Source organism: Neopelma chrysocephalum, unplaced genomic scaffold (assembly GCF_003984885.1).
Source record: "Neopelma chrysocephalum unplaced genomic scaffold, ASM398488v2 Primary Assembly neopelma1_67, whole genome shotgun sequence".
Classification (NCBI taxonomy): Eukaryota; Metazoa; Chordata; class Aves; order Passeriformes; family Pipridae; genus Neopelma; species Neopelma chrysocephalum.
Window position 1 is genome coordinate 10,904,669 of NW_020897726.1, and position 241,268 is coordinate 11,145,936.

Consider the following 241,268-nt stretch of genomic DNA (forward strand, 5'->3'; position numbering starts at 1 on the left):
GAAACTGGATGTGTCAAGGAGAGAGAAGAGAGTGAGTCAAAGCAGTGCCCTAGATAGAGTCACAAAGCACAAGATGAAACAATAAGAGATGAGAACGAGAGCAGCAAGAGGTGATCAAGTCATTGACTGACAGGAAAAAATCTATAGATTTTAACAGATTTGCATTTCTGGAGTGCTTTTCCAGAAAAGAGTGTGTAGAGACTGAAAGCATTTTGTTCATAACTGCAAGAGCATGTGATCGTGATGAAGTGATCCATGTCAGACTGGGCAGCTCTATTTTTGCTTCAAGTATTTACGGAAAGACAGTTCCCTGTTTTGGAATCTAGTGTTCACTTACATCTTTGGAATTTTTTCAGCTTTCTGCTTTCAAGAACACAGGCACCCAACCATCGCCTGCCTTTGGACTGGGAGGACAGCAAACATCAAGCTTTGGGCTCTCAAGTAAGTTCCTGCCCTAAGAACCAGCAGATACCAACATTTTCTGGAGTTTCTCTGCTGCTGCATTTTTTGAAATACAGCAGTGGTTTAATATGACTGGGGTACCCATTGTAATATTTGTTATCAATTCTGTACTTGCAGGCTTTCCTGTGAGCAGCAGCAGTACCGGTGCCAGCAGTTTCTCCTTTAAAGCCAGTTCCAGCCTCATCAGTTCCTCATCATCTGGAACCAGCCCTGCTGCTGGGGTCTCTTCTGCTGCTGGTAGTGCTCCTGCGTTTGGGGTGACGTCCTCTCCCAGCACACCCCAACCTGCTGGGTTTGGCAGCCCAGCAGCTCCATCTGCAGCCTCCTTCTCCTTTAAAACAGCTGCAACAGCTGGTGGCTTTGGGACTTCTGGGTTTTCGGGCTTTGGCAATGCTGCTGCTGTGAACTCTTCCAGCACCACCACTGCACTCCCAGCCTTTGGAGCCTTTAATGCAGCCACAACCACTTCTGCCTCACCTTCAAGTGGTGCTTTGTTTGGACAGACTGCCAGTGCCTCTGGACATCACGTCACCTCAGCGTCTGCTGCAGTCACCAACACCACCACCTCAGAGAAGTTATTTACACCCAAGAGCGAATTATCAGCTGAAGAGTGGCAACAGTTTGAAGCAAAGGAGTTCACCATTGGAAAGATTCCTCTTAAGCCACCCCCATTAGAACTTTTAAATGCTTATGACCTTTTAAGTTTATTCAGAAGTAACATGTTTTGAAATCAAATCAAAGGCTTCCATTTTGTCACTTTTTGTTTCCTCTCTCAAGTCTCTTCTGCAGGAATAAACCCACAGTTATAAACATTGGAACACTGTATTTTTGTCATTTCTTGGTTATTTTGGATAGATGTTTTACATCTAAGAAATTAACTGTTGAAACTAAAATGAAATGTTCCCTTCTATATGCTGTCCTGTGAAATTCTGGTGAAACACTATATAAAAGGGCTGTGTCAAAAGAAAGAATGTTTCAGTCGTGTATTCACAGCCTACTGCTAGAAGGAAACAGATGCAGTGCAAGATTGGTTGTTGTTGGACAGCCTTGTCTTTTGCCTCTTCAAAGGGTCCGTGCAGCCTTGGACAGTTGTGTTTGGAGATAGATGGAGGGCTCCTGTGTGGTCTGTACCATGCCAGATGCTTCTGTCCCCCAGGAGTCATTTCCCTGTGCCAGTTGATGCAATTCAGCTGTTGTGAGTAGTTGTGCCTGAGGTCACCATGCCTGTATGATTGTCACACAGCTGGGGGAGGACAGGCCTGAAAGCATTCATCCTGAAGAAGGAGCTCGTGGGTTGCTATTTTGACACCTCTGAGATGAAACTTTGCAAGCAGTTGCAAAACTGCCTTTCTGTGAACCTACGGAATTTTGTTGTCAGGTTCTCAAAACTTGATGGGTGCGCATATTAGCAGTACCTTTTCTGAAGTCATGATATTAAGGTATCCGTTTTGTTACTAAGATACTCTAAAAGCAGGAGTCAGGAATCTTCCAGAGGATGTCCTAGACTCAGGGATAGTAAGATCTGGTGTTTTCACAAGTGGGCTTCTGAGCATCTGTAAAGATGGCAGAGAGCAGTGTGATATGACCTACCTGGCAAGAGACAAGCTATATATTTGGCTGCAGAAGTAGAGATAAGGATAGGATAGAAAAGAAGGTAATAGTATTGCTCTAGGGGGCTCACCAAACTGCAGAAAATAGGCAACAATTTGTTAGACCGAAGAAATCTGCCCCAATATTTGCACTGTGGGTTTTTTTCCTGTTCATCCTGTTCTGCTTTTGGTATACTTGATTTCAAAGTAGGTTGCAAGTACAAAGGAGGCTAAATAATATCTTCCTTTTAGCTACAATCCTTTCATTTTTCTTAACTTCTCCTTTTTGCAACTGTTTTGTTGTTTGGTATATAGCTGCTCTCCAGAAAGTCATAATATTGTGGTCTGGCATATAAAAACACATATAGGGTGGCAGCAAACTCACAGATGTCACTCACTGCACCTTGATTTAGAACAGGAAACATGAGGTGACTATCCAAGCAAAGATATGTAACATGTCCTGATTAGCAGAAAATCTTGGTCCGTGAAATAGGCTAGAACATTTAAGCTCCACGTGATATTTTCAAGTACTTCCCTTGCTTTGAAATAACAGGATTTATGAGTCACTGAAATTCCTGGAGTGTGGTACAAACAACTAATTTGAAGAATGATTTGAAGTTTTTGTTTTCAAGAGATCATGGATTAATCCCCAGACAGTAGCACTTGAGACTACCTGTATACAGGAGAAAAACCCTCCACTGCCCCAGCTGAGGAAGCAACCCAGTATCTAACACATGCTCTGCCCCTTTTCCTCCCAGTGATACTAGCAGCACTATCATCTCAAAATGTGATTTAGCAGCTGAGAAGGAAAAAAAAAAGTGAACCTCAGAGAGCATTAGAATTATATCTTAAGAGTTAAGCATCACTGTAGCCATGTGCTCTGTAGTTTCACAATGTGCAGTGGCAAGTGGCGTGGTAGCTTTACACTGAATGAAGGAAGATGGACTGCAAATAACCAACTGACTAGATTTAAGCCTCAGAGGATAAGCTAAGGGGATCAGCAACAATAAATTAACCAGAAGGCTGAGGAAAGAAGAGCTTTCACAAATGTGCCTGGGAGGGAAAGGAATATGAAAACCCTATTAATACAGGAGCACTGAAGGGAGATTGATAACTCTGAAATGGTGGAAATCTGTTTAAAACATATTTGAAATGAGGGACAGTTGAAAATCAATGAGGATGTAATGCGGTAACTGATAAAAGCAAGTAAGAAAATATTTGTGAAATGTGAGCTTACTGCAGCACAGAGGAAGTCCAGGCAATTTGCTGTACTGGTCAGTAAGGGAATCAGCTAATGGACTTGCTACAGTTCTGGTAAGTGATATCACTTACTCAGGTAAGTGACAGAACACGAGGGATGTGATAGTAGACTGAGGAAATAACATATATTAGTGAGCAGAAGTACTTTGTTGACAGTTACAAATAATTTGAGGAGATTATAAAGACAGATCATCTGGCTTTTAGTAAGGCATTTGATACTGGCATTTAGGAGGTGTCAGATGTTTATGTGACAGTGATTAGGGTTAGCAATTAATCAGAAACATCTACAAGTGAGTGAACACTTTTTGTTTCTAGTCCACCTCCCGTGTCCTAATGTAGAGAATAGAGAGAAACTGGGCAATAGTGGAGGAAGAAAGCCACAGGTTGTACTTGGACAATTTAAGTAGATATCTAATTATATTTGACCTAATAGAAGCCAGCAACTGAAGGAAAAATCTGGACTACAAGTATTTAGAGAGACAGAGCAAACTGTAGAGTTGAAAGGTGCTGAGAGTAAGTGATATATGAAGCCCTGGTGGTTCAGATCAGTGAAATGTATTTTGAGCTGTAGGAATATCCAACAGCTGCAGTAATGCGCTTAGTTCTGAGCACGCAATTGCCAGAGACTTGCAAGATGACTAGAAGGAGATTCAGAAAGCAAGCAAAGCCATTGCAAATGAGAATTTAGGAGAGAATTTAAGAGCTGAATAAGCTCTGCTTGGTGAAAGCAGAGACTGTGATATGGAACGACTGTCTTATTGAAAGGGTACCCTCTCAGGAAGGAGGAAAAAGGACTTTTTAAGGCATTCTAGTAACCAGGATATTGCGCTACTTCACAGAAATCTTAGACAGGAAGTTTTCCACCTGGGAAAGTCCTTTTCTACCTCTGTTAAGAACTAGCCAAGCCAAAACCAAAACACTAGAATCAAATCCCTACCTGTCCGGTTTAACAGTTCATGTTCTCAGAGATGCAGCAGTCAGAAGAAGTAGATCTGATCCCTTCCCTTTGAACCAAAATACACCAACACTTTTGCAGAGAGTGATGGAGTGCAACACTGAGCATTTGGGGCAGAGAGCTGTATGTGCCTGCTACCTCTCCTGGGAATGATTTAGGGGGCTGACCATAAAGCAGGACCCTCTCTCCATTGAGTTTAAAGAGGCAGATTAGCTCCCTAATACTGGGAGTGAATATGCCTCCTGGTCTTGAAACTCACACTTGCCTTGAAACTCTCACTTGCAATTGCCTGGTTTTCCTGTTAAGAATAGCTAAGTAAAAAATAAAAACAACCAGAGAGTTGTTCATAGCAGCTCTGCCTTAGGCAATATGCTTGTTTAATCTGCAATGCTGTTGCAAATTTTCGATTTTGTCTGCAGAATAAAGCTAGGCACCTTCTTACAGCATAGTATCACGCAACAGGCTCCTTGGTGGGACTTACCCTCCTGCAAAAGAACAAAAACAGGTCTTAAAATGGAGGGAAGAAGAGCAAGAACAACAACAAGACTTAATGTCAGCAGGCTGATCAGCATTTTTGTTCGGGTACACGGATTGCTTTGTCTTTCCTTCACAGCCAGTAGGGTTTGTTCTTACCATGTCACATGAGAGACATAAGAAACAAGTTTTATGCCTTTCCTTTTCTAGTAAGATCTGTTATATTGCTAATTGCATATTAGTCATCAGAGAAGTGATCTGATATTTCAAAATACCTGCTGTACCTGAATTTCTGTTTTGTTATGGCAGTGGGTTCTTAGCAATCTAAATGCTGTTTAGTCAACATCAAGTAAGGCTTCTGCAAGCCTTCCACAGAGCCTTATCTTTGCAAATCACATGAAATATGCCCATTGCATATGCCCTACAAGTAATTAGATTAGTTCTAATTATACAAAATAAATCCACCCTTCTGTGTGAATGAAACAAGGAACATTTGCAGGTGTGCATGTAAAACCACGTCACGTCACTTTTAAACGGAGACTAATGAGGTACAGTTTTGATCTCTAAAAGCTTTGCTTTTCTGTCTACCCAGTTCTGTTGTTGTTTTTCCCAGTCTTACAAGCATCTGTGCAGCACTGGCTTGTAATGCACTCTGGTTTTAAAGCACTCTTTATAGGCACATGAGATTTTGTTGTAGTTTACCTCTGCAAGTATGGACTTCTCTTGAAGTATCTGTTGAAGTAATGTTGAAATAGAACTAAAATAAGATAAAACTGAAATAGCAGTTTGTAACCATGGGTTGCATTACAAAAAATAAAAAATAAATAAAAAAAAAGAAAAGCCTGGTATCACTTACTGTTTCTGTATGATAAATGGACAATAGATGAGGTGAAAAAGAACCCTCTGTATTCACTATACATAAACTCTTTGGGCGGAAGAGAGCCTTCAGCATTCTTCCATAGCCTGTGTGTTTGCTCAGAAGCTCCCACAGGGCTGGGGACCAACAGGTCTTTGCAAAGTGAAGCACTAACTCGAACTTCACCCTAGGAGCTTGGCCGAGCATAAAAGAGGGACCCAGCCTGCAGGCAGATCTGCCTGCCTTGAGATAAGGCTGCCTTAAATTTTACTGCAGATCCTCCTGCCTGGAGTCTGCTTCAGACATCTCTGTCTCTATCTAACCTACCTTTCTGGAGACTGATATCTTTACTCCCTGCCCTGTGTGCCTACCACTCCCCTCTTTTGCATACAGGGAGTCATGACTCCCTTGGCCTCCCCATGCAGGTTTTGCAGATGAAAATGGCCACCAGAAACCCCTCCTCTCCAGAATTCTGAGCCTCTACCTGAAGCCTACATGAGAATTCACATGATGCCACAATATTCATGATTTGACACCTCCAAGCAAGCCCACAAGCAGAGCTGTACATCAGAGGTGCTGATGGAGCTCCAGCATGACCTGTCTTTCCAGCTGATGCTGTTTCAAGGTTCTGTCTCATCAGTGCCCTTTACTCACATGTTCAAACTCCATATCACATGATATTTCTAGCAAAATGAATCCCACTTAACCTTTAATCATCCTCTATAACCACTGGTCAATTCCACCTGCCTGTTCTTCCCAGAAGCTGCCTCTGCCTGTGCTTCTGAGGACGACACCTAGAAACTCAGAGGTACTAAAGCTCCCCTTGCCCTCAACAAGGAACTGCTTCTGGTTTTCTAGACACTTGTCTGAAACATGTCAGAAGGTTTCTTTTCTCCTAAAGAACAGTGATACAGTGATGCACCTTCCTATTTGGCATGTCCTCTAGTCGCCTACCCCTTCAGTAAGGAGCTACAGGGATGGTCTCTGTCCTGACCTGTGCATTGGGGGCAGAGGTGGCACTACCATTTTGTCATTCATCAGGTGTACAACCCTGAAGGAGGTTGTACACCTGAGAAAACGCCTCTGGGCCTCCACACAGTAGTGACTGTAGTTCATCTGCTAACAGGTGCTTAGTTGTCTGTGTCTGCTAACAACTGGATTAACTTTCTCCTATTTTTCCCTTCTGAGCATTGCTGTACAGAGGATGAGGAAAAGAGGAGAAAAAAAAGGCACAAAATACTCACAAGTTTGCTGAAATACATGACACTGCCAGAGGAAAAAACCTGGACACCCTAACTTTTGCTTATATGCTTGAATCACAAGTCCATCCTTCTTTTCATAGCAAAACTACAGAGCAGTGACTATCAAAGAGCACAAGCAATGTAAGTCAGTTCTTGCAGAAAGAAACACATCTGGGTGCCAGTAATAAGTCCGTACTGAGGTAACCAAGGTATGTTGGACACCTGATGACATATAAGGCTGTCCTATCTGTGCTGAAAAAAAACAGGGATGTCTCTCTCTGACCTTTTCTTATGTCTTTATCTACTTCCATTTGGAAAAATACTGGAAAATATTAAAGAAATTAGTAGAGTGTCTCAATATTAAAGATACTACTGGAGAACAAACAAATAAATGCACGTAAGACTCTTCATGATCACAGCTGAAATAAACTTGTTCTGGCAGCAAACTTCTACTTAAGTGGTCACTGGACAGATTCCATCCTTACGATGATCTACTTTGAGAAGATTTATTCTTCCAACAACAACAGAAACAGTCACGAACAGAGGGAGTCCTATAAAGCAACTAAAGAGTACATGAGAACAATATGTGGTGTTTTTTTGTTGTTTTAAAACTGTTGGATTGTGTGTGGCTGTAATTTATAGCTATGTATCCAAAATAATTTACGTAGGAGTCTGTATATATTGCAGTACTTGGCGTAGAGGAAGAGGAAATAAATTGCATTTTACAGCATTCCCACCTCTGACACTGAGCCAGATGATTCACGCATCCCTGGAGGTCAGCCAGGGGACTCAAAAACCATGAAGCCCCAGTGCACGCTGTGCATCTTACGTGCCCTGCTCAGCTCTTACAGACCCTCAGTGTGGACACATCTCCAGAAAAGATGCCCCAGGGCTGTGATGCTGGCTGTTAGCCATCTAAAAATTTCCCTATGTAAGCAGGACTCCCAAATACCAATTTGAGTTTCCGATGTAGTGCATAGCAGTTAGAAAACTGCTGAGGTCCAATGCATGATGTTTCTGGTTTATGTTCAAACAACTAAATTTTAACAGGTTTCCTAAAAAAAACCCATGGTTTTGATTATTCTGCCTGATCATCTGTCTGTGATTCCTTCTGCACCAGTCACCCCATGGCCAATTTTCAAGTGCTTAAATCTCAAAGATTATAATCTCATAGCTGTAGTAAGAATTGGCAGGTGGATGAGGAATTAGACTAAAATTAGTGTTTCAACTGATAGAAAAGCAGGCAAAACTCAGATACTATGAATACTGCTAGCAGCTGGCTGGCTGATCAGCACATATGCAAATCTGGTATCCAGAGCAGTTTACCAGACATTTGCCTCTTTGGGGTATTAAAGAGGACAAAGGGCACCAAACTACAGGAAACTGTTTCATATGCACATTCTGTGGGTCAAAACCAACTTGTTTCAAATAGTAAAAGCAAGATTCTTCCATATTCAGACATGAAGTTAACCCAGGAACAAGGAACAATACTATGTGAGTTCAAATATAAGAAAGAATCGAGGCTCATAACTCCACCCTGGATTGCCAACTTGCTGCCAGTTTCATACTTAATAGAAATCAATGAAATTATCCATGATCCAGGAGCTTTGCTGATGTCTCCTCTCTCAGGATTCCTAGGATCCTGCCATTGTAGGACCTTCCAGCCTTCCATTTCTTGTGAGGAAAACAGAATCACTGCAGAAGAGCTTCTACAATGAAACAGAAACCATGGATGATCTTTCACTGAAACAAAACTGGAAATAACAATCTGACTAAAATAAAACAATTGTTATTACACTTTTTGCCTTCTGACCAATTTCTAGCCATAATTGTTCCCTAACCCATTACTGTGTCACTAGCCCTTCATCCTATCATACAACACACTATATTAATTTTCTTGCTCTTTTATTTGGCAGAGAATGCCATTTCTGCCAAAATACGTGAAATTTTTCAAGGCATTTTACATATCCTGATTATTGTGAAGAAACTGCTTCAATACCAATTGAGAAAATTTGGATATTTGTTCATGTTCTAATCTTAAATCTAACAAAATTTACTCCATAAGGCTTAAGATACAGGAGAGTCTGAATGTGACTGAATGAATTCAGACAATTTGAGATGTTTTTCCATCACACAGCAGACTAAAGAAGCCCAAACAGCCACTGGCTCCCTCTGTTCAAACTGGAAAGAGTTGTCTGTGCATCAGTATATGCAGCCTCCTTTATTTTGCAGGGCAACCACATCCTCCCCAAAAGGATACAAAACATTCAAGGCAACCCAGGTCCAAGTAAGCATATTCAGACTCACCAGCAAACTGAAGCTCAGGCAGACTCCAGAGCATGGCTCTGACGGGCTTTCCACAGGAAACACCACTGAACCAGTAACCATTTGTTCTCTAACTTGACATAACTTCTGCCTGTTCATGTTACATCATGTCCAGATGGGGACTTATTAGTTATCATCCAAGGCTTGATAAGATTTTGAAACAGTTAGACAAGACTCCTCCCATGCAAATGTAAAACAAGTGAAAGCAAAAAGCAGAAAAATGTCAGATCAAGCCTTTGGCCCTGTTGCATTGCTCCTGGAATACCTGCACTCCAGGGGACAGAGCCTACTTCTTTCTTGCTTCAGCTGTGGCCCATTACAGCCTGAGAGGGTGAAAGAAAGGAAGCAGCATTCAGAAGTCCCTTACAATGATAACGAGAAAAGGATGACACTAAAAGTTTCCTTAGGTCCCCAGCAGAGAGAGGATTGCATCTCTAAGCGCCTTCTCCTCTCTGTGGGCACGTAGGTTTCTCTGAGATTTGCGTCCCGGATCACCGAAGTGTTACTCCAATCACACAAAAAAAAGGTGTAACTATGCTACTTATTCTCTGCTGCCACATTCTTCCTGCCCCCTAACTGTTGTTATCTGTATTGGCCAAACTGGAAGCCACCAGAGATTACCTGCTGGCCCTATGGCTACCACAAGAGCCTGAGTTAATACAAGAGCAATCTTTGCTTACAATTAATGAATTACATAGATAATAGGCAAGTACTAAGTAGGATTGTGTTTCCCAGGGCACCAAAGCTGGCCTGGTAGAAGACTGGCTGAGCCAAGGCCATACTGTAGAATCACAAGAGCACATGAAAACACTCCAGCAATGCTTGGCTGCCTGGCTGATCATTATATGGTCATGAAATGCTTAGCACAAAGCAGTGATAGTTGATTATGCCTGCTAAATACTGCTGTGGTACTAACACTAAGTGGTTCTATTAGCAAGTCCGTTTTGCCAGTTCTTAATTGCAGTGAAACTTGGGAAGATATAAACATCAAAGGAGCCCTTTTAGCTAACCAGATAAGTCTTGTCTTTATTCTTATGACCTTTTAAAATTTCTCACCCTATTCAATTTGAAAACCTGCTGTAGGCTATTAGAATTTAAATTAATACATGCTTATTTGGAGACTGTAAAGGTAAATGAAAGGTTACATATACTGGTACAAAATTGCTTCCTTTCAATGGTTTGCAGGTACATAAGAAATAGCATTAAATACCCTTCTGGTCTCCCAGATTGTTCTTTATAATCGCCCAGGCTAGTAATTTTTTAACTGAATTTAAAATCGCTGCTTAAAGATTGTGATGTATCTTGAAGATGTATCTGCCTGCTCTCAGTACTATCTCTGTAAATTATTACTAGCAAAAAAACGTGTCCATCACTTTCTCCACAAAACCTTCTGCAAAAGCATTAGAGGACTGACTTCTAAAACAACAACAGAGTTGGGATTAGGAAAGGAACTTAACCAAAGGTTACTAGTGGGAAACAGACCCTTACAGACGTTACTATGGCCCTTACAGCCGTTTAAATGGCCCTAAAGTGAGGCGTAGCAAAAGAACCCGTCCAACAAGAATGCAATGAGTAGGGATAGAGTCTCTTTTAAATTGCCTGCTTTGTCTTAGTCTATATTTGTTCTTATTTAAATAGTAAATAGTTCCCATTTATGTTCTAACCAGAAATAGCTCTTAAGAACCAAAGTCTTTCTTGTGTATCACAGATGCTTGTTTTAAGGAGAAGCCACCTCAAAGCTTGGATGACTTGGTTGGTCCCCACCCAACAGGAAATCTTCTTTCTTCTGTTGTAAATAACTGGAAACTTCTTTTTTTCAATTTAAAAATAGTATCTATTACAAATATATTCTGTGAGAGAGTTCTGTGTAATCCAAAAACACATGAAAAGCATTCAAATACTATAGGAATGAAAACTATAAAATGCATTGTAGATCAATAAAAGACAGATTTTGCAAGTCCCTCTGCTTTCAGTACACAGTTGTGATAAGAGTCTGGTTCTGTAACGTGAGTGAAGATTTCCATGAGATTGTATTTTCTGGAGCTTTTAATTTCCATCTGCATGAACACACCATGCTGAAGTTTGCTAACAAATGTCACCTGAAGTCCAAAGCTTGTCACTATAGAGCAGTGTAAATATCCTCCCTGGGCTTTTCAGGAGACTCAAGTGATGTCCTTAAGCCTTGCTACATTTGACTTCAAAAATTTCATTATGCAGTTTGTTCCTTACTTTTTTATTTAAAGTTGCTGTGGTTCTAAGAGCCTCAGAGACCTGGCAGACGATTCTTAATTAAACACTTTGTGATTTTCATACAATGTTCTGTTTCCACTGAATTTAGACAGCTAGAAACATTTTAGCTACTTAAACAAAGGAGCAGTCGTCAGTGCCATATCTATCCCAGGGAGACTGTATTAGCTCCTGGGAAGACCATGCTGGGTTATCCAGAGGAAGGGGAGCTGCTTTATGATGTTTCGGTGGGCTGCTCCACTGAAACAAAATGGTACCTTCAGTCACTTTCTTTCAGAATCTTCCCATTTCGTATGAATTAAAGAAATAAATCAAAGTTGCCTTCAAATGTTTTCAGTCACTGCAAGTACATGTCTTTAACAGGGTATTGGAGGTGCTGGGGGGATACACGGGGTCAGAAATATGCTGCCATTCCTCAGCGCAGTGGGCAGAGTGCTAATGGTGGTTATTGATATCTGCATATACAGCTGCACAATATTTTACATATTGTTATACTTGCAGTGCTCATTTTGCTTAAAGTATTACTAACTCTCCCTTCTCTTGATTTTTCTACCTTACTAGTAGAAAGCAAAGTAAATTATTTACCCAAGGAGTAGAGTGGCAAAGAAGTTGCCTTCTTTGTATTCATGTATCTTTTTTGCAGCTGCAGAAGATATTTGGAACACCCCACCTCATTGTGCTCTCTGTTTGCACAGCTGAGATGGAGAGGATGATGTCTTGCAGACTCTCTGCAAAGCAGCCCAAGACAGTAGTTATGTTTTTAACATTTTTTTTCTGAAAATTCTCTCTCCCTTCTCTCCTCAGTCACCTGGCCCTGAGCACTTACTATGAAGCTTTCTATCATGCTTCAGTTAGACGAGGAGATAGGCATCGTAACTCCCTTTTGTGCTGTTAAGACACAAGCAAAAAATTGAAGCAAATAAACTGATCTCACTATTCTGATAGTTCATCTGTGGTTCTATGAGAAAATTTTGAGATGTCTTATCAGGTAAAGACATCTACCAGAACCCAGAGCTGAATTTCTTCTGAGGAATTGGTGGAAACCATATCCATGCAAAATATTGATCTGAAAAGTGGCTGCTGCTGACAGTGTTCCAGCCCCGTGTCATTACGCCTCAGCAATGCTCTCTACTTGTAGAACCATGGAACCTATTGGCTTGGAAAACACCTTCGAGATCATCAAGACCAGTGTTTAACCCAGCACTGCCAAGGCCACTTCTCACTCAGCTGCCAAGCAGCAACACCATCGCAGCAAAGGGCATCAATTGGCATTTTCACTGAGAGGTTCATTTTCGCTGATCAGTGACCTCCTCCAGCTGAGTTTTTGCTACTCAGAAGATTACTTCTGCCCAAAAATGTAAACATCTTTATGTTCAAAGTAAAAGTATTGGGACACAGAAGGGCAAGAGAACATTAAGTGTGTATCTGGGTGAAATCCAGTAATTAAGCTGTCAAAATAGGTAAACAGTTTCATCGTTTGCTCCCAGTTTTAGACTTTTGAATTTCATCCTAGACAAAAAACAGCATGGCAAAGTAAAGAAGATCTGACTTCCCATTATATTCTAAATAAAACAAATATAGCTGTTTGGGCTATATACTACATTTCCTTACTTTCATCAATGTCTTGATTAAAATTCTTGATTTGAATAAAGTTCAAGTACATGGACATTTATTAGTAATTAATCTGCCCTCAGCACCCATATTGTAGTTTTTATTTGTTATCAGAATATCCATGGAAATTCTACTGTTAAGAAAATTGCTCACTGAAGAATTATTTACAGCTTGGGTTTCTTTGGCCTCTATGTCTTAGCAAATACTGAGTTTTCTTATCTTTTTATTTTTCATTCTACAACACACCATTCAATAACCCGTTTTGTATTCAAAAGTTATTTTGTATTTTGTAAGAACAGAAGAACTAGATTTTCTGAAATGTAGCAAACAATTGGGAACTAAAAGATCAAATTATATCTATTTTCATTTCATCATTTTGTTCTTATTATATAAAAACATATTATTTTGCCTTAATTCAAACACCACTCACCACAACTGCAGGATGAAAAATCAATGTAAATTTATAGAGGTTTAAATGTAAAATCTGTTTTTCTCCTCTTCACTTATGCTTCTCATTTATTTACTTTTTCTGCAGGACTATTCCATTTTTTATACTTTGATGTCAGATACTTACAGTACAGGATTAAATTCAGACTGTTCAGATTAGATATAATATTCCTTACTAAGAAGAATGTCAACTACCACACATTGGATCTAAATTTTTTTTAATAACTGTTCGACTTCTTTCCATGTACAGCAGAACTGAACCTTTTGCAGTCTGAATCATTTGCAGTGAAACCTCTTAGGCACGAAAGAGTTTTCTCTTCCTCCCAGGCCACTGGGTACAGTAGTGCTCTGAGAAACCAGCTGCAATTAAGCAGTATGGCTGAGGGAAGATTTGTTAAGTATTTTGCTCTTTTAGGGGAGACAGTTTAAATTATAGATCTAAGAAGCAAATATATCTATTACATGATGCACACACATTTTCTGTAATGATTCTTGTCATCTTATACAGTATTTCTCGTGCAGAGCTCATAGATCTGGTGATCAGTGCTAGACACATGCTAGACAGACTTTACCCTCAGTATTTCACTTAAGCCCGGGATTGCAAGTAGGCTGCTGTATTAAATCAATTTTTTGGTTCTCACACAGTAAAGCTGTGTTAAATTTCCCAGTATTGGCAAAGAAAGCTGAAATAAAATAACCATATTCCCATGTAGATTTAGAACAGAATCAGTGCAAATTTACTGCTCCTATCATATAAATAGAGGATATTGGTATTTAAGATGAATTCAGAAGACTAACTCTTATATATTTAATGTATTTCCTTGCCCACATGTGATCAGAACTGTTAAAGATTATTATGTAATGCCTTTGGGATAAGGACATTAAAAATATACTTTTGTCCCAGTGAAACGGCAGTTCCTGTTGAAGTTTCCACAAGCAGGAGCCCCTGCAGCCATGGGCCAGGGAAATAACCCTGCCAAAATACTGATTTGGGGGCTGCACAGCTGCATTGCCAGCTTCAGTGTCCTCCTCTGCCCTGTCAGTGCTGTACTGTGACATTAGGGCCTGATCCTGCCACCTGTTACTCTGCAGCAGCCAAAGACGAGTCGATGTGGTGATGGATGTGTGGGAATGGGCAAGTTACAGCACAGTCAGACTGTTCCTCCAGTGCCTCACTTGTTAACCCACAGCCCCAGAAAGCCATGACTAGTCTGTGCAAGTGGCAGCAGGCAAACTTGGAAAAACCCAAACCAAACCAAACCCCATATGACCTTCTTCCTTCTATTTCCCTTCAGGCCTTCAAATGAGTCTTCCTCAACACTGTCAGCCACAGAAGGTGGATCCAGGTGGATTTAAATCCTAGGGTGACACCAACATACCACTAGGAGCACAATAGCTCCACTAGCCCAGATTTTGCCTTCCTTTTATGCCATAAATGTTACTATCTAAATTGGGCTTCTAGATAGAAAGCTGGTTGCTATGTAATATAATAATATTTTTTCTCCTGTTTCTATTGCCTGTATATTCACTGCTGGGCCCAGCCTCTATGGAAGAGACTACTCTCTGAATTACTGCCATGAGTCAGTGGGAATACAGTGCAAAAGCAGCATTTTGCCCACTTTTTTGATGTTAACACATTAAAGAGTATGTTATGTTAAAGTTCAGCTGCCTGCTTTTTCATTAATTCTGAGTCCTATTTCAGGGAAATGTGGAGGCTATTTCTTAAGCAGTCAAGGAAATTTCACCGGACCATAAAACAACTGAGCTTGTGTGGTGAACTCTTATGCCTAGCCCATAATAAGTGAAACATAGCATATACAGGGTAATAAGGTACAATTGAGTACATTCAGTTTACCTTGTTTCTTAGAAAAGTTTTAAAGGAGCTTTACCTGTGAGACTACTTCTCCTTCGGTGTCCTCTCACCAAAGTAACTACATAGCAGATGTTCAGATGTTCTTCTTAACTATATTCACTTTGATAGGTCACCTTTTTGTTTGGGGTTTACTGGTTTTATTGTTTCTGCAACATTTTTTTGGAAGAATTTTTTCTTCTTTTCCTAGCCAAAATATCAATGAATATCTTTAGAGAAAAAAGAACTTTTCAGCAAAAATTTGATTGCTCTCTTGAGCTGAATGATACCAAAATCTGTCTTTAATACTTCTGGGCAACAGGGAGGTCTAAATTGATTTCATTATAATATGATGTAAAATATGAGTCTCCTGCTGCAATAATCATGCACCTTCACAGCATTATCTGCTCTCCTGATTGGAAGAGGTCTGTGTCTTGATGAATCATGGTGACTCTAAACCACATCATTAACAATTCATTAAATCAATATGAGAAAAGTAGTAGAGTAAAACCAATGTTCAGATTGTAATTTAACTGTGGCAGCTGCAACACTGAAAGTGGGTCGGCTGAGTTGCACACGGAGCAAGCCAGAAGCTTACAGAGGCTTTGGAAGACTGCAGGCTAGCACCACAGAGCACTGGGATTATCAGGATAGCTACATCTCCTCCTTCACTGTCATCATAGTTAGAAAAACCCCAACCAGCCTGCCTAGACATACTGAATAAACTTGCTTTTTTACACACCTTTAAAAAAAAAAGTGTGTGGTACAGTCTGAGGGTCAGTATCTGTTCTCGTGCTTTGTCTTCAGCTGCTGGTCATCTGCACGAATTAACACTGCCATGAGCAAGGAAGCCAAGTCCACCTGTGCGGGATGAGTGGACTGGGGCACTCTGTGGGTTTGAATCTCAAGGCTGAGCTATTGTGGGAATTTGCTGATGTCGAATTCTGCAGATGATTTCTTGGATTCCCCTATCTTCCCCACAAGGTACTTTCATGAAGCATTTTGGGGCACTGTCACACACATGGCTATGACTAAACAGGGAGTTTAGCATTTGTAGGGAGAGACCAGTGAGAGACTCCCCTAAAAAAGCAGAGAGCTGGCATGCTCATCCAAGCCTTCCCTTAAGAGGAAGTCAGGCCAAAAATTACTTGTATCACAAAAAAATCTAAACCTCCCCTGGTGCAACTTCAGCCCATTTCTTCTTATCCAGTTGGTTGTTACCTGGAAGAAGAGACTGATCTCCACCTCGCTACAACCTCCTTTCAAGTAGTTATAGAGAGCGACAAGGTTACCCCTGGGCCTCCTTTTCTCCAGGCTAAACAACCCCAGCTTCCTCAGACATGCTGTGGTCATTCTGTGTTCCTGTACTGTCATCAAAAGCCAAGTTTGGAAAAGATCTTTAGATTGCAAACAATTTTAGATTAGATATTAGGAAAAATTTCTACACAGAAAGGATTGTCAAGCATTGGAACAGGCTGCCCAGGGAAGTGATCAAGTCACCATCCCTGGAGAAATTTAAAAGACATGTAGATGTGGCACTTGGGGACGTGGTGGACTTGGTAGTGCTGAGTTAATGGTTGGACTCAATGATTTTACAGGTCTATTCCAACCTAAAAATTCTATGATTCTATGATTCTATGACCAATTCCAACACAGGAATTTGGAGAAATATATGACTGCAAGGAAATACCTTCCCATAAAAAATGGTAAAATACACAGCTTTAGCTACTACAAAAGCAAAAAATAAAGGTGCTAGAATTACTAAAAGCCTCTTTGATCAGTAGCAAGGGTTAATGCATTTTTTAGTGATAAACTGAGACTGATGATACAAGAAACTGGTCAGGAGGTTTTTTTCCCAGTACAACAAGAACTGCAGACTGCTGAGGCAGCTTTGTTTACATGTTCAGTTCAGCCAGCTGATGGCCATTGTCCCATGTGAAGTGAGACACAGATGATTTCTTCCCAGAAAGGGAATTTGTCCAGCCTTAAGCAGAGTTCCCTTGAGAGAACACTGGTAATGGCAGACAGCATTTACCTAAACATACCTGGTTGCCAAAACAAGATTGTCTCGTTTTCCTTTGCTGTCTTGGCTAAAAGACAAGTTCATTCTTCAAATCCCTTCTTTTTTTTTCTCTTCTTCTTTTTTTCCTTTCCATTTTTTTCTTTTTTTTTTAAGTTCTAGTAAGCAGTGATTAACAATTCCTGTATTCATGTTGCATTGATGGCAGTGTGATAGCAGTGTGAGCATGCCAGCTCTGTCAGTCTGGACATGCAGGTACATAAGCTGTGTTCACACCCTGTCATCTGACAGGCCTTCAGGTAGCAGAGATGTGTATCTCCTCAATGAGATTTAATAACTGAGGCACTAAAGCTGTGAGGTACCAAGCACTTCCTGCCCACGCACTTCTTTGTCAGATGAAGCCCTAAATCTCCCTGAATGTGTGTTTCTTTGCTAGGAGAATGTTTAGGGTATATTTTAAACCTTTTCTCCTTTACAGTTGCACAATTCAATTCAGTTGTTTAAATTGCAAAGCTTTTTGCAATTCAGAGACCAAGAATAATAGTGTAAAAACTATAAGGTTAATTTAAGATCTGGTGATGTTCCACCAGTTTCAAACAACTTTTCAGTGTTTCAGATAGGCTCATTTTCAGACACAGTCAGCTATGGCTGGGACATTTGGAGAAGTCAGTTCAGCTTGCAAGAGGTCTCTTCAGCATTCACTTATCATACTTTTCCTTGGCTTTTTATTCTTATTTTCACTTCTTTTACACCTCTGTTCCTCCTAGCTCTTTCTTCCCTTCTTACATGGTTTTCTCCTCTCCTCTTTTCTTATGAATGTTGTTGGCTGCAGCCACAGCACAAGCAGACCCAAACGTTTTCTACCTCAGCCCTGCAGGAATGTGTAGTCTAAGGCCCAAGAGGTGAGGAGGGAGAACGTGAAGGACCGTAGCATCACAGTAAAGCCACCTTTTAGTTATTATCCCAGCCCTGGTGGTTTTGGATTCCTCTAACCACAGGCCTGATCTTCAGTGCCTTTGAAGTCTATTTACAACATGTTTAATAATTTCCACCAGCTGGTCCTAATTGAGACTGTCACTCAAAATTTATGTAACAATTTCATGTATCAAATAACATGGCAAAAAACTCCATCCTAACCAACTTTATTGTTTTTAGGCTGATAAATTTTTGTTTTTAATTAACAGACATTTGTTGTCAGCAGCTTTCCTCTGGAGGTTCTCAAAACCCTCCTGGGAATGAGTGTTCAAACCTCCTTTCTCCCCAGCAGACTTGTGCTGAACCACAGTGTTTGAAGGTCACTTTTCACTTCTAGGATTAACAACCTGGAAACAAAGGAGTGCAATTGATGTCCCACATGGTTTAAAAAATAATTGTGAATGGCTTCGAAACCTGACATTTCAACCGGGATGTAGTTGATTGAATAACAACAAAAATGCAACAATCACATGAGGATGTTGCAGTCATATGACTTTTTTGCATAGTCAGTCACAGCTTTGACTTTGATTTATGCTCTCTTCCCTTTCTGTTAGATAATGGTGGCTTAGTTTAAACAAGCCTGGTATCCCTAAGGCTATTGCCTTCACCCTTCTCCTTGGTTTGCAGTAAGAAGGAGGGTTGGCTCCAGCCAGGAGGGTGCTGAAGCATGGAGTCTATATATGCAAGATGCACAAGACTGGACATCAGAGCCTGTGTTACTGAGAGAAATGCTGGCTGTGGTGCTCAGATTAGTGACAGTAACTTACACAGCTAATAGAAAACACTAGAAAAATGGAAGAAACTAAGAACAAATCAAAAATAAAAAATAATAAGTAGTCAGAATTCTAAAACTTCCTTCCATTGGGCAATCTTTTAATTCTGTTGACAGTGCCTTGGACTTATGGATTTCCACCTTCCCTGCCCAAAATAAAAACGGTTTAGTGTTGCTCAGCTTGGTGGTTTCTGGCTAGCCAGTCTCTCACTTATGAGTGCTATACTTTGGGATCACTGAAACTACTACTGAATTCTCTCCTGAGGACTGTATTTGCTTCTATGCCATGTCGTTTCAGCAAAGCTTGTTCTTTGCTGCAAATAGCAGCAAGAAACTTCGCAAGGGTGCCAGGGCTGCAACAAAATTCAGCTGCTGCACTGTCTGCAGAAGAACACCTGAACTGGTGAAGCCTGTTGAACCTGAACTTGAACTATTTGGTGCAGAGTTTGCTAATCTGCATGTATTATGCTGCTCCTCTTGAGCCATTGGTTATACCTCATTACTAGGTTGGGCAGCAAAATTTATTTTTTCTTTATCTCTAAACTCCACAAAGTTTATACAATCATGTACTTGCCTGTGTGGGGCCATGGTAACTTGCAAGCCAGATATTGACTGGCCATCACCACACCAGGGTGGTGTGATTGCACCTCTAACCCTGGTTGCATGGGACATGCATGTACCCACTAAATGTTTAAATAATGTTTTCCTTAACAATCAAGTCTGATCAGGAGCCAAGTCAAGGCATGTGTTTGAATTGGCTGTTCTCCGCTTAGTTTACAGTTGTTGCCCAGCATATGGGGAGAGCCATGTGGTTAAGAAGCGATGGGTTCATCAAATGCAGTGAGCTGTTGCAGTAACACTTGCAAATCAGGCTGGGGCAAGAATTAATTTGGATTTCTGGAAATAAATGTTCTTAATTTAAAAACAAATTAAGTACAAAAATTGATCATAGTGCAAAACTAGTATAAAAATGCCTGTGAGGTAAATGGTGTGGCTCTAAACAGGTCTCTCAGAATTCCCAGGGAATGCTGAAAGCAAAGGGAGTGAGTCATAAGCACATGAGCTGAAAGAAGCTGAAGACAAAATCATGCATCTCTGCTTAATTCCATCACATGATGAGTCCTGGGGCCCTTCATTTAATCGGAGAGCAGAGCAGTGGAGTAACTTCATTCTCACTTTGCAGTGGGGACCAGAGGAGTTACCGTACGCAGGCATTGGCCACACTGCTCCTCTGCGTGTGCTGAGCTGAACCAGGGTCTCCTCTACCATGAGCGGTGTTCGCCACCACCTCGGATTCCTGCTCCTGGCTGAAGCGGTGCTGTGTGCTGCTGCCACACGTGAGTACTTCCTTCACCCCATCATCTTTCCCTCCCTGCCTCTGTGGGCTCGACCACTGAAGCCAGTGCAGTAACAACAGCTGCTCCTTGCACATGTGGTGGCTGCTGGAGCTGTGCCTGGGCACCAGTAGGTGAGAGCTAGCCCCACCTCAGTGTTGCTTGGCTCTGGGTAGAAATGGTGCCTGAGCTGGAGAAATATGCTGAGAACTGTTCAGTTATCTATTCCCTGTGCTCTACAGGTACACAGAGCTGACTGGAGCTAAGCCTCGGCTTTTGTCAACAAATTTCTAACAATATTTCCCATGCTCAAGCACAGATAAAAAGGCAGATGCAGGGCGGATTTCTCAGTTTGCTCAGCTCAGCTGTAGCTGGAAGAGGCCAGGACAGAGACAGTGCTCCCCACTGGGACACCCAGACCTGTGGATCCCAACCCCAACCTCAGGTAGTCCAGTCAAGAAATTAGATTTGCAAGCCATCATAAGCAGGGACTGGGCTGATCTGCTTCTTTCCGGGCTCTCAATTTGACTCCAGTATTAGGATGACTCCCTGAGCTCAGGGCGGGAATGTAGAAATGGGATTTTCAGCTCAAATTCCAGAATCTACAGTATGGAAATTGAAGACCTTAAAAGCTGAGCATCCATCTAGCCTTGTACCTGCCTCCAATGGGAAATAGCAGTGGATGTAGAACTGGGCAAGTCAGGACACTTTGACAGCTACTGATGATTTACAGGAGCAGAACTGCCTCAGTCAGATGCAGAATCATTGTATTTAACAGTTTTTACTAGACTTTCTTCCATTCGTTCATGCACTTTCATTTTGATTGCAACTCGTGTAAATTTTTGGGACACACTACATCCTGCCTGCAAGAAATTTCACACTTTAACTGTGTCTTACCTGAAGAAGTATCTTTCATGCGCATAGAACCTGCTGGTTTCATTTGATTCTCCTTAACTTTTTACTCTTAGCTTCTTCCTCTGTGCTGTTCATGATTCTGTTTTTATATTCTCCTCTGTCACCTCTTCTCCAGGCTTCAAGACATAGTCTATTTAGCTGTTCCTCAGTTGGAAAAAATTCTATCCCTTTGTAGCATCCTCACCACCTTTCTCTGTATTTTTTTCAGTTCTCTTATACTCTGCTTGAGCCACAGAGAACAGAGCAGCCTGCAGTACTCAAGACATGGAAGTATACAATGCTGTAATGCTCATACTTGTTCTCTATCTAGCCTTTTCCTAGTTTTTCAACTACCAATGAGCACTGCATTCAAAACTGTAAAGCTACAAGATCTCATCCCTGAGTTTAGATCTGGTTTGGAGCCCCTCATTCTCAAAGTAACTATGCTGACTTTCATACAGTTTGATTCTTGAGTCATTGAGTCTCACACACTCCTCCCCTCTATTACTTTAATGCACTGTCTTCAAGATTAAAGAACTTTACTGTTTACCTGTTTTCCAGATTATGAATATCTTAAATTATTTTAACAACTTAGAAAACTGGGCACTTATTCATAACTTTTGTTTCATATATCCTAACCCATCATTTATCCATCTGAAATCCTTTATTCTTATCCCACAGTAACTTAATTGCTTTATGTGCCTTCAGCAAGGGACTTCATCAAATGCTCTCTGGAACTCAAGCAGACTGTAGCAGGCAGGTCAGCCTTGTTCCCATGCTCTCTGTTTCTCTCAGCAAAACTCAGAATATGTTTGTGAGAAATGCACTCCTTTTATGGCATATCATATTAATGCACTGTCTGCTAATTCTGTTTTTCACTGCTGTTTCTACCAGCCTCTCCAATTTGAGCCTCAAACATTTTGTACTCCTCTAAATCTTCCCTGGAAGTGTTTTTAAAAACTGTCATCACATTTGCCAATTTTTTTTTCTCAGTCACTGAAGCACTGTTAAGCAAGATGTTACATGCTACGGTTAATAGCTCATTTATTTCACTCTTGAATAACTTCCATACTTGGGCCACCCTATCTAGACAAATTTGTAATTTTGTTGATTTTTTTCTGTAATTGGGTTTTTTGTGCCACACTTCGTTTTGAGGGAGGTTCTCTATCATTGTAAAGAAAAATTCCAGCACAGAAACCTCCTTTGTTCTTCCTTTGTGAAAATGTAAACCAATGTGTTTGACCATCCTTTTATCTTCCCTGAATGCTTCTTTTGTATCTGCATCATCTTTTGGCCCTAGATTTCCCAGCAAGCTTTCCAACTTCTCTTACATTTGAAAAAAAAAAGAGAAAATTCCTAGTTTTTATGTTTTTGCAAGTTGTTCCTAGAATTCTTTTTGGTCTTGCTTTATTATGTTTCTATACATAACTTTAGAAAGTTTACATTACTGTCTGATGCCAAGCATCAGCCTTTATACTTCTAATACACTTTTATCCTCTATATCTGAGTCATCTTTTTACTGCTGCTGTCCTAACACTGGCTTTTGTTCTCTCTTTCATGGCTAATACACTATCACAGGAAATACTGAACTTCTCATCTTTGCTACATTTTTCACCAAAATGAAAACCAGAATAAGAAATAAGAAAGTCAACTGGAGTATAAGATCTTTTCTCCTATGATCACCTCACCAAAATTATTACAGTAATCAGCTCCTTGGAGTGTAACATTATTCTGTCTATTTCAAACTGAATTGCTCTAATTTTGGTTATGACCAACATCTGTTCTTGAGTGGTTTTCATTGTTAAAGAAGAAATACATTGAAGTTTTTTTTGCCTTTAAATTCAGCAACTGAAAATCTTCAGTTCCATGTGTTAGAGAAACCAGTGCAGAAGACTTTCCTCTTTGTCTTGTCCTGAACTTGTAAAATGTTTTATATTCGTTTGAACTAAACAAAGCACATCAGGGAGGCAAAGAAATGCCTAAGGAGCTCATGATTTAGAAGCAATGACCACAGTTATTACCAAAGCTGGCCCAGAAAATGAATTCTGAATTCAAGGATTGTTACTGAAAATTCAAAATTAAAAGCATTTATAAAATTAAAAGTGATCCAGATCTTCTTGATGAATTGAGCATTTGGGAAAAAAACAATGATTGAAAAGTTTTGATCTGAGAAAATCAAAACATTTTTACTCATTAAATAATTTTTAGATAAATTCAAAGAGACTGGGAAAAAGAAACTACGAAAAATGTGTAGCCATTTAATTCAAATAAGATGACACATTAATTTAATTACCTAAAATGCAATTGAACTCGACAAGCCTTTCTGAAGTGCTTTTATAGTTGCTAATCTGTTTTTTTCCTGAGCAAAGTTTCTGAAGGACAACATTACCAAACTCTTCTTCTGACCAAGACTGAAAAAAATACATCATGTGATACAGGTCATTAAGTAAATACCAGTCATGATGTTATGCTTTGCTCACATCAAAATATATTAAATCTGCAGGAAAGATTTTATTCAAGTGATTTAAGTGAGACTGTAGGGAGTTCCTGTAGGGCAAAAGACTGTGGGAGGTTATGTTTCTAAGTGCAAAATCAGTTCTTTTCCTCAAACCTTTCAGTCCTCAAAACTTGGGAGTCCTCATCAGCTCAGAGTTGAGATGGCACCGGCCGAGGGATGTCCTTCCCGCCCAGCAGAAATCTCACTGGGTAATAAAACATCATGAGAAAGCAGCTCCTGCCTCTTCTTCAGCACTGTTTTTTTGGTTCTCCCTTGCAGCAAAATTAGGAGTCACACACCTCTGAAGACTGTGCTTAAACTGGCTACACCTGCTCTGGGCCTTTTCCAAAGCTTGGAGAAATTCCAACACAGTCAGTTAGGCTACAGCACGCAGGGCCATTCTTGCCCTTCTTACAGGTCTCTGCATTTCCCTTGAAGTCATTGAGAACTTTGTTGCACTGGATCTAAATCTCAGAAGCATTCTGCATCAGCTAGCTTTACAAGAAAGCCATGGAAAGCAGAAATCCTAACTTCCTTGATGTTGTGATAGAATGGCACGCCCAGCAGTCACCTTACCTGGTTAACATGACAGAGTTCTTTAAAGCCTCCAGGCTTTAATGGAACTCTGCCCATGAACCTACATACAAACATATTTTTATGGCATCCTGCAGTGGCTGACATGTTCCTAGAGGTTACTTGGATATTTACTTTGCTTTTCACTATGTGTTCTTTTCAACAGAAAGAGGGATCCCAGAAGCATGGGAAAAGTTTGAGCCCATCATTTGTAGTAATATGAGAAGAAAGAGGTTATTGATGTTATTTAATATCTGAGCCATTTTTAAGTAATAGGCATGAAGCTAATATGTTATTGCTGTTATATTACAAACACATTGAATTTACTATTCAGCTCTAAATTTCCTTTTCTGGAAATACCAGCTTCTGTTATAATTGGTTCCACCCCTCCCACCCAAACCACTAGCCAACTCACCAGAGGAGCTTCACTGAGCCAAAATTAATTCCTGGCATAACTTACACTAGAGCACAACCCAGACACAGAGTGAATTTATCCCGTTAGCCTTTTACTTATACATTTATTACCAAGCAAGTTGTCAGAAATCAAGCAATCTCTATATAGCCAGCCTGATTGTTGCAGGGTTGTGTCAATTCATATAAACAATTGCTCTGATATGGTCAAAATCTTGCAAACCTTTTTATTCTTTCTCTGGAAAGTTTGTAATACTGCAAGTAGGAAAAAATGTCAGTCTGACAGTGGTGGAATTGTCTTTATGTTGATTATAGTTGATGTGTTTATAGCTGAGATGATAAAATTCCCTAACTTTCTACTGGTGAAAAGTTTTCTATCAGTACAAGAATATAATTGTAATCAGAAGGCCGTTCAGCACAAAAGCAATATCTTTATAGAGTGTTAGGGAAAATGGCATTACATTACATGTTTGGTTTTCTCTCTAGGGTTTCAAGATGTTCTGAGCTACGGAAGTATTTCTGCCACATCCTACAAGAAGCTCCAAGGCTGGTCTAGCGATCAAAATATATGGAACGAAAAGCTTTATCCTTTCTGGGAACAAGGAGATCCCAGATGGAAGGACTGCTGGAAAGGTGATGGCACATATGCATTTCAAAGATACTTAAAAAATTGGCCAGGAAATCCACCTCATTGCAGGGTGCAGGTGCTTTAGTACATTTTCATAGGGGCAGTATCCACTGCTGCAGAGAACAGCAAATTAGAGACAATTGGCTTTGATACCATTCCCAGTAGGTTGTCTGAGGAAGCAGAACAGTGAGCTATTACATAAAATGCTTTCCTGTGACTACTAGTCTCAGACATTAATACTTATTAAGAAGGGCTCTAGGACAGTCCATTATTTGAAACATGCCCTAGAGGACAACTAGCTTCAACTGCTACCTCAGTAGGGCACATGGGCTTCAGTTTGACAGCTTTGGCAAAGATCCTGTTTATTATCACCTGGCCTGAGCTGCATCCCTGGGGAGAAACAAAAATTTTCTCCTTTGGAATATATTGACCCCCACGTGCAGAAAACTATTCTTAGCTCTATGAAGGAAATTTATGGCAGATCAATAAGTGATGTAGGGGGATATGATGAGTCCCTCTGATTGTTTTAATTGGGATTTTCATAAAAGTGCAAGTGACTCAGAAGCATGAAACCCCTTAGAAGCAGAGTAATCAATAAAGTATTTCTCATGTAAATAGTGCACAGTAGATGGTAGCTTCTGCTCTGATGCATCCTTTACTGCAGTGAAGACCCATTTTCTTTTCTACAGGTGGAAGGGTGACAGCCAAATTGGATACTGATAGCCCAGCACTGGTAGGATCCAATGTGACCTTTGTTGTCACTCTCCAGTTTCCTAAGTGCCAGAAGGAAGATATTGATGGCAACATAGTATACAAGAGAAACTGTACCCAGGGTAGGTAATGGCAATTTCCCTGCACTATACATGTATTTGCCTGGTGCCGGTGTGAACATATCATGAAGCTTTGAAAGCATCACAGGTGCACCCCATGAACAACAGCCAAGTTGCTTTTAACTCATAACAATACTTGTGCCTACCTAGCCTGTGCCACACATTTCTTTCCTAAGAAGATCACTGTGGTATTTTTCATGTTCTGCCCCACTATATATAATGACCAGGTAATTTAAGATTGACCATCACTATAAAATTACCTTCCCAAAACACATTAATTTGGCTTCCTAACAGAACTATTACTGCTTTTCAGCTCAGGCACAACATTGCACAGTCACAATGTTCTCTTCCAAACTTACAAAGCTGTAAATTTATAAAACTGGGATTTTTTTTCAGTTAGGAATTGTAGAATTCAATAACCATATCTGCATCCTGAAAAACCCTCAAGAAAGAGTAAATCTCATACTCCCACATTTTAAGAATTAAAAAACAAACAAAAAAATTCAAAAGTCAAGCAATATTTTCCTCAAAGAACGACCTTCTTTCATCTTATTTACTGTTACATGGAGCAAAAAAAACTATCATAATTTCAGTGTTTGAAGCTGCTGGATTCAGAATTAAACACACTGTTGTACCTTTCATGCTCTGAATCCATAAAAGTTCAACAAATTTTTAATGATCAAAGTAATTTTCATTTCAAGGAATATCAGCAATTTTTTTATCAGCCTAAGTTCTAGTTCTTAACTGTCTATTGTTTTGTTAACAGTTGATATCCATTCTCTACTTGATATCTACTTTGCTGTTTGGGGGAGGAAACTCTCTGTCTATTATTCAGAAAAGAACTGAAATTCATGTTTAAGTTATTAAATGATGTCATAGAAAACTTTTCTGACAAAACAGTCATTTCCTCACAGTGCTTCCATGGCCAATATTTCTACTTAAAATTTTAGATTCTGCTTGCCAAATATTCAGGTAGCCCCATTAACTTCAGTGAAACAGTAGCCCCCTGCGTACTTGACAGCAAGATTTTGAGCAAGCAATTTAAATTGTGTCTGGTCCATGAGGCAATCAAATTTTTTTAAACTTCTAGATAAAACAACACCAAGATGAAACAATTCAGTGTTTATATTAAAACCAAAACAAAGCATAGTCTCAGAAAAAAAATGTCAGTCTAAAAATACTCTACCTTGTTGTTTAGGTGCAATAACTCCTACAACCGGGGGTGCCTGCCTCCTGTCACCTGACTTTCTGCACATTTCTCAGTTGACCAGAACTCATCTTATTCCTACCCTTAGATCCTCCAGCTTCTGAGGATCAGCAAGTCTATGTCTACAACTGGACTGAATGGATCGACAACTGTGTCTGGGAAAACTGCACAAGCAATTACAGTCATAATGTATTCCCAGATGGGAGACCTTTCCCTCATCACCCTGGCTGGAGGAGAAGGAACTTTGTCTACGTGTTTCACACATTTGGTTAGTACCACAACATGTGCCTTGGTTTGAGTGATGCTGCAAAGCTTATATTCAGTTTGTATACTAACTCGTTCATCAAGTATGTTTCAATAAAAGTCCTTTAAAAAGGATTCCACCCTCTTGAGTGGAGATACTGAATTCATTTGCCACTTTCCAGAGAGGCCATCAGATCTTTGGTCTGAAAAGTATGGATTACCAGAAGATTCTCTTTAAATCTACATTCACAGTACTACCACTGAAGAATATTAATTTCCTTTCAGTAGTACTCAAAATACTTTTCTAGGAAAATGGAGGGTCTGAGCAATTCAGTCAGATGATTTTTTGACTGTTCACTGACACTTCAGACTCTTAAATTTAAGAGAACATAGTGCTGTATATCATCAGTTTAACGGTGCAGCACTTCTTGCCTCTGGGGAGGTGAGAACTGTCACTGACTGTGTGATACTGGTCTGGTCACAGATGCTGATTTTCAGTGTTTCCTGCTCCTGAGTATGTAATGGTTGGGCTATTCCTGCCATTGGCTATGTACTAAATCTTAGTATCCTAAGTTTGCTTGGGTAAATCAATATCATTGTCAGTATTGTCAGAGCATGAGTAATAATAATGTTCCAAATTTTATGTAGAGGTGATAGTATTTATCTTCTTGAATCAGGTCTGTTAAAAAGACAAATAAACAAATAAACAAATATACACAAATGGTTCTAGGGTGTGAAAAAATGGTATTATATCTTCTGGCTACACTGAAAGCAAACAAAAGATCTCTTAAAATGCCTGACACCATCCACCACATAATCTGAATGACTTACTGTAACAATTGCTTTGGAAAGATGTAGATGCTTTGCCAAATTTTTCTTGGATTAGTGAATTTGGGACCTCCTTCTGACAACTTTGAAAAAACACAGATATAATGGGAGTAAACACATTGTAAAAGTATTCAGTCCTCCAAAAACACCTCTCAGATTACTGGAAGAGAGTGCTAAACTATTTGTTTTGATTTAGACAATCCAAGATTCTCAGAGATATTGCCTCTCATAAAACAACTTGTGTCTAGGCTGAAGGGGAAAACATAAGGTTCATATTCTCTTTCAGGTCAGTATTACCAAACAACAGGACGATCTTCAGCAAAGTTTTCGGTCAACACAGCAAATATCACTCTTGGCAAACATGCGATGGCAGTGTCCATTTACAGGAGAGGGCACTCAGGATACGTTCCAATTGCGAGAGCAAAAGCCATTTACTCTGTAACAGGTGAGTGTGCTGGAATAAACTGTAATAAAATACTGGGGGTATTTGTTGTTTAGATGCTAAAAGAATTCAGCACAAGCATCATCTGACGTGAAAAGAGGACATTGGCCCAAAAAAGATTTTTAATATGAAAATGGAGTCTCTGGTAAATTGCCTTGAATAGAGCAAGTTACTTTTATGTCTAGCTCAGTAGTGACACCTCTACTTTGTAATGAAAAATTATTTATTAGAGGAAATGCAATTTTCCACAGATGTCTCTAATTCCTCATTTGTTTCCATATTTTTCTGGGTAACTGTTTCCTACTGACATTCAGTCATCAGATTATAAATCGAATTAAAGTAGAAGCCCGTGTTAAAGATACTAATGTCTCATATTCTGATTGTTGTTGTTGAGGGACTTTGGAGCGTTTGTTGTTTGCAGCCAAGCATCTATGTTTTATTTATTTACTCCCTTTTTTTTCCCCTCCAGACAAAATTCCAATATTTGTGAGTATGTTCCAAAAACATGATCGCAACATCTCAGACTCCATTTTTATCAAAGACTCACCAATTACATTTGATGTGAATATCCATGATCCCAGCTACTATCTTAACAACTCTGCCATCTCCTACAAGTGGAACTTCGGAGATGGAAGTGGCTTATTTGTAGCCAGCAGTTCTACTACATCTCACACTTACACTCTGCAAGGAAACTTCACTCTGAATTTAACTGTCCAAGCCATTATTCCTGTGCCCTGCAGGCCAGTAACACCCACAGCACCACCACCCACCCCAGCAGGTAAGAATTTATCAAACAACAGTGGCATTTGGAGCTATGCTAAAACTCTAACTTCTGATATTTTAAGTTCATATCTTTCGAAGGTTTACTGTCATCATGAAAGAGCTGCAAGGCTCTGCAAACCATCCATAACTTGGTTTAGAGACAGAATCAATAGCATAAACTCTTCTATGACTCTATGGTAGGGATTAGTTACACATTTAACACATTACGCATCCAGTTCTACCACCACAGTGACAGCATACAGGTGTCTCCAGGTGGACATACAGTACATATAAATTTGATTGTATAACCCCTACCACACCAGGTCAGGAGATTTTAGCCTTGCATACTCAGAGTCATCTTCTGAAGGAAGATGTAAATTTTAAGTGAGAAAGAGGTATTTCAGAACACCCTTGCAAGTTCCTTTCTGCATTAAATTCTACCCAAAATTAAATGAGATTGGATTGAACTAGAACAACTTAGTCATATTCAAAAATACGGGATTTCCACATGGCTTTAACCCAAAAGAGCTTTTCCACTTTAAATTTATTGACTATCATATTTCAGAACAACTTTCATCATGTTCAGCATTGGTTTATGATCTCGGAGGGTTTTAAGGTTTGCAGAAGGCCTGCAGTTTCAGCTATAATACTACTACTATGAGATTGTAAATGTGGCTATATTTTTCAAATTTCATATTTTTAATATGTTTTTACCAAAATGTTGAGTGAGAATCAAAAATGAAAGATGTAATTTTCACCACTTCCCCTCTTCATTTTTCCACTAGCTGTAATGTAGAGCAGTTGGAAAATACCAGCTTTTAAAGGAAGCATTTTAAACCTTTTATTGGCCTTTGGATTTCTTATATAGTTGATTTGGGGATTTTAAATAAGTGTTTAATTATATTACACCTTGTAGTCTCCCTTTTATTTCACAGAGATGGGTGACTAGCAAGGTGGCTTTTAGAGTGAGGCTACCCAGGCCACTCCAGGGTTCGACAGCTGGGCACATGTGTTTTCTTTAGGGATTATTGCCATGATCCCATACAGATACAAACATGACTGCTCAGCTGCAAGCCAAAGTCACTAATGACCTATGGAATGAAGGCAGTTGGATCATATGGCCATGTTCAGAATACCCCTAAGTAGAGCTTGTTCTGAAGTTGTCTATCTAATCCTTTTTCCTCAAACAGTAACGACCGGAGCATCTTCTAATTTAGACTCTTCTGCCATTGTTGAGTCAATGGAGGATAATCCTGATGGAGGTTGCCATATTTACAGAAATGGATACTATAGAAGTGGTATCTCTGTCGTAGGTAAGGACATGGTCAACACCTGAACAAAGGAATGGCGCTAACAATGTACAAAAAAGTATGGTAGCAATAGTATTTATTTAGACGATATTTTGTCAAATACATGAGACCCACAATAAGATCCTTCTTACAGACATAGTTGAGAGTTTTAAAGATTAATGTAGAGAAATCTAACTGACTGACTTTGGTTTCTTCATGCACTCTGCCAGGACCTAGTGGCAGAGGTTATGGTCCCTTGGTTTCAGACACAGGAGGCTGGGCTTTGTTCTGGAGCCCAGCCATTCTGCTGATGGCTGACCCCATGCTACATGTGGTATTTCCAGGCACTTGGGATGGAAAATGGCTGGTAGGGATGTGCACAGTATCACTTCTCTTTATATCATCAGCTTCTGAACCTGCCACATAAGGAGCATATGGGCTGGGGAGGGGGTTTAAATAAGGTTGAACTGACCTTTGAATGCAGAGAAGTCACATGTAGTGGAAAGTGATTTAGTAAAGTAAGTAAATAATAAAAATGGGGAAAAGAAGCAGAGCAGAAAGGAGCAGCCTCACAGGGAAAGCACTGGAAAAATTTCTCAACTTTCAAACCACTCAAGAGGAGTGCTAAGAGGGAGGGGAGGTTATGGAAAACAAGATCTGAACTGAGCGTCAGCCAAACACTTGAGGTTCAGTACACACAGACTTCAGAGCTTGTCATGTGTCCTACCATTGACATGTGTTTCCTCTTCCAGAGGGAATCCTTGAGGTAAATATTATTCAGATGACGAGCATCCAGATGACAGAAAGTCAAGCTGAAAACTCACTGGTTGACTTTGTTGTTACCTGCCAAGGGAGGTAAGTGTGTGAATGAAGTGGTCAATGTTCTCTCTTTAAAAATAACTAGGTGCTGGAATACTGTCTGCACTTAGATGCAGCTGTATGAACAAAATTTGGGAACTGCAGTGTTTCTATTTCTTGACCGGAACTAAAGATAATGCAAGTCTCATTTGTAAACTATAGCAACAGAGGTTACTGCCAGGCACTTAGGATTCAGAGCAAATGTCAAGTCTTAGATATGTCAAAAATAACAGAACTGGAATTGTGGGAAGAAACAATTCTGTATTTTCCTGGCAAGAAAAGATTTCAGCACCTATGTAAAATGGGAATCAGTTTACTGAAATTGTAAAGAAATCTTTCCTTTTTGGACATGATTTTTTGACACTTAGAGTAAATGGGCATGTCCAAGCAATTTCTTGGATAGGAAAACATTGCACTAATAGTCCTAGCTCCTATTACATTAGAGTTGAGAGGACTAAGTACAAGAATCACCTTGGTAATACAACTGGAAAACAATTATACTCTCTTAAGCTAGTGTTTTCTTTTTTGACACATGATACTACTTACAAGAATTTGCATTCCTTTCTTAATTATGTGTATTGAAGGTAATGGACTTTATAAGTTGATTTGATACAGGTAATTTTGTGATCACCATAAAATGTTAAATGATAAGCAGAACAAGCAGACAACTATATAGATTGTATATATGCATTCTATATAAAATCCACATGTACATATATAAATGTATAGGTATGTAAAAGGTATATATAGTATTAATAAAACACTCTTAAATCACAATACTGCCACTTATGTCAACAGGCACCAGCATAAAACTGGTGTACCAGTGCAATGTGTCTGTGAACTGGGCTAACGCGACTCCACAGATGCAATGTGTTCTCTCTTCCCATCCCAGTCTGCCCACAGATGTCTGCACAGTAGTTTCTGACCCCACTTGCCAGGTGTCCAAGAGTGTGGTATGTGACCCCGTCACCATCAGCGATGAATGTTTACTCACCATCAGGAGATCTTTTGAGGAACCTGGAACATACTGTATAAACATCACCTTGGGTGATGACTCAAGTCAAGCCCTTGCCAGCGCACTGATTTCTGTAAATGGAGGTGAGTCCACACAAAGCAGATGTGGGTTGTCTCTGAATAGCTTCTCCCTGTGGTCCTTTCACTGCAGGGGAAAGAGCACAGGAATATATATGGGGGTTTTTTTATGCCTGGCAGTCTCAGCTGAGACTGCGCCTGCTTGTGTGAGAGTTGATGCAAAGATAAAGAGACAATTCTTTCCCTATGGGAATTTTAGGTGTTAGACCTCGGTTGATTTACATTTACGATCCAATGAGTAAGGTAATTATGCACACTTTTCAGTACTACAGAGTATGAACAGTTCTTAAGCCATAATGTATTTTTCTGCAGAAAACTCTGTTGGGTAGAAAAGCAGGTGGGGGACATACCCACATATGGAGAAATAGCAGAAACAGAGAGGAATTCAGCTCACTTGATACAGAATCAAAGTCTGCAGGAGAGTTGGCTGCCCTAGGCCCTCTTTGTATCCCATTAACCTTGACCAGGTTTCTATTTCTACATGAGGATAAGACGAAGCAGGTTCTGGAATGATCTGTGTGACATCCATTGACTACAGAGTCTGCCCAGGGTAACTACTTCAGAACAGGAGGTTTACCTTTGTCTGAAGGAGTATCACTGTACCTTGCTCACAGCTATCCAAACAGTCTTTGACAGAACCAGGTACTAAACTCAGCCTCAGTCAGAAGTCTAAATGATCATGCCGTCTCTCTGCTTCTACTCCACTGCCCTCCTGACTTCCCATTACAATGTCCTAGTGACTCTTCTGAACTCTTTAATTACTATCAGCCAAGAAACTGACCTTTTGTGGTATTTTTTCACAGTATTTTTGGTCGATTTTACTGAATCTAGGTATAAATTTATCTGTACTCCAATCAGTTCATTATGACTAAGGCCCAATGCCACACTGTAAGTGCATTCTGGCTCCTAAAGATGAAAATAAGCATGCAGAAGGATTTTCCAAAACTGTATTCACAGAGGCCTTCAGCCCGACAAGGCTGGTCTGCCTAGGTCTCCTCCAGAGGGCAAAGCTGAGTTGTACTTTAGGGCTTCCGCTATAATCAAAGCAGATTAGCTTCATCTCCTGGGGTGAAAAAGCACCACCTCCTGCCAGTCACTGATCTCCAATGCTTAATGTATTAGAGCTACTTCAGTCCATACAGCAATGAAGTAAAAATGGGATTTTCTTTAGAAAGTCTATCCCACTGTAAAACAGGCTAACTTTTCATCATTCTGTTTTCTGAACTCTAGGATCATCATACAGAACAACAGAAGGCGTCTTTATCTTCCTTGGCTTGCTGGCAGTTTTTGCCACCATTGGGGCATTTGTCCTTTACAAGTAAGTTGCTAATTTCTGTGATTAAAAACAGTTCAAGGAACTGTCAAAATATTAAGTTTAAATCAACAAACCAAGCAACTTAAATTAGTTGTAGCTACATTTTTGTTTCTTTATTGCAATTCACAAACATTTTGGCAAATATTCAAGAAAATGAGATTATTGGCTTAGACTACAAAACCATTGGAAAATATGCAGATGTTAAGGGTTTTCATAGAAAATTATGTTCTGTGCCCATAAGCTACTAATACTAGCAGGCCTGGGAACCGCATGTAAGCAGAAAGCAAACTCAAACTGCATGATGTGATTTATATATGCAGAGAAACTGAACAAATAGAAATTTAATTTAGCTCTAAAACTCTTACAAGAAGTGTTTGCAAGTGACTGACAGATTGAGAATTAATCACCAAAATTCTTCATTAAATAATTGACAAATAAACTCTTTGGGAAAAAGGTGCTGGGGATGCAAGACAGTAGTTCACAGAAGCACATGTTACTACAATATTATCTTAGTTGTTTCTCATGAGACTTTAAGACTGCACTAAGACTCCTGAGCCAGGTGTGTGCTCACCCTTCACAGTCAGTGGTGAGAAACACACACCTCCACAGAGCAACAGCTCTCCACCAAGCAAGGGAACCTTCTCTTTAACCAGGCCCTAGTCACCACTACTGACCAGCCATTAGATGGGATTGGACAGGGAAGGAGGAGAGAGAATGTATGATGAATAAACGATTAATGCTCTTATGCACTGGTCACATGCTAAATGTGGACTTTCATTTAAATGTCTTTTAGGATCTAACTGTGTATATTCCTTGCAGGAGATACAAGCAATACAAGCCTATTGAGAGAAGCGCAGGACAAACAGAGAAGCAGGAGGGACTCACTGCTTACTTCAGCAGTTTCAAAGCCATTTTCTTCCCTAATAGCACTGAGAGAAATCCTCTGCTGAAGAGTAAACCAGGCATTGTTTAAACCTTTAGTCTAACACCGACTATTAGATTAAGAACAGAACTCATATTAACCATACTTTAATGGGGCTTTCTTGCTATTAAAAAAAAAAACAAAACAGGGAGTAAGGTGAAAGCACATATAGAGGGGATGATAACTTTTGGGGCTTGGTGCAATTAGAAACATTAAAATAGTCCTTTGTAGAAAACAAGGAAGTAGTTTTAAGCACTTGCTGTTCTTGCTTGTGATCTAGGATAAACTCTTCTGAATAACTAATTGCCTCCCACTCCCAAACACTTATCTGGGTTTTCTTACTTCTAGGTTAACAACCTGCAAAATTAATCATATCTATAATTTGGAAAGGGGAAAAAAAAAGGTAAATTTAAAAAAGACAAAAAAACCCCAACAACCAAGCAACTTGTAAACAGTTTTTATTGCTGCTTACTGCCTTAGCAGGATTCATGTCTTTGCTCGAAAGAGAGACATGGGGGGCAGGCACGAGTTATGCCTGTGGAATGAAACGTGCCATGGCCTATTCCCAGGCATTGACACTGAACTGCTGCTGCTGTTACGCTGTTCGGGAGGTCCTAGCACAGGCTTGCCCCGGGCAGTCTAGCTCCCCACCAAGCAAACCCTAGATTCTGGGAACCACCAGAAGGGACAGTTCCCCACTGGGAGTTTGGCAGCTGCCACCCTGTTTTGCAGGGTTCAATATCATGGGCGCAGCTCATTAAATTCCAGTTGGCCTCAGGGCCAGAAAACAGGGTTGGACACATTTAGTTTCCCACTGGACATGGCTACCAGTGCATAAGTCTCACTATAAACTAAACCACAGACACCCAAGCAACAAGATGAGGCCTATTGGCTTGGCTCTCCCTGTCCAAACTTTTACTCTGAGTCCCATGTAAAATCCTGAGATGCAATTGCTGATGCTGTCTTTGTCTCCTTTGTTTCCATTGGTCTTGAGAGGCTGGATTGGCACCACCACTCCCCAGAGGGCAGATGTGTGGATATATGCTCTACATACAAGGGTCAGCAGAAGGAGGGGTCAAGCAGGAAGGGATAACATTCAACTCCCTTCTCCCCTTCTCTTTTCATTTCTCTCTCTCCTGCTGTAAAGATACAGCAATTTCTGCTTGCTCCTACATCCCTCTTTGACCACTTAATCAAATAAATGAAAACCCCAATATAAATAAAGCGCTATGTTCCAGTTTCTGCTTTTGCATGATGCAGCTTAGAAAATATAAACTTGAGCAAAACCAATGTGTCTTGTTCACTCTAGCTGCAATTCTGTGTTAAAAAAACTAACTCTGAGGCTTTTCCCAAGCGATCTGGCTTTGTAGCCACACACGCTCACCATTCGGCATTGTGGCATTTCACAGTGTGAGATCAGTAGCAAACTGCTGAAGGCTTGGTCACTGGATGATGACAAAAGGACAGTATCTTATCTGTAGCAGGGAAAAGGTTGCTAAAGAGCTTTACTGAGATGAGCAAGCAGATCAAAAATGCTTTATAGTTCATGTTCCATGAAAGCCCTGCTGTTAATAGTAAAGGTTATACCCAAAATAGAGGCTGGCAATGACCTTACACAATCCATTTCTAAACACTGAATTCTTTGAGGATCTGTATTTCAGGATAGTTACCTTGTTTACTGTGTCTTGAAACATCCCTGATATATGCTGTTTTCAGGCAATATATAAGCATAAACACACTTTCCTACTGTTTTAGCAGATCCAGCAAATGCTCATCAGCCTATTTTCTTCTTTTTTTTCCAGGTTTTCCCATTATTTTAATTCTTTTGTGGCCATTTCAGTTATATTATTAAAAGCAGTGTATTTGCTATTGTTCCATCTTCCTTATAGTTAACATCCTATTGTCTAACCAGAACTGGGCATCTAAGAATATTTTCTGACTTAAACAGAAAACACATTTTCTGCAAAAATTACTGTCTGAATGTTGTGTCCTCTGTTATCAGTCAGGCAGGACTGTAATTTGTATTTGTTGCTCTAGCTTGAGGCAGGACAGGGGTTTAGTGGAAAGCTTGAGATGACCTGAAATGAAGCATGAAAACATTAAATCTGTCACGTCTTAGGATCAGTGAAGATGCAGGCTACCACTGACCTAGGCTATATGAAGAAAGCATCTTGTTTCTGCAAAACACTGCATGTTAGGAGCTCAGAGACATCTTAAGCTTTTGCATAGAAAACAGCTTTTGGGCATACTTTAAGAACTTTTTTATTCTTTAACCTAAGTATACAGAATATATTGCATTATCTCCCTTTAAGTATCATGTCAGACTATTACATTTTTATAGTATGATTTTGCATTTTCAGCTGTAACTTCTATTTCATACATCTTTACTTTTATACAATGGAATTTAACTGCTGCACTGACAAATAAACCATCCAATGATTTTAATGAGTAGATTTTCTTTGTCTCAGAAAGAAATACTCTGAGATAAGCAACTTGATGAGTTGCCCAATTATTGATCAAAACAGTATCTACCTCCAGAAAACACAACTGGATTTGCTTTACCTTTAGTTCACACCTGGTACTACCATTGGTTATCTAGCTGATTTTGCAGTCTCCCTTCAAGTGTAGTCAGAGCAATGGCACCACGAATCTGAGAAGCAAGACTTTCCCAACAACCAGATGACAGCTAAGGAACCTAATTTCAGAACAGATCAGGATACAAATGAACTTCATGTCCTTCAAAAGGCAAGAACAGCTGACAAACAACATATTTGTGAATGTCAGCAAATGTTACAAGACAGCTTTCAGGCATCCCCTTTAGAGAAATAACATCAAGAATGACATCAAACATAAATGTACATAATTTTTATAGAAAGAACATCTTTTCAAACATGTCATCAAGAGAAACTGAAATATCAGTTGGGTAACAAGTTTGTTAAAAATTACTTTAAAAAATGAACTATTATTTCAAACCATTTGTTTTGTTTCTCCCCCCTTTTTTTCTGGAACATTTTTATAGCACAAAGACACTCATCAGATGTGGCATTTTTTTCTTACCAAAAGTATTTTGAAACTGAAACCAAGGCTAAGAACCACCAGTCCCTGAAGGAATTGTAGAAGAATCAAACAAAAGTTTGCAAGAGACATCTAGCCACTGTGGCTCATTAGTACAACTGATCACCTCCAGCCTCATACAGCATAGTCAAATTTTCTTTAAAGATAAAGTTTTTATCACTACAAGTCTGTATAATTCTCACAGAATCACAGACTTGTTAGGGTTGGAAGGAACCTCTGGAGATTATCTAGTCCAATCCCACTGCCAAGGCAGGGTCACCTACAGCAAGTTGCACAGGAATGTGTCCAAGCGGGTTTTGAATGTCTCCAGAGAGGGAGACTCCACAACCTCCCTGGGCAGCTGTTCCAGTGCTCTGCCATGCTCAACATAAAGACATTCTTCCTAATGTTGAGGTGAAATTTTATGTGTTGTAGTTTATGGCTACAGCTCCTCATCCTGTCGCTGGGCACCACTGAAAAGAGTCTGGCACCAACCATGATTATGTCCTTTAAACCATGATACCATTGTTTTACCGTTACACTCAGTGAGAGAGGGAAAAACATTCTGAATGGCAATTCTTTCATTTTACCATACCTGTAAATGCCAGCATCTCCACGGGAAGGAGGTGCACGGAAACAAGTTTCACCCACATTAAATATAAATGCTCAGACATGCCTACCTAGGTCATAGTTTTTTAGTCCTTGACAACATTCTCCATAGCAAACCAAACACAGTGAGACTACTACCCTGTGCCCATTAACACTGTGTGGGAATTACACAAATGTAAAACACACTTTCCCAAGAAAAATCAAGTTTCAAACCTGCTGCAGCTTTTTAGCCAAAGCAACTGACTTTAAAAGGGGGCACAAGGCCTGAGCTGGGATATGTGATTTCAGTTTATATGGCAGTGCCCAAATTTTGTACCTGTCCTTTTACAGATGCCCAACAACCTAGCACAGCGTAGAGCTGGTTAAAGTGCAGGAATGACTTTCCCTCTCAAATCTAGATACATCAAATCATCCTTGAGTTGATTGGTCACTTGGTTTGTTCAGCCTGGAGGAGGCTGAAGGGAGACCTCATTGCAGTCTTCAACATCATCATGAGGGGAAGCAGCAGGACATGTACCAATCTCTTCATTCTCATGACCAGTGACAGGACTTGAGGAAATGGCATGAAGCTGAGTTGGAGGAGGTTTAGGTTGGATATCAGGAGAAAGTTTTTCACTCAGAGGGTGGTTGAGCACTGAAACAGTCTCCCCAGGGAAGTGGTCACAGCACCAAGCCTGTCTGAGTTCAAGAAGTGCCTGGACTCTCAGGCACATGGTGTGATTCTTGGGGTGTCCCACACAGGGCCACGAGTTGGACTTAATGATCCTGATGGGTTCCTTCCAACTCAGCATACTGTATGATCCTTTAAAATTTATGCTTGTTCAACCATCCCCCGGCCCATATTCCCAAGCCATGGTACCAAACAAACAGCTACCTTCAGGATGTATCCCTAAGGGAACCTGGATCTATTTTCTGGCTCCAGAATCCCGTAGGCCAGGTGCAGCTGAAAACCCAACTGATCAGCTGCACGTGGCAGAGAGGACAATGGAGACCAAAAGGTTGAAGAGCAACCAGCAGTGTGTGCTGTAAAACAGATATCCAGCCACAGTTTCTTGTTGCATGATCCAGGGCTTCAAGGAGGCAGTGAGCCACAGGAACCTTGTCACATGTCCAAATTCAGGGAGAAAAAAAAATGAGTGACGAAGATGTTGAGAGGTCTGAAAATTTCAAAATCCAAATATGGGTTTCATGCAGTGCAGGAAAACATAACGCGCACACACACACACACACGGAAATCTGAAAAAGAAAGGTCCCTTCCCCTTTTACCACCTTGAAGGTCAGACACTCCTCACAGAACATAGACGAGGAGCACAAGGCGGGGACAGGGAAGGTGAGGATGAGCCACTGTCAGCCCCGATGTTCCTTGTCTGCACACCCGCACTCCCATCCTGGGACTCTGGCAGGGGGCCAGGGGAGCCCCGGGGCTGGGTCCAGCAGGCACCAAACATGACTGGGCTGCATCACAAGCAGTATGACCAACAGGTTGAGGGAGGGGATTCTGCCCCTCTGCTCTGCTCTGGTGAGACCCCACCTGGAGTGCTGCACCCAGCCCTGGGGTCCTCAGCACAGGAAGGGCATCAACCTGTTGGATTGAGTCCAGAGGACGGCCAGTAAGTTTATCAGAGAGATGGAGCACCTCTCCAATGAGGAAACACTGAGAGAATTGGGATTGTTCAGCCAGGAAAAGAGAAGGCTTCAAGGTGACCTAATTGTGGCCTTCCAGTATCTGAAGGAAGCCTACAGGAAAAATGGGGCAAGACTATTTACAAGAGCATGTAGTGACAGGACAAGGGGGAATGGGTTCAAATTGAAAAAGAGTAGGTTTAGAAGAGATATCAAGAAAAAATTCTTTACTGTGAGGGTGGTGAGGCACTGGAACGGGTTGCCCAGGAAGTTGTGGGTGCCCCACCCCGGAGGTGGGGCCAGGTTGGATGGGGCTCTGAGCAACCTGGTCTAGTTGTCCCTGCCCATGGCAGGGGGGTTGGAAGTAGATGATCTTCAAGGTCCCCTTCCAACCCAAACCATTCCATGATTCCATGACGGGCCGAGCGCCCGCTCCTCGGAGAGGTGCCGCTCCGACGAGCGGAGCCGCAAGGCCCCAGGGCCACCGCCCCGTTGGCGCCGGAGGACACCCGGGCGGCGGTTCGGGGACACCCCGGTTCGGGGACACCCCGGGGGCGGTTCGGGGACATCCCGGTTCGGGGACACCCCGGGGGCGGTTCGGGGACACTCCGGTTCGGGGACACGGTCGGCAGCGCCGCCACCTCCAGGCAGGCGCTGCGCGCGCGCCCGCCGCCACTGCCCGAGCGACGGCCGGCTGCGCCAATGAGGCGAGAGGGCGGCCTCGCCGCTGACCAATCGCTGTGCGCTACGGCGAGAGGGGGCGGGGCGCAAGGCCGGCATGTGGCGGGCGGTGTCGGGGGCGCGGCGGCTGCTGCGGCCGCTCGGGGCCGCGGCCGGGGGCACCCCGCGGGCGGTGCCACCGCCACCCCGGGCCCCGCCGGGTCCCCGCGGGGGCTGCGCGGCGGCGGGAGCCGGAGCCGGGGCGCTGGAGGCGACAGCGGAGCGGCGCCAGGCGGCAGGTAGGGCCCAGCCGCGGGAGCCGCGCTGCGGGGCTGACCCTGAGCGAAATGTGACGCCTCGGGAAGAAGGGGCTGCTCGGAGCGCGTGGAATCGCTTCTGCAGCTGCGGGAGGACCCTTGCGGTGCCCAGTGCGGTGGGATCGGCCTCACCTCGGCTGCGACCGCGGGCCTCGGAGTCACGGCATCGGCGCTGGGCCAGCATCGACTCCCTTGTCCTGCGGGAAAATGAGGATTCGGGACTAGTGCGGAAGGAGCCTGTGTTCCTGCATACAGGAACTTCTGAGGGGGCGGTGGTGCCGATCTGGAGGTGTTTTTGGGATGTGCCCTGGCAGTCTCCCTGTTACGCAACAGATTGGGAAGCAGTTAGGGGTGGCTGGTTACGGGTACGAGCCTCGTGTGCACAGAGCTGGTGTGTCCCTGCAGCTGTTCTGCAAACCTTCTCCAGCCTGGATCTGGCCATGCCGATCAGCGTGGCAGACCGTGCCCGGGGTTGTTTGGGCCATTCGCTCTCTAAGGAGGCACTGGAAACTTCACATGTGGCTACCAGGCAAATATTTAACTTTTGTAACCACTGCGTCTGGAGGGGCTGTGGCCATCGCTAATTTTCTGCATGTGTGACCACAGCAAAAAGTTGAAAGAGTGCATGAGTCTCTGAGCTCAAAGGCTTCCATTTACAGAAATCTGATCCAATTTCAAATCCCCGTTCATGCATATAATTGTAGCTGTTGTTCTTGTGTTTGGTTTTTTCTTTATATTGGAAAATATGAAGTTTGGCTCTGTGCTGATGCTCTGTCTGCACTAACGTTCACTTTATAGTGGTAGACTTGCATTGCTTACAGACTCAAATTATGTCTTAAGTATGCACACAAATTGCATCTCCCTAATTAGGACAAATTATAAATAAACTGATGTCTTGGTGTGAACACAAGGTAGTTGCACAGATTTGATGGTTTCTAAGCTGGCTTGCTTAAACTGTTGAAGGACTAAAGCATTGTCCTATTATATTATAATCCTCTGCAGCAGAGCAGGCTAGGGAAAAAGAGAAAAAGTGGTTTTACTCCATGTGCAGATAAAAAATATCTTCACACTACATCATGTCAGTTCCATTTTCAGTATATTGATTTCACCTGCTTAAGGCTCTAGAATAATTTCATCGCCATGTATTATCACAGGTCTGTTGAAAAGCTTTGTTTTGAAATATTTTCAGTTTTGTCTGTTGTTTTAATAATGTCTGTTGAAGTACTTAGGTTTCATTCATCTTAATTGACAAGTGTCTGATGATATCATTGACTTATAGATGCTAACAACAAGAAATAAGTAAGCAAACATCAAAGTTTCATTTAGGTAACTTATATGTAGTGGTAAAGTGTTGTTTACCAGAACACTGCTTAGTTCTCAGCTTTGATGATTTTAAAGATGTTTTTGAAAAATCTGCAGATCATGTTGCATTGTCAGTATCAAACCAAACTTCATAATGAGTGACTAGCTTAGGCTGTAATTCAGTTAATTGCTATTTTATGGCTTCTTAAATGGTTAATTTTTGCAATTAAAAAGATAAATCGCCACTGTGTTATTTTTTCCGTTTCCTCTAGATACTGTTCTTCAAAAGTTCAACATTGACTTTGTTGTAGCACTGCTGAGGCAAGAAAATGCTAAAGACATCTGTGTCATCCAGCCACCTCCAGAAATAAAATACTGTGATTATTTTATAATTGTGAGTGGATCTTCAACACGGCATCTCCATGCAATGGCACATTACATGCTGAAAATGGTAAGACAGTTCTTGCTGCTCTCTCTGAGTTTTGGGGAATGGTTTTAAATGTCGTGAAAGGAATTTCCTCAGGTTTGCATGTATAAGGTTGTACCAGGTAAGATGAACCTGATTACATTATATCATTTAGTCCTGAATACATCTAGCAACTAACTGTGCTTTTTCGCTTTAGCAGCACTACACAAAATGTAGGTAATATGTTTTAAAAACAGACCTCACTGGATGTAGAACAGTGATGACATCAGCAGAGTTTGGTGGCTAGGACAGGAGTGGTGTGAAATGGTGATGATGACCTGTGTCCACTTTTATCTTTGTCCAGCAAGCGTCATAGCTGTTCCCAGTCATTCATAATACTTACTCTGACTGTTCTCAAACCCTAATCCCTAAAATTTCCAGATTCTCAGGTATATTGTAAGGCTGGGGGGAAGGTGGCATCCTGAGAGGCACAGGATCCCCTCCTGGGCTTAGTAAAGCAAACTGCTATTTAATATTCACCCTGCTGTGCATGAAGAGGAGGAAAGGAAGCGCAGTTGTAGCCATCCTTGCATAGAAATCCTGTGCTGTTTGGCTTTGGTGGAATGTGAGCTTTTCAGTATAGAAATAGAAGTCAATAAAAATACAAGTAGAGCTTAGGGATGAGGACCAGACTCAGGGACGGGGAAACTTCATGGCCAGAAAAGAACCATCTGACTTTAAAAAGCACAGTGTGAGGAGTATAACCAGTCCCTATCTCAGTCAGCTGTCTGGACTCAGCCTTCTCTTCACCCACTTTCTTTCCCTTCCTGACCCCATTTTTCCTTTGGCTCTTGGTTTTACATTCTTCCTTCCAGTCCCATTGGTTTCAGCTGTGAGACTTGAGGTGGGGAGGAAAGAGGGAGAAACGGTTTTGCTTTTCAGTGTATTTCTGAACAGGTTAGGGGAGTTTCTTTTGTTCTTTGCAGGAATTGATGCATCTTTACAAACCAAATTTTTGCCTTAAGCTGGAAGTTGCATTAATGTGATTTGAATGTACTAAATCTAAGTGCTTAATATATATTCTGTTGTTTGCATAACTTGCAGCAACTTAAATCAACAGCTTTCCATCTCCTCCAGACCAGGCAATATCAGTGAGTACTGCCCACCCTGCAAAAACATGGCTGTGCTTCATAGCTGCACCCTCTGGTGGCTGTAAAAGCAGCGATTTTGTAAAGGCAGAGCCTCTGGGGAGAGAAGGTGTCCCTCCTGGGCCTCCTGAAAAACCAGGAAGCCTGACCAAGTACGTGGGAGTGGCTGAGCTTGTCTCACATTGAAAGTTTTCTAGGCAAAAATAAGCTGAAGCTTAAGATGTAAAGGAGAGTAGGTGCTCAGGAGTACTGCCAGGCAGCTGGCGAGCTTTATCATTACCATACCTAAAAGCTTATGTCAGTGCATGATTTAGTCACAATAAAACACAGAAGTGCTCAGGTGTAGCATGAGATCTTCCTGCTTTGCTTCCAGTAGCTTGTAAATGGTGAAGTCCCAACTATTGCTTACCCATTCCCATCTTGTTTCATGTTAGAGGAAGAAGCTAACACTTGGCTTTATTATAATCTGGTCATCTTACACAGCCTCTAAAGACGGGGCTTGGAAACTTGTAGCAGAGATCAGCCTTTGCAGGCTGATGATAGCTGATGGCAGTGCACACAGGGTTTTTAGCATTTTAAGCCTACTTTCAGAGAGTCTTTGACAATTACCTGCTTTTGAAGATATCTCACAAGCCATCTTAAAGATAGGAAGGTAGTAGTTGTTCTGAGTTACATTTTGAAAGTAACTCAGAACTAGTAGATTTTAAAAGTTTTCCTGCTGATTTTCAAAAGGGTCATTATCTGGCAGCCAGCATTGTGTGGAACAACCAGGAACAGTTGCATCTGGTGATAATTGCATTCCCAGTGAAGTGGGACTCATTTCTTAGCCAGCTATGCTAGTATATGTTATTTTGTGTTTTGCCTCCATGGCAGAAAGGACTGTTAGAGCCCTTTCTATTGATGCTTCTTGTAGAGAAACAAGTAGGTTATGGGCAGATCCAAAAGTGACCATGCTTAAGCTTCTAGTTGTCAAATTTCCTCATCTCTGGTGGGTGCTTGGGTTCTTCATGTACTGGGTGGGGAGAACTAAGCCTCTCAAGCTGGCATTTACAAAAGCCACCCTGTGTTGCAAAGGGAACTACCCACTTTCCCTAGCTGAGTGTGTGTTTTGAGCTTCCCCCTCGCCTCTCCCACAGCAGTTCATAGCTTGGAAACGTGTGTGCCTGTCATGTTTTTCCCTAGCTTGCAGTGAGTGGTGAGTGTCTGCACTCCAGAGACAGGAGGCTTGCTTGAATGCCTTCCTCATGGCAGGAGGTGAAACTTTTTCACCTCACTCCCCTCTGAGAAGAGGATAAGCTTCCATTTCTGCATCCTTAACTAGCGAGTGTAAAACACCAATGAAAGATATTGGAAAGGAAATAAAACTTGGTGGTAGTGGCAGTTCTAGGGACCCAGTAAGTGAAAGACTACTGTAACACTGAGCAGTTATATTCAATATTCATCTCAATAAATATGGATAAACTACAAAATTCATAGATAACTGTATGGGAATTCAGAGCATTAGGTTCCAGGTTTGATACTAAATCCCATTGAGATATCTCTACTTATTTTCCAGTACTGCAAGTGTATATTCTTTTTGTTTGTGCAGACCCCAGAACCAACATGAAGTAATCTAACCCATTTAAGCTTTAAAGCAACTCAGCAAAATCTAGCTTCTCTGTTAAGTTTGAGTGCTTTTAAATAAATGCAAAGTACTTAATTTCCTGCCATTACTTTTTTTTTTAGTACAAGCATCTCAAAGAAGAAAGTGATCCTCATACTCAGATTGAAGGAAAAGAGACAGATGACTGGCTGTGCATTGATTTTGGTAAATATTTGTGAATCTGACAAGTACAAAGTTCTGCATGAGCTCTTTGTTGACAGAAGCATCTCACCGTGACCGCCGGTTGCTATGGAGAAGTCACAATACTTTCCTGTTTTGGAATTCCAGTTGTTGCTTGAACTCATTGAGATATTAAATGATTGTTCATTAAAGATCTTTGGCACTGAGAAAGAAAGCAGTAACTACTCTTTAGTGGCTCAAACACATTTTAATAAATTAAAGATAACAGTAGTGGGGAATAAAAAAGCTACTTTTGTCAATTTTCTCAGGTTTCTATAACTGCTCTTTGGTTAAGTGGGTGCCTTAGTAGTGAACTATTAAATGGACTTTTTCACTGTCTAGATCATACCATGACATGGGGTAAAACATCAGTCCTAAGAAATTGAGTGTAATTCTTTATTCTTTAAGTGTGAAACTCTACACAAATATAAAAGACTGCATTCAAAAAGCATTTCTCCTTCACTGCTAATTCTAGAATATCACCCTCTAACTTGGTGTTTTGGCCTAAAAGAGAGGATAGATGAGTGAGGAACACTGCAGCCTTGGTTACTTAACTATCATAATACTTGACTGTAATAACTGAAAACCAATTGAAATTTAAGGACATAGATATTTCCATTCTGTGCAAACAACAGTAGAGAATGTTTATTCCAGTGTTCGTCTAATGCACTTTTTTCTAAGAAAAACTTATCCAAGTTTGGACCTATTTCGTTATAAAAACCACCTGAGAAGTGTGAACAACACAACTAAGAAAAATTACTTGGCTATAGCTGGATGTTGTTGGTAATAAAAGAAAGCTGAAAATCCATCTGTCACCTTGCGGGACTCTTTTAAGTAAAATTCCTTTTGACTTATTTTGTTCTGTCCCACAGAAGTCGTAACTTCTGTGGTCTGGAGTCTTGTGATAGTGTCTTATTGTGAAGTATTGTGCCTCATTTTTGTGACTGTAGTCTCGGAGTCTTTGAAGGACTGACCAATTCCTAATACTGTTTGAAAACTGGACGCAGCAATTTAAGAAGATACCTCTATCAGCTGACCTGTTATATTGAGCCAGAATGGGGGTGGAAGACTTGAACTCTTTATACAGCTGAAGGTGTAGTAGTGCTTTACAGTTCACATTAATTTATTGCGAATTTCTGTTCTGCACAGGTAACATTGTGGTGCATTTCATGCTGCCAGAGGCACGAGAGGTTTATGAATTGGAGAAGCTGTGGACTCTCGGTTCCTACGATGACCAGTTAACACAGATGACTCCGCAGTCCCTGCCAGAAGACTTTATATTTGGACTGACTGCTAACAGCAGTGATCATCTTGAGACAAGAACTTAAGCAGCTACTTAAGTGTGGAAAGAGAATGAGTGTGCCTTCACAGATCAGAGAGAGGCTTGGGAACTGACTGAGCAGTCAGTACAGTTATCAGTACAAAACAGTGTGTTTATTGGATGTGCCTAAGCAAAGTTCTAAACAAACTAAAAAAGTGATCAGAATCATAGAATCATCGAGGTTGGAAAAGACCTTTAAGATGAAGTCCAACCATAAAATATCAAAGAGGCAATCCTATCAGAGCTTCCTGGGGGAGCTACTGTCGCAGTGGAATATGCAATGAGAAGAGTGGGCCAAAGACAGCTGCTCAAGCTACTTACCCTGAAACTCATGGTCATCCTCTGAAGTAATTGTTTTTTTAGTATCATTGAAAGACTTGCTTGTAGTGGCAGTGCAAAACAGATTTGAGTGCTGCAAGGAAAAACTGAAATAGAACAGTTGAGATGACGCTTCTTGTGTTAAGCTGTTTGCTTCTGGTCACAATAAAGCAAGTCATGGTCTGAGTTGAAGGGGGACAGAAAACAGACTGGTGTTACTGAGAACATAAAAGCCAAGAGCAGCAGTGACAAATAAATGTGCTTTGAGTTAACAGAACAGTAAGTCAGTTTTTCAGCCAAGGCCAATCTGTTTTTAATAATAAAAAACCCAAACTGAAGTGCTTCAATTAGTTGTCTTCAGTTAAAACATTCAGCTCAGTCTGCATGTGCAGTTGGCTCCTCCTCTAGCTTTTCTCTCACCTACTTTCTGAAAAGGGTCACTGAGACACACTCTGGCAGTATAAACCTTCAGCTCTTCGAAGTGGGCAAAAGTAGTTCCATAGGAAGCCCTTGGTCACTGAGCATTACATACTGCAGATGTTGGGCACTCTCAAAAGTTATCACACAGGTTGTTAATCTGACTGCTGCATGCTTTTCTAACCAGTTAAGAAGAGCTTCAAGGTGGTAAACTTCTCTATGTAATACACTCCACTACAGGACAGAGTTTTCATCACTGGATTGGGATCTCTTCCTTCTGGAGAAATTTGCATTGCTATGCATCTGGAAGCAGAAACAGGAGGTTCTGAGGGTAATCACCTTTTTCACTCCATAGCACCACAAATTACGTCAAGCACTGCACTGCACAGCAGCTGCTCTTTATAATGCTCAAAGTGAGCCTGGTCATTGTGCTTATAGCTGTGTTGTTTAGGAGGATGTGTGTGTGTATTTAATTTAAAAAAACAAACAAACAAAAAACTTCTCTGTCTATTTCACATCATTTTCTTGCTCCCCCTAGCCTCTTTCAGGAATGACTGCCCCCAAGTTCACCTGCTCTTTGATACAAGGCAGCAGATAGTTCTGCAGTTAAGCAAAGAGCATTTATAAAATATAGTTAAACTATACAGATAAAACATCTTTGCCCACAAAACAAACATATTAGTGTTAAGTCTGAGTGCAGAGAAGGACTTCCAAAATGCTTCATGATAACTTTTCAAAAGTAATCACATGGGGGAAAGATAACCTTGGCTGTCTTACAGCCTGATGGGTTCTAAATCAGGCATTTCCTCCTAGGAGAGATGTGTAGGAGTAAGTGACTCATTCCTTGAAACAATTTGCCTTTTACTGCTGCTGAGGATCAGTAATACTAGATGGATAGAGGCAGGTTTAGCAAACATTAAACCATTATATGAACCCACATTTAGTAACCAGAACCACACAGAGTATCCTGTCTCCAAGAGCACAGTAGCAAAAGGAGCACCCAGAAAAGAACATTAAGAGATAGGGAACAGCTTCCATGGGAACAGGTTAGGACTCTTAGAGGTGAAAAGGGGTAATAGTCTGTAAGACAAGACAAAAAAAAATTAATGAAGGAGACAAAAAACCCAGTAAAATAAAAAAGTGTAACTGACTTTACTGCTAAAGCATAATGTAAAAAGGAGTTCTATGGAACATCCACTGGTTGCTATTAAACAATCAGAACTACCAGCCCAGGAAAAGAACTTTGTCCTTACCCATTTAACAGATGCATTGACAATATTTGCTGAGCTACTGCAATGCCTCAGACAGGTTACTTGCTTGCCTTGGTGAGACTCTGGCCTGATACTGTTAAAAGCTGGGGACTTACAAATTAACCAAGACAGTCTGGATGATCAGTAGTGTGCAACATTAAACCGCTTTTGGAAAGAAAACTTTTGGAGAATTAGTTCAATGGGTCGGGTGATTTCTGTGTAAAATAAAAATAATTGAGCAGCTTGTGCAATGAGCCTACAGATTCATCTTCAGTCCTCCTCTACAGAGGTACATGCAGGTTTGGCTCTGTGCAGGATCCCTTGATGATGAATGAACAGGAGAAACCATTGAAGTGGAACTTTTGTCGTCATTTCACTGATTTCCTGCACTGCATTTGAGTAACTTCATTTTCAAGCACTGTTTGTGTCCGTCAGTTGAGCTAACATCTGTTACAGCCCAGCTTGAGTGCTATCTCCACAATTTTTCATGTTTGTTTAAAAATCCTACACCCTAATGCCATATCAAGCCCAGGCTGTCTTGCACAGCACACATGCTTCATTTAATGGAAAGTATTACAAAGAGCGCATGCCTTGGAAATTGCAGCTTAGGAATAAAAGCTCTGGGAGGTTAGAAGCAAATAAAAATGTCATGATTAAGCAAATGCTTAAAAAAGTCAGGAGTTGAGCTGTCACAATTGCACCCACGGTACAGAGCAAGGCCTAACTTTATATGTTGCTCAAATGGCAGGATGCTGGTTCTGAGAAGATAGCTTGATATCAGCATGGGAAAATGAGCTTAGGGTGCGCCCTGTGAAATACAATACACAGCGTCTTCTTCAGACATAATTTCTTCAATTCCCTCTTTCTGCTGGTTGGACCCAGGAAATGAGCTGTGAAGACAAGTAAGAGGCTGCAAGAGTTTGGAAAACAAGTTGAGTTTTCCACTTCTCTTCAGAAAGATACAGAATTGTGTAATTCATGATGTTCCTTCATTCCCCAACCCCTCCATCTCACTCTGAAACGTTCAGTTAAACATCTAGTCTCATTTCTATTCCAAATAATGTTAACAAGGATCTAAATGTATTGCCGTACCACCTCACAGGCAAGTGGTGTGTGTTTGGGGTGTCATGGCTGGAGTGAGATACAGGTTGCCAGCACATTGGCTTGCTAGTGTGACTGGTTCTGCCTATCCAACCTTCTAGGGCCATGTTCATTACACAGCTTCATCACACCAAAACCACCACAGTAAAGACTGGGTAAAAAACTGCCAAAACAAACAAACAAAAAAATTAATGCATTTCAGATCTCACTTCAAACCTGGTAAAGATTCCTTCACATTTGCCCTGGGGCAGGACTGTTGAGTTCACATCTGTTCCGCAGCAGATCAGCCTAAGAGAGCTGTGCAAGACAAACCCTGAACTATAGGTTCTACTACAGACTGTATGGCATTGTTAGATGGGAGGGAGAAGAAGAATTATAAGCCACAGAAGTCACTGCTTGTGTTGGGAAGTGCAAACATTGTAACGTGGCTGTCCTAGCAGCTATGGAATACCTGTAGGTGACAATTCATCCTTATCCAGTTGTTATTGTGGACAGAAAACAACTTGATCAAAGCACCGTAAATATTTAGAACAGTCTGTCCATATGCCTCATTAATTTAAAAAAACACCACACAACTTTATCTGATGATAGGAGTTAAACTCTTTATTCCATTCAGAGGCATCTGGCAAGTAGAGCTGCATTGGGGGGCACATTACAGATGAAAAATGATCCATACTTTGTGGATATTGAAATCATTTACAGCATTTACTTTCTAGCTATTCCCAAATACTCCAAATTACCAAGTCTCAATTGAAAAGAAAAACATGAATTACCATATTAAGTCTAGAAATTTAAGAGAGATGACAGTATTTAAATCAGCAGATGTAAATGCAGCGCCTATCTGTAAAGTAATTTTTTATGGAAAATAATGAAGTCAAATCCTTCTCAAATGTTAAGAAAGGAACGTCAGACTGACTTAAGCCTCAACAAAATTTAAAATGCTATGTACTTTTCATACTTCAGTAATTTTAAATTCATTGTAAGAAAAAAAATTATCCTAAAGGCTAGATGAAGGTCACTGTCAAAAAAGGAAAAGAAACTCATTTTTCTTTGCTAAAACTACAACATAAGTTTGTGGTTTTTAAACCAATTAGTAAAGAAGAGATGCAGGAAAAACACTTCAGACCATTTTCAAAATTATCTAATCTGTACAACAATGATCTTTGGGAAAATTATCTAGTCTATGTAGTAATGCCTCTATCTCAACATGAACCTAAGAGGTAGATAACAAAATGATGAAACAAATGTTTTTTGCTCGCTGTGCCCCTCAAATCAGTGCAGCATGGTGATTCTGATCATCTCATGCACAAAAAAACATCACAAAAAAGGTTCAGAGGTAATAGCATGGCTCTGTCGACCACACACACACAGGCGCGCACGCGCACACACACACACACAGCAGTCTTTATGCACCATGTGTTGCCACATTTTTTTTTTCTTAAACTGAGGTAGACTGAAGTTTATTGTAGAAACTTGAATGTGTCAATATTACCACAATCATCATTCAAATTACATTTGGAAATTAAAAAATTTGGTAACTTTCCTGTTATCCCTGCCTTTTGACATTTTTTGTTCTTCTCTAATGGTTGGTTGCAGAACGTGCATAAATCCTGCTGCATCTATTATAAGCCAGGCTAGAGAGGTTGTTGTTTTGTTTTCTTGTAATCATTTTTAAAACCTTCAAAGTGGCTTAGTGTGGCCCATAACAGCGGCTGGATATGTAAACTTAGCCTTTCATTATCTTTCAATGTGATCAAACACTGTTTGACCTTCCCCCATCGTGGTAACTGAAAGCAGTATGATGTGATCTGCAGACAGCAGAGACCATCCTGGCCTCAAATATGCTCTAGCAGATCAAGTGTTCTATCAAACTGAAGATGAAGCTTGCTCTTTGAACAAAATGGCAAAGTCCAAATGGGCTGCAAATGGTTAAATGTAGCATTATTAGGTAGTGATGGTCAAAGGCACAAAGGGTTCATGCATTCAATCAAGTAGCACAAAAAAAAAAATTCAGCCTCTTGCAGCCTTCTAAATTTTTCCCCCAACCCCAGCCTCTTGCCATCACTTCCTTGTCCTGTTCCCAAAAAAGTACCGTCACAAACTTTTTCATCCCATCTTAAAAGAAAACTAAACGGCATTGCTGCTATCAGAATGTTGGCATCATTCACTATCTTTTGAACATTCACTGAATTTTTTTTTTAAACAAATGATGGTGTTGAAGCCCTCAGGAAATCTGAGGCTGTGTTTTTTTTACCCACCTTACTCCCATCAGCCAGCAGCTAGAAGTGCTCTACTATATTTTTCCCCGATAAGTCTGTAGTACTCCTGGCTGGTGGCTGATCAAATTTTAATTTTTTTTAAAAAAATAAAATGCTCAAGAACTATTAGCTTTATAAAGTATACAAAATACCAAAAAAAAAAAAGCAAAAAAGGAACAATTTCTCATTGAGGTACTAAATGCCTGAGGTAGTTTAGTAAAATGCATATTTATCTTTTTATGCCCTGGCCAACACCATTCAACACTTCCCTTAGGTTATTCATGGCAGTGTTATGTAAAAATGCAACCAAATTATTTTTAAAAAATGCCACTTGTTTCAACATTGGGACTAACACTTAAACTCTTGTCAATACCCTTGCTCTAACCCAAGCCCACCCACAATCCCACCCTCCAAATGTGTTTCTTCTTTTACAACTGGACCTATAAGAGCAATGCCTTTTCTTTTTTTTTGTTGTTTTTTTCTTTTCTTTTTTTTTTTAACCAGTGAACTCAGAAGAGAAAGCTTCATTAAACCAAGTTCTAAAATTGTTGGGGAATAATAAGAACAATAAAAAAGACTAACGAGTTTATGTTAAATTGTGAGAATAGAACAAAAGGGAAGTGAAGGGGTCCTTATTTTAAAGCTGGGTTTCAAAAGTTTGAGAGAGCCTAAAGAATACATTCTCAGAGACAGTGTTCAACGGTTGCCTGGTCCTCGAACAGGTGATTGGCTTGGTGGATCTTCTGCATAACTTCAACAGGTGCTCACCACCCGTCTCTCTGTCGCACAGTCTGTCTTTGGTCTGGCATCTGTCTCTGATGGGCCATTTCCTAAACCTTTATTTTCGTCTTGGCTGAGGCTGTCCGCTTTGCAATGTTTTTTGCTGTTGCTGCTGCCTTCTTACCTGAGCCAGTATTTCCTGAATTTTTCTCTGAGCAAGCTGAAGGACACAAAGAAGAAAAAACAGCCCATCATGATGCCATGCTGCAGTGACTGCTGTTTACAACCAACAATAGATGCTACTGGGATTAAGAAAATATGGAATGACCAATGATTACTTGTTAGTTAAAATACACGTGGGTTAGTCCTGATGTACAACTTAAAATTTAATTTTTCTTCTTTTTCCACCTACCACAACTACCTGCCATGGTCAATTTTCACATCTGTAACATAGAAAGCATGAGCATAGGAAGATGACTACCCATGTTAAGACTGAATCTACAGGCTACCTTCATTTTACTCCTCTGGAGATACTAATGCTTTATAAGAACCACTGTTTTAATAGTGTACAATTTTTTTATACACCAGGGAATCCAGAAGGTCAGACTTACATGATTTCCCAGCCCCCTCCCATCCCATCTCCTTTCTGAGCTACAAGTCACCTGTAGCAAAATATCAAAAGGAATTATTCTGAGTTAAGACTTAAGTGAGGGAAGGAATCTTGTGATCCTTTTCTTTATGATATTAAATCAACAGATTGGGCAACGTAGACAAATTGCATATCTGGGGGTAGTTCTTGCCAAATACCATGATATCGCCTGTGTCTTAATTCCTTCTGAATTTCAGTCCAATCACAACTTGGGTTTTCTTTTGCTTTGAAAGTTTTAGCAGTGCCAGAGCCAACATATATTGACAGAAGAATTTAAAGAGATTGTTTTACATATGTAACCATGCAGTATTATAAATCTCTCACAGGCACGAGTAAAGTTTATTGCAGCAAGACAAGCAGAGGAGCCTGGCAAGCAGTGCTTTCTGTATCCCAAGTAAAAATCTTCCACCCCTTGGTTCCTGCACATGGTAATAAAAGAAAGAACATGGAAACATCAAGCTAATAGAGAAGATCATTTCAGTCCTCCTACCTGGCATGCATAGAAGTGACCAGTTATTTTCACAACCACCTGATCATTTTCATCAGGTGTCTGGTCACGAGGGACTACAACTTCTGCACTTGTCAAGTTTTGAAGCTCATTTACCTATAAATAGAGACTAGAAGTCAGAAAGTCTTAAACTAACAAATATTTCACAACAATCAAGCCTCAAAGATATTGCCCACAGAAACATCTTCCTCTTAAGTTACACTTAAAAAACACCCCTCACTAACACAAAGCATCTTTATGCAGCAGTGCGCATTCTGCAAGATGAGCCTCTTGTGTCTCTTAACATAAATTAGCACCAAGTTCTCTGGATTTGTAGAAGTGTTTCAAAGACTAAATACAACACACAGAAGGTGTTAAATACATGACTTAAAAAAAGCAAATAGATGCCACAGTGTTTACAGTTGAGTTTAAAAATGTAAGGTCAGAAAACTCATATAATGTAGGGAAGAAGAAAAATGCCTAAGTATTTATATGCTTTGCCTCGGAAAACCTCCACAAGATGGAGAACTTCAGACAGAACAATGAGAAGTTCTATTTGTTCAAATTATTTTCAGTAGCTTATTGGCTTCTATAGTGTTCAGTACAGGTAAGGTTAAAGCCTTTGTCCCATTTACACTCATTTTATTTTAAAAATGCACAGCCTTATTTTATTAAAAATGTTTTAGATGAACAGCTTCTCAGATGTGTTTGTCCTTAAACCTCTTACCACTGCAAGTAATGGCAGAGGCCACATTGCCTTCTGACACTGAACCTAAAGACCTCATTGTACTCAAGGATGGACACACAAGACTGAACCATTTCTTTGCAAATATTATCTAGCTCCTGACTAATAACCATATGAAAATACCAGAGCACCAGCACCTTTTCAGGATTGAAAAATCTCCGTGACATTATTTTATACAATAAACCGAGCCTAAGAAACACCATCAATTAAACTGAAACAAAAGTAGACACAGGGGTTTTTGTACTACTGAGGTCTGAACATGTCTTAATTTCCTACCACTTCTTTAGAAATTATGTTTTCACTCAGTTTTGGACAGCAAAATCTGGCACATAAGCCAAGGATCACAAAAGCAGGTCTTGAGTGGGAACATGTTCATTCTAAATGGAAGAACTACATTTCTACTAATAAAAGCCCTGCAGATCTGACTGGGGCTATCAATTTTCGTTAAACTATTTATTTCTTTTTTTCCTCGTCTTTTTTTAGATAAAAGAAATCATTCTGAGATTGGCTTCTTTTGAATCCACACTAGAAGAAAGGAAAGCCTAACAAGTACAGCAAAGGAAATAGCTCCTGCTTTAATGTAACGTCAAAAGATTAGCTACTAGTTAGCCAAAAGTTTAAGCCTTATGTATATCTATATGTGTATGTGTACACTGAAGTAAGAAACGTAACTGAGCAACATTAAAAGTTTTATTTCAGCTACTTACTGTTTTGCCTCCTTTACCAATAACTCTACCAGCAGCATAGGATGGCACTTTTATATGAGCCTCAAGTTTCACTTCTTCTTTAGGTCCAAAGAAATTTTCTTCTTTAAGTTTTCCATAGATTCTCCCTTGAGCCTGCAAAAATGCTTTCAGTTAGAGAATGTGCTTATTGGGATCTAGTTAACTTCAAGAAATTCCACAGAAAGAAAAATTCTCAGTATGCAATCCTGACACAGTGTTTTCCCTAATAAATACATTATTTTTCTAAAATAAGTTATTGTACCAAACTAGGAAGCACCACTGTCCAGCTTTAAAGATTGCATGACAAACCAGGGAATCAAACAACATTTTAAAAGGAATCATTATTCTGCTATTCAGTAGAAATATTGCTTTTAAAAGAAACTATTGCATTTCTGTAGAGGTAAAGAATGGTAGAGAGAGCAACTGTCTGGCTGAAGCTTTTTTATTGCACCCAGAAGCACAGAATGCAATTAATTGACTCAGTAACCCATTCTTTTAAGGATGCTAAACAAAAAAAGCCACAACACCCCCAACAAGTCATGGGATAAAGACTCCAATTAGCACAAACAGCTTGCTTTTACAATCCATTACAACATATTGTTTAAAAATAAATAAACCTGAACTTGCTCATTTTTCTAAAGTGAAAAATCAAACTGCCTAGATCTAAACAGTACCACGGGAACAGTATTACTCCAACCAGTACACAGTTCCTTTTTCTGGGAAACACAGAAGTGCCAGGTAACAAGAAGAATGTCCATCAAGACTAAGCTTGTATATCTTGCTGATTTTTAAATATATTTATTTCCTTATTCCCTGCCATTCATGAGTGAGTTCTTGAGAAATGGTAAGATCTTGAGATCTTCTTCTATGCTTCAAAAGAACACACATTACTGCTGAATTATAAAGCAAGGTGGGATGTGGACTTTTAAAAGGTTGTAGATGTTCTTCCAACATCCCAAATCTTTCAGCTCTTGAAAAGTCTTTAGGGAAAGGAAACAACCTAACTGGGCTGCAGCTGCAGCTGCAAAATGGCAGCTGAAATATGTTGTCTACACTAGATTCCACTTCACTTGCACATCCCCAATCCAAGGCAATGTACTGATTCCTGAATATTGGTGTAATGGATATGCCTGAACTCTAGGGAGCACTGCACCAGAGGTTGTAAACAGTGGCATATTCTCTTCCCATTGCCTTGCTAATAACTAGCCCTGCATACTGCAACATCCTCAGGCTACTGCAGCTGAGGAAGAAGGGGCACAGCTGCTGTGGCCACCACGGACACAAATCAGACAGCAGAGCACAATGTACTAAGGAAAGGAAGCCAAACTCAGCCTCCAGGATGACGCTGACTCTCCAAGAGCTGGTTACTCACCTGAGCAGCAGCTATTCCCTCTTCAAGTTGTTGAGCACCAGTTTACATTCTTGGTGCCCAAAAAACAATAGCCTACCCTCAAAGAGAAAGAACACCCTTCTTAAACAGAGCTTAAGGAGAGCACTAATGAGGCTTGGCCCTGACCATAAGGCATGCTTCAGGTTAGCAGTGGCAATAAAAGGAAGGACTGAGCTCTGCCTCTGCCCATCTTAGTCAAGGGGGCATTGCTCAAAGAGTAGTTAAAAGACTTACAAGGACTGGAGCTGAAGGAAGCCCCAAGAGATAATCCCTCTCCTTCACAAGACTGGCATACTCAGGCATTGACTGTGCTAGTACATTGATCCACCTTCGCAAGCAAAAGCCCAGGTGTAGAGAAGTGATTGATTGATGTCATTTTAGTCTATGTATGGGGTGCAGAAAAGGGAGACTTTTCTCCTTGCATGATCCAGGTTGGAAAGAAGAGCTGCCAGAAGAACTCTAATTAGTGAGGAAGCCTGAGGACAAGCCTTTGCCTACATGAAAAGTCAAGATAAGGGATGCCCAAATGTCCTTCAGCATGCTACTCCCAGAGCGTAAGTCCCCTGCTATCTGATGAAAAGAAAGGGTAGCCAGTATCTGACCTTGTGCTGATCCCAGATCATAAGAGTACCCCATATGTAAAATATGCCACGTGGCCAAGCCCACATGCACACAAAAAACATCATGGAGGCAGAGCTTCAAAGTTACTTGCCCTGATACTTTTCCAAAAATCCTAAAGGCATTAATGAAACTGATTCTAGATACCTCTGAAGTTTGTGCACCTCTTTCTTGCTAGATGCCCTGAAGCAAAAATACGAAGTCAAAAATAAGAAGATGCAAGAAACAATGCCTGGACATAAACTCTCAAGTGACTTCCTGTATTCTCTGGGCCTTATCTGTGATGAGGCCAGGCTGCTGCACTGAGCTGTCTGCATCACTCCTAGCCTGGTCAACTTCTTTTGGGGTAAGAAGGCTACTCCAGAACTCAATTTAAACAAAAATGAGATAATCAGGTTGACTATCAACTTGTAGTTGTAGTGGAAATACAATCAGAAATCTTGCATTTATCCACAGAGCTATCCATCCAAAAAACATTTTCCACTGGGCATACAACAGTAACCTGGGGAGACTCAATCTCTCATCTTGTCAGCTTTATTATTTCAATTAAGCACATGAAACTGTTGCACATATTAAGGCAAAATGGAAAGACTGAACTAAACGGTGCTTGCAGATAAAAGGAAAAATTAGGAATGTAATATGGCCGTATTTTTTGCTAGACTGGATTCCTACTTACATGAAACTCCCAGTTTTCAGATGACCAGATTGTGGCTTCTTATAGCACCATATTACTCATATTCTTATGAGACACTTTTCAGCAAAACGAAAGCAAAACCCCAGTGTTTACTAAAATTCAGAATAAAGCACGCTTGGAAACAAGTGTTTTATTTTCAATATCGTACCTCATGGTCCAAAGGTCACTACAGATTAACAAGTTTTTATATGTTGTACCTTGAACTGAGCTTCTGGAGGTCCAGTGATGATAACCATTCTCAGCTTAGCATCTGGTCCTTCAGCAGGGGCAATCTGGAATGGATAAACATAGCTTTTGGTAGCTGTCTTTTGAAGGAATAGTTTAAAGCCACCTCCTCCCCATTTCGGTCTCACATTCTGTTCAAGAGTGAAAAATTATTCGTTACAGCAGCAGCATCACACTTCAGTCATGATGGGTTTATTCTCTTTGAAGTGCATTAATTAGCCATAATGTAATATGGAGAAACTGGGTAAACCATAAGCAAATCTACTTCTAAAAATTAAAGACATAGCTATTCATCCACATATGGCAGAATCCCACATGCCATTTTTACGTGGCTGTGAGTGATGTAAGACACGTAGCCTTCAAAAAGATAAACATGGTTAATAAACTGAGATTCTCATCCCTACTCATTAGCTTGAATGAGTTTTGCTCATTAGCAAAATGTTGCATTCGTCGCCCTGAGAACAGAAGATCACTTTACTGTTGTAACTAATCGGATCCAAAACATTCCTCTATACTGGACAATGAGTTCACAGTTTCCAAGAGGTTTGTATCTACAGACATGTGTGACCCAAATAAAAATTAAGCTCCACCAGAGCTGAGACAGAGATGCCTGTAGGGTCTTTAGCAGTTCATGTCACCACAACAGTAAAATTTCTGTGGGTGTTGTTCTCAGACTCCAGTGGCATTAAATAATTCAAACTAGCCTCTGACATTCCAAATGAATCTTTTGTTTATCACAACTGACATTTCCATTGTTGCATCTAGTATTACATAGCTGTTGTTGAATGAGCAATATATTAAACACTACGGAATTTCATCTCAGCTGTTGGCATAGGGATGTTATTCATATTTAACAGCTGTAGTTTATTTCAGACAAATTACCAGTGACCATGCATCATTTTCACTACAGAATTTTGCTAAGGAAAGTTTATAAAATTATTCATATTGTACCCTAAGATGGAGAAGGCATTACATCATTACATTAGATATGGTTTGCATATCTATTTTTCATGACTTCTGCATTCCAATGGGATATATCTAAAAATACACTAATTTTACAGTGGTACATTTTTATGACATGACGTTGTGGTAAGAGTAAACACAGACTAAATCCATTCATTCTTTGGAACACAAGTATTTTAAAGGGCCAAAATTTCAAGGCACATTTAGAGGCAACTGTCTGAACAGAGCACAGACTGAATTGTCATTCATGAAAAGTGGACACTAGTTTTTCTTTCAGTCACGTCATGTTTTTCTTAGTGAGCATCAGCACCTTTATTGAAATTTGAAGAAAAATATTTTCCATCAAGCCTTCATTATATTTTACATGTGTTCAAATGTTCTGGGACATATCCTACTTTGCTTTTATCTTAGAATGTCCCGTTCTCAGAAACTGGGGTAAAACATGGCTGAGGGCTGTGAAAGAAACACATGTCAACTAACATTTCAATTTCTGAAGGGGTAACCTAAGAGTCTTCTGTGTAATTTTGTCATCTGGTCTTGGAAAAAGTAGTTATATACATACAAATAGTATAGAAGTGGTGAATTTAACTTTGGAAATTTAATAATTTTACATTCCTAACCAGAAAACAACCAATCTTCCATATGCCAAGCCACAAGCTGACAATTTCATACTCCCAAAACCTGTACGGGTCATCCTTCCATCACAAAAGGCTACTCCGGATTGAATTTATAACTAGGGAGATGACAATGGGTTCCCAACTATAGTACAGGATGGGCAGACAACAGCCCAGAAGTCTCTGCCTGGCTCTTTTACTGAACAATTAAGTCTGCTGGAGTCCCACACCGAGCCTGCATTGCCAAGCAATGACCACCAGCACAAAGACAACCTGAGCTCATCAACAGCCACGTGCACCTCTGAATTGACAGCCTGAACACTGCAGCCCTGTATAGAACTCCTGGGCATCTGCAGTTTTAGTCTTACTTCGTAGCTAAAGAATTTCATCAGATCTACAAAGCTCAGCATGAGCACAAAGATGATGTATGGGGATGTAAAACGTTTTCAGCTGTAACAAGCTACAGCACAACTCAAAACAAGTGTTATGCACAGACGTACTTCCTCCACAGAGTATGATTACTGCAGCTTGGCAAGTTAAAAGTTACTCAGGCAGCACTCCCTCCAACTCTTAGCTAAAAGCACAGATTCCTTGATTCACAATGTATTATTATGCTCCAAAGTTATGACAAAGGGCAGGTGGTCAACACGAGGGAAGTTCAGAAGCTTTGAATAATTTACCAACTTTCACACAGAAGCAAGCATAGTGCTCCATACTGTTCTGCCAGATTACAGATGAAGTTATGTTTTTATTTTAATTGATAAGCATACATGCATCTTCCCAATTTAGCAAGCATACCCTGTATCTGTATAGTTTTGCTAAGACTTAATCTCATTTTCACAAAAATTTCTTTACTTTATCACTACTAAAGGAACAAAAGACCAGACCTTCAGAAAACTTTTAACTGAATATTAATTAATACAGAACCGTTAAATGCATTGGGTAGAGGGGTGCCAGCCAGTAGAGGAAGCCTGAGGCCACTGTTAGCCAGGTGCGTGAGAAACATTGGAAACTCCCTTTCCACTAAATTGTCTTTCAAGGACCAACTGAAGAACTAGTTTGGACGGGTTCTTGGAGGTCCAGGTTGTTTCACATTTCTCTCTCCACCTAGCAGTACCTTCCATACACTGCTTAAGCTTTAGATACAAGCTGTGGGAATGGAGAGGTAAAGAGGAAATCCATGCAAGACAGATTTGATAAAGAAAAATCAGCACATCTCACTGTCTTTTATTCCATTTTCCTCCTAAAAATATAATTATTAGTGCTCAACTAACGTAAACCATCTGGGTAGTATAACAACTATTTAATATACTGCTCAAAAAAAGGATGGAACTGGGCAGCACATCAGTTGGTTGACTGATCGGCATTCAGCAAACCACACACAAGACTCATTCATCAGGATTCCCCAATTACTTCGCTCTGCACACTTAGATGAACACCTTCCAAGCCAAGCCAAGCCCAGCCTCACTGGCTTCACCAAGCTCAACTCAACTTGTGCCCCTCTGCCCTGGACTTTTGGCAGCTCCCCACCATAGCACTCGCTACACAGTCCATATCTCCTGAGCAAAAACAAAGAGCTGAGAAGAAAATCTTTGCTTTACCTGTGCAGGAAAATGTCAACCTAACAGCACATATAGCTAAACACTGTACTTTTAATTTTATTTTTTTAATTTAATTTAATTAAATTTAATTATTTTTACAGTACAGAATAGCAGAATAGCCTAATTAAAAGAAAAAAATGCTCAGGCATCTAGAGAGGATACATGTGGTTATAACGGCATCAGTAGCAGAAAGCCAAGGCCTTCCTACAACTGCGACTGGTACTAACCCCTAACAACACGGAAGATGGATTTCACCAAAAGGTCAACCTCTGCAAAACATCTTGTACATGAAATGTCAACACACAAACAGCTGGATGTTAAACCGGGGTAACAAGGTAAACATGGTGTTAAAGAACTGACTGACCCCAGGAGCTTGGAGCACATGGATGATGCTAAAACGTGAACACTTCAGCGTGGAGCCATCTGAGCTTGACAGCCCAGACTGATCCATCTGGAACAGAGCAGGTAGAGCAGTAGGAAACTTCACCTGTGCTGCTGTTTTTAGAAGGGGAATTTACCTCACTGTACTGAAAGCAAGAAGAAAGCCTTTAAGCACTGCATCATTAAGACACAAGTCTGTTTCTAAGAAATCAAGACCACCAAAGTAGTTTTCTTTGCAGCTTATATTTCACACCTCAGGAGACGTTTGAAAACATGCTTCTAATTATCTTGTCTTAAGGAAGATTAAAAGATGATTTATAAACAAATGTACCATTTATCACATCACATTCTAAGCACGGAGTTGGGGAGGATGTTCACGAAAGCACGGCTTGTGCAAACTTGCTAGAAGTGTCATGTAGAATAGACAGAAAGTTATAGTCAGTGTAATAATACCTTAATAGATGCGCCTGCAAAACGAGAAAGTTGTTTGATGTGCTGTCCCTGCTTGCCAATAATAGCTCCAACTGCCAAGGCTGGGATGAACAGATGAACAGTCTCAGACTCAGGCTGTTGCTGTGGGGAAGAAGGAAAAATGCAGTGAATGTTTTTGAACATTATGAATCAGACTGACAAGAAAATGGGTACGGAACAGGCATGCATGGAAATGAGGGGGAAATCTTATTTCCCCCTGTGATGTCTGAATATTAAGGATCTGGCTTTTTCTGGGAATCACAGAATTCACAGAACATGATATACAGTTTGAGCCAAAAGAGGATTCTTTCATCTTGTATAAAATACTTGTAATTTTAATGCTTAGAGCTTTAAAAAACAATTGAGGTGTTGCTTCTTTGCAAGGCTTTCGCTCTTACCTGTTGCTGTCTGAATTCTCTTCCACATGCAAGACTCTGCAGGTGAGGTTACTACAAGCAGAGGGGCTACAGACTGAGCAGGCAAGCTTTATAATTTTCCTAGTTACATTTTTAATTTTAGATTGTGCTGAGTGCCACGAAAAGTCTCAGTTACATATATGCTACAATTTCCTTTGTGTGGGAGTGATCTGGAATGATAGCCAGCTTGAAATCTGCCAGTGATTCCTCCTGTGTAACATTATGCAACAGTTGGAGCCTTGGCAGCAGTCCTCACGCAGGCTAGTAAATTAAACACCACATTAGGAGTTCTTAAAAGCAAGAGGACCCTACGACTGCACCCACTGGGTATCAGGCATCACTGCATCTTCCTATTGCTTTCAAGCAGACACCCCAGCTGGAAAGCACAACATAATACTCGAGATCCTCTCTACAGACTGCACAGCCGTGATCAAACGGCAGGGTTACATATGCCACAGTAAATCATAACTATTTTAGCAGCCTCAGAAGAGCCTGTCTCAGATTAACGAGTATGGACTATGCTACCACTAATCCATCTACTTATGTCAGGGTAACCTCTCAAAATCATTTCACACAAACCTTTTTTTGAACTAGGAGGTATTTAAGACATTACACCTCCTCTTTTAAAGCATTTCTTCCTCTGTGTAGCCCTCTTATGTATTTTCAAAATTTGTTTTGCTCATCCTCAACAAGACAAAAGCCAACAAGCCCTTTTTGTCCCAAGGTCTTTTAAGACAATGCAGACGTTCTCATCCTTGCCTCCTCAGTGCCCCAGCGCAGACCAGCACCAAGCACCAGCAAACAGTGCACATGGGACCAACCACACTCATCTAGTTTTGCTTGCTTGTATATTTTGGTAGGGATACAGACCCAGATACAGAAGCTCACCAAAGCAGCTTTTTCCATGACATTTTTGGGAAAAAACCCACTATATTCAACACAAAGCAAAAAGCAGCTGCAATCCTAAGAACACTATCTCCCACTCAAAGTTTCAGTAACTTCTTTCAACTGGAAGCAAAGTCCCACTGCATTAACCATAAACTAATCAGAACAAAATGCTTGTTTCCAAGTTCTACCACTTCATTTTTGGTAAACACAAGTCAACTGTAACCTCAGGGGAAACAAATTCCAGGCACAGCTCCATGTACCAGGTGAAGAAACCCCAAAATAGGATATTGAAAATAGAAACACATTCTGCCAGTCGCTTTAGGTGATTACAACAGTTGCACAATTTACCCTGTGTTTTCACACTTACAAGGTATTAGGATTCACAGTCATTTCATGCTGGTTTAAGTCCCTGTTTTCCCTGGATGCAGCCCTCCACACCCAGCCTCCCCACTGCCCTGTGTGTTTTGTGGCCAGCAGGATTGCAGACTCAGACGATTTTTAAGACGGGCAGTGTGTTCCTGACCTGAATAACCAGGGAGCCACACAAGCAACAGTCAGGATCAAGGGAGGAAGAAACAACAATTAGGTCAGGGAATGGGAAAAGGTGGGAGCACCCCTTCTAATCTGCCTACAGATCAGTTTAGAATGATCTCAAAACTACGCCCTAAAACTACATATTTGTAATGAAAGATACCAGTCACTTCAGTATATATGTTAAAAAGACTTTCCAGAAGATTACTCATTTTCTCCTCCTATTGTCATAGTAAGTCCTTTCACATGTTCACTGGGAATCCAACAAGATTTGGAAATGCTATTGTAGGTACTCGCTCAATCTTACCACTTAAAACTCTTTCTAAATGGTTACAAGTTCATGAGGCATTTGTTTTTTTCCAGTCTTGTTGCAAAGACCTGTACTAACTGCAATGGGTGCAGAAGTAACCCCTCATTCCAATCCAGCCAGCTTAGCCACCCCACTTGTTCGCTCATCTCTCCTTGTGCCCCACCTTCAGTTGTCCACACACGCTACAGCTCCTGCAAAAGTCCACTGCTGAAGTTCTCCCTTGCACATGCAACTCCAGCCACCCTCTTCCAGCCAAACTTTGAGCTAACACACACAGACTTTCCAGCTAGTTTGCACAACAGTGCTGCAAATCAAACATGTAACTTGACTTGGTTTTCAAGAATTTAAGCAGCTTCTACCTAAACCCACCTCCAGACACATTTCTGTACCATGGAAACAAATCAAACTTCATTATTTTTGTTTGCATATATTTCCTGCCTTTCCTCTGTTGCCCATCTGTCTGCAGCAGTTTCCCCCTCTTCTTCCCAAAGCTTAATATCAGGGCACGTTCTTTACTAGATTCAACTTACCACTGAAATTCTTTTCTGCTGTCTCACCCTTAAACATGAAACATGGGCAAAGGCCATGAAAGACAGAAAATGCACATGTGCCTTTCTAACTGTACAGTCAGCTCACTGTAGCACTCTTCCCGCATTCCTCCTTTTGACTTGTTGATACTTTTCAACTTCTCTTTTTCCTAAAGGATTTTGTTATTTTTTATGTGACTGAGGATCTTTAAACTTGCATTTTGGTGTAATAGTGATATATGTTTACTAAAGAACAGCAGAGAATCTGTTGATACTGAAATGTTCATACACTCATTTTTCAAATTCTTGTCTGGAGAAGCACATTGGCACACATATATAACCAAATTAATCTCCAGTATAACATGATACCGGATTTAGAGAAATCGTGTCCGTTTCCTTACCCACACTGATTTTTAACTGCTAGAAAAAACCTACTGTATATCTTTCCTTTTTTTCTTCTGGCAGAAACCAAGTCTAGCTAAAGCTTTTGAGAGCATCACAACACCAAGTTCAAATTATTTTCCATCCACCTCCTTACCCACAATAAGTTTTAAATTCTTTTGTATTTACTGGAAGACTATCCTGCAAAAGAAACACATCCAAATATAATGCAATGACTATACCGCCCATCAATCTTACAGATGCTTCTGGGGATCTTAGAATGGAAGAAAATCAGCTATAATTTAATCTTACCCATGCCATGCCACATAAGTCACAGAGCTTTCCAGGAACTCCTAGCATGAGTTATATCAGAAATAGATTCCTAGATCTTAAACATATGTTAGAAGCACTAAATTTAGGGAACTGATTTCCCACTCTGTGAAATCTGAGCTTCAATGTTCACTGCTTTAACAAAGCCAAGCTTGTTTAAACATATACTTAAAATTTAAAAACCAAAATATACATGTGTATGTATTTTTAACAACTGTAAGGTCTCCTGTACAATTTTCTCCTCTTCCCCACTCACTTTATTTTCCCCCACACATAAGAAAATATTTTATTCAAAGTCAGCCCAACCCTGGGAACTGACAGAAATGTGGAAAGAAAATCTTCTAAAAGTAGTAACTCAGGTTCACCAAATATAGTCCATACATCCACCCTAATTTTTGAGTAACCACATTCAGTATCAGTGATGCACAGATCACCTCTTCTGCCCCAGCAATATTTGCGATATGAGCTCATGACTAGTCCACCTTAACCAGAAAAGTTTGTCTTGTGTAGCTGTGGCACACAGATGACACTGCAGTGTTCACACAGATGGAAAATCTAGGTTGTTTTGGGGTGGGTTGGTTTTTTGTGGTTTTGTTTTGGGTTTTTTAATTCCAAGAAGAGTTCCAGAAACAGAGATTTTTTAGATATAAGAAACAGATTCTTCAAGAGCGTGGAGACAAGAAACAATTAATTCAGTTCATAAACAGCTAATAATATTTGCTTTGTTTCTACAAAAATCAGTCTGCTTTAGTCACAAAACAGGCTTGATAAGGAATTTTTGTCTATATCCAGAATATTTAACTAATGAAAACAATTTTAAATGCTGGTTTTGTTCATTATTTAGATTCCAATTTCCATCCAAATGTTGCCTGATGAAAATCAGAAGTTAAAAATTAATCAAGCAAATAAGAAAAGCACCATTCATCATTTTTTAACAGAAAAACGAAAAAAATACATTAAGCAAAGCAAATGGCAAACTGCATATTTGTATAAACAGAAAGACATATTCACTCTGTTAGCTAAGAGTAGTTGTGGTGGTACAGAATAAACACTAAGGCTTTTAGAAAGGTAACCAAAGTACACATGTAAAATTTGATAAGTTAACTTAAATCAGATTTCGTGCTTGCTCATTTAAATCACAATTGATTTACATCTCTGCATTAGGTCACTGTTTTCAATCTATCCCACTGGATGACACTAAGCAACTACTGCTGCACACCATTGGCTCTAATATTTTGCACTAGTCCAACTCTTTTTCCTGGAGCAGCTTGGATACACCTCCTTCCATACCTCCTGCAAGTCCCTGAGCACCAGCCATCTGTCCCTAGCCTAACAGTCCATGCCAACTATTCTTTTTATTTTTAATTTTTCCTTTCAATTGCCACCACCTCCATCCAAGATCTAGAATAATCTGTTCCTAAATCCTGTCACCCCTCTCTGCTTCCCCATTACACTGGGCTCACCTAGAGCCCCTGCATTGCAGGTGGCATCATGATGATCCTCTTCATTCCAACCAGACTGTGCAGCCCTACAGAAGATTTTCGCAGGCCAATCATTTCTCTGCTGCCAACCCTACCACACTGTATTTAACTCTTAGCAAACCGCCTTAGCACAGCCATCATTTCTCGGTTTCCAGAACCTCAGCAGGAGTGAGGTTCTTCTCCTCCTTGGGATATTGCCACATGTCCTTCAGCACAATGGCTATTGCTCCACACCAGAGCTAGAAGTTGAGGACTCCCACCCAAGAAAATTTGCAGATTCACTCTTCTTTCTGCAACTCTTGCTTGCAGGGTTAGAAACATCTGTAGAGACCAACTGCCCCTAGGATAAGGTTATATAACATTTCTCTGCCAACTCCTGATGCATCAGTCCTACAAACTGCCCAAAATCAAACAGAAGGAGAGCTTTCTCCCTTACCTGATAGATTGTCAGAAGAAAAATCATTCCTTCTCATCTCACACTTGGGTAATAGCCAAAGCACGGCCAGGCAAGGATGAAAACTCAGAAAAAGAAAGCTATGATCCTCCAGGTAGACAGTGGTAGGTAAAAAAGTAGGTCCCAACTACTCGAGCTGGGGGAGTGGACATTCTATTTGGGGAATGGTATTTAAGATAACTGAACCAAAAAACCAACAACAAACCACAAGACAAAACAACTAACAATACACAGAAAAACCAAAGGAGTTTTGCCTCCTCGGTTCTTCCCTCCTCTTTTGCTTTCAGCTGATGCTCCTGCTAGGTCAGTCCACAGCTCCCTCAATCAGCATGAGTGTGTGATCCCACCCACTACAGAGCTCGTAAGGGGGCACGTTTGTTTTTCATAAAGTTCATGTGAGAATTAATCTCAGTCGTTTTCTGCAAGCATGCCAATAGTACAAAATTTTTCCAGTCGTGTGTTCAAGTGCCTCCACAGACCCCTTCCTCCATCAAATACATGTGGTTGGTAAATCCATGGCAACATTTGGGATAAGGCTATAAATCTTTAAAAATATTGTACCCAATGAAGTAAATATGATTTTTATGCCAGACATCAATGGGAGCAGAATCAGATCTTTGCTAGTTTCTAAGCCTGTTATATGTTTCATGTTGCCAATTAATTACCTTAGGATGAGACATTTATTTTAAGTCACAAAGTCACATTAGTCATTTCTAGTCAGAATCAGTTTTAAGTTGTGAGGGAAATAATTTAAAACCATTTTAAGACTGCATTGAGAAGTCTCAGACAACATTCGTCTACCACCTAGCCTAGTGGGCTACTGGTGTGTTTTGGGTTTTTTAATAATAAACAAATCCACTTTGTAAAGTAAACATATACAGACAGTAGGTGACTACATTAAAAAGCTCTCTTTTGCCATTCTCACCCTTCCCAACCACCATGATCACCATCACCAAGACAAGGCAGACTTACAGATAACTTAGTCTTCAGAATACCCTGAGTTTTGTCAGAAAGTGAGATATCATTTTATTCAAACCCTGTACCAGACACAAACCCAAAATTTAAACCATGTTTTTGCAATGCACTATGAAGAATTAGTCTGGCCTACAGCTATATTAAATGTTCTTATTTAGTAATAAAGACTTGCAGCAACAGGAAACCAGCATTAAGGCAAGTATCCTTGAAGACATCTAGTAGGATTCAATGCATTAATAAGAAATAAGCTTTAGATAATGGTGAAAGAAATCCTACTGCATTCATTTTCCAATACTAATGCTATAAATTTAAGCCTCTGTTGGAAACAAGAGGCTCATTAAGGACAACTTAAAGTCTTACTAGATAGGTCTAACATGATTCACAGTTTTACAATATCCTTGCAAATACCTTGAGTCATCATCTTGTACATCAGCTGAAGTGGTGCTGCCAGTGTAGATCATCAAACCGTAGCCTGAGCTCCCCCACCCTCCAAGATTTTGGGTTTATTTTGACCAGACTGAAGTCCATGCTGCAAGTCTAAAGCTTTCTGCCATATTCACTGCCTAAAAAGCCAGGACAACAATCAGAAGGTAATGGAGCTCTTCACTGCTGACTTCAGTCACCCAAGAGGTAGTAAAACACAACTTAAAAGAAGCAATGCATATTTTTAACTTTGATCTGCACACCCTGAAGCATTGCCCATTTTCCCACGCACAAACTGTACAGCCACCATCCTCCCAGGGTTTCACCTTCACATGAACCCCAGGTTAATGCAAGATGCAGGAGCAACAAGAAGGATTTCCAAGTATGGCAAGAAACTCCCCCATACCAGCTTCAACATCACACTTGCAGCAACTTTCTAGTGTGGTCAGATCGGAGCTGGCTCCCCTTTGCCCTCTAATTGTTACTGCTGCATTAGGTAAGAAACGTGTCACTAGATGAACCGAGAACATGACCCTTTCTGAGATACACAGCCTACGGCAAGGCCATGCAGCTGTACCTCTCTCCTCAGCAATCAGTCCCAGAACCCCAGAAATTGTGTAGGAGTCTTCTGGCTGTCCAGCTGAGCTGGTCCTCTCCTCTTGGTTGAAAACTTAAGCAATTACCCCTGTCTGCATTTAAACACCTGAAATTCAAAGACAGCTGGTTATCACACAATGGTCAAGAGTGAGATGCTAGTAAAATCCTTTCACTTAGTACTACTCACTCCACTTCTTGGCTCTTAAATTTAGTACTTTTCATCACCATCGTCTTCTACTGGCAAGACACGGGAATCTCCTCAGACTACTAGAAGTCACAGTGGTCACAAGACCACAACTATCAGAAGCGTTTCCAACATGAGAGCCTAGCTAGGAACGAAGGGGTAGAAATCACAGAAGCAGAGAAGGAATGTTTTCTGGCAGGCTGGTTATAAGGCATTTCACAAGCGGGAACTGGTCTGACATATTTCTGAACATGGCATGAACTTTTTGTTTTTGCAAAATCTGACTGGCCACAATGCCAAAAAAAGCAATCTGCCACCTTTTATTCTGAATAGACAGCCAAAAGCAGAAATCAACACAAGGAACAGATTGTGAAACTACGTAAGCAGTAATTTTGCTGGTCATTTACAAGCAGCAAAACATAGGTATTTGGAGTTGCAATGCTGTATGACCACCAAAACAGGAAGAGTATGTATAGAAACACTTCCATTTTAAAAATCATAGCTGTAACACAGGAGCCACATGGGTGCTCCAAGCTCACAGAAGTTGCCCAAGAAATCAGTGGCTTTGGAAGACACAGGTAGTCATCAGCTCTGGTTTACAAAGACACTGCTCTCAGATTCCATGACAGCTGCCAGAGAAACAGGTTGTGTAAACACAGAAAGATCACTTATTTTTCCATCATGTTGAACTAACAAACAAACAAGAGGTGGAGCCAGATACAACAGAACAAGGACTTGACCTACTTTTGTTTCTGGCCTGAAGGAGTTCAGTACACTCCAGTAACAAAATATTTGGCACCCCGAGGAATTAAATTTCCCATTTAGTTTAACATTCAGAAGGTGCTGAGCCTGGTACTTAAAGCTTGAGAGTCTGAGGTGCTCCAGGGAACACAGATTAAATCTTCCCACAATGAGAATCTAGGAGCACAAAAACAAATTCTTAATTCTCTTGTTCAAAGAAACTACAAATATCTCTACAAGTATTCAAATCCACAAAGGAAGACATTTTTATTTTAAAAAGCATGGATTAGTAGTTAGCAGGTGATGTTATTTGCAGTATGACAACCTCAGAACTGTAAAAAGACCTACCATTGACTTGCCAGATCTTTGTACATCATATGGTGACATTTTTGCTTCCCTCACAGGGGGATGGTCCATCTCCAGAGGCAGAACAGTTTGATTGCTTTGGACATGGGTCTCTGCCAACACAGCATGGCAGGAGCAGGAGAGTTTCAAGGCAATGGGAGAACCAACCATTTTTTCCACAGGGCAGAACAATTCCATACTGTTAGGCACCATGGAGTGAACATCTCAGTTGTCAAAAAAATGCATCATTAATAAATTTAAGAAATTAAGCATCGAGAAAGGTGTATTTCAAGGCACTGAGGTTACAGTCTTCAAAAGAAGTCTAATTAGCAGGTAGATTTTTTTTGTCAGACAATGCTGTTGTCCTATAGTGCCCTCCTCAAGATGGTATGTGCTGCACATGTATGGTTTTAATTTCACGGATATAAAACTATTTCATAAGAACACCAGCAAATCCTTCTTCACTCCCCAAAACCAGATCCTCTTTTGGCTGTAGCATAGCTCCTCACAAAATCATCTACTGCTTAACACGCTAGCCAAATTAGGGCAAAGCCACTTACAACTACACACATTATAGATGTACAGACATTACTACCTGCGGGTAGGTCAGACGTAACAGTTGCAAGAGCTAATCCTATCAAACCCAGACATCCAAAGGAGCCCAACTCCACCAAGTAAGAGTCAAAGTACCTGGAAACACAGGACAGTTTTTCCTCTTCCTTGTCTCTCTCATCTATGCTCAGGGCATCAAATGAAGGCCCTCAATGAAGCAATTTTTCATTTTAAATTACTTTTCTTTCCTGCCAAAAGCACAATACAGTTATTTCTTCTCTTACTTCTATGCATTATAGAAGATGTCTTCTTTACTATTATAAGAAAATTACTGGAGAATAAAGAAGGAATCATTCTCTTGACCACAACATCTTCTAAGAAGAAAGTTTTCCATTGGCATGTTCCTCACCTGCAACAAAAAGCTTCAAGAGATGGCAAAAAGAATAAAGGAAAGCAACCTATCAGCTGAGCTGTACAAGACTTTGTCATTAGAAAAAGGTGGTTTCATTTTTTGGTTGTGTTTACTGTAGGAAGCAACCTTTTTTTCTTTCCTTTTTTCCCCCTCCCTTCCTAGAAGCCTCTACGCACATCACGTGACCTGAAAATTAACTGTGAGGCTAAAGAAAAGGTTAGAAAGAGTGCTTTTTGAAGGCAGAGCTTCAAAAAGCTACAATGGTTATGCAAAGAGACCAGCAGAGAAAGCAGTCCCACTGCGAGTGGAGGAGTGTCTCTTCACCTTAGCTAACTTTCACAGGGCAGAAGTTCAGCTGTCTCTTCCATGACCTTACAGATGCAGGAGAGCAGCTAGTGTGAACTTCTCCTGTGGAGAAAAGCTGTCTACTTCTCACCTTACTTTTAGTTGATTTGCCATGCAAAGAGAATTAATTCTACTGCCCTGTTTCAGCACATTCAAGGGCAGGATGAGGTCTCCACATATGGTCTTCCCCCATACTCTTGGAATGCCAAATTTCAGACCCAAAGGCTACAAAAGAAATGCAATTGTATGTAAAATTAAACACGCAGAGTTCCAGTTGTAAAAGGAAGGATGGTGCAACCTGCTTAACCCAGTAGTTGGGCCACATGTATTTAACTGTACACAGCTGAACTTTAAGGATTTCTTATTTGTTTGGAGCTTTAAAACCTTCAGTGTTGCATGAGAACAAACTTCTATTCTTGAGAGACAAGTATGTGCATATTCTCCCCACAGTTCAGAAGACAGAAGCAACAACTCCATCAAAACAGCTTTGAGCAGTACAACACTACATCTGAAGCAGTTTGGTTGGGATACTTGTTAAAACATTTTTTGTGGCAACATATCTTCTAAAAAAAACAAGCACAGGGCATATTCACTTTTACTCTTCTCCTCATACAAGTCCCAATGCTTTGTGCAGGTGCTCAGGTCATGACACTTTGTTATGAATGACAGTGGGCACACTAATGAAGCTCTTTGCAATTGTGTCAGAACTGCAACACACACGAGCATTGAATTGAAGTGCAGAGCTAAGGAGAAAGATTTAAGGGTAAACAGAAAGTGATGGTTTCTCCAGGCCCAAAAGCAGCTGGACAAGACATCAGCTACAAATAGGCACAGAAAAGCTACTGGTCCTTAGTACGGTCTAACAAGGGCATATATCAATCAAAAAAACACCACTAGTTTGATCATATCACCAAGATCACAAGAAGAAAATCTGATAGCAAAAAGAATCTTTAACTCCTAGTATTTTTTATTTATCTTACTTCTTCCTCAAACCTTGAAACATTTCAATGATTCCCAATGTTCTGATTTGTCTTTTAGGAGTCCAGAGTAATATAAACAGATCTTGGACTTTTGCAAATAGAGAAAGAAAAGTTCAGAAATTGAAACAATATACAATTCCATTGCATTCCTTTTAAATGATGCACAAAACAAGTGCTTTAAACAGGGAAACAGAGCTTGGACTTTACAAATTATACAATTGCAATATCAAGAACTGTTGCTAGCAATAGGTAAAAATACAAAAAAAAGGATGGTTAGCCTGCACTAGATGTGGTGCTCAGACAATGTTAGCCACATGCAAATAGACATGTGCACACATGCATGTTTGTATCTGTAAACAGAAAAGTACCCAGGACAACTTGTGCTTTCCTGTGTGGACTCTACTGCCAGGACAGAGTAAAGCAACACCAAGATTCTTAGGGAGACAGAAACTGCATCTCATTATATTAGATGAGACTTTGGTGTTATACACCAGTGTGAACCATCATGGAGATGAACACTAGAGAATAAGATATCTCAATCACATGGAAATCATTCTCCTGAATGTGACCCAGTCCAAGGAGCTAAACGTGAACTAGTGTTTGACAACATCTCCATCTCCTAAGTTAGTGACACTGGACTGTACCTGAAGCAGCTGGAGAACAGTGTTCATGCTCTTGTCAAATAAGCCTTATAGGTTTGCATGAAGAGGGATAGGATGAAGCATCACACACATTAGCATAGCTAGACCCACATTAATACAACTAAACCCAACTACTCAGTCCCAAACTCCTGAACACTCAGTTTTAGGAATACTTGGCTCCAGCTGTATGTATGGGTGTTCAGACCTGTCACTAAGCTCTGGCACTTTAACAAAATCCTAGATCTGCCTACTATGTAGGGTTTTCATCTTTACACCCATATAAAAAAACAGCAGCAGAAATGCGACAGACACTTGTTTTAATAATTAAGATGACACCTCAGTTTCTTCAGTAACAAGTCCTGTAGAGGGTCATAGAAATACTTTGTCACTAGAAAATAGTGCATATGAAGGATCAGCTCTGTGTGGAAACTCTGCTGCAAATGCCCGAAGTTCAACCACCTACCTCTTCTGACCTCTTCTCTCACAAGGGAGAGCCACTTGTGAGTCCATCCCCACAAGGTGAAGAAAGGGTCCATACAAAGATATTACAACAAAAGCTTCATAACCTTCAGGCACATCACAGTGGAGTCTCAAGGCTCACTATGTGGTTTGTAAGCACACAGATTTCAATGAAATTTGGATGCCAAGAGGCCCCTGATGATGGTGTAGCTGAAATTGCCAAGGAACACACCTTTGCTCAGTCAAACAAGCAGGAGACAGGGAAGAGCCACCCATGTCCAGTCCGGAGAAAGCAGCAAAATTCACACTACACAAAAATAAGTGAGACAGCAGCTTATTATACCTCATACCCTGATGCCAGCAGTGTTTTCAGAAAGGATTTTCAGCTGACTGAAAGGGATATCCTCAATGTCAGCTAACCAGTGCTCCCAAGCATAAAAGGACATCCACTCAAAACAAGCTAAAGGGACTTAGGTTGCTCAAACACTTTTGTCAGAACAAGGAAATTGTTAGCAAATAGCTCAAAGGTAAATGGACATAAAATCTCCTTGTGAGTTCTTCATTAATGTTTCTTCTTAGACCTTTTTTCCCTGAAGCCTCTTTTAGTCACAGATTTTATTTTATTTAAATCCCTCATGTGCTTTCCTAGATCTCCCTCCATGTTTACCTTTAGCCTTTCAAATTGTTTCCATTTCTCCTTCAAAATACAGCCAGACTTTTTCCCCCCCTCTTTCTACTTCTGCATGCCCCAATAACCTATTTAATCAGCGTCTGAAAAAATTGTTCTAGTAGAGGAAAAAAAAAGAGGAGAGTAAAACTCAATTACAGAAAATTAATTCGCACAAGGTTTAAAAGTCTTCAAAATGGAAGCTTTGTTTTCTGAACAACTGCATCCATTAAAAGAATAGACTCATACTTTTCCTTGTTTTCTCTCCCCAGAGAGGGACAGGCACTCCAAGGAATCTGAGGGGCTAACTTGCCTAAAGTCCACAGAACCACCTTCTCTTTTCCAAATACGGTCACTTGTAAGTACAAAAAGGTGAGATAGTTTCAATTATTCATGTTCAGTTGTTCAAATTGTTAATTTGTTTTAGAAGCCCATCGTATCAGGTTCAGGGGCTGTATTGGTACCACTCCCAACCTCCACAAAAGCTGTCAGAGTTTATCTATGCAACCTGTGAGTTTATCCCTTTTTGCATGTTAGCTTGTCACACATCTAGACTGTATGGAATGAAAGCTTTTTCAGAGGACTGAGCATGAACAGAAGCAAGAGAGTTCAGACAGTGTGGTCCTTCCAGCTGCAAAGTTTCTACAGTTTTATACAACGACACTTGTTTCTTGATGCCTTTTTCCAGATGTTGCCACTATTCTATGTCCAGAACCCTGGAAATTGCCAGAGATCTCAGCAGGCCAGAAAAGGTGCATCTGGGGGAGGGTGGGGGTAAAGGTGCACTAGCAACAGGGGGACAGACAAGAGTAATCACCAAATTCAGCGTTGTTTAGGTGCATATTTAAAGCAAAAGCAAAAAGAACCACAACAGGGGGAAAAGGTAGGAAAGAAATGAAAATAAATCAAGTGATGAACAGAACTGTGGGCTTACAGTATGCATCTCAAGAATAGCAAAGTAGTTTGTAAATCTGGAGTAAAAAGAAAGGAAAAGCCACACTTTTAATTACCACTACAGAAAGTTATATACTGTTAACAATCCACATCCTTTCTTTTAAGAAAAGAAGAAATAAATTGAGGCAATCCATTACCAGAGATAGCATTTTATATAACACAATGAAGCAGAAACCTGTAGTTTAGTTTAGTCTGCCAATCTAATTGAAGTGCAGAAGGACTGGGAGAGAATTTGTCATAAATAGAGGCTCTACTATTAACAGTAAAATAACTAAGTATAAACATATTTCCATTGTACTCTTCATTGAAGCACTTTTTTCTGATAAAGCCACTATTATACTCAATATAGTTCATAATACCAAAGTTTTTCATTCTCAGAAACAATGCTATGAGTGCAGAATTTTTCCTGTTCCTTGCAGAGACTTTTTCTTGGCTTTTTCCTCTGGGAAAAATATTTAGGCAACAACTACCCTTTAGTGCAATGTAACTTGAGTTATTTGATAAAGTTCAGTGTGCTGTGCTGCATTTTTATTTTTTTATTTCATGAATAGTCTCAGACTTAGCTCTCTAGATGTCACTGCAGGGCAAAGAAGGGGACAAAGTGAGCCACAGTAGAGTTGGTAAAGTTCTCTCATCCACTTGTTAGAGTTGCTTTGAAAATTCACCTTCCATTGAGCTGCTAACAACCATCACCACCAGAAACAGGGAAGAGATGAAAATCACCTTCTCTGTGTAATGAGGTAGTGCTTTGCTATTCAAGAAAAGAATCTCAATTCCAGAAAGACTCTGGAGCTTTCTGATATAAAAAAATTATCTTCTGCTCCATAGCAAAAGACCTCATTGTCATTACTGATCAGCACTGAATTTGAGTAAGATTCTATTGAACTTTTTCACATATTTATTAGAGAGCAAAGTGGCAAGTAAATCACAGCTTTCTGGCGATTAATCCATGTAATTTAAATCCTATATATTTAGCAGTACTGTATTCAACAAGGCTTGTATATTTCTAAAATCGCTACATTCAAACAAACATTTTAGTTGCATATAGATTCCCACTTTATGACAAGAGATCATTTCCTTCCATATCAACAGGAATAAACTTGCAGACTAGCATTATTAATTGAAAATTTCATCAATTTTTAAATTCTATTTTATACGAGATTTCTTTCTGTAATAATTCAAATTCTCTATAAAATAGGATCTAACACTTTTCTGAGAAACACTATTTTCTGGTTTCACTGAGCATTGCGCTAAACAAGCAGTGAACATCTACTCCCAATTGCAGCCACATGAAGTGTTTTCAGTGTGCAAGCAGGAAGACAGACAACATTCAGAACAGAACACAGTACTAAAACACTATTCCCAGATTTTTCAGGTAATTTGGCAAAAGATGCAGCAATCTGCTCACTTTTGAACAGCAGCATTGTACAGATTAGTATCACCATCCACTAACCATCCAAAATCAGAGCTTCCCTTACCCCAAATGGTGGATATGAAGCAGCAGCAGCAGCAGAGGCAACACTCACTGCAGGAGGTGGTATTCCTGAAGAAGAAGGTGGGAACAGACCCAAGGCATTCAGATTTAATCCAGGAATTAAATGTGCTTGAAGCTGCAATGGCAGAAGAGTTATTTAAGATTTACAGTCCTGGTTATTAACTTAAATAAAATCTGAGTTGACACAGGCTATTAACCTTTTGGGATGTTATTTAAAAAAAAATTCATCCCCATTACTCCAAGAACTCTGCTTCAAACCTATTTCCCAGACACATGCACAGACCAATAACATTAAAAACATGTAGTAGGAAAGGCATTTGGGAATCACTTGCTACAATTTAGTAAGTGAAATATATTTCAAACTTTATGGCAAGACACCCAGATAATAGTACAATTTACCTTCAGAGTGAACAAAATTATCAGAAAAATAATGATTTTGGCCTTATACTAAAAAGACAGTCCTGTGGAAACAGAAAAATCATGCACAAACCCTGACTTCTCATACTCTGCGGGCATAGATACGTGACACTATAACCCCATCCTCCTTCCCCTATCCTTTCCCTCCCACTCCTTGCAAAAGATGAAGTGAGATACCTCCAGCATTTGCTGGGAAAGGATCAGCTGTAAAGTCTCTTGCTTGACCACAGCTGAGAATAGTGGCAGCATCATGCGGTAAGGAAAAATCTGTCGTCAGTGATACAAAACTTTTCAGTACCCTTTTCCAGATAATTGCCCAGTAATATGAATATGCTTTAGAAATACCTCAGACAGATAACATCTCAAGCCACTAAGATAAGTCAACAAAAAATCCCAAAACTTAACCAACTCTAAAACTACCCTAATCACTACAAACTAAACTTAAAACCCATACAGTAACAAAGGTAGTTTTTGGCTTTCCACATGTTTGCCAAACAGCAACAGTCTCTAGCTCACCCCATGTTCCTGCTTGTTATATGAAACAAAAATGCACCACAATAAATTACTTCATGTCCTCATGTGTAGCTTATATCCTGCAATTTGCTTAGCATGGGATGCAGGGGGGAAAGCAGGAAGAATATTCTCTCTAGTCCGTAGGAAAACCATGAACACACATTTCTAGAAATCAGGACTACTGTAAACTGAAAAATATTTCCAATCTAATTCTAGACCATAAGATTTAGATACACATACTCAAAAAGCTCTTCATAACTTATGATAAGTCTCAATCATTTCTCAATATGCATTAGTAATACTTTGGCAAACTAATGAGATATGTTGTTTTCATTACATAAGCTCCAATCATCTTCAAATAGCTAAATGCCTTTAACATCTATATCAAGAAAAAACTTTTCATAAAGTCTTCTTAAATGAAATAATTGAAAACAGGAGAGATCCTTCTTCCATACATATGAAGAAACTGTGAATCACTACTTCATAAAACATGCAAGGTAGAGCACACAAACCACAACAGCACAAACACACCTTCCTTCACGTTTTTGCAACAAGAAAAAAGTAAAATGGTCATTCATTTCCTCAATCTGAATCAAGTTATCAGTTCCCCCACTCAAAACCAACCAGAAAAGGCCTTCATTAAAATAACATACAGGTATAAATAAATAAACAAACACGTGCCCACACCTCCACAAATTAATAAAAGAGGCAACAGAGGCTGCAACATGAAAATTCTGATATTAGGAAAAAAAATTTGCCATGAGAATATTGAGACAGGGCATAGATTGCCCAGAGGTACTGTGGGCTTTCTATCCATGGAGATGTTCAAGAGGAGACAAATCCCTACACAACCTAGTTTAACTTTGAAGTGGGGCCTACATTGAATAAACCCCCTGCTGGGCCAAGTGACCTCCAGGAGTCCCTCACACCTAAATCTTTTTATGGTTCTAGTTTCAGAAAGAGCCCACACTATAAGAAAACTCACATTCATAGCAGCAATATCATTTTCATAGGACTCCCTGATTTTCTTCATAATTTCTTCCTCAGCCTTGGCACAAGTCTCAATACTGCCTTTAACTGTAATGGTCCTTTCTGGATTATAGAGTGTCAAGTCCTGCAATCTGCAAAGGAAACAGAAGCACAATTAATTAGCAAACAAAAAGAGTGTAATCCATGTTTATCATTTGAGAGAAATGACATCCGAGCGTGTCAAGTTTGCTCTCCAAATAACCATAGAATTCATAACAGGACTCAAACAGAGAATCTGGAGAAACTCTGTCCTCCAAGGAAACACAACAAACTACCACAGTGAAGTTTGGCATGAGATGGTTGAGACATGCTTAGGTGCTATGCAAAATGGAAACCATCATGCTGTGTAGGAATGCAAGCAACATTCTGCTTCACACTCCACATCAGCCCTACCAACAGAGAGGGCTTCAGACACTTTAGACACCCCATGAACACAGACCATAAGAAACTTTCTTTCTGTGAGAACTATAGTGTATTCCTTAAGGATGGAGGGGGAAAACACCCAACCCTCAGTGAAACGGCAGGAGAGCCTTTAAATATTCAAAATGGGAAAAAGGAAAGCTGTGTGCAAGACAACATTTGTTGCAGAATGCTAGTAACTCCCTTGGGAAAACAAAAGGGTGACAACATTAAACAAGTGCTTTATTTGGTAACAAATGCTAACCTACTATGGTAAAACGGAATAAACAAATTGGGAAGCCACAGCATATCCATGCACTGAGAAATGGAAAAGAGGTGAAGACAAAAAGTTCAGAGCAAGATGCAGGAGTGAGGAAGCCCATGGCAGAAAGTAGAGAGGAAGCAGCATGCAAGGCTTTGCTTTCTTGCACAGCAGGCAGCATAGCAACCTGCACATCTCAACTGAACAGTGGCAAGCACAAAATGCATCCACAAAACAGTCCTTAAGTTTCCAGTGCAAAAGCCTCAAGTTACTGTCTTAGGAAGGAAAGTGATGGAAAACACCCCAAAGAAGAAAGGAAACACTTTCCCAAACCATCTGCCTTACTTTAAATTTATAGACAAGCTTACAAAATAGCCTAAATGAAGAGATCAGGAGAAAGACTAATTAGATAGAGCAAAATCAGTGGGCAAATATTCTCTCTTATGTATCGATTATATCAGGTAACTTCATGGGGCTATTTCAGGCATAGCATGACAAATACAATCTTGAGATCAAGATTTTAGTGCAAATAAACCATTAACCTACTAAATTAAAAAATACGCTGTGTTTACAGACAAAATGTTATTTGTGTCACCATCAATAAAGACAAGTTGATTTCATAGAATGAAGACCGTCATCCCATTTACCCTGTACATGGTTTTTTCCTTTAAGCAATAGCATTAACAGTCTGAGTACTGTTTGCAAACAGAGTATTTATGCCAGTACAATTAAGAGAGCATGCTAGCCTTACATAATCTATTATTGAAGCATACATTTCATTTGTTCCTCTTCCTTACACTAGTTCCATAAACACACACCTTTAGGGAGGGCTTCAGGTTCTTTCACCCAAATTTGATTTCCTCTTTTTGAGGAGTCACATTCACTCCAAACTTCCTTGTCCTCATTTGAGCTATTTTCTGCTGTACTTTTTTTGTCTCCTGCATGTATTCACACCTCCTCATCCATCTTCATGTGTCTTCCAAACTTTTTCCCTTTCCTACAGCCTAAGCCTTATTCTCACCCTTTCTGGATAAAGCCAAACCCAAGATGCCCTCAAATGCTTGGAAGTTCATGCCAGAGCATTCGTTATTCAGAACAGGAGGTTCTCTACTGATATTACTCCAGGGTAAAACTACTATTGACTGCCAAGCTTCTACAGAGATGTTAATCTGAACAGTGTTTTGCAGATTTCCAGTGAAGGTGAAAACTCTTGTTTAATCTTAGCTAAATTTGAATAGGACTCACAGTTACCTTCACAGACTCACGGACCAAAAGCTATTACTTTGAAGCAGACTAGCCAAGGTACTACAGTTTGGCTGCTAGCGGTCAAGAGGGACAGAACTGCTACTAAAAATACTCTTTCCAGTATTCATTTGCTTTAGTTCCTTCCCTCTAGTCCAAAAATTTAATACATAGCAGTAACTAAAACATCACTAATTTCACACATTTTTGCACATAGCTCAGAACTGATCCAGACTTACAGTTTCAAACACTCATCATTACATATGGTATAATATGTTAAAAACAACCGACACTTAAAATAAAGTCTGACACAGGCTCCACATAGCCTATGTTATTTTTAGGTTTGCTCTCGACTGAGTTTGCAATGAAGACTCACTGTTTACATAAAATTTAACTGAGCTTAAGTAACAGTTTAATCCACATGATGGAAAGGCCTCTGAAGGGCTGTTATCTCAGCCTTCAACACACATAGTATTTTTCTAAGAACTCTGTACCTGAATGTACTGCAGCAGCATTGCTGCTATTCGAGACATCTCACCAAAACCTTAGGCCACCGAAAACTTACGGAGATATCGTGATTTTAGTATCTGTGTCCTGTTCAATTTTCTTCAGGTTTCTTCCCTCTTTGCCAATAAGTCGGCCAACGAAGTTATTGTGTGCCAATATCTTCAGGGGAATTTCTTCTGTACTGTAATGGAAGTTATAACCAGTGAGACTTTTGGAGACCAGAGCACAAGTTTTTATGTGTGTTACGGATTAATTTTATTTTCATAGAAATATCCACAACTCACATTCACTAACACATGTTTACACTAGATGCAGAACAAGTCCAGGTGCAGTAGACTTTTCAGAACTATCACCTAGAGCTTCATTTTAACATACCTTGAGCTAAAAGGTACTGAGCTAAAGCTCAGATTGAGGTAGCAAGAGCTGTTGGAAAGAAGGAGGTATACCTTTAAGCTTTTAGGGAGGGCTCACAACTTGTTAAGCTCACTCTGACTAAAAGCTATCAGTTGCTCAAGAAACTTCTGTATTTGCTCCAATTCACCTCAAAAAATCACAGCCAGACAATGCCTGAAACAGCAGATGTGTGCTGGGGCTAATTAAGCAACAAGACTGTCCCGAAAGGTAAAATGTCTTAATTCCTTTACCTACTTAGAAATGGATAACGGCAATGAAGAGTCATTTGTTAACAGTTTTTAAAGACTACATTTTTAAATGGAGTCAACAAGAATTCAGAATTTTTAATGCTTCCACAATGAAATGCCTTTTACTCACAATTTAGTATCTTGAGCTTCCTTTTGCATGATCTCCATAATAATTTTACAAGCCGTTGAGCAGCCTTCAGGAGTTGAGTGGATGGTAATTGGTTTCTCAGCAGCACCTGCATTCTCTTTACGATGAATATCAATTCTTGAAAGAAAGAAAAACACTAACTGTAACCGTATACTCTATGGTAAGCCTTGTGTATTTTCAACTCTTATAAAACTAATTTATTTTGAGCTAACAGTGACTACATTTAAGTGGTTTAATATTGAAACATTTACAACTACTTAAACATATCCTAAATACTAATTTTTATGTGTTATAAAGAGCCTCTCCTATCCTGATTTTACCAGTTAAACCCCATCTTTGTAGATACTGGGATCTCCTTTCCTCAGTAGGGTCCCATCAAGATACACAGGGGAGTTATTAGATAGACAATCTGTAGTAAACCACTGAAGACATCTCATCAAGCTTTCCCAACACTCCATCATTAGCCCCATTGCTCCACTAAGAATCACTGTGCAGCTACAGGACAGTCAGGCTTTGTCCCATCTTGTCTTTAATTAGCTCAGCAGCAGAGTTTCCCAGCACTCCTCTGCTAGCAAGTAGCATCACAGTACTCACATCCATCCTCAAGATTAGTTTCTTATACTTTTTCATCCTGGATTTTGTCCTGACATTATCTTTCCTCTAGCCCCAGCCTCTACTACCCCAAAATCACTAGCCTTGGTCTACACCATGGTTTATGTAGCTCTAGGAATTTAAGAAAAAATTAATTTTGACCTGCATAAAGACAATGCCTAGGATATTACTGGTCCTCTGCCAATAACTGCAGGTCACACGCTCTTTCCATCTCTGCTTTTTCCTTTTGCCCCTCTTCCCCAAATCATAGCTGTTTCCAAACTGAAACAACAATGCTGCTTTTCAATAGGGCCCTTCATTTTTGCAGTTCTTTCCAGTACTGAAAATTCATTTAGTTTCACAATGAAGCATTTTCCAAGAAGCCCGTGGCAATCCTTGGTAGAAGTGGAAGTATATGAAATTTCTTTTTTTATCCCCAAATCAATGAAAACATCTTTCTTGAAGTTGCATATCTGTAAAGTTAACAACCTGCAATTATTTCTGCTCTATCCACCCTTCTTTTAAGATATAAAAGCTTTCCTTATGCCAATTTTCCAGGATTTTTAGAGTTGGAGAATCAGATGTTTTAGATATCACCTGAAAAACTGGTTACCCATAGGCAATCTACAGCCGAGTCTTGTCAGGACACCACAAATCTCTTAAACCTGTGCTGTTAAACACACTAAATAGTCTCCTGGGTTACAAAATGCTAACGAGAATTTGGAAGGAGCATCATGATAATCCTAGGTTTGGAGGGTGGGGGAAAGCCTGCTTGTTGGGGGTTGGGGTGTAATTAGAGAGGACTCCTTCATCCTCATTAACTACTCAAAACTGAAGCCGCCACCCCCTCTCATACCCCTCACACACAGCTTATTTCCACATCCTGCCTGCTGCAACTACAGAACTGAGGGGTCCTACCAGTGTACTGCTGAAGACAGCATTTTAACTCTGCTTTTAGGAGTATCCTGGAAAAATTCTCGGAATAGGAACCCCACCTCCCTCTTCATCTGCGCTGAGCTCTTCCTTGTGGGTAGGGATTTAACACGCACTGCAAACAATCTCCTCCAGCGTCTCTAGACCCCAGTTCTCTAAGCTTCTTAAGTCACTTAGCAGCTTGCTTTTTGCCTCCCGTGCATTTCCTTAATCTGCATCTTGGTGTGGTCTGCAACTTGATAGCAACAAATGTGTTCTCCAGAAATACAGGGGGGTGAGGTGTAAGGAGTAGCGAGGGTAGAAAGGAAGAGGTTTCGTTTGTTTTTATTTCCCCCCCACACCTCTTGAATTGGCAACATGTACAAATCTTAAGAATGTCATAAATCAAACTAAAGCTAGAATAAACACCTGAAGACTTGGATATGTCAGCACACTGACTGTATGTCCCACAGACCAACATATAACAGCTCTTTCGGTTTCACTTTTTGTGCCAGAACCATAATAGTACATCTGTAAGCAAAACTCTCCAACAGAGTACTATCCTGCTAGCACTGCCTGGTTTCCCTCTTCTAAGAAGGGAGAAACAAGTCAGTATTTGAACATACATCAAGGACAGAATTTAGTCCTTAAATAAATCTTGCAAAAGACTTCCTGCTCACCATTACCTTCATTTGCTCTCTGACCACACAGGTTAGCTGTGAAGTTTTACAAATTCCCCTTTATATGAGCAATGAGAAAACAATACAAAAGTTATTAATTACAGTTTTGTAAAATAACTTACTTGGACTGTGTCTGCTTTGTAATGTTTCTGATTGTTGCTCCTTCTTTCCCAATAATGGCTCCTACAAACTGCGTGGGAACCAGCATCCGTAGAGGAACGTCTGACTGCGGTTTCTGCCTTGTGGTTGCGCCAGGTGACCCTTGCCTAGGAGGACCCCTCTGTCCAAATCCACGTCTTCCCTGGGGATGTTGTTGCGGAGGTTGCTGGGCTGCCATTTCATCAGGGATGTATGCAACTTTCAAGGAATAGTTCTCAAGCTGAAACCCGTTCAGTTTTTCTATTGCTCTGTTTATTTGCAGAGGGGAGGAGAGAGGAGATTAAAAAAAACCACAGTCACATGCAGGGCTTTATGAAATGACAAGTCATTCAGACACCGACTTTTGCTCTTTATAAACTGCATGGTAAAGCTAAAAACTGGTTCTACGGTGAAAAGTTACATTTTAAATTCTTCAGCCAAGATTTTGATTACACAAAGTCACAATATTAAGAACTACAAGTTAGTTCTTGCTTGCTCTGGGCTTCTGTGCACTTTATAGGTTTTGCTGGTCCAACTCTATCAGCAAAACCTCAGAGGAGACAGAGCTTATACACTCAAAAGCATTCTTTTGCCCGATTTAATTTAAATCAATTTCCCAAATAGAATTAAAGTTGCACCAGAGGGAAAACTTTTTTGTTGCTATCACAGCACCTTCATTAGGGTTTTTGCCAGCATAGCTATTTGGCTGTAGTTTTTGCAATAAATGATATAGCTGTGACAGGAAAGAAAATAAAATATGAAAGAAGACAGCACCTAGTTCATTCTCAGCAGGAAAGGAAACAAATTCAAATGCTTCTCAATGGCATCTGAAATACCACTTAGCAGATTACAACAGCAAAGTGCAACTTACCAACTAGTCATGTTGTAAGTAAAGTTAATTTTTAAACTAGGAAATTAAAGCCCACACATTAAATTCTCCAGAGATGCAGAGTTGTTAGAAGGCATTTAAATGGTGCTTCAACTTCTCTTTTATATAGACATTACAGAGGGATACTGCCCAAATATACACAGCCCACTCCCACCATGGTGGTCCATCACACTGAATAACTTTTTGGTTGCTCAGTATTCCCCCTCTGCTCAGTCCCTCTTTCTAACCAAGGTGTGGACAAGCCAGCCAGCCTGACTTGCTGGTGGTCTTTTTACAGGGGGAACAGAAGTCAACCTAAAAACTTATTCTGTACAACCAAAGATCCAGCCAACAGTAGGAATAACTAAGCTACACACAACACCCTGGTAAACTAGTGGCATAAAACTGACACACTTGCCCAAGAAAGACATTTCAAATTTTGCTACGAAAGGCATTATCATTCAGATTATCTGTGATGTATTGATCACTGAAATATGCATTGATTTGGAGTAGTTTAAAAATGCCAGGCTTAATCTTGGACCAATGATTACCAGGAGATTTTCTTTAAAGACAAAATTTAAACTAAAAGCGGTAGTGGGAGGGAGGGGGTTTCCACCTGATACTAAAGAAAAGTTCCAAACAACATATGAGCAAGGCCTCTGACATTCAGAAACTTAACTCAGTCCCTCCATTCACACATCTGCAGGAGCTTACTGCCAGTTTACCAAACACTCAGCCTTTGCGACACTTTTTACTCCTGCCTCTACTACAGAGATGGTGCTAGCTAATCACTGGCATTTTCAGTAGCCAGTGAAAAATACTATTAGTTTCCTGTCCCATTTGATAGCCTGGGTCCCTAGCAGCTGTTGAAGCCAAGCAGCAGCTTCAGAGATAAGTGGTATTTGGGTACTGAGGATAACTTCCCCTCATCTCCCTGGAGTTGAAACAGCATCCTCAAAATACTCCAGTCGGACAGTAAAGAGCTTACATGAAAACAAGTAATTTGTGTCTCTGGAATGGTGTTTAATAAGGGCTGGTAATAAATAAGGCCCAAGGCAACGCCAATGAACAAAGAAAGCAAAATATTGAATAACTGATCACTGCTCATTAAATACTTCTGCTAACCAAATGAAACATAGGTCCTCTGGGAATTGAGCAGGAGAGTAATTACTCCCCTAACAGAAGAATCCCTTACAGCATATGGCAAATGAGCTGGATTCAAATTTGGTGAGGCTATTTCAGAGCTGACAATTCTTAACTTTTACTCCATGGACTTTGAAGAAGATTTTATTACACAATAAAACATGTTTACAAAACAGTAAGGGCAGTGAGCAGACTAGTGAAACTTGTGTTTCTCTGGATTTATCTCTCAGTTTTTAGTTTCTGGATAGATTTCCAATGCCTGAAAGGCATTTCACTGAAGTCCCTCTCTATGGACATCCTATCTGGGAAAGGGGTCTGGAACCTTTCCTTTTCATGCAAACATGAACATATTAAGTTCTTGTTGTTTGCAAATATCTGAGACCTCTATTTCTGGGTTGAGTTTTACTGAAATCAACTAAAAAGGTGAATTGCTACCAGGGAGGGAAACAGACAGTGCAATTGCACAAGCCCTGTTTCTTTTGGAGTCAAACCTCAAGATGTTGGAGAGATGAATACCAACAATTTTGCAAATGTGCTGCTAGGCTCCAATTTGACGTCCATCCCAACTCACTGTCTTCCACACTTTCATCTGACAAGTTCAGACACTGCTTCTTTCCCAAAATGCGTCAGTCTTCTCTGGCTTTAAAACAACTTTGACCAGAATCCCAGCATTAATACAAAACCTTACATTAAGTCAGTGCATAAGACTTCTCACTGCTCCTCAGAAGTGGTATGGAAAGAAAAGACTAGGCTTTCTGTTTGCAACCAAGCTACATACCTATCATGTTTTCACAACAAACGCTTTATAGCAACAACTAGTGCATATATACGTGTAGGTGTATCTATACATTTCTATATGCACCATCCTTTTCCTGGAAAGACAGTTGGAATTTTTCTACTTAATAACAATTTATAAATTGCTAAATGGTTCCATATGACTATAAGTACCTTAAATTCAATGCAAACTGAGAAAAGTTCATTTGCCATTGTGGAAAATCAATTATATCAGCAGTGAACAATCCCTGGCCACCAAAGTCATATGATGACATGGAAAAATAACACACTAATTCACCCTCTGAGTCACAGAGTTCTCCATATTTTATAGGCTGACTTATTTTATGATTTGACTTGTTCAAGTGATGAGAAGTCAGAAGAGTCAGTAATTAAATGCTGCTCTCCCAAGCCTTTTGTGGAACTGACATTTCCTGAGTTGGTGGTCCCATATTCTGCACTGATTTGGGCACACACAGTGGAATGCCAAGGTAACTGATTTTCAGTGGATGCACCACACACACAGTTCTGGTGCATTTCTTACACAAGACACAACTCCAGTTTTTGAAGGATCCCTTTGGCTGTTGAGCCTGGCCTTCACATTCCAGAATTTTACAATCTGCACTAGGTTTTTAAAATATTGTCCTACATCTTTCTTTAGCTGTTCTGAATTCATTTTTATCAATTTTGTGGCACAAAACTTAGGGCTGGAATTAGGCAATGTGATGACTCAGCAGCCCTTCAGCACCACAACAAACTCAATTTTAGAGACATCTAGGCACTGCTTCAGGGGTGAGGGGAAAGATGTGGAAGAAAAACCATGAAGAGACACAAGTGACTAAGAACTGTCTTCTAGATGGATGCAGAATTCCTGTGAAACAGCATCTAGGACAGCACTTGCCATCAGGAGAGTCATCCCTGCTCCCTGGGAAAGTCTGAGCCTCAGATAAAAGCAAGCAACTGGTTCTTCACAGCACTAGAGCCATCTATTTCAGTCAAAGCTATCATCACTGCTGCAGTCCACCAAACACACTTTAAATCAAGCTCCTCTTGTGAAGCACACACTCGTGTTGACTGACCACCTTGGAAACTCAAATCCAAGCCACAGCAACATCACCTCTGCCTTCCCACAAAGACTCTGCTCTCCCAAACAGGCTGGGAGGGAAGGGGGGGAAAATCTCCTTCCATGACCGCAAGTTAATAAAGGCCAAGCAGATTACCTCTGTCAGAGAGCACTGCTGATACCTACTGAAACAAACCACAAACCATCTTTTACACAAAGGCTAAAAGCCTTAGTCACTTAATGAGGACAAAGATAGAGAATAATTCAGTAAACTGCCTCATTAAGAAGTGTCCTCCTGCCCCAAATCATCTTTAAAAATTCATATTTAGTAGAAATAGAAAATGTTTCCATTTCATATACCAGCAAGACCCAGGACACAGACATTTCTTAGTGTAGTTCAGAATTTTTTAATAAAACAAATTCATTAAGAGACTGCAATGACTACTGCCTATGCACTGATAAGATGTATAGCAGCCTGGCTTATGTTCATGTAACACCTGCTCAGAAGCAAGAGAATACCTATATAAAAATGAAACCTTTAAACAAACATTAAATTCATCACCGGAGTTCTTCCCATCTAAGTTACATCTCACTGCTGTCCTCTTGTGAGCTCCCTAACAGAGGATATTTTCCCAGCCTTCTCCCTTCTGATGCTAGTGGAGGTTAAACATCCTACAAAATGATTACAGTGAAAGCACTGAGTCTTTTGCTGGAAATCATTCTTCCACTGATAGCATGATGACACTAAGCACTAGATGGAGAACATATTTCACTCCCACATGCAGCTTGTACATACACCACCTCTCTTTTTTCTTCCTTGAACAGATACATTTGCATACAAGAAGATGGATATCCATGGCAAATTTTCTTTGACACAATAATTTTTTTTACATTAAATAAAAACACACTTTTCATTAGTAGTTCTGAAAACAAAAACAAAGAAAAAACAAATCTAAGCATATAATCATACACTGCTGAATTTTCACTATAATCGTTCCTATGGCAACATTAGCCCTGACCCACAATGGCATGTAGAAGTATTAGTTTTGTGAACTCTCATTCATTCATCAAGGATACATGTGTGCACACACAGGCAGGCAGATAGACTTGTCCTTCACTGAAGGGGTAAAAAAAAAAAATTCTTTGTCAAGTATTCTAATTAAGAGGTGACCACTAGTGGACTTTCAAAATCCCAGGTAGAGCACATACTAGACACCTACACTGGAACATTTTGGGGAGCAAAAGAGAAGGTGGTGTAACTTTTGAGGGTAGCAGGAATAATTCAGGTGGCAGCATGCCACAAGGACACAGTCAGCGTGTCCTGCTGGTTGCAGCCAGGGACTGATATTGGGAGAAGGAGGGGTGTCTTTTGGCAAGCACATCCCAAGCTGCCACAGCACCTGCAGTTGGGTTGTTCAGAATGAACCACAGACTACAGGTTCTGTCGCTCACCCTCTCCTCTCTTCCAAATATTCCACAACCCACCACAACGTTCACAACTGCATTGCCACAGCAGCGTACACATGCTTTGTAAGGCCCTCTCCAGTTTCTGAAAAGGACAGCAGCAGGGGTAGTTTGTGAGATGGAACAAATTCCTCCTCTTCCCAAGTGGTTGCAGGAGAGGAGGGGAGGGATGTGGTCACAGAGATATCCTGGGTATTTCCAGCCTTCTCCTTGCCACCCACAGTCCTGGAGAGTGAAGGGTGGTTTTCCAAGGCCCATGCATGGCTCTGTGCTTGCTGTACACCCCTCCATAATGCTATCAGGCTCTCCAAAAGTACCTGATTTGCCATGCTGGCTCCCCTGCTCTGGTCACATAGTCGAGGAACAGCATCCTGCTTTTTCTGACAAGACAGTCTCCTGCCTCTCCAGCTAGGAAAGAGCTGTCACTACACAGGTCAAAGACAGAGACCTCTGTCCCAACTGGAAGCCAGTAACTGTGCACATCTCAGATTTTAGGTGTTGTGTGCTCTAAGACTTCTTTCTCAAAAAGACTGCAGTATTCTTTGATGATTTCAGCTTCCAAGTTAATTTTGGATGCAGCCCTGTATAGAACATGTTGCAACGATAGCACCAGCCTAGAGGAAAAAACCTCTGTCACAACAACTTAGACAGCAAGACAGAAGAATTCTCAGTTTCCCAGCTGGGTGGAACCAAAAGTTTTGTTCAAAAGTACCATCCTCCAAGCAATTCATACCACACTTGTTTAGAACTGCTTATCAAAAGTATCTCTAGGTTGTGTTACAGCACTTTCATTGCACAGTAGTGCTGGTACAAACCAGCAGGCATGGCAATGCCATACAGCTATCCAGAGGGGATGTAGCCAACTTTGCATGTTTTGTCAGCCAACACTCTGTGAGGTTAGTATGTGCATTGCAAAAAGTGCAGAAAAGGTGCATTTAGAACTAGGGACCCACTACATGTGTCAGCATAGAAATCTTCAAGTCATGGTGTTTGGTCCAAAACTCATGGCAAAGAGCCTCATTTTCCCTAACCAGTTAAATTTCAAACTACAAAGCTTGTTATCAGTTGCTGACTCCTGACAACTCTAAATAGCTTTTGATAAAGTCAGTTCCTGTTACTGCATGTGCTTCATAGGATGACCAGCATTGCCTTTATCAGCTATCAGCACTTGTACACTGCTCCCTCTCCAGTGCCAGTGCTGTCCACCACAGCCAGTTCACATCTGGGAAAACCATTTAACCAAAACAGCACCACAGTCACTATGGAAAAGCCATGCACATAGAGGTCCTGTAATGACCCTTCACTGCAATTCCTCACAGTTTTTTCCATACCTCAATCTAGCCACTTCTCCTAGGGATTTCTACATGGTTGCAAGGTCACCTCCTGAACAGAGACAATCTGAGCTAACATTTTTTTGAACAGAACATGGACTCATCCACTTAGAAACCCCTATGTCCCTATGAAACCACTCACAAATGCAAATCAAGGTTCCTCCGCTTGCCCTACCTGTTCAAGGGAACCAAACTGGGTCAACATTCAACCTGTATCGCTTCAGATCCCACGCAACATTCACACTGGATACCAATTCATCTGCTTCGAACTCAAGATGTTTCCAGTCATTGTCATGTGATTTCTTATGCAAAACAAAATTTTGTCTTGGACATTTCCTTCACAGTCTTTGCTTATCCCAGCATTTCCTTAGGATTGCTTTTAAAATTTAGCAAGTACAGTTTGAAAGGGAAGAAACTGCACGTTGTTTTTTCAGCTTCAGAAGGGAGTGCACAAGCCCAGGAATCCAAATCACAGACAACAGACAGCTCAAAAAAAATATCATGCTTCTTTCCAGGGTATTTTTGGTACTTCCTTCTTACATTTGCAGAGGAGGAACTGGCCCATATAATATTAATCTGTAACATTTCAAGGTAAGTTTCTTCAGAACTAGAAATTCAGCCTTTTTCTTAATTACTGGGCAACAGAAGAACCTGAAGAACTTGTTGAACAATTCAGATTTTGAGAAAAGTTAAAGAGGGAATTCAAGGAAAACATTGTTTCCTTCAGCTCCAGTGTACACAGGAGATACCACTGACACAAGTTTCCCATCACATTTGTTTATAATGTACTAACAAGTAACCTAACACTTTGAAAGATTAAATACATGTGTTGCATTCAAGTTACGCACAGATTATAATTACCTAATTATATGTACAAATATTATTTCATTTGTAATTTTGAATTAATGCATACCATAAGCACACTCTGCATTTTAACTGCTGGTTTTAGTTAGCCACAAGGTGGCAGAAATTTCAAAGTTAAAATAAAGATCATTGTAGGCTATTCCACGGGTTCGGTTTTGTTTGACCTACTATGACTAGAAAGGGGGAAGTATGCTCATGTCACCAGATTAAAACTTTGAGAACACACAAATCCTTTTTCTATATGTGGGTAGAAAAGCAAAATCAAACCTATAGCATAATGCATAATATAAATTTTTAAAGAAAAAGTATTTACAACCACTGATTAAGAAAGTAAAATATTATATTTTAAAATTTTAATATATAGATTAAAATTTATCAACTACTGAAGATATAAGCAATCATAAAATATGTGGTGTGGCCTGAATTTCAAAAATACAAAAAAAGTTATTTTAGGTATTCAGATTATACTTTTTGCGTGTTTGAAAGCAGCATTAAATTTTCTAATCTTAAAAAAAAAAACTTGTCTGTCTTCTGGTTAGCAGCTGCATTCTTCTATTTTTTCCCTGTTATTTTGCTATGATTGTACATTAAGAAACAGACACAAAAGAAAGAACACTGTAAAAGGGTATCACTAAAACATGGCTAAAAATCATTAAACAGTAGCTCCCATGCCTGTCACTGGCAAATTACTAACTTTCTGCCCTCTCCATTCAAATAAGTTTGCTCGATTTTTCCATTTCTTGAAATTTAAATTTTTTTTTTTATCAAAGTGCAAGAAAAGTTGATGATAAAAACAGATAATTAAGGTAAAGCACACAAGACTTGGTGTGGGGAAAACAGACTTTCTTAAAAGTCAATGCTTAACTTATTGTTAAAGTGATGATGTAATTAGAAACAAAGTCGCATATGAATTCCAAAGTGCAAGTCAGATGACAGTAACAACTAAGTAAGATACTTACTGTCTAGCCTGGTCCTTATTGCCGTACGTTACATTTACAACTGCAGTCTCCGTGTCAGTGTTCACTAGAAAGGAAAATGCAATGGAAAGAGGTTAAGTTCAATGTGCACTCACTTCCCACTACAAATTTGAAAGAAACTTGAGAGTAGAGCGGTACCTTGCTCACAGTTCTCCACTGTTCCATACTGAGCTAACAAACTGTCCAGCACCTATAAGAGGCAAAAGAAATGACAGATTTAAATTTCAAAGCAGATTAACAAAATAAAAGGCCTGTAAACCCACTAAAATTTGTAAAATAGTTGTATGAGAACATAGATCATTCAAGACAGCCACTCCAACAAGGAAGAAATGCTAACTGTTCTCGGAAAAACAAGCATACATTGCTTGTATGCTCTTCCTCCTAACAGAAAATCTGCATTTGAAACCTCATTAATGTGAAAATACAGCACATAACTCCAAGAAGTCACACTGAACTGTACCTCCCAAACTTTGAAAATAAACCTCCAAGTCACCTGTTCTCAAAGTGGGCTAAAGCATAAACAGAAAGAATTAAGAGAAGAGCAAATCTGGGGTGAAACTTTCTCCATGTATTCCAAGAACACAAATCTAATTTTGTCGCTGTTTGGAGTTGTCGGGTTCTTTCTTCACAATACCCTTAGATCATATACGAAAATGTTGTTTTCTTTCTTAGTGGGGCATTGCCTACATAGAGAAGATAACCAGAATAACCAGCACACCAAGAGCTGTTTCACAATTATTTTGACAGCTTTCCCATAGATCCATTCCAGAGGAACGACTCATAACAGTATCTTCACCATTATTTTAAAGTCACAACTAATTTTTCCTTCAGCAGAAAGCTAGGAGAAACGGGTAAATGTGTATGACAAGGAGCAAAAGAAATCTGCATGAGGTACTTTTATCTTGTATAATTTCCTTTATTCTAGTCAAATGGAGGATGGAGAAGGGGGAAGAACACAGACTTTTGGGGAAAATCAAGGTGTCAGAGTATTCCAGTAAAAGCATTAAAACACCCACAGTTGTACTGCTTCTAAGATTCATATGGTATATATTTTATTTTCTTCCTGGTGAGAAATAACGTTGCAGAAAACAGTGACTGTGGCAGTTACTAGCACAGGACACAAGTACATCATTGTGGTGTGTTGAGTCCTAATGTTTTGTATCGGAAATTAAACTGATTCTGGAGAAGTTCATCATTTACACCAAGAAGTGAAAAAGTAAACTTGCAATCTCTTCTGTGACAAAGTGTCATTCTCCAGCTAGTCTCTAAAGCCAAAATGTCAGTAGGAAAGGGAGAAAACCCCTTCAAGAATGGGAGGAAACAAGGAAGCAAGGACAGAAGGAAAACAGTAGACATAAAAAAAGTTTCTGTGCAGCTTCCCATTGCACTACACTTCACTTTGCTATATCTAGCAACTGAGTGTGCACAAAACCCCAGTCCTTAAAAATGTAAAATTTAGTCTACACCCTCATGAGATTAAAAATCCCAGTTTATGATCTATTAATGCACCCTATACTTTGCATGGTATATGTAAGAGACATTTTTAAGATAAGTTTGGGCATATAAACTGCAATTTAAAGACAACTTATATCAGTATAATTTCCACTCTTTACCACCTACTAACATTTAAACTGCACACAGACATTTCAAAGGTAACATTTCAGAACAGATATTTAAAAGGCAATGTGGTGCTCGCCAAGTTTAAGCAATGCATTACTGCTTCTAACTGCAGAATTTCCCCATCTTTCTTGTAGATACTCTAGTAAGTTTTCTTGGCAACTGTTTTGTTTTCATAGACAAGTTGTTAATTGTCCTCTCCTTCTACAAGTAGAGATTAGCCTAGTCTGAGAGTTTGTCTTTTCAGTTCCCTGAAAAATAATTTTTCTGCCACTCCTCAGATCTGACAATTGGAAACTAAGTGAATGTTTGCTCTGAAATTCACTAAATATTACTGAAGCAGAGATGCTCCAGGGGATTAAAATAAATTAAAAGTCTGTGGAAGATCCTTTTAAGACAATTAAAATGTTGGCACAGACGAGTGGGAGAGTTGTGCGGTCTTGCAGGTCTGCAGCTGTACCTCCACACAAGCCAGGAGAGCCACCACATGCGATTAGAGGAAAGCCTTCTTCCACAGACAGCTTAAGTGATCCATTGAAATCAGGAGGTGAACAGAATCTCAGGTGGGGTCAGGGGTTTAAAACAAGAAAAGCAGAGCAAGTCCCTGGCTTAGAGATCCATTCTGAGAAGTTTAGTTGAAATAGGACACTGAAGAGTTCATTAGTCTGATAAAGCAATTCCTTTGTCCCTACAATATGCCAACACCCATGCGCCGTATTACACAGCAAGCGTACTACAACATAAGTTAACATCTTTAGTTATTACTATGTTTGAACTGTGCTAACCACCAGCTCATACCCACTCTGCCCCAAAGCTGCATCACTTCAAAACAACAGAATTTCTTTACCATCCTTAATCATACAGGAAAAGAGCAAAGCTAGAATGCCAGAAGTTTCATGAGAGTTTGCTGGATAATAATTGATATTTTGTAAGGTAGTTCTATATTTAAAGTCACCAGCTTCACCAAGAAAAGAAATACTTTAAAGCTGAATTCACGCAACTTTTCAAAGATACTACATTCTCTCTAGAACTACTTTCAGCATGTTTCTGATCAGCCATGAGAAACATCTCAACATACTATCCTTGCATCTGCTCCAAGAAGCCTGAGAACTAAAAGGCTCCTTTCCCTGTTACTGCTGAGGAGCAGCCCAGGACGGCACATTCAGCATCCCGCTCCTCTTCACAAGGAGTTCTCCACTTATGCTATTCCTTAATCCTCTTCTGAGTCATTTCAGTCAGAGACAGTGTCCATCTGGGCTTTAATCCAAGTGATTTGAGTCCCCATGTTCTTAGAAGAGTTGCTTTACCAAACAGATTTATGAAGAGTTTCCTCAAAGGATTGAAGCTTGCTTTAACAGAAACGAGAAACAACCCTCTTCGGTCAAAGACACTTGCTCTCCACAGCACTGTTCTCAGTAGAAACTTGAATTTTCATCACCATCAGCCTCATGCAGCAAGATTTAAAGCATGATAAGCACCACAGGGGTGTTTTAATTAGATTGTAGTTAAAATGCACTAGTAGGAAAGTTTCTGCAGCAGTTGAGGTGTATGTGTGCGTGTGTAAGAAGCAAACTTCATGAGTGAGAACCAGCTGATCCAGATGGGAAAAGTCATTGCAGCTGTATTCAAAGCCAGATCCTCTACTGTAACTCACTTTCAAAACACAGAACTCAATTCCTGCATGTCTTTCTTGCTTCACATGTATTTACTGCAACAGTCAGTTCCTATACACATCTTTCATTTCTTCATATGTCTCTTTCTCGCTATCTTTTCTCTCTCCCCAAATTTTTCTCCCTAGCCCAAAGCCTCTATTTCTGCTGCAAAACAAACATGTTTTGTTTAAGCTGCTCTTCCGTAACACTCTCCGTGTACAGCCTTGTTGGGCAATCAGAACAAAATTCAAAGCCAAGTTGGTGGTGCAGCAGCAATTCTGATGAGCAGCTGAAAAGTTTATTTGTACAAATATTTAATCTAAGCTAGGAAAAAAAAAGGTCTTTCCTTTTCTTCAGCTCTCCTTCTCGCAGTTGTCTAAATTGGGTCTCCTGCTCTTGTTATAGCACAGATGTCTCTCTCACAAAAAGCTGCAGTCTTATACTGTGGACTTTCATTCATCAGGCTCTAAAAGCCAATTCTGACTTCATTATAAACAGCATTACCCTACACCAAGACCCACAAATCGAGGCTGCTTTACATGGAAAAAAGAAAGAAGGAAACATTACTTTTCAGTAAACCCAAGAGCTTGATGCGCACATTAAAATATCCCTGTTCTCATACAAATTTCACAGGTTTAGAAGTAGCACCTTTGAACAAATCAGAGTAGTTGTTTTCTGCACTTTCAGAACAGACTATTTCATACACATCACTTTATAGCGCTGTAGGATTTCTGCTGTACACCATAAGCAAATTAGTCTCAAGATATCTGGTCCACAAGCACAGTTATCCATATTGTTTTTCTCTCACACATGCACTTCGCAACAGGAACTTCACAGTGGTGCTGTAGAACCTGAAGTTATTTTCTCCACTCATGTAGAGCAAATCCATTAGACCACCACCCTTGTTTCCATGACTCCTGTGCCACATTGACTGAGAATTAAAATTAGTCAACACAACTGAAATCATAAATAGCAGAGGCAAAAAGAGACAGGAGGATTAGGGTCATTCAGTGAAAAAAGACATGGAAATATTTGCCTGCAAAGACTTTGAGTGTACTGTGTGAATTAATAAAAACAAACAAAAAACTAAACCAAAACAAAAAAAGACAGGTATCAGGCAACAATATGAGGAAAGAGAAGTTGTGGGTACAGATGGCTATTAGATTTAACAGAGGAGAGGTGGGGGTGAAAGAAAACAAAAGAGTCAAGTAAGGAAAGGAGAGTGTGACTAGGTACAGAGCAATGCTGATATCACTCCAGATATCAAGCCTGGCTGATCCACTAATGCCATCTGCACACTTCAGGTACTTTCTTGGTATATTTAAGTCTACAAAAAAAAAAAGCCATAATGCCATTTTCAGTTAATTATATTATTGGAGCCCAACTAGTCTGATGTGGCCCCTCATCAGGCCCTGGTGTACTAGAATTTTCTGTGCAGTGGGAGCAGACCAGGCATTTTGTGCCTTTGAGATGTGAAATTACCTCAGCAGAGATGCTACTCTTGCAGCCACACAAGCTGCCAATGACTGACCATGGCAGAAAGGCTCTTTAAAGTTCCTTCAGTCTGCCTTAACCTTTTTATTGGTAAAAGTCATATCCCCAACAAGAGGCCCAGCTAGCATGACTTTACAAGGCAAATTAAATATGAAGAAGCCCCTAATAAATCCTTGAGGAAGCAGTCATTTTTGAAAGGCTTAATTGGGTAACACTGCATTGCCTGATTGGTGGCTGTGGTACACAGGTGAGCTTGGCTCCAGGTTGCCCAGCACACCTCCCAGTCTGGGCAGCCTGTCTGGACTACTGCCACCTATCCAGAGCCCAAAGAGAGCAACTTTGCCCATTTTCACCAATGGTTGGTTCTTTGTAAAGGCAGAGCAGCATTGACATGGAGTATCCAATCCAGCACGTGGTCTGCAGGGACACAGTTATTTGTCCAAAACCTTGTGAAGGCATTTGAATAGGCAAAGCCAGTCTGCAATGGCTCAATGCATTGCAGCATGTGGTGATGGTGTTTTTCATCCTGTAGGCCCTCCAACACCCAGTTTACTGTCTCATGAAACCATGACCATAGTCTGGAAGAATCAGAAAAATAAGCCTGGAAGCTGCTGGAGTCATTGTTTGCACACACCAGAAAGGCAGCGCCTGAAAACAATAACTCTGGCTTATTTACCACATCCCATACAAACCCTGGAGTGAATTCTTCTCCTGGGAACTTACAGTTATATCCAAATGTTCAAAACTAATAATAAGTTTACCCTATAATACAATTCTGTTTAGGTGGCATTACCAGGGTTTTAAGAATGTAATGCTGAACCACAGAGAACAAAGACAAAATTGTCAAAGGGACTACTAATTGAGTGACCAATTTGGACACCAAGGGCTTGATTTTCCACAGTGCTCAGCACGTCTGCCTGTTCAAAGGGCAGCTTCAAAGCCACTTTTGGTAGTAAGGAGAACACGGCACTTTTGCAAGACCTCTGGCTCATCACGAGACAAGCTGAAGACAAGGCAGACACTAAGTAACTAACAGTGACTTTTGTTTAAGGAGTTAGCACAGCACCGGAGACTAGAACGTGCAAGATTCAGTTTGCCATGGCAACATTCAATTCCCCTAACCAAAAGGGTCTGTCTTCCTGAAAGTCCTCAACTTGCTGCAAAATTAAGAAAGCATGTGGTGAGTAAACTGGGTCACAACTCTTACAAGACTAATCATCTTCACTGCACAGGCTGGACTTGTGACAGCAGAGCCATCCTCTGGCCTAAGCCAGTGCCTCTCCCTGCAGTGCAAAGAGCAAACATAAGTCCCTATTTACCTTGCTCTCATTATGGAACATCTGAAATTCTCAATTAAAAAAACTGGGGTAAGTGATGATGTGAACTATAACAATTTTGGTGTTTCAAATTAACCAAAAGATAGACAGCAACTGAAAAGAGGTCTCAAGAGCACCACATGCAACCATGACTGCAACTATTGTAACTAACTCCACATACCACAGGTGTTTGTAAATATTTCCAGATAGTACTGCTGGACCATTTAAATTTTTATATATATACATATCCACCCACCTCTGTACGTAAAATAAAAAAGGTAATGGAAAGAGAGTGGACTAAATGCTTTAAAACTAGTATTCAAGAACAACATTTAAAAGAACCTGCCTTGAATCTGCTAAGTCAAAAATTGCTTGAAGTATAATTTAGATGATTTACCAGTGGAAGAAGGTTGGTTTCTAAAAAAAAAATTAAGGAATCCAACAAGCATAAGCAACATGGTAAATCATTACAGATCAACATCAGTACCAGAACTCCCTCTCCCTTGTTTTATATAACAATTCACACAATGGAAAAATTCACTGAGAGAATATTCTAATGAAACCCTGAAAATAGAAGAAATTGAAAAAGAAATTTTTAGGCTACAAAATTAGCCCAGGTACTGAATGCAGCAGACAAAAAGTTCTCCTGTGCTTTTATGTTCCCACATTACATCCTAAACTGGAAACAGTCTCTTAAATGTGTGATAGAGAGGAAAGATTAGTGTGCATTACACTAAGGTAATGTGATGGGGGGGAAAAAAAAACACCATAGTATCCAGGCGGATAAATAGCATTAAATGGTCTGCAAGGCTAAAAAAAAGTACTTGAGAAATGTTTAAGAGAAAGGTAAAAAAATGCCACTTATTAGATGCATGGGTGGCCTCCTTCACAAAGAGATTAAAGGGAACAGGATAATTCAGTTTGGAAAGGAGTGAGAGGGAATATGATACAGGTATTATGAAATAACGAATCATGTAGAGATGGCCAATTTGGCAGCTTCTATACACCCTTCATGTAAATTAAATGAAAACAAGTTTGAAAACACAGAAATAAGTATTTATGCAACATTATCTGAAACACCATTAAGCACTGCACAATATCTACTACAATACTTCATTAATCTTCCCTCTCTTTACACTAAAGGTGTAACTTCAAGAGCAGTTTCAGATAACGTTGGAGTTTATGAACCAGGTTTGCACTAATCCAAGTGCTCCCGATTCAGTCCCCATTCTTATTTCCCGAAAATTAAAAAGCACTGTCACACAGATTGGTCCTTAAAGGAGGAACTGCTGTTTTATGTAGCTAATCCCCTTTCCCAGAATCTCCATGTGGGCACTGTTGGGGCCCCATCCTCCTCAGGCAGACGGGCTACCAGGACACTTCTGCGGCTCGGCATGAGGAAAGGATCACATGCCGGGCTGGCAGATGGGTGTTGTCAAACGTAGTAGGATGCAGCAGCAACACTAGTGTTCATCTGCCTCCTCTTGCATTGAGGCGGCCAGTTTAAGTGGAAACACTTGTCACTACTTCTACGATCTCATTTGTAGTTTGCCAAAGGGAAAGAAAAAAAAGCTATAAAAGCATTACTATCCAGTGAACACCCATTGCCCAACTCTGATTAAACGATAGACTACACAAAAGCAAGGGAGCCAGCAAATTTTTAAAGAATGTTTGGAAAAGACACTGGGATAAAGGATGATTTTTCTGCTTTACTCACAGCACTATACCAAAACACTATTGGTGCCTTATAGGCAGTTTCAACACTTTCCTGTGGAGGCATCAGGAACCGGTCTCCGTCAAGAAGATGACGGCTCAGCCCCACAGTGAGAGCTGCAGTGTCCTACTCCAGGCAACAAAAACTAGAACAGAAACGGTTACGTTTTTTTCCTTTCCCCTTCAGCCTTTTGGTCCTCTCAATTTTGCTAACTCCATGTCATTAGAGAAAAAGTGTTCTTTTTAATTGCAAAATTTATTAGGGAGAACTATACTTCTCCTATACGCTTTACTCTCTTCCGTGTGTGTGCGCACAAAAATAGCACTTTTAAAAGGTATTTTCTGTAGCTATTTAAAAGTCTTGATGCCACTTCCTACTGCTCTACAAGGCTAGTGCTAGCCTGATATTTTTAGTTTCAGTATAATAATAGTTTGTTCATTTAAAAAATGCCTTCTGTAAAGCTGGAATGCTGCATTTATAACAGATATCTGTCAAACTAAGAAAAAAAATCAATTTTCAGACCATCTTTTGGAACCTATCAACAATTACAAATTCCAAGAAATCTCTCCACAAGAGCACAGGCATAATTCAAGAAGAGGCCATATGTATGAAAAGGGTTCCCTCTGCTACAGGTATGACGATGCATTACAGAGACAGAGCCAAGTCAGTGCTTGATACTAGGGAAATCTTTCCTGGGAAGGTTGTCCCATAATTTAACATAAAGAATTTCCTCTAAGACCTGCTTGTAACTATCCAAAAATGATAGAGGGAATAACAGAGGCAAATCCTGTAAAATGGATTTAATTCACAGATTAGGGCAGATAAAGAGGCAGTATATTAGAACTCAGATGGAGATCACATCTGAAACATCCCCTCTATTGTGCACAAGATGCAAGATGACAAGCTTTCAGGAGAAAGAATTCTTAGCAATCACTTCATGAATACCTTCAATCTCTTTATAACGAGGAAAAGCTATAAAAAGATTGAAGCATTTTTCTGGAGTTATACTCATAAGATTCCCCTTTCCCCTTTTTAAAATGGTCATCCATAAGATGCATGCCATGCCTTTGGCTTCACAGCAGTCCTACTAAAGCGCTGCACTGCTATGGACCAGACACACCAGGTTTGGCCTCTAAACAACAAGGTTCTGAAATACAAGAGACTACTGAAGGAATTGTTATCTGCATTTACTGAGGCTTACAGAAATGTTGTTGCATATTCTCATACAAAGCTTTCCTTTGAGCTATCAGTGCATGTCACTTGCCTCATCTCCCTAGTTATCTTGCTGGCATGACAAAACTCCTGTACCTGAATGCAGAACCACCAGTAGCAGTCTCATAACTCACGGGGCAGCCCAGTTACTTGAGTAGTTGCAACAGCTACACCTGAAATTGCAAAAGTCATCCCCGTAACTGGAGAAAGTTTTTTCTTTCTTAACCCACTTCTCCTGTTTTACATGGCTATTTCCAGGGAGAGGGAAGGAAAGAGGACAACCTTATCTAGTCCCTGCTGTGGGGACCAGGCAATTCAAGCCTGGGATCAAACAGAAGCAAAAGTTACATACACTTTAGGAGTGATCTTGGTAGAACAAGTATCCCACCTTCAAGTGCTTGAGTTACTTCAACTGCAGAATTGAACTGAAATACAGTAAAGGTCTCTACAGTGCTAACACAGAGGTGAGAGCTTTGCAAACAACAACTGTGTGCTGTCAAAGCCTTCAGACTGCAAAAACATGAACCTTGGAGCAAAGGGGGAACAGAGGAATTTTGAGTGCAGAAAACTTCTCTAGTAAAACACATTATCTAGCAGCTACCTAACTATTCAGATAGTAATAAAAATGAAAGTACATATATTTTCAACACTCAAAACAAAGTTATTCAAACCTCCCTTAAAGGAGGTTTATCCTTAAAGGGATATTACTTTGAAATTCTGTTAAACACAGATTTATTGAGATCTATGAGATTTCCAAGTCTACCTTAAAGAATCCCAGCATTAAGGCCAACTCATGTACTAATCTGAAAGATAAGGTTTAAGAGGATGTTTACAAATAGCCACAAACTTTTGAATGCAATTATCTAACACAGAAATTAAGATTGCAAGAGATGCACTATGCTAATACAATTTGACCTATATATGCCCAAACAAAACAATTCAGAGTGTGAATGCTAAGAGCTAACTGACAGCTTATAGACTATAAATTACTTTCGAGAGTCAATTTTGAAGAGAGTTGAATGACAAGTCAGATGACTGGAACAATTCAAAGAGAATGGTCATAGCTAAATGAACTAATTACATCTAAAGTGGAAGAGTGATCTGTTTCCATCTACTTGCATTCAGAGCCCTCTACAAAGAAGTAAAAGAGTTTTCTATTTGCAGCCTTGCAGGATGCATTCAGTCACCAGTAAGTTCTCAACTCTGAAGTTTATTGTTCAGCCTCATCATTAATAAAACTAGAATATGTTTTTCCTTCTTATAAAGGGAAAATGAAAGAGATGCAATCATGAAGGAAGGAAGTTTAACACTGTTCCACTCACTCTGCAGTAATTATTACTCTGTAGTTGTACAGACCTGAAAACCAAAATACCCTCATACCTCATAAGCATTGGAATTCATAGAGGAAAGGGGGAATACTAAGTAACATGGGTGATATATGTTTTTGGATTGTTTGTTGTTCCTTTATTCAAAAAGAACTGCTTGCCTAGAACATCATTAGTTGTCTGCTATTCCTCAGACTTACTTATGAAAAACAGAAGAAATCAAATACAGCACAACAAAGGTCTGCTCTATTCTTACTAGCTTCAGTGGCCCTACAGGAAAGTTTAGACTCAAGTCTCTGTCTTCTACTTTGTTCCTAAATTTTAAATTCAACTACTCCTTTCTGCTGAACGCACCAGGTTCTAGCAGCTAAAAAAACAGTAGAGCTGTTCTTTGCTAATGTCATCCATGTGCCAGCATCTGAGCATTTTGGTAACATCAGATGCTAGACTGATACTCCCAGTTTTGAGAAAAACCACCGCAAACCTGCTATTTTACAGAAACCTGGACACTTAATTTGGATGCAAACTCTTTCTTATGCTCTGAATCAGGCACTGCAAGTATTTGAATAAGTGGCTCTAGTCGTGTTTCACTGTTGTTCCATAAGTAGCTGCACAAGCTGTCCTCTGCTAAAAGTACTTTAACTCTCTACAGCAATAGTGCCCTGAACATTAATCAAAACCATCTCTAGTAGTAATAAATTTAGAGTAAAGGTGAAGAATACCACAAAGCATGGAGAAGTTGTATGCCATTTACCAGTTTCACATTTACTGTACAATAAACTATCTTCCCTTGTCAAAATAACTCCCTCTCCCTAAGCTTAAAATTTAAATTTTTTGACATTTAAAAAGCCAGCACTGTTTAAAATAAGGGAAGTGGGAGTGTAAATCCCCAGTATACGCCTGTATGAATGCACACTTCATTCTGATTTTTCACTGATTCATAGCTAAATACTCAGTCCAACAGAAGGGGAGCTAGATTTTTAGGCACAGAGGGAAAGAGTACTTCAGTGCTTTGCTATTGACATGGAAAGAAAGAGGAGGCGGTGTAAGAGGAACTAAGAAATCTTGGTTATTCGCCTGTTGAATATTTAGGGAGCCACAGCTCTTAAATCCCTGCTCATGGCATCCAGATGAGAATGAAACGTGCTACTTGGAGCTGAGCATAGCAAGTAGATGCTGAGAGCAGTAGTAGGAGACTGCTAGAGCAGAGGAAAATTTTATTTCCAACCATTAGCGGCACTCACCTCTTGCATTAGATCAGCAGCTGTGTGTAACAAGCAGCAAAAAACCAGGGTGGCCCAAAGAGCTTGCAGGTGTAGGCAATGGGTGTCTGGGTATCAAAATAAAGAATAGGTGGCCCAAGTGCTGAAGGAAGTGTAACCCGGCTGGGAGGCTGGGGAGGTCATGAATGGACCCAAGGACCCGGGGCCCAGCCATTGCTCGGTCTTCTGGGGATGGAGGTGAAGAGTGAGGCAGGAATGGTCAGGAGAGATTTCACAGGGAACATGATCTATGCCTTGTAGAAAAGGACATTGGTGAAGTCTCCAGCTATCATAGAAGTAATAAGTACTAGAGATGCTTGTAAAATATGAGGGCCATCATAAAAGCTCTCCAAAAAAAGTCTGAACAAGAGACTTTAGGGATAAGCAGCCTCACAACCAGATCAGAGAAAGGAACAGATAGGAACATCAGCATCCCAGGTCAGTGACCACTCAAAACCAGCTTCTGAGTGCAAGGGAACATAGGATGAACATAAATGAGAGGTGGAGACACACAGTAGCAGAAGCCTGAGTGGTCAACTAATACACTCCCTTATAACCACATACGATCACATACCCCCCTCCCCAATGCTTGGTTTCAGGGAGATGGAAACAGCTCGGCATGCAGAAGCAGTCATATACAAGAGGCCTTGAAGCCAGAAAGCATGAGGCTACACTGATGACATGATTTTCATCAACCAGATACCTGAAAGGGAGAAAATCAAAAGCATGACGGAGACCCTCTAAGAAAGCATGGTAGAGCTGTGCTCAGCATAGAGATGCTCCAAGATGGTCTTCAGATATGAGTCAACTGAATAAAGCTGGGCCTGTTGCACATATTCTACTATAAAGACAGGTTCTTAAGTTATGAATAATGAACACGAGTCACATACAGCACAGCATCCCAGAAGAGATGAGAAATAGTTATAATGCTAAAAAAACCACACAAAACCCCAAACCAGAAACTAGAAAGCAAACTTCCCAATAAGCAATGAGAATGTGTCAGGAGCTCTAAATAAAACATGGACACTGAATGTGGAGAACAGTTTTCTGCATCAGCACAGCTCCTGGAAGCACTACAAATGGCACCTCTCTGCTGACTTACTGCTCCAAACTGCAAGGCAGGAGGAGAAGCTGAGGGCATCTCATTTCTTTTACTTTAAAAAAGAAAGTGTTCTACATATTGGGGACCTTTTACCAACACTTAAGGTCTTTTACTTTAAGCAAATCTGAGAGGTTCAGACTAAGAGGCTGCCATATTGTCCCCTCCAGGACATCACAACGTCCCTGGCAGCAGGACTGACAACACTAGAAGAATTGCTGCCAGGTACAGAGGCAAGCTTAGAAACCTGAACACCCTTGGCTAGAATTTGAAGTCTAAACATTCTATACCACCCCAAAAATACATGCGAGCATTTGGCCATTCTTCCACATAGCAACAGTAAAATCACTCTTCCCTCTGCTTACTTGAGAGCATGCTTAACTTTCAAACCAGCATAAATAGTAAGCTCAGCTATGGCAGAAAAAAAAATTATGGGATGGGGTAACATGGCTGAGTGTGCTGCAGCAGCCTGTGGAAAGCAATACCCCATGAGGTCTGGCAGCAGATCAAGGGCAGTCACTTCAGTTGCTTTTCAGATTATATAGCTTTGTGAAATTATTTTGGTAATATTCAGCCTTCTAAAAACCTCTCTATGGAAAGTGGTCTTTTCCAGTCCCTTATTGTTGAGCTCTTACCCACCAGTGCACAATGCGCTACTGTAGTTGTGCTGGCTACCATGCCAGCAGCACAGTAGTGGTACATGCTGCCGAACCAATGAGACCAGCCCAGAATATGAGGAATGTCTCCCTTTCCAGCCTCCTCTTTAATTTTAGTGCTCACACAGCTCTGCTGCCAGGGCAGGCCATGCCAGGCCGATATTTGATTTGTAAACAGACACTCCAACATGCTCATCTTAGCTGCAGGCTCCAAGTTATCTGCTGCTATTCCCAACTAGCATGCAGGAAGATTTCTGCGTGTAACCTTATCCGCAATGGTGCGCTTTCACAAGAAAGAGGTAGACAGTTAAATATATTTTGGTTATTATACTGGTTTTTCCTCAAAGAAGAGGGGGGAAACCCAACTCAGACTTTCCCTTTGTCACCCTCCAGCCTGGGTTCTGGGGTGTTCAGGAACAAAAGCACAATTAAGGCAGAAACACTTTGCCTCTGCACACTAAAACATGCACAGGGTGTGTCCTCTTTATGTTTAATAAAGGCTCTTGTGATTTCCAATATGATAAAGGAATCACCTCAGGGTTAACGCTCTGCAAATATGACTAGAAGGTGACCAGGAAACATACAAGTTTCATTCCTTGCATTGTCTCCCACCAGTACAATGCAGGGCGCACCTTAACTTCTATCAGCAGTGGCTATCAAAAAGCAGCTCCTGCAGTGTACACCAGGAACTATCAGAGATAAACTTAACTTTTAAAAATTACCTTGGACCCACCTTTTTCTGGCAACTATTTAGATACAGAGTCTCAGACACCCAATTTCAGTCAACTGGAGTCTTCTGAGGTTAAACTTATAAAAGTGTTCATCTTATGTTCATTTCTGCATGATGCTCAGAGACAGACAAGACAGATTTCACTTTCGATTTGCCTGGATTTTTTTCCTTGACCCTTTCAGAAGAATCATCACAAGAATGGACATCCACAGAGATGTCAGCAACTTATTTCCAGATGAGAAAAAGACCAAGCCTTCTGGACAGATGGACCAACTGGCTCCACTCCCATCCATCATTCCCTTGAAGTCACCTCAGTGCTAACTTGTAGTGTTTCTTTTGTTTGTTTTTTCTTCTGTGAGTTTTGCCTAAAACTCAAGGACACAAGTTTTCCTTCAGTACATTTACAAGAAGAGCAGGGGATCATATATGAACGGATCTAATATGAGATAACCAAGCAGTAACAAGAAGCTCAAAAGGTAGCAGTGGGCTTTCTGGGGGAAATCAGAAATCGTTCATTCCCTTGCTCTTCCACCCCACCCCTACCTTTTTACTTTTTCTTTTTTTTTTAAGCAGAAAAGCAAAAGTTACCTTAATAAGTTCTTTTTTCCCCCAATATCTCGCTAGAGAAGAAATGTGCACATGCCACTAATAGAGAACCTAAGTCTCTGAAGAATGATGCCTGTATAAGATTATGTTCCTCACTGTTTGGGCTGTGTTAAAACTCCCATTAAAATCTTCAGTACTTATGGTATTTTTATGCCTTCAGACAAGAAATCAGGAAATAATAACTCAAGAGATCTCTGTCCAAATTCTGGGAAAAGGAAGCCTGATTTATCTGCACTCTGACTGCCTCTGTGACTACATGCTACATAAATAATCAGTCTTTAATTTTTAAAAAAGCCAACAAATAAGCATTACCCACTTCCTCTCATCTGTTTCTTGTTACAGTGTAGGTATCAATGCCTTCAGCTGGCTTTTCATCACAGGAGAAATGCTAAAGGTAGGCTTTAACAAGAAGAATATGAAGACAGTGAAGATATTTGTCATATTAACCATGTTAGCACGTTCTCCTAGAAACCTCTTACAAAAACATTCAGACTGGTTTTCTGCAGTTGACAGACATAAGTCTTAGAAAATCCATCCTCAGGATAATTTAAAGAATTTGTTCACAGAAGTGGTCCAGCCCCCCATTTCTCTCTGCATTCCTGCATAGGTCTTTACTACCACTGCTACAGATGTGGATTACAGCTGCTTGTGCTTGAATACGTGCAGCTGACTATATACTTTTTCTAGGAGTTTAAATAGCTTCCTTCCACTGTGTACAAATGTATGTCTACACACACAACATAGTATACATATTCATTCATATCCCTCCCACTTGCAGGATAGCAGGACTCAGCATGGAAGAGCAAGCTGATAAGAGAAGCTGCTTCAAGTGTCAAAGTACAGGCTGTGGGACATGTACACAGCACACACACCTCAAAGAGCCCTGCACAGCAGCAGCATAAGATGAATAATGGTCACTTCACTCACAATTGGTTCATCTTAAAAGTGACATTCCAAAGTCGGGTAGGACGTATGGAATATTGTTTACTGAATTCAGCATCTTGTCATAGCATTATGTGTTTATTAGGATAAATTCAGTTCAAGTTGACCTCCTAAAGGTATTCAAAACTAAATACTCCTCAGGCAAAACAGAAAAATACATGACCAGATCTCACATCAACAGCTGAGAGCAAGTCTATCAGTAATAGTTTTAAAACATGACAGAAACACCAAAAATTACTAATTTAGAAAAAGGTGTACAGTAGCCCCATGCACTGGCAGGCTTGTTGTGCATCTTACTGTGAGACAGAAACCCTGAACTCTGAGCCCTGAACCCTGTACACGTACAGACCCTGTACATATGTTCCCTTATCTTAATATTGAGGCTTCTGTGGTGTTTTCCTCACACAGACAAATGGGGACATTGTCTTTCAAAGCGGACAATGTCAATATGGACACACTGAAAGTTACATGCAAAGGTTATTGACTTAAAGTTCAAGTGCTTTCAGTGACCTTCTGTATCTGCTGAAATTCAGTCAATTCAACCACCACTGCTCATGCCACAGTAGAACTGCAGCTGCAGTCTACAACCTGCCTCATGACAGCACAGCTACCTGGTGTCAGAACCAAGACTGGTCTGATGAATCAGATCCTTGACTCAAGTTGGCTTTGACTTTTGGTGTGGCCCCCAAATTCCAAAAACAGCTATATGAAACACCATTACTAGAGCTATTAAAGGTCTAAACAAGTCATTTTACCCAGCATAAGGTACAATCAGCTACACCTCAGCAATTTCAAGCCAATGTTTGAGTCTGTACCACTGGAGTACAGATGACTTTTAGACACTCACCACTACAGACACCCTTTCCATATCACCATAGACTTCATACTTATTAAAACTTCTACCATTTCACAGCAGATAATAAAAGATTTTATGCACTTGAAGACTTTCATCTTCACAGAGGGCAGTGAAAATACTTAATGACCTTAGGTCTTCCTTGGAGGTCAGGTTTTACTTGTCCTTCTGGAGATGCCTTCAGATTGGTCCATATACTTCTTACAATGGCACACAAAGAGCAAACCCAGAGCTCCAGAGGGACTTGGCTAAAGAGACTAATGTAACAGAGGTAGCTGAGAAAAGGATGTTCACCTCAAAGAAGATGGTAGTGTGAGGTAAGGGGAAATACCTACAGCCATTCCACTCAGCATTGGGAAAATATCATCCATTAAAACACTTGTCTCTACAAATATAATTTGATATATCAGCAACCGGTTTAGGGTAAGCCTACATTCATAAAATCATTGAATAAATTTCACTTTTAAATCATCCAAGATACTCAGAAAGTGAATGTTTAGACTCTGCACTTCATCATTCTCTATTGCTTTAGAAACAGTACCAAGGTGTTTGCAAGCTCCTTAGTTTCATTCTCAGTTTGAGCCAACAATGAAGAGCAAGTTATGCAGCATTAAAAGACAGAAATGGGGTTGTAAAGGAAAACATGATTTGTTAATATAAATCTGTACATAAGTGCATGAGCACAAAACATCAGCATCCATCTATTATACAGTTCACATACTGGGGGAGCAAACATGTACATCTGTGAAAACACACTCTTAAAATACTAAATATGTAAGAAAAAAAGCAATATTACAAGAACATACCTTTTCTCCCGTTTATTTTTTCCAAATCTACTTTCTATTGTGCTCTTAAATGGAAATGAAGAGCACTGTAGAAGTAGTATCAAGTAGGTGTGCAGTGGTTTGAAGAAAAAGGGAAAACAAAGCTCTAGACCAGGTGAATGCTAAGGTTACACAGAGCTGACCACAGCTCTAAGTAGTAAAGGACAGAGAAGGTTTGGGTTACCGGTTTGTAGGTTGAAGAGTTTTTGCACTTAATTTTTTGCCCCCCCACCTTTTCTTTTAAGATTCTATAAAATGGCAACGGGGATTAACCAAAAAAAGCTTAGCACTCGGAGTACTGCAGAACAGGAAGTGTCAACACCTTTACCACTTGTGCCATGAACACAACAGGTAACAACCTGAGTTTGTAACAGAGGTGTACCAAGATACAATAGCACAAACTAAAAAATTCATTAATGCTTAACAATAATCAGCTTTGAAAAAATAAAGTTATTATTAAATTTGCTTTAAAAGTTTAAGGCAATCTTGTAATCCCAGCTTTAAAGCTATAAAAAGCTTTAATTGCAATATGCAAGTACGCATCACCAGCACATGACCTGCAAGAAGAGCTATGAGAAGACCAGGCAGGAAACTATCTGTATGTCTGTCCTTCATCTGTTACACCAGGAGGAAAGAGCAGACAGTCACTCTAAACCTTTCAATTAAATGTTCATTTTCTAACCATTAGAGAGAAGACAAATGGTTCAAGTTCTGGAGTTACCAACTGCAAGTTTAACTAGAACCATAATTACAAAATTCCAAGTGGTAAATTATGCATGGAGAGGCTGAAATATTCTGTTTTCTCATGTAAAATACAATCACCTCTTCACACTGTCCAATAATAATAAAACTGAATAAATGTTCCATTGTGTATACCTCTAAATTATCCCATGACAAGTATAAGTTGTGCTGTAACAGTGGTTACAAACCACCAATCAGATCAAAAAAAGTGCATAGTTTTCCAACTTGGATGTAAAAACTTAGATGCCTTAATCCAGAACAAGTCAGCAGAAAAGCTCGGCACCCCTACCATTCTCAGCAGAGACAGTAAATATTCCAGATCCTCAAAAGGGGTCCAATCTTACTTATTTGGCTTTAGGAAACAATCCTTCACAGCAGGTATATTGGGATTTATTTTTTCACCTGTCAGCTGCTAAATAAAGAAAGCTGCACAGTTCTCTACTAGCATCACCAAGAAGAACTGTATCTGTGCAACCTTTAAATATGCAGGCAACTATACGAACAGCACTTGCACACAGCTCCAAGTCTAATAATGAACACGCAGTTGTAAATCTGGTATGAACCAAACCACGTGAGGATATGGCCATCTGTACAACGACTGCAATGCACGTTACTGGTGCAGCGCGTGGTGTTCTTCCCTCATTAAAACCACCAGCACAAAGCCATATATGTGAAGCACATGCCTGTTTACAACAATAACTTCCCCAGAAAAGCTCAGAAGACCACAAAGCTGGCGACAAGATAGAGCAGTTCAGCCTCACGCAGCTGTGTGAAGTGTCACGAGAATGAGCTCATGCCCTGCAACGCTTGTCCGTGCCGAGGAGGCTGCGCTCGCAGCACACACGAGCAGAACCAGACCCCAAGGCTTCTCACGCAGGAACACCTGGTACTGGCTGTGACAGGCAGAGCTTCATTTTGCCCACACACCTCAGAGCAAAGTGAGCACATGAGAAGCAAGAATGTATGCCTTGCTATCAAGAGAGAGGAGGGAGAAAGTCTGAGGTGGGAGTCAGACGTGTGTCTGTAGCTTCACCAGCAGCAGCCCGTGTTCTCCTGCACCACGGCTTCATGCTGCAGCTCCAGCCAAGCCGGGGGGATCCCAATGCCAAGAGCCATGGCAGCCAGTAACATTGGGTCGAGAGGTTGGCTGGCCCCAAATCTCACCAAGTGAGCCCAGCTGCTGCTTACAAAGCAGCTGTACAGCCATCCCAGCAAGGGTGTCAACCTGTTGGGTCCCAACAGAAGACCCTTCACCCACAGATATTTTATTTTTTTTTAAAGCTGTGTTTCTTCTCCTTTTAGATCGTTGCTTATGAGCTGTGAAAGACTGCAGCGAATTATATATTTTCATGCATCATGAGTCATGTTCCTCCCCTTTTCTTTGTCCCAGCTATACGACATTTCTGCATCTGATTCAAAAATGCAGGGGCATGCATTTCTCTCATACAACAAGGTTTTCAGAATTATTCATCATTTAGAAATGCACAGCTTAATTTGTACTTCTTTATAGTCTGGTCCCTGTCTTTTAATGCTGCGTAACTTGTACTTTATAGTGGCTCTAGCCGGGAAAGAAACTAATCGCAGCTTGCGAACTCGTCAGTTCTGCTTCTAAAGCAATAGAGAGTGATGAAGAACAGAGACTAAACATTCATTTTCCCAATATTATTTTAAAGTGAAATTCACTCAAAAGTTTGATGGATGTAAGTGTCAAGGAATTCTGTGCAACACTAACGGTTGGTATAAGGCACAATACAGTGCAATTCTATTTGCAAGGGCAACCCTTTTGGCACAAGTCAGATTATATTTGCAGAGACAAGACTCCCTGCAAATGCTGTTTCCCAGCACTGAACCTGCAATAGCTCTTCCCTCTACCTGGTCAGTCCCATTGGGTCTTTCCCTATAGTCCTGGTAGCTCTCCACGTGCCACCACTTAAAGAAACACATGAACTGCTTCAAAGGAATCTGCAGTACAAGAGCCCTCCAAAGCCCACAAAACATGACCTCCAAGAAACAAGTAAAAGACTCAACTAAAACAACTAAAAGACCAGTGACAAGAGAGAAGTCTGAGGGAAGTCTTGAGCCTGTGGATATACATGTGGGAATGGTGAGAGAGGAGGCACAGGGAATTTCTCCACCTCAAGCAGCGGATCTGCTGAGCTATAAGCAGGCTACAACCGCACCAAGGAAACAGGAGGTTGAACAGCAGGGCAATGTGAGAAGGCCGTGAGATTCACCACTGCTCTCCCACCAGCAACAACAGCACCAACCTAGCAAAGCAAGGCCCTGCCAAAATCAGAGCTTGCTCCCATCTCCCACACTTTCACAGGCATTCCCTGGCCCATGCGCGCTGCTCGCTCAGTCTATCCCGCTCCCCACCCACCATGTTTCCACTGCCACAAAGTTTTCAGGGCTGCCAGACTGACGTGTTTCCTCTCCCTGGGCCGGGGGGGGTGAACACCAACTCCTCACCCACACAGTGACCACCCCCCAGTACTCTTCCCTGCCCAAAGCCTGCCCTTGCCTGTGCCATCCTCACACCACTGCCACACCACATGTCACAGGCATGCTGGGGGCTCGATCTGGGGCAAAAACACCCATTTCTTCTGGGCAGCAGAGATAAAGCCACACAGACTATTGTATGCACTTACTATAAAGGTAAAGCAGGGGGCAAAGGAAGCAAGGAAGGAAGGAAGCTACATTAAGCTTACGGTTAGTTAAAATAAATCTCTCTTCCCCTCCCCTTCCCCCAGGCCTCACATACTCGTCTCCAAACATCCCCCTTCCTACTCCCAGCACAGACAGTTGCCTCCCAGGTTCAGGCTCCAATGCAGGCTTTGTGTTTCAACCAGTCCCAGACTATGCTAAGGAGCTGCTTCCTGCACAACCAGGGGAAACACCACATGGTACCACAGCACAGCACATGGGTCCAAGGCACAAGTTTTGAGGAATACATCTAAGGGAGGCAACCTTCACATGGTGCGCATAGCGTCGCACTGATAAAACACAGTGTGAAATGCTTTAAGGAGATTAACTAGTTCAGCTTTTTTGGAAGAAAGGTGTGACAAAAGCACCGTCATAAAAACAGACCAGCTTTGGCTAATATAAATGATTATTCTTCTAACGAGGTCTCAACCACATCTGAATTAGTTTCAATAATGGTGACAACAACCAGCACAAAAGAGAGTGATGTGACTTCACAAATGAAATAAGTGCTTAAAATACTCAGAAAAGCAAATATCAAAGAAAGACCACAGATGCCTTAAAAAGACTGAAACCCACCTCTGCTCTCTTCCACTGAGATTATAAAAAGTTACTGAGAGCATTACAAACAGATATGCTGCCTAACTTTGTTCCTATACAGAAAAAATAAATTTGAAACCTCTAAATATTAGAGTAGAACACAAAAACCCCCACCCCAGAACATCTGAGTGAAAACGTGCCCATTCAAACACTTGCTTAAATACAAGAGTCACTTTTTAGACAACTAGGAAGCCTGCGAGTTTGTAGCGATGTCAAATTGCCCTATTTTTAGCATTGTGTGTCAAGGGCACATGCTTAAAAAGCACTTTCACTACTTCAGCAGTTTACAGGAAAAACAAGGTAGACAAGCACTTGCTTATTTACAGACAGATGAGCCCAAATCTTGTGTGTGAATAATCACATGAGACTGCTTCGGTTTTACCAGGTGACACACTGGGGCAGCATCAGGGTTCCTGACACGGTCCCTGAGCTTGATGTTATTGGAAGGAAATGGCTGCATAGCAATCAAAATCCTGAAGAGGGGCTAAGCAGTAAACTGAAAGCAAATGCACTACATTAATTTCTTTCAACTTAAAAGTAAATATTTCAGATAGGCAAGAATGATAAAGGGTCTACAAAAAATTTAAAAAAAAAAATCAACTGTTATCAAAGGCCTTGCATTCCCCAGTGGTTTTCTATTTTAGGTTCTACATATGACTAATTTTCAAACTTTTCAGTACCTCTAGCATCAGCAGTTCAAAAAAAATCCAGAAAAATCTTTCATCTGTGGATGAAAGCCTGTTCAGAGTCATCTAAAGGAAGCAAGAAGCCTTATCATTTTGGCCACCACTTCTAATGTTATTCAGTACTCGCAAAATTAGACCACAGAGCATAATACTGTAAAGTCACATATTATCTGGTAGCTCTCATTCATTAATAAAAATAGTTATCAGACATCCAAGGTATTAGCAATACATATAACATTTGACCCTCTGCTTTCAATTAACACCTATATACCTGCAACCATCTTTAGCCACTCTCACAGGCAAGTCTGCTGCATTTTTCACTAGCAAGTGTCCTTTATTTGAAATATCATCTGAATAGTTTCAAGCAAATTCCTTACTGTTTGGCACTGGCAGACTCACGAAGTACTCTTACACTTAGCTAATAAGCTATGCAATGAAGAAGACAACAAGGACTGAAAATGCACAATTTCAGAAAACTGAACAAAAATTCCTTCTTCCCCCACTCTAGTGGCATAGGGGTGCCACAGGAGCTGTGCTTTGGCCATCTACAAGCAATTAAAAGAAAAAAAATCTTTGGCCAGCAGCAAGGTCAGATCACCAAACTCTCACCAGTTGAATCGGATGAATCATGTAAATGAGCAGAAAAACTACGAAGCACTGAGCTGCCTGAAACATGGCGATAAACACAACAATAAAATAAGATTTTAACAAGACAAAGGTATAAGCCAACAGCAGCATTCTGCCTAAGGTTACAGAAGTGTTTCCGTACACAAAAGTTGTTTTGTTATTTAAAGTTATGTCCGTGCCTATCCCACCATAAAACCTTACAATTGAGGATGCTGTGAATCACACACTTACTAAACATGTTTGCAAGGAACAGAAATGCCAGAGCAGGTACTAATTAATAGCCCATGGTATGCCCTGCTCATTCTGAACATGGAGATCAAGATTAGCTGCCACATGCTCTCCAGAGCTCCAGTGGAAGAAGTCATTCAGCTGTTATGAGGACTGAAGTCAGAAGACAGAAGTTTTAAGAAAAACAAAAATAACCTAAGTCACTTTACATGAATTTTCTATTTGCACAGAAAATCTTCAACTGCACCAACTTAATAATCTGTTTTCACTAGTATGACATACTACCGTAAGTTCTGTTTTAGGAAACTTTACACAGGATATTTAAGAGTATCTTTACTATTTTCTTTTTAAAATCCAGTGGATAATGAAACATTTAAAGTGTTGTGTGCTGATCAGCATAGTCCCCAGACTACAGATACAGCAACTACCTGTGACAACTAAATCCAGTGTTACATACACAGAGTTCAGGAAAGAAGACAAGGTCAACTAGCAAACAGGCTGGAAGGGAAGAGTGGATGGTACAAGATGTGGACAGACAATGGCGGTGTTGCTTTAACAGCTTCATATGGCATTGGCTGCTGTGACTGGTCTGCATGCTGTGCTGTTCTTAGGGCAGTAAATAGGGACAGCACAGTGTGTAAAATTACTGTTGCCAGCAAAACAAGCAAACAAGCACAACTTTGGGGTTGGGGGGGGAAATGGGGACATATTTGCATCTCTTTTTGACTGCATTAGTAAATAAGCTGCTGAGCAACATAAATCCCATTAATTTTCCATAGTAACAGATGTTTGCCTAACACTACCTCAGTTTCAACACTTGCTCATAGAGAACATGTCACAAAACATGCTACTAAAAGAATAAAGGAAAACAGTATAAAACAAAAACCAGTTCCAAGTTACAAGATATTTCTGTGTTTGTATAAACGAAGTAGGATGTGGGCCTAACCCCCATACTACACAGCTTCTCTCCCAAGATACCTAAATGTAATCACACTCCCGTACTACTTGTCAGGTGATCTGAACAATCACATTTTCACAAACAAGCCCAGCATGGCTGCTTTGGGAGTATCCACCTGGCTGCAGTATAGAGAGCCCAGCTCTAAAGGTTTTTGGACACCCTACCGCTGAAAACAAATCACCTAGCTAAACCCTACAGCCCAGGGGTGAAAGGTACAGGTAGACTGCCCTCCAAGCATTTACTAACTGTATTGCTGCACATTGACTTTAAAACCTTGATCTCAAGTATGGCATGTGGCTACCTATACCCTTCTTCCCCACCTCTCCCAGTCATGCAAAAGCACAAAAGAGTCTCACCCCAGGCCACCTTTAACCCTCAGTTCCAACCTCACAGCAGCAAAAGCCTGCCTGCACCACTGGTCCTCCAGGACAGCCTCACTGAGACAGGGGTTTGCACATGGGATCCAAGTTGGCTGCACTCTGTTGTGAAAGGGACCAGGGAAAGTAGGTGAGATTCAGGAAAAGAAGCAGCAGCAAAGGAGAAAAGCAGCAGGAAAGCTTAAAAAAAGAAAAAAAAAAGGAGGAAAATAGATATATAGATTTATAAAGTTGAAAGCATCAATGTTACGCTCAGGGTTGTATTTTATCACTTTGTCTCAAACTATTAAGTAATTCAAATTCTTAATTCTGAATTAATTTGCCAAAAATGAAATTAAATATTGTTTTAATGCAACAACTTTTTTGTGGCATCCACTAAAACTGTGTCAGACCAAGTGTCCAACAAGTCAACAGCTTACTTATAAATCATGATTCAGTGTTTATAATCTAACAGCAGTAAAATATTACACTTACCCAAGACAAGTGGTTTTTTATTTTAAAACTGCAGTTACTACTCTAACTCTTCACTGGAAGTGTTCTGAAAGTGTGGTTGCCTTTTTTCAGATGAGCAGAGGGTCTGACAGAAGGTTCCTCCAAAATCATGTACATCTTTTAGATAATGGAAAAGAACTATGGATTTCAAGACCTGATTATACACACATGAAGAGGCAAGGCTGAGAAAAGCAGACTGGTTTAGAACCTCCCACGAGTCACTGAATTTGGAGATCCCGTTACTTTAAGCCCAGCCTAAATGCCTATCTTTAGAATTAAGTTCTGTTAATTGGAAGATGTAAAGGCAACAATATTACTAAGAGACACATTGCTCAAGTGCAGAACCCACCTCCATTAGTTGCTTTTCTTGCATAGACAAGCCTCAGTAGTAATATGCACAGGTAGTGACAATTCTCTGAAACCTAAATACATTGATTTTTTTTTAATCTCTGTAACTGAGTTCCTATATTGATGCAAATTTTAGGAGATATGCACACTGCTTTTAAGTCCATTACTCTCAGTAAAGTGCTAAATAAAACAGTGATTTATATAACTAATCATAAAAAGAAGCCTCACTCTAAAGAACTAGTATTATAAGAAAAGATGCAGATCTTTAAGTCTTCTCACGCTCAATGACAGCTAAATATTTTCTTGTTAAGATTACTACCAATGTACAAGGAGAAGGATTTTCCTGCATATAATGGAATTGGTCAACCAAGGGTCACTGAGATAACATACAACTTGGAATTATACTGGATTTTAATAATGACTTCAATACAGTAACAGGATATGATCTAGTACTGCAACAAGTAGCAAAAGTTACCATAATTTTAATATCAGCTTCATTCTAGCCCTTCCTTAAAGCTGTACATTTGCCCATGCTTAACTTTCCTGACATCAACATTTCCCCATTTATTGCCACTGTGTTAAAGACAAAAAGCAAACCAGCAAAGTAGGCAATCATAGTTATGTTGTAGAGAACTGATAGGATTCCACTGAAAGTAACTCCCAAAATAACTTTAAAAAAAAACACCACACAAAAATAGCTCTCACACAAACAACCAAGTTTCGTTTTTACGATACTGCTTTTAAACCATTAATGAGTCATCACTTAAATCACTAGCTACATTTATAAAGAATTATTCACACAGTAAACTAGATTTCATAAAATGAAACTGTATGTATTTCCAATACATCCTATTTTTCTCCTTTAAACTAATTAGACACACAGGAATTCACTGATTTAAGGGTGTTTTTTTAATTTTATTTTTTTCAGATTCGCATTTTGAAGTACATTTACCACAGAGGTTTTGTTTCACCGCATAGCAAGAACTCAATGTCTCCTACTTACTTAGCCTACACAAAATTTTCCTCTTTACCAGAAGAGTTTTCCACCAAAATAAATGAGACCAAGAAAGATCGTGGTGTAGCAGAGCAACATAAAATGCAATTAGTGGTAAAGTTTTTGTAGGTTGTGTCATGTCATATACTTTCTGTGCCTTCGTGGGGCAGTGAAGACTTCATTAGAACAAATTCCAAGCTAAGACTGACTCCTGCAATCACTGCCCACTTTGCTTAGTCTTAATCTTAGTGGAAGCACAGCAATTTTCACTGATTGCTTGTTTGAGGGACATACGATTTGTGCAATGTTTATTTTGGGCCATCACTGAGGGAGGGGTGTAGCCAAATGGGCAGCCTCCCAATCCAGATCACACAAAATACAGCATTTGCACTCTAGGAACATCTCAGCCTCAGCCAAACCCAGGGAGCCTGCCAGCATCGGGAAGGGTTGCACTCATCAAGACCCACCCAGAGGACTCCTGCAAGATGGAAACCACATTTCTACACCCTGGCAAGCCCCACCAACTGCAGCACAGCCCAGAGAAAGCAGGAGAGGGTGACATCGGTGACCTTTGTAATGAAGTATCAAAGGTTACAAAGTGAAGACCACAGACATCCCTCAAGTACTGTACACCATGAAGTGGACTCCTCATGAGCGAGAGGGAATGCTGCACAACACACTTCAGAAATATTTTTAAAAAATGGTATTCCTCACCTAAACCAAGCTAGGAAGTCAAAATGACAAATACCTTTACTTATGGAGGTCTTGCATCCACACACAAACCGAGATTTCAATAAAATCATTGAAAGATGCAGGACACACATGAAAGAGCAAGTGCCCTGCTCATTCAAATGTCTCTGATGATCCCAAAACAGACTTTAATGTGGCTCACACTTCTTTCAGTGCAAGTTGTATGCATCATTGTACCTGCACCCTACAGAGTGCTGGCTCTGTGGGTTGTATATTTTGGTGATAAAGCGTATTCTCACATTACTTAGTGATCATTTTGATGAAGTAATCATTAGGAATAAGAAGTAATTTAACATTCAAGTGCACTCCAAAGTTACTGTATATATCCTATGTCACAAGGAAACAGAAAGGAGGAAACTATGCCTTTTTCCCACATTTCCTCTCCAATTTTCTGTCTTCTTGCTCCCTCCTGTGAAGGGCTAGGTTGCTTAACAGTTTTAACAGATACACAACAGAGGAGACAACAGCTACAATAGCATGGGACAGCAGGAAAGAGCAAAGACCATGTTAATGACCCCCTTATAGCTGCAGCTAGAGTCAAGCGGCAGGATTTCCTTAGACAGCATTGCTACATCTGGATCGCTCTCCAAAGGAAATGAAAAGCACCGCTTCTGCAAGATACACTCTCAGATAAGCCAAAGCCACAAAAGCATGCAAGAGGCAGTGATGACATGAATTGAATTGATAAAAAAAATATAGGAGAAGATAAATTAATGCACATTAGCACAAGTTACCTCAGTTCAGGTGATCATCATACCTCAGCAAGAAAAAACACAAGCATCATAACACAGATCACTAGAAACTAGTTACAATCAGTTGATGGGTAGTTAAGCAACAACACAGGCAGTGGGGTGAAAAAAGCAGTTTTATGAACTCAACAAGGTAAGAGAGACTTTAGAAAGTATAAACAAGGAAAGTGTTGCTCCGACTTCTTTTCAACGTAAAAGCAAGCTTCAGAACCACAACTAATACCTCCAGAATTTCATTCCAAAAGCGCTATACAAGAACTATATAATCCACAATCAATTCTATATGAAACATTCGTAGTGCTATTAAACTTTATATGTTTTCCCCAAATTCAACTAATATTCTTCTAAAACCATAGGGCAGTGCAACTCGATAACAGTGCATAAGGAATTGGGAGATCTAAGCTTATGTATGGTCACATTCCTCCTGTATATTCCATTTGGTAGATTTTTCATTCCTAGCAGCCACAAACAGTTGATGGAAGCTCGGTATTCTGTAGGCTATAGCTTTATACACAAGACATCCACAACATAAAGTCTTAATTTAGGATCTTGTGTGCATCTGATACACATGCTGACATTTATCAAAAGTGTAAGGAGTCCTATTGTGGGTTAGGACAGAATATAAGAGCTTTATATTATATGTATTATACTGGGCCAGTACAGTAAAAAACTTCCTTGCAGTTCTGGTTATACAGAAATATTTATTTTTTCTTTTAATTCAGAAAATTAATTCAATTTTTCCTTAAAATTGAATAGAAGAAGATATTTTAGACAGAATTCATAGACAGCACCCATTAAGTTGCAAGTGAAGAAGTAGTCTATTAATTCTAAGGTAATGTTTGCAACATCACCCATCAGTATTTCTTATGCCTACAATTATATTGTTTCTATAACTTTAACTCATTTTCTCACTAGAACAAGAAAAACCAAAGGGATCAAAAACCTACTTATTTTTGTGAAACAAATACTCATGATTATACAGTTCCAACTAGTTATTCCTCATACTTCCCAAAAAGAATAGGTTTAAGATTTCCCATCCCTTTTCTGCATGCATCTTCAAGCACTGCTGGAATGCTAACTGTCTCTGTATCCTCCAACGTTTGACTAGCAAATGATTTGGAAAGAATGACATCTTTGGCATCAGGATAACACAAAAACTGAAAAAATCCACGCCCACATTTTCAAAGCTCTTTAGCTCAAGCTCATAGAAGACCTTCCCCATAATGATGTAACCAGACACTGGTCACTGGCAAAGAGGATGCCCTCTGCCCCTACCTGTCCTGGTCTTTGATGGAAGCTAAAGCCCCAGGAAAGCTGTGTGTCCTACAAATCCCAGGAGGCCCTCTCGAGCCCAGGGAATACAGCATAAGGATGTCACCATGTAGCTACTGTGGCTAGAGTATGGGGGAGGGCGGAGAAAAAAAGAGCAGCTTCCTCCAACAGTTAGTGGAAATGAAAGCAAGATGGGAATTACAGAGCACTCTTATTTGCCAGAAAGGATGGGACCTTGGCTCATAGGCTAGGAGTTTCCTTTTGTGGCAGCAAGTCTCCAGGTATAAAGCCTCAACCAATAGTTTGCAAGCCTTGAAGGAATTGTCTAAACTGCCTGCTGAAAACACACTCCAGTGGGCAACGAAGGACTGCATGCAGCACCTACACTTCCTTTTCTACTAAAATCAACATCAGAAAAGTTAGAAAACAAGTAAGATAATGGAAGCTTATTATTTACCTCACATTTGCTCAGCTCAAAGAAAGAAACCAAACTCATAAATAGCAAATACTTTGCAAGGAAGAAAACAGGGACTTCAAGTGAGGGAATAATTAATGGACAACCACAGTTGGTTTGCTGTTGTTTTTTTTTCCAAGTAATGCTATGAAAAAGCTTATTAGTAGGTTTAAAGACAAGCAGAGAAAAGGTTGGGTTTGCGGGGGTTTTTGGGGTGAGTTTTGTTTGTTTGTTTGTTTTGGGTTTTTTTTGGTTGGATTATTTTTGTTGGCAGGGGAATGTCTGGTTTTGGTTTTTAGCTTTTCTTTGCAGAAAAAAATTGGGATTCATCTCATGGCAAAATTTTCTTTTGCTGATTTACAGAAATACCCCTGAACTGTTCATCTGGCATCAGACTAACAGTCTGGGAAGTTCTATTTAAAAGCATTTTTTAAAGTTTAAGTAACAGTGCATGAGATGTTAGAACTCAACTAGACTTTAATTTTCAACCTTTTTATAATCTACATTTTTCTTTTGCCAAGTTTAAGATGTCAAAAAGCAAAGCAGAACTAATATCCAGTATCTATAATTAACTTCTTAGGCACAAATTGAATGTGATGGTATCAGTGTTCTGAAACCTAGTATTCAAATGATCCCTCGTTTGATTATAAACTTACCATTGCCTGAATGAGAGAAAACTCATGAGAAAGTAAGTTGGTACCTTTATGTGCTCCATTTAGATCACAAAAGAGAAATACTCTTCATAAGTACTTTGACACTTTCAAAATCTTCAAACTCTTCACTTTTACAACTAAAGAGTATTTGCCATGACCCAAAAAAGTGACAAGGAGCCAAACCAACATTCTGCAAAAGTCAATAGGATTTCTTAAGGGGTTCCCCCACACACACACAGAGCACTCTGGCAGAAAAAGTCAATGGTGCCTCCTCTTATGCTTTAGGCACTAGCTTTATCGTTCATCTTTGAAAGTTTCTCATTGAGACTGAAGGCACCTTCCTCTTACTTGCAAAATAGAAGTTTCTTCTGTCCCAAACCCAACCACATGAATTTGGTTAGAAGTAGGAAGGCAGGAGAGGTCATATTTTCTACAACATACAGAGGAGAAAAGTAGTCAAAGTGCTGCTGGAACAGCTGTTGATCACTTCTGGTTGCATTCCACTAAAACCAGAAATCCAAAGAGAAAAAGTGTCAAATGTCACTGCAGCATGAAGATTTATCACTTCTCTAGTTACAGTGCAGTCTACAACCTGGTTGCTCCTCAAACATGATTTTCTTTTCTTTTTTTGAGTCAATACAGAAAACAGCATATTACTTCAACTCCACCATTTCACACAACCTATACCACCTACTTCTCTGAAAGGGACAAATACTGCTGCAAGTCAGAAGCTCTGTGGTCTTTTCAGTTAAATACTTGATCCAATGGTGTTCATGTTTATTAAAAAAAATTTTAAAGGCCTTAAAAATACATGGAGATACACTCATGCTGCAGAGTCACATATCTGATCACACTAGCAGGGTAACACACATACACATGGTGACCCTTCCTGGTGCAGACCAGCAGTGCAATGGATGGGCTTCAGGAGCAGCAGGAGAGATTTCCAACAGAAGGGTACCACCTGCACTTCTGTGCTTTACCATCAGAAACCTGCTGCCCCTCCAGCCCAGGACAAACACCTCCTGCCTTGCAGAATCCTGGGGTTAGCTCCAAGCAGCTTTACATCAGCAGCCTGGCACTGCCAGTAGCAGACTTTCACATTTGCCACTACCCCAGAACAGGAAAGGTTGATGATCTCAAGGTCAGAAGGTCTCTGCATTTCTGAAGCTCCCACCAACTAATAAAACAGTTGGTCTCACTGCATCAAAAATACAAGCAAGAGACAGCATTATACTTTCTCTGTCAAGCAGAAGACAGACATTTAACAAGTAACATATAGTAGGGCAATGCTTTTAATCCCACAAGCTCAGAAGATAATACCATGCAGAAGAATCAGGAGTAATGCAGAGTAGTCAGTGCAATCCAAGGATACTGGAGGCTGTAGCTCTAACATCTCTTACATGTTGCAGTTGCAATGACCCATGGCTTGCCTCACCTCTGTGAGGTTGCATTACTGTGTTGTCTGAATGGTGGAGAAATAATAGCTGCTTCATAATGGAAACATGAACAACAGAACACAAAGGTGGCCACTAAACGGGTTGGTTATGGGAACAAAACCACACCACCATGTTGAAGCAGGTTAATGTATTTCATTGCTCAAGGTGAGGATGCCACTTGAGAGCTCTCCTATTTGTTTCATGAAGACATAAGTTACTTTTGTAACATATGGCCACATAAAACAAATCACCAACATGTGCATTTCTACAGGGTCCAAAAGCATCACCGGACACTGGCTTAGACTAAAAGCTGTCACATAGTAGAGTGGAAGTCATGGGCACTTGTCTCTAACATTTAGCAACAACACCTGATTTCCCCCCCCAACTCCTGAGCTGGCAAAAGTTCATGTTTTCTTCTGATACCTTTTGTAGTCCTTCCACCCTCCGCCTAGATCCCACAATGAATTTCACAGCCAGTGAGCTCAGACAGCTGAAGGCTGATTGTAGTAGGTGTACACAGCACAGCTAAGAGAAGTTCGTATCTGCTATACAGCCATCCACATCTGCTAAAGGTTTTCTAGTCCCTCACAATTCACGAGATCATACAGTTGGAAGAGTCATAATCACTAATCTATCATGAATCTCTGCACACTCCCACTACAGTCCCAGACATGAAGCCACTTCAGGTTTTCAGTATTTCCCACCACCACTTCCACTGCACTGTTTCTTCTTTTAAAAACTGTGATGTCACCAGGAGGAGATGCCTCCTGAGCATGAAACCCAAACCTACTGATAGATGACACATACTAAATACTGAACATTAACAGGAGGCTGAAATGAAGGGGCAACAAGAAAGTTTCCTATAAGGGTGCAATCACTCAAGTACCTAAAGTCATCCCAGCTTGCAATAGCAACCTAAACCAGCAACCATTTGGGCTGCAACAACCAATACCCACAAATCAAATTAGGGGTAAGGAGCTGCCCACAGCACCACCTATAGCAAGGATGCTACAGGTCCACAGAAGTCCTATACTCAGAAAGAAGAAACAAACAAAAAAATTGCTGTAGTTGGGATATAACACACATCACTATAAGCTCACATGGATCGCTCCTGTAAATTTCTACACTGTAAATATCTACATGCAGATAGAGAAGAAGAGATACCAGAAAACAACGTGCCAAGAAAATGAAATGTGTACTGAGAAGGTATGATGCAAGAGTTTTCCAGACCAAAAGCCTACTGGATCTACACAAGGACACCAGATTCATAACTCAGACCACATCCAAAAGGGCGACAGCTGCTATAGGCAATCATGAAGGCTACAGATCTAATTACACATCCAATGCAACAAAGGGCTGAGGAACACCTTCCTAGAAGCCACTGGTACATCATTATAACCCTCTGCTTCAGAGTACATAGTTGAGGTTGGCCTCCTTGTTGCTGCTCATGCTGGGTAAATGAGTTTAGTATGAGAATTAGGTGAGCAAACAAGTGAAACTGTTGCATGAATAGTTATCTACTAGTCACGTAACAGCCTGATTCTATTACTAAGAGCAACAACAACAACAACAAAAAAACCTCAACACCTAATAAAAGGTGTACCAAGAAATGTTGATTTGGACGAATTTCTTACACATGCATTCAATCTCCTATCAGGCTTTATACCAAAGTGGCTGTTTGCAAGGATAGTTTTAATCTATCTTCCCTTCCCCCTGCAAGTTAATGGTGGGCTACAGTTTTTAGAGTGATTTCCTGTTTGCAATATATTCTAAAAATCCTGCTCATTTGCTTCGCTAAAAGGCATATGCTTGAAAGTGGTTTTTATGGCTTTTAGTCATATCACTCCTTTTGATTGCCACCACACTCAGCATCTGAAAATAAGGCAGCTATTTCAAGTTACATTCCCTTCTTTTGCTACTCACATGTATTTGGCTACCAGTTTGGGACACGGGATCAGAGGGAGCTTCAGGCTTTAGAATAACACAAAAACTTCAAAAGGCAAATACATTAACAGAACTTCACTCTCTTCCTCCTGCTCAGCAGATTTGGCTCAGTTGGTGTTCATGAACATCCTAAAGATCTGCTACCCATTTTTCATGTCCTCATTGCTGCTTTTTCAGGGTCTCAGCCCAGCAGCCAGCACCTGAACCCCTGCAGCATCCAGGCTCTTGGACTGAGCATTAGCAGGCTGGATAAAATGGCAGCATGCAGGTGCAAATTGTGTTGGTATCACTTGCCTTCCCATAAGCCTGTGGCATTTCTCCCTTGCTTGGTACAACAGCTTCGCTGCTTGCCTTTTGGTCATGTGTCTCCTCTGCAGCTGGGCTTATTTTGTTCCTTTCCCATACTCATCCAAGAAATAACTCAAGATTTTTCTGTATCACTAGATGAAAGCAAGCAAGAGCTGCAAAAAGAGATGCAGATGGGGCCTCAGTCCTGAATGGTCAAGTTCAAGACTACAACCAAAACAATCACTGAGGGAGGGAACACACAGTTAATGCAGCAATGTGCTGCTACATGTAGAAATGAAGTACAAGGCTTGTATCAGGAGCACCACCATAGCAGACTTGCTCATTGGAGAGGTAGCCAGAGAGCCAGTTTCTGCCTGGCCAGCAAACAAGACAAAAGTCCCACACACCTAAAAGCACAGCTGTGAGAAGAGATGTGCTGACTATCATCACTTTATAGAATCAACTGAACAGGAACTAGCCAGCCCCTCAGAAATAATCACATTTTGTTTCCCTCCCTCCACACAAGAGCCACTTGCATAAAGTTAGGTCAACATGTGGTACGCATATGATTCAAATGTAACATTTCCTGGCAACCAGCAGCATGCCCAGAGGAGGATCTGCGCTACTGATAATGTCGATTTTTCCCATGGCCATCATAAAAAAGAAAAGTCTGCTGATCTCTTGAGACAAAAGGAGCAAACCCCATTCCAGTGATTAGCTTTCCACTAGTTTTATGGCAGCTCTTTTTTGTTTAAAGGAGCAAAACCCAAGGCATACACAGATACCTCTGACAGCAACTACCTTCATAAAGTGAAATAACCTAAAATGAATAACTATGTGCAGATTTGGGTCTTCAACTCCAAATCAATTAAAACTCCCATGAATGGACAAAGATAATTAAAGAATGGGAAACAGCTTCCAAAAACAACTCAGCAGGCTATAGCTCTTCAGAAAGAAAAAGAAATGGCTGAGGAATAAAGGTCATTAAAATAATAAGGGAAATAGAAAGGGAGAAAAGGTAATGGAGCTATTACTATTCTACTGCTATTCACTCTTCCAATATAGGAGCTGGGAGGGAGGTGGAAGTTCAAACCATGTGAAATGAGATGGTTTTTCCTGCAACATGCCCTAAAACCATGTCACTTCACTGCAGTATATTGTGGATGCCAGGAGTTTGCATTGGTTCAAGAACATGCCCACAGAAATCCTAGATTGATTTCTCAAATACAAACTCACTATATTTCACAAATACAAACTACTATCAGTAGGTTTCAGGGTTGCAAAATGCCAGAAGCCAGTAGAGTGCTCTGGCATATAGTGAATTATCACTATATCCTTGCCCTTATTCCTGTACCCCTCCCAAGGCACAGCAAAGGTGGCTTACATGACTACATTAACACCTCTTCTGACCCAGCGTTGTTGTTTTTACGTTCTTCATGCACAAACTAAGTGGATTAAGAATCATTCAGGCCACTTGAAGTTAACATTTTTCTACTCCTTTGGCTACCATGAACAAGAGCGCATAACATTTCTCCTATTATTGTCCAAGGAACAACCTTATGCATTTCCTTCAAATCTTTTTAAGTTACACAACAAGTAAGTCTGAAGCAGCAGTCCCTGCTAGTGATGTCTTCTTTCAAGGCAGGCAACTGAAATTAGTTCAGAACTTCTCCAAGAGCAGACAGAAGTAACTAGTTTCTTAATCACATTCATTTTACAACGCTTGAAGGGCATGTTTGTTTATAAAAGCACATAGCTTTACCAGCAGCTTCGTACATGCCAACACAAAAGGTACAGACATCTAATTTCATCAGGAATTTTTGGGCTGCACTCCGAGCATCTAAAACCAGCACTTCAGCAGAAGACTCAACACCAGTACAAACTACTGGTTCCTTATTTCACGCAGAAAAACTAAAATGAGCAAGATTTAGATGTCAGGTAGCATGAATAACTAGGAAAGAGTAAGTTTCCATATGAAAGATAAAGAAAAGCTATGTCAATAGCTTTGACAGGGATAAATACATTTTTCTTATCAAAAAAAGTATATTATTTCATAGGTCAAAAGCATATTTTGGGATTTTTGTTACCATTTGCTAATCTGAGATTGCAGGTTTTCAGAAGCTACAGTTTTCACCAAGTAGCCCTTTGGCAGCTTGGTTTTTATGCTATTGGAGTACTGCCGGGAAACAAGATCATGCGATTACATGCGAAATGTAGTGTGTTGGTGCTACTTATTTTGCTTCTGGGCTGTCTCAATTAAAGGTGGTTTGAACAGTGGGTTAATTTATCATTGTGTTTAAGGAAATTTAGCCAGCAATAGCTAAACAGTCTAAGTTCTAGCTGCAGAGATGCAATACAATTCCAAGGCATGTTTCCTCTTCTATGCGTACAGGTGACAGAGTTGCAGAGATTCCACATCTAGCTTAATATTCAGTAATGATGCTATACTGAGTAACAGTCGGGCTTAGAGGACAGTACCCTACCTGGACACACTTTACCTGGAGGTCAGTAACAAGTGTTTTGCCCCCAGATCTGCCCCACTTAACATCTATGTCAATCACCTGAAAGAGTTGTTGCAGTACACTCTTAAGTTTGGGGATGTGACCAAACTGAGGGGAACAGTTAACATGCCAGAGGGCAGGGCTGCCTCACAGGGAGACCTAGGCACAGTTAACAGCAGCCTGATGAAATTTAACAAGGATAAATGCAAAGTCCTGCACTGGGGAAGAAATAATGCCCTGGACACAAGTGCAGGCTAAGGACTGCCTGATTGGAGAGCAGCTCTGCTGAAAAGACCACACAGTGGTGTCGTACAGCAAGCAGAATATGAGCCATGTCTGTGTCTTGGCAGCAAAGAAGGTCAACAACAACCTGGGCTGTATTAACAGAAGCATGGGCAATGGATGGAGGAAAGTTAATGGATGTTGAGTTAAAGGGGATAACCAATCACATGTAGATACTTCATCCAGTTTTGGGGCCTTCAGTACAAGACACCCATTGAAAACCTGGAATGAAGGGCTACCAAGATGGTTGGAGGCTGAATACCTCTCCATTGAGGAAAGGCTGAGGGAAATGAGCTTGGTGAGCCCAAGAATGGACAGCTTTGGGGGGAGCATAGCAGCAGCCTGGCCTAGAGGTCATTGAGAAGATAGACCCAGGCTCTTCCCAGAGGTGTAGGTTGGGAGAACAGGATAAGTTGATACAACAGATGTTCTCACCAGGTATAAGGAAAACAATTCTCACCAACAGGATAATTAGTTCTTAGACCTGGTCGCTCAGAGAGGTTGCATGACCTGCATTCCTAAAGGTCTCCGAGACTGGACAAAACTTTAAGCAATGTGGCTTGAATTCAACAGAGTGCTGCTTTGAACAGAAAGTTGGACTATAGACCTCCTGAGATCCCTTCCAACCTGAATGGTCTTGTAATTCTAAGAAAAAACACATCACAATGCTGGATAAAGAGGTTGCATCATGAATAAAGTCACTCCTTAAGTAAAAATCATAGCTAAGGGATGTAACACTTTGTCAACTTAGCCCTTTAACAAAGGTTTTCACTGACACTTTTCTAGAATCACAGATAAAAAGATTTAGTGGCTGGATTCCAAAAAAGTGTTTTGAACTAAGCAAACTTCATGTGTCTGTTAAGATTTCTCAAGTTTTGTAGTCACTGCTAGTGACAGGGTAAACAAGTAACTATATCATTCTAGGCTTGTGAGCAACACATTGTTTTAACAGTGCCAAGCAACCCCATGGTGACAACGCCAAAATTCTTGCACACTAACAGCTGTTATAAGTATTAGAATATTTCTGAAAAGTTAAGGGATTACATGTTGTGCTTTCCTTTATCCAGAAGATCAAAAACCAGTAATAAAAACAGACATTTTCCTCATCTCAGGCACAGGACAATGGAACAAATTTGGATGGGAAGAGAAGTTTTTAATCAAACAGTTGCACTGAAACATTCCTTTTTTTTTAAAACCCTTCACTTGGCTGAAGGGTCTCCCACTGAATTTTGAAAGAGAAATAGGATATAGGGCCATAAATGTTGTCTCCAAAGACAAAGATTCTGTATGTCTTAGTTGGAATGGCCACTTTTAACACTTAAAACTCACCAGTTCTCTGTGCTTTGACAATTAGAGCCCATCACAGACAGAAGCAGCTCATACTTCAACACAGATATGTAGACAACACACTGAATCACAAAGCTGTGTGGCTCAGATGAGACAATAGATTGAAAGTCTCAAGTCTAAGTGGGAGCGTCTCTCCACTCCTTGTGTGCCCTCTCAATATCTCACTCCTTGTGTGCCCTCTCAATATCTCACAAATCATGCCCCAAACTACTCAGCTTGCTTCAGATCATAGTCAAAAAGCTGTGGCATTTCACAGCACCTTCTTCGAAAGTTGCTCAGCCAACCCTCCTGCCTCTGCCATACAACTCGAACAACCACCCAACACATTTCCTGCAGCACAGCCCAAAATCATCTAATTCCTCTTCTTTCAACTTACCACCTTGGCCAGCTAGAGGAAGAAGGGCAACTTTCACACCTCCAAAGTCTGTCAGTCAAGCCAGCTCTGACCTGGTGAGTCTTCAGATTTCTTCGAAACAGTATTAGCATTATGTCTAGCTCCTGTAGTTGGAAGACCACCTTCTATATCTTCTAGGTGCTTAGCACAACAGAGCCCTGAACTCACCTCTAACTTCTCTATTTGTTGTTTAAGCTACTACAAGTTTCCTAGAGAAAAAACTGTGTTAACTAATGCAATGTTACTTTTCTAAGCAGACAACTATAATAAAAGAACAGCAAAACATCTTCAGTGGGTATTTCTAGGATATTAACTCTTACATGGGCAGACGTTTGATAAAAGTATCACTATCAACTGCTTTTAGTATGATCTTGATTTAAATAAACACTGAAGCCCAATTCTTAAAGAAAATTAACTTTGCTCGTTAGATTTTTCCCTTTTTTATAAAACTGTATGACAATTATCAGTAGTGCTGTAACCAATACACTCATATGAATAAATCATTCCAGGTGAGAAATACACATATTGCATGTTTATCCAAGGACCTTCACTCCCACACCCTGTCTTTTGAACACCTGCAAGAGGTATTTACTACTTCACATATACCTGTAAATATCATCCCCTATAATTAAGCCAGGCAATTAAACCCCAACATAAGCCAGTATGTTGTCTGAAGTACAAAAGTGGGTGGTCTGCCACAGACATGGTCTCTTTCCTATATCCGATTGCCTCACCTGCAGCTAAGCCCAGCAAGATGATGGGAAATATGTGCAGCTCAGGTAAAACAGTTAATTTGGAGTGTGGGTCCAAGGTCAGATAATAGGAAGGAAAGATTATCATCCCCTCTTTTCTTTTTGGCAGAAGAGGAGCAAAGGCAGTCCTCTGTGTATAGATCCAAGATCAAGAGGAAACAGCACCTTTCTGAGGCTCTGCATTGCCCCAGAGGCTGCTCTACCCTCTATCCTGTAGTTAGGAATGAAAATAAGCAGGTGATCAACATTCAAACTTTGTTTGATGTGCATAATTATTGATAAATCTCTCCAGTTTCTCATTATAACAGAATTAACAGGAGAAGGAAGGGGAAATCTCCCTTCAAAAGGCTTTTCATACTGTTCCCTACAACAGACTTATCAGGCAAACACTGACAACAGTACAACAGCAGGCGAGAAGTTGACTTTGTGATTACTGTAAGGTAGCAGCCATTACCAGCCTACTGTCAAACTAAAGGGCTCTATTTCATAGGGTTTGCAGGGACCATCCCATCTAGTGTAGTACCAGCTTTGTGCTTATTAAATTTGAAGACGGCACAAGGCTGAAATGAAGTGACATTATGCCAGAGGACAAGAGCTCAAAGTGATCTTAAACTACAGAAACTACTCTGGCAAAGCCTCATGGGACATCCCCAGGTGACAGACTTAAGAACTTAGAAATAAGAGTCCTGAGAAGAGACTGAAAGAACTTAAACTCTCCTCTTAACCCTCTCTAAGCAACACAGGTCTTCAAATATATAAAAGACTGATGAAGAGAACAGAAAAACATGTTCTCCATTCACCTGCTGAATAGGACAAGTAGTAATTGGCAAAAAGTACAATTTAGTGCCCAATGTAGCACACTGTTTTCTGTTTCCTCCTCAAAGATCCTACCAGATTCCCATACCTAGCAGGCAGTAACAGATTTGTGCATGCTTAGTGTTCTGCTAGCATTTTTATAGCTATACATTATTTTTATAGCACTACATTAAGTTGGGATTCTTGGAGGATGCTTGAGGTGAAAGACTGTATTTCAATATATTTTAAATGTTTTTACTGTTGATTCACCTTACTTCTAGAATTCTTTTCATTGTAACTCCAGCTCATTTCTGCATTTCCTCTTTACATCTTGGCTTTATGAGAAATATCTATTCTGTATAATCCTAACTTAATTGCAATAGTTTTACGGTGGTTTTTTATCTTTCCTTAAAACCCACAAGTTCTCCACCTATCCTCTTCATATCCTTGGTATTCTAAAATAAGCTGCATCTTAAGCAGGTACCATTCATTAAGATTAGTTTTTACACTGCATCTCTAGTTTAAAGAACAAACAACCCACCCCACACAGCTTAGCTGTCTTATTCAAAGCAGTGACACAAGCTCCTACAGATCCTCAGGACAAACAGTTACCTGCGCTGTAAGATTTACAAACATTTGCTCACAGAGTCAGTCTCCATTCTTTCAAAGAAACTGAAAGTTTTCTTACAAAATATGCAGATGGGTGAAGATGGCTCAAAGCTTTCTTGCATTGACAAATCTCAATGCAGAACCTGAAGTCACCTTCGCAACTCTGATCCAGAAATCCTTTTTCATTATAACTTCTGCCTGGGGAATCTGAAACATCAGAAGTCTCAGCATAACTATGAGACTTCATTTTTCACTTCCATTAAAAAGTGAGGAAAAGCAAACCCTGTTTAGCAACATCCTTTTGCCATTGGAAGAGCTAAAACAGACCTTCCTTCCCACACGTTTCTGTCCCCGAAAGCAACCTGCAAGTCTCACAGCAAAGCTAGGAATACACATTCACAGCATTTTTCTTGCTTTCTTTCCTCACACAACAGGTTCACACTTCACAGGCTGGGCTTTTAGTCTACCTTTTTTGTTACCAAGTTCATCAACACTATCTGTTTATCTGCTCCATCCAAACCAAGAAGGAAATAAGCCCACAGAAGATAAGTAGGAACTCTTCAACAGCTACCTTCCTGCTGAGCCAGCAAGTGCCATTTTTGGCACCATCTGTGTCCTGGAAGTCTGTTCTCTAGTGTTTTATTCACTAAACACAGAAAAAATATTTGGAAAGAAAATTTCTTGAAGCATCTTCTGAACTGTAGATGCTAGTTTTAAAATGTTTTCAAAGAAAGAAAAGAAAAGGGGGTGGTATTGCACACCACAGTTCCTTCTCAGAGAACTCAACTCAAATCCCCATCGTGTTAAATCAGAAACAAACTCTAGGTACTTCAGTTTTAAATCACCACATCTAGATCTCCTTCCAGAAGGCATATAATTTTGTCTTGCAAATACACCTCCAGTGCTGAATACACACAAGCTAAGTGAGAGAGTACTTGCCATTACAAATTAGAAGTCAAATCAGTATCTTACAGACTGCAGTTCAGGAAAGAGTAATACAGATCTATTTACTTTCCTGCAGCGACCATAGAGCCAGGGTAGTTGTTTCCAATGAGAAAGAGATGAGACTGGTATACGTGGAGAATGGAAAAAGGTGGTGTGCCAAATTCTTCACTAGTCATGATTCTCAGGATCAGTCTGGACTTTGTATTTGACGAGAAAGGAGAGAAACGAGGGGGGACAAAAAGGTATAACCGCATACTATCACTAAAAATTATCCACTAACTGTTTGAAGGTTTGCCTCACAAAAGACTTGGTAACAAGACAAAATGATTTATTTAAAAAATAAAATCTGATCATGCATGTGTTCTCCAAATTACTAAACTGATACAATAACCTCTATGGGCAAATTATATGTAAACAACACAAAAGGGAGAAGATGCACACCAGAAGTGATGCTGCTTTTATGGAACATGGTCACTGACCCAGAGTCCTCAAACACAGACTGTCCAGCGAGGGAAGGGGGAAGATGCAAATGACCTCCTGGATAAGTAGAGAACATGATCCTGGATAATCCCCTAGTCCAGACTCCAAATGCAGTCTGAGGCAAGTTCTAAATTTTCTTAGTTCGGACAGAGTTGCCACCCTCCCTCCACCTCCTAGCTGGGCAAGGAGTATAAGAGTACCCAACCCACACATACAGGAACCTGCAGAATCTCGCCAAAAATCTTGTGAAGTTCAAATTAATCACCAGACAAGTTTTGTACAAACCTAACCTTGAATGACTTGAAATAAATTAGAATTTTATCTTTTACAGCCCCATTTTTCAAGTGAGCTCTTCAGAATAGCAACCTTGTTGTTTTGTTTCAAAGTAGTAACTCAGCAGATTACAGCAGGTCATTATCTGCCTCTTTTTCCACCACTTAAACCTGAAGATGGTCTAAAAAGGTTATCTTACCTTTTTTATTTATACCATGATGGTCTAATAAGTACACATTGAGGTCTTATATTACACAGAGGAAACAATTACAAGTCCAATTGCTATGGCTGGTTGTAAGAGTCAGTATTTTGTTCAGTAACTTCAACCTCTGTGAAGGAGAACACTAATTGGAATATTATTCTCAAAAAAAGGCAACCAGAAAAGCAAACAGCTAATCTGAATTTATGTATTTGGTTCATGAAAAGTCTTGCTAATAAATGCTTGCTACCCTGTGGCCATTTACATCACTGTTTCCCAATCTATACGGAATAACTATGGGTCAAGTGTCCTACCACATGAGTTTTTAGAACACCCAGTTACTTCCAAGGGAAAGTCAAAGATTCCTTGTCACTAAAGTTCAATGTTTTCTCTCTTCTGCGCTACTAAAGGCACTAGATTTTACTAAATAGGCATGCATGTCTCTTAGAAAGATAAGAGGGTACACCAGTGGAATAGTTTCAAGGTTTTCACCAGAAACTGGTTTACTCCAGCATTTCATGAATCTCAAAAGACAGCTTCCACCTGCATGGAGAACAAAGGACCTGTATTAATAATGGGGCACCTTTGTCAGCTGATGGATCTCAAAACATTCTCAATTCAAATTAAGCTTCAATATTCCCTGAAAGCTTTTCTGGTTTTGAAAACCAGGAGGCAGAACTACTATCTGTGGTGCTCAGGAGTGGAAGCTACTACCAAATTGTTACACTTCACATCACACAACAAGCACTTCAGCTATATTCCTATGGGACCAGCAAATCCCATCCCTACCACGCTTTCAGACTTGCTTTCTCCAAGCCTGACAAGCTGCACTTGAACATTATGGATGCCTTCCTTATTATATGACCGTTTTGTGGGTGGTTTTTTTTATAAGCCAAGGACCATCTCTGTGCAGAGATGCTCACTGGGTCCCAGTCCCACATGGCTCAAGGCATGCAGGTACCACTGTGCAACACACTGGCAACAAGAACAGCTGTGAAGCACTGAACTAGAGGCAGGCACACTGACTGCTAGGGACACTCCTGTGGGCTTCCCACGTAAAAAGCTTGTTTCTATAAAGAACAAAAATCAAAGCAAGACAACTACTTCAACTTTTGCAAAGAATGACACTGTAACCTTACTAAAAGTTGCTATACTAAGGGAAGAAACTTCACGAGAACAATAATCTCCTTTTCATATATCTCTATGTCACAGTAAAAGGAAAGGTGTTGCAGGGTACTAAGCGTGTTTTGTATTTCAATATTGAACATATATGAGGGCCAATGCATTAGCTAACACAGGGACCTCTTTCATCAGTTGTTTTTTGGTTTGGTTTTAAGGATTTCACACCCATTAGAAGTCAGTCCTGATTCAAGGAATTAATAAAAGTGATGAGGCAAGAAAATTGGCACAGAGGGACTATAAGACACAATATAAGTAAAATCACTCCAGCTGACACACATGCACACTAACACATCATCCCCTCAGAAAATATTCTGCAAGAACATTGCTTCAATATAAATACCTCTCTGTATGTATAAACTTCTACTCTCCCTACCAAGACTTGTTTTAAGGAAGAATCAAAAGCTTTCTTACAGAGCTCAAACGAAGTTTTTTCAAGGATTTTAGCATCAACAAAAGATACCAGAGCCCAAGGTAAACTGACATAAGACAATTCCCTGATAAATTTAATCACTAGTTGTTGTATTTTATCGTCAGCACTGTTTTGCGAATATACAAAGCTTACCTGCTTAAAGTGCAGAGGTGCCAGACCACCAGCACTTACAAAGAAAAACTTTAGGAAGTTAGTGGACAAACTGTACTTGGCAAGCAGCCCTGATGTTGCAAGAGAATCCAAAAGTATTGTAGAAGTTTTCAGGTCTCTAAATTTTGTACTCAAAGGATCAGGTCTGTAAAAGTAACTTGAGGACATCTAGGCAGGATTGAGATTATGTTAATAGGGACAATTTTAACTCTTCCTTGGGAGTGTTAGGAAGATACAGTGTTTTAAAAAGGTAGGCAAAGAAAACATCTGTCTGAGACCAGATGTCACCACAGAAACTGCAGCATTAGAGAAGAGGGAAATCATTTAAAAATCAGAAAATAGATAGGAAACAGGGTAGATATCTGTAATACACAAGCAGAATTAGCTGCAAATGTGTAATGAGGCATAAGCAGGTAGAAGCATTTTTAAGTACTCTGCTCAACAGTGCTTACATCCCTGTTTATTCACATCTCTGCATTGTATGCCTCTGCTCTGATACTGTTCCTACACAAAATCCTCAGAGGAATTTGGTACCAAAAAATAAGTTAATCTTCAAATTAGTCATCTTCAACCATTTCTATAACTACTCTTCCCAGAAGCTTGACCAAAAAAAAAAACTTATGGATTTGAAATAAGGGTATCGGGTGGATACTGTTCAGCTGAGGGGTACACAAGGTCTGGGAAGTGCAGAGGAAAAGCTTATATAGACAGGAGACAGCAGAAAGGCAGGCTGAAGCAATGAGAGGCAATGTGTGCTGGTACCTTACAGAAACCCTGTAGTTTGACAGCCTAGGTTAAACAGACCAATGCCTCCATTTTTCCTAAAGCTAATAAGCAATCAAGTAGTGCAAACAAAGAAGTTGCTGCAGATGGAAAGTTAAATGAAGGCAGACCAAACCTCCTGGAGAACTGCTACCAGAGCTATATCCTCAAACCCTCTGCCCTCTAATCTCTCTCAGGCAAAAGAATGACTTATCACTAATAAAACATGAAAACAACATTTTAAACACACATACAAGGCAGAAAAAAGAAAACAAATCTGTTCTTATGGTAGTCCATCTACTGTAAAAATCAGAACACTATTTGTGAAGTGCAGGAAGTATACACTAATCTGATGATAGCCAATAAGCAAAATAGCATGAATGAACAATTTGCCAAAATGCCACCACTATAGAGAAGCTAGGAAAATACAAAAACCCACCACCAAAAAAAAAAAAAAAAAAAATCAGCATTACGTTTCTGCTTCTGTAAAGGTTTGGCCAAGTATTTAAATATGAACTTGTTTTAAGTTTATTGAACTCATACACCAAACACCAGGTCCAAAACAGACAAGCTTTCAGTCAAAGAGAGTGACTGCATCAGGAAGTCAGCATTCACCAAAGAATCCATTTCAACATTTTTTATGGTTAGCTCGGAGAGCAGAAATGAAGGCAGTTATCTGAATTGCTTAGAAGGCTCTATTGTTCCCTCTTCCAAAGGATTTTTCCCCAGAACAGAATGGGTGGTGTGTGCAAAGCAAGTAAAAGGTGGGGGAAGGGGAAAAGTCCTGTGGATAAAGAGAGAAACACAAACAGTTTTTAAGCAAAGATATAATTTTTTTCAAGTAACTTCCTACCTCCCACTGCAAGTGAGGCGGGATATTCCTGATCTGAAGCTTCCGACTCCTGCAGATAAATTAAAGAAAATAGCATTTAAAAAAAAAAAAAAACAAAACAAAAAACCAGAAAGAAAACATCATTGTAAGATAGACTATACATAGCAGTGTCATACATTTAAGCATCTGTCATACTAAGAGGGGCAAAACCAAATACACAACTCAAAAAAATCCAACAGATCGCCGAGGGGGGAATGTCAGGTCAAAACCATTTCAAGTCCAAAGAGCTGTTACAGAAATACTTGTTACACATTTGACAGCTGTTACATTTCATGAAGTCTCCACTTTTCTTGTAGACTATTTCTATTTCTGCTTTAAGGCCTTCAGTATCTAATTCTCTCTGTTATAAATGGGTGTGATAATCCCATATATTTGTACTGGGTTCTCCTTCACACACTTTAAGAATTTTTTGTTATTTTGTTTTGTGAATCCACCAGGAAAATACTTCAGGATTTTACGTTCCTTCAAGATAGGGAATACAAATTTGAATTAATATATTTGCTTTGATATTAGATTAATGAAAAGTTTAATGATGGACTATTTTCCAACATTGACATGACTAATGTTCTTCCTCTCCGACTGGGAGGAGAGGGTAAGAGTCTAGTAAATTCCTTGTATTTTCACCCCAAATTTACATTAGTTTTCATTTATCTAGTAAACAAAACATTCACTTTGAAGTGCTACTGCAAAGCCTGGCAGTGTGCTGGCTGCCTTCACAGCCAAGTCCTTTGTCTCATCCCTTCCCCCAAAGTGAGAGAACAAATAAATGCCAGAGATGCCACAAAACCCTTGGGATTTACAAGAATGTGTAGAGTAACACAGTTTCGGCTGGGCTCAGGTAGGGTGAGCTAGTAGGGTCAGCCTGCTCATCCTGGAAAGCTCTGGGGACAGGAGAGGGGACAACAGAGAGCAGTCTAGTTTAGAAGGTCTCAGTTATGTTTTGGTTCACCAAAGCAGCTAAAATAAGTGTCTTGGGTCCAAACAGTTTTACTTCACATTTTAATTGCTCAATACTGACCTCTCACAGAAAAAAAATGCTTTACACTTTAAGGGCTTTTTATAACAGTTAAACTTGTACAGGCCAGTGAAGTCTTGCAGCAAAACAAGTTTTAGAGGTGTTCCAATCTAGCAATAAAATCAAAAGCTTTCCTTTTCCCCTCAAAACCTTTTAAAATACACTCCTTTCCCTAATACCACCACCTACCCAGGCCTGCAGTGAGTGTTTTACATCTTGAAATGCTCTTCTCAACAGGCTTTGTCCAAGGCACAGCCAGAGGTCATAGCACAAAGCCACCTTGCCCAAACAGCTCCTCATGTGGCAGTGTCAACCCCCAACACTACAGCAACCATGAGATCAAACAACAAGAATGCTTTTTTGCCAGAAAAGATGAACAGGTCTTGGTTGCGCAGCATTTCTCACCTGTTTTTACTCTCTCTCAAGAAAGTAGGAGCACATTTCATCATTTGATCATATAAATAGGCAAGGAAGGAGGAACAAAAAAACCAAACCACACACAATCCTATTTAAGGTTTCATTTTCAATAAAGCAAGGGAAGTCAGGAACTGCTTCACTGAGAGCAGAAAATTCCTTGAAGTCTACAAAGTTTTCCTTAAACTCAGCTAGCAATAATGCTACAAAACAGTTGCCCTAAAGTAGTGATATACTGCTCTGAAATATCAAAATAATCTCACACAGCAATGTGAAACTTGGAAGTTGGCTCCTAAAGTAGAACATAAAAGGGGATATTCATTCAATATTAGAAATACTGTGAAATTTTAATACAGCAAAACCCCAAACCACAAAACTGGTAGCTAATATGCTATTCAATGTGCTTCAAACTGTGTTGTGCCATTACTCTCTCACACTTGTAGATTCAAATTGAAATTCATGAGTTTCACAGCAAGGAGTGCCACTCACTGAAGGATCCAAGCCCAACAGCCCTGCCTGCCACCACAGGAACAAGAGGTCTCACCCCAGCTCCACACCAAGTTTGGCCACAAATGCTCACACTGAGCTGTGTATATCCACTGGTGAGAAAGGGAGAGCAGAAAAGTCCTTTCCAGAAGCACTTATGTAGGTTTTCCTTCTGCAATGAAATGTGAGGTAGTAGTTGTGTGAAACCTGTATGTCTTCTCTACTGTCCAACACCTGAAAGACGGACCAAAAAAGCCATCTCTACTTTTACTCATCTGTTATTGAGGACTAACACAAGGTTTGGAGGTGGTTTTTTTCCTTCCCATGTGACTTCAAGGATCTGAAAAGTTTGATGCAATTTAGAACTTCTGCCAGCCAACATTTGTAGCACAGAAATAACTTGGACATCCTAAAAAGGAGGAGGACTAAGGGAGATGAGCAAGGAAGAAATGCCACCTTAAAATTACCAGTTCCTCTACCACATTCTTAAACAGCCAAAGGAAATGGTAAGCCAAGTATAAAATGGGTACAGTCCTGCTGTGCACCTCAATTTATGGCAATAGTGAGACACCTATTGTACAAAACTGAAAGGTCACTTCAAAAATACAAGAATAGCTATACCCACCATTTAATTTGGAACTGTTTATACCTTCATCAGTTTCTTGGCTGCAAGTAATTTTAACTTGCCACCCAGTGCACAACTTTGAAATCTAGTGTTTACTGATGCATGTAAAAATTTATTCTTTTACATTACTTCTGTATTACAATTAGCAATAGGGAAAAAATATAATTGAATAGAGCTTTGCATGGCCAAGAGAGGAACCACATAAAACCAGTGTAAGATAAGAGATCATATACAGCTTTGAGATTTCCCTGTTTCAGTTACTTTTAGCCCCTGTTAAAAAAGGCATCTAAGTATATCCCTTAAAATTACCTAGAAGTACACAAAGCTTGTAACCCCTTTCCCCTTCTGCTCTTCTCCACACACAGAAAGAATAACTACAAATGACCAAATTGTTTTTTTTTGTTCCCAGGACCAGAACGAGCACTGAACAAGCAGCGAGCAGATGGAAACAGAATCTCCCATGTGCTGCGATAACCTGCAGCTCCTCCTCAGAGATCACTCCCTCCCGTTCTTTTCCTGCACTTTGGCAGCCCCATACATCTCCTCGCTGCAAGGCAGCACGAGTGATTTTGCAGACACTCTCTCTATTGCTTGCATGTGAGCACACAGAAAATCAGCTCTCAACTTCAGGAAAAATCCCAAACCAAACGCGAGTGTATAGCAACGAGTAAGGCACAAAGCTGGATCCTGACTGAATTTACCAGAGCAGCAACAGCTTCCACCAGGATGGGTTCTGATTTCAGAAAGCACACTTTTGCACAGGGTCAAAATTTCACACAATAGATGGGAAAAGGAAAGAGAAAAGTATGGAAGCATCTTCCTGGAAATACACTCCCATCTCAGACACTGTCAGCTCTTCTAGGATGCTTTCCATCTTCCTCATGACACAGTTTTCTTTGGCTAAGTATGGTATATGCAGAGATCCTACAGCTATCACAACCCAGGCAGCAGACCCCTACAGAGGGTTTTGTTATGTTCTGTTTTGAAGTAATCTCAAGTTTTGGTACTCTACAGCTACTTGCAGCCACACTGAGTGCATAAAACAAGAAATGGTCCTCTCTCATCCCCTGACAGTATTTTATTACAATAGTTGCATTTAAAATATAGCTCACCTAGTCATAATAAATCCTTAGTAAAACACTACCAGCATCTCTCAATGTGACTCACATAAGCCTTGTGTATGCAGTTTTTCCAGTTTAGGCAGATTTCTTAGTTCATTTCTCCTATTCTAAATAGGCATTGCAAATAGATGTCAACTGAAAAAAGTCTGGGTAAATTATGTTTGTGCTCTGTATCATATGAAGGCTTTTGAAATCTACCTATGTTCACAGCATGTGAACAGGTGTCCCATTCGTTTCTCTTTTTCAAAGACACCCAAAACACCTTTAATTGGGCAAGAAGAAAACAGACTTCTCTGGTTTCTGTGCGAGGTTAGTCCATAAGCAATTGTTTGGCAATAATTTACTTTTCTTAAGAGGAATTGCACACACTGTAATTCTTCTTTTCAGGTACTATCCAGGTAACAGGATTCAGTTACTTTAAGCCACTGCTGAGGACCATATGCCAACGTATTTATTCTGGGGATGTTGGACATGGAGCCTTGTGTTTGGGGGACATGAATATCAACACTGAAAACAGGTAAAACAAAAAGCCGTTCTTGTGCCCCTTCACAAGGAAAGCAGCATATTTGTGCCACGTGTGCCCAGAGACAGAAAGAGCAAAGTACCATAAAGATGGATAATTTACTAAAAGCCACCTTAGTGATCTCTGAAGGGGTAATCTCTCTTATGTAAATACAGAGAACAAACATATGCACAGGGACACCCAGTGCTCCCAACCCACAAGAACCTTCCACACATATGAAACAATACTAGACATGTCTTAGGAAAAAGGTGGTGGAAGAAAGGAAGAACAAAAGCCATAATCTTAGCATTTTCTTTCTTTTATATATACTTTCCTTCTTTCTCTGCCCTTCACTATATGCATCACTTTTTTCCTTCAACATATCAAGTTCCTCGAGTTAAAAGGGTCTCAAAATTGTCTATTTTTGCATCCTTGTATTAAATAAAATCTCACTATACACTTTCACTAATAGAATCTCACTGTATGCTTTATATGACATTTAGCAAAGGCAAATCACATCAGATCCACACATGTCCTTAAGAGAAAATACTTTTAAATAACAGAGGATAGACAATTTTAAAGCAAAGAGCAACAAAGTTTCATGCTTTTGCTCACAGTCCAAAATTTTTTGTATCTCATAGGTGTGTCAGAATTTGACTATTTCAGAGTGAAACATAAACAAGTGACTGCACTTCCACACAGTTGTAACTACACTCATATGAGACCCTTCTCACCATCCTTCCTCCGCCAGAGACCTGGTGCCTCCTGCTCCTTAATTCGCATTTCTCAACAATAACAACACTTAATAGACCCTTACTTCAGCAGCCATACAAACTACACACAACCTTAATGCCTTAAATCCACAAAGCACAAACGTACTCCTTTTAAACAAGAGCCTATGGAAAAAGAGTTAAACGTGTTTGAAAGGAGATCAAGTGAACATTGACAATGTTAGTTCATTCAACTGTTTGAACTCAATACCTATGGGATAGAAAGTAAATGGTCTCCCTTTTCCACTCTAAGGAACGCGCAAAGAGCAAGTGCTTATTCATTTCATCCATTTTCGGTAGGTACTGCTACGCTGGTACTGCTACTGCTACCTGGAAAAAGTCTTGGCACCTCACACCAATGGCATAGATGTAGAATATGCCAATACCCACCAGCACCCAGTGCTGGTACTCCCCAGCACTGTCTCCCAGTTCGTGGTCCTCAGCTCTGACAGCTACATGTAATGCCGCTGCAAACCCACTCACTGAAACAACCATTTTTCTCCCTGAGCTACAAAGAGCTGCATGAAGACAAAAATAGTCAATTCTCAGGCTTACTTCACTGACAACCCAAACTGAACATAGACAGCCGGAGATGAAATATTAAAAAATACCACCACACAGCAAAAAAACCCTTCTGTGAACTGTGGCTAATGCCACACGGTAAGAAATAAGTCCTGTATAAAAAGTCCTGACAGGAACAGCCATAGAGGCAAAGTTAGCAACTCCTATAGCCAAATGGAAAACTGTTGGCAACCAACTGATTTTATAAGGGAAAGGGAAGGTGTCTTATTGTTTACTCTGCAGCCAGTAAAACAAAAACAGGCAAGAAAAAACCCACACAAAAGCTACCCCCCTCAAAGAGTTCATTAGTTTCTCCCCCTCAGATTGCTTCAAGTAGCTGATGTTTGGTCACAACAGAGTGAATCAGTGTTTTTAATGGTCTTCTAGTGGGAAGAAAAACGGGCAGGTTTACAGGACAAAATAAATAATCCTTAACTCTCAATTCATATCAGTGTGGTTAGGGAAAAAAGCAGCAGTCATTTTTTTAGTTACAAGGTGAGGGAAGGGGGTTCTTATTTTCTTCATGGTAAATGGAGGTGACAATACAGATTGAGCCACTGGAGTGACCTGTCCTGCAAGAGGTGCTGCAGTCTTTGCTGCCTGCCCCCTGACTTCACACTAAAACTCCATGGGTTTACTGTTTTTAAGATGTTCACATTTGGTTCCTGAAAGTACCTAACAAACAGCAATAAGTCCATTGACTGAAAGCTGGCTGACCAGAAGCATTGAGTGAGGAGAGATCTCATGGCAGTTTACAGCTTCCTTGTGAGGGGAAGAGGAGGGGTAAGCACTGATCTCTGTGGTGACCAGTGACACGACCCAAGGAAATGGCCTGAAGTTGTGTCAGGGGAGGTTTAAGTTGGATATTAGAAAGAGGTTCTTCACCTAGAGGGTGGTTGGAAACTGGAACAGGGTCCCCAGGGAAGTGGTCACAACACCAAGCCCGACAGAGTTCAAGAAGCATTTGGACAATACTCTCAAGGCACATGGTGTGACTTTTGGGAATGGTCCTGTCCAGGATTAGGAGTTGGACTTGATCTTTGTGGGTACCTTCCAACTCAGCATATTCTGTGAAATTAAGCTTACTGAATGCTCATTCTAAGCCATCTTTTTATATATAAAATTTTATATGCAATTATATATCTTAATTTGCTTTTTTCCTAACAAATAGTTCTGATAAATAGAAAACCGAAGGGTCACATTTCCTACCTAAAAAGAAGGTATTCTGAATTTCTTTTAAAAACCAACTCAGTTTCAGTTAAGTGAAAACCAGAAGTGTTTATATCATTCCTATTAAAAGGTAATTAATTTCTAGTATTACAAGGCACACTGATGACAGTTACCATATTTTATCAAATCAAGCCATTAGCTTGCGAAACAGATAGTTCATCTTGATGAACTTACCTTACAGAAGAAAGGAGAATGGTTTCAAATACTGACTTGTTAAGAAACATCACCACTTTTTATTTCTACACATTGATCTGGACAGCAGAATACTTGAAGAGGAAATGCTATTGCTCCAATTTCAGACCCAATTCAGCAATTCAAGCAGACAAAGCTTGGCTAAGCCACAGGCAAACTGCAGCAATACTTCTCTTTGTGTTGACTCATTATTTAATCCCAGACCCAGATTTAAAAGCATTCTGTACTACCATTCAGAGTAAGGATTTTCCATAAAATTTAGACAAAGATAATTTTTTTCTCAAAGCTCATGCAAGACGTAACAGTTGGCTCCTAACTACACTGTCTCCCTTTCATCTTGCACATACAAACCCACCAAAGTAGCCGCTTTGGAGAGGTGCATTATCTCAGCATTCAGGATGAAAATACTACTCTTGGATTACCTCACAGATCCCTCTGTGCTGATGATCAAATTTCCTACCGGTGCCTGCGAAACATCAAGTTTATTTACTATTTTTCACCAGGATGAACAATCAGACAGCTGTCCATGGGGCCAGTACAACCACACAGCTCCACTCCCTAAAGCCACCAGCCAAACAACTGGGCACAGAGCTGCACTCTCCTTGCAGGATTAACCTGAATACTCTGAAAGAGACTGCGTATTTGTGGACAGACTGATAGCTCAAGAAGCACAACCAGAAGACTTACACTGACACATCCAAGTTCTCATGTTTATGTGGATTAGCTGGATAGTAGGCTTTCACCTGTTACCATTTGCTTTAGAATTTCAGCTCGACAATTCTTCACGTGACTAATTAGACTAAAAGCTTATATTCATTATTTGTAAATTCCCTTGAGTGGACCATAAAGGCATTTTAAGAAGAAAATTCTAAAGATTCTGCCATTACCATATTAATGTTGAATTCCTTGTTTTAAAAAACCCTTCATTTTCCAGGTGTTGTTAATGAGAGAAGGCTGTTAAGTTTTTTTTAAATTAAAGAATTACGCATTACTTTAAATTTAATGGGAAGTTCTAGTGTCCTTTAGAAAAATGGGCCTATCTTTGTGCCTTGTGGCATTTAAAGCCTCTTCCCCATGCCAAAACTCTTTGGAGAAACTGAATTATTTTTAATTGGGTTGATTTTGATTCCTTCCCCTCTGTTAGTGTGGGGTGGGGATGTATGTGTGTTTTTTCTAAATGCCACATTTTCTCTTTCCCTCCTCCTCTGAGCAGGGGTCTCTTCCTTGAACAACTGTACTACAGAGCTGATTTTTTTGACCAAATTTTTTCAAGCTATGGTCACTTGCCATTTATTCTCTCACCCTACCACTAACTTGCAATTAACTGGGATGCAGATAACAGTGAAAACACTCAAGAGGTATATGAAAGACTGAAAATAACACTTTTAAAAGCAAAAGTACTTCTAAGCATGGAAAAAAAAATTGTCTACTTAATATCCTAATCAGTATGAACTACTAATCCTTTAATGATAGGGCACACTCATCTTTTATTTCTCCTTCTCACCCCTCCTTTCCTTCAGCCAACAAAAAAGCTAAAGGCTTCTTCTTTCCCATTACTTGTTTTCCTAGTGTCCACAGGGGCTGCTGCTTGAAGCAATACTCCCATTATGGGCTAACTGTGAAACTTTACATCAGCTGTAACAAGCAGCTCCAGACTGAAACTCGCATTACGATATGCCCCTCCAATACATGACCAAGCTAGGGGCTGGGGAGTAGTAGATTAAAGAAAAAAAAAAATCCTTTTCTGTTCTCTCTCTTTTTTTTTAATTTCCAGGGAATTCAGCTTCTTTTGAAGAGCCCAAGGAGCAGAAAGAAATGGTGTGGATTAGGATACTTCACTACCATTTCTGAAATAAAAGAGGATACCAAGACCACAATAATTAAAAAGCCAACAAGGTACTTTGTTCTAAGCAGCTGCTGGATACACCCTCACAGTGTTTTTATTTTGCACATCTTCTCTACTACCATCTCTTACTCCACAGAAGTTTACAAACCAGCTAGAAACCCGATGGAAATAAGTGACACAGATATCATGTACTACGTAAAATTTTGGCAACTTTTTTTGGTATGGGAGGTATGGCACTAGATTAGATCTCATCTAACAATAACTCAGTGATTCACCCTTCTCAGACTGAAATATCTAAATAAAATTAGCAGCACTCGTAGACAAACTCAGTAGCCACCATGCTGCTGAGACCAACTGCTCAACCACGAGCCTTGTGTTTCCAGAGAACATCGGAAATGCTTTCCAGATTCCTTACACCACAGCGACAGACAGGGAGTCAAACCTATTTTGGTCTCTTTCAGGTCATGCTCAAGTGAAGCTATGGTTGTTCATACTCAATTTGAGTTCACTGTATGCTCCAGATTAAACAAATTCAGTTCTGGTTTGGGGGGCTAGAGGGGAAGCAAAATAGCAAGTGTTGCTCTTCCTTTACAGTGTGTAGTTGCAAGACCTCTGTTACACAGTCTAAGCGAACAGGGAACCTCCCTTTGCTACCTTTTTTTTTTTTTTGCCATTAAATATCCAATTTAAAACATTCAGGTTGGGAACAAGCTACTTCAGAATTTAAACTGAGCATGGCATTAGGGTAGTTCAGAGACTCATCCCACTTCTCCACTGCCTCGCTGCTTCACCCCACACACAGACTTTTTAAAAAGACAAGACTGTTTGCTGCCTCTCGCAGGCTACTTTACAAAAACTGCACAAATTGATGTCCAGTTCCTAAAATTACCTCAGTAAATGAAGATTCCCATGGGATTTGGGAAATGAAAACACTAAAACACTCGTGCTGCTGAAAACACCATCTAATTTCAAAAATCTTACATGCTATAACTAGAATAAATGAAAAATCTTTGCTAGTCTGATTTTAAGTGTATATGTACACTTTAGCTACCAGACAGGATCTCTTAACATTTGCAAGACTCTTCCATGATATAAAAGAAAACATCAACAGGGGTAACCTACTTCATTTAGGCAATTGTATATATAACAATACCTAAAAACATGAATAATCCTGGTGCTTAAAAGAGTGAGATAAACTAAAAGCAGAATTAACACGAGCACAGAGTAAATCAACACTTTCAAATGTACAGCCACAGTTTCCAGGCTCTTTCCAGTGTGTAGAGCCACTCAAAGAATGTAGAGTGTGCATGTGCACACACATGCACGGCTTTCACTCTGGATTCATCCTGACTGAAACTTCCATTTTTATTACTGTTTTTCATAAATATGTATATTACTCAATTTTGCAAGAGGACATCTTATACTAACATGACAATTGAACATTTGAAAGATATACTATGCTCCTCATCTGATGTTCCAGGGAAGCCTAACAAAGACCTGCAGTTAATTTGCTCACATGACAATTTTTTTTAATTAAAAATTTTATACCTTTCAAGCTCAAGACAAATCAAGAACAATTTTAAAAATACTGGAAAGAAAAATAATTTCCTTCAAGTCTTCTAGACCACACTAACAGGTATAAAGTAGAATACTTCACCAGTTTTACAGCAGAGATATTAAGTCCAGTGTACATTTCCTATTATATTTGCTTTAAAATAAATAATTTCTTCCATCTCAATAGCTTCAGTACAATAAACCTTACACAAGTTTAAAACAGAACAGAAACTTTCAAAGTATAAACTGATGCACACTATAGCTAAGACTGCACAGATACCAATTTTCACTTTGATGCTCTAGTAATTATTTCACTAGTACACTTTGTTGAACTAATTGAATACCAACAAGAAGAAAGAGCACTCAAGTGCTGGCCCTTACTAATGGCAATTCCACGTGGCCTTAAACTGATTAAGTGACCTAAATCAGATGAGATATAACACCTTCACCAGAGCAGTGCTAGAACATGCGGGGTTTGTACTGCCACCACCAAATAATTTCCCTTCTTTTCTCTTGCCCTATCAAAATCCAAAAGTTACCGAATGTGAACACTCTGCTGTTTGGCTTTGTCATTTTTATAATGAACATCACTAGATGCAGAAATTTTTAAAAAGCAACATTGTTTTTTCTGTACTGAAGTTACTTGCAAAGAGAAACAAATTCATTTTATGGTTTCCAGACATTATTTTCATTTCTTTTTACTAATTTTCTCTGAAGAATTCTCCCCCCAAAATTAAATCATACTTAATTACACAAAAACCTGTGTTGAAAGAATATTTCAGCTAGAAATGTTCTAGCTGTACTTTCAGCTAGAAGTTATCTGTTATTTAGAAGACCTGCACATTCTCCTCTCAAAAAATTTTATCCCTTTAAAGTATACAATGAAGTATAAAACACACCCTCTTTCAGCTGGTATGCAAAACTAAGTACTATCCACACTTTGTACACGTTTTCTGCTTTAAGGTTTAATCTAAAGACTGGTTACTGAAAAATTTAGCTTTTTGATTTGTTTTAAGAAGTTAAATTTATGAAGTATTTTAAAACAACCAAGCAAAGTTGTCTTTTTTTTTTTTTTAGAGCAACAATTTTGGCCAGGGTAAGTAAATCTATACTTGTGATCCACATGCACAGCAAATAATTTATACTGGCATAGTTAAAGCATCACAGTTTGTGTGTAAAGAGTCTTTTGCAATTTTTTATATTTACTTAATAGAAATACTGTTAATTATATCTTTCATTAAACTTCATTTTTAAGAATTACCAAAACAATCTTCTGTGCTTTTGTCATAGCAGCTTTGATTAGTGCACACAGGCTTACATAGTATAATATATGAAAGCAATCCCTGAGCTTTCATACCAGGGCTTGATTAAAGCCTTAGAGTATCATTTCATTCTGTTCAACTGGAAAAGTCAACAACTAAAATGCAATTGTTCACTGACCTAAAATTATGCAATATTTCAATTCTACAATTTCTTTCAAAGGCAAGTTATGCTGAAAAATTGCTTGTATATAAGAGGCATAAGTATTTTCTTTAGCAACCCTTATAGTTAATATTTAATAATTTCCCCCACTTAAGTAATACTATTAAAAAATCTACCCTGACTTTAAGTAGTGACATATAAAGCAATTATAGGATAGACACTATCACCTTTTAAGTAACTCCATTATTTTTAATTTCTTTTTCACAGAAAGCAGAATATAGAGCATGTTTTGAGGATGAAGATCACAGCAATCATTAACTTTTTCACTGTCACTGTAGATTTGAATACACTGCCATGACCAGAGAACAAAAAATAGAGTTTACATTTCTGCACTGGTAACCACACTCTTAACGTAGCATTTAACATTGACACTATTTTAGTTCACTTTGTATTAAACTGAGCAAAATTGTAAGTTTGGATCAGGTAGTTTCAATGCAGAGAAAAGTCCTATATCATGTTACAGCTAACCAGTTGAAACATAAGTACAATACAAGTTAATCATCATTAATGTCAAGATTATTTGCATTTAGTGACTTGGAATTTTCAAAGGCGTAGCATTTTGCCATGTATTTAAATCCAAATTAGGAACAAAGTTCATATCAATGAAGATGATAATTTTGACCAAGTTTAATAAATTATTTAGCAGATAATTACTTCAAATTTAGTTTGTATACAGATGCTCAAGCTTATTATCACATCAAGGCAGTAATTACTATCTTATTTTTACAATCATACAGTACTGATTCATAAACAGAGATACTTAAATTAGGTGGTACTTACCCCCACTAGTAGATCAAGTTGCTCTTACCTGAGAGCACAGCTTAAGTATAGCTTAAATACACCTTTCAAAGCTTTTAAATTCAACTGTTCCATCTGTATATAGATATGACCAACAACCGAGGATTTACGAACATTTGAAAAAAGAGCTGGAGAAAGCTAAAATAGCAAGTTAAAGAAGAAAGCTTAAGGGCCTACGATGTTATAAGATTCATCCACAGATATAACTCATCCATCTTTAGGGGTTACTAACCATTTTTTGCTAGAACTACTAAGTATGTCTTCTTCACTCATCTACCCCATGATCATTCCCCAAAATTTCAACTTATTTCAAACAGCTTCACGCCTAGTACTGGACTATACAATGAAACACAACTACCAGTAACAACCAGAACTGGAGCTACCAAAAGCCTCAAAACAAAGCAGCACTCCCTCCCTCTCCTCCCCCAAACCTCAAAGATACGCTTTAATAGTTTGTAACCACACGCACCTTATCCACAGAGTGCAAGGAAAGTTCACAGAGCTGAATGTTACAGCGAAAAGAAACAGGTCAGGACACCTGCTCAGCCCCCCCAAACTAGGACAAGCCCTCCTCATATAGCCCCATTCTCACCAGGCAGGGCACACACCAAGCCATCTCCAGAAAATTATCACTGCTTAAAAGCCATTTCTTCCTCTGGAATTTACAGGCTTCCACCATGGAGAAACATGACTAAGTTTTGGACAGATTTTTTCATGCTCTGCCTTCCCCCCTCCCCCCCCTTCTACCTCCCTTTTCTTCCCCCCAGAATGATACATCCAGTGACACAAGTTAGAACTATGTCAAAGAGAGGCTTTCTGCAATACAAAAACCACACATGGTTTCCACCAGCCCTCTCTAGCTAAAAAGTTAAGATAGCTTCAACTTCCATTTGAAAAGCTATTTTTTGAAGCCCTGCAGCACAAAACACAGCACTGCTATACAGCGGGAGACTGACCTAATCACACGTGTGGTGCTGGATCTGAACTGTCCTTCATGCATTCAGAAGCAGCATTTTCACGTTAAGATGCTGAACCTAATGTATGCAAAACCAGTAATAGTCACACTAAGTGAACTGTGTGGATCAGGTGATGTGAACACAAGGGCCAGGAAGAAAAGCAACGTACATAAGCTTATTATTTGCCACAGAGGCGGCAAAATCCAACCATGGCAAATGAATGCAATTTTGTGATTTTAGCAAAGCTAGTCAAATGCAAAGGTATCTTGAACTCGATTTGAAATCTCGATGGGCTCTAGAAATCATAATGACAAATTTTCCAACTGTTTTCCCAAGATTACTTTCAAGGAGCAATGGGTAGCTTCAACTATATATAGCTTAAGCACATTCCACATACCTAAAAACATAATTTTGCTCATGCTTTGAGTTTAACTGAACAACTGTCATAAAGCCCAGTTGTACAAAGGGTGTGTACACCACAACTTTAGAGACGCTTACCATTCTATGTTAAATGCACAATTTGGGTATATTTACATGTTAACAGTCACTTCTTGTTTAAGAGAGCAGCCAGGGTAGAAGGTGTAGAAATCACATTATTTATAAAATTTCTCTCTCAACTGCATTGGAAAAATCTCTGAAAACTTCTAAATAGAGGTATATAACTCACTCTAAGCAAATATAATAAGAAGTAACCCAGAGCAAGTTATCAAATAGAACAGGACTTCACCAGTTGCTATCAGGGCTCAGGATCATCACTGAGGAAAAAAACCTTAGTACTTAATAAATAAAGGATCTCCTACTTTTTGACTACTATAACTTTATGTGGGGAGGGTTTTTGGGGGGGGCGATTGTTTTTAAATAAAATATTTTAGCAGAATAAGCACTCTGGTACATCTTCAAATTAACTAGTATTAGCAGTATAAGAACAATTTTACACCACTGTTACTGGGCTGCAGAATCAAACTCCGAATGAGAGCACACAGTATTAAAAAAAAATAAGAGCTGTCCATTTCTCATTTATTTTGTTCAGGGTACAAAAAAGTTGCACGCTTCTCAGAAGTATCCTACAATAAAAGCTTCTGTGGAGGTAGAAAGTTCATACAATCGGGTAACAAACAAGTATTGACATACTCCAGCACTTCTCTTGGGTCAACAGTAGTGCCTCCTGATTAGCAATGGCAGTTTTTAGTGCTTTTTAGTTAGCATAACGCCAAGTTATGCTGCTGCCCACCACCACCTAGAACTTCCCAAATAACTGAGCTTCTATTAACACAAACCTCACTGTGTAAGAACTCTTGTTGACCAGCACCCACTGTGATCGATACCACTGAGAGACACTTAGCATCGAACCCCTCTCACTTGACCCTGGTAAATAGCTCCCTCTGCACATCAGATCAATGGTTTTCCACAAAGAAAAATGTGGTTCATTCAGGGATCCTGTTCCCTTGGTAGGAAAGACCCATGTGCTCTTTATGGCACAGCAGGACACATCTCTAAGAGACCAACACCTCAAAGGCAAGGGTGTTGGTGCAAGTTGGTGTACAGCTAGCAGTCATCTGAAAAATTATTTCTAAATTAGCAACAATATTCCAAGACAGGAAAATTCTATTTTTTTCTAACCACTACCTGCTTAAGTTTGCCACAAAACTTTCACCAGAAAATCATTTAAAGCATGTGTATCAGAATTTTAATTCATATAAGGAAAAAGATAAGGTTTACATTATAAATGTAATCTACTGTCATGGATTAAACTGCTACCTAAATTCCTCTAATATCCCACAGATTATGTTTTTCAAGTATAGTCCTAAAGAGACAAACTTTTACTCTAGATGTAGGAGGAAAAATTCAACTGTTCTCCCATGATAACCAGCAAGCCACCATCACATAAAGAGTCTCCCCTACATGTATAAACTAAATAATCCACTCTATCATTAAAACTAAATTTCTGGACAATCTGTTCCGTAACTGCTTTAAAATTACTGTTGTTAAAAAAAAAAATAAAAAAAGCAAACACAAACAAAACTTGTGTCTTTTGCCTTTGCTACATTATATATACGTTTTCTCTGTCAAACCTAGAGCAGTTTCGCCAACTCTGTTTCCAAAGAGTTTTCCCAAGTCTCCCTACAGCACGCTTAGGATTCCCTCTGATGGCAGGGAACAAGGGGTTGAGAGTCTGCAGGATCAGGCCCTAGGATGAAAGTTGCTTGGACCAACTGCACAGTACAACTCACTCAAGGTGGGGATTCCCCCACCCCTCCCCTTTCTCATAGCTAGCCCTCCCACCCTGTTTATTCCTAGAATATCAGTCTCACCTTGATCCATGCATGTTAGATATATAATGAATAATTTCAAACTCAAACATAACAAGCTTTTTACTCCATCTCTAACTGCTCTTTAACTTGAAATTTCAGGAAAATAAGTAACTGTAAACCCAACTAATAACTTAAGTTTATTATTTTCCAACAAATTTTTGTTCACACAGACTAGAGTTCCCTTTATCAGGAGTTTTGATTTCTGCACTACAATATTTACAGCTCCGTTAAGATGAAGTAAGCTCCATTTTTGAAGGAAAACCTATAGGACCTGTACATTTAACATGTAAAAATAAAAGACCGTTTACCAAAACAATAAAGCACAGCTATTTTCAAAGAGGAGAAATGTATTGGACACATCGTGTAGACTACGTATTTTAAAATAGCATTCCTAAAGTTCAGCTGAGCATGAAAGTTAATCTTTCAAAAGTGAACATTCAGCTCCAGTTGTGTTCAAGGGTAGTGGTACTAGCAAAAAAAAAAAAAAAAAACACCAACCAAAAAAATCCTCCAACCTTACTATTTTTATAAATTCTCCAGATATTTTTAGCTGGTCTCTTTTCAAACTGCAAATTATTTTATGGTATTACAGTCTTTTAAAATGCATAAGTGGATATATATACACAAACACACACACACAAGGGACACACATATACATACACATTCTCTTTGAAACACTTCTGATTGGTGAGACGTAATGCGAAGGCCAGTCACAAAATAATCAAGACAGCAAAAAAAATTAAAATAGAGTAACGCCCTTCCCAGCAGAAGACCTTTCATTTCAATACAGTTTCATTTTTGTACTTAGTGCCATACCCAAGAAGAGCCAGATCCCTCTGAATAATTGTTTTATCTGTGTTCTTATCCAAATTTTAACTTTAAAGTACAGAATATTTGATTTTACCTGTTAGTGTCACTTTTCCATCCATTCAGATTTGCAATAAGACAGTTTGAGTTGATGCTGATTCCACTGCACCATGAAGAGGCAGGCAATAGAGGAGGCACATTGCTGCTAAGGCTACATTGCACAGGAGATAGTTTTATACTACAGGTTTCTCTTGTGCCAACTGTCATGATAATACTGTTCAGCAAATAAGAATATTATAATTTTTAATTTTGAAATTTCAATGCACTTGCAGAAAAAAAATTGAATACACAACCTTTTTTGGTGCCACTCTTTTACTGTCATTACATGTACAGTATTTTAACATTTACTAGGGTCAATATTAGGGTAATGCACTTGCTAAGTATCCCACTACAAACATCAAGATTTCCTTCTCTGTTAAATATATGCATCTTTCAACACACACTCACAAAACAATCACAGAATCATAGAATATTCTGAGTTAAAAGGGACCCACAAGGATTATCAAGTCTACCTCTTAAATGAGTGGCCCATATATTGCAGATCTGGAAAGAAGAAAAGCCAGGAAGCAATACAAAATTGTAATTTTTTGTTAGTTACCTGAAGTGCGCCCAAAAACACAGGAGCTCTTGCTACCACGCAGAAATTTTTCAAAGTCAAATCACATATTCCAGTTGATGAGAAGGAACAACTGCCATTGAAGTATCGAGGTGGATAAACATGCCCAGACAGGCTGGGTAGCACCAGTGAGGACTGGGCTTACTGATCTCCTCAGCATAACCCAAACATGAACACCTGGGGAGATTTTTAGGTTGGCGCATTCAATGATATTTTCTTTATTTGGGCAGCAAATATAACACTCACACAGGAAAGATGCAGGATGAAAGGGCATATAAGTGCATACACTTGACATGTGCAGGGGAAAAAAAAAAAATTATGGAAGCCCAAGACTAAAACTATAAAATAATACACAAGTATTTCTGATTATGTCACATTTTTAGACAAAATAAGGGGAAGTTATGTCTTGTCTTAGCTTTCAACAGTAATTAGCATATAACTTAATATAATTCTATATTCTGCATCATTAGAGAGGAAGAATGGACTGATGTGGAGATAAACACCTTGTGTATGAAAACAAAATGAGAGAACCCGCATTAAAAGAGAACAGTCTTGAATAACTCTGGAAATACATAAAGCACCTCAGTATTGCTAAGTGTATTAAACCTATTCAAACTCTTCAACCCATCCCTATCTATACATAAAACATGAAGAGTTATTGTCCATACTTAGATTTTAGTGCGTTTAATTTTGCACATGTTCTCCACCTATTTACTGATTCTGAATAATCAGATTTCAACAATACGTTTTAGTCTTAAATTACAGGAAAAAAGATTCTACATCAATATTACCCTTTGCCTGTCTCACTGGGCTCACGTAAGGATGAAATCACCAGAAGAGAAAATGTCTTTACATGTGGTCCATGGCACTAGATATTTTTTACCAAAATCCCAGGAAGATAAAATCTTAAATTGTAAGATGACATTACGGAGAAGAACAGGTTTAAGGAGCAAAGAATCTTTTTTGTGAAGTTCCCTGAAGGACTAGCCCTATCCATAGTTAAGTATTAGGTGTATTTTAATTCTGGGTCCTTCTCTCACAGCCATTGTGGGAAACATTTTCTGTTGGGTAGGTAAATCTCAGACCATTTAAGAATTTTTCATCAAAACTAAGTATTTGAAGTCCACCCACTAGCTAGCCAGAAGCCATAAAAGGACTCCAGCACTGTAGGGTCCTATACTCTGCACTTAAAAGAGCAACTGAAATGAACACAGCCCCATTTTACAAAAATACCACCTTCAAGGTTTCAAAAAATGTGGAAAATGTTATAACCCCAAGCTTTAAGGGGGAAAAAAAAGGGAGAAATTAAAAAAAATCTTAAATATTTCCTGATTATATTTTTACTACCCTTGAATTACGCTTCCAAAATGTTATTTTTTTATTCCACCCCTTCAAAATTTACCATATCTATGCACAATTTAAGGTCCACTACAAGTATGCTCTCAGGGTACCTTCCATAAAAGGAAGGAAGTAAAACAAGAACAGGACTAACCCTTCAGGATATGCATTTAGAGCTGTGTTTCATGTGTTCCAGCTGATTTTTAAGAACTGCAACAAGAAGGGATTTTTTTTTTATTAATGATCAAACAGTATGAGGAGCAATAAAAATTAAAATTCTAACAATGTAACAGTTAACATGGTTAGTGAAGAATTATCTGTTCTTGCCATAACAACTCATCTGTATAGGAATCACCACAATTAGTGTTTCCACTCTAATTGTAAGCTTTCACAGATCAAACAAAAAAATTTTCTGTTCGCATCTGCAAAAATAAATGGGGAAACAGAGAATAAAAACCTTAAATCACTACATGAAGTTTTGGCCCTTCGCTCTCAAAAAATATTCTAAGTTTGGGCACAGAAAAGAGAACAAATATGGCTAATAAATTACATTTTCTATCGTGTGTCCTTACTTTGAGCATGTTTCTCCCTACTTGATATTTACAGAAGCAAAACTACAAATCAATGCCACTAAATTATTTTTTTTATGAACTGTGACCATTGCAGACACCACACCTTAGCATCACCAAACCATTTCCCACCGCCTTGTGCACGCAAGATACAAACCCTCATTATACTGAAAATCACCAACACAATCCAATTTCCATCCACTGCTCGCCCCTGGAACAGAGATGGCTGCATGAGGGGGATTTGAGACCTATTTTCCTTAAATCAGCCTTCAGACACCTCTGCATCAGAGATGAAGCACAACTGGCAAGTTGTTGCTCTCCTCACAGCAGCATTACCTATAGGGTACACCTTTGTTACCTGGTTCTCCTGCTCCCTTCCCAAACAGATTCCTCAGAAGAGACATAGTGAATTTATTTTCTCAACAAAGAGCCCTCGAGGTGGGGAAGAAAAATAATTAGCCTTCTAATTGGAAAAACACCTCGTCATTACCACAACTGAGGTGTTTGTGAGCGTTTTAGGTACCTGAAGGCCCCAGGAGCAGGCATAGGGGACCAGGTCTGGGTGAGAAGCCCACCTGGACATGGAAGCCAGAGCCAGGAGGCTGCCCCAGGCACACCCCCAGGTGCCCAGAGTTAGCGCCTGCCCTCCCCCCTCATTGCGCACAAGTGACATCAGGGCTATTTGAATAATCAGATTGCAGCCTACATCGCCTTGTGAGATACCAGCTGCTCTTGGATTGCAGTGAGGTAGTACCCAAAGCCTTGCACCACAAGTTCCACGTACGCCATGGGCTGCCAACATCCTCCCGCACTGCTGCTTTGCAAGGAGAAAACTCATCTAAGTAGTGAATGTGACCAACAGTGCCCTGCCTTCCCTCTCAGAGCATGACTAGCAGTCAAAATCATTACATGCAAAAGTTAGAGGAGGCATTGAAGTGACCTAAACCTTTAAATATTGCAATAGCCTTCCTCCACACCGAGGGGTCTGAATGCAGAAATGCTGCATTCCTTTGGCATTCCCTTGAGATTTCAATAGTAAGTCAGGAATCTACTCCGAGCTTATTTAATACTTCGCACCTCCCCCAAAATAATTCCCCACCCTTCCATCAAGGAAACCTTGACCAGGCCCCTTCTTTCAACCACAGTATATCCCCTTGTCTGTTTTTAAATGCTTCCAGGGGGGCAGGGAGGAAGAAAGCCACACACAGGCTCTCTCCTTCCTTCCACAGCAGGTAGGCAGGCAATTTTCAAACCTGGGTGTGCCCACTTCCAATCAGAAGATCCAGCAAGGGCTGGAATGCAGTGACTACTGGGCCCAAAAATTTCGCCCTGAATAACAAGCCAGGCACACTCCACATCTTCTAGATTCAGCTCAACTTTATGGCGACTCTAGCTGACACCACCTCTTGACCTTCCTTTATGTGACAAGGATATGGATTACCAAACCCTTACCCTTTCCTCCTGTGCACCTCAGGTATCTTTCTACAGATATGGCTACAAACTACCTTTGTGAGCAATAATGTACACATTCTGATTAAAAAAACCAAACTTAACAAAAAAAAAAAAAACCAGAAACCCTTCTAATTATCATGTTTAAGGAGGCTGTGAGGAGGGGAGCTAGGACTCTCCATGAAGCAGCCTCACAGCAGCAGAGGTCAATACAATGTATTGAATAATTTCAGTGCACTACAAAACAACTTTTGCTCTTATGAAGTAATCATTTGATCAAAGTATTAATCGTACACTCATGCTGAAAGACAGACTTGACACATCTAGGTTTTTTTTTTAAATAGCGTCACTTCTCTAAACCGTATCTCGCACACTGGAGTGCACAGGGCTCTCTGAAAAGCGCTCCCTGGCCTTGCAGCATGAAGACACACTGGGTGGGCCTGCTGGGCAACACCCCCCACCCCAGCTGCATCTACACCTTTCCCTTGTGTAAAAATAAGTTAGTTTGAAAGCACTTTATTAACCAGTTTCGCCAACAATACTCAACATTTGAAAACTATCCTTTTACATGTAACTAGCAACTAACTCTAAATATGCGCCCAGTAAGCAATGTTTAGGAAAACAAGGAAAAAAAATCTCCAACTTTTTGATTCCCCTCAAAAAAGAAAAATATTAGACATCTATGAAAGGAACCAGAGAGTCACTTCTACATATGGAGGCCACTGAATGAATTTTAAGTGGCTTTCTATATTAGATTTTGGGAGAAGGGGAGTGGAAACAAAGGGGAAGGAAGTGCAGTTATGAGAAATGCAATTTAATTTTCTGTTAAACAGCAGTCTAAATCTGAACTCTATCTAATACATTCCAACATGATACTGCACAATAAAACAGTGTTTCAACAAATAAGGGCTTTGGGAGAAACAACACGGGTATGCTGATACAGTTACATTTGCAATTTTTTCAATATGTCTATAGGTAGGCAATATATGTCTACAAAAGAGCTTAAGTTCAGTACAGAATTATTTTCAACAAGTTACAGGCAGATAAATATTTCTGATAATTGCTAATTCACAGACAAATAGGAGGACATGCTACCCAACACAAAGAATGGACTTTTACACCATTTCAGCTGAGAGCTGAAAGAAGAGGAAAATACTCTTAAAGACATTAAACAATGATTAAAAAAAAAAAGTTGGGGTAGAATCAGTGATTTTAAATTTATACTTATATGAGTGCAATGAATTTCTTTTCAACAGCATAAATAGATTGCTGTTTGTGCAAGCTTAAGATTAATAAGCATGACAGTAAATTTATTTGAGACTAACAGGAAATTATCAATTTTTATATGGCTTATGGAATTTTCTTCTTAAATCTAAAAATATATTTCATCTACAACAATTTTGTATACAAAATACCTGAAATACAGGCTATTATAAATCCAAACCATATACCTTGCATATTAAATGAGAGCACATACAGTACGTTAATTTCCAATGAAAAGTATCAAATAAAACCATGAAGATTCACATGCTATGAATTAGTCTAGAGAGAGTTTGCCCCCTCCCTTAACTAGAGCAAAAATCCTCCATACTTTCTCAAGCTAAGCTTTCCTCTAACACTATTTAGTGATCAAACTTCTAATTCTCAAAATACAATGCCCATCAAGACAGCTTAATCATTTTTTCCAATCAACTATCTATCTTAAAAACACTGTAGTTTTAAAAAAGAATTCTGAAATAGTAGAAGCCCCTTTTAATAAAGTTACAGAGACAGACATATTTCCCAGATTGAATAATGGAGTACAGGACCAAGCACGTGGAAAGTTTGAGCTTTTTTTTTTTTACTCTCTAGTGCACGGCAGGTTTTCTATAATCTAAATATTTGTGAAAGCAGGCTGAATTGCTATAGGCAGCATAAAAATACTACCCTGCTTTATTCCAAATATTGCTTCTTTACACGAGGCCCAACAAAATTACTGCCTCACAAAAATTAAAAGTATGTTTAGAAATTAAGGATGTATAAATCCTGTCCTTACTGGGAAGGAGTCATTCTCCTGCTGCTTCTATAGATCAGCTCAAAATAGTGATGATAAAATCCTCTCAAATACAGATGAGACTTCTACTACATGCCTATAAAATGCTGCAGACTCCAACACGGCAGGATCAAAAAAATATATATACCAGTATATTTACAAGGTGCTTTCTGTTGCTGAAGCAGAGCTCACATGCTTGCCCGTTATACAGTTCACAACACCACATTTCATTTCCTGCTAGCACAGATTTTAACTCTTCTCACAGAACTTTATATTTTAAAATCTTCACAATCATTTGTCATCAGATCATAATAACCTGTCTCTCCCACAAAAAGGCGCTTTTATTATTTTTTTTTAAATAAATTAAATAGTACCACTGCTGCCTGGCCAAGACACTACATTAGAAATACATGGGGTGATACTAGAAAACCTCTCGGACAGCACTGAGTGCACGCCTGTGGTTTTAAGAAAGCGGTCCATTTATCTACAGGGAAGAGAAACACAAACCTAAGCATTTTTCAAATTGCTTCTCACTGGGTAACTAAGGGTAAGGGGATAGGAAATAAAAATAAATTACCTTTGTCTTTTCGGGACCGAATGTTCAACTTCTATGAGTTTCCCATGCAGCTCCACTTTACCTGCCGAGATAAACAGAAAGGGGAAAATATTCGAGCGCGGCTGTGCGTCCCCGTCTCTCGGAGCAGGCTCGCAGGGGTGCGAGGCAGGGAACGAGAGCGCAACACGTTAGCCCATTCATCGGCAGCCCGGGCACCTCCGGAGCGGGGTCGAGGCGCCCGGCAAGGAGACACATCCCGGCGCCCGGGGCCGCGCCGCTGCCGCGGGGGAGCCGCGCTGCCCTCGGCGGGGCCCCTTCCCCCGCCCCGCGCTGCAAACAGCCGGCGAAACGTCGTGTGTGGGAGCCGGGCTCTGCCCCGTCTCGGGGAGGGCGAGCAGGGTCTCCGCCGGCCCCCGCGCTGCCAACTTCGGGCGGTTTTCAGCTCGGAAGCGGGCAGGAAGGGAGCCGAGAGGAGGCGCGGAGCGCAGCCCGAGCTCATCTCCTGCGAGGCAGCCTCTCCCGGCAGACCTGAGCCCATCTCCTGCGAGGCAGCCTCTCCCGGCAGACCTCCGCAGACCCGCTTCACGCGAAAATATTTTTTTATTTTTTTTTTTAAAGCACACAAAAACAGGATGTCGGGGCCAGGAGCCGGCGCTGCTGGAGGCGGTGATGGGTGCGTGAGAGCAGCGAAGAGAAACCGAAATAAATAGCCAGGCAGCGCGGGGCGGGGGGGCAGGCAGGGCTCCCCCCTCCCAAGTTTGGAGCAATTCGGCGGCTCGCCCCCAGGCCCGCGGCCTACGCCAAGCCGAGGGGAACCTCAGCCCGCTCTGGAGGGAGGCGGCCCCTCCGAGGGGCCGCGGGGGAGTCCAGCTGTGCCCGGGGGGCGTGTGTGTGCAGCCGCTGCCTCCGCGCAGGGCTCCGCGCCCGCAGCCCGCCTCCGCCTCACTGCACTCACCGCCCCCCCCCAATGCAGCGAGGGCCCCCGGCCGGGCAGGGCTGGCCGTGGGGCTTGGAAAAACATGGGAGCTGCCGCGCCGCGGGTCCGTGGGCCCAGGCTCCCACCCCTCCCCAGCCCCACTCCCGGGGGGCCGCCGCAGCGCAAGCCCCGCGCAAAGTCTCCGCGGGAAGGCCGGGCGGCTCCGGCCGCGCTCGGAAAACAACAGTTCGCCCCTCACCTGGAGGCGGAAGGGGCAGAGACCCCCCCAGCATCCCCCCAGCCCGGCGGCGGGTCCTAGCCCGCCGCTGCAGCCGCTTCGCCGCCGCGGAGGAGGGCGGGCGGCGGGAGCCGTCGGGGCTGCGGGGAGAGGGTGGGGGTGGTGGAAGGAGCCGCTCACCTGAAAGTGCTTCGATGGCCTTCATGGCCCAGCTCTCGTCGGGGCAGTCCACGAAGGCGTACCCCGTCTTCACCAGGAATTGGCCCGAGAAGGGGATCTTGGAGTCCTTAAAGAGACTTTCCAGGTCGAGGGGGCTGACGTTCTCGCCGAGGTTGCCGATGTAGAGCTTGTTCATCTTCCTGGCGGCTCGGGGAGGCGCGCACCGCGGGCTGCAACCCTCGTCTTGCGAGAGGAGGTGGGGAGGAAGGGGGAAATAAAACAAAATGCGATGGAGGAAGGAGAGAGAGAGAGAGGGAGAGAGAGAGAGGACAGGGAGAGGAAGGAAAAAAAAAAAAATCAGATCTGCAGCTTGTGTCCCTCCCTCTCCCTCTCAAGGGGTAAAAAAAAAAAAAAAAAAAAAAAAAAAAAAAAAAAAAAAGCGTAGCCAAACGGGAGCCCTAAGTGCCTGCCGTGCTACCCGGGCGCATGGGGGGCGCAGGGGAAACACCCAGCGCCGGGGCCGCGGATGGCGGGCTGAGGAGAGGAAAAGGAGGAGGGGAGGGGAAAAAAAACTACTTTTTTTGTCTTGCCCCCGAACCCCTTTGGCAGCAGCAGGCGGACTATGAAAATGTCACACTACGTGCATGCAGGCGCCGCCTCTCCGTATAAAAAAAAAAAGAGAGAGAGAGAAGGGGGGGGGGGGGGGGGAAGGGCGGAGGGAGAGAGAAAAAAATTACTTGAATATTCCGGCTTTTTGAATGAGCCACGTGTTCAAACTACAAATCAACTTCTCACGTGAGGAATCCCAGCTCTTCAATTAGCGAGTGGATAGGGCGCACACACACTCACGGAGGAGGGCTGGGGTGAAGGACGGGGAGAGGGGTGGGGGGAGGCTGGAGAGGACAAGTTTAGAGAGGGCCGGAGGGCGGGGGAAGGGGAAACCGGAGTTGGGTGGGCTCCGGTCTGCGCCGCCTCTGCCCTTCCGCCGGGGGAGACCGCTCCGAGCGCCCCCTCCGCCCAAAAACGGCTGGGCGGCCGCACCTCCCCCCGTGCGAGCGGGGTGTGATCCCAGGGAGGGAGGGGAAAAGGCACCGCAATGCCCGCCCCCCCCCGCCCCGCTCCTCCCCCGCCGTGCCAGGCGGTGGGGATTATTCATCGGGGTCGTGCCTGGGCGATCCCGCTCCCCGGCACTATGGGTTGGGGGGAGGAGGAAGAGGGGGAGGAAAAAGAGGGGGTGCGAGCGTGGGGGGAGGCGGCGGGAGAGAGAGCGGGATCCGCTCCCGCGCAGCGCCGCCGCGGCTGCGTGCTGGGGGGCTGCGGGGCGGGGGCGGGGGTCCCTGTAGCCCCGGAGGAGCCCCATATGGTAATGATCCCGCATTACTCGCGGTGCCCCTTGTACTGAGCCTTACGGAAAGGAAGAGAAAGAGGGGGAGATGGAAAAAAAAAAAAAAGACAAAGGGGTGGAGGAGAGTTGGGGGATGATGAAGAAGAGGAGAGTCCTGGGGCGAGGGAGCTGCCCGGCCCGGGGAGGGGCGGGGAGGGGGGTGCGCTCCCTGCCCATCTGGGCAATGGTGGACGGTGCGGGGGGAAACGCGAAGGCACCGTTGCCGTCGGCTGGTAACGGCACACAAAGGGATTTGGCGACCCCCCTCTTTTCCTCCCCTCCTCCCCCTGCCCGGTCTAAGGAACCATTCATAATTCTCCACATTCGTACAGATACAATGGTGGGCTTGTGGGGGAGGGGTTTGGGGGTGTGGAGCCTTTCCAGTGCAAACAAAACGTTGCCTGAAGATGAAGAAAGGATACGGAAATGAAAGCCAGCACTGTGTTTAATATAGCGATCTAGTAGGTTTTGTTTAATAATTCAATGCACTTTAGCCGAAGGTTTCATTTATTCCTTGGTAGGCTTCTTGTGGTACATTTTAATAGGTATATCCATGGAAAACGGTTAAATTCTTTTATTAGTGAGCAGTGACTGGATTTCCACATGTCCTGTAGTATGTCTGGAAATCCGTAGTAAAGAGGAACGCTTCCTAGTTTTGTGCCTAAACTTCTAACAAGTATACAATTAAAGAGGGGTGATTTAAATCTCCTTGGAAGCCGTGCTGGGGTCAGGCTTTTGTTACCCGCGCTGCGGCCGCCGCAGCTCGGCAGTGGTGGTGGTACCCAGCGCTCGCGGGGTGAGTCAGTCGCTGAAGATTTTGCTTGTGGTGGTATGATGATGCAAGGAGACATGGCTCACCATGAGGGCTGAAGCCCCAGACCATTGTGAAATTGTCAGGGGCTGGGTGAATGCTGCAGTAAGTTGGAAATACGGCCCTTCTCTTATGTGCATCCAAGCGGTTGGCTGACCAAAAACCTAATATTTGTAATTTCAATCCATTGTTTAATCTCAGGGTTATTTTAATGAACTTTTAATTGTCAGGTTATGATTGAGGAAATCGAGTGTTTTGTGTTCCGCTAATCAGAAATTAATCACAACTTCCATTTTGTAGAAAATTTGCAAATAATTATCTTGGGAATAGAGAGAATTTTTTTTTTCTTAGAGATTTAAGCTGTTTATGACTTTTCCATGTTGGATGTAGAATTTTTTCATAAATGAATTTGTATTTCATAACCCCAGTTTGTATAATCTGGCTAAAATAAATAATTGCTTATCCAAGTTAAAAACAGCCCCCTTGAAACTACCGAATTCTTAGTTAAACTTGTGAAAGGAATTAGTCACTGTTTCTGCAGATTAATTACATTCTTTATACATTTGATTTGTACTGAATCTATAAGGCAGTCTGTATGAGCACATTTTTACATGGTTGGTCTATATTGTTTTCTGGTATTTCCTCGTAAATTGCTAAACAGGGTGCGTATATTTAATTTAATATTCTAGTTTGATAATCTATTTTGTTGGAAGATTTTTTTAAGAAATGAAGATTGAATGCTCATGATAACACTATGCATTACTTGTCCAATAACACCATAAACTGCTTTGTAATCAGATGATTGGGGGGAAAAAAACCCTTACTTATTAGCAATCCCCCTCCTTTTTTTTTGTTTGTTTGATACTCTGAAAAACCTCTTGCTAATAAGCTGAAATATTTTCTGTAAATCCAAATAATGTATAGCTTTGTTTGTTAAGAAGTGTGGGTTGGTTAGTGGTTTCAAGAGTAATTCCACATCTTGAATGCCAAAAAAGGCAAATCAACAACAAAAACTTGTTCATGCTTCCTGACAAATCTCCACTTCCCTGCAGATGAACACAGTTCAGACCAATGGGGCACTCCCAAATGTTAACATTATTGAGAATATAGCTTTGCAATTTGATATGTCATTTATTTTGGCAGTCACAAATCAAATCCGTGAGCACACATCAGAGCATTCCCACATACTAATGTATTTTTCGATTCACTTCTGTGAGAAAAAGCATTATAAAAAAATTTAATTTTTTTCTATATTTCAATTGTTTGTGTTTATTGCCCACAGAAGCCAAAAAGTTGTTAAAATACTTACATAAATATTGCACACAAGGAAGCACAGCCAATCTTTAATTAGCAAGGGCTTTTACGACATTCTGCCGTTTAGAATTAAAACTCAACCATGTGCTTCTCCCCACCCCCGGGTGAGACTCCGAGAGCCTCCGCCGTGTCCCTCCACCTCCTCTTTCACGGCCAGGGGAGGGCAGGGCGCTCCCTCCCTGCCCCTTCCCAAGGCTAGAAATCCCCGGCTCCCGCGGGGTCGGCGCACGGTGGGTAGGTAGCACGTCGGTCCGGCCGCAGCTCCAATATTTCCCATTAAATGTCTTTTTTGGGCTTTTTTTTTTTTTTCCCAAGTTACAGCCGCCCACGGACGGCTGCCGCGTGGGTTTGTGGCTGAGGCGCGATGGGCAGCGGGGGCCAGGCAGCCCCGGGGGGCGCTTCCCGCGGGCTCGGGGCGGCCGCCGCCACGACGGCGGGGGCGCCGCCGCCGCTGCCTCCGCCGGGGCGGCGCGGGCGCGGAGCCGCCGGTCCTCGAGGGGCGGGCACCCGCCACGACGGGACAGGACAGGACAACCGCGCTGACCTGCCCGGCCTGGCCCCGCCGCGCCTCCTCTCTGCGTCTGTCCGCCCGCCCGCCCGTCCCTCCCTCCCTGCCCGGGGCGCGCAGCCCCCGCGGGCGGCCATAGCCGCTCGTAGTAAAGCGGCGCGGCGGCGCCGTCTCCCATTGGCTGCGCCCTGCGCCTACCAGCGCCGCCCGCCACCGCGGCGCAGCCGCCCATTGGCCCCCGCGCCGGCCCCTGGGGCGCGTGGCGCGAAAGCGGCGGTGGGCGCGGGGGCGGCGGGGGCGGGAGCGGGGATGGGAGACGAGCGGGGGGCGCGGCGCCGCCGGCCAGGGCAGGGCCGGCACGGCACGGGATGGGACGGGACGGGGCGGGATGGGATGGGACGGAAGAGCCAGCCCGCTCCCTCCTTCTCGCCTCCCTCCCTCCCTCCCGGCGGCGGGCCGGGTCTTTGTAAGGCGGTAAGTGGGTGCCACGCCGCAGAGGTGCCGATTCCGGGGCCGCCGTGCCGCAGCCGCAGCCGCGCCGGGAGGGGCGGCGAACAAAGGAGCGGCGGCGCGCGGCCGCCGTGCGGGAAAGGGGAGCGCGGCCGCCGTGGGGGAACGGGATGCCCGCACCGGGGAGCCGTGGGATAACCGCACGGGGCAGGTCTCCAGCTCTGGGGGGGCGGAGGCGGCAGGCGGCCCCCCGCCGCCGCAGGGATCGGTGCTCCCGGGCCCCGAGCGGTACTCCCGGCGGGTCCGACCGCCCTTCCCGAGGCGCGCACCGCCAGCTGCCTGGACAGGTCGAGAAGGCGGTGGCGCCTCGGTGCTGGCGGCCGGTCCCGCTGCCGAGGCTGGGAGGGGCCGGACTCAGCTCCGCCGCTACCGGCGAGGCTGCCGGGGCTCGGCGGAATGCCTGTGGGAGCACCGGGATCAGCCCCGCTCCGCTCCGGCTTGGAAGTTTTGATCACAAAATGCTGCAAAACCCAATGAATCGGCGACGGAGAGCGCTACGGGCAGCGGTGCCGGTGTGGAGTGAAACAAATAAATCGCACGATGCATCGGAAGTTTCAGGGCTTGAGATAAAACATTGTAGCCAGCTCTGTTCGAGTTTCTTTCCAATAAAAAAGAATTACAAAGTGGTTAGCTGTCTGTGCTGTTTTGCTGACCGGAAAGTTACAGGAGGTTTTTTTGTTTTGTAATGCAATGTGATCACAGTGTTACTGCACAAAAGTAATACAAACAATTTCTAAATAAGTATTCCGGTATATAAAACGTGCTGATTGTGACTTACAACGAATCTCTACATGCTGATTTGAAAGTAAGTATTTTTTTTTCCCATTTTGTCCAGGGATCTCTTTATTCAAGTACTGATTGCTCGCTTTATCCTGTTTTCAGCTTTCAAATATTTGCAAACAGATCTTGCAAAACAAAAATCTGATCACTTGCGTTTTAATGATGTGAAAATAGCTTACAGTATTTTTTTTTAATATGTATATGTACATAAACTTTTCATCAGTGTTCACTTTGCTTGGCACAGCTGGATTTAAAAGGGGGCTTTCAAAATAGAACTTATCATATTTCAGTTTGATAGATGAAACCTGAGATCTTTGCAATTGTGTTGGAAAGAGTATGTAGAAAAAATAAATATATACATTATAGATGGGTAAAATCAGAAGTTTATTTGATCTAGTGATAGGAAGAATTGCCAATATGGCTTCCTCTAGCTAAAGAATATTTTGTGGGGCTTTTACAAGGAGTGGAGAACTGAAAATTAAGGCATTATTGAAGAAGTAAAATTCTTTCACACTACTTAAATGTATTGTAACTCGTTTCAGATGGGGTTTTGTTCTGGTTTTGTTTTCTTACAATTTAGAGAAATCAGAATTTATTTCTTGTTTGCTCCTCCTTTCATCAAGGAGATCTTTTGCCAAGAGGAAAAAAATATCAAGTAAGGGAGTAAAATGGGGCAGCAACCCAAGCATGAAATCCTTTTGGCGAGAACAATGAGACCCTCCTCTTCAGAATCTGTTTTGCCTTATTGGTACGATAACAGTGTTTTCAGCCAGCAATATCATAGGTCTATTGTGAATTCAGCCTCAGGACTGTCCATATCTTAAAATTATAGGGAAGTAGTGTTAAATTTGCTTTTTAATACATAGTATTGGTTAGATTATGATGCCCAGAATTCCTTCCAAGTAGCCATTCTTTATTAATAAGAAAAAATCAGCTCTCTTCCTCTAAAAATTCTAGCATATTGCTGGCCTTTGAATAAACTCTGTAACAATTTGATATTAATATTTTTTAAAATCTTAATTAGGATATAAATTAGTTACTTTGTTATATTAAAACAAAATTGAGGATGGTAGCTGCTAAAGTTTCATAGTTTAATTTTTTTTTATTTGTTTGAATATCTTAAAATTTATTTATTCTTTTGCTGGAGGTTAATAAGAATTCATTGCTTTCCAGATCAGGCAAGAATTTGGTCTTTTACAAATTTTATCAGGAATAAGCATTCCAATTTCAATGTAACATTCATGAAAAGAGCTGTTTAAATTGGCCATTAATACGTATATCCTTTGAAGAATGTGGTCATGAATGTTTGTATTTAGTGTGTTTTCCCAACACAATACATGTTTTATCATTTGCTATGTATGATTTTTCTCAAGATCAGAAAGCATCCTAATGTTAAATATACTTCAGTTTTGTTTCCAGTCTGTTTCTTAAGGAGACTGAATAGTTGAGTCTGTGAATTATAGACTATATGGCAATTTAAAACTACCTGTGAGGCTGAAGGCTGAGCAGTGGGATTGTTGATTCCTCCTGCAGACGTTAATGCTTACATATGAATAATTTCATTAGGTCATTTCAGTTATTGTTTAAGTGCTTTAAAATAAATTAGACTTAGTCTTTTTTGTTTCTCTTGAAAGCCATACCATACAACTGTTTCCTTTGCAATGGATTCCTCAGTATAGTGTACATATTTTTGGTATAAAAACCTAGGGAACTTTGATTGCAAGAGATCTATTTGTGTAGGTATTGTCAGTATAAAATGGCTGGCACAATCTGTTTATACAAGGAATTCCCTATATTATTTTTTCCCCAAGTTATGGTTCTCTGGTAGGTAAATAGTAAATGAAGTTTAACCTTATTTTCTAAAACATTTTATGTACAGTCTAGTTATTTTCAAGAGCAAGATCAAGTAACTAAAACTTCTATAAAAGTAAGTATTTAAGTAGGAGAAGAGAGATCTGTAAAACAAAAATCCCCTGCAATCCCATAAGGCAAAGCCTGTAAAAATAAATACAAGTCTTAGTCTGACAAAATTAAAGTGCATACATATAGCGTTACTTTCATGCTAATTAATTCCCATTTTAAAGCTCAATTTACATCTCAATTGAGCAATCCTTGATAAAACTGGAGGCAGACAAATATATCTTAGACTAGGTAGTTGTTTCTATAAATTTCAGATTCAAGTTTTTCTTCTAGAAATGTTTTTGGTTTCTTTTAAGTTTTGCAACAGTAAACAGTTTATCTGAGCTTTTAAATGCTTTTAAAGTACTACTCAAACCAAAGTTAGGAAATGAAGTAGGAAAACATGAAACAGATTATACATTTAGGTAAACCTAAGCCCGCAAGGCTAGTTTGAAGCTATTTTTTGCAAGCCTGTTTTGAGTCCATTGTTTGAACATATAGTCATGCTGTAGGAGTGGGGCTGAGCTCACAGAATGCACACTAACAAAGTACCGTAATGGGGTCACAGAGGCCAGAGAAAAAATTCAGCTTTCTTGCATCAGACCTGTGATAAAGTCCCAGCCTGTGTGTAAACAGTCAGTGAAACATTCTCACAGGCAACAGCTAGAGGCAAAGCTAATACCTGCCTTATTTGCCATAAGTTAATAATGTAAAAAAAATTTCAAAGTTGCATTACCAAAGAAATGCCAAAATGTGTTTGTTTTCGTTCTTTGGGTGAAAAAAAAAGTCAATTGCATGCTTCAGTCTACTTTCTTACATTAAATGAGAGGTCTAGAAATATTCAAAAGTGTTTTGTACCCCTTCTTTTTTAGCCATGTGTGGTTTCTAATGTTAATACTCTATGCTGAAATAATAATTTTGAACTGAAATACGGTTCTAGTCAAATATGATCTTAATTGTTTTCAACACAACAAAAAATCCAAATATCAGTTCTGATACCAATGAAACATAGACATAAAGTAACTTAATTGAATTGAGTGTTCAAGTTGCTTAAATAAACCCTGAAATTGAGAAAATTTTGGTTTAAATTTCCTGCAGCTTTGGCAAGTTAGTAAAAATACAGCCTTCCCTCAGAGTAAAAAAAGAAAAATAAAATCAAAATAATCAAAATAATTAAATCAATATTTCTAAGATTATAAGAGTAAAGGGGGATGTTTCATATCAGTCATTTTCATATCAGTCATATAGTCTAACTCTTTGACTGAATGTACTCTTTTTATATCCTGACTTTTTAATTTTAATTGCACACTTTTAATGCTGCCTTAAGCTTTAAGGAGCTAATATTCATCCAAATACTGCTAGTTTTGGATGTGCATGTTTTCGGCAAGTTGTGGTTATTTACTTTGAGAAAAAGCATGGGCAGAGGGAGTTAAGCACTGAAAAGAACAAGACAAGAGTGTTTCTGGACTCCACCAAGTCAAAGGCCAACAGGTGCCCCCTCAGTTCCTTAGGAAATCTCTCCCTGGCCTGGCTAAAATGTTACACTCATGACTTACAAAGGGGAGTTTCAAATGCTGGCTTTCTAAAAAACAGAACAAACCAGATCAGTTTTCTGGATGCAAATGCTGTCAACCTAATTTATGGTTTTTCCCTTGTCCTGTAAATAACTTGCAGAGGTTCAAAACAAACTTCGAAGTGGTTCATGGGTGTATTCCTGTGAGAAGCAGTGAAATGTAAAGTTTCAAAGTTCAGTTGTCTTAATAATTAGGAAAGATGGAACAACCCTTTCTTTCCCTATAAGAAAAACAATGTTTGCCCCATATATTCTTCCAGACAATTTGAAAACTGTTTTGAGAAAGAAGAACTAAAAAACCCAAAAAACTCGACAAACTGTAGCCTAAGGGTATATTTTGTTTTATCTCTAAATTAAGACTGAAAAAAATGAGTGAAAAAGATATGAGATTTTTATACCTTAAATCCCCACAAGAACCCCATTGCACAGACAGACAGTGTTTCCATCTGCTGCAAACAAAGTTGCAATTGATTTAGTTTTATTCTTGTAAAAAATGTTGGGGTTTGTTTTTTTTGGTTTGTGTTTGGTTTTTTGGAGTTTTTTGTTGTTTTTTTTTTTACATTGGACATATTGTTGCAAACCTATAGCATAAGACATTGTATCTCTGCAGGCATAGTCTCATCTGAAAACTTCCCTGGAGCCTGGTGAAAACAAGCCAGGACATGCTTTGCAGTTCTGAAGTTGTAGGTCAAGCAGTGGAAAGCTCTGAACACCTTTGAGATGTGGTTATCAAATGACTATTTCTGTTTTTAAACATCAGACTTGTCAAACTTGTAGTCAAAATTTAAAATATATACAAAATCCAGGGTTAATTTTCGACTGTTCAATTTCTAAACTAATAATCCTAATGTTTTCTTTTGTATCTGCATTATACTTCAAAAGTTTATCATTTTCTCCTTTATTAATTTGTTCTTGCTAGTGTTAATTTACTATTTTTTTAACAAATGCATTTTCTGATAAGTTTTTTTAAAGATTTTGCAATCCCCAAACCAACTTTATAGATTATATCTTTATTATTAATAATAATTTTATTTTTATACACTTTAAGGATACAAACATTCTTAAGTCATGAAGAAGTACATCTAAAATTAAAAAATAATCTTAAAAAAATAAATTAAGAAATACTAACAACATAGTAAAATAAAAGGGGTGTTTTGTTGCTTTATTACAAGATGTGAAGCATTTCTTGCAGTTAAATACTAAACACAGCACTTAGTCTTTCCAGGATATCTATTATTTTCCATAATCCTTTTTATGTTATCCCTGAATTGGGAGTAAGGTTTAGGTACAGCAAAACACAACACTCCTGACTGCATCAGAAATTCCCATCAATGACTAAGCAAGTGAGAGATGAAAACCTTTCCTGCCTTGGAAAGAGTACCTGCATTATGGTTAGTTGCTGTTTTAAACTCTGATCTAGGTGTAACTAAATTTAACAGAAAACAACACTGAGAATATTTGAACACAAAATCTTAAACTCACTTTGGCTGTGGTCAATGTTCTCTCTTAAGAGTAAGGAGTTGTCCTAAAATAAGAATGGCTCAACAGGGTAATGTGGTGAGAAGTATCCTGGAGAGAAGTGGTGGGGCTGCCTTTGACAGGAGCTACCAAGTCCTAGAGGAAGAATAGAGCAATAGTGACCAGTGCTGCTCATTAGCATCACAGATGAAATGCTGCCTTTTCTTTGACACATCCAAAACCGCCTGCCTGTGGACACAGAGAACTGCCCTTTGGGAATGGGGGAAATTATCCTTTTTCCACTCATCATGTAGTATTTTTTTAAAAAGAACAGGTATGCCCCACCAGAGGAGTCAAATCTACACTAGTGGTGGATGTCTTCAGATACACCATTTTAACTCCAAAATGTAAATTTTCTGTATTTCTGATTTACTCTGTCAGTCCCCAGATAGAGACTGCACTACCTGCTAAAACACAACAGATTTAATGGCATTTACAGGATCATAAAGCAGGTTCCATGAACACACGACCAAACTAACAGATAATTTAAGGACAATGGTAGAACTTGGGTTTACATAGACACTGTTCCCTTACAGTTGGGTGCTTGAATACAAAACTCTGGGGTGAATTGAGTTCGTCTATGTCCAGTGGGGCACTGACTGCAAGGTGACTGTGATGTACTCAAAAAATGGGTGGGGAGGCTTTTAAAACTAATAGATGATGCTCTCCCCTCTCTTTTTCCCATTTGCGGGTAACAGTTGCTGCCTAATGATTAAATAAGAAGCCTGTCAACGTGTAGGAGACAGGCTTCTTTGGGGGGCTGAGCAGGGAGGACGTCTGCCTTGGGAAGGGTCTTGGGCTGGGTGAGCCTGCCTGAGGCAGAGCTGAGCCAGCCGATGCCGGAGCTTGACGCCGCTCTGGATTCCTCGGGAGAGCGGGAGCGGTGGATGGGTACCAACGGGGAGCGCGGCTGTGGAGGCAAACGTGGCCTGATGGCTTCGGGGTGTCGGGCACCTCGTGGGCTCACCTCCGGGCTCCCTTCCCTCCGACAGCCGCTTCCGTCGGATGCTTTCTTTGGGTGAGGTTCATGCACTGGAGTAACGTGTGAGGCTCAGCCCGCAGGCGTGGATGCGCAGGAGAGCCGGCGGCGGTGGGGAAGCCCCCGGCTGCCCCCCGCCGCCTGCAGCGCCGCCCGCCCGCACCCTCAGACCTCGCATGGCCCGGGAGTGCGGGGCGCGCCGCCCTCCCGCCGCCGGCCCAAAAAAAGCCGGGGAACCCTCCCTGCAAAAAATTGCCGGCGGGGCTGCGGGCGGCCCGGGGGTGCTTCTGCCCGAGGGGCAGCGGCGTGAGCGCCGGCGGCGGGAGCCCCCCGGGAGGCGCCAGCCCGGCCCCCGCTTCCCCGCCGCCCCTCCTTCCCCCGCTGCCTGCCGCTGCTTTCCCAACCCCCCTCGCCCGCCCGGTGTCCCTTGACACCCCACCGAAATCCCTCCCCAGCTCCGTCTCCCCCGCCCCCAACCCCTGCCCGCGCCGAGGTCGGGGAGGGCCGGCAGATTGCGGCGGGGGGCCCTCGACTGGAAAAGGGCCGGGAGGGCAGCAGCTACTGGAGGACAAGCACACGGTGCCTTGTGGAAGATGCTCCTTTGCAGTAGCCACAAAAGACTAGGAATAAAGACAACAGAGATCCCGATTTCAAAGCAGCGGGAGAAGGGAAGACACCAATATTTTCCTTTGCAGTGACCTCGCGGAAGGTACCCCAACCTCACCGCTAAGGAAAAGCTAAACTGCCCCAAAATGTTTGAGCATGTGAGTGCTTTACATTAACAATTCACAATTGGCTCTATACATATTTAAATAGGGACATTATTAAGCTTGTGCCTATTCAGACATATGCCCTTAGCAGGGATGCTGGCTCCTCACATTTTCTTTGACTGCGGTGTTGAAGAGAAGATAGTGGAGACAGAGGAAGAAGAGCGTATATATGTATGGTTCCCAAGAAAGTGGACTTCACATCCCTTCATAGATAAAATACACCATCCTTCCCAAATGCTATAGGTAAATCTAATCTTAGAAAGACTGATGTCCTAGGCAATTATTTTCAGAGTGTTTCCTTTTCTGCCAGCAAAAACAAAAGGGAAAAAGGTAGCAAGCGCTAAGCCAGAGGGCAAGTCACCTTGTGGGAGCTGTACCCCACAAACAGGTTGGATACAACACAACCAGGGTACTGGCACAGTCCGTGCAGACCTGTTCAGGATCTGTTATTTTCATGAAATACAGTCTTATCCTCCATGATGTCTTCACATTCTCATTTTCAGGGCAATAGGATCCTTGCTGTTCAACAGAGGCATCTACTAGTGAAGTTTGATGTGTATTTACACAGGAAAAGCATGACAAACCTCTGGTACTGCTTATTTTCCTACTCAGTCCCTACTCTCCTTTGTCTACTTATAGCCACGTCTTTCCTGTTTCATCTGGGTTTTTTTCCACTCTCCTTCCCTTTTCAACTCTTGACTTTACTCTCCCACCTAATTTTCTTTTCCCAGCTGTTTTTCCCTGTCTCCTGGTCTCTCCACCTGCCTCCCTTCCCTCTCCTCCTTAATAAACAGTATTTGGTGCCTCTATCCCTCTGCTCCACAAGGGGAGTTTACTTCAATCCTGTTGTGCATGGGTACCTGTGTCCAGTGGTAGTTTTGTCCTATCACCGTACTGATCCGTACCAGAAGGCTGAAGTCCGAAGGTGAAGCCTTTTGTCAGGATTTCTACAGAACATTTGTCCCTGGGGAACCCTGTGCAGGGCACTGCCGCCTACCTGTACCCTGCTTTTAGACTTTCCTGAACAGTAGCTGGTGGAACACTCACTCCCATCAGCACAAAAATGATTGTGCTTTAGGCAATGAACTATGGGGCACTCCTCATGTGGGTTTCCTCATTTGCAGGGTTCCCACTTGCCTCTCAGAACAGATTTGGTGAATGTCAGGCTTTGCTGGAGCCATACTGCTGCTCTAGAGAATCCCTGTGTGTTCAAATTGTGTTTTGGAGGGCAGAGAAGAAGTGCACTACACCAAGGAGCAGTGAAAGACTGGTTCAATATAACATGTTTTAGCAGTCCCTTCATGGGATTGTTCTTGAAAAACAGTGCTCACATATCTTACAACTCTCTTTTGATGACTGATCTCCTGTGAGTAGGACTCTGGTGGTGGTAACATCTCACCAGAGGTTTGGGTGGAGCAGCTGTGGGCTTGAGGAGCTGCTGCTAATGCAAAAGCCGGGGTCAGCATGCTCTGAAGCTCAGCGACACTAACTACAGACACTAGCTACAGCAGACAGGGTTTCTAGAAGAAATTGGCACTGTGCTGGAGAAGAAGCAGCACAGACCCCGAGCCGAGAGGAGGAAGTTAAAAGCAGATGAGATCTTTGTGGGTTTGCAGTAACCGATGTCTGACAGGAAGAACAAATTCATGCCAGCATAAAGGAAAGAAAGAAAAGGAAGAGGGCAGCAGTTAAAAATCCATATTGTTCACTCATTTACTAAAGAGTTGTCTGACTCCAGAAGAAAAGCAATATATTAGGTGCAAGAAGAAAAAAAAACTATTTCTGTAGCTCTCTCTGAAACTGAAGTTTTGCTTCTTTATTAATGCTAGACATTTAGAACTGTAAACATCATCTTCTCCTCCTTTAAAATCTCTTGGCTGTTCATGAAATTTTACAAGTTCCATGGTTATTGATTCAAATGTTAATAGTTTGTACTCAGCAAAATACCATACAAATGGATTCATCACAAACCAACTTTCTGTAATAAGAACCTTCATTGCAGCTGGAAGTGAGGAGGTGACAGTTCTCAGTGCTGCAGAGAGATGAGGGGACATGGAGAGGGCTTGGTGGGAGGGAAAGTCTTAGCACTGGTTGCAGAAAGGGGATCAAGCAGAAAGCTCCAGGTAGTGTCATCCACTGACAGAAATTACTTCCTGGACAAGTACAATGTTTTCTTCATCTTCATTTTCCTTTTGTTCAGTCCCTCTCTTCTCCATAGACAGAGGTCATAAAATTTCCACATCCACCTGCTCTCACTACAGTGTCTTTATCCCATGCTATGTACCAGAATTTCCTCTTTCCACAAATTATTGCTCTCCAGATTCTTGTTTCTTGTGTCCTTCCCTTCCCTTCCCTTCCCTTCCCTTCCCTTCCCTTCCCTTCCCTTCCCTTCCCTTCCCTTCCCTTCCCTTCCCTTCCCTTCCCTTCCCTTCCCTTTCTCAATACCTTCCTGAGCAACTTCTGAATTTTCCAGTTTGCGCTGCTGTCTTCAGCCTAGTGCCTTGTTTTCCCCTCTCCTTGACCATATTCCAGTGTGGTTTCACAAAGCAACGAGAAATTCCTTTCTTACACCTCCTTTCTCTCTTCACTTCTGGTGCATTTGCTATTCCCATTGCTGAAGCTCACAAACACTGTTCAGCTTTTGCCACACACCCAGATGACTGGCAAATCCTGCCTGTCTCTCTCTTCTACAGGACAGTTTTTCTCTTCTATCTTTGCCAAGGAGGAACCGTACTTTGATTATAAAGGTGATGCTGATTTAGATAAAGCTCTCTCTTTTTAGAGAGGAAGACCATCTTCCCAGCAAAGGAAAGGAATCAGTGGCGCATTCCCCGATTAAGCCTGATCTAATGCACCTGGTGAAATTTTGGAAATTCTCGGGTACTTCTTCAGCGTCTTACTCACATTCTTTGTGATTAGTGGAAGATTATGGGAAGTTTTTACATGGATATCACCATCAAGAAAGTAAGCTGGCAGCATGTTTCAATGACCAGTTATTGTGCTGATATTTAAGAAGCTAACTCATAAAATTATCACTATAGTCGCAGAGACTCATCTTTCTCATCCAGAAGAAGTTAGAAATCGTAGAATCATAGAAATCCCTTCCTGAGTTGGAAGGAACTCACAAGGATCATTGAATCTAGAAAGGTGAGTGAGACAAAAAGACTTTGGCAGTATTTGGAGCTATCAGAATTTTGGGGCTGCTTCTTCCCTGAGGCTGTTACTCATTAGGGACTTGACACTGGTCCATGTTGCTTTTCAGAAGCAAATGGGTCAAACAGCTGCTTGGATGCATTTAGTTGCCTCTGACGTGCCTTTGGTTAAAGGCAGAGAGACAGCACAGTGTAGTTGTGGTGGAACTAATGAGCTAAAAGTAGAAAACGGGAGGAGACAACAGCAGGTGGCTTTAGCAGGCGGGAAAATGAAGGTTTATATTTCCACATGCCACAGATGATGATTTTAGCTATTTGGGTAGGTATTCAAGTGGAAATCCCCTCTGCCACTCACCAGGCTCAGTGAGAGGTGATCAGAGATGCTGTTCCTAGAGCCTGCTTACCTTCCCATATCCATTTGACCAGTCCCAATTGGGCAGATGGGCGGTGAAGCCCAGAACTGGATACATTGACAGCTGCTCTTGGTTCAACCAGAGATGATAGCAACCCTCTCCCTCGGATTTGCTAAGCTTCCCCGTGCAGTGTTCTGTGATGGAAGCAGCAGCCAGGATTTATTTTTCCCTCCAGAAGTTGTAGAAGGGAGTGACTTTCATCTTTGAGGCACAGACTTTGCCAGAGCCAGCCATCATTTATCACATGCAGCCTGAGGATGACGTGCTGGGGTGGCTCACAAGCTCATGCTGACAGGGAATGCAGCTTCTCCCTTGGTACCATGCGCCTGGACAAGCTGGGAGGGCAGGCAGAAGCCAGATGCTCCTCCTGAGGGAGACAGGGATCACTGCGACACACACAACAGGTGTTGGAGGGTTGCAACTGTAGGTCCGTCCCAGGCAAACAGGAAGCCCATCAGGGCAGGAGGCATGACCTATCTGCAGCACTTCCAGGGATGTTTTCCCTGAGCTCTCTCCCTCTGTGTGCTTTATAGGACAAGTGGAGAAGGGGTAAGAAACCAGAAGGTGTTGCAAGAAAATTCACCCAGACTGATCCCCAAAAGAGGGATTCACCCAAGCCAATTCCCCTCTTGTGGAAGCTGGAGAGGTTTTTTATAGTGTCCCTGTGATAAGCATAATTTTCCTGTCCATCAAACGCCTTAGTAACTTTGTGCTCACAAGACATCCCAGTTATACCTCTGGAACCAGACTGTTCCTGTAAGAGTGTGCAGACTAAAGGGCAACTCTTGTACTCAAATCACCTTGAAGCAACAAGTATGTTTCCAAACTTGTGAAGGGAGCAATGGCACCCTCACAGCACTCAAACAACAGGTAGAGCGCTCCTGAGACACTTCTCCACTTTTTCATCCTTCCACCAAAAAATTAACATAGGGAATGGTTTTATTAATGTAAAAGTGCATACCTTACCTTACAAAAAGGAAATTTTAAATGCTTGAAGTGTCAGCAGTTTTGCTTAACATCACATAACCAGTAGCTGAACTGGGTGCAGAAGCCATGGGGCAAAACAGTGTCCCAACCCAGGAGACAGTGCAGAGGTGGGAAGCCATCAGACCTGCTCTGCTTTTCCTCTGCTAACCCAGCCCAGCTCATCCTCAGGGTAGCACAGACCATCTGCGTGGAGAGATAGAGTGACACTGTCTCAAAGGGAATATTTGGTAATTCAGGTTGCTTATTTTAGAGGGTAATACCTATGACACCTTGGAAGCTCGCTGTTTAAAAGTGGTATTCAGTGCTTTTTTTTTCAGGGCAGAGAAGGGAAATGTAGATGAGTCTCTAGGATTGATTACTCCAGGCAATGTGGACTTGGAAGCAAGCATTGTCATTCAGAGGGTTACTACACTTCATATAAATAAAACCGTCTGTTGAGGATGCCTGAACCCCACTCGTTTGTTTAAAAATAAGAATATAAATAAACACTACACTCTGTTTTGCCACACTTCCCAGTCTATTGCTCTAGTGAGCCAGAAGAAGCTGCAGTTGTCTTCAGGAGGTAACTGGGGGAATCCACTAATTCTGCTCCCATCCTTCTCCTTTCCACTCCTTCTCCTTCTCCTCCTCCTTTCTCTTTGTATCACCTCTGCTCCAGCAGACTAACAGTTCTCACAGGAATTTACAGAATCTGCACCTATTCCAAGATAAAGGGAGTTGCCATTAACATTTCCTTTAAAAAGTGTTATCACCAGAAGTTCTGGTCAAGAAAAAGACAAAGATGCTTTTTAAAAGATCAGGGAGGTTGGATCCTGGATGGAGCAGAGTTTGATCCTACTCAGAGTGACAAAAGCTATGGTCTTGCCCCTGGTGACACATGGTGTGCTGGGCAGTAACTCAAGTAACAGCCTTGCTCCCGGGCTCACTTTTGCTGTCTCCTTCCTGGAAGGATGAGTCCCAATTGCTACAGACTGTCAGTGGGTTTCTGAACATAGGGTAGGGGAAAGGAGCCACTGTTTTTCTCCTCATGTCACAGTGGAACAATAGAAAAAGTTTTTGAGTGACATATATCACTAAGGGCAGGACATGACAGTTCATATTTGTCTGCCAATAACCCGTCTCTCATCTCTAGACTTACTTGCAGAAGTCTTCTCTGTGACATTGTCTGAAGATCTGCCTCCTCCAGATCTCTGTGGTGCCCATCTCATTAAACAAACTCGTTTTCTACAGTGACTTTCTTTCCCTGTTACACTCCAAAGCTGATGTTAAAGCCCTCCGTCTCCTTAGAAGTACATGAGGACCCACTTCTGCATGGGAATCCCCATGTTCTGAGGCAGGTCAGCACAAAATCATCAGCTCTTCTGCCCTTTCCTCCATGGGGTTTGAGCTCAGGATCCCTTGCAGAGGGATAGATCCATGGTTAGAAAACAAAGGTTTTGCTTTTAGATAGGTTTTAGTCTGCTTATTTTGCAGCAAACTTCAGCAAAGTCTTCATTTAACTTGTCCTCCCACATTTCACCCACTGTGGATACTCCAGCCCTTTTATCTACTTAATTCTCATAATTTTTGCTTACTTACTCCTCCTATGCATTAGAGAAGTCTCACCCAATTTCTTGTTTCCTACACAGCTTACAATACCCCAGAAAGTGAGACACTAGTGACTGCAGGGACCATAACAAGTTAGAACTGTACAATGCCCACGTTGAAAAAATATTTTGAAGAATCTAAAGGAGGAAATAATTAAGTAAGGATTTGCCCACTATGAGGAGTTAATTTAAAGAACAGGCATATCCTTCATAGGTCTAGCAATTTCCCAGCTACCTGCCGCACTTAGTTAATGAAATGGATTAATGATATTCTTAGTCAAAGAAGACCTGAAACAGTCACAAAGAAAAAGACACAGAAGCAGGTAGATGCTACCTTTGCATCCCTTTGCTGTGCTGTTCCAACATGTGTTGAAGATCTCCTCTCTGTGAGTAGCTGGAAACCCACTATTCCCCAGAGAAGTTGTTTCTTTTTGCAGTTTGGGAACTTAGGTAGAATGATTTCATCCAAAGTTTTCCCAGTTCGAAGTTTTGATACATTCTAGCTGGGTATCAGCCTCCTGGTTTCACTCTTCTTGTCTCTCCTCTCAGGATTTCATGTCCTTTCTGTCCTCTCTGAACAGGGTTTGATCTGGTCATGCCACTGCACCAGGGTCTGAGTGAAAACCTCCACTTTTCTGCTTTTGGAGACAGCTGAGATGCACACAGGCATGGAGAGTCAGTGGCACTGTGTTTAGCCCTTGCTCATCTCGAGGTACACATGGTAGATGCCAAACTATCGCTTCGTATTTTACCTGGACACAGCACAGTGGGGAAGTGCCCAGATGAGGGGTCCAATCCCCCATGAGAGCTGACCCCTGTGCAGGCTTGCCTGGAGAGAATGCTGTGCTGTAGCATGGCTGTGCCTTGGATGAAGGCTTCACCAAGTATTTCTCACAGGTGCAAGACAGAAATATCTTTCTCAAACTGAAAAGAAAAAGTTGCAGGCATGGCATGTCATGGCAGGCATGGACAGGTGGTGTATGGCAAGTCAGGGGTTAAGCCCAGAGGGAAGGGGGCTGGCTGGCAGAAGCAGACACAGATTCTGGACTGGCTCTTTCTCCGTGCTCCCCTGTCAGAGGTGGGCACCAGGGACCCTCACAAGATAAAATTTAATTTTTTTAACCATTCATGTCTGGACTCCTCTGGTAATTTAAAAAGAAATAAAAATCTGGAGCACAAGTACCACCTTCTTTCCACAGGACTCAAACAACAAGATGGCCACAATTCAAGCTTTCTAAACCCTTCTGCTCCCCACAGCCCAAACACGGTAAGTTACTTCCAGTCCTACCTGCCCAGGCAGCCACTGGAACAGCTGGGCTCGCAGCACAGTGGGGTCAGTGGGTTTGGGAGCTGCCCCAGAGCAGGCGATGGAGCCGCTGAATCTCTGGCCAACCCAGAGCTTCAACTCTCACTCCCCCTTCCCCTGCGAGCGGCAGGGCAGAGGACGGGGGATCCCCGAGGTGCTCCTGGCTGGCATTGACTGGTGCTCAGCTGCATGAGGTCTTCAAGCTTAGAAATCCTCAAGCCCTGGTTTTGGCTGAGGGAGCAGAGAAATGGGAGAATGTTTCGTCTTTCCTAGGGCTGGGGGTAGGTAGAGGAGCTCCCAAGTCTTGCCTACAGCAGCCCCCCAGCTTTCCAGGCAGGGAACAGCTGCAGCCCAGGGTTGAGAGTGGGCAGCTGCACTTGGGGGGTTGTTGGGGGGTGGACAAGGAGCCTTAAACCCACTTGGGTGCTACTGGTGGGAGGTTCAGACTGTATGATCAGCCTCTGGGCTGGGCTGTACAACCGCTTTTGATTAACCCAGGGATAACCACCATCTTGAGTGACTCTGATTTCTGTAGTGAAGATCCCAGGTTTCTTTGGCTTTAGAGACCTAAATTAACCGTGTGGCACAAAGATGCGCTAAACCCTAGAATTTAAGGGAATATTAAAACATGGATTCTGTAATATTTTTAAAAAGTCTTAGCGTTTGAGCTTGGATTTCCAACTGCCCTGCCATGTGCAGCTTGCAGGCACTGCCACGGGTGCTCAGCAAGGAGGGGCACTCCCCACTGGCACTGTGCTGGGGCATCGCAGGTGAGGTGGGATAAGCGTGGGCTGAGACATGGAGCTCAACCCCTTCCTCAAACTCAAGCAAGCTGTCTGTTCCTTTATCATCTGAATTCACATCAGAAAGAAACCTTTCATTTTTTCATTTCTAGAACTAGACTCTCTGAAAACACATCTTGTCCTGTGACATCCGCTTGGGACCAGATTGACCAGTCCTTAAAGCTATCCCTGTGCACATGGATACTCTTACACGTTCTGCATCTGTCAGTACTAGTTTAGACTTTATAAACTTATTCTTACATTATATAAAATTGTTTAACGTTCTTTCACAGATCATCTTGCAAATCGTCCACTGTCTTCTGGAGCTGGAACACACCAAATAAAAAAAAATGTTCCTACATTCCCACCTCATCGGGTGACTCTATCCCAGTATGAACTTTCCTTTACAGGGAATATTTTCACCTATATCATTATTTACTTCACTTAACTTCTACAAGGGTTTTGTCTTTTTATACTTTGAAGATCTATTGTTTTTTACTCCTTCCTATGAAATTCACAGATGAGTTGCTGCACGGGTTCCCTTCTATCTTCTAGTAAATGGAAATTAAACACACTGTATATAAGACTGTCTAGAAATCTAGACTTTGAAAGAATGTTTAAAGACAAGAAAAAACCCTACACTTCACGTTCCACTGTGTGTGTGAACCCAATACCAGATTTTTGGGGTTTTTTTAGTGAAGTTTTGCTCTTGCTACTTTTTCCCTCAAGTGCTGGCAGTAAACGTGATGGTATCAAACACTTCCTGGCAGAGCTAGCTGCATTGGAGGGAGGGTCAGGGCCACCACAGCCTACTGTCAGTGCTCAAGTAGATGATTTGGGGCACCAGCCCCTTTAATTATTAGTTATATTCGTTGTAAACATATGAAGGACACCTCGACACAAGCAAAAAGCTAGTCTTCAGTTTGGCAAATAACCCTGCCTTACGTGCTCAAAAGGGGCAGGAGGCCTGCTAGATATTCCTTTGGACATGGTCCAACAGGATGAGGCTGGCATCTTCCCTGCTCAGATGTCCACTGATACATGAAGAGGAAAGGCTTTGGAATGTGAAATGCAGGTTAGGACCTGTTATCTCTGCTTTTTTTTCCCCTCTCTGTCAAGGAGAACAGAGTACTATCCTGTGCACCTCACCATGCACTGGGAGAGGAGACCCAGTGAGAGCAAGAGCTGCAGAGCGTAATCCCACACCTGGCTAGGGGCAGCAGCTGGGGAAGTTAGTGTTCAGCTAATGGGAAGCTTGACTACCTGTAATTAACCTTCCTCCAAAGTGAATTAATTGCTCTGAAAAAAAACCTGTTAGAGATGATCATGCCTCTTGGAAAGATATAAATTATTCAGTCAGACTGAAGTTGTATTTGATGCAGTGTTAAAATCTTGGGGTCTTGTGGTTGTTTTTTGTTGGTGGTGTTTTTTTCTGTTTGGGTTTTTTTTTTGTGGGGGGATGATTGTTTTGTTTGTTTGTTTTTAAAGAGACCAACTCCTAAGCATTTATCACACAAAACTGTTAAAGCCACATCCTATAAATTAAAATCGGCAGCTCCTTAAGGAAGAGAGGATCCTCAACCAGGCAGAATTCAGCTGTAAAGTAACTATGGAATTTGGCACCTGGGATTTTTCAGTGTGAAACAGATTACCTTTTTGTTTCCTAGGTGTTGCTCCTCTCTGCCAAATCCTGCACTGAATCCAGTAGTCTGAAGAAAGAGAAAACTGACATCTACGGCAAGGAGTAGAAAAGAAATAGGACCACTAGGAAAGCATGTTAGACTTTGGAAAGTGAGAAGCAGGAGAGAGCAGCTGCTGGCAAAGTCCTCCATTCTGGTGCCATCCTGCCACAGTTCAGATCACACCAAAATATTCCAGCAGTGCATGTGAGAGTCATCCAGCAGTTGAAAGTTCCCTGGTGAAGGCATTTCGTACGTTTGTTGTGAGATTAGATACTACACAATATTTGTAAAGATCTGTGTTGTTAGCATAGTGGAATCATGTATCATCAACAGTGATTTAGTAATCAATGCCCAGCGGTTCCTCTCTCCTGCACTCCTGTGGGCATTAGGTATCCACTTTCACAGAACCTGTAGAAGACAGCAGAGTCACTACAAATTCTTAAATCCCAACATCATACAGAGTATAAACATCTTTAGCCATCCATCAGGTTCTCTTTGTGTCCATGAGTTTTACAGGTTTCTACCATGAGACAGAGAGGGCCAGTTCACAGCTATTGAGGTAGTGCTGCAAATACACATCTCTCTCATAACCTTGCATCCACAAACCAAACTGGCAAAAGATTGGACAGTTATCATTGTGCTGACAACAGGAACAAAAATGGAACAGTGAAAAAGAGGGATCCGAACATCCCACGGTTCCTCTGTCTAGAGAGTTGCAAGAGCAGACTCCACACAGAACTGATCCATTGTTCTACCCCAATTAGTTTATATCTGGGCAGTTTAGAGATGTTTTCATTATTGTTATTATTTTTATTTATTTAAAGCAAATATAAAGGTCTATGCAAGTTCATGTCATACACCTGTATGCAACTTGAGTTCTCTGTCAGTACTTTTGTTTAGGGTAAATCTTGAAAGACAAAGATACTAAAGCATCTTTGGAGGGTTACCTTGTGCCTGTGCTGCTTACCACTGCTGCTATAATCCATTTATTATGGGACTGGGTCAGCAGAAGAAAATTAAGCCTGGAAGTTTTAGCAGATCATAAATTACTGAACTTCAGATGCTGTGCAGAGAGTATGCATCCTGGTCCTAATGCAGTAATGGGAGGAGAATATGGGTAGAATCTCAGATTGGACTGGTAGAGCAGTTACATTAATACTGGTTCTTGGTGACCATAATTCTTCACTCTTGATCCCTAATGTATGAGACACCTTCACAGTTGGAAAGCTCAACCAAAAATGAAAGAAAAAATAGAAAAGTGTGTGACATCAGAGAAATAACTACTTTTTAAGCTTAGAAAGTAATCTTACACAGGTAGCATCAGTAGCCTTTTGCACAGTGGGAAAATTATTTGCACCGTAGTTGCTTGTTCTTCAAGAACAGACTTTAAGCAAGGTTTGCAGACCTTTGTTAACAAAGATCTTCTTTCATGTTTTGCCAAACAAATTTAGTTGCTATTTGAATGTGAAAGAGATCTGCTATTAGATACTGAAAATGCAGCCTCAGTTACTACCACAAAGGTTAAAAAATCGTTCTGTGTAAGGTGGTCTCTCAGGAAATTCAGCAACAGGCCCGCTAAAGTGACTTGTAGCCTTTCCAAGGCCACTAGTTTATCTGCCAGTTTTCATGAATGGTTCAACTTGTGTATCTAAAGAAGCAGAAGGAAAAAGTATTAGGCTTATTTGTTCCAGTTTAATAACAAGTTTAACTCAAACTGAGGATGTGTGATGATGGTATTTTTTGCGCGACCTGGACATACCGACCTACATAAAGGAAACTGCTTTCTACCTTAATTTGATCAAAGTGTTGTATTTACAAATACAACTGTATGAAATACAGGAAAACCTTCCTCTGCTGAGCCTAACAGTCCCTACTTGTCCCTATGTAGAGGCAATCCTACCTGAAATATTTTAAGCAGAAGTAAAATGTAAGCAATGCAAGAAATTATGTCTACAGGTACTGCAGGTAGGGTGGCTTGAGTTTGCATTTTGTGTTCTCCTTTATGCTGGTGTTTAAAAGGCAAGGGCAGTGACTGTGAGCACGAGGGAAATTGATTCACATCATTTGCCCAACCAAAAAAAAATTGCTTTTGTAGGAAGCAATAGAAAATGTTTATCCCAGATTGTTTTCTTTCTCTAGTCATTCACATTGGTTCTAGGGGACTGCAGCAGCTAAGCAGAACAGACTGATAGTAAAGGGTGGCAGTGGTGTAAGTCTGCCTAAACTGTCGTTACTTTGTGAAGCCGTGCAGCAGAAGGTGTTTTTCCAAAAAGCATTCTCCAGCTGCTTGGACCACTCCAATTCCACATCATGCACCAGAGTCAAATGCTTTGCCAAGTACCGCAATACCAAAGGCTTAATGTCATTAGAGATTTGAAGTATAGTTATACAGGACAAATGATGAAACAACAGCCTTAAAAAACTTCACCTTATGCACATCATCTTTATACATATACACGCACTTGGAAGTTATTCTGACCCCACATGTAAACCAGTATGTCTCTTAACTGTTGTCATCAGGTGCAAATTTTCCATTACATGCACAGTCTCAGAGTAGTCTGTGTAGCAGCTGTTGTGAACTTCTTGTGGCCACTTCTTGGAAGTATTTGGGAACACAGTATGTTTAAGAGCAAGTGTTATCTTGCATTCTATAGCCTCTGCCTAGAATTGAAGCTATACATAAACCCAGATAACCATCAAGTTTGTTGAAAGTCAATATGTAAATATTTCCTGCAATTCATTGTGAACTTCAGCTTCTTGTGCACTAGCACAGAGCAACATCAAGGTTTTTTACTTAGGCTAACTTGGTTTTACTTTGTTGCAAAACTGTAGTATTTATTCAGAGTTCTGACTATGCTTGTAATTCATCTAGAACTAAACAAAGTATAAAAACGTCTAGAAAAAAGTATGCATGTTTCAGTAGCTGTGTTTACAGACACAGCGTGAGAAATACCCACGCTAATTAATTTCATAAACAGAAACTGGAGCTTAAAGAAATAGTGTTCCTAAATCCATTTACAACAAAGCAGAGATAAGGCTCCCATTCCTGGGAAGAATGCAAACTCCAGAAGTTAAAAGAACCTGCAAACACAGATATCAGCACAACCGATCTCAGTTAAAAAAAAAAAACAACCAATCAACCAACCCCAAACCCCCCCCCATTTCCTCCCCATAAATGAGGAAACAGCTGCAAATTACCCTTTCCATTTCAGGACTGTCAGTTTTAGAGATGACCAATTAAGTCTAACAATTATTCATGCATTTCAGACATGTACAAGTATGTCCAATACAGTAAGAATTACCACTTTCACCTGTTCTTCAAATGGACTACATCACATCACTGAACTCGAAGCACAAAATGCACCACATAATACAGTGCTGTTACCACTGATAACTTCATGTGGGCTTGAGATAAGTAGGATGTTTAGGTTGACAGATCTAACTGTTGGAAGAAACTATCTCCAAGCTAAGGACTGCAGCACTGCTTTAGCTTCCAGGCAACAGATTTGCTGAACTGCTCTCTAGCTAATGCACCTTCTCAAGCCTTGACAATTACAGGCCGCAAATACCATAACCTGCAATAAGTAGCCACCTCTCTCTCTCGCTATTATCCTAATTCCCTGAGCCTCCTTCAACCTGCCCTACAGCTATTTCCCATGCTTTTGCATCTAGTTGCCTATTTCTGCACACTACTCCCCATAATTTTCACAGAATCATCCAGGTTGGAAAAAATCTCTAAGATCACAGAGTCCAAGCTTTGACCAATCACTACCTTCTCAACTAGACCATGGCACTAAGTGTCACTTCCAGTCATTCCTTAAACACTTCCACATATGGTGACTCCACCACCTCCCTGGGCAGTCTGTTTGAATATTCAATCCTGTCCATCAAGAAATTCCTCTTAATGTTCACCCTGAACCTCCTCTCGTGTAGTTTGAGGTTATGTCCTCTTGTCCCATCACTGGTTGCCTGCCAGAAGAGGCCGACCCTCACCTGTCTACACCCTCCTTTTTCAGGCAGTTATAGAGAATGATCTGGTCTCCCCTGAGCCTCCTTTTCTTCAGGGTAAAAAACCCCAGCTCCCTCAGCCACTGGTCATGCAACTTGTCCTTCAGACCCTTCACCTACTTAATTGCCCTTCTTTGGACTTGCTTCAGCACCTCAATGTCTTTCTTGTCATGAGGGGCCCAAAACTGAACACAAGATTGGAGGTGTGACCTCACCAGTACCAACTAGAGAGAAACAATCACTGCCCTGGGTCCTGCTGGCCACACTAGCCTTGATCCAAGTCAGGGTGCCATTGGCCATCTTGGCCACCTGGAAACATTGTTGGCTCATGTTCAGCTGGCTGTTGACAGAACCACCACCTACTTTTCCCCTGGGCAGCTTTCCAGCCATTCCTCCCCAAGCCTGGAAGCACTATGTCGGGTTGCTGTCGCCCAAGTGCAGCACCCAGCCCTTGGCCTTGTTGAACATCATACAATTGGCCCTAGCCCATCGATCCAGCCTGTCCACATTTCTCTGAAGAGCCTTCCTACTCTCGTGCAGATCAACACGTCCACCAAACTTAGTGTCATCTGCAAACTGACTGAGGGTACCCTCCTACCCTCATCCAGATCATTGATAAAGATACTGAACAGGACTGGGCCCAAGACTGAGCCCTGGGGAACACCACTAGTGACCAGATGCAAAATGGATGTGGCACCATTCACCACCACTCTCTCGGCCTGGTCTTTCAGCTGTTTTTTTTCACCCAGCAATGAATGCACCTGTCCAAGCCATGGGCTGCCAGTTTTTCCAGGAGAATGCCATGAGAGACAGTATCAAAGACTTTGCTGAAGTCCAGGTAGACTACATGCACAGTCTTTCCTCCCTCATTCACTAGGCGGGTTACCCAGTCATAAAAAAATCAGGTTGGTCAGGTTGGACCTGACTTTCCTAAACCCATGTTGGCTGAGCCTGATCCCTTGGTTGTCCTGTACGTGTGATCATACTTAAGGTGATCTGTTCCATAACTATCCTGGGCACCAAGGTAAGCCCAATAGGCCTGTAGCTCCCTGAATCCTCCTTCTAGCTCTTCTTGTGAATGGGTGTCACACTGGCTAACCATGTTTTGAAAGAACAAAACCAAAATGAAATATACCTACAGTTCTCTATCTTGAGATATCGGCACTTTGGTTTACAGAGAACAATTCTAACATTTCCTAATTTGTCTGGATCACCAATAAATACCAGTAAAATCATTAGAGTTGGAAGACTTAACTACAGTGTTTCTGATAATTAAGTTAGAACTTGTTTTGTCACCAATTTCTCCTGGCATATTCTACCAAGCTTTTAAAATAGCTGGATGTGTGCTAGTGTGTTTCTTTTAATTACCTGTTAATAGTTCCTCTCATTGACACTCAGAAATAATTAACACAATTATATTTCAAACACTTACACTCTTAAAATCATGACGAATTCTTCTGGGGCATTCCCTGACAATCAGGATGAAATTTTGCTGTTAGGGTTTTGTGGTCTTATTCCTTTTGCTGTGCCAACAGACCTTCAACCAGCAACTTGACAGAAATCTAAACAAAGTCAATGGTGTTTCTCTCCTTCAACCACCTCAGCACAACTCCAGCAAGTGTCAAGGATGGCACAAGAGAAAGCTGGACAACCCACTCTGCTTAGCCATGCCGTATAACCGCTTACTGATTCTAAGGGAAGACAGGGCTCCCGAGATGACAGATAAATGCTGTCTTTATTACCCATACAGCAGTATTGAGTCTTGTTTAACCTATATTCCAAGGTGACAAAATGCAGAACAAAAGACAAGAAACCATGTATCAGTGGACTTAAACTTTACTGAGGAAGAAAAAAGGTTTACATGTAGTTGTAGGTTTTTCCATCCATACTTTCAAAACTCCAAAAAGGACTTGAAACAAAACTTTTTCAATCATTATTGCAATACCAAAAAGTCAGTAATTTTTTTTTAATGAACAGCAAATTATACAACTAATTGCTATGTTCAATAAATATTTTTTCTCCTGCACCAATTAAGGGGAAATATCCAACCAAGTACAATGAAAACCCTAGGATTTTAACAGTTTTAACTTCATTTGTTATCCACTGTGTAGCAATCCAGAAAATTTTTTCTATAAAACACAGCCTTAATTTTTGAGTGTACAAGGATCTATTCTCCCAGTCAGTCAAGTACCAAATTTTTCTCTAGCTCAAATAGTCTACTCTCAAAGCAACTACCTGACCAAAAAAAAAATAATAATAAAAAAAAAAATTTCTCTGGTTCATGACTATCTAAGCAAATTTGTCATTACAGAAAAGGCTCAAAGTCATTACTTGTTTATCAAAGTAATAGGTAAACATTTTAACAGAAAGATTAACAAGTTACTTGGAAATGCAGGTTTATGTTAAAGTATCCGAGTGTGTATAATACATGACATGCACGCTTTAAAAATATCAATGCTCTCTTCTGATTAGTCAGGAGTCCAACTGTTTTAAAAACTAAATAGGAATGACTTCCAAAATGTATCAGCACTTTGGGTTCTCTATTTCATTTTGCTCAAGATTTTTTACTACACAAAAACTACAACAATTACAATATTTAAGAGTATTACAATAAGGAGGGATGGAAAATAGGAATACTTCAACTGAAAACATGTATATTCTAAATGAACCAAAGACTTGTGAAAGAGCTGGAAAGAGGACAAGAAAGGGAGGATGGAAGGGAAAGCAGTAGGGAAGCTAGAGATCTGAACTTTGTATTTAAAAATCAAGTCCTCAACTGGAACTCTTCTGACCTTCAGTAGCGCCCTGGAAAAAAACAAAAGATGACACAATTACTATAAACTTAACTGTTCACACATAATCTCAGGTTTACTGTGCCCAGCTTTTTAGCTTTCACATTCAGAATTTCCATTGATCAATTCATATAACAACAATGTTTATGACAGCCAGATTCTATTTATTCACTTGCATTTACTTACTTGGACTATAGGAACGGGATCTTGATCGTGATCGGTATCGACTATAGTAAGGCGATGGTGATCGTCTCCTTTAAAGGAAATTAAAAAAGAAACCAAACAACATCCATTATGAAAGAAGCCTTATTCACATTGCTTCTACAGAACAGAACCATTTCCTTAGCACTGAAAGACTTGGCTTGTGTGAATGATTTCTGCTTTATTTGGCTGTGGTTTACAGTTATTTAACAAATGCTTTTATATTTCTCTATTTGAAGTGTTTTAAACTGTAAGATATTCCTAGACAAAGAATTTAATAAATTCTCACTAGCCTTGCAAACACATGAAGTGCTTTTCCAGATGCCTACAATTCTTGTTGAACAACATTCCCTGAAACCAGATAACTTTCAAAACAGCAAGATGGTTATGAAATGTCAAGCATTAAAAATTCCATCTACAAATAATCCCTTTTTAAACAGCAGTGTGTATCAGCTGTTCCTGGTTCTATATACAGCATGGAAAAATGAGTTCCCTTTCTATCTGTCCACTTGATTCATAGAGTACATGCTCAACCTCCTTCAGGTAGCAAAATTAGCCCCCCTGCCCAACTGAATAACCAAATTACATAAAGATTGAAGATGATGACTGCTTTAATCCCACAGAACTCACAGGAATGAGGCTCTAACACCTAACAGGTATGTATGCAGAATATTGCTATATTTTTTTGTCATCTAACTTTTCAGTTTTCCCAACAAATCCTCTGTTCCTACAGAAATAAAATAAAGGTTAAGTACCTGTATCTGTAGTCATATTCTTCATATCTGTCATATCCTCTGTCATAGCCCCTATCATAATATGAGTCCCGGCGACGACCAGCTCCACCGCCACCACCTCCTCCACTGCTATTAGGGGAAAAGGCAAAAAAACCCCATTTAGATATCTACTCTTCATTTTTATTTAAATTATTTAAAAGCTTTTTTAAAGTCATCTTGTAGTAAATCTGACACTTAATACTATGCCATGAAACAATATACAAATTAAATATTTAAATAAAAACACCTTTAAAAAAAAAACCAAAAAACCATGAGGGATTTAAGTCTAATTCCCATCAAAATCAATGGCAAATGGCAACTTAGTATTTCAGTAGGTTAAGGGTGCATTAACTGATCATGCTGCATATTATTTTTATTAAAAAAACCGAAGGAGATATTTTTAAAAGATATAATAAACCACAGTAGGATTTAACAGTGTATGTGAACCACAGTAACACATTCTTCATATTAGTAACTTTGTGATAAAATCAAACTGGCATAACTCTAAATTTTTTTTAAAAAGTATCTGTAGCTCTATTTCCTCAACCAGATTCCAGCATTAAGTTTGAATCCATCAAACTTACTGTGTTGGCCTGCCCATGTAGATGCCTGGGGTGGGTGTATGTGCTCTCTTGGTGATCGAGTAATCCACCCGAATCCTCCTGCCATCCAGCTCCATTCCATTTGCATGCTCCATCGCCTACAGGAGAGACAAGGAACAGGGAAGTGAAATCTGCAACCTACTGGTAAATATGGAAGGCTATATACAAACACATTATTTTCTATCAGAAAAGCAAGCCCTGAACCTGTTTAGTTTAGACTGGTTACTAGTGCCCCACTGTGGTGGATGGCTTATCTCTTGTCCCCTGGCCTGTTTGCCGGCGGTGTTACAGGATCGCACTGGGGTGCCGGACTAACGTGACACTCAATCCCTTCTTAAGAGAGCACAATGCTAACTACTAACACAGTCACTTTCCCTAGACTTTGTCTTCCACCCATCAGGAAGGTAAACTGAAAGTCAAAACAGCTTTTTTCTAAAAACTGCACCTTTCCTACCGCCGCCTCTAACCCAGAGGGAACGGGCAGATTCAAAAGCCGTGTGAAACAGTGGCTTCCTGTAGGGTGCATATGGCCGGATTACTGCTAGTCGGCTGCCATTTCATGCTCTCCCAGCCTCCTGCCATCTCCCTTACAAGGACCTACTTCAGCAGAGCTTAGTAAAATGGCGGGTTCAGCCTACATGGATACCTAATTACAACCTTCCTCCCCACTCCCTCTCACAATAGCAGCTCGCTAAAGTGATACACAGAAGGGTCTGCGCTCAAGAAGCCTGTGCCTTCAGACCCGCCTGCAGCCCCTGCACACACTCCCTGGGTGTTCTAGCCCGATTCTCCACTCTTTGAGAGTCAATACAATGGCCTTTCACAAACTCAAAATCATGAAAATAAGTTTTTCAAAGGAGCACAGCATACTTTTGAGAATTATATTCACGCAACAGTAACTTAAAGCACCAAATCCCCAAAACCCCACACCAATAAATTTAACTGTTAATGCTGGACTTAAAAGGATTTTTAAAAAATTTGCTTTTCAAATTTTAATAGCTTTTATTAGCTGCTCCAGGATCTCTGAAATACTAGTACACACCCTTTACTTCTCAATGTTAAGCATAGCACTTAATCCAATATATATTACTTTAATTTCTCGTGTGTGTAAAAGAGACACTGTTACAATTTTGAGTTAAAGAACATGACCATTTTGCTATTTTTCGTCTGCAAAAAACCAACACCCAACCTCAAAACATGAAGGTACCTCTAAGCAGAGCTTTTTTCTTTTTTTTTTTAATGAAACTATTATTCAGAAATTTAATTATTTGCAACTCTAACACGAACCGTACTGAATTTATATACAAGTTATGGAGGAGATACAAAAACCTGACACCCTCATGATTTAACTGATGTACCCAAATTGGAAGCGACTGAAGGACCACTAATCTATTTAACTACACCGAATTTGTATTTTAATAATACTGTTTGTATCTATACTATATCGCCACCTAGTGAGTTCTGTTCCATACAATACTGCAACTACATTTAGCCAACTGCAATTTCAAACCTTTTAACAAACACTCAGGTATGTTTTGTGACTAAAACATGCTCCTCAGCTTTTACTTTTCTAGCCTTGACATAATTTTTTTTTTAAAGTCTCGTTCCACAAGGATGAACTAAATTAAATCTGTTCACACATCCTAAGAAAGTCTGTGTGCACAAATCAAAAATGAAGGCTGCAAATACCTTGCTTAAAAATTAACTTCATGATGAAAAGCATCCTTCTGGAAATGCAGCAATACACAAGCTAACCTGTAAGAAATTTTCTGCTTCATGGAATTTTTAAGTCCAATCAACAACTTGCAAAATAGTAAGCTTAGCCAACAAGAAGCCACCTCAATACAGAACATCTGGCATATGTCTTATTTAGTTAAACCAACAAGCACCTCTTCAAGAGGATGAGTTCTTTGACAGAGGAAGCAGTACAGAGAAGAGCAACATACAACCAAGAAAGACAAAGAGTTAATTTTGAGAGCTGACAGTTTGTTTTAGAAATACCAGGTAAGGTGTTACATTTCAATGGACAAATACTAGTTCATAGTTACCAGTCTGCATAGAACTCCCAACACCCTGGTCATAATGTCTAATGTCCTATCCAATATTAAAACTTTATTTTTCTTAGGGTTCAGCAGCTGTCAAGAATAACTGCTGACTAAAAATATTAAAATAAACAAAATCTTTAATAGACATACAAACATAACAAAGCCTTTTACAGTTATGACTGCATTCTCCAAATGCAGAAAAGCCAAAACCTGCAATAAGCCATTATAAATCTAACAATAATTAATAGTATGGATCACTCACGCTCAGTCATTAGCAAATGGAAATTCCTTCCAAAGATGTTGCCAAATTCTCTGTACCACTCTTAATATACACATCTCAGGTATTTGACACAAAGTACTTAAGATAACATTATTAGGTAAGGACTGCTGCAATATGACCAAAAGCCCTATTTGAATAGCTGGGTTCAGGTAGGTGATATAACAATATTTATTTTGTGAGAAGGCTGTAAAAATATATCGATGATTTTAATTACTGGCATTTCTGTGCTTTATTGGAAGTTAAAAGAGTTTACATTAAAATTTTGGATTTCACAGTTTTATTTCATGTCTATTCAAAAGAAATTTCAGTTTGCTTTTCTTGCTGTTTGTGGGTATGTATGACTGCTGTGTTGAGAACGTGTTAAGTGTCAAAGGGAAAAAACTGCACATTCTCCCTAACAATGCAGAAGACATCTTCAAATACTATTTAAGACCATCAAGTGAAACTTTTTAAAAAGAAAAATCAAATTGTATTAGGGTTTAAGACACACAGTACCCTCTTAGGAGTCTTTAACTGTCAACAATCCATTTTTATTAGAACCTGGATTCTTTTCCAAATATCTGAATGTTGTTAAAAATACTCACATGGCTTTTGCAAGAGCATTCCTATAAACATGCACTATTAACTCTGGTAGCAAATTTTATGGAAAAAATTCATTTTGTAGGCCAGAATACACATCTATATGTTTGCAGTCAGAAAACAGTATTAGGATTGGGAATGGCACCGGTAATAATTCAATCTTAGATTGCATTTTCAAAGATTTACAGTTTTAAACTTTCAACAGACTATCCATAATAACAAAACTTATTATCTGTACGGTGTTAGTTTGACAAAATAAGCAGTTCCCAAACTATAGCATCATGGTCTCCTGTGGCTCAAAAGTTAGAAAGAAAGCATTAAATTTAACAAAGATTTCAATTTCATTTGATATTTATTACAGTATGTGATGTTTTCTAAATGCGTTAGCGTTCAGGTAGAGTAAAACAAGTTTGGAAACACTTAAGTATATGCATGAACTTACACAGGTGACTAGTATTAGTTAAACAATCAAGAATCCACCAAAACCAATATATAATCTTTCAATCTGGATAATGCCACAAAGAGCAGCTTGGACATGGAAACAACACGGGGAAGTTTTTGCAACCTGTACTGTAGTCACTGGGGGAAGGCCGTGGGGAGAAAAAAGGGAGAAGGGAAGGAGAGAGTCTGACTTGGTAGAGCTGATGTCATAGTCAATAACATTTGTAACGTAAAGAAGATCATAGAATCTTCATTTCAACTGCATTTAACTGCTTTAATTACTTCAGTAACTTGACATCACTACGAAGTTCACAACATACAGACTGAATACACTTCGACAGTCAAACGAGCAATTAATGTTGTGACTTATTTTGAAAATATTTCCACAATTTAAAAATAACTATATAAGACACTGGTTTTTTGTTTGTTTGGTTTGGTTTTGTTTGTTTGTTTTTGTTCACTGTGGTTTTAGGGGTTTCCTGTTAGTTTGTTTTTTTTACTGGAAGTCCTTTCTGTACTGTGCTTAATATCACTGATAAAAACATCATCTCCTCTATATCACAGGTACAGAAAAGGATGAAAGACTCGACAGACTAGGTTTTCTCCCCCCAGTATACTGAACACTGGTTCAAGTCTGGATTTAACAAGGATAACTGAAAGGAAATTCTGGGGGGGGGGAAAACCTGATGGGATGAAAAAAAATAAGGAAACTCAGCTTTTTACACTTGCTGCAGCCTGCCAAGTTGAATTCGAATGTCCATTTCAACTTTGAACAACAGTCCATTTACATTCTGAAGTCTGAGATCCAGAACTCTGCAACATTTTAATTCCAAACATTTGAGACCTTCTTGTGTTCTTTTATGGTATATCAAGGGTCCTTTTTGATACCACAAACAACACTGACAGCATTTCTTCAACAAACTGTGGGAGTTTTGCTCAATAGTGATGGTTTTAAGCTGGTCTGGTTCCACCACAGATTAAATGTTTTGCAAATCAAAGTGATAAACCCTGTTATTATTCTGGTCTTTGGCAAGTGAATTCTGTTAATAGTTTGTCTTGATTGCTAATGAAGGCTATTTCAGAAAGCAGTTCTGAAAGATGGTCAACACCAAGGAACTAGCACCCCAAATCAGAACAGCTGCTGTAGCTGATGCTTCTCAGATGAGTTCCTCCTACAGACAGTACATTCACAGTAGCCTCAGTTTAAACAACTAACACTTCTGAGTTAGTGAAGAGCTGGTTAGCGGCATATGGAATCTCTGGTAACTGTAGTAAGAATCATGTCCTAGAACAGCCAACACTTTTCACTCATGATCTTCTCAACTTATTGTTAACCCTGACACAACCAATTCCCCCCCATAACTGTTATTTTTTTCTCATCCTATACATAGAAATCTGTGATCCTCTAACACAGGAAGAAAATCCTAACGTGATGGGCAGGTGAACATCCTCTATAATACAGTGAAAATACTGCAAACCGGCTCCATGCCAGCATTGCCAATACTGAGAACTGTGTAAGAAAGATTTTGAGAAGCAAGTCTTCAGCAAACATTTACAGATCTTGTCCTTTGAACAGTTTTGCACACACAGTTCTGAAGACTTGGTAGAAGGGTGGCCAATATAAGACACTGCAATACCCAAGGGAAAAAAGCATACCAAATACTACTTACATATTTTTTTTAGAAAAAGTAAAACATAACTTCATAAAAAAAATGAAACCCACTACAGCCATAACAGAGAATAACCCTTTTTCTAAAAAAAAGCTAGATAGTAACATAAGCTTTTCAAATAGGTTTTGAACAAGCTCACAGACAAGAACATTGGCACAGCAAAAACTCAGGTTTTCTAGACAACCACCAGACATCCATCAGATGTTTTCTAGACATCTATCAGCCCTTAACATTTCTTGTTTGCCATCACACTTTGAACTAAGGGCAGTGTCTGCATGTGCCTTCAGAACCTAACAATCCAGTCACGTGCTATCTTGCAAACACTAGACCACTGCAATAAGAGACATTCGACGGAAAAGGAACCTTCTGTCTAATCATAAAGTTTCATCTCAACCTCAGTAGAGCTTCCAACAGAAGAGAAGAGATTCCCCAAGAAATCTCCTGGATTGGGCACACACATTGAAAACTGCATTGAAAAACCCTGTTCTGTTAAAGTGGAATGACTGAGGCTACTGTGATGCTCTGACAGTTGCTCTATCTAGTAGTTATCTAAAGCTGAGCCTCTGCTCCTCTTTATAACCAGGATGATCATAAATCCCTAACAAGGCTGCTACAGTGTCATAATCTGAAGTTCTGAAATTTTAAAACAGTTACAGTAAAAATAAATTTTAAAACTGTTTTTAGGACACTGTGAAGTATCAAGCTAGTTGACAACTCAAAAAGTTTTTACTATCATATGGAACTACAAACTGTACCACTTGGTTTCAGAATCTTGACCCACAGCAACATTTTAACCAGTTCAATAACTGATCCCGTTTGTAAAAGTAACCAGGGACGACAAAGATCCTGGGGGATTCCAGCTGCAACACAATCCATGTAGAACTGACACTGACCTATCTTAAAACAAATTATGAAAGTTTAAACATAACTACTGACAATAAATTTGGTGCCAAATTTTAGTATTGCCAGTGCTTCAGAGCATGTCTGCTGAGAAGCTTCCCTGTGTTACCTCTCCTAAAGACAACAGTGAAGATCATGAAAAATCCTAATTTTTCTGTAAAGTGCCACTCTCATTAATCCATCTATCTTTAAAAGGGTTGGAATTTAGTTTGACATCTCATCTCTTTATAAGGATATCTTGGGTGTTGGGGAATTTGGTTTGGCTTTTGTTATTGTTTTTGGTTGGTTAGATTTTTTTAATTATTATTTTTAAGACAAAGTTTAATTCAAGTATCATTGCTTTTAAGCATACTCTCAGCTTTTCAGACTTTAAGAATCTTCCACATAGAGAATTGCTTCATGTTCTTCAGGGTTCTACTACAGGGCCTGTCACAGAGTTTCACACCTATAACTACCTTACATCTATATATCTGCCCTTTTTCTACACCAGCTGTCACTTATCTGTCCTCAAGGCCCATGAAATAAGTCAAATAAACAAGTTTTTCTGCTGTCCTCTTTGCCAAAGTATTTCAGTTATCTAAGCTCCAGATGTTGGGAGAGTTTGCATCCTTTCTATTTCTTCATGCACTAGCCCACTGGGGAGAAAAATTTGGTTTAATTACATTCCAAACTATTTCAGTTCCTGCTTAAGGTGCTAATCTTTTTCTGTACTTTTGAATGCAAACAACATCCCATTTCTTTTCTTTGCATTCCAGTTTTGTAGCATCTGCCAAAACAGCTTTATACTGAACAAATTACTTCATGCTATTTACACGGAACATTTTAAGAAATGCGTGGTGTCATGCATGACCATTGTCCGTGGCAACCAGGAAAAAAACCTACTTCTAAAGACATATGAAGCTGTACAACAGACAAGACTGGCACACGAATATGACAAGAAATACTCTGCAAGTATTTTGGACTTTACATAGTCTACAAAACAGTCACTTTTACAAAATCCCACTGAACTCACAGTGCAAAGAAATACCAGGCTAAAAGTTAGAAGTGAGTAGGCCATTACAGACAGATGGAGATATACAGCTATCCAACCCCATTAACCTCTCTCTCAACCTTCCAAGTGAAAGTGGGAAAACACAGAAGGGACGCTAAAGTTTTGTGTCCTTTTACTCACCCCTATGTCCTGCAACAACCACACATATACACATCTACACCTACTCTTCCCATAAACTGATTCTCAGTTGGATCATACCAGAAACTAAAGGTGAGAACTGAGTATACGCCAATCAAGTAATTCACAAAACAGGTTTTTTTTCATTAAAATATCATCAAGTAGCATCGATGTTCTCATTTTTCAGTTCCTGACAGAAGGTTCCACAGCTGTCATGCTCCCTCCCTCCCTGTGATGCTAAGTGATTTATGAGAAAAGTCCTATTTAATGTTTAATATCTCCTGATGAAGAAACTTATCAAATATAAACAGAATCAAACAGCAAATCTGAAACCTCTGCCCAAGCCTATTAATCCATAAACAAGATGAAGTCTGTGACTCAGTTTGCCTGAAAGAAAAAGATAATCCCCCAATGCAGGCTTAAAGACCTTTTTTTTTTTAGGGTATGTCTTTACTTTTAATAGCAATTTCATCTCCAACTTTCAGTAAATGTAGTAAGGTTCACAGTATCATCACAGGGATAAAAAAAGTACTGCTTATTGTGGTGAGTCATAATATATAGGGTGCTGTTCATATTCTTTGATTCTTTCCTTACAAGTCAATTATACAACTCAGTCTAGTTGTAAATAGCCACCTGTACAACTAGCAAAGCCATTGACCAAGGCACATTTCAAGACAAACCCCATTATTTTTCAAATGCATGACATGCTTTTAGAGAAGAAAATGCAAAGAGAATCTCCAGAATTTTGATACAGAAAACTACTTTCAAAAGTTAACTTCCAAAATGTTTCAAAAATACTACAGATATAGAAGCTTCACAAAGATTTATTTTCATTTTAAAGTAGCAGACTAAAATCAAAGTCCAATGCTCACTGGTGATTCAATACAACCAGCTCCTACTTAACTTTTGCCCTAACATCATAACACTGAACTAAAATGTCTGATCTGTTTATAGGTGCCATACTGCTTGAACAAAGTATTTTCAATTAATCTCACTATGAGAACCTGCTAGTGAACACACACTCAAAAACATATTTATTTTTTTAATGGAGAATTCATGATAACAATGCATAAAGAGCACACCTGTAAAAAGTAATGAAGCATGAATGTACCTCTTTAGAATCATCAATTCTCTCAAAATAAACAAAAGCAAATCCTCTTGATCGTCCAGTCCGTTGATCATAAACCACATTGACACCAGTCAAAGGTCCATAACGGGAGAAGACTTCACGCAAATCTCTCTCAGTGGTATACAAACTGAGACCAAACACTCCAAGACAGGTATTGGGATCTGGATTAGCCTGGTAAGACAAATGTTCAACTCCAATTAAATTTACATTAAAAAAGTTATATATTCTCATATAAAAATTCAGCAATTATAAAAAAATTAATCTGAAGAAAACTAAACATACAGTATTATAAAGCTTAACACTTAATTGTAGGATATTTTCAAAAAGGCAACCACTTTCAATGGTTTTTATTTCAGAAAAAAGACCCAGACAAACTACTCCTGTTGGTGAAAAACTCAGTTCATAAAAATTAAGCATTCTGATTACAGAGAAGCTATAGAGTAACAAGAATCCATTTTATTAGTATTTCATACTCAAACTGCCAACAGGCTGCAGATACAACATACAAATCTGTGCTAAGAACAGGTCTGCCAGCCTGAACTCCCACCTTCAGCCTTTCTGCATGGTCACCGCTGGTACTAGAGAGTGCACACTGCCTCCAGCTGCACACACTAAACGCACCTGAGCTCCTAAGAACAGACAACTGAATTATAATTTAGCTTCTACCAAAACTTCCTCCCCCTCAAGATTTCCCATCCAACTACACTGAAAGTCAATATTTACATTTGAAAGTTTATTTTCCCACTTGTAAACGGGATGAAAGTCACCTGGTTCTTTCATCTAGAGAAAAACAAGTGTTGAAGGCCAGTTCTGTGAAACTCTAATCCAAAAGAATGCATCCTGTTTTTAGAGCAAAACTCAACTCTTTAACATGATGTGGGATACTTAAAAATTTATTTCACTTCAACTAAACAAAGTCAAATATGTAATTGTACAAGGTAAAATTTCTCCTTTATGTTTCTCTACATAGGGAAGTCAAAGTTTCTCTACATGTCACAGAGTTCATCTAATGCCAATTCCACAATAAGATTACTTTAATCAAAAATAAGCACTTTTTTCACTTAAGCTTCTGGCACCTGTTATACTAGATGCAGTAATTTAAAACAGCAGCAACAAGCACAGGGATTTAACGTTTCTGCCAAAATAACAACTGGAAGTTGACACACCTGAAATTTGTATTTCAGTTTCAAATTTTCAAAGCCATCGATGCACAGTAATTTATGCCCCAGAGTTTGTCTTTCAGCCTGATTCAAAGAGTGAACAGGCTTAGATCTTCTGTCATGTTCTTTTCAGCGCTTTTGTTCAGGAATCTATTGTGAAAATAAGATGCCCAAACTACTCATATATTTGATGTTCCTTTCTTTCCATTTGTCAAAGTTCAAACTTTTATTTTAAGATACGAATCCTCTGCAATTCCTTATTATAGCTGAAGAGCACACCAAAACCTGGTAGTTTGTAATTTGAAAGTTTTAATTATACAGGTTTAGATAGATTGAAACATGGAGTAAAAACATATCTGATAATTCAGTGGCATTGGCAGCTATACCGATTTTTTTACTGAACTCTTGGGAGTCTAATGAAATCTGTCTTTTAAATCATTGTTTGGAGAAGTCTCTCCACACAGTCCATACCTTTTGCCCTTTTTTTAACAACCCCCTTACACTTAAAAACCCTATTACCTTTTCTGAGACAAGAGAAGTACTAAGATCAGTCTGCACACCCTAAGCTACAACTGATGGCTACATTACCACCGGAAGGACTAAACTGACTGTGGAGGACTAAAAGGCAGCTTTTATATTAGGTTTTTGTACTGCCTCCCATCAACACAGTATGCAAGCTCTCTTTACAAGATCAGAAGAAAATCGCTATCAATTTTCCTGGCATCTTTAGGACCTTGCTATTTAGGGGATTCCAAATCTGACTGACTTGAGTTTCATTTTGACGCTACTAGAACTAGTCCTTAGAATTCTCAGAATCCTTAGAATTAATGTGAAATTCACAGTGAGAACAATTTTGGTGTTTCACAAAGTCATTTCCAAGGCAGAAAGACTTCTTCACAGAGCAAAACATCCTAGTATTTCCTGAAGTAGTAAAGCGGATTCTTCCACCTTTCACCAGAAAAACCGTTAACCCATTTGAACTTCAGTTATTTCTGCCAATTTTTAAAGACTTTAGATTAATATTTACTACATTGTGATTAGAGGCCGGTAACAATCCACAAAAAGCTTAACTACAAATGTTGCTTTACAACAGCTTAAACCCACTATATGTTAACACCGCTGGAGTCTTGCCCTTTTCCACGTGCTTTTGCCTGCTCTCTCACATTGGTATCACCTGCTCCTGGTGACACGCTTCATGTGGGTAAGCCTGCAAAAAACCTATATCCTTTTTGACAAAATTAATAAAAAATTTGAAGACTAAACCAGATTAAAACTAAAAGGATGAGAAACGTACCACTGCCTTTAACAAGGAAAACACTGAGCTGTGTTCAACAGCACTCATTTAGATCAGCCTGAAGTAATGGGAAACCAGAAGCTATGGGTTAGACAAGAAACTGCTGGAGTGGAGGGCTATGAAGAAGATTAGGGGACTGGAGCACCTCTTATGAAGAAAGGCTCAGAGAGCTGGGCCTGTTTAGCCTGGAGATGACTGAGAGGGGATCTTATCAACACATACAAATATCTCAAGGGAGGGTGTCACAAAGACAGGGTCAGACTCTTCAGTGGCGCCCAGCAACAGGACAAGGGAAAATGGGCACAAACTGAAACATGGAAAGTTCCATCTGAATATGAAGAAAATCTTCTTTGAGGGTGACCGATTACTGGATCATGTTGACCAGAGAGGCTTCAGAGTCTCCTAATGAAAATCCACCTGAATGTGACCCTGTGCAACCTGCTCTAGGTGAACCTGCTTTAGCAGATGGGTCAGACAAGATGATTTCCAGAGGACCTATCCAAGCCTGACCATTCTACAATTACAAAGGACACTGGGAGAAATCTCTCCAGAATGACGTAAGATCAGTATCTTAAATTTTGGTTGGTGTAGCTATGCTTCCTCCTGCCCATACAGAGACACTTCTTGTTTACATTTTGAAAAGCTTACTGAACCTTTTTGTAACTGTATATTTTTCTAGTTCATTAAGATTTATGTATCCCCTAATAACACAGGGCTTTACTTCAAGTTATACCAAGTTAAATAATCAGACGTATAAAATCACAAGCAACTTTCAACATAATATGCTCTATGTTATAAGCAAATAAACACTCAGGAATTTCCTTCTTTGGATCCTCTAGTCAATCTTATCAATACTGTCAGGTTGCCAGCTCACACAGAAAAGGTTTCATTTTTGTGAGGGGTGTATCTACTTGGAACTGTAAAAAAAAAAAAAAAAAGTCAGAAGGGTTCAACTTCCAGAGCTGATGGAAGCAGATGTCACTATATCTGCACATACTGACTTGCAAGGGAATGTTTTTCAATGAATTTCTACAACTTCCCTGCCAGTCGCAGACCCAAGAAATAAGTGCCCAGCTGTAAGGACAGAGACTGCTCCACACATACCCCCTACTCCCACCCAATTCCCGTATCCTCCAGTGACAAGCCAGCAGGTCAAACTCAGCCTGCAGGTAACTTGGATAAGCAGCAATTGTTTTGATACTCAGCCTTGATGAACATGACATACTCTGCTGCCAGTGTGCCTTCTCCTGTTGGACATAGGAGAATGACTACGGCTCCTTCGACGACGGTACTCTGGGGTGTACGATCTGCTTCGAGAACGTCTCCTATGGGAATGAGAATGGGATCTGGAACGAGTGTAACGTCTGTGCGAATGTCTTCTGGACCTGGATCTTCAACAAAAAGAAAGCCTTTAGTTAGGTCACATGCACATAATGTATTGAACTGTAAGCCCTGAATTTCCTAGACAAAAATCATTTTTTTAGAGGTTCTCTACAATTGAAATCATTAAGCTTCTTCTACCTTGCACATCTAAAGATTGCACGGATCTCTAACAATCTGCTTGGTAGCACCATTTCTAACTCTGTGAAAGTACTTCTGGCATACACTAAGGATTATATTTTGGGCATTTCAAAGTTTAAACTTTTACCAGCTTGGCTGCTTATGTAACTAATATTTGCACAATGATACAGAAGCCAGATATGCCACGTTGTAAAGTACTGTTTTGACTGAAAAACTGAAAGATCTGGCAGCACTATACTGCTGCAATATCTACAAATGAAGTTCACCTAGGGATGAAAATTACTCCAGACCAAAAAACCCTAAACACTTGCTTAACTCCTCAAGCATTTCTTTGCACACATCTTGCCAACAATAAGCTCAGTTTTAAACAGGTAGTCATCTGGTTAAACACTGCAATGAGAGAAACTATAACATTAGCCTGAACTTTGGGAATTCAGAGCTCAGCAACTCTTTCTCAGCTGCCCTAGTACAAAGTGTATAAAGAAGACGGGTTACTGATCTCTCACAAAAACTGGGGAGGAGGAACAACATAACACTACGCAATTCCTCTTCCCCCTCCAGAGCTACAAATGCTGTTTTCCGGTTTCTCTCTTCGTTGATGAGAGAAAGATTTGGTAGCTCTCCCTTGTTTTCATCCATATGATGGTGCAAGGGAATAAAGAAGATCGGCAGTATGAGCCAGATAATATTTATGACATATTAGAGGAAAAAAAGACAGACATATCTCTTCTGTTCCACACAAGCTCTGTCAGAACTGAGAGCTATAAAGCTTTACCTCTGCGCACACAGACTTGGAGTAGAAAAGGGCAGAGAAAGATACGCAGCATTGAAAAATGAATTTAAATCTTAGAGCTCTCATAAATCAAGAACCTATTCACAACCGATTTAAGATGTAGTTTTAGATTATGTTTTTAAAGCCTCCAATGAAGGAATGTCAAGAACATCCCCAACAAGTGCTTTCCAATATTTCCAACAGAGAGCCTACTCTTTTTTCTCTAACCCTGACTACCCTTACTACAGTTCTCACTGAACTTCTTTTTTCCCCTAAAAGAAAGCTCCACACAAAAATTCCCCCACAAAAGATTTTGGGGGTAGGAGGCAGAACCTTCACAGAATTGAGATGCAATCCCCTCTCTCTTTTGGAAGAGACAAGCCTACAAATTTTAGTTGTGATTTCTACATTAGTCCTTCTATTTACAGCACTTTCTCTATTCATACCCATGAAATCTTTCCCCAACTTCGTCCATCTAGGAGCAGCACAAACAGGCAAATTAACATAACCCTAGAAGCTTTATAATTTTAACAACAGGGGAAAAGAAATCTCAATCTACCAAAAGAACACCAGTAACACTGAGTTGACACAAATAATTTTCTGGATATACCTTGATTTTGATCTTGACCTCGAGTGCGATTCAGAATGTTTGGAAGCCCTCGATGGACTGCGAGATCCTGACCTGCTCTCCGATTTTACACGAGCAGGACTCCCAGCTGGAGATTTTGACTGGGAGCGAGACTCCTAACAAAAAAGACAGTATTAAAAATGGTATTGGTTGCATAAATGCCTAACTCCTAACATTTAAAGTACAGTAATTCTATTATATTGATTGCTCCTGAAAAACAAATGGTTAGGCAATACCCTCCAAAACAAATTTCATTTTGCTAACCCACTGTTAATATTGTATGCTTTCCTCAAATAGGTCCCTGCTTGAACCAGATCACCAATTCTCTATTAACTAAGTAATCATGCAAATTCATCTACAACTTGATCATACAGACACTGGAACATAAACCATACATTTACTTAACCTAGGACCCATTCATTCTTCCAGATTCTTTTAATTCTACTTCACTCTTGCTTTCTACTTTTCTTCATTCTTCATTGAGTTTTTCATTTTTCATACTTCGTGTATTCTTCCCCAATTCAAACAATTCATTATAGCCTTAAAAAAATATTCAAGTGCTTCTATCTGACCAATCTTCTGTTCAATTTTTTCCCCCATTCAATTTTAATTTTCTGATCTTTAATACTTTTCATTAGCCTTCTTTTATCTTGATTTATCTTCCACATTCTTGGAAAAAACTCTTCAATTTCTTCACGAACATTAACCTTAATGGAAAAAGAACATTTAGTATATTTAAGCACGTGGGGATTATAAAACTCTGCTGGAGTTCAGATGTTATCTATCAAATTGAAAAGCCAGCAGGTAAAGTGCAAGAAACTATTTTATAAAACAATTTTTTTTAATATCTTTAAAACTGTATAAGTGTCTACGTTCTAACAATGAGCTTACTGAGTTCTCAGTGTTTTACTGTATTTGCAAAGCTACCCTCCTCCCCTCAGATTTTTTGTAAGATACATAGATACACTAAAAACTAATTAGCACAATATACTGAAGTATTGATATCATTGATTCCCCCCCTAAAATAATAGCTATGTACTTCTCAATATTGAATATCCCAAATTTTACTCCTAGAGATTACTAAGACACTATCAGTTCAACAGAATGGCCAAAGATTTCCAGTCAAAACCTATCTATGTACATACTTACTTGCATAATACATGCACATAGGCATAAGCAACATAAATTATTATTCTTCCTACTTTTTCTTCCTCATTGTTATCCTGTTTTCCTTATATAATCCATATAAACTAAGACATAGAATAGTATAATTAAAGCAATCCAATACAAGTAAAGACAGGAGTTTTTTTTTTCTTGCATGGTAAGGCACACAAGAGAAAAACTAGGAAAACAAGCAAACAAAGAGCAGGTTAGGATTTCCTCACATTTTATAGTGCACAGCATTTCTAGGGAGCTTAGCTATAAAATACCCTACAGAATAGTATGCTATAAAAATCTGTAAATTCACAAAAGCGTGCAAAATGCTTGATGAAAAAATGCATAGCAAGTTCCCCTCCCATAGGTGTTACATTTCATGTTTATCTGCATTATTTCTCCTCCTGCCTGTCATCACAGTGTTTTTCTCAATTTATTTCTTACTCTACCTATGTCCAGATTTGCATTTTCTCTTGCAGTTAAAATTCTTCAGAACTTTGGGCTGAAATTCTTTTCAAAGGATGCTGTCCTCATATTTCAAGACAAAAAAGTCCACCAGAAACGGAACTTGAGAGACTCCCTAGTAACAAGTATTACAGCCACACTACCATTCCCTTTTACCTCAACGAAAAGGACAAGGGACACATGGAGAGTGTCATCTACCGGGATGACAGGCCTGCCAAACTTCAACAATGAAGGCCAAATTCAATGCTTGGCTGTGACAGGTGAACCATATAATCAGGTCTGCATAATAGTTACCCTTATTAAGATGGCTATCTGTGAAGCTAATTACATTACTTTCTCTGAAAAAATTATGTACACTCATTGAAATATTACCAAATTTTATTTAGCGTTTTTACATTTGAAAGCCACTGTTCATGATAAAATAATTTTGCTTTAGAACCAGTAACATGATTTTTCATCATCTCTCCTCTGTTTTTGTATTCTTCAATGTTTAATAGCTTCCTAAATTCTTTCCTTTATACTTCATCCCTTGTAACAATTGCCAATTTCTCTGGGAACTACTTCTACTTACCCCCCTAGTAAAACTGACCAGCAATATAGAAAACCATTCAAAATGACATCATATTTACAAAACACCCTTCAATAAAAAGCCTCCTGAGATGTCCCTTCTTCATGAGGATATTGCACTGTCCATACCTTTTACATTTGAAATCAATTCTTGAACAAGAACTCTGGAAGCCTGAACAAAAGCAACCCATCGCCCCCCCCCTCACTCCCCAGACACTGCACAGCCTAGAAGTGTTGGGAGGTGCTAAAAATACCATACAATGTAAAAGTCAGCTTAGTGTTCTTAACTATTCACCTGAAGCACCTAAGGATTACCACCTGTAGAGTTTTTTTAATATCAGTTACGACAGCAAATCTGTATTAAGTTGCCAAAACCAAATATGACATCATTTAATGTACATCAAGTCCTTTTGGAACTGTTTAAGACCCTTAGGGGCTGCACTAACAAACCTCAAAACTGGAGTGACATAGGCAACAAGCTTAATTCCTACATATTTCAAGCTTCCTCAACCAAATAACTGTAGATGTAAATTGCATCTGAAGAGAAGCTACCTGATAGCAGTTGCACATTGTGCCTGTCATTGGCAAGCAATTACATCTCATCTTCTGATGCAACATAGATCATCTAGTTATACCTCCTACAAAGCTTCAAAAGGAGAGACAAACGGAATCACAGTAACCTGCAAGAATTTAAGGACTTAAGGATGATGCCGAAAAAGTACCTAATAAGATTTGTATCAGAAAGACTACAGGCAGGGATTAAGAGATTCAGAGCTCCAAGGAGTCACAAAGGAAGATTTCACAGAATTTTCTTCCTCTACTTCCTACTATAATGAAACAATTAGCAAGCTGTATCTTAGTCTATACCAACCCAATTGTTCTTCATGAACAATTTATATCCATTCTGCAATATGAATGACAAAAATATTTAACATTGTATGTTATCTTCAACGTGAGAAAATAGACACCTCTACTACCCAAAGCACTAAAGTCTCTCAATTCTGTACTAGTCCTTAAGCAACCTATACATTCCGATCTTAGCTTCATCATTACCACAGAAACTAAATACTGCACTCTGGATCCTCAGCACTTTCTTATCTTTCTGCTCTGAAGATCCTCAGCCATTTAAGGGCCAAATGACTGACTGGCCACTATCACCATGTCAAACCACCTAGATCTGCTGTTACTACTGCCTGCAGGAAAAGAAGCAACAGCTAACTTTGTAATATTTTTAAGATCAGACTTCCCTTTCAAAACAAATGCTACATCTGTCAATAACACTCCCCCCCCCCAAAAAAAGCCAATCACACAAAAACCAAAAACCCTAACAAAACCAACCAAACAAAAAACATACCAACCCCTCACCTAAAATAATAACTACAGAAAAAAAAACAACTCAATTGTAACAGGGTGCTTCTTCAGAATAAGATACGCACCACGAAACAGGACTAATGATTCACCGAGAATTGGAACTTGGAGCCAAAGAAGTTATTGTAGACAAACACAAAATCCAAGGCCTGCAGTTTCAGTTACTGATGAGCAGCTAGAAGCATTTAAAGAGAGCACTGAAGAGTATTTTTAATCCTTGCTACCTTCTCTCTTCCCAGAAATAATCACAAAATAAAGTGGTAAGGATCTCTCCCGATTACCTCATGATCACATAAAACTAGTCACTGAAGAACTATCAACAACTTTTGATGATCCACCTGAGCAAGACATCAGCCATGTCCATGTATTTCATCCATACTGGTACAGCTGTTTAACTGATGTAAGTTCTGTCTATCACTTATCTTCCTTGCATCCTTCAAAATAATTCCTACTTTCCAACAGAATTACTATTTTAAAAGCATTTACAACACTTTCACACAGAGTAGGATTGCAGAAGTCTTTCAGAAGTATTCTTTCAGTTTTCACTCACCAAGAGAAGATATGATAAAGAACGGGGGGGGGGCGGCAACCACAACAAAAAACCAAAATAACAACCTGTCCCCCATGAAAAACCCTAAGCAAAAAAAAAAAGACCAAAACCTATTGTTTTACACTACTCTTCTGTCCTGAACTTCTGTCATGCCTTACCTCAACTCATACCCTACCATTTCAGAGTATGACTGAAAGGTATCAAAATTTAGAGCAAGATGCTAAATAAAAAGAATGAAATAAGTTTAAACTAGGCTTTCGCTAACAAAGCATGGGAAATGAAATGGAAAGAAAAAAATCATTAAATCACACAGAAATTTCAGATGACGTTCATTTGGCCCTCTTAAGAGGAAATACACACGGGGTGAAAAAAGGACAGGACCACAAGCAGTCTAACAATACCACTAAGCCAGTAAAATGATAGTTCAGAGTTTCAAAAAAATCCCACTAAAAAATCCTATCCAAACTAAAAAAAAACACAAATGAAGTCAATCTCTAAGGGGACAGAAAAATGTTAGAAAAAAAGAAAAAGGAATTTAGCAGCAGCCTACGTTCACTAGATGAAACTGTCAAGTTAGTGACATCTCACTTATGAGAAAAGACAAGATGACATTTTAAACAGTTTTGACAGCAATCTACCAACTTTCCCTGAAATTTATAAGAGAAGTTAAATCATTTTTGCTTCATACTATGCCCTGTCACTCTATAATAAAACCAAAACTGATCCCTTAAGTAGCTATTCGTCTATAAATATTATAATAGTATACATAATAAACTTCTGTATAAAAAGCAACTCGTAAGTTGTGCTACCTTGAAAACATGTATATTTTAAAAGTTACCAAAATAAGTAAACTTTATGCATTTCTCAATGTTCCTCTTTATGAAAAGGGGGGGAATAAAAAGGCTTCAGCAATAAACTTTTTGAAATTACAAGTTGATCTTCTCACTGAGGCTTGAAAATACACCTCTTCAGGGAGGCTTCTGTAGTCACTCGTTTACCACACATGGAAGATGGTAAAAAGAATTTGTTTTCAAAAAGAGTAGTCTTCCCAGCTGACATGGTCCAGAACAACCTAGAATTTATTAAGCTCGATTAAAACAAACAAACAAAAAAATTAAAAGAAAAATAAACTCTTGACTTTCAGAAAAACTCTCGTTTCCCACACTGGTCATTAGACACCACAGGGTGATCACAGCACTCTCCAAGTGAACACAGAACCCCTGAGCATAAGCACACATTGTGCCTGTGTTTCAAAAGGTATGGAAAGCAATACGCCTCCCTTTGCTCAGAGGTGGCACACTGCCAGTTCAGGAGAGGTGGAATACAATAGCTAAACGAGCCCGACCCCCGCATCGTTTTCTTTTTTTATGGCAAAGAAATTATCTCAAAGTTGATCAGTTACGTAATTCCACAGGTAGTTAAGTATTTTGCATACAGGCTTCATGAAGAAAATATAAGGCACTTTCACAGCTAAACTAACCCAAAGCTACTCACGTACCTAGGAATTATGCATACTTCCTTCAACAAGATGGCTGACATGCAAAATCATACATTTCTTGAAGTGCTTTATTAGTTTTTACTATTTAGCTCACTGTAACATTCTGCACAGAGCAGAAGGAGACATCTCATTAGAAGGAAGGAACAGAACCAACAGTTATAAAATGGGAGTTCAATCTTTGTTCTGGTAAAAAATTTTATCTATTTAAACCAACAGCACATTAATACTGGTACAAAACTACTAAACCTTTAAGATTCAAATGTTATCAGAAGCTCAAAAAAAACTAATCAAAGTTTCACGTGGAGCTACTGAAGTGTAGATTTGTTTAGACTCCCCCTTGTTCACTGCTCTGGGAAACATCTTAAGTTATACCACAGAAGACACACTAAATAAACAACACCCTATTTAAAATAATGACAAATATGAAAGGAAATAAGCGTTGCCTGTCACCTGACAACAATAAAATAAAAAAAGCGCATCATTCGTCTAACTTCCTCACCAAAAGCATTCAATGGTGATAAAATACTTTGACTTTTCCAACACCAAGTCACTGGATAACAAGCACAACTTAAAATCTATTTTATTCTTAATGTCCATAAACTTAGCTCTAGCACATCCACTATATTTTTAATTCTTCTGTCAATTTCTTTCCATTAAATCACCATGCTTGAGGAGGGGGATTTCTTCTGTTCAACCAGCCACATTCTTAATAGAGAACTTGCTTAAGTTGAAACAAAATGACACAAAAACAGAGTAGATGTCGATTAATATGAGCATATTTGATTAACATTTGCTTAAAAAAAGAATTTAATAAAGAAATGAGTGAGTTCAAGAAGGAAAAAAACCTCTACAATGATTTTACCCAATACTTTACAAATGAAAGTTTTTAAATAGTGCAAATTAAGCAATTTCATTGACAAGTTATATCCGTAATTATTCTCAATTTCCTGTTCAGATTAATTAACATTATGACTTAAAAATAATAAATTAGAGGCAAACCACATATATAGACAATATCTTAATGCTGATAAAATAACCTTTAAAAAAAAAATCCTGATCATACTCAACTTTCATTGAAGTGTTTTGGGACAATGTGCTTCTACACAGGTAAAACATAAAAGGGCATAAAATAAACTTAAAGCCCCCTTACTCCTTTGGCATTTAGTTTTTTAAAAGCACATCACACTAGTCAGTACTTAAGCATAAGAGGGGGTGGAAGAACTGAAAGGGTACTCAGAACTCTTATTTTGCCGATTTCCAGGAAAACGGGTTCTTTACAAACTTTTTTCTGGTTTCTGCAGTTCTTTCTCCCAGTGAAATTTTTTGCTTTACTCTCAGTTTCACGTGCCTGCATGGAGCAAACTGAAGCACCAGGATATTCAATGCATGATAGAGTCCTATCCAACTGGGAATAACAGACTAAACACTACAGTCTCAAAGTTGCACATGCTTAATTTTATGCATGTGGGCACTTTCAGTGGAAATTAAATGTAAAACGTTACTCTGAAATGAAATTTCTTATTTCAAGTATTTTAGTAGCATCACAACAAAAAAGTATTACTGAAGAAAAAAAATGCTTACAAAGGTACTTTAGTAGAAGCACAACTCCCCCAAATTACAAACTACTCAAGTACCTGCCATTATGTTCAATTATAAAAAACAGACAAGACATTGGCACATGCCAGGCTAATTGAGAAATCTCAAGTGTTATGGAGAAAAAAAGAGAAGTTTTCCAAACGAAGACTCGACACAGTCAGCAGCTCTTTCCAACAGATAAATTTTCCACCACAAAAAAAAGAAGGAAAAAACCCCCAACAACTAATTAACAGCAGTCACAGAAACTGCTACATAGGACTTTTCAGACTTTGCATACTCTGAAAACATTATTTTACTTCTATCTTTGGCAGGAGGCAGTGTGAGGAAATACTGAAAGCACAAAGCTATAGCAGCTTTGTAATACAAACAACAGATCCATCAAGGAACCCCATATAAATGTTCTGGATATTAACCTAATATAATTATTTCCTAACAATAACCCCCAGTGGGAATACAGACAAGAAAGTAATTCTTAAAAATATAAATATTGGCTGCAAAATGGGAGATTGAAGTAATAATAAAAAACAAAAAAATAAAAAAAAACAAACAACCCCCCCAACTAAATACACTCGTTGCTAAACTCTCTGAGACTTAGTTGTTTCCCCTTCAGAGATTAGTTTATTTACCTGAATAGATCTTAGCTATACAGCCACCTTTTGTCCAAGCAATCAACACAAGAACAGGTTTTGTTCACCTCCCCGAGGAAGCAGCAGCAGTCATTGCACAGCCAGGTAAAGAACTTTCGGCCTATGGAATTTATTTTTTTTTAACTAACACCACAAAAAGGGCAACTATACTCCTTTAAAAATAATTATTGGAATGTGACACTGTTCTTCCAAAATTTCATTGCTTGTTTCTCCAGACAGTAACTACATATAACTGCAAAGCTACTGTCACTGGTTCATCAAAAAGAGTCACCAAAAGGATGCTCAGGTGTTCCTCTAAAGAATCAAAATACAAAAAAAAAATTCTCTGCAGGTTTCTTTAAAAAAGTAAATGGTGATGGAGGAGGACTTGAGCACACGTTTTATTCCCGTTTCAAGCAGTTACTAATTCCTGCTTGCCTCGATCATCCCTAAGAAAAATCCACAAAACAATGAACATAGAAGGGACCTGTCACACGTGTACGTGAAAACCCCCAGCCATTAGAGGAAAAAGACACAGGCCTAATGAGGTTACAAAGCCACAGCAGCTCGTCCGAAGCCCTCCAGCTGCGCGATCGATGAGTTTCGCTGGTTTAACAGCGACGGCCGGACCGCCCCGAAGGCTGGAGGGGGCCCGGCCAGAGGCCGCTCCTGCAGCCAGGGGAAGCAGCGCACCTCGCACAAAAGGACGCGGGGTCCCTCCTCTTTCGGGCGGGAGAAGGCCTCGGCTGCCCGGCCGCGGCCCGGGAAGCGGAGAAGGGGAGGGGCAGGGCAGAGCAGCGACCTGCGGGCCCGGCGGGCAACAGGGCGGCTCGGGATCGCGGGAGGGAAACAGCAGCAGGCAGAAACCCCGGGGGCTACAGCAGCGTCGTTCTCACAGAAACAACCTGCACTGGCAGACAGGGGCCGATCCACAGCACCGGGGCCCGGGGCCCGCACCCCACCGGGGCGAAGGGACAAGGCAGCGTGTGGCGGAGAAACGCGGAGAGCGGAGGGGGACGCGGGCCGTCGCCCACGGCCCAGGCGAACCTCAGGCGCCTAAAGGAGCCATTTTAGAGCCAAGCTGCGCTGTCCCCACCCCCGCCGGGCCGGAGGACGCCGAGCCCCCCCCCCTCAGCACGGCCCGCGCAGGGGCGGCCACTCACCCTCCCCTCGAAGTTGTTCTCCTCCACGTCGCTCATGTCGGCAGAGTCCTGGCCACGGGGCTGCGGCGAACGGGGGACGCTAGTCCCAATTAGCAGCAGCAGCAGCACCCACGGCCGCTATTATCGCCGCCGTTACCGCTATTGCCGCTATTACCGGCACCACCACCGCCTCCCGCCCGCGCCTCCCGCACCGCCGCAAAATGGCGCCGCCGCGGCCGCTCCGTCTGCGCCCGGCACCGCGCGCGGGGCGGGACCGCGCCCGCCCCTCACAAAGGAGGCGAGAGCGCTGCGGGAGGACCCGCCGCGCATGCGCAGACCTGCCGCTCCAGGAGCGCGCGGCCCTCATACGCCCCTCCCCACCCGCTCCCGCCAGGTGAGCGGGTGCTGTAGGGAAATGTGGAATATGTAAAAAGATTTTTCTTAAAAAAGGATGTTCTTTGGTGTTTAATTTTTGTATGTTTTCAAGCCTAATCAACACCAAAGGGGATTTAATCCGTGAAACAGATAGGCAGCTAACAAGCAAGTTCTAAGTGATGTCCATGTGTTCGAAAGCTAAATTACTTGTCGGTAGAATTGTCTTGTTAAAGCTTAGGGCTTGACACTTTTGAATGATCTCAGACCTTGGGGGAGGTTAAAAAAACCGAAGAGAAGGATGCCCACTGATGGTGAACACAAAGAATGCAGAATTTACAGGCCATAGGGCCATTTGGCAGAACTCCCAAGGTAAGGAAGAAACTAATAAAGACAACTCAATAATTGTGTTGATTTCACTCTGACTGGGTACAAGGTAATTCCGGCAGGGGAAGATCATGACCACCAACTCACAGATCCTTGACCCATGAAACCCACTGATCCAAAAGAAGAGAAAGACAGAACACGCGGGCTAGTTAGCACGAGAAGCGAGAGATCATCAACCAACAGAAGATAGAATACCAGTTAGTAAGAGAACTAGGTAATTTGTAGCCAATGAACATTGATGCCTTCACTTACTAAAATGTATAAATAGGGAAAAGTTTTGGCAGTCGTATTGGCTTTGCCACCCAGCGCCACTTTCTGTGCAGAACTGTAAATACATCTAATAACTCTGTGGATTGGCTTCTTGCACATCAGGCAAAAGAAAGAACATATTTTGGGACCACATGAGGACTGCCCCACACCCCTCCCACACAAAGGTCATCTCCTCTCTCGTAGAGGTGCTGCCACTGCATGCTGTGAGAATAATCAGCCTTGCTCCTGTGTCTCCTTATCTTTGCTCTTCTCCCGGCACGTTCTTTGGGGTCCTGCTCTCGCATTGCAGGGAAGAACATTTATGTGAATGCGTTTATGAAGGCATGTGAATGTGTATGAATCCGCATTATCAGGGGTTTTTGTTATGGCAAGTGGATATTTAATATGCAAGGCTGGAGGACTGATTTTGTTGTACACACGAGGTAAAGTCACATGATCCCGTCTTGAGTGTTTCTAGGAAACAAAGGCCTAAATTTTCACTTGCAATCTTGAGAACTGCCTTTTTAAGCACTATTTTACTGAAAGGTTTATCCTTTCTGCTCAGTCACCTCAGAAGGGTTTCTCTGTTCCTAAATCCTGTGCGGTTTTGGTGCTTCCTCCTCCAGCGTGCACCAATACCTTGCAGTACCTTGCAGGAACTGAGACTGACTAGTAGTTCCTTTGGTGAGAAAATTTCCAAAGATGATGAAACAGCTAAACTTGCTCTGTCAGCACTGGAAAGCCAGGTGAAGACGCATGGCCAGCAGCTGCACATTGCCCTTCCCAGATTCTTGCTAGTAGTGATAGCGAGAATGTTCCTGCCCCAGCTCTGCATCTTTCCTGTGCTTCTTCAGGGGCAAGAGCTTCCCTTTGTGCTTTAGAAGCTGTTCTGTCCAAATTCCTGTGCTGGCTGAGGCTGGTTATCTTCAGTTTGCCACCATTGTACCCAAGGGGTGAGCAGCCTAACTGCGTGCTCATGTGAATACTTCCGAAAAGGAATGAGGCACTCAGAGGGTGATTCAAAGGCAGGAGGTGGTTCCCTGGAAATCAAACACCTTTGCTACATGAAGCACACTCCTAAGGCTATAGACAATGGCAGTGTTTACAGCACTGGTTGCTTCTCCAGCCTGTGGCACTGGGTTTCCAACAGATGCTGTGTTCCAGTGGAGAAGCCACATTAATACTGGTAACCAGTGGTCACCACAGCTCAAGGTTCTAACAAGCCTTGACATACACTCTTTACAGAAATGGCTAATATTTCGTCCTACCTGGACTATAAATCATATTGATCATTTCTTGCTTCTATTGCAAGTGGAAGGCTGGAACTGTACCTGCCAGCTCTTCCTCCTTTTCCTTGATGAGTCAGAAGCAAATAATCAATTAAAGAGTAAATTAGCTCTCAATGGTAAAGAAGGCAGTATGGGGGTGTCCTAGTTACAGGGGCTGGTACCAGTTTATCACTATGTGGGTATAATGAAGACTGGGTATTCTATACCCTGTATATAATTTCTGATGGACTGTTAATAAATGGATTGTTTCCAGCAGCTGCCCAGGGCACAAGCTGAGTGTTAAAGGAACCCTTTGAGGCAGGGGAGCGTTCTTTTGTTTTCACACCGATGACTCAACTGTGATAACTCCCCTCCGGAGAGGCATTAACACCTTCACATCCATCTCTGCTAATGGGCCACAATGGACTGGCATAATAGGCAGCTGCAACGACCTAGACCATCAAAGATTCCAAAAATATACCATGACTCACAGAGCTAAATCACCCATTGTGAAACTCCCCTCCCTCGGGGAGGTACTGGGCATTCCCACCTGAACTTGAGCATACATAAACTTCGGGTTATAGGACTTCTGGTACCACTCCTGGTCTAGAGGAGGACCAGAACTTCAACAGGACTGCGACTACCACTCTTGACAAGACTGTGATCATCGCTCAGGTCAACAGGTTTTCCTTTCCTTTTTCTTTGCACCTAGGGGGGCCACATGGTGCTCAGCACAGAGGCTAATGAACACTGTTCTGTTCTTGTCCCAGGGTGCTGGGTTCTGCATCTGTTTTTGGGGGCGTTAAAACCAGTTTGTTTTTCTGTATCATTGCGTTTATTGTAATCTTTTTAGTAAATTGTAACTCTGACTTGTAATCTCTCGAGTCCAGTTCATTTCTCCCACCGGTTTACTCTTAAACCAGCACACTGGGAAAGACCTTCCTTGTAACCGAGGTTTGCAAAATATTTAATTTTGGCTAAAAAGTTTCTTGCATGTCACTTACTTCAAAAGTTTCAGTCAACTCCTTAGCCAGCTCTTGTTTAATTACAATTAAATTGTAATTTTCATTCCTAGGAGGCTGGCCTGAGTTTTAGCCTCTGCTGATATCTCACTTTTCAAAAGCCATTCTGAATACGTCATAATCTGTCTTTTATACCAGCTCTATTCCATTCAGCTCCGGTAGATAGATTCGTTCATCTCCCTTTTCAAGTGTAACTTTATTAGTAAAGTATTTATTCTACTGCAAGATCTCATACTCTTCTGGCATTATCTGATTCTGATCCTGTCTGATGTTGCCTATATTCTAACTCCAGGAACAAAAGGGAATGAGCATGAAGGGCATGCTTAAATTCCGAGATGAAAATGCTAATCAATTCTCCTCTACCATAGAATGGATCAATGGAAAAACAGAATATGAAGAACCCACTGAAAATACATAGTGGGTATGTACCAACAAAACCCAAAAAACGAACATGCAGGGGAGGGACGGAAAGGCCGGGAGAATATAAGACAGGAATATACTTTTTGTTAACCTGTACATATATAAGATCTAGCTACAGTACACATTGTGATTCTAGTTCCTGAGAGTTAGGCTAATCCTCATGCAGACATTCAAGATGTTTGCATTATTCCAGCAGAATTTTTTCGTTCCTGTTATCCTAAGATGTTCTGGCAACTAAATCTAAAGTAAAAATGGCAAATATCTATTTTTAAAAATTCTAATCAAGTTTATATTTTAAATTGAAAACTACAAGCTGTCTTCTCAATTTTTTCTATAACTCTTCTGCCTTCATTGTTCTCTACAATAACTTCACCATAGTTTCCTGGACTGTAGAGGCAATAATTATTTCATATTACATTTCAGATTTCACTAGTTATTAGTCAGTAAGACTGCAAAGTTGATCTGCATCTTTGGGAGCCTCTCTGCTGAATGGGAGATGGTTTAAACACAGAAGACAACTAGAGATGACCTAAAGGATACACTAACATGACATAATTACATGTACTTCAAGCATGCCTGGTGGAGGTTTTTCAAGCAATATTAATATACTGTTGTAATATACTGTTAGCTTCAATGCAGTAGTGAGTATACAGTATTCACATTTCGGGGAAAAAATGCATTTTAGGGGGAAAGATAGGCCCAGATCAAGCCCATTCCCTAAAGTGAAAGGGTATAAACAACTGGTAAGGGATCAGGAGGAGGGAAAAATAGGAGTGGCAGTAAGGCAAATATAAGGTTGCATATATTCTTATCTGCATATACAGATTAGAGGATTAATTAGTTAAGTAAGAAGGCAGAAGGTACAATAATCACAGAGCATACTGATTAGTGTGCTGTTCACTAGCCATTACCATTCAGCAGTTTAAACATATATTATGAGAGGAAATTCTTAATACATATTTAAAAAGGACAGAGCGATAGTTATGCAAATTAATGTCAGAAGAACAGTCTACAGAAAATGAATGGCATGAGAGGAATGAAATAGTATTGCAGCCTCAACCTATTTTTTTTTTATTGTGAAAAATAATACAGAACACTGCAATATGTCAAGTTTTCACTACTCCAGTCCTGGGCTTTTATCTGTCCCTTGAAATGATGCCAAGAATATTTTTACCCACAAATATAAGGACCATACAAACACTGTTAAGTTTTGATTTTCATATGTCACACAGGAGAAACACGGTGCTTGATATTGTTTTGTCATACAGTTTTTACCACACAGATAAGGGGAAAAAGTATCCCATGATATTGTGAGATGCATGTTTATGAAAGATGATCAGATACATGATGCCTTTAGGCAATAGGAATTAAGAATGTTATTAATAGTTGAGAGTTCCTGTCCACAGAGGGTATATTAATAGTGGATACAGATTTCTTAATATAATTTTGCGACCTTCACAAGGAAATCTTCCTGCTATTACATTATTGACAGATTTCCCTTTCTCTCCCTGGTAAAATCTAAATACCGTATAAATTATATTTGCAAAGACATTACATCTGTTCACTGCATGTCTGTGAAAATAGAGGATTAATCACTGAGCAAACAATATAGTAATAAATGGTGATAAATAGCCGCAGTATATTTGTAATGTGAAGTCCATTTCAGACCATCTGTTTTTGATTTTTTCAAGAGGAAATCTTCATAAGAAAATACCCACAGAAACTGATGAAGTGATTCTGCTTTAGAAAACACTTCTAGCAACAATATTGTTGGTGCTGTGCGATATATAGTCAAACTGTTCACTCAAAAGCTTACTTAGCAAATAATTCAGTTTTTATTGTTTTTGTTTGTCCTCATTTAACATTGTACAATTTAGAAAAATACTTTTGTCTGTGGGATGGATTGCATAATCAAATATATAATTCCTTTAATGCAGCCTATTCTGAATTCTCTGTGAGAATACAGCTTTCTATTCAGTTCCAAGATTGCTTATTTTCTCAAATTTAAATTAACTCTAAGGTGAACTCCAATGTTTTCCAGACAAACAAGAAAAACACCAATAACAACCAACTTTACCAAAACACGTTTCCCAAGATTCTGAAATAAGTGACTGTGAACTAGTTGATGTAAGAAAAGTTTTATATGCAACTTGTTCACCAGCTGACATGATACTACCTGCCAACAGTTTTGTCTGTTTACTCAGGTCTAGGCCACTGACCACTCTGATGTATCAATATCCCTTCTTTTACAACAGCAACAGATTTAAATGCTGATTTTTCCTGCATCTAACCTGTGAAGAATATAAAGGTTGGAAATCGAGGAGAAACCAGGTAGCCCCTGACGCCCACTGGAAGGGAGGGAAAGGTGCAGCATGGCATAGTGCAAGTGTGGGGGTACTGGTGGGGAGGTAGAGCAGAGGTGAGATCAGCAAGCTGCTGGGACAACATGGGCTGTAACTGTTTATTTTACAAGGGATGCAAAGTTGGAAGCAGAACTTTCACCTACACGCACCTGTAGCATATGACTTGTAACTGGTACCTCGGCTTGTCTGGCTAGGGACAGTCCTGAAGGGATCGAGCTGAGGTGAACAACAGATACTCCTGAATGCTATCAACTCTGCAGCTGTTTAATGTGACCTTATGTTCTTTGCTTTGCCTTTATGGTCACCTTTGCTTAACTGATATCAGCTTCCTTTAAACACCACCTTGCAGGAAGAGCCTCAGGTAACTCACTAGCACAGTCATGCACCCACAATGGATTTTATTTATGCAATTATCGTAGTGGGAGTTTATAGACCACCCCAGCTGCAGTCACAGAATCACAGAATAGTTAGGGTTGGAAGTGACCTCAGGAGATCTAGTCCAACCCCCTGCCAAAGCATGGTCAGCTGGAGCAGGTGACACAGAAATGCATCCAGGTCGGTTTAGAATGTCTCCAGAGAGGTAGACTCCATGACCTCTCTGTGTGGCCTGTTCCAGTGCTCTGCCACCCTAAAAGTAAAGAAGTTCTTCCTCTCGTGGAGGTGAAACTTCTCGTGTTTTAGTTTATGGCCATTGCTCGTCCTGTCATTGGGCACTGAAAAGAGTCTGGCAACACCTCCTTGGCATCCGCTTTTGAGATATTTATATGCATGAATGAGACCCCTTGTCAGACTTCTCTAGACTAAACAGGCTCAGCTCCTGCAGTATCTCCTCCTAAGACAGATGCTGGTCCAGCAATACCCGGAGCATGGATGACAGCAAATTAACGGCACCATGCCGAGGGAGGGCGCCCGTTCCCGAGGCGGCTGCACAGCCCCCTCACGCCGCCAGGGGGCGGGAGCGGCCCCGCGCGGCGCGGAGGGGCGGGGGCAGGGGGCGGGGCTTCGGGCGGTGCGGCGCGGGCGGAAGCGGCGCAAGCGGGCGCGCGGCGGGGGCGGAGGCGGAGGTAGCGTGAGGCGGCCGTGGGGGGCGCTGCGCCGGGGGCCGCGCCGGGAGCCGGGACAGCAGCCGGGACAGCAGCCGGGACAGCAGCCGGGGCAGCGGGGGAGCCGCCCCCGGGGCCGGACAAGGGGGCTGACGGGGCTGCGGGAGGGCGGCGGAGGAGGCGGCGGCCCGGCAGCCCGTGTGTGCACGGGGAAAGAGGGGTGGCTGCAGGCTCGGGCGGGAGCGGGATGGCGCAGGGCGCCTGCGGCTGCCGGGCGCGTCCGCACCGCGCCTGAGGGCCCGCGCCGTGCCGCCCCTCCTCCGGGAGCTGCCCTGCTGTGGGACAGGTTTGTCCTCTTGGCTGCCTTCCCGCCAGTTGTCGGTCCCAGCGCCGGTGTTGCGGTGTCCTTGCGGGCCCCGCCGGCGGAGCTCGGGAGCGGTGAGTTGTGCGGTGATCCGGGCATCCCTCCGGCCGGAGAGCCGTGTCCCAGGGCTGTGATGCAGTGTCCTTGGATGGGGAGGAAGTGGTGGAGCAAACAAGGGTTGCCTGGTTTCCTTCACCGTTTGCAGTGGTTTTCCCGTCCTAAACTATGACTGCAGTGACTCTGCAAGATCTCGTACAGTAAGGACACAACTTCTTAAGAGGCAAAGGTTGATTACAGTGACGTGATGGAACTTACAGGGGAGAAGAATTATTTAATTCATGTTTAAGCAAAGGCGGTATCCTTAATAATGTCAGGTTAAGTGATCTTCGGGCACTAACAAGTCTGCATACAAACAGCGGGTAAATGTTTCACTGAAAGTGGTCTCTTCGGTAATACTGAATAAATAGGAAGAAGCAGTATTGAAGGAAATTTGCAAGGTTTAAAACATTCAGTTTTAGGAGATTATAATATATGAAACTTCCTGACAGCAATAGTTGTGGGATGTTTCCTGCTTACAATATAATAAAATTGCTTTTCTGTGTAATATCTGATGACGTTTTAACTGCACTTTAAATCTTCCCATTAAGTTTATTTTTGTAAATGTTTATAACGTACTATCATGTCTACCTTATTTCTGTAGCTCTGTTCATAATTCATTATTAATAAACTTTCTTTTCAGTTCCCTAACCTAACATGGTAGCATCCTGTAAATTCTCTTTTATGTGTCTTGTCATCTAAAATATACTGACAGCTAGAGTGCAGTGTAATTTCTGTGTTTGTGTGCCACAAAACAAGAAGAGAGAATTTTTGTTCTGTGCTGTGACATGATGTGGAATTTCCTTAGAGCAGTTCAGATAGGGTTAACTAGATCTTTTTTGTTGCTGTTGTTTTGGGATTTTTTGGTTGTTATGTTGCCCCCTGAGTTGGCTCATTGGTGTGTGCGAGGGTGTTTTTTCACTGTGAAAAGTGAACTTTGTAGGAATTGTGTCTTTTTTTAAAGAGTCTTCAGATTATGGTCATGCTGAACATCATAGTTAAGCGTGCATGTGATTTGTTCCAATTGTAACATAGAATTTATTTTGGAGCAAATGTAATGAATTGCTGTTTCACTCTCGTGAGAATAGCAAAGAAAGGAGACAATACGAAGATGATATTAGATTGTGAGTAGCATCTTGTTCTAGTGTCACAAGTGGAGTGATTGCAGTGTTATACCAAATATGGAAATTTATTGTTATCTTTGTTCCCGTTCTTGCTGGAGATGCCCGTGTGTATAAAGCCTAAATTATTCTGGCCTCTTTTTGTTACTTTATATGTTAAAATATATAATTGTTTAATAATTCACTTCAGGTACTTGAGAGCTCCAGAGAATTAAACAATTATGCTGCAATTCCTTTGTTCAGGCAAACAAATCTTTTTCCTAAAGCTTTGACAATTAGAAATAAAACTACTTCCTTTTAAAAAAAACCCCAACTCTTTTGTATTCTCTAGTTTTAGAGGCTCCTTTTGGCTGTTATCTTCTTGAAGGAGGCATTGGTATTAGCTAATCCCATACTGTGGTTTAGCTGTGGGATTGGATGTCATTTAACTGCTAAAAGTGAGATATTTCCCCTGGAGTTCATGATGACTTGTACGTTTTCCAAGAATAGTAAAAGGCACTTAGTTCTTGCATCTTGCCCAGGCTGTAAGTAGGATAAATGCATGCTGTCAGCTTAAATTGTCAGCTGTGTAGTCAACATATCTGCAGACTAGTAAGTGTCAAAAGTAGCTGTTTTCCAGTAGCTGTCAAAAATCTGTGAGGCTCAGTCATTCAAGTGAATGCATTTTGTCCTCGTACAAGTTTACTGCTAAAATGTACTTTATATAGTATTTACTTGTTATTTGACAACTTCTTTCACCTGTAATTGAAAACTTGTGCCATTAAATGGACAGGGTTTCCTCAACTGAGCATTATTAATAGTCTCATATATTTTCTTTCCTGATTGTCAACTTTACAAAAAAATACGTATATTAGCGTTTGTGTATGTATTTTAAAAGTTTAATTTTGGATTGCTCAGAACTGAATCAGTACTTTGCCTACATTAAACAGGTCCTAGACAAGAGGACTTAAAAGTTATTCCACTGAAATTGGTTTCTTTACTAATATTGAAGAAATAAGAGGCTACTAGTTAAGTTTTTGGGTACATTCTACTTAATTTTAAGAACAGTATATTTTGCAGTGCAGACCACTGTAGTGTTATGGTTAACTAATGTCTGTCATAACCCTGTACTATGCTAAGATGAACTGACAAGTCAATCTAGAAATAATAAAAGATGTAAAAGAAAAGGATTTATCTGTCTTTAATATTTCCTCCAGTGTTAATTTTTCTGAAATCTTCAACTGGATCAGCCTCCTAGGAAGGAGTGTGAATCCAAAGCCTTGTCTGTTTTGCAGTTTTGCCATAGAAACGTAATTTTGATAGACAAATTAATATACAGTTTAAATTTTACAGGTTTCTTGAAAGAAAGCCAGGCAAGTTCAATTATTCTTCTCTCCCCAGTGGTAAAAGTCGTTTTTGCTGCCGTTCTACAGGAATTGTGTTTGTGTGGATGCTGCACTGTGTGTCCATGTATGAGCAGTGGCAGTCGCTCCCCCACTGCAGCTGTCACTTTGTTATTGTCTACCCCCTTCCCCTCCCCTCATAGTTCTCTTTGATGACACCCACCTTCTTTTTAGGTCTCTTTAGAATGCTCAGTGAAAATCACTCTCTTATCAGTAGCCTACATTCATCATCCTGCAGGCTTGGCTCTCTGTAAAACTAGTTAAAATTAGCTAAACATTATCATCTCGGAAGGAAGTTTTGAAGTCCCAGGGGCTTTGGAAAGAGTGATACAAAGACAGCTGTGAAATTTCACAAGGGAGTAGAGGTACTACTTAGGAATTTGCAGGGGAGGACTTGTCATAGCCTAGTGTTCAGCTGCAATTAAAAAATTGTGGCAATTTTATGGGAAATGAGAAACCAAGAAGGTGCCTTATGCTCTATCATAACTGACTCTTAGGAGCAAGGGTCCTAGTGTGACCTGAAAAGCAGCAATAAAGCGTAATGAGAAAATAAAGTGTCCAGAGGGGAATGAAGCTGAGATATCTTTTTTTTTTTGGTCCCCAGAAAGTTAATACAGAGATATAGAAACATTTTGGGGCCCAGATGGACCCAGTGGGAGGAAGGGAACTTCAGCAAGTATAACATACTGTCTCTATTGATATCTGCTTGCTTTAATTTTCTTCACAAGCCTTGCCAAGTCATTTCCCCTCTCAAAATCTTGAATCTTGGCTGGCTGCCCACAGGCAAGGAACAAAGAATTTCTGTTTTTAAAAGGTTGGTTTATTTTAAAAGCTTTCACTGACAGTAGTAGGCAAAATAAAGGGAGGAGGAGCTGGAAAAAAAAAAAGGATACTCTAAGATACCAAAAAGTACTTGAGCAGATTCCTTAGACCTAATGCAAAATAAAACCAATGCAAATAGGACTACGTGAATTCAAAATAGAAAAAAGTCACCAGTATTTCTAAATTACTGACATACAAAAGGTAATCTAGTGTTTGGGCTCTCAGATAATTTTATATCAGAGCCACTGTTAGCTTGTTGTGTGAGTTTTCAAGTCTCAAGCAATATGTTTTTGCTTTTAACTTGAAGTTCATCTACAAAACAAATTGTGTGCTGTTCTTAGAAGCCTGTAGGAGGTAAAACTGTTTCTGGTTTAAGATATATCTGAGGTTGTCCCAGCAGCTCCTCAGTAGTGATACTATGTGTCTGCTTGGTGAGCCCTGACTTTTCTTGACTGCATTGAGAGACAGGGACTACCTGGAGCACACAAGGAGATTTTCTTCTTTCTTTGTTGCAGCACTGCAGAATAGGTATTCTTGGTAGTTACCCCTTTTTGCTATTCCCTTAAACCTCCCATGTCCTATGATTTCATTTGGAACATCCATTAAAGGTATTCCCCAAAAGACAGGTAGCAATAAGGCAAAAGGATAAATTTTACATTTTATCAGTTTTCCCTGGTAGTTGCAAGTCTATGGCATGCAGAAGCAGGGAATGAAGAAACACATGCTATTGGAGAAGGTATAAAGATAGACGTTCTGGAAAAGACACAAAGACAGACTCCTTTGGCAGAGCACTCCAGAAGTGGTACAAAACTGCTAAAACCTGCAGCCCAGCAGCTGTCATAGTGATAGGGCAACCTTTTTTTTTTGCCCAGAAATGTGCCTTCGTACCTATTCTTAAGGTGGCAGTGTGCTGTGTAGTGCTAATCCTTCCTCTTGAGCCTAGCAGGTACTACTATAAATTGTCTCCTCTATTCATTGATCTATGATGCAGTCTGGAAAGACCCTCAAGTTTCACCAGCACACAGGTACAGCATTTTGCTGGGCTCTGTTGTGTCAGGCATTGCTGAGGTTTTGTCAGGAATGCATCCTCTTTTCCGTCTCTGCTTTGACATTTTTCTGTTGACGAGGTGACATGCCCTACTAATTTACCAAAATCTACCCAGGCTCCATGCCACCCAGGGACTGGCCTGTCTGAAGCCCTTTCCAAAGTTCCAGCGAGTCCCTTTGAGGTGCAATCTTTCCTACAACAGGGGAAGCAATACAACACCATTCTTCCAATTTTAAGTAGCACTTCCATTACCTTTATCAATAACAGTATTGTTGCAACACAATTTAGATAATAATTGGAGCCAATGGTAACAGTGGGGATCTCCTTTACAAGGCCTTTGATGTCAAAATTAAGAAAAGAAAAGTATTGGTAACATTCATCCTCTGGGCCTGGACGTCTCCCTGTGGGATAGCCCAGGACAGGCACAAACATTGCCAAAATCAGAAAGGAAATGGGTAAAATGGCCTTTAAAAGGAGAACCGTTGTGCTATGGGACCGTCAGGCGATGCTGATTTTGGGGTCATTGTTAGGGCCACCTACAGAGCTCCTGCGGTAGTGGCTGAAGAAGGTAGAGCTAGCACTTCCCATTGTTTACCTTTATTTTTTCTCCGTGTTCCTAAACAAATCTTTGGTTTCGGAACAGAGTCCGAGACCTCCGCCAGAGTCCAGGAAAACTGCCAAGCACAGTCTTTGTTTACAAAACAATTACCGGGAAAGCAGCCAAGAAAACTTTGTTTGTATAAAGAAGAGGGGAGAAAGTAGCAGAGGTTCCCTGACAGCTGTGGGATTTACCCAATGAAGACCTCTTCCCCCACCACTCTCCCAGAGACATTCTGGGAAAGCTGTAAGGCATATACACAAGCAGCATCTACTATCATTCCCTCTGTGTCCACCAGCTTCTTCTGCAGCTTCACATACTCCTGGCAGAGGAGCATCAGATGCTTTTCCAGCTTGGCCACCTCCTCTTCTTGTGCAGGTTGTAATCCAACAGCCGCTTGCAGATGTTCTCTATCACCTCAATTAACCGTATGTCTGACTGGGTGTACTTGATGGCAGAGCCCTTCCCATCCTGGAAGCCGTACTTGGTGTCAATCACCTCCTTGGTTCCTCATGGGCCCCGCGCCCACCTAGGGAAAGTCCTGGACTGCTAGCAGAGAGTGCCGGGTGCTGCTGCGCCCCTGCCTGCCCCGCCCCACGACAACTCCCGCCAAGATGCCCCCGGGCTGAGCGGGTGCGCGCGGGGCAGGCTCTCGTCACGGCCACAGACGCGCAGGTAGTGCGCGGCACGCGCACCAACAGAACGGGGCTCACTCTCAGGCCATCCCCTTTTCAAAACAAAAACTGAGCTTGGCTGTCTTCCCGGACAATGTTTTCAAAACGGAGCAAACTTAACCAAAACAATCAGCATTCCTCGTACGGGCCACCAATTAAAAATGTGTGTGTAAGTTTGGCCTGGCTCTCTTGCCAAGTCCAAGCTGTCTCCTCCCCCCTCCCGCTCTTTCAAGCGAGGAAAAAAAATGAACCACAGAAAAACCAAAAGAAGTCAGAACGAAACAGAATTATATCAAAAATATATATTTACATATATATTTACAATTATATATACAATTTGAATATTGTACACATGATAGGGAGCTGGGGGGGGAGGAAAAGGGAGGGGGAAACAGGGATATAAAAAAACCCAAAAAATACCCTCTAAATATCCTGTTAATAGAGAGCTAGCGAATAAATACAAAAAACCAAATTAAATACTTCCCTGAACAAGACAACAGAACCGTGCGAAGCACCAACCAACTCTCCATGCCTCCCGGAGGGAACCGGAGATAACGGCAGGTCTGAGCAGGCAGGCCCTGGCCTATACAAGCAAAGACCGTCTACGGAGAGACCTGTCGCCTTCAGCCACCGGAAGAGAGAAGAGAGCGAGCTCTCTTCTCTCTGCCTTATTTATATGTTGTGTTACGCTAAAGGATGATAGGGAATACTTCTTTAGATTTCTGACCCCCGTTGCTAAGGAAGGCTTAAAAAATCCAAAAGCCAACCCACTACACCAAGTTTTACAGCAACAAATAATAGGAGTACTTAACACGTTTAGTGAGAGTTGATTTTGTCAAAAGACAGCTCAAACATGTTTCACTTGTCTGGGGACAGGCATTGCTATTAATTGTTGGTTCTGAGCATAATATCTTGCTCTTTTGTGGTGCTATGCAGCTGAGTGAACCTCAGTGATTAATGAACCTGGGCAGTGTTGGTCTGCAAAAGTCACCAGTACAGATGTGCCAGTACAGGACAGAACTAATGTGCCCTTAAAAATATGAGGAATGTGATTTTTTTCCTTGTGCACCAGTTTTAAATATGAATGATGTGGGTACAATTATTTATTAAATGGAGTTTGTGCTATGTGTGGGAACAGAGAACTGAAGTTTCTGTGTGTTGCCAGGTATCAGGGTCCTGTTTTACAATAAACACTTAAGCTCTTTAAGAACCTCTTTGTCAGCTGCACCTCATGCAGATTTTTCTTCTAGTTGCAAACCAACAGCAGTCTAACACTGCAAATCACCAGAATGCAAACATCATTTTTGGCATTCCAAAAAGTCTCAACACATAATCTCGTGGGTTTCTAGGTGCTTGTTTCCTTGTCCCAGTCTTCTGTGATTAATTGGTCAGTAAATACATTCTATGCTTTTTTTGTGTGTGTCAGTCTTCTTTAGACTTTCCATTTTCCTTGCTGCACAGGAACTCTGCTGTTAGTTTTCCAAATAACATGGAACCAGCCTGTCTGCTCTCAGAATGGTCATCGCGATTGTTGCCTGTCAGCTGAGTGATGCTCAAAGTTTTCTGTTGGAAAATCAGGCAAAAAAATATTTTGGAGATCACAGAGGTAAATGGGCCAGGGCGAGCACACTCTCAATACATGCAAAAAAAGAAAAATAGTAGAATAGAGTTTGATAGAACTGTGGATTTTTTTTTCTGGTATTCTGTAATGCCCTGTGGTTTTTGTATTCCTGAAATGTTCATTGGCAATGAGGTATCGTCCTGCCTATTTACAGCACAGCATATTGTTTACTGATACAGTACCCTCTCTGTACCCAGGGATGTTTGTTACCATGAATTTAATAGTAATTTCTTGCATAGATGTAATTTCAGTATGTTCATTTTAAATCATTAGTAATTTCATAAACTTTTTGTATTCACATTGAGGTTGTAATAAATTCTAATTTTGTACTGTACAATTATTTTATAGTAATTATTAATGTCAGCTTTTATTTGTACTGTCCTAATTTCTGTCTGCTGCCTGTTCTATTACAAGATTTTTTTCTCCTTCCTCTGTAGTTGGATGCACTCTCCTATGACTGTATCCGACTTTTTTTTTTTTTAAATCTCTATCTTGATAAATCACATCTTGCGTTTATACAGTTAATAATAATAACTGGTCGCAAAGCCAGACCTGCTCTTGAATTCAGTGTCACGTTGATGATAATTTGGCAGTGAGGAACAGATAAATATTATGGTACTAAGTAATACATTGAGTAAAATTCCCATTTTTCAAGCCTACTTTCTTAGTATATTAGTTCATTAGAGACCTGTCTAGGTCTCTAGAGTATCACTGAGGAACTATTGCCTCAGTAGTTGACATTCTATCTTTAAAAATATGTAACCAAAAGGTGACTTTTTTGGACTGTATGCTAACAATAATACTTTCACTGCATTTTTCTTGGCTTTGTCCTGAAAAGTATTTTTGATCTTTGAATGAAATGGGATTTTCAGGCTTCAGTTTTCTGTATTCTTTACATCTTGTTGACTCTGTTTTGTAATTTTTTTTTTTGCTAAAGCTGCTTATTCATAACAACCAAAAATACCTGATGGACCGGCTGCTTTCTTTTTCTCTTACAAGTAATTATCTTCATCTGTCCTGTACATTTTTCAAAACTAGAAAGTACACACCATCTCTGCAGGACAGGTTGAAATTTGCCCTGCTGAGTGGTTTAGGAAGGCTGGAGTCTCTCTGACAGAATAGAAAAATTATAACTAAAAAAAGACCGAACTAGCAGAACCGACAGTGCTGTAAGGTGCATTGTAACCTTTTAAGGATTTGGGTATGCCTTGTTTTCCTGATAACCTGAGATTGTTTCAGAGGACTTGTGAGGCATTCCTTTGCCTTACAGTCTGTTTTATTTCTGTGTTGTGCATTAATATAATCTCTGGGTCTTTCTGGAAATAAGTAAAGCAGAATCTGAGGAAGACTTTGCAACAAAATTAAAGAAGGATGTTTTGTAAGTATGGGCTGGTTTCCATGGAGAAGAGTCAGTATTCAAACTGAAATCTGATGCTGCTGTTTATTACAGTAGCATCTAGTAGATACTAGAATGTTGCTTTATTATGGAACATATAATGGATTTTCTGTTGCTTTTTCTTTTGCCGTTGTTCCTTTTGTTTCATGCACTCAGTAATATAACTTATATATGACTGATGCTGAAATACATAGGACAGAGTGATTTTATTTTGAAGGGGATGAGTGCCTTCCTTCATTTCTTTTGTTGTCAGATGTATGTCAATGTTGTGATACCACTGCACAAAGTTGAATTCACATTGGTAGGTTTTGGCAAGACATTTCTCAGACAACCAGCAGTGGCAACAGTGAAGAAAACTAAACTCTTTATATGTCTGTGAAGGGCAAACTTAGTGTCAGATCCTCATTCAGAAATTGGTTGTAGCTCCAGGTTCTAATGTTGCCTCTGGCCTGGGCTTGTAGTTTTCAGAATAATTTAGATATGCATGCTGATTTTAAAGAACTTTGGAAAATTGCCACTTGAATCAGTCACTTCAGGCTGCTTATTGAAAGGATTATTTGGAAGATATTTTCTTCTTCGTGGATTTTTGGATTGCCATTTTCCCTGTACAGTCAGGTCAGGTTTTGTTTGATTTGGGTTTGTTTGGTTGAATTTTTTGTTTTGTTTTGGGTTTGTTAGTTTGAGGTCTTGTTTCTTTTCTTTCCCTCCTCAGATTTTCAAATTTTGTCCTGGTTGTACTCCTTCATCTTCATAGTTGTCTTCCTTTTGTCTCAGTCTCCATGATTAGAGATAGTAGAAATTCCAACAAGGCATAGCTCTGAGGCAACCTTTTTTGCTGTGGCTTGCTGCTGTGCTATGACAGCCTTTGCCATAAAAGCCCCTCAGCTGTGGTTGGGAGAGTGGTGAGCCTGTGTTCCTATCTGGAATTAGTCAGTGTGAAGAAGGAAGTCTTGGCTTCCCTTTTCCCCTGCTCAGGGAGTGGTGGGTAAGAAGGATTTGAGAGAATGAGGGAGAAGAAAGATGACAAGAGGCAATGTTTCTTCTTACATGTGTGCTGTTATCTCATAGGATACTACCTCTGAATTACTGAAAACAGAGGTCCATTCTGAGACAGCGTTTGTTTAAACTGTAATGTTCATGTAGAGAAGTGCTGACCCTTCAGGGCAACAAGAGGTAAAAGAATATTCCAATTCATTTGTCTTACTTATTGTGCTCTTTTCTTCCTAATACGTACACCTGCTGCTCCAATACGCTTTTTTTCCCGACTTTGAAATCATGTGGGTATAAGCTTACTTTTATTTTTTTGTTACTCCGTACTGTGTAAACTTGTAAGGGTTGTGCGTGGAGCGCGTTAGGGGTAACTAGACGTGCATGCTTCAGGGGGAAAGAGAAGACCAGATCTTGCAGAACTTTGAAATCACAGTGGAATTCATTATGGGCAATGGCGTTTAAAAATGCTTAGGAAAAGTACAGATAGTTACCTTCATTTTGGTACACCTTGCTCCCATTTCCTTTGCCCAGGGTCAGTATTTGGGTATTATGCCATTTTCCCAGCAGGTTGAGTCCTTGATTTCTGTTGGTTTCGGTAGTTAGTGTGTGCATTGTGAATCAGATACACAAGGCAAAGGCCCAGCCTGCAATTACTGCTGCTCCTTGGCAGGAGTTTATTCAATCTGTTCCTCTTGGCTAGACCTCTTATCCTGGCTTTGTGGTCTTATTTACATTGTGATGGCAGAGTTATTTCCACTCCAAAGCGCTGTAGTGATATTGTCTAAATGATTCAGGACGAGATATGGCTAGGGATCTGTGGAGAGCTGAACTTAATTTAAATTCTGCAAGAACTATCTGTTATTTTCAGTGTTTATTATTATTATTATTATTATTATTATTATTTTAATTAAAAGAAGATGTAGACTTTTTGGAATGACGGTTGAAACTTGTGTTCTTTTCTTGAGAAATACTGTTTGGTCTTCTGAGCCGTCACGTGAATGCCCTACTCCTGGACCTCATATGTAAATATTTTCCATCATATTTGATACCGTTCATGGATTATGTAGATGCATAATGATGTCGGTGCAGGTTTATGCTTAAAAGTCTGAGTGCAGAGCCATGGATTTGGCAAAGAGCTAGGGAAAAGTGCATGTTTAGGGAGGATCTGTTTCCGGAAATCTTAAACCACACAATTCCAAATATTCGTGATGTAGAATGTAAGTTTTTATTGTTTGCTCTGTTATTATTTTGTACTTAAGATAAATTTGTCTCTTAAAACAGTTTTTCTGGGGATAAGCACATTCCTTGAACAAAGTACATCCCACTGAATTTCCAGTGGGAATTCAAATTATTGTTTGTTGGCTGTCTGTCCATGTGCATGGTCGTATCTCACAGTGGAGGTGAAGTAAGCTGTTCCTCATTCAGTGATTTGTGATTGCCACTCGCATTAGTGCACCCAAAAGTAAAAGTTATGCTTTATATATCGACATTTACTATAGGGCATTCTACACACAGGAACTTGTTACTTTACAGCAGTTTTGGTGTCCAAGTCCTAATGTTGCCCCTGCTTTGGGTTAATCATTTTCAGAATAATTTAGATATGCATGTTGATTTTAGAGTGCTTCAAAAATTTGCCACTTGAATCAGGCACGTGTGCCTACCAGTTGAGAGGATTATCTGAATAGTGAATGTGAAGGGTAAGCGACAAGCCTTGCTGGCAGTGACACTTGTGTTTGCAGCAGACTGTGGTATGTTGGCATAAGGGTGCTTGAACGAGTCAGTGGATGCAATGAAAAAATGCTTTGGAGGCGGAGTTGTTTAGAGGAGAGCTTAGCAGCATGAGAAATTCGGTCTCAATATTCTGGTAAAAACAGAGACCTAAGTACCACTGTAGAAAGTCTGGTGAGGAAGTCTATTAAATGTGTAACTTCAGTCTAAAAAGTGCTCATGTCAGGTAATGTATGGGGAAGAACGGGGAGTAACAGGGGAAAACAACTATTATGTAAGATGAGTGGCTTTATCCAGACTAGCTTGAATGGTAGAAGTCATTCAAGAAAGTATTAAATAATTGAAGTAGTTTCAGAGATGGGTATAAAATGAGAAATACAAGGTATGTGCATGTAAAGAGACTGAAAAGGTGGGATGAGTTTGAGGGGTAAAAATTAAGAAGAGAATGACACATATGTAAATATATGTGCATGTATATATATGATGAATCTGGACCATCTGCCGTCACTGTCTTATAGCAGTAGAAGAGGGAAATATTGAGTGAGATTCTTACCAAGTTTTCTTTTAAAACTGTGTTGAAGTCACGTACTGGGCATTTAAATGTATGCATTTAAAGTAAAATGGAAATGAATTCTCTATTCTTCCCTAACAGTTGCTTCAAGTTAGGTTTAAAAATATATTTCTGTTTTAAACACATGTGGCATGAAGCCCTCAACTTCAACCACTCCACAAGAAAATGAAGGTCTCTTCACTTTGTTTTGTTTAAATCTTTTTTTTTCTTCCCTGTTACAGAGCTCCCTGAAGATATGTGGCTCATACTGCTTCAAACTGTCTGGACATTTGTTGTTTAACTGCTGAAGCTTTCCTACCACTTGTTTCTTTCTTGAAGCCTTAATCTATTGAGGGATCAGAATTGGCTGCTATGGTAAGACATTTTTTCAAGTTGTAGTAAAATGCTAAATGTGGGTGCAATATGCCAGTTTATTTTGGTTTTATTTCTTTATTCAGTAGCAAGACACCAAAACAAACAAAAAATCTTAATGGTGTACAAAATCAGAAGAGGAGACTTTGAATTAACTAACCAGCCAAGAAATTTTATGCTGCATGTTGTCTCTTTATACTTGCCCTGTGCTTCTAAGTGAAGAATAAGAATCATGTGAATCATTTTACAAGATCTTTTTCTTGTCTATAGATGTATGTGTATAACTCATCAAAATGTTGTGTATAAATGTTTTACAAGTCTCTTCTAGATACTGCATTTTGTATGAAATGCATTTGGGTTTAATGGCAATTTAAATTACAGTATTTAAAATACTTAAGGTGATTTGTAGAAGCATAGAAATTTTGATTTTTGGAGACTAAAAGTTGGTAAAAATAAGAACAGGAAACCCTGTGAATAACAGGTGAGACAGAAGGATGACTGAACCTCTAAGCAGATAAAAATCCATAATTGTTTGCTAGATGATGATATAGTACTGTATTTAGGAACTGATACTTGTCCTTGATCTCAACAACTGTAGCAGTTTTGAATAACCAGGTGATACTTTACAAATTTCAGGAATCAAGACCAACTAGGACATGAGAAGATGTATTCAAGATGATCCAACCAGAAAATTTTTCACTTCATAGAAATCTTATTTTTGTTTAATATGTAATATAATTTCACAGAGCCAAATTCAGTTACTTTTCTTGAAATTAAGACACGCCTGTGGCCTTCATCAGAAATGTTTCTAACATTTTCAAGAAAAAATATGTCCCAGAAACTGAGTATGTTTTTACTAGTTTTTGGAATCATCTGGGGTTTGATGTTGCTACGCTACACTTTTCAGTATCCAAGACGCCAAAGCAGTGCTGAGTTGCGTGGACAGATATTAGATCTCAGCAGAAGATATGTCAAAGCACTGGCAGAAGAAAATAAAAATTTAATGAATGGTGGCGGTGGAGCATCTATGGCAGGATATGGTAAGAGCAAAAAGCTACACTAGTAATCTGAATATCTTCTTTTTAAAAAGAAAGCTGTAAAGTTACATTTTTTCTCTTTCAAAGTATTACATACTGCTCGTAAAGAGAAAAAAACTCCTTGTTTTTCAATCAGCAAAGGTGTAAATATATAGATTTTTCCCCCCCTACTTTATAGCTTATATAATAAGCGATAAGATACTGTGTCATAGCAATTTTTCTATAGACTAGATTTGTTATTTAGGGGAAAACTACCTTTTTATGTTGGAAAATATTTAAATATATTCTGTTGCTGTCCAAGGCTAAAAGGTGTTATAGCTGTGTATTCTAGTACTGTTGTCTGGATGAAATTTGAAATACTGCCTTTGAATAGTCACTTCTAGTGCTCCAACTAGTGATTTTGTTCTTACACTCAAATATTTAATTGGCTGCCTTCACAGTTCCCTATTATGGTGGTATCTTCCATCCGTAAAATAACAAAGAAATGGTATCAAAGAAAAATCAAGCAGCTGTACTTGTATATCAGTCTGCATTCCTTTCCAAAGCTATAGTAGGGAGGACAGCAAGTCTTAAGATGTGAATATGTTGATATAGCCATTCTTTTCCACACATAGTAAATAATAGTCTCTAATTTGTTTTTCCATTATCTTCAGCTGATCTTAAGAGAACAATTGCTGTTCTTCTGGATGACATCTTACAACGCCTGGTGAAATTGGAAAACAAGGTTGATTACATTGTTGTGAATGGCTCAGCAACAAATACCACTAATGGAACTAGCCATCAGGCACCAGTAACTTCAAATAAACGTGTAAGACCAGCCAGCAACATTAGATAGCAAACAGGGCTGCTTTGTGTTGCTACATCTGTGATGGGTAATATTTAAGATAAGCTTTTTATCTCTGGCTAAGGCAAAGCAGTAGTTGACTCTAAAAGAAGCATAAACTATTCTGTTATACTATGTGCTGGATCTGTGTAGGCCTAACATATGTGCTTAGGTTCTCAAAGCATTATTTCATTGCCTTTGAGCAGTACTTCTGAAGTGATCTTTGTTGTCTTTAAAGATATTTTGATATCATGATTTGATGTAGTATGCCATTGGATAATAAAACTATGTGAAAAGTAGTGGGGAACTTATAGGTAGGTTTATAAATATATTTATTTAAGTATGAATATAACATATTTTTTGGATAGGTGAGAAGCATTGTAGCTTATTAATTTTTTGTGATCTACATTTAAGCCAAGGTAACTGAGGAAAATGCGTTGTTAAGCAGATGTTAGAAAATGTGTATACTTAAAATATTTTGTTACTTAACTACTAAACAATATTAAATTGAGGACAACATTGGTGGTAATATTTTAAAATTGTGACCCAAAGAATGTCTTTATTTGCACTATCTGTCAGAATAGTTAAAGAGAATTTACTGTATATTTAAGAAAATTAATTATAATAGGAAAATATTCTAGGTAGTAACACTGTCCAGGTTTATCTTTGTGCCAGAGTTAAGGCAGTTAGATTATCAAAAGCAAATCATAATCTGTGATATCTTAGATGATTGTTTCTTACGAAGATATTTAAGTGTATGTATTTTGTAATTGCAGATGAAATTATTTAAGTGACGGAAATAAGTTTTGGATATGCAAATACGGTTTATTTTTATTCATTGCTGTTTGTTTTAACAATTTAATACCTTGCAATTTGTGATGAGTATAGCACATGATCTCCCTGAATTGCTTTCTTGATCAGAAGGAAAATCAGTGAAGGGAAACAAGGCATCTCTGCATTTAACAGAGTTATATATACTAAGGGTGTCTAGTCATGGAGTATTTGAGAGGTAAGGTAATATTTGCCTTACGTCTAAGTTAGTCTTACAGCAAAGTGAAATGCATTCAGCATGGATGCACTGTATTTCAAAATGTTCCTGAAGTCATATTTAAGTGCCACTGAACCTGTTTTTTAAATCGTAGTGAATGTTTGGTGGGGACAGAGGATACGTTCAGGGACTTTTGCCAAAAGTGTCCTGTGAGTGGGGTTTTGGGGGTGGGTAAAACTAGAGGTGCTGGATGATACACCATCCAGAGTTATGTGTTTTTTCTTTTCTTCTGTTTCCCTGCTGATATTCTTGATGGTTATAAAAGAAAATACACTTGCAACTTTTGTTAGCATCCAGAGGATTTTTTTGGTCACATTGTGTGTAAACATGTACTCACTTCAATGCAGAAAGAGAAATAAATTTTTAATTGTACTTGTAAATGTTCCTGTTGTTCTTTTTTTTATTATTATTATTAAACAGTCTTGTCATTTTTGCTACATGTGCTCTATCTGTTTCTGGATTGGAAAGTTGTGTGTCTCTAAGGTTTAGTAGTAGTCTATCTGGTATTCATCCTGCTCAGTCACTGGGTTCTTCTGCTCTTTAAATTCTAATGCCCTGAAACTTTCCTCAGGTTAGAGCTGCGGGAAGAAAGAATTGAAAATAAAATAACTAGTTTCCATCTTTAATGGTGAAGACTTTGCTCTTTAACCTAGGAGTAAAGAAGATAGGTGCATAACTTCTTTTGAATCTGCAATTCTCTATTGACAATGTGAAGATAAGTTTTTTATCTGTCTATCTATCTATCTATGATTTTATTTCCCAGATACTTGACTAGTACCAATCAGAACCTTGTTCTTGTGTTCGTATACAAAACTGTCTTTTTTTTCTTTTAAGGGTATGTGAAACAAAGTTATTGAGGATTGTTAAACGAGCATAAAAAAAACTTGCAAGGTGAGTATTTATCAATATATGCACAAGCAGGTTTTTTTATGTAGAGATTTTGGAGACTGATACATGCAGTCATGGTAATTCATGGTGCTATTAGCAAATAGTTGCTTTTTTTTCAGGTTTCAGTAGCACGGTGGCTCATTGGAATTAGCTTGTACTTGACAAATACATAGAGAAAACTGTGAACTACCTCTGTTTTATGGCACAAAAGTTCCATTCATGAATATAGTTGAAAGAACTCTTTGTCAAGGAGCATTTTGCCTGAAACCAGCATTATTAGGGGTTGATACAGCATTACATCACTGTCCATGATATATCTTACCCCTCTTTTTGTGGCTAGTCTTGTTCTGTGCTGTATCAC

At 40.4% G+C, this 241,268-nt stretch overlaps 6 protein-coding genes and 1 long non-coding RNA gene across 14 annotated transcripts in view; 4 read left to right on the forward strand and 3 right to left on the reverse strand.

Moving 5' to 3' along the window:
• NUPL2 (nucleoporin like 2) overlaps nucleotides 1–4,222 on the forward strand; it is a 6,568-nt gene extending 2,346 nt beyond the window's left edge. For 2 of the 4 annotated variants that reach the window (XM_027684868.1, XM_027684867.1), the window contains 2 exons: nucleotides 357–441; nucleotides 580–4,222. In XM_027684868.1, coding sequence (XP_027540669.1) covers nucleotides 357–441; nucleotides 580–1,190 — 696 coding nt within the window. In that variant the 3' untranslated portion in view covers nucleotides 1,191–4,222. The remainder of the gene's footprint in view (nucleotides 1–356; nucleotides 442–579) is intronic. The other 2 variants (XM_027684870.1, XM_027684869.1) reach the window with 2 other exon arrangements.
• A 7,813-nt stretch (nucleotides 4,223–12,035) lies between these two features.
• LOC113968357 lies at nucleotides 12,036–12,517 on the reverse strand. The gene is made up of 3 exons (XR_003534487.1): nucleotides 12,412–12,517; nucleotides 12,236–12,297; nucleotides 12,036–12,137 (listed from the first exon to the last, which is right to left on the reverse strand). It is a non-coding gene; the product is annotated as an uncharacterized LOC113968357 (long non-coding RNA).
• Nucleotides 12,518–19,562: 7,045 nt separating this feature from the next.
• Nucleotides 19,563–35,618, forward strand: GPNMB (glycoprotein nmb). The gene is made up of 12 exons (XM_027684735.1): nucleotides 19,563–19,589; nucleotides 20,267–20,420; nucleotides 25,279–25,425; nucleotides 26,110–26,253; nucleotides 27,546–27,725; nucleotides 28,815–28,973; nucleotides 29,440–29,748; nucleotides 30,923–31,045; nucleotides 31,774–31,876; nucleotides 32,772–32,977; nucleotides 34,202–34,289; nucleotides 35,106–35,618. The coding sequence occupies exons 2-12, from the start codon at nucleotides 20,351–20,353 to the stop codon at nucleotides 35,257–35,259; spliced, it is 1,683 nt and encodes a 560-aa protein (XP_027540536.1). The 5' UTR covers nucleotides 19,563–19,589; nucleotides 20,267–20,350; the 3' UTR covers nucleotides 35,260–35,618.
• Nucleotides 35,619–41,272: 5,654 nt separating this feature from the next.
• Nucleotides 41,273–49,701, forward strand: MALSU1 (mitochondrial assembly of ribosomal large subunit 1). The gene is made up of 4 exons (XM_027684736.1): nucleotides 41,273–41,453; nucleotides 43,046–43,224; nucleotides 46,053–46,134; nucleotides 47,299–49,701. Exons 1-4 carry the CDS (start codon nucleotides 41,273–41,275, stop codon nucleotides 47,475–47,477), a joined length of 621 nt encoding a protein of 206 aa, XP_027540537.1. The 3' UTR covers nucleotides 47,478–49,701.
• A 1,437-nt stretch (nucleotides 49,702–51,138) lies between these two features.
• On the reverse strand, nucleotides 51,139–165,124 carry IGF2BP3 (insulin like growth factor 2 mRNA binding protein 3). Of its 2 annotated transcripts, XM_027684796.1 has the most exons (16): nucleotides 165,079–165,124; nucleotides 164,363–164,584; nucleotides 163,050–163,110; nucleotides 139,699–139,747; nucleotides 94,284–94,335; nucleotides 94,128–94,191; nucleotides 85,649–85,933; nucleotides 83,326–83,460; nucleotides 82,613–82,735; nucleotides 80,101–80,236; nucleotides 78,169–78,300; nucleotides 63,080–63,199; nucleotides 59,040–59,114; nucleotides 56,123–56,254; nucleotides 54,674–54,787; nucleotides 51,139–53,754 (listed from the first exon to the last, which is right to left on the reverse strand). In XM_027684796.1, the coding sequence occupies exons 2-16, from the start codon at nucleotides 164,535–164,537 to the stop codon at nucleotides 53,653–53,655; spliced, it is 1,755 nt and encodes a 584-aa protein (XP_027540597.1). In that variant the 5' UTR covers nucleotides 164,538–164,584; nucleotides 165,079–165,124; the 3' UTR covers nucleotides 51,139–53,652. The 2 variants fall into 2 exon arrangements, with proteins under 2 accessions (XP_027540597.1, XP_027540596.1); XM_027684795.1 differs by lacking the exon at nucleotides 165,079–165,124 and having other exon boundaries at nucleotides 164,363–164,885.
• A 26,997-nt stretch (nucleotides 165,125–192,121) lies between these two features.
• Nucleotides 192,122–217,512, reverse strand: TRA2A (transformer 2 alpha homolog). Of its 3 annotated transcripts, none has more exons than XM_027684587.1 (8): nucleotides 217,247–217,512; nucleotides 208,241–208,374; nucleotides 206,563–206,728; nucleotides 202,866–203,054; nucleotides 194,654–194,769; nucleotides 194,052–194,159; nucleotides 193,282–193,349; nucleotides 192,122–193,108 (listed from the first exon to the last, which is right to left on the reverse strand). In XM_027684587.1, the coding sequence occupies exons 1-8, from the start codon at nucleotides 217,280–217,282 to the stop codon at nucleotides 193,098–193,100; spliced, it is 828 nt and encodes a 275-aa protein (XP_027540388.1). In that variant the 5' UTR covers nucleotides 217,283–217,512; the 3' UTR covers nucleotides 192,122–193,097. The 3 variants fall into 3 exon arrangements, with proteins under 3 accessions (XP_027540388.1, XP_027540390.1, XP_027540389.1); XM_027684589.1 differs by lacking the exon at nucleotides 217,247–217,512 and adding an exon at nucleotides 216,084–216,204; XM_027684588.1 differs by lacking the exon at nucleotides 217,247–217,512 and adding an exon at nucleotides 208,654–208,965.
• Nucleotides 217,513–224,639: 7,127 nt separating this feature from the next.
• Nucleotides 224,640–240,399, forward strand: CCDC126 (coiled-coil domain containing 126). 2 transcript variants are annotated; one of them, XM_027684726.1, is made up of 4 exons: nucleotides 224,640–224,787; nucleotides 236,982–237,114; nucleotides 237,748–238,151; nucleotides 238,802–240,399. In XM_027684726.1, the coding sequence occupies exons 3-4, from the start codon at nucleotides 237,914–237,916 to the stop codon at nucleotides 238,981–238,983; spliced, it is 420 nt and encodes a 139-aa protein (XP_027540527.1). In that variant the 5' UTR covers nucleotides 224,640–224,787; nucleotides 236,982–237,114; nucleotides 237,748–237,913; the 3' UTR covers nucleotides 238,984–240,399. The 2 variants fall into 2 exon arrangements, with proteins under 2 accessions (XP_027540527.1, XP_027540528.1); XM_027684727.1 differs by lacking the exon at nucleotides 224,640–224,787 and adding an exon at nucleotides 233,652–236,415.
• Nucleotides 240,400–241,268: the final 869 nt, after the last annotated feature.

Coding starts and splice junctions, on each gene's coding strand:
- TRA2A (XM_027684587.1), bottom strand. CDS start 217,282: ATGAGCGACGTGGAGGAGAACAACTTCGAGGGGAGG. Junction 206,729..208,240: donor AGGTCAAGATCAAAATCAAG/GTATATCCAGAA, acceptor TTTTTGTTGAAG/ATCCAGGTCCAGAAGACATT. Junction 194,160..194,653: donor TACATGGGCAGGCCAACACA/GTAAGTTTGATG, acceptor TTCCCCTAATAG/CAGTGGAGGAGGTGGTGGCG.
- GPNMB (XM_027684735.1), top strand. CDS start 20,351: ATGAGCGGTGTTCGCCACCACCTCGGATTCCTGCTCCTGGCTGAAGCG. Junction 26,254..27,545: donor CAAGAGAAACTGTACCCAGG/GTAGGTAATGGC, acceptor TCCTACCCTTAG/ATCCTCCAGCTTCTGAGGAT. Junction 34,290..35,105: donor GGGGCATTTGTCCTTTACAA/GTAAGTTGCTAA, acceptor TATTCCTTGCAG/GAGATACAAGCAATACAAGC.
- MALSU1 (XM_027684736.1), top strand. CDS start 41,273: ATGTGGCGGGCGGTGTCGGGGGCGCGGCGGCTGCTGCGGCCGCTCGGG. Junction 41,454..43,045: donor GGAGCGGCGCCAGGCGGCAG/GTAGGGCCCAGC, acceptor CGTTTCCTCTAG/ATACTGTTCTTCAAAAGTTC. Junction 43,225..46,052: donor CACATTACATGCTGAAAATG/GTAAGACAGTTC, acceptor TTTTTTTTTTAG/TACAAGCATCTCAAAGAAGA.
- CCDC126 (XM_027684726.1), top strand. CDS start 237,914: ATGTTTCTAACATTTTCAAGAAAAAATATGTCCCAGAAACTGAGTATG. Junction 238,152..238,801: donor AGCATCTATGGCAGGATATG/GTAAGAGCAAAA, acceptor CATTATCTTCAG/CTGATCTTAAGAGAACAATT.
- IGF2BP3 (XM_027684796.1), bottom strand. CDS start 164,537: ATGAACAAGCTCTACATCGGCAACCTCGGCGAGAACGTCAGCCCCCTC. Junction 94,336..139,698: donor CGCCTCACTTGCAGTGGGAG/GTAGGAAGTTAC, acceptor TGCCTCTTATAG/GTGCTGGACAGTTTGTTAGC. Junction 54,788..56,122: donor TTGGTAAAGGAGGCAAAACA/GTAAGTAGCTGA, acceptor CTCTATTTATAG/GTAAATGAGCTTCAAAACTT.